The sequence below is a fragment of the Fringilla coelebs genome, assembly GCF_963513975.1.
Source record: "Fringilla coelebs genome assembly, chromosome: 5".
Taxonomy (NCBI): Eukaryota; Metazoa; Chordata; class Aves; order Passeriformes; family Fringillidae; genus Fringilla; species Fringilla coelebs.
Window position 1 is genome coordinate 71,646,659 of NC_140033.1, and position 288,358 is coordinate 71,935,016.

Here is a 288,358-nt window from a genome sequence, read left to right on the forward strand (position 1 = left end):
TCTGAAACAAGGTGTTTGTGTGCACATACATATATAAAAATAAATATATATAAATATATATATATTATATAATTTATCTCTAATATATTCTATATTATATATAGAATATCTTGCAGGAATATCCCTTTCAGATATGTATGTGTATAAATATATCTATTTTTATATAAAAAATAGGTATATGCATATATACATACATACACATATATTTTATATCTAAATATATCTAAATAATATATATTTAGGTATACTATTCATATATATTTATATATAAATACAAATAAATATATACAAATAATCGATATTCATATGTTTGATATATATGTTTGATATATATTTTATATATAAATAAATATGTATATATCATATCATATCATATCATATCATATCATATCATATCATATATTTGTATTATCTATATAATATCTTGCAGGAATATCCCTTTCATATATGTCTGTGTATAAATAAAGATATTTTAATGTAAAAATAGATATATATATGTATATATACATATATAAATATATATATTATATAAATCAATATAAATATTATATATTTAGATATATTATTGATATATATTTATTTATATAAATATATACAAATAATATATATTCATATATGTACATCTACATATATCTATTTTATATATAAATATATCTATTTATACATACATACATATCTGAAAGGGATATTCCTGCAAGATCCTGGTCATGGAAGTAGAACTCAAAAAGCAGCAGCAGCATTGCCAATGCTGCTGTCCTGTTATACAGACTGACCAGGAAGAACATTCAGAGTTACCACGGGAGGTAAAAAACTACATCGCCACCAGCACCAAAAGTAAAGCAAAACAAACCAAAAATCAAACAAAACTAAAAGAATAACAAAACCCCCACGACTCTTGTGCTCTCTAGGGACTTTTTTAAACTCTGGACATTTCTGCAGCCCCTGAAGCTGGTTTTCCCCGTGGCTGTGAGTGTATTTCAGGAAGTTCCCTGGGGCAGAAGGAGCAGCCCTGGTGTGCCAGCAGCCTGCAGCTGTGCCATGCAGAGAGCTGCCCTGGAACAATGGCACGGCCCAGGTACAGCATGACCTGCCCCCTCTGGGTCTCATTAACCTCACCTGAGCAGCTTGTGTTCCCAAAGCTGCTTCTGGAACCATTTAGGCTCACAAAGCCAGGCAGCCTTTCCACCAGCACAGGGGACAAGGCTTTTAAAATCAAAACTCTGGATGAACTCCTTCTTTAAAACCCCCATTTCCAGCTGTAATGGACAAAGCCTTTTAAAAATCAAAACTCTGGATGAACTCCTTCTTTAAAACCCCCATGTCCAGCTGTAATGGGCAAAGCCTTTTAAAAAACAAAACCTCTGGAATTAATTCCTTTTCTAAAACCCCCATTTCCAGCTGTAATGGGGATTTCTGCCCCTTCCTCTTGCTCTGCCCTGTAAGGACCCAGCAAGGATCTGCCCCCCAAGGTCACAGAGCTGGGCAAAAGCCCTGAGCACCTCTCCTGGAAATTCATAGGCAGATATGTGGTGGTTTTGGTTTGCTAGTTTGAGATTTTTTTGGTTAATGTACTAATGAGTGTGCTGGGATTAGTGCTGGCTAATCACTAGTGCACTTATTGGAGTGTGTTTACTTATTTTTTGTTGTGATATAGAATTAGGAGAAAGGTTTAAAACTTTAAAAGGGAATAAAGAAAAATGTATTGACAGTAACTAAAAGAGAGAGTAATAAGAATTAGAATAAAACTTTTAGGATAGTTCTCTTTTTCTTACAATTTTTTCTTTCTTAATGATAATGTAAAGAAAACTTAAAATTTTAGTTAGTTTACTATTTTTGGCATAGTCACACTTCTGGCCTGGAGCTACAGCATGGTCTCTTCTAGAAGGGAAGTCAGGCACTGCAATACCTGAAATTTCCCTCCCAAAGGGATCCCGTGTGTTTTATCCTGTGATTTTACTGCTGTTGTTTAAGAAATGTATGCCCTTGATTGGACAAAGCAGGAGAGGAGCAATTACCAGGTAATTTTCTACATTCTCAGAGAGTCCTAAACAAAGAAAGTTCAAAATCCCAAACATCATAACTGGGAACACTTCATGCCTTGTTAAGAAAGGAAAAGACTAACAACAATTCTGTGTGAAAAAAAAAAAAAGAAAAAAAAAGCAGCAGCCAAGAAGTGGCTGCTGGATATATCCAGTTTTTGTCACATGGCCAGATTTACTCAAACTAAAAAGTGATTTGGCTTCTTTGCATGCCAGGTCCCATCCCAGGTGTTCCCAGGGTGCTCTCCCCACAGCCACAGGCTGAATCAGCTCCTGCCACCATGGTCTGCTGGGATGGGAACAGTCTGCAGGGAAGAGTCAGCTGCTAAACCTCCCCTTGACACAGAAAGGTTACAAAACCTGTAAAACACTGTTCTCCACAGATGAAATGACAGCAAAAGGAAGTGAACTGAAGCTGCCAGTAATACTTACCCCAAATTGTTAATGTTAATTTAAGCTGTTTGTATCACAAACACCAAGCCAGCATCACATCACAATCAGACCCCAACCAAACTACAGTGTAAGGATGCAGCTTTGGTCATCACACCTCCCTTCTGTCCACTAATTAAAATCAGCTTGTCAGGTAGCATAGTTGCCTCCCAAATGAGTCATTTTCTCTCAAGAAGAAAGCCAAACCAACATGATCATAGCTTGGGCAGTATGCATAATCAGAAATATTTATCACGTGCATCAAGGATAGGTTTCAAATTCTTTAAAGTTGGAAGCCGCAGGGAGACAATGAGGTTTATACCAGACACAGGATTTTTTAGGATACAGATAAGACTGTAAAATAATGAGAGACTTGGCAATTAAGTTGCTGATAAAATACAGAGAAAATAGTGAAAACAAACAAAAAAACCACATAGCTTGCTCATGCACAGAGATTTGCATTTTATGAAGCAGTGACATTTTCTAATAGATTTGGTATTTGAAAATGATGGCTCAGCAGCTGGTCATAGTCAAAAAATGCCCAATGGAACATCAAAAATCATTACAAAAGACCTTGGGTACAGAATGCCAAATAAATACATCTCAGAAATTCTAGATAAACCCTTGTGTGCACGGTTTGTGTATCATTGCCTTTAAAACACCTCCCAGTTCATCACATTGCCTGAAAAACTTCAAATGTTTGTTTCTTGGTGTTTGACAGCACCCATGTCCAGGCACCAACACCCAGCCTTCAGCCTGGGAGGCTCAAGGACCAAAATTCAGCTCCTGGGCACTCTTTACTGGGTTGAAACTTCAGAGGCAGAGTGGTTGGTTGTGAAATCCACCTGCTGGGCTCTCAGGCACTCAGAAAATAACCCACCACCCATTTTGATAATGCAATATTGGGCTTTACCAGCTCAGACATTCATCTGCTGGTGCTTTATAAACTTTACACCTCTGTTACTCCTCCTGCCATGACTCCCATTTGTGGCTTGTGCTCCCCACCGTGCTAACACAGGTCTTGGTGCTCAAAACACCACACCAGGACCAGGGCAAACATTCAGGCACAATGAAAGCCCCTCTGTACCCCAAACCTCTGCTCAAATGGGGGTCACAATGGTGTCAGCTTGGGGTCACTCTTGCCATGTCCAGTGTCACCTATTTGAACATCAATAAGGCCACTCATTTTTAAGCCTGTGTTTAAGTGGTTTGCAATGTCCAGTGTCACCCATTTAAGCAATAAACATCAGTAAGGCCACTCATTTTTAGCACATGTTTAAATGGTTTGCTGAAGCAAGGTCAGCATGCTAAAACTTGAAGGAATTCAGTCCAAAGCTTGGCTTTACGTGTGAAGGACTGGCTTTAGAGCAGTTTTTAACCTCCCAACCCAACCAGGATTTCTGAGGATCACCCTGGCACAACCAGCACTCTCTGTTTCCTGGTGTTGCTCTGGACAAGCAATGTTCCCAGCACAGGTTTATGGCCAGGATCTTCCTAAGGAGGCATCCCCCACCCAGCACTGCCTGCCTGGACACATGACCTGGGGATTTTCCACTGCCACCTTCTCAGGTAGGTGAGGCAGAACAATGAAACACAACATTAAAATGCCCACTGAAATGCTAAATTTAAGACTTTCCTGCATAAATGCTAATTTTAAAGCTTGGAAAGGTTCCTATCTGCTTCCTTCCACTTCGACACAGAGGGAGTTATCCGGGTCTGACCCTTGGGCAGTGCTCCATGGCAGTGGCACAGCATTGCCTGCTTAACAAAGCCCTTTTGTTTCTCACAGCTGTGAAATTCTGCTGCTCTGTGGCTTTTCCTGTTTCCCAGGTTACCCTGGCACAGAGCTGGGACTAAATGTGACTAAATGTGCAAAGGGTTTTGAACTCCAGCTTTGGAGGAGTATGACCACAAGGAAGAAGGATGGCTCCCAGTGAGTGCCCCATGCTAGCAAGGACAATGCTCAAAATCAGCTTCAAATGTCCACAAAGCTTCTGGGATATCTGTGTGTTGCTTTGGTTTTTTTAAAGTTTTTTAAAGTTTTTTGATGATTACATTTTTGTAACAAACTTTCTCAAACACTTTATGTAAATAACTTATTGCTTTGCATTTTTTTATGGAGGAAGAGAAATTTGATAAACTGTTGGTTTGTCCAGTGCCATTGGAAAGGTGGCACTGTCACCCTCCAATCCACTGTCACTTTTGGAAATCTATAAATGTTAGAGTCAGAATTAAACTTCCCTCTCTTTTACCTTAAAAAAATCCAGTGTCCACATCTTTGTGTTTCATGTCCTGGAGTGACAATCTGTGCTTGAACAGGGAGCTGAATTCTCTGCTCTGTTTCTGGCTGCATCATGTTTGTATTTCCTCCATTCCCCTTCCTCATGTTCAGCTCCATCACCCAATACAAAGGGAGACAGGGGCTAGGACAGACCTTTTCAAAAGAATCAGCTTCAAGGATCACTTGTATTTGAACAAACTTCAAATTTCTGAGCTGATTTTCTGCTCTGGGGGAGGAAATGGATCTTTTCTCACTGACCCCACAAGGACAGGAAGCAAGTCCAAGCACACACACTTATGATGTCAATAAGAGACCTTAAAGTAATCAGATTATAACTGAACTAATGAACTACTGTGGCAAAATATCCTTCCCACTTCTTGGTGGCTGCAGAAAGTCCCAGATGGTTTAAATGGGACCAGCTCTGTGCCATACAGAATAAATTAGTAGGAAATAAATTAGTAGGACCACCTGTAGGAAATTAGTAGGAAATATTTGCAGGTCTGTGGTAGCTCCACAAACTCCCTCCATGCCTTATGCAGTAGGGAATAATGACCAGGACATAAATAAAATAAAATAAAATAAAATAAAATAAAATAAAATAAAATAAAATAAAATAAAATAAAATAAAATAAAATAATAAAATAAAATAAAATAAAATAAAATAAAATAAAATAAAATAAAATAAAATAAAATAAAATAAAATAAAATAAAATAAAATAAAATAACCAGGACCTGTAATAAAAAGCCTCAAGGAGTTATTGCATGGGCACTGGCAGACAGAGCTAAGGGGGCTCTGCACTTGGGCCAAACATGAGGCAGTGCCAAATTAGATGCTAAACATGGATGCATTAAACCACAGAGACACCTTGTATGACTCATACCAGCAGGCTTTTCTTTAATTTTTATTACCTGAGACGTTTAGGGTTTTATTTCTCCAGATATTTAAGATATCCTAGGGCAGCAGGTAACTGAAGTAATCATTCCTGATGACCTTTCCTTGTCAATAATCAATTCAAATCTTAAAACATCACCATAACACAGCATTTTTTAAAAATGTATTTTTTAAAATTTATTGTTATTACCACAACACCCAGACCATGTCATAAACCAATATATTGACCACCTATGCTATGCAGAATAACAAATAATCCCTGCCTGAAAGGACTAATAATAGCATTTAATAAATGTATGGGGCCCAAAGAAGACACAAATGCTGTCTACAGTCAATGGCACTCTGACAGAAACCCTGGGAGCATTCCTGGATGAAATCTGGCATCCCTTGGAGTCAAATGCAAAATTCTCTCTATTTTCAGTGAAACAGGACAGAACACATATGTTCCTGCTTCAGAGCCCTTTGCTCAGACAACTCAAACCTGGCATTTCACAAGTTTTTTTTTATTTCTAGTCCTTGTTCTTTTGCACCAAACTTATTTTTCCCATGCCTTGTGTTTATAAATGATACTTTTATAATGTAAGTAGGATACAACTATGTGTAATTCTATTCATCTCTGTCCAAGTTCACTATTCATCTCTGTTCCTCACTTAAAGTAAAAAATTTTTCACAAGGATATATCCAATATTTACACTGCAATGGTTTTCCCCCAACATGTCCTTCTGTGAAATGCTATTTCACTGCTTCTTGTCCTTTATCCTGCATTTCTATTGGTTCATTTATTAAGACTGGCTTTTCAGATTTCAGTTTCTTCTTTAAAATGAGGAGAACAAGTGTGCTTGGGATGTAGGACACTCCACGTAACACTGCTGGCAGGCCAAGGTAGAGCCACCTGAAATAAATAATGGGAGTCATTAAATATGTGCATTTGTAAAAAAGGGCAAAAATGTTCAGCAAGCATTGTTTTGTGAAGGTCACACAGCCACTCTAAAGGTTGTGCCCTGATGCTTTTGGGTCTTACAGAAGATGGGAATGTGAGAACAGAGAATATGAGAAGGTAAATTGGCCTTTTACCTCTCCCAGTTTCAGGGAAATGATTTGGCCAGTCAAGTCAGGCACCTGGTACTCCTATGGCTTTATCCACAGGGAAAGAGAGAGTCCTGAAAAGGCTCAGACTACCTGGGTAAAATTTCTAAGTATTCTTCTGAACATCCTTCCAAACCAACCTCAACACAGTATTGCAAGGAATTAGTATGAGGCCACAAGTTCAACCAAATTTTTCTTTAAAAATCGCAGATGGATCCTTGAAGGACTCCAAAAACATCAAGTGCAGTATTCTGGGCCAATTTCCAACTTCAGTAACTGTATCTTCTCCATAAAATTCTTCTTTTTTAAATTCAAGCACTGTTTCAACCATTTCCTGCTCAAAGATATTGCAGTCACCCATTGAACCCTTTCCCCACATAAGCTAACTGCTTTTCAGTGTTTTTATCATAATTCAGAGTTTTCAAAGCTTGTTCTCATGAAAGGTTATTGGGGAATATTCTGGTACCAGAACATTTCTGTTCAAAGGTTTTTTCCAGTGTCTGTGTCAAAGGTTGCACTTTGCAAATAGAGCCAGTGCCAAATAAAATTGTGTCATATCTCTAACCCAGGAGCAGTTTGTCTGCTAGGGAGACAAAGTGCATAAAATTACATCTCTGTGCATCAATAATAGAGCAAGAAGGAGAAATTAAAACAAAAAACATACCTGTATGTGACAATATCATACATCCTACACGCTCCTTCTCCGCCACAAGTCATGGTACCCCACTTCAAGCAAGTGGTGTCTATCAAAGCTCCAAAATAAATGGGAGATGGAATTCCAGCTAAAAAGAACAGGAACAACATTTCTGTGATTTCCTTCTGGTTATCAGATCCACCAGGGAGCCTGAGCTGTTTGTCACCTGCTCCATCTGTCCTGTCCTCTTGCAGCATGAGCCTCAATCTCTATTTATCGTGTGCTATCTCTCCTTCCTACCCTCAGCCAAAGATTTTCTTCCCTGCTGCCTGTTAAACAGCACCACATGCAGCAGCATGGACAGCGTTTCCCAGTCAGAGCTCAAGGTTTTCTCTCATCAGTGAGAGGCAATGCTGCCTTCAATAACCATAAACAATAAGAGTGCAGGAATGCCAAATGGCTTTGCAGTGAGCAGCAGGTGTAGTCCTGTCTCCTGCTGTCTGCAATACACAGTAAATACAGCTCATTTTCTTCTGAGCAGATGTTACAGCGCTGTGGTTTGGATTTCATATCAGAATAATGTTGATAACACACTGATGCTTTAGTGGCTGCTAAGGAGAGCTGACATCAAGGAGATCTCTGTGTCTCATGCTCTGTTTGTGAGGAGCTGCACAGGAAACCAGGGGGAGCATGGCCCAGACTGGCCCAAGGGAAATTCCACATCCTGCAGTGCCATGCTCAGTGCACAGAGTGGAGAGAAGTGCAGGGAGGGACTGACTGCTGCTTGGGGCTGGGATGGGTCTTGGTCAACAGCTCACACACAATTCTATTCTGCATCACTTTTCTTTCTTCTGTTTTATTCCTCTCTCTAGTTTTCCTACTATTATTATAATATTTATTTCATTGCCAAACTATTCTTTACTTAACCTGCATGCTCTATCTTTTTTCCAGCTCTCCTCCCTATTCCATGTGGAAGGAGAATAAGTGGATGCATGGTGCTTAGATCTTGACTGGGGTTAAACCAAGCCTATTACCCAGCATCAGAAAGATGCAAACTGCAAACAGTTCTACTTTGCCATGCTCTGAGAGCTGTAAAAAAAAAAATCCTAAATGTTTCCTGATCAAAGGCACTCCACAGAAGCAATGACTCCTGTGCCATGCCCACAGCCCTGATGGGATCCTTCTCTAGCTCTAGGTCAGCCCTAACTGCTCTTCTGAAGTGTATGAGATATTTCCTTACCAAATACTCTTGAAGCCAGCCCATGGATACCCACTCCAAATGACTTCTCTTCAGGCTTTAGAGACCTGTATGATAATTGCATTGCACACTTATTGGTAGAGGTGACATTAGCAAGAGATGTTTAACCTTTTTTTTTAATTAAGTGCTTCATCACATTAGGCCCAAACCATTCTAATAATGAGCTCATTATGCTCATTAGGTGATGTTTGCTAAAAAGTTCCTTATCTAGGACTGCCAAATCCCCAAAGGAAAAGCTACTGTCAGGGTATGGTACTGAGGCAACACAAAGTGCAGGGTAGTTGTGCCTTAATCAACATCATAAATTATGATTTTATTAAAATGATTGATAAACTCACAGGTGTCACTCAATATCCCAGTGCCCTGACCCAGGGCTCCTGCATTCATTCAGGATAAATCTGAAGCTTTATCTGGAGAAGGTACATCAGATTACAAAGGTGACATGACACACACTGAACCTTAACAGCACAGAAATGACATCAGATTTTTCTGCTCTTCCTCCTTCCATATGCAATCTAAACACCTTTTAATGCCCCAGAGAATTAAAACCTCACAATAAAGAGTCTGGTAGATTTCATAAGACAAGGAAATTTTACTGTACCTTATTAAGACCATGTATCCAGGCATGGCTGCTAAGGAAAAAATGAAGCTGCAGACTAATGTCAGGATTAAAAAATAATGGAGCATCTTGTCACAGCTTTCATGTCCATCACAGTGGCCCAGAGTTGCAGAGATGTTTTGAAATGAAAACCCTGAGGCTGCAACACAGGTGCAGTTTTCAAATACCTATCAAAAGAGTACTTTAATCACACAGATTGTCCAAACTCACACTCTGAGTGGCAAACACACACTGCTGGCACCCATCTCACTGCACTCAAACCTGTCTCAGGAGCAGCACTGCACTGACCCTCCCTCCCAGTCTGCCAGGCACAGGTACAGCCATCCCCTGTCTTTGGGGATAAAAGGTCTGTAATGCCTGGTACCTGTTTAAATCTACAGGGTAAAAGAGATTGTTAAGTCCATGCTGCAGACTTTCATTTTGGCTCAAATGTTCTTGGGCACTCAGGTTTCCAATTGACAGCACCTTCAGAACAATTTCTCACTCTATGTTAAACACTTGAGATTCCTTAGTTCTTGGTAGAGAATAATTCTTCTTCATTCTATTTTTTAATTTAAACTGATTTCCATATGCAGTTGGAAATTTCTGGCGCTACTCAATGAATTTGTTCAAATCTTTTACCTTATATATTCAATGTACATGGATATGTAAGGTATAAGGTAAAAATATAGTAATATATATTAAATGTACATGAATGATGTACATGATTCCCCACCCTATATTGGTATAAATATTTGCCACCTACTATATTTCATAGTTACAATAAAATACATGCTTTACCAAATATATGCATACAATATATGCTTTGCCAAATATATGCATACAATTATGCATGTGCAATTTATATATTTATATACAATAAAATATATGTTTTACCAAATATATGCATATAATATAAAATATACGCAATAAAATATATGCTTTACCAAGCTCCTCCCAGTTCCTCTTGAGGATTTGCACCCAGCAAGACAAGGTGACACATAAGTGATCCCATTGCTCCCACAAACTGGGTCCCATATTTTCAGTGGGCAATCACAATCCATGTTGCAGCCAGCCAGTAGAGTGTTTTCTGCATATGAAACTTGCTCTATTCTGAAACACATTCAGAAGATGAATAAATATTTCAGTAATGAGCTACCCACAGTAACCCTGTGCAACGCTCAATATTCTGTTCTAGCTCAAGTGGTGAATCAGGACCCAATCCTGCATGCTCCTACCCTGAAGCCATGCCTTTCTATCTCTCTGTAGGACACTAAATTGCATTATTTTACGTTAATATTGTAAATTAATATGAATACCCCACAGCTTTTTTCTCTTCTATGGCCTGTACATTCTTGATTGTCCATAAGTGTTGCACCTACACCTCCATGTCCATTTTACAGACACACAGCACAACCTGGCCTTGTGGAAGTGTCCCTGCCCATGACAGGGAGGTTGGAAATAGAGGCTCTTTAAGGTCCCTTCCAACCCAAACCATTCTAAGATTCCCAATGATCAATGGCAGGCTTCAAATCAAGAAACCGCAGATAAAATATCCTCTCATAACTTGATAGTCATCAAATTTGGGTAAACCAGTGTAAGATCAAGAAGGGGATTTGTTCCTCTCTTATTCTGAAATTGCACTCCTGTATGCCTGATTTGACCAACAATTTTTATTTTCACCTGCAGTTACCTGACTTCACTAACTGTATTAGTAAAAGAATTAATACGGACATGCAATTGCATGAGTTTTGACGTGGATATCTTTTTTAATACACTTTTGTTTGAAACGGGGATAACAGACCTAATGCCTAATGCAAGCAAAAACCCTTGAGAATTTAGAACAGGGAACTGCAATGGAGAGCCTGGCTGATTCCTGACAAGAAAAATCATGCTGGTGTCTAAAGACTGAAATCCTCCTGAGTCCCAAAGAACATACCCTTGATAGGAAACTGTCAGACCAGCAACTGGTGAGGTATCACAGACAGTCCAATAGGCAGCAAAGTAGAGAAGGTATTCCAGTAAAGATACCCAAAATGCTATGTTCGCAGCCTGATAGAGATTTATCTTGAATTTCTTCATGAACAAGCCGCCAGAAAAATACCCAACGCATAGAACTGGCAAGTTGTAAACACCTAGTTAAACAAGTGAAACTTCCATGTTAAAATAAAGGAGACCATCAATGCTACTCTACTACAGGGCAGCTAGAGAAGGAGCTACTACAGCTGCTGGGAGGGAAGGCTGTGTTTGGCAAAGACTCAAAGAGTGCCTGGGGCTGAATAATTTAACTGCAATCAGAAATGGGTCCCTGATAATTTCCTTTCACAGCCAAAACCTCTGCCAAAGTCAACAGCAGGTGAGAACTGCTTGGGGAGGGAGCTACAGGGTAGAGTTAAAATTATCAATTGGAAAATGGCAATCTAGAGTTGCACTCTAGGTCAAACTCAAAAACAAAAACAACAACAACAATAAAATAAAAGAGGAAGAAAAAAAAAATGATATGGTTTCAATCCAGCCTCTCCAGCTGACTGAGAAACTCAACAGAAAGATCTGTGCACATCTTAATTAAGATACATCTTAATGCACTCTAAGCATGACAGAAAGGAGGAACAGGCTTTCAGTCTTGAGAGGAGATTACTGAAGGTGCTCCCCGATCATTCTTTGATGAGTGATGCTTAAAAGAAGCAAATTCTGACTGAAAGACACATTGGAAGTGGTTTTACACAAACATCACATGGCTTAGTTTCATATCAACTGAGTTTTCTGAGCCAATTCAAAAGATGGGAATTAGATTAGAAAATGGTGCACAAAAAATTAGATGTTTAGCAGAAAATGCACTGGCATTTAGAAATGCTTTGTAATGTGATATCCCCCACCTGCAGAAGCATTTAGCCTTAGTGTGCAGATGTAAATACACATGAACATATGCATATACGTAAAAATATAGCTAATTTGAATAGAGACATCACTAATTGACAGAAGAGAGCAAAATGCAAACATACCAATCAAAAAGATGGCATCGGATGCAGATTTCCCAAACTGCTGTTCCAGATACTTGGGCATGAAGGATATCATGCCATCAAAGGCACTGAACTGCAGCACAGTTATGCATATAAATAACATATACACAGGGTTGTGAAGCAGAGCCTTGAGGAAGGGGATGAAATCTGCAAGGAAATGATGCCTGGAGTTAGTGTGATGCTTTATGAAAAGAATGTGGCTGTGAGGGAAAAGGGGGAACAGAAATAGTCCTGAGGTGGATCAGGATAAACCTTGTGCTCTGCCAAAGATTCCTTGCTTAGCCCAGGGTCTCTTCTACCCAGAGATACCCTCACACACACACATGCACACCTGTGCAGCTGTTCCTTATTAAAAAATAATAAATCCCAGCAGCAGCAGCATCAACAGCAGTGCCCCACCTTCCCTCCCTTTTCTCTCAGCTCATGCCCCCAGAGCATTCAGCAAGAGCCTTGTCCTGCAGCTGGCATCCAGAGGGGTGCAAAAACAGAGCTGTGACAAGCTGCCCCAGAGCTGAACTCTGGTTTTGGGGTTTGCTGCTGGGGCAGAAGAGGCCTGAAGAGAGCTGTGAGCACAGTGATTCCCACCATCCTCTCAAAATCTGCATCGGCCAGTTTTCACCAAGTAAGCATCTGAGAAACTGATTTACACAGGTCTTTCCTCTGAGTAATGCCCATTAAGGCAGGATTTGAACCATAAAAAAAAGCCCCACAATTCCCCTTTGTCTAATGTTCTCTGTTAATCAATGTGCTGAGCTATTGTCAAGAAACTCTGCAGATAAATTTAAGCATCTACAAAACAATGACTGGGCCTCACTGGAAGTGGGCACCACTGAGGATGGGTGTGTATCTTCCAGAGCTAAGCAAGTACCTAATTAGAAGTAGATCTGTATGCAAATCTTTCAAAAATTAGTCAAATATTAGAAACACTACAAATAAGCTGCATTGTTTACAGATGCAGTGACATTTTTAATCAGAGCTTCTTAAGGAAATTTTATTGTTATTAATTTTATTTTAGGTGATTTTTAACTATAAAAATATCAGGTTTCAACTTGAAATCCCTGGTGATTAAAAAGTAGCCTGAATATGTCCTGGTCAATAGGCTGTGAGTGACTGAACAGGGGTTGGGCCAGGTGATGTCCACAAGTCCCTTGCAACCACAACTATCCTGTGGAATGAAAAGCTTCCACATTCAGGAGATTCAGGGACAGTGAACATTCCCACCAACACAGGCAGGGAATGACCATGAAAACATCAGCTCTGAAGGGACCTGTGAAATTGGAGTTTCCTTGAGTTTCATAAGCTCTTGGAGATCTATTTCACACCCAAGATAGCTCAGCTACCTTAGAAGGCATAAAATCAGCAGGATGGCTTCTGTGGCAGTGTTGGAAACAAAAAGGTTTTATAAAAGGCAAAATAATAAACTCTTTACAGAGAAAAACTGATCTAAGTGCGAGAGGCCCTCCTGCTCCTGGCAAATTGCCTAAGCAAGACTTTTTAGCTCTTATCCAGTTAGCTACCTTTAGGTTTGAAGTGAAGTCTTCTAAGTCCTGTGACATGCCTTTTTTACTTAATTGAGAAACTTCTAGACTGATTTCCTTTTTAAGCAGACAAAAGATAGTTCTGTCACTTTGTGGACAAAGAGCACATTCCTATAACCCTGGGGCACGAAGGAGCCACACCTGAGCTGGGAGAACAGTGTTTTATTCATGGATTCATTGAAGGTTAGGTGTTTATCAAAATGAAGCTGCAATATCAGCCAGGACCTAGGGACTCACTCTGGGTGTGGTGAGCCTGCAGGACCCAGCTGGAAACAGCACAGAGAGGGAGCTGCCACTCGGAATTTACTTGCTGAAAATTTCTGAGGTCCTGTCAGAGGGCCCTGAGCAGGGCAGGGCTCTTCTGCTCTGAAGATCATGGCCTTTGACATGGTTTATTCACTTACATTTCCAGCCAGGAAATGTATTTTCCTTCAAATGAGGAAAAAAATATCCTCCTACAGATACACAGGTTTGAAAGAGCATGGATGTGAAAGGTGCCCGTGGTAACATGGATAAATGGGAATCAAATGCATCTTTGTTCAACAGTTATTAAATGTTTATGAGACACTCGAGCACCTGTCAATTCCCTTTTAGGGCTTTCAGCTGGACTCAAGAAATGCACAAGATTTATCTTGGGTTTCTGCTTTTCTGCACAGTGAATGTGGGGTACAAGCAATCGATATCTGCTCCTCTTCCCCAGATTCCTACCCAGGTTTCAGAGCTTCAGCCCTCTCCTGGCAAGAAAAGGTCTACATGCACCTGAATTGCAGGAGGGGAAAGGAAGTATCCAGACCCCAGATCTATGAAATCAGCTTTCTTCCTCTGCAAGGAGCCATTCTAAATTCCTGCACAAATCCCTTGAACTGCAGAGACATCAAAACAGAGCAGGCACTGCATATCTGGGACCCACCTTTAATTACACAAACACACAGAGTTCACACCTTGGGACTAAAGCTGGAAGGAAATAAAATGCAACCCAACTTGCCTTTAGCAATTTCATACATGGTCTGTTTGGTTCCATTCTTATCATTTTCTTGCAATGGTGTTGCACTTTTTTCACTTGTCTCCTCAGGTTCAGTGGCTTCACCTTCCTTCACCAGGGACTTGGGCAAGAACCAGAATGGAATTGCCACCAGGAGATTGAGCAGGGCACAGATCAAAATGCCCAGCCACCATGCTCCAACCCAGCGGGCATCAGTGGCTGCTATGGTTATCTCATCTGGAATAAAACACAAAACCACACTTACTGAACCCTTCAGAAACATCCTTTGCTGTCATCTTGGGCTTTCCCAGCCATCTCCGACATAAAAGCATTTTAATGATTCTTAAAATGAGGCTCATGAGGGAGAATATTCTCCAGTTTTCTTTTCTAATATTGCTAATTTTCTGGCAAATTTCGGTGGCTTGTATTAAATTAATTCTAGTCCTTTCCTCTGTTAAGCCAGATGACATGATTTTTCATCAAATAATTTACGAGCAGATTGATTTGTGCATATATGAGTTTAATATTATACCCAGATCTTCCACCCTAAAATGAAAACCAATGAACTCAGGTAGGGTTAACTCATATTAGCGAGGAAACATCTTTTAGCTCTGAAAAATACATCAACTACAGACTTAAAAATAAGGTTTTATATGTTCACCCATTACCTGCACCTACTGATCCAATGTCAACAAACAGCTCTGCACAGAATGAAGCCAACAACAAACCAAGGAAGGGGCCAATTACAGTTGCTGTATGCAGACATGCTAGAGTAGGAAAAAGAGAAAACATTCCAGATTAGAACCCAGTCTCAATTATCTTCTTGGAATTGTTACATATGGCTAGGACAGCTCTACTGGAAAAGCATTTGCACCTAAAAATGCCCTCACTCCAACAGGTTTCTCTCTGGTTAAATTACAAGTGCTACAATATTATTATTCTTATAAGGCAATAATTACTGTTTTCTGCCTTCCTTTATTGTGCTGAGGGGCATCACAATAATCCTTTCTTTTGCTTTTGTTTGTGTGTGTGTGTTTGGAGAAGGGGAGTTATCACACAGGGTGAATTTACCCAGGTAAAAAGGTGAATTATCACACAGGGTGGATTTACCCAGGTAGAAAGGTGAATTCTCTGCTTTGGCAAAATCCTCCAAATAAGAAATGCCTAAAGGCATGATGGGAGTTTCACCCATCCCTCGCACGATGTTTCCAACCATCACAAAAATCCACAGCAGGGACCCAGGCTCTTGTTCACATTCTGTGGATGAAACAAAAAGTCAGAATGAATGTTTTAGTCCCAACTATTAATGAAAACCTGGAGACAAAGAATTGACCAATAGCTTAAGCTTTGGTGGATAGGCCTGTCCTAAAAAAAAAATATATATATATATATATATAAATAACAGGTCACAATCCAGTTTTACTTCCTCTCTCCTCTTGAGCTGGGATTTCTTCATCCCATAGTCTGCTTCAGATTGCACTGCTCTCTCCCCCTTTGTCATGCTGAGATTTCTCAGTGCAAATCCATTAACCAAAAAGAACCAGCTTTGTTGGAACCAGCTTTGTTGCCTTTCTGTGTGCCTGACCACAGATGAAACCCAGATCTCCTGTTTTAATGTTAAATTGCTGTCACCAAGCACAGGGGAAGCAATCCACATGCAGATGGGGTCACATTCAGTCCAGTTTTCACTTCACACAGGAAATGGACTCAGATATATGAATATCTGGCTTGTCCATAAACCAGTAAAGAAACAATCATCTTACCCAAGTACATTCCCAGACATGAGGATCTGTGGAATCTATGTGCATATCAATTGGTTGTACATGATTTAGAAGAAAATTATTTAATAAACAATCACCATTATTTAATAAAAAATCACCTTACCCAAGTATATTCATAGGCATGAGGATCTATGTGCATATTGAGTAGATGTACATCATTTAATTGAAAATTATTTAATAAAGAAACAATCACCTTACCCAAGTATATTCATAGGCATGAGGGTTTATGGGATCTATGTGCTTATTGAGTGGATGTACATAACAAACTATTTTCTCTAAAGGGAAGTGAGATCTGTATTTTAGTTCTAGCTCTATTTCTCATTCTTTTATTTCCCACATGGTTCAACAAAAAAACATCCTTATGCCTCTTACCCATTGCTGAAATATGCTTCCCACCTCCTCGTGCTATCATAGAATTTCAGGTTAAAAAGAGGAATATTTGTGAGAACAACCTGGTGTTATACTATCCCAAAGAGGCTGCCAGGGATGGTAATTGAACTGCCTGGATAATGTGAAACTTGCATGAAAGAAATGTTTTAGCTCTGGAGTCACAGACCAAAGAAACACAAAGGCCAGGAAATTTCCTGACCTCTAGTTTCTAGGCCTTCAAAAAGCACTGATCAAAGGCAGAACCCTGAAGTGATTGCTAATAAAAGCAAAAATCCATTTATTTCAACACCATGGACACAGAAAAAAATAACAAACATTAACAGACACAGGAAAAGCCATACCTGCTGATGGTTCCTCTGTAGGCAAAGAGGACAAGTTTTGATTAACAAGGCACAGAGGCATCACTGACACATTTTCCCGTTGTGAGATGCTGCTTTCAATGTGATACCTGTTGGAAACAAAGGCAAGAAAGCACGTACAGGTCAAGAAGGGATTCATGAGAACCATCTCATTTGTCTGTGCTGGAGTCATGGAGAGTGTGCAGACGTAGGAAGAAGGGAATCCACGTCAAAAATTAGCAGAGGGTGCTGCCAAGGCTGCCAGAGCCATCCCACACTGGACACAAGGCTGAAGGATCAAAACCCACCTTGCTGAATAAAGCCTACACAAGCTTACATTACTATTTCTTTCAAGCCAAGCAAAAATCATTTCAAAGGAGCTGAGGGATCATTATGGTCAGTACAAGGTGGTCAGTATTGAATCTGCATTTAGCTATTCTCCTAGTCAGAACAGGTAGACAACATCTCTGCACTGTGGACATAAGAAATTAATTTGGCAGTGAAAATAAGTTGAGAAACATCTATTTCTTATCCTGTGGGAGGTGTCTGTCTCTGAATAAATTCCTAGAAGCGTGGAGAAGACAGAGTCCCAATTTTCACTCTGAATTGTTCAGGTTAAAAAAGATTTAGATAACACTGTCGTTTTGTTGTGCCAGTTTGTGATGATTGATAATACCCAATTTAGATAATTTCATTCTTGCCAACACAGTGCCCAGGGATGATCTCTCATCCAGGTTCCAGACCAAGAGATCTTTAAAAATCCCAATTTCTATTGCCCATCCAAGCAGATAAGAGCCAAAAGTGACAGTATCACAGCTGTTACCTGGGAGAGCCCATGCCAGGGGGAGCAAAAGGATGAAGGCAAAGGCAGTGCCCAGCAGAGGGGTGCCTCTCCTCAGGAGGTGGTGACTGACTTTTGGAGCCCTCTCAGGAGCAAACCCAAAGAATCTGCCATGATCAGACTGAATCCATGCTCTGCAATGTCTCTCCCCACAAGCAGCACCCTCAGGGGAAGGATGGAAGGGTTAATGGACCACAGAAGCTGCTGAGTTAAGCACAACACTCACCTCCCAAACAGAAAATGAGGAAGTGATATCAAAAGGCATCCAAAGGACAGAACTGTGCAGCCCAAAGCAATTATTCTGGGTCTGTGAAGCTTTGCTCCAAAGTAACTCACAAATGCTATCAGCAGCAAGTTACCTGCAAAGAGAACCTGGGTCACCATCTGCCAGCCGGGGCATCCCATAATAGTTACAAACTTGAGCATGTCTTGTGAGCTCAGCTTCTGCTTCTTTTTTTGTCTTTAAAAAGTGTCACTAGACAGGGAGCTGCCTACACGGTGCAGTAATTCCCTGCTAGGGTCTTTTCTTGGAAGAGTTACATCACATGGAGAGAACACGAGAATAAAAGGCAGGATGGAAGAGAGAGCACGGTGAGAGAGATTTCTGAAATCTTTAGAGAGGAGAAATTTCCCACTACTTGGCACAGAGATCAGGCCCAGGGACTGCTGAATAATACAGGAATATTATTAGGAATATTCCCCTAGCATACTTTATTTGGTAATGTGTAGGGAAATACAGAAGTGTATCTCATAGTATTTTTGTACTGAAAATAATAAACACAAGAGGACCATCATACAAAAACAAAAAAAAGGAATAATAATTTAATGTTAATTTTATTAATTGCTTAATAATAAAAACCCCACAGGTTTTTGTACCTAGTACCATTTGAAAACAAAAATGTACTAAAAATCTTCATTTTCCTCTCCTCCACTTTCACTTAGAAGCAGTTGATTTTCTCCATTTATTGCTACGCAGCTAAGAAAAGCATCAAGCTTCATGTTATGAATCAGGCCCTATAAAAATAGCAATTTAATAATTTTACACCTACTAATTTTATGATCTATTTGTCAGAAGAACAAAATCATGTCTCTGAGCGACGAGCGTCATGCTCTGAAAGAAAATAATTCCTTTTTTATGTATCATTTCTAAACAGCCTGTGCTGAATCAGTGGCTTGAATGGCTCTCAGAGATGCACATTTATGTTTATCAGTGGACAGTAAAACTTACTGACAGGCAAGGTAAGGGGCATGACAAATGGAACTGGAAACTTTCTTTGTGAGGGCAGTTGTACAGGTATGGAACCTTAAAATATTATTGAGTTTAGGTAAGGATTCACAGTCCACTCCAACCAAGTTCAATTAAAGGAACTGCAAAATGCTAAATATGACCTTCAAGTCAGACAAAGTTTATATAGTTGGGGGTTTTTTTGTGTATTGAATATTTCTGAAGAAAACACCTCATAAACGAGTTCTATTTGGTTAGTTGCTCTGTCATACCTTATGTTAGTGCAGAAATCAGCAGGACCACTTTTTAAACCTCAGTTTGCCCATTCATGTGGTCCTGTTCATTTCCAAGACATGAAATGGTTACATATCAGCTCAAAAGAATGGCAGAGTTGGCCACTACTGTCACACAGAGTAACTGAGAGCAGGTGAGAGTCACTAAGACATGCTCAGACCACAGGGTACATTTTCAAAGAATCAGAAATATCAAAATGAGATTACCAATTTCAAAGCTTCCATTAATGATGCCCACTAGAGAAGCTGGGATGTTGAATTGTTTCTCTATCTGTGTGTACATGCTGTTCATGTAAGCACCAGACATTGTTTTCCCAAGGAAGGCAAGGGACAGTGCCAGCAGAAATACCTAGGAAGGGAAGAATGCATAAACCATTCAAAATTACATATTTATGAATATCCCTTGGTTATTTCCTCCAGTGAAGGCGTGCTTCCAGTTAAAAAAGGGAGCAGTTCTGTTCCACTGATGTGTGTAAACCACATCATCTATTCCTTTCTAGAGTTATGGCTTTGCCAAACAAACAAACAAACAAAACCCCAAACAATAAACACAAACCAACCAAACAAAAACCATGCAAACAAACAATAAAATCAAATCCAAAACCAAACCAAACAAACAAAAAAAAACAAAAAAAAAAAAACAAAACAAAAAAAAAAACAAAACAAAAAAACAAAACAAAACAAAACAAAAAAAGCCGCAAAAGCAAACTTTGTTCTTCATCTTCTCAAACTGACCAGGTCTGCCTCCAGAAACCCCAGCCAAGGCAGCAGTGCTGCTGCAAGGTTGCCACCTGCAGGACCTTCCCACCCCTGTTCACCCGAATGACAAACTGCCTGCAGAACTGGGATCCTTTCCTTTGGCAGAATTGCTCCACCCAGGATCTGCTCTCCCATCTCAGCAGAGGTCACGAGGCCAGAACAAGTAATTTCAACCCAAAGGAGTAAAAAACATGTCCTTTTAAAAGACAACTAGTAGCAACTGACAGCTAAGAAGTTATAATTAAGGAGTGCAGTAGTATTCAAACCCTTTTAACTTCAGGCTTCTTTATAAACAGCATTTAGGAAATGAAATCAATATTATTTTTAAATACATCTGCTGCAAAAGCTAAAAAGCAAGAGAAGTGCATTTGGGTTTTTAATTACTATTTTTTACAAAGTTATTTTACAAGATTTTCTAGCATTTCTTGACAACTTGAATTACAACTTGAATTTTACTGCCACATCCCAGTCAGTAAAGCTCATTTCACAGCTTTAAGGAAGGGTAAATGTGCTAGGCTGGGGGGATTGCACAAGGTCAGTGGTGGAGCTTCAAAGCAGCAATCAATCAATACCTCCAACATATCCCAACATAGAGTGGAAAGTTCAGGGAGAGCAAAAACCAGCACAGCTGTTTACAAACTTTTGTAAGGCCATGAAGGGTAAAAAAGAACAGCTTATCCGCTCATTTAATCAAGGCTATAACTTCTACCCAAATGCTGTAAATGCAAGTAATTACAGTTGTGTGTTCCCACCAAATGACCAAAATATTGCTGTACCTTCAGCTTGGAAATGCAGCAGAATTTGTCCTCTGCACGTGGCTTCTCAGGCTCCTTCATGTTCCCTTTTTGGATTGAGACTGGTGCCTGTCTCTGAGTCTGTCAGCCATCCCATTACAGTGTTGAAAAAAGATGAGAGAAAAGAACAAAAGTTTTGGTCCCATGTTTGCAAAAAATATGATATTCCTTCTAAGAGATTTGTTATTTTAGCATTTTCCTTCAATAACTGCAGACTGGATTGTAACAAAGCCTACCAGCTGATGGATTTTATTCAAAATGAAAGAACTTGGTTGGAACGGAGACATTAATCTCTCGGCATTAAAATTAGAGGAAAACAAAACAAAACCAAAACCACCAGACCAACTCAAGCTCCAAATGGACACAAAACAGACTCCATTCTCCTTCCCCTCCCAAGACTGTCAAAAACATTCCTCTTTATCCATCTGCCCACTTTTGCTTATCTCCATCTCAGCTGGATGATTAGAGTGTCTCACAATGCTGAGCTGCCTGCTCTCTTAACATTTTCCATACATTCCAAAAGTGTGTTCAAAGAAGGAACAGTATATTCCAGGGACTGGACAGAGTGACCTGTAACAGCCCCAACACATCTGAGGGTTTGGACAATGAATCACAACGTTATTCTATTCATCCTGAGGGCTCCTACAGAGACTCCATTAAATTAAATTATGCAACGCAGTTCCCTGAGGCCTGATGGAGTAAGCTGAAGAAAACCAGGGCAAGGCAGAGCCCTACCTGATAGGCAGGATGGATGGATACAGGTGAATTTCCTCTTTTTTGTCTGGGCTACACTTGCCAAGGGATCCTGCAGCACCTGCTCTGCTCTGTGCTTCCCACCTGATGGGTCCAGGGATGGGGAGAAGCTGGACCAGCCCACCAACAGCACTCAGCTGCCCTTGGAATCCTTCACCTCAGCACCCTCCTGGCCAATCTCTCCAAACATTCATTTCTACAGCAATGTTAATCCTCTCAAATGTGTTTCCTAACTGACTTGATTCCTAGCAAGCCCACAGGCATTAACTCCTTCTGTAGCTGCCCTCTCACTTGCAGTTTTTAAAAGCACAATGCATTATTACAGCATTCCTGGAAATACCTTACAACTAACTGCACATGCTCAGCACTCAGACAATTATCTGGGATAGACACAGATATTTTATTTCTGCTTTGCTCACAGATACTTCTACAGACTGTGTTCAATCACAGGACTAAACTGTGCTACTACAGCTTTTTTTTTTTTTTTCCAGTTTGAAATAAAATTTATCCCAGGGAATTATTTATGCTTTACCTAAATACTGCTTGCAGCCCACCAGCAATACCAAAACATGGCAGCAGTACCTATATCTGTCCTCTCCTAGGAGCTGGCAAAGGGATTCTCACTGTACCAGTTTCACTGTATTTCCCTGCATTTCACCATCACACACATCATCTGGCTAATTGCAGGTATTCCCTCCTGGTGCTACAAGAGACCAGACAGCAAGCTGGTACCTGACTTGGGGAATCAGACACATCACACTGCTCCTCATGCAATTACAGTCAAAACAGCATTGTTTGCCTTTAATTATTCATACCTTCCCTCAGAGCATAAATTATGATCCAGGAAAAAAAGCATTTCAACCCGTTTTTTACTGGGAAAATTATTAAGATTATTAACTGAAAAACAAAACAGACAGAATCATTATTTCCAGCTCTGTTTCTGAAATTGCTTTCCCAGCTTTATAATGTTTTGTGGTCACACTTCATCAAATGTTGCTGATGCCAACACAGACTAACAGCCTGAATTATCAGAAAGACACAGGTGCATAACTCACTCAGCTCAGGGGCACTCACACCCCATTTAAGTCCAGGTTAGAATTTAAATTACCATTTCTGTGCCTGTGAACACACATTTCTTGGTCCCATGAACCAAGTGTGCTCCCACTCCCTGCTCCATCTACCTGCTCTCCATTGTACATTCCTCTTGGGTACCTTGGTTACACCCTTGGGCTCTTCAGGCTCATCTGCAAACCCCTTTAGCTCATTAAGCAGGCCAAAATAGAGCTCTATTAACACACAGTTATATTAAAATGGGTGTGCAAAAGTTTGCCCTGGGGTTCTTACTGACCTACCAGCTGTCATGTGAGCCCCTGAATCCCACTCATAAACCTGCAATGGCCACGGAAATTTCAGGGAACAGGGCAGTAAAATTCCTCCCTCCACTTCTGCACTGAGCTGGTGACATATTTGAGGCAGGCTAAGAATTTGGCAATGTCCCAGGACTGCCTCTCCAGGCATCTCCCCTGAGTAAACCTGCAGGGGCAGCCAGGACAGACAGACGATCAGAAAACACCCACCCTGCACCTGCACAGAGAATTCTCACTGTGGGGCAGCTCAGAGCAGCTGGGGGACAGACAGCACCCAGGGTGACCTGGGCTCAACAAGGCTGGCTTAAACCCAAAGCTGAGCCTTCCAGAGGGGGCCAAAAGAGGCTGGTTTGGTGCAGCTGCCAGCAGCAGGCAGGCAAGCACTGAGACATCACTCTGGACCCACTTGTCCCACACAATCCACCACCTTAAATCACATTTCACTGATGCCTCAGGTTTAGCTTTTATATTTTCCACATTCTGTGCTGCTTTAGTGTGCAGGTCTGAGCTTCACATCAGGGGATGCTGAGCTCTGTGCACAGAGCAGGGAGACAAAACAATTCCTGCTCCAGCTGGGCACCAAGGACAAATGACCCAAATCTCAGCCAGGAGCACAAACCCCGTGGGCTGGAGAGAGAAAAACAAGCAGGGTGGGACTGCAGGGGCTGAAGCTGGGATGGGACAATGAACTGCAAGGTGCAAATGGAGCAGAGCTGATCCCAGGGAGAGACCCCGTGCCCGGCCGGGCATTTTGGGGCCATTTTGGGTCATCTTGGGTGCAGCCCTGGCTGGGCTCTGGTGCTGCCCCAGGTGGGTCCATGCAGGAGATCCTTTGGATAAATCCCTGCTTTATTCTGGAACTCTGCCCAGCCTCTGCTCCAGGGCAGCCTTCTCAAGGCATCATCACTGTAGCTAACTAATAAAAAGGAAAAAAGCACCCAAATATCTGGATTTAGAGTTAATGATGCAACGTTTTGCAAGTTGCCTTGCCTAAGTCCCAAGAGGATTTGCTACTTTCAAAGTAAAATTCATCTTCCATTTAGCTCAGCTTAGTCATACAGATAAACTGCCACATCTTTATTTTGTTTACAGGGTTAAAAAATCACAAAACATAACGATTCAGAAAGCAATTATGGTGGCAGAATTTTTAACTAATTTATTTTTCTGGTGGCAAAAAGCTTTTTGAAATCTTGTTTTACTAGGTACAGTTCAAACTGTTACTCAAATGCAATTACACTAACGTTAGACTGAGACAACGGAAAATATCCTCATGGCAAAACAATGAGGTACTTACAGTTTTGAAAAGGTTTCTGCAAGAAATCACTGATATGGCACACTTGAACTTCGACTTTAAATCTACATTGTTGAAAATTAACCAAGTATGGGGCAACTTGTGTTTTTGCCAAATTGTTTCAGCTGTGCATTTTGGAGTGCTCAGATGTGACAGACACACTGAGCTCTCAGAAGGAAAATTAGGCCCATCTCTTTCTCTTCCCTGCAAAAAAAAAAAAAGGCCAAGGGCTACACCTCTGTCAGATCTCTGAGTGTGAGGTGCTGACACTCCTGTCCACTGAAGACATCCAGAGAGCACCCACAAGCAAGAGAGGAACTTGAGGAGTGCCCCTAAGTGTGCAAATTTCCAGGCTGGGTGGACTTTAGGAAAGGGTGACACGGGGTCAGAAGGGAAGAGGGGAATGAGATTAGCTTACTGATTACTGACATTGCAAACTCTGACCCAGCACAAATAGTTCTGGTTGACACAACAAGAAGAGATCATTTGAATTCAGTTAAGTCCATTAGACATCTCATCTCAGAATCTGTAGATACACCTTCAAGTCCTCAGTGAAAATGCAGAGTACAAACCATTATTGGTCCTAGTCTCAGTGTTGTATGTCATGATGATTTACCTCCCAAAACAGGACAATTCTGCCCTCTGTATATGCAGAAACACAGACAGGCACAACTTCCTGCCCAGTTTGAGCCTGAATTCAGATTTACTCTGACCATCCATTAAGATTTCCTTCCCTTTCACCTCAGTGGAACTCATGCCAGCTGCATGATAAATAAAAATTCAGATCTATCTTCTGTCCTCAACTCTGCCATCCACTCTACTCATCCCTTTCAACTCATGAGTGCCTCAATTTTTTCCCATGTAACACAATAAAAAAAATAAAAGCAATCAAAATAAAACAAAAATAAAAACAATAAACAGACTTTTCTAAAAATCATTCAGACCCATTCCTTGGAGATAATATATTGCATAGGTGCAAAACTTTATTCCTGTCTGATTTCATAGCTGGTTATTTATTTAAACCAGTGATGCTGCCATAAAAATTTCTGTCTTAAGAAAGCAGTTTAGCTCCTTGATTTGCATTTGCATGGATTTGGGGGCTTTGCTTTTCTTTTGGCAAAGCATATTCGTGCCTTCTAGGCCTGCAGCAAAATTTATGAGGACATAAAATTCCTTATTCTTCATAAGATTGCCTGCAAGTCTGGAAGGTATTTTGTTGTACAAACCTCTGGTTTTAAATGTTAGGAAACATAAACGCTTCAATTGTCAAAACAGCTTTTCAGAACGTCGAAAACCTAATTATATCCTTTTGGGCAGTCCTTCCTAGTTGAAGTACAAAGGGATTTGTTGTGTGATCATCAGCTTAGAGGCAGATTGTCTCAGGAACCTGCTCTGACAAAAGCTGCAGGAGCAAACTGCAGGTTGACTGGCATTTCAAAGCCTCAGAGTCTCCCTGGAGCCTTTTCCTCTGGAAAAATGACATTACCTGTGATTCATCCATCCGTGGTTTATGTAACCTGCTAGCATTGCACCTTCACTATCCCTCACTCCAGGAGGATCTGGGGTGGGGCAATGTGCTCTGTGTGCAGAGATGCCTCCAGGATGAGGTTCAGGGTGACACTCCTGACCCTCCTGGGCACTCTGGGCTCAGCTCAGTCCTAAAAGGTGGGAAACATCCAAGGGGAAGATCCGGGATCTTTTGGGAATCAGGCACCTATGAGCTTTTCTACAAGCATCTCATTTTTAAAGCATGGCAAGTTTTCCTAGGATCCCCTGAAATAGATACTCTTGCTCAGAAAGGTGAAAGTTGCATGAAATACACATCCTCTCTCGGCAGGGAAAATTCAAGTGCTGGTTTCAAATAGCAGTGTTGTTTTAAGAGTTTCTGATAAAAAATACCTCACCTCTAAATTCTACAGTTCTTCCAACAGTGGCTTTTTTAACTTCTACAAATTATTATGAGTATGATAAAAGGCAGCAGGATGATCTATGACTTAAAGCAGTGGGCTGCAGGGATCCACAGCACCATGAAGATTATGCCTGCTAATGACAACATCCTAAAAATGGTTTAAGAATGTGTTAACCCCTCATTTACATGAAGCATGAAATGTTCTGTGGATGTGAAATTATACATGGCATTGTCAACATTGCTCATTTTTAAACACAGCATCCTAAGCATGAACACAATTGCAATAAGCATGTGGGGATGTGAGAGCTCTCTAGAATGAAAAGAGCATTTGCAGCCCATGGGAACTCTAACAAAATGAAAGTTAGTTAGTTAAAACTAACCAAAACTAGTTAGAAAAACTCCCAAAAACTTTCACTTTTGTCAGTGAAAACTAAGAAAATCAAGCCTACAGTCACTAGAATCACGGCCCCTAGCCAGAGTGGAAATGTGTAGGAATACTGCAGATCAAGAAAAATAATAATAATAAAAAAGACTACCTATGCAGACAGTTGTTTATATAGCAGAAAATGCTCAGAAATCAAAAGCAGAATTCAAGATAGCCACGCTAAATGTACAGTAGGTATCCAACACCCATGGATTTTAAAGGCACTTCTCCTGAGGTCTGAGCCTCTCTGCTGCTCTGCACAAGGCTCTTCTCTCCATCAAATGCTTTCCTAAGGTGACTTTTCAACTTTTTCCCATTGAAATGTTATCATTCATAGGCACAATGTGTCAATATGAAATTATTTCAAGATGTTAATGACTGAAAGGCTCCAGAGCCTCATTTGCCCCCCTCACAATAATGCCATGTTTTCAGTTTTCCACTGGATGTTTGGCTAATTAACCATTTATTGCAAAAAACCACCACTTTTTGGACTAGCCATGTCACTTGTAGCTCCTAAATTATTTGTGAGAGCTCACATTTAAGTACTGACTTTTTCACACCATGCCTGAATTCTGTTATCAAGGATGAGCTCAGCCAAAGGTGGATTTGCTGCTAAATGGAAGCAAACAGCAATATTTGGTATAAAAGAAATTCCCCAAACAGACCAAAAATCCACTGCATGTTTTCAGATGCATATGCTGAAGTTCTAATGAATTTTTAGGGATTTCTTAGAGTAGAAAGTCAGTTCCAGGTCCCTCTTCATGTTCCTTGTGCTCATCAAAGGCTTTTCTCTTCTCCAAGCAGAAAGAAAAGGCCAGGTCACAGAGATCCAGGCATGCTATAGATCCAGCCCCACTGCACCTCTTCTTGAAGAAGGGCTCTGGTATTTTGCAGCTGGGTGTGCTGGGGTGCCATAAATAAGTTAATTAATGTTTGATGGTATTGGCAACGTAAATTCTCCTACGTCAGCTCACAGACTGCACCTACCCTTGGTGGAAAATTATTATGAACATGACTGATCCTCAGTTCAGCACAAGCCTCCTTTTTAAACAGCAGGGAAAATGCCACTATTAATAGCAGAGCTGTCAAGACAGCATCATCTAAAAGACTCAGAGTGTTTCAAGACAAAGCCAGATTGTCATTCTCTTGCAGCAGTTTGCAGAGGAGAAAAAAAAAATCTGATTTTTAAAAAGTGGGATAGTTTAAAAGAAAACTTAGTTCAAAGTTAGGCACTGCCTCAGGTATGGAGGGCTGGCATGAATCTGTGTGGAATTCTTTTGGAAACCAGCAGTTTCTCTAAGAGGGGACTGATTTCCTTGGCTTTGCATTTCACAGTGATTCACCTGCAGGGGAATAAACCTGGGGAGCACAGAGGGGGGCTCCTGGCCTCACTGCACCTTCTGCAGGTGTCTGTGCTCCTTATCAGAGAGCCTGGGTGGGGAGGAAGGGGTGGAGAGCTCCCACAGTTACCAAACCAGAAGCAGCACTTCCACACATGCCTAATTCCTCTTTTTTCCCCTAAGAGGAGCATTTAGGGAGACTTCATTCTGTCAATCAAAAGCTATGGGGTGGCCTAACTGAGTCCTTCCAGGACCCAAAGGGAACTCACAAGAAAGATGGAGAGAGACTATTGACAAAAGTATGGAATGACAGGACATGGGGGAATGGCTTCACACTGACAGAGAGTGGGTTTGGGTGGGATACTGGGGAGAAATCCCTCCCTGTGAGGGTGTGAGGCACTGGCACAGGCTGCCCAGAGAAGCCATGGATGCTCCATCCCTGGAAGTGTCCAAGGCCAGGGTGGATGGGGCTCTGAGCACCCTGGGATAGTGGAAGATGTTCCTGCCCATGGCAGGGGGGTGGAATTGGATGATTTCTAATGTCTCTTCCAACCCAGGCCATTCTGTGATTCTATAACTCAGTATATTCACCCTGCCCTTCCTTTCAGCAAGGCTTTTTGCTCTGCTCTGAAGAACATGTGAATCCAACAGGTGAGAGAACTCCCTGTGCTATGGCAGAAGCGGCAGGTGCACATTGCAGCAAGATCTTGGAAACCTGAACACCTTTTCCTACACTAATTGCTACAGAAAGTGACTGAGGAGAATTAGCAGAGCAGGCAGCAATGGATGACTTGGTTTACCAGGAAGGAAGAAGAGTATTTCTATTCCATATTCATAATTACCATCAGCACTGGTTAGAGCCCTCAGGAGTGACATTGGTAACCAAAAGGGAGTCCTGCTTCTGCCTTTAACTTCTGGAAACAGGTTGCAGGGGAGACAGGGGAAATGAAAACCCAAAAGTTAAACCTTCTGTTGTATTCAAAGGTAAATTGTTGGATGCAATTAAAACTCTTTAAACTTTAAGAACGGCATAGGAACTGTAACTCCCCAAGCACTGGGCTGTCAGTTCTGCCTTTTCTGACCTAAACATGCAGTTCATCTCCTCTGTCTGAGGGATTCCCAGCCACAGGCACTGATTCAGCACCAGCTGCTGAGCTCATTCTCACAGCAAGCATCAGCCAGAGTCCTCGCAGGCTACGTCATTGCTCTGCCAGTGGCGTCAGCTGAGTAACCAAACACATCACAAAAGTTGCTTTAAAATACTCCTGACTTCCCAAATTACTCCTTTGCATTTGCTCATCCATCCCATGGATGGACACTGTTTATTTCTGAATCATCTTTTTTTCCTCTGGGGGAGAAATGAGTAACTTTCCACCTCTTACCTCTCAGCTGCTTCTTACATATTTCTTCCTCAGGTTTAACATCACTGTTGGGATCAACAGGAAGAGCTCTTTGTATTTTTATCAGCACTGGAATGGCTCACACGCAGCAGGGGTAACAAAGAAAGTTGTGCTAAAAGCATATTTGATAAAACACTATTTGCACAAAGCCCTTACAGACAGCTTGAGGGCTAACAGTACAAAATCACAACTCCACACACACCAGAAAGTGCAAACATTGTGGTATTCAACAGCACAGCACCAAGCAAGAAACACTGGGAAGAGAGCTTTATAGCCAAAATTTTCAGACTTTGCCATCCAAATGTAAAAATTTAGGGGACAATCAAGGTTCCTGTCATTATCACTTGTCTAGAGTGATTTTACACTCCCTCTGATGTTCCACTTAGTTTTTAGTTCACAGAATTCACAGAATGACTAGGTTGGAAAAGACCAACTAGTTACAATAGTGCTGCAATAGTGTCCTGGTAGCCAGGACAATCCTGGATATTTTAGGACATATAATATGACAGCAGAAAACCTGATTTACTCTTCCAATTTCAGATTTGGCCATATTGGGTACTTTGACTTTTTCAGAGGTGCTGGCACTATCAATGAAACCTCCTTTTTATGCTTTACTTTTGGTTTTTTTTTTTTCCCCTTTACTTTTGCAGCTTAATTAAAAAAGATTGAAAGGCTACTAAAATTGCTGTAAGCAATTGCATTAAGCATTGTGCTCAGCTCAGGCAGCAGCTCCAAGCTGTGACACAGGCACAGCTCTGTGTCATTACTGGGAATGTTTGCACTGATGGATGGTAATGCTAATGCTGCTCTGATTGCTGGTTTATTCCAAAAACTGAAATAAGTATTGAAATAGTTGAAATTGAAATTGCAAGTTAATGACTAAACCTTTCCTTTTTGCATTTTGGCACAACAGGCCAGCTAATCCACGAGTTAATCCCACACTTCCAGCTCTTACCATTACTACTCAGAATAGAAGTGATCACAAATTTCTTTCATAAGAACACCTGTTTTTCTTTTTCCTTAGGCTGATACAACACATGTCAGAGAACTCTGTGTTGTCAACATGTTGTCATGCACAGGAATAAAGAGTTTTTTCTAAGAGCAAGGTTAAGGAACTTTGTCAGTGGTAAAAAGAGTTTTCCAACCACTCATTGAATGGCACTGACTATAAAATATTTTGTGCCAGCATCTTGAAATTTGAGTTATGAACTGTTCTGCTGTCAAAGGGATTCCACAATCTAATATTCCATTAGGAAAACACTACTCCTGCTTAAGAGAACTTGCAGCAGGAGCTGCAAAACCTTGCTTTTGTTAACTTTACATGTGACTAATTGCTGGAGAGACTTCTTGCTGAGCCTGCCAAGACGCTGTGCAGCCCAGGAGGCTGGCAGTGCTCCTGGGACATCATGAGCCCACTTTCACCTCCACAATGCCCTCAAGAAGCAGCCTTTCTGTTCTTCTCTCAAAGCATTAGTGGCTCCCCCCCAGTCTACTCTGCAGGACAGCTGCAATTAGAATTTGGGATCAATATTTATTTGAAAATTGGTGTTTCATTTTATTTCTCTCCAGCCATAGCTTGATTCAAGTTTGACACAGAAACCATTCACTTAGATGCCTTAAAACAGAAGAGATTTTGAGTATTGAGTGAAGTCTTTTAAAATCTTTAACACAAACTTTCCTATCCATTGTTTTTCAGGATTTGAAACAACATCTCTCACATGGGCTAAGCATAAAGACCTCTGCTGAGTGTCAGTGACACACAGATCTCTTTCCACCCAGGAAAAAGCACAAAAAGGCATTTTCAAGTTCAACACCCAAGCAGGGAAGATTGGCTGGTGTCAATCCCCAGGCAGAGTAGCTGTATAATTGTTTTTCAGCACAATACAATCTCTGTAAAAGGGGTTTAATCATGCCTTCATTCCAGAGGAGTGAAACTGCCACAGTGAAATTAATACCAGATTGTTATTTCATCACAGTCAAATTCTACAGTGAGTCTTTGGAGAGATAAACTTGTTTCAGATGCTGCACAGAACTTACTGTCTTGGTGAAGAAAAAATACTGCACTTACTTCTCTTACACTGGGACTGTCCATCCAGAGAGGGAATATCAGGAACCTGGTGAAAAGAAGTATATGATCATATAAAAACAGAGAAAAAATATCCAGCAGTGGCACCCTTTAAAAAAAACCAACCACAACACACAAAATTAACCCAAAGCAACATCTACAACAAACAACAAAATATTTTGTCCCTTTCTAGAGCCTCGTTTGCAGACTGCTGTAATCGAGTTGAGAAGTTACTATCCCAGCTAAACATTCCTTCTGTATTCACCTCGAGTGGCCTGAAGCGAGCCAGCCCTGGAACTTGAGCCATTGCAGGGAAAAGCTGCTACTACAGAGCAAACCAACAAAGAAGGGGGTTTCCAGCTCAGGCAGTGCTCCTGGCACTGAAGCACTTCTGAACTCTCAATTTGTGTTCTTAGGGGCAGAAAAGATGCACACGGTAACTTCTTGTCACACAGAACTTTTGCTCAGCTTTTGTGCCAGAACTTTGTCCTTTATAAATAATTAAAGACTGTTTTCCAAAGGCATTGGGGTACCTACCAGAAACTAAGGAGACAGGGGGGGGGGGGAAATTGCTTTGCCTAATTTCCACTGAAATCAGAGGGAAATGGTTCTAATCTGTATCCTTGGAAATCTGCAGTTAGTTAATCCATTGACCCTGGATTTAGTCTGTTAAAAGCTGTACATTTTTCCCTGAACCATACTCAATACATACTAGAGAAATAAATTTCCACAGGTAGTTTTATTCTGACATTTCCTGGCTTTTCAATCCTAGTCTTTGCCTTCTGAAAAGTATTAATTGACTCAATTTTCACTCCTGACAAAGAATCCACCTGTGTTAGTCAAACATGAGCTTTTACATGCGTAGTGACAGAATTTTCATTCACATTTAGACTTGACTGTAAAATGTACACGATTTCTACCATCTTACCCTGAATGAGAACTTCTGCTGTCAATTTAAACAACTTTTTTATTCGCCATACAGCTTTTCTCCCTTCAGACACCTTTTCCTCCTGATCCACATTCTGCAGCAAACCTCCACAATTTTAACTCTCCCATCTTCCCTGAGATATGTTTTCCTGCCTTTCAATTACCAGTGGCCTGGCGTTTCATTTGCTCTGTAACTTTTATTACCTTATTTAGCCCTGGCAAACACCCACAGGGAATATTACCTCAGCAGCTCCTCAGAGCTGTAAAACTGAGGCTCCCTTCCTGATGTGCAGGATGCTGCTGCAGCACCTTCGGCAGGGCGTTCTGCACAGCCCAGGTGAATATTTCCTGATATTTCACTAGTGCAGTCATGACCCACCTGCCTCTGCTCCTCTCTGGGGCCCTTCCTTTCTATAGGCACTGGCACTAGCAACAGTCTCTCTGTGCTGCCTGATGTCAGAGCTGAGAAAGGTGCCAAGGATATATAAGAGCCAGGGAGGAAGAGGGGAAAGGATACTCCAGAGCTAGGTGCAAGCGTGGAATTGTTGCATGCACACTTCTTGCTAACCAAGAGGGCTCGCTGGCTTCTCCAGTTGGATCTGTGGCCACAGAAAGGTAAATAATTTCCCTTTTCTCTTACTTTACCTGCAGTGCAACAGATGTGCTTTAAAAAGCACGATATTATTAATCAAGAGCATTTTTCAGGAAAAGGCTTAGACAATTTTAAAGTAAACTGCACTGGGGACCGGGATTTGAGGCTGGGATGTGTCAGGAAATACAAACCAGAGGTAAGGGATAGGATTGAAACTACTGGGTGGAAAAGGAGCATTTATTCCTGAGAGCTATATTTCTGAAACTGAGTTGTGTCACTAAACTTGAGGGGATCATTTTTCTCACTCCAGCCCGTGAAAAAGGCTAGCTGCTCTTGATTTAGGACAGAATGGGCATCAATAACAGGAGATGCTGAGGAGTATTTGGGTCAGCTTTCAGTTTTGAATCATTGTTCTTTGCAGAAAGTTTGGCAGGAAAGATGTGCAACCTAAAGCTGTCAGTTTTCTTCATTGCACTTTCTGTCACCCTGAGCTGTTTGGAAGCTACACCTATTGAGAGGTGAGTAACAAATAATCGAGTTTATTTCTCTTCACAAAAAAGGGTGTTCACATTATTGCATGAGTTGCTTTTGCTTTCATGTCTCAAATATCATAAAAATAGAGTTATTCAAGCTCACTGTTTTATTGTTGCTCAAAGATTACTGTCTGTGGCTGATGATCTGTCTGATGGTACTTCCAAGAGACAAGGATGGATGGTGCCTGCAATGTCACAGAATACACTCCCAGGACTTAGTGAGGAAATGCCAGAACAACCAGCAGCAAAGACAAAAAGGTATTGATTTTCCCTTGTTTCTCCCAGCCATATCAGATTGAACCATGGAGCAAACTTTGTCCCAGGGATACCCTGCCACTTGAGAGACTTCAGCTTTTTTCCTTTAAAAATTATTATTATTATTATTATTATTATTATTATTATTATTATTATTATTATTATTATTATTATTTCTAACTAAATAGACTTTACTAATACTAAAATACTTCTACGAAATAGAGGTTGCCTGCAAGCATAAAGATCAGCTTTTCTGTAACATAAAGATCAAAGCATTCAAGGTAGAAAGTGAAATCCAGGGACAAAGTCACAAATCATTTAAGCACTTGGCAATTAAAACACTTTCATAAATTACAAAGGCTGAAAATACTGCATTACCCTGAGAAAAAAGGTATATTTTGCAAATGCCTTCCTTTTTAAAAAATTTGTCTGATTTCCAAGCCTGAAGAGGAAAAAAATAAGAAAACATACCCTTCTTAATAATACTACTGCTCTGCTAGAATGGAATGATTTCATAGTATAAATGCTTTCAGTAATTAAGCAATTTTTAAATCAGAATTAAACATTAATGTAATCACAGGAAGAAGGCAAAGAAGAAATTGGTTCTGATAGAATTTCACTTGTCTGAAACACATTTATAAATTCATAAATTCAATTTCAGGCAACTTTTTAACAAATAAAAACCATTTTAAGATTTTTTTTGCAATTTATACCAAAAGATAAACAGCACTGTACTATTCCACTTTTCACAGAATCATCAAGGTGGGAAGAGAGCTTTAAGCTCATCCAGTTTTGTCAGGCTTTTGAGTGAATTTCTTTCAATGCCCATTCTGTTATAGATGAATTCAGTAAATACCTATGTATATATAGTTTCCTGTTCCTCTCTCTTTGAATATATATTTTAAAAATACTATTATATGACAAATTTTATACCATCAAAAGTATTTTTATAACAGAGATGAAGTTCTCACACTTTTATGGCTATCACCTTAAAAATAAATACAAACCCCACAAAATAACTGTAATATTCAAACACAAGGCATCCCCTTGAGGAGTGTGGTGTCCCTTATCTGCTCTCCTGACCCAGAACCACATCTCACGGGGTGAATTGTCTCCTGGCAGCAAATATTCATTTAAAGCTAAAGAGGTGATGGGTTCAGCCAGGCTGGACATGAGGCAGAAACCCAGCAGCTTCCTTTAATTGCTGGAGTTTTCAACTTGATTTTGTAGCTGTAGTAGAAAAGAGAATTGTGCCTCCACAAACAAAGCAGGATCCAGCTGCTGTTCGAACCGTGGATGTTAAAGGCTGGATTAAAACCAGTACAAACACCCATGAAAATCAACAAAGCCCTGTCCAACAATTTTCTTTTAATGCAATTACACACTTAAAATATTAATTGCTTAACTATTGCTGCTTATCTACTAATGAAGAACCAGTATAATACAGACATTCCTTTCACAGCTGCTATTTCTCTGGGATTCTTAGATCAATGCAAATAACTTCAAAAGGTCATATGGCATTTTAGATGATAGATTTAATAACCAGGAAGCAAAGGAACGTATTGGTATTGCTTAGAGTTTGAAACTGGAATATTGTTGCTCTTCACAGTAAATTTGAGCCACAAACTGGTGTCTAATTCATGCCATATCAGCATGAAGAAGCCCAAGAAAATAAGTTATTTCTAGGATAGGCAATCTCAGCAAGCAAGTATTTCTGTCTGAAGGAGCAACACAGCAGTCTAAGGAACAAATTTGAAAACCCAAGTTCTCTCAAGCTAACCATTTTATCACAATTTAAAAAAAAAAACAAAAACCCTCATGCTGCATAAATTTCACATGGAGTTCTGTAAATGGTCGGTTGGTTCAGATCATAAAATGTTACTTTTAGATACGGATTCCTCCTTGGACACTCTTTTTAAAGTATCATTCAGCAAAGGATTCTCTCTCACCACAACAGAACTTCCAAGTTGCTTTTTTGTTCCAAAAAAGATGTGGCAGTTCAGTCAGAGACAGGGCTGGAGACAGAGCTAAAGACCATCCTAAGTGGTACTGCTGCCTGTCACCAGGCTATTTTCTGAAAAATCCCTTTGCCAGGATTTCTCCTCCTGGGAAGCTTCAGCTTCTCCTGTTTTGCTGCTCTGGAATGTGATTTGGGCATTGTTTATCCAGCATGTGAATTGTTTTAATTTAATGACCAATCGTGGTCCAGCCGTGTTGAGGCTCTGAGGAGTCACAGGTTTTTATTATTCATTCTTGTGAAGCCTTCTGATGCATCCTTTCTTTAGTATAGTTTAGTATAGCATTCTTTAATATAATATAATATCATAAAATAATAAATCAGCCTTCTGAGAACTTGGAGTCAGATTCTCATCTCTCACGTCGTCCTGGGGACCCTCACAAACACCACGGCCACCTCCCATGAGATGTGGTGCAGATGGGAGACAGCCTTTGGGTTTAGCCCACCTGGTGTGGACTGGAATATTACCAGTCCCTTCAGAGAGAGCAGGATATGATTCTGTGCAAACACGAGAACTAAATGAGTGTCAGTGATCATCATTGTGTTAGCAATCCTCATGATATCAGCAAGAGCTCGAAATAGATTTAGAAGTTCAGCTGCAAGTTAAACATTTAGTCATTGCTTTCACTTCGTGTCTTACCTATACTATCATTACAGGTTTTCTGGGTGTCATAAGCTGCTGTGCAGGATATCAATAAAAACGACATATGACTGTTCAGGTCTCTGCATCTGAACAACCCCCATCATTAAAACTGATAATAGCACCCAGCACAAGGATTTTTTTTCAGGCACAAAGTAGGTGGTGGGAAGATTCTAATGTTCTGTATTTGTGCACACATTAAAAGAACTCCCACGTTAGCAGAGCTGAAGTGGCTGTGAGAAGCAGCACACTCGATTGTCACATTCAAATCTTCTGAAAAATCCCTTCATCCAGGATTTTCTCCTGGGAAGCTGAAAGCCTCAGAGAAAAAAAAGAAAACAATAATTATCTGATTTGCTTCTCCTGTGTTTTGCTGCTTTAGAATGTGTTTGGAGACTGTTCACCCAACAGGTGGTTGTTTCATTGGTTTCATGTGAATTGTTTTCACTCTTTGGCCAATCAGGGCCAAGCTGTGTCAGGACTCTGGAAGGAGTCACAAGTTTTCATTATTATCTTTTTTGCCTTCTGAAAGTATCCTTTCTCTATTCTTTAGTATACTTTGGTATAGCATTCTTTAATGTAATATAGTATCTTAAAATAATAAATTAGCCTTCTGAGCACGTGGAGTCATGTGGGAATCCATAAAATCAGAGGGTTTAGGGAAAGCTGCAAAAGGCAGGCCTCAGAGACAGCAGAGCTGTGATTGGAGCTCAGCAGTAGCCGTGAGATAGGTAAGCAGGAAAATGATGTAAAATGTAGAAAAGTAAAGACAAATAGAACAATGGGATGTATATTAATGCTTGTCTAGAATAACTCCCTAAGCTACAGAAAAGTACATCTAGGGAGATATTAGGAAGTTTTAAGGTTAATAATGGAGCTGTGTGCATTGTGTTTGAAGACTCACAAGCAGGTATTGTATTGGAAACAATCAGGCATTGTTTAACCAAAGGTACCTGTGCCCATAGTGGTTGGATGGAACCACTGTCAATGTGCTTCTGCTTTGTGTGATTGGTCAAAACACTTATAAAGTGAGTTGTAACATGAAGTTCTTGGTCTGCTGCCTGGGATGTGAGCTGCTGCATCTTCCCATTGCCATAACCATGTAATGAGAGTGATGCTGGAAAATAAAACAGCTCAGGGCACATTCCCAGCAGTCCCATCCCGTTTGTGATTTGTGCACAGCCCCTGGCCAGCAGCAGAGTCAGACCCATCACTCCTCCCTTCACCTGGGGGGCAACACAGATCCAGCACCCCACTGCTCATCCCTTGAGCGTAACCTTGGCTCTCTGTGCCCACCTTGGCAGCCACCAGCTGGAGAAGAGGAAGTGCAACACGGCCACGTGCGTGACGCAGCGCCTGGCCGATTTCCTGGTGCGCTCCAGCGGCAGCGTGGGCGCCCTGTACCCCCCCACCAACGTGGGCTCCAACACCTACGGCAAGAGGGACACGCCAGGGCTGCCGGGCACGCAGCCCCACAGCCACCCACTGCTCTAGGGGCGGCTGGAATAGCCACTCTTGGATGTGTCAGCGACCTCTCGGTGGTTTGTTACTTGTACAGTCCTAGCAGTGCCTTGTTTTCTCTGTGTGTGTGGTTTTTGTTCATCATTCCGCTGTGCAGGTGCCATGACGTGCATAGGCTGCTCCTTCGACTCCACTAGAGCTCCGGAAATCTGCTTGGGAAATCCCTTTGTAAAAATCCACCATGATAATAAATGGAAAAGTAATTGCAATGAGGTTTTTTTAATCATTATTATTATTATTATTAAAAGGATGAAAAAATAAACCACGATGTGTATGTCTTTGTAAAGTTCCTCATTAAAGAATAAATTCTCTTAAACAAGAACAATGTTCTTAATAAAGAACAGCAAGTATCAGAATGCTGGCAAAAGTGATGTCCTAATGAAAGTAAAACAAAGGAATCTTCTGGTTCTGAAACATCCACAGCATCCTGTTTGGTACAGCTGCAGGAACAGCTAGGTGAGGAAAGATGCTGCATTGTGCACCATGATCATGCAATTCTGCAGTTTCCTGACTGCTCTGTGTTCACTGTAACAAACAAGCAAAGAAACTGGTCTTGCAGCACAGAATTCTGTGCCTGCTTTAAGGATTGGCAGTCCTTATGTAAAGATGGTATCAGAAAATCTAAGCATAATGAGTAAAGTGCTGTTAAATATGACTAACATAAAGCTCTGATAACAATCTAGCAGAAACTCCAGTCCCTGGGTATTCCTTTCCTTGAACCAGAGTAACAAAGGGAAGAGAAAAAAAAAAGCAATGAGTAGTTCAAGAACCAAAATGCTTCATAGAAACTCAGTAGTTTTTTCCATACTTACATTGCTACCAAAATCCAGGAAAATATTTCACAGATGGGCAGACCTTAATGAGAATCTGACAGTGTTATTTTCTCCTACCTCAGCCCAGGATCAGTGCAGGCTCAAAAACCTTTAAAGTCCTTTAAAATCCTTTAAAATCCTTTAAATTTTTGAGCAAATTTTCATAGAGGTGACATCCTATATCCCAGAAATGCCTGGCTTGCCCACACTTTCTCATTGTCATCTGAGAAAACGTTATTGTCCAACTATGAAAAACATTCAGCAGAACCTTAGTTCTGGAGAGGCAAACTAAAGTTTAATTTAGTTGGTGCTAATTTTTTTTAATTTTGAAGCGCTGCCTTCCGCTGGTTTGTTTCTGTATACCTCCAAATAGAAACGTTTTTTGCTAAATTTAATGTTAAATGGCATATTCACTTCATTTCTCAAAAACCATACAAGAATGAAAATTACTGCACAGGATTCCTACTGTAAAAGTGTTACTAATTACTCTCTTTATTGAGGGGCTTTCAGATAGCTGGAGTTAGGTGACAGGAATCTCATCTGCATTTGGTATCAACTGTTCAAACTAAAATCAAAGAGAAAAAATTGGCAAAAAAAGCCCACACCACCAACACCTCAGACTCCAAATCACCTTTTACTCTGAGCTAAATTAGTCAATTCATCAGCCAGAGCAGCTTGTGAAACTTCCTGCAGTGAGACTCCCCCAAATTCCCTGGAGAACACAGCTCTGCTCCCCTTCCTCAGACAAGAAGGATCTAGCCATGACAAGCCTGGATACAAGCACAATCCTGAGCAAATGAACCAGGAAAAGAATGGATAGAAAAGGGAAAAAAAATTAATAATTAATTAATAGTAAGCATTTAAGCATTGCTCCATCAGCTCTGCAAACAGCATGACCAGAATTTTCAGAATATTTAAGTAAAAACATAAGTGCCTCTGTGCATTTCTTTTAATCTCAGCATGTATTTCTCAGCTTCTTCAGCAATGTAAATATTGCTTGAGGATCCAGCCTTACATAGCTTGGGTTCTTTTTCAATTCATCTTTCAGAGAACATTCAAGCAAACAAAGAATGCAAAAGAGGAAAATTAAGAATACAGACAATGTGATAAACGTGGCTAAATTCCCTTTAAAAAAAACTAAACTTCTTATTTTTAGTATGTTCTACAAATCTGTGTTTAGAAAAAAACAGAATAAGGACATAATATCGAGTTTCATTAGATGAGAAGGGGAAGAGTAAAATCATCAAACAAGCAAAAGGATTGTTAAAAAAAAAGATTGTAGGAACATGAAGAATGTTTTAAATGGAGTAGTGGGCCCTAGGGTCTAATATTTCTTAGGAACTATGACAGCTTCATAAAAGACAGGATTTATATTTTCTCATGATGAATAGAGTTGAGGAAAGAAATTGATTTCACTCGCAAAAGCTTAGGCTAAAACTAAGAAAGCACACAATATTCATGAAACATAAAATGTATTTTACTGAACAGCAAACTTGGAATTAATTGTTTCAATTTCTATTAACGAAATTGGCTATTTTTCAAATAAATAAGTCTCTTGATGAGAGTTTTAAACACCAGGCTGACAAAGCTTCCATTTACTGGGAAGTTTTAATTTAATGGGATTAGTTATTAGAAAGTCTGGATTTTACTGAAGGGCTTTCACTATTTGAAAGGTAATATAGTGATACCCTGAATAAAATCCTTTTCCTGTGCTGAGTATCTCCAGCAGCTGCCATCCTCAGCCTCCAGATTTCTGCTGGCTTGGAGCCAAGGAGCTCATTTACAAATTCAGTCTGGCAGGTGTGGTGGACTCCTTGTTCCCAGTCACAAGGGGGTTTTTTTACAATTTTTACAGTTTGGCTATTTTGAAACGTTACAATTTTGTAGTCTGAGTTGGTTATCCCCCAGAAGAAGGACAGCTCTGCATTCCTCCTGCAGAGCAAAGAGCAAAAAGCTGGGCTCAGGAATGGCACAACTCCCTGCCCTACACAGAATAAGGGCTGAAGGCACACGAAACTGAACCTCTGTGGGATGTGACAGCTTCTGTCCCAACCATCCTGCTCTGTTTTTCTGCTGCCTCTGTTTTCCCACACTCAGAAAAACATCCCACGCTGAAAACCAGAATATTTTTGTGGACCTGTGTAAGGCTCCAGAGCCAGACTCAAACTCAGAGCTGAAATCCACCTTTTGAACTCAGCTTCAGTTTAGGAACACAAATCTGGATTCTCTAGTTTTCCTGAAAACTTTAGACAAATTGGTTTGCTATGAAAACTATTTATCCTTTATTAGATTCAGTTAAGAATTCTTTCTCTAAAATCTATCTTAAAATCTTAACAAAAAAAAAAAAATCCTAAAATGTTAACAAAAAAGTCTCAAAGTAGGAATCATGCATGCCATGAATGTTAAAAGTCATGTCATCAAGAGCTCACTAAAGAACAAGACAGTGATGATAAAACAATAGTTAAAATTGCTGTTCATTGTGCAAAAAATCGTCTCCTTGAATGCTAAAACATCTGAATAAAAAGAAAAAACTCAAATGCATTTTAATCCTAACAATAGGGCTGACTTGAGTAACAATCATGCCATAAAGTCACTATTTCCTGGAAATGCTTTTAAAAATACAAAATAGGTTTAATTATTCAAATTAAAAATCTTAGATCTGCCCCTCTTTTTTCCTCTCCACCTTAAAAGACTCTTTTTGATCCTGCATTAGAGACAATTAAACTGTTTCTTACAGGCTCTTTTACCCTTACTGAAAATAATTATAGCCTTAATGAAATACCCTTAATGAAAATAATTATAGCACAGGTAACCTGAGATCTGCTGCAGAACAGCTAGGGACATTTATTATTTTGCTTTTCAAAAGGGATTAATATACTGGAATGCCTCAAAATAATTGGAGTTTTAATAAATAAATCATTACCCAAGTGAATTTAAATAGCTGGAATCCATTTGAAATGAAGTTCTCCTCAACAGGATTACAATAGCATCAAACCCAGAGCGTGGTCATTGTTATTTACACTCCCAACAGAGGCAGAACAGGTTTTTTTCAAGCAGAACCAGTCCTTATCCATTGAGCAGCCCCTTTGGAAGGAGCCAAAGTGGGACTTGCTTCCACTGGGGGAATTGTGCTAAAATTTCAGCAGCCTGTGACTGATTGTCAGTGCAGTGCTGAGGAGGGAGCTGAGCTGCTAGCTCTCAGAATATGGGACATTTTAAAATGTCATTCACATTAAATATCATTCTGCTTTGCATGTCAAACTAGCCATATGACAGAGAAAAGGAATTTTTGTAATTTGTCCACTTGTTTGTTGTACAGAAGGGGTCATCAAACTGGAGGAGGGGATAAATAATGTTAAAGTTGCAAGACACAGAAATTCTTTGTCCATGATCAGTAAGCAACTGGCAGAAATTTTCTTATTTCTAAATTTCCTGCTGTGCTATGATACAGGAAGGAGAGAGGAAAAAACCAAGATTGTGGGGCAGAGTATTCTTTGTCTCAGAGAAAATACAAATCTGAAGCAGCCTGAGACAGCAGGAGATGGTCAAGAGGACCTTCAGAGGAAAGATTTTTTTTCCTTTTTTTCCTCTCCCCTTCTTGTTTTGGGAAAGTTTGAAGGGAGGAGAGAATCAGAGAACTAAACATTGCTGTGAAAACAGCAGAGCACAGACAGGAAGAGATAACAGAATGTTTTCCAAACCTGCACACAGAGCCAGCTTCACACAGACCCTCAGTCACAAAAACAGCCTGACCTGGATGTACAGCTCCAGCAACATGCACAAACAACATGGATTCATCTAGTGACCAACAAAAGAGTTTTCCAACACTGAGGTCAAAACCAACATTTTGAAGAACAGGGTGAAGACAATTTTGTTGCTTAAAAAAAAAAAAGTTTTGGCCAAAAGTCACAGAGACTTTCAGGCTTGTATCAGTCTTCAGCCTGAATGAATCTGTGCTCTCCTACAAAAGCATTCTGCCACACGTTCAGGCGGGTGTTTCAGAATTCCTTTGACAAACTGGAGGGCACACATTTCTGGTGTGATTTCTCAGAAAAGCAATAATTATATTGAGATCACTGTCTAGCCACGCAGTACAAATCACAGAATTATGGGCTGTCCTGAGCTGGAAGGGACCCACAAGGATCCCTGAAGGTCTGGACCTGCCCAGGGCAGCTCCAAGAATCCCCCCATGTGCCCCAGAGCATTTTCCAAATGCTTCTTTCTACAAAACCTGGCTAGAACAAAACACTTGTGAACCAGGGAAGAACTTGAGTCACTTTAACACCCCCAAGCAGAGTTATTTCAGCTCCTCTGCACCTCTGATAAAAGCAAAGCTGGCATTTGTGGGAGCTCTGCAGCAGAAGGGCCCTGGCACTCAGACATTTCAGCACACCCTGTGTCCATCTGTGTGCAAACACAGCACAAAACCCTGCAGCTGCAGGCAAACAGGAATTCCCTCTCTGCATTTCATTTGTGGGAAAACACACTCAAGTTCCCAGGTTCTGCTGGGCCTCAGCTGACTAAACCAACTTTTCATTATTTGTAATTGCCCTGCCAGAACTAACATTAAAATTTATTTTTATCTTTTCGACAAATTCTTTTTGTCGAATGTCTCTGCGATGAGTGCCAAAAAAATAAGAATATCAAAGGAGTTTTAAATCAGGACACATGTTATTTCCTGCTTTGGGAGATGGGGAAGAGTGAGAAAAGGGCATAATTTATTAATATTGTGATCACTGCCTTGCAGGTAAAGTAGGAAATAAAAGGAGGATAACATGATGCAGCTCAGGAGGCACCTAATCAGCAGCCTGGAAAATATGCCAGAGATGTAAGTGAAAACAGAGAACAGCCAAGGTGAAGGGATGTCTCTAGGTGGTAGAGCTAACTTCTGCATTTTTGAGAGCAAAATGCATCTCAGGGACTCACCAGGCCAAGGAATAACACTTGGGTCTGACTCTCAGGGCTCAAAAAAGAGCACATGCTTTGGACAGGATTTCTACATAGGAACTAGCTTCATTCTAGAGGTGAAAATCTCATTTACTTCATTTAATCATCACATTGGGCAACAGGTTTGAGTAAAGGCTGCAGGATTTAGCCTACTGCTGCCAAATGTTTACAGACAGAATCAAGGCTGCATGTTTAAAGAAATTGCTTTCTTTACCCTCAATTCAGCATGGCAAGAAAGAGACACAAGTGACATCAGCCAATGGCCATAAATGCCACTGCCTGTATATTACACCATATTTATTTATATACCCTGGAAGGGACTGGAGATTGGGTGGGTGACTAATGCTTGGGGTGCAAATTGCTGAGAGGAGAAAACCGAACATAACTGTGAACTTCCTCCTCATACAAACACATCTGTCACATTCTGACAATATTAGAACTGCAGTTCTAATCAAAGCTGAGCTGAACAACGGTTTTTAACCCAAATATCTGCACCCAATGCATGTTCACTCACCAAGTAAGACTCCTGAGTTTGTTGGGCTGTACTTCCACAGAATTGAAGAACTAGCATAAATCTCTATGGCTTTTCTTGTGTCTTCCATATCCCACAAAAGCTCTTTTTTCCACCCCTCAAAGTTTCCATATCTGATCACTGGAATCAAAATATCCATCAGATGATTGCCACAGACTGTGAACTTGGTATTTTACCTGCTGGGTGCCACCCTGTGCCTCATCATATCTCTCTGAAATACCTGTTTGAAAAATGCCTGGTGTTTCAAACTGATAAAAGATAAGCTGGAGAAAAGACCTAAAGAAATTGTGTATCTGCCCCATTGTTTTCTATGGTGTTTCACTCTCACACCTGTTAAACACTGCTAAATAAACACTGCTAATAAATAATAAATAAACACTCAACTATTTCCCTGTGGCTGTAAGCAGGCAGGAATGAAGACATAAAAGTTACAGTGGTGTTGTGAATATGCTTATAAAGCCATTTTCTTTGGGTAACATGTTTTGCTATCACTACCAGTTTGGATTTTTAGAGTACTGTGGAATTCTTCTCTGCAAAACAGCAACTTTGATAGTGAAATTCACATAACTCTTCAGAGTTTGCAAAGCAAAGCTGAGAACCAAAGTCACACACAGCACACATCAGGCAATGTTTGAAAACAAAAGCAGTCCCAACAAAGCCTGAGTGCCCAACAAAAGATAAAGCAGGATTGTTTTCTCTAAGGATGCATCACTGAATAGCACCCATTAGCACCCTCTGTTTAACCCTTTATTGCATCTGCTTGTGTCACTTATACACTCTTTAAACCTCTGTTGTTCCCCCCTCCACTTTCTTTTATAAGGGGAGAACTTTCACTTATATAAGTATAATGCCTTTACTTTTCAGTGCATCATTTTTGCATTATTATAATGCACTTTTCACTTTTCAATGCTCTTGCTGCAGCCACAGAGCATTCCCATTGCACTTCTCTATGCTGAGCCAAAGATGCAATAAATAGATGTAAGAGAGTTTTCCTGCTGGAATTTTCCCTGCCCTCCTGGCCTGATGGGTTCTTTTTGAGCTCTGAGAACCTTCTCACACCCCAGACAGCCCAGCTACTTGGAATGGCATAAAATTAGTAGGATGGTTTTTGAGGTAGTGCTGGAAACAGAAAAAGATTTAATGAAAGATAAAATAATAAAGTTCTTGTAAGGAAAAACTCTATTTTATGGGCTTTTAAACTACATAACTATACTAGTTATGGGCAAGAGGTTTTTGCTCCTGCTAAAACACACCACAAAATTTTTTTTCTTTTCTCTTTCTAGTGAATTACCTAGGTGGGACTTCTTGGCCTCTAATTGGACAGCCTCAGGTCTGAGGAGAAGTCTAAAAGCTCCTATGAGGTGTTTTTGGACTGAATTTGGAGAGAAACTTTTGGGCTTTTTGCCTTTTTAAGCAGACAAAACTAATTTAGTTACTCTATTAACAGAGAGCACATTCCTTCACTGGCCCTGCAGCCTCTTGCCCCAAACCCTTCTAGAGAGCCATTGTCCTGCTCTGCTGCATCTCAGCACAACCCTGTCACCTGAAATCCATAAATCAGGATAAAACCTGACTAAAAACCAAACCTGGAACAGCATCCTGCAGCTGCTGCTGCCCAGGGAATCCCAGCAAAGAGAGCTGGCCAGACTGGCTGCACACTTGAACACAATTGCACAGCTGGATCCCCACACAAGTGAAACACGACCCAGAGGAGAGGGAGAAGAGCAGTTTTCTAGTGAAGCCCAGAGCAGCACTGATTTCCACAGATGAGGCTCAGCCTGAGCTGCCCAGGGAATGATTGTCCTGGACAGGAACATGAAAAGTCACTTCTGCTGGGAACCCGGTGCCCTCCTCACCTCCCCACTGCCAAACCTGACCCCGTCCCCCCTTCCACCTCCACAGCAGCAGCTCCTCGGTGAAGGCACGGGTCACCCACACTCACCCTCGCTCCAGCTGGCTCTCAACTGGCTGAGGAAGAGCTGCAGCCCCTCACTGCCCCAAGATCCTCCCTCCCTCCACACCCAGGTCCCCTCTCTCCAGCAGAGCAGCTCGGCGCTCCAGCTGCTCATCTCTCTTTCAAAGAAAACTTAGGAATAAAAGCAGCTGGGAGTCAGGAAGACAGCCAAGTTTGTTTGCCCTTGAAAGGAGGTGGTCACACACAGAGAAAGGCAAAATGCACAGAGAGCTCCTGAGGAAATAAATCCACCCCGCTATCTGCTCTGCATCAGCCACAAGCTCTACAAGCTGGGCAGCAAGAGACCATGGGGACAGTCCTGAGACCATGGGGACAGTCCTGAGGTACAGTCCTGAGACCATGGGGACAATCCTGAGGTACATTTCTTTTGTGCTTCCTCAACAGGTGCAAAGGAAGCCCCAGCCTAAGGGCACACACATTGCAGGAGGAGACGCCTCACCCATGGGCCAAGGCTCCTTCTCACTGGGTGTAAAAGTCAAACTGACACAAGTGTAAAAGTCACTTGGTGCCAGAAACCTCCTCAGAATATAATGGCAACTTCTATAAGCAATGGGATCAGCAAAGAAGGCTTCAAATGAGTTTCAGAGGCAGAAGCTGTGACCATACATACGTGTGTACATTTCAGGTGACTCCTGCAAGCCAGCAGAGTGTATTGTCACAGACATGTTTCATGAAAAATCCTTTCCTTAGGATTGTTCCTCCTGAGAGGCTGAGAGGCCTCAGGAAAAAAATGCAAACAATGATTGTCTGCTGCTGTGGGATGCAGCAGGTGGGTCAGGGATTGGTCTCATGTGGTTGTTTCCAATTAATGGCCAATCCCAGTCCAGCTGTCCAGACTGTTTCAGTCAGTCTGAACCTTTGTTATCATTCTTTTCTATTCTTAGCCAGCCTTCTGATGAAATCCTTCCTTCTATTCTTTTAGTATAGTTTTTAATATAATATATATCATAAAATAATAAATCAGCATTCTGAACATAGAGTCAACCTTCTCATCTCTTCCCTCATCCTGGGACCCCTGCAAACACTGTCACAGAGTATTTCTACAGAATGAAACTTTTGGAAAACAGAGAAGACAAGGGCTAAACACTTGGAGGGCAGGAAAAACGTTTTCTCCCTGAGGTCACCCCAGAGTCAGAGAAGCCTGGTACCCAGCACTGTCCCTTGAAAATCTCAGGGGCTGGCAGGCTGCAGGCTGTGAACTGAAAGGCAGGGACACCTCCACGCTGTGAACCCTCTGGCTGAGGGAAAACCTCCAGGGGGAGGACAAGCAGAGAGGGAAGCACACTTTAATTTTCAGCTTGCCTGTGCTTCATCCAGCAGTGCACTGAGATACCCTCCCAAACCTTCCCTTTTTGTGTAGGCAAATTGAATCAAAGTTTCCTTAATTTACTAAGAATCCACTAATAACAGATTTGCTACAGGTTAACAGATGGACTCCCTGAATGAAATACCAGCAATGAGAGCCAACAAAACTGATTTAAAAGGGTCGAGCTGTGCTAAATACAGGGCAAACAATAACTCTGCAGATTTCTGTGTCTGGTGGCTACAGGTTTCAGAGGGGCACAAACCAGCACAATTAGTGGAAAGGCTGAGCTGGGGGAGAGAGGATAGAAATAATCAAAATACTGTCAAAACAAAAATAAAAGGCTCTGTGACTGCAAAAAAAGCTGGGGAAGAGGAAAAAAGGAAAAGAGAAGAAAGAGGGAAGGGAAAAAAAAGGTGGAAGGAAGGAAGAAGGAAGGAGGGACGAAAGAACGGTAATAAGATAGATTATTGATAAGATAAAGATGATAAGATAAAGAAATATGATAAGATAAAGAAAGATGATTGATAAGATAAAGAAAGATAAAAGACAACAGCTACTCAGCCCAGCAAGAATCTCCTGAAGTGCCTTTGAGATCAAAAGGGAGGAAGGGCTGAAGGGTTCTCAACGCTGTGATGTGCAGCATTTCTGGGGGATGTGAAGAGTTAAAATACCTCCTAACATCATTTAGAAGTTCAGAGCTTACATTAGGCATAGGAAAAGAAGGCAAAGAAGAAGAAAAATCACTGGGCAATGAAATGTTAACAGAAGTTATATATAGCTCCTAATAATAAGAAAACAATCTTCAAATGAAAAGTAAGTGAGCTAGAGGAAGGAGAAATTAATATAGGGAGGAAAAAAGAAAAAGGAAAATAAGCTGAAATTGAGAACAGTAATCTAATGCTTCAGCACACGATCTGGAGAACAGAAAGATACCCCAGAGGCTGGTTTTTTTACCCTGAATACCCACAGTAAAGGCAAGAAAAGTTAAACTGGACAAGACATTCAATGGATAAAGAAAGTGCTAATCAGAAAAGTCATGAGCAATTAACTGAGGCAAAAAAAAAAAAAAAAAATCCATTCACACTGAGCTCTGGAAGCAAACAAAAAAGTGGTGCAAATAGCACTCCAGTGGGTTTGGGAACAATTTCTACCATGGCCCAGCATACACATTCCTCAGCCTGTCCTCACAGGAGCAGCATCCATCCCCTGATTCCCTTGGTGCCTCCTCTGGATTGTTCCTGCTTTAGAGGTGCTGCTTCCTCTCTATATCCCCAAAACCATGAAAAATCTGCCTGATGCATCAGCACTCCTGCAGCCCATCACTCTGACAGTCTGCAGCCACTTGCTGCAAATAATAAATAAATAAACTCTTTCCTGCCTGAGATTTGGAGCAGGATTTAGGCACCAAATGGGCTGCAGGACAACAAGAAAATTTTCATCACTGAATTTATAATAATAATAATAATAATAATAATAATAATAATAATAATAATAATAATAATAATAATAATAATAATAAAATTTATTATTTATTATGATGTTTGATCTTCAGTTACCTTTGAGTAACCTTTTTTCACCAGAGATACACCTGGAATTGTAAGCCTCCAATCCATACAGTCAACACTAAGCAATTATTTGGTTCATATTGCTTTGTTAATACTTTTCAAATGTTCACAAATAGTATCAGCATAGTATCATTCACCAGCAGTACTGTCTGGCTATACACCTCATTGCTCTACAATATGCTACATGCTTCTTTTCTAACACAAACTATTTCAGAAATACTTCTGTGAATGTATGCTGTGGTAAATCACATTTCTAAAGTGACCTGTACTTAAACTGTGATGAAACTTTTATAAAATGTGAATACTTCTTCCTCTGAAAAATGTGATTATTAAGCAAGGGCCTTAGGGTGCCCAACAAAGTCAACAAGTGTTTTGCTTTTGCTTTAAGCCACACAATTCTCTTATTATTCTCTGCACTGAAAAGAACACTGTTTGCTGTGTCAACACAGCAAATGTCCAACAGTAAATACTGGGGCATATGAAATAGCATATTTATTTGTCAAAACACTTTTGAGGAGAAAGGCATGTTTGTGGATGTGAAAAGACAAGGGACACTTTCCAGTTTCTCACTGCTTTTTGGTGGTCATTTTAAAGAGTGACACCTAAATGAGGTAAGCACTCTCAGAATCAGGTTGCAAAAGATGTGCTATTTAACACCCTTGTACTTTTTAAAATCATATATTGAAAAGAAAGGAAAATTACAGATCATCTAAAAGCAGAAATCTGTTCCTTGACTGTGTAAGCAAAGGTGGCTTGCAGCCAGAAGAGCTGTGATGCTTACATTCCTGACTCACTCCTTCATTTTGCCACCAGTAAATCCACAGGCATTCTGTGTTTACTGGAGAATATTTTCCAAAAATGATAAAAAACAAATGCAGAAGTTGTCTGTAACTTGAAAGAGGTTTTCTAAATGTGGATTTTTCAAAGTTAATGCCCATATTGTTCATACTTACAATCCCCCAATCCCAGGTCCCAACAAGGTGATTGTTAAGGTCATGCTTTTTCTGTCAAACAAGATTTTGACTTTAAAACAAGATGAACATATTTATAATTTCATGAATTCTGCCCAGAAGATAGGGTCATGCTGACCTTTTCAGAGAAATTATATGTCAAAGGAGAGAGAGATCCTGATGGCATTGTGCTACTAGAAAAAAAATTCATGTTCAAAAACTTCATCAAGTTCAACCTCTGATGCACCAGCAGAGTTAAATGATAGGAAAATGAATCATCAAAAGGGACTGAGGGAAAAAATAGTGCAGAGGAGTTTCTCCCTCTGCAAATGGTAGAGGTGAGAGGAAGAAAAAGAGGAGAGAGAAAGAGGAGAGAGAAAGAGAAGAGATTCAGTCAGAAAGCCAGGCCAGAAGACAAGAAGTGTGCTTTTCTTTATGTGCAGCATTTTGATGGGTAGATTTACACTGGCCACACTTGCTCAGAAAAGGAAAATTTGTTTATTTTGTTGGTTATGGCAAAGCTTTATGATAAATTCATTTAATTTGCAACATTCTTTCTTGCACTTCAATCCTATTTACAGATCAGCCTAAGGAGAACTCATCTTAAAATGCCACACCTCAAAATGTGTTTCCTACAAACATTCTGTAAATTAATTTCCTACAAACACCAGAGAAACATTTGCCATTTTGCTGTACATCAGCCTGGTCAGAGGCTCAGGGCAGGCAATACTCAGCCCTCATTGTGTCACAATTACAGTCCCTGTCCCTCTGCTGCTATTCACATGGGAATTGGTAAGGCACAAGAGCATGTTTGGATTAGATAAAAGGAGGAAATTCTTCCCTGTGAGGGGGTGATGCCCTGGCACAGGCTGCCCACAGAAGCTGTGGCTGCCCCTGGATCCCTGGCAGTGCCCAAGGCCAGGTGGGATGGGGCTCTGAGATGTGGTCTAGCAAAAAGGTGACCCTCACCATGGCAGGGAGTTGGAACAAGATTAACTTTAAGGTCCCTTCTAATCCAAGTTATTTTATCATTCTAAATATTATTATGAAGCTGCTAAATGCAATTTTCCTTCCAGCCTGTCCTTTGCTGTTGGAATTATGATTTTTCAGATATTTGATTTTTATTTTTTTTTAAATAAGAGCCTTAAAATGTTGTGGGGTTTTTGTGTCTGTTTCATTCTGTGTGTGGGAGTACACAATTTTTCTAATGGGATGTCTATGCTAAAGACAAAGAGGCCACAAGTGATTTACAGCCCATCCATGTAAATAAGTCACCAGGTGTTTCCAAAAACTGATAGTTAAATCACTATCTAAGTGATTTAACTATCAGTTATTAGATTTTCTAAGCCCATTGCTCTGACAAGTCATGGTGATGCCTGAATTCACCTCCAGCTGCAAAGCTCTCTTGATCAGTGTTCCTCCAGAACAAACTCTGGGTCTGCATGTGTAAAAAACACCAATAATTATACCTTTTACTCAGGTTTTCTCCACAAGGGATTACATCTGGGGCTATTTTATTCTGCAAGAATGAGATTTGAGTTGCACATGACATTGCAGAAGTCTCACATCCATGATATCTCTCCATTAAGTAGTATTTAATACTGTATTTAAACTGTCATTGCTGTAAGAAATCAAGGTCAGGGGAGAAGGATCAACTTCCAGGTAGGAAGAACAAATAACTGAAGTTTTGGATTTTAAAATTCATTTCTATGTATCTATTTAGCAGAGGAGCAGCATTTTCCCCTTGCCAGCAACCTTTGTTCAGCTTGGTCTGAATTCCACACCAGCCAGTGCTGCTTTTTCAGGTGCAAGCATTGTATTTATCCAGAGACACTTGTTGGCAAACAGAGATGTTTGATGGGAAAACATGCAGAGCCATCAAACCATGCAAAACTTGGGAGCATTCCAGGAAAAGTTTTGTTTTGTGGAGTGCAAGAGGTGACCCCACAAAGGAAAGAATAAATTTGTCAAAAATGAGTTTGTCAAAAGGAAAGAAGAATGTGGCCTACCAAGACCCTGAAAGAAAAGTACAGTCACTGCAGAACATCCTGATCTCTGCAAATAACAGCATTTGCCCTAATTTCATTAGTTAGAGCAACCTGAGATAGGCTTACCACTTCTGTACAGTTAAAATAAAGTCACACAGAAAGATAGAAGATCATCTTGGTTCCATTCCTCACTTAGAATGATCAAGCTCCATTTCCAGAACTACAAATCACAGCCTGACTTTCTGCCATCACTTGCTTACCTGTGAAACATGGAAAGCATTTGGAGATCCTGAGATTAAAGTGGTCTTAGCACACCATAAAAATGAATGACACGGGACAAAAAACCCCCAAAATATAAAAATACAAAAAAAAACCCATTAAAAAAAAACCACAGAAAAATAAATTGTTTAAGCAAATGTGTTTGAAGTAAATCTAGTTTATAGTCACAATGCTACAAAATCCCTTGGTTTAGAATGCAACTTGTTACTTATGGAAAAACTACAGCCAGAGTTTTATAAGTGTCCATAGATAGAATTATCTGTATACATCCCATGGTGTACCACCACAGAGCATGGTGTTCTCTGTTGCAGGAAAAAGCTTTATAAAATAACATTATAAAATAACACCTTTAGAGTTTTAAAACCCTACACAGAAACCATGTACTGAATGGAATTCTCAATGGCAAGGCACCTGTGGCAGAAAAGCAGGAAATAGCCTAATGTATAATAATCACTACAATTGTTCATCATAAGCCCCTGAAGAAATGACAGAAAAATAAATCAGTTCACAGAAGAAGTCTCTGTCTCAGCTCTGATAGTTTTGTTTATCAACAAACAAGTGGAGCTCTGTGACAAGACTACATTAAGGGAACTATCAAGCTAAATGTGCCCAAATGTTATTTGTTTTACCTATCAAAAGTTATTAGTGTCAGAACCACTGCCAACATACAGGCTTGGAAAGAGGCACAAAAGCTGGTTGTTTTAGGCTGTTGTTTTGAAGCACAGTTGAGACTCTGCATGGATAGGAGCTTTTTCTCTTACCCAACACTAACACAGCAAGTCAGGAGACAGCACAAAACCTCAAAAAAGTAAAGGTTAAATCTTTATCTTTACCTTAGATGAAAATCACCCTGGGGAGAATTACATGTTTATAAGTGAAGTTTATAACTAAATAACCAGTGAACATTACACACACACATATATATAATATGTGGGTACCCTGGGCTGCTTGGCCACATCCACACAGGGACATTGCTGGACCCAGCTGGCCAGAAGGGATACCCAAAAATGTTCTTGCAGACACAAGGTGTTTGAAACACCTGCTTTAGAATTATCCACAATATCAACTGACATGCTATTTCTTCCAGAGCTAGATGGTTCAAATCTTGGCCCACAAGCAGAGGAACAAGGGGCATCTCTGACCACATTTAAACTACCAGTTCCCTCCTGCACTGATGGTGTTGAAACTTTGCAGGGAGAGGCAGCAAAACCACTTGAAGGGTGATTCCTACCAACTTTTGGCAGCAGCCCCTGAATCAAAATACACTCAGCATTGCACAGGGATTGATCTCAGCTGGAACCTGTTGCCCAAATCCAGGAGGCAGCCCAGAGGCAATCTTCTACACAATGAGCATGAGCACAGCACCGGGAGATGGATGAGAGGTGCAAAGAACTGGTGATGTACAAAACCCGCAGACAAAACCATTTCTGGCAGGCACTCACAGGCTGGAATTCCCTGGTTGTCCCTCCCTCACCTGGGAGCTCCAATGCTGTCAGCCTGGGAGCCCTGGAAGCTCTGGCTGTCCCTGTCCCTGGTGGGTCTGTGCCCTTCCCTGGAGCTGTAGGAGCCCTGGAAGCTCTGGCTGTCCCTGTCCCTGTCCCTGGTGGGTCTGTCCCCTTCCCTGGCGCCCTGGGAGCCCTGGAAGCTCTGCCTGTGCCTGTCCCTGTCCCTGGTGGGTCTGTGCCCTTCCCTGGAGCTGTGGGCACCCTGGAAGCTCTGGCTGTGCCTGTCCCTGTCCCTGGTGGGTCTGTGCCCTTCCCTGGACTGTGGGAGCCCTGGAAGCTCTGGCTGTGCCTGTCCCTGTCCCTGGTGGGTCTGTGCCCTTCCCTGGAGCTCTGGCTGTTCCTGTGCCTGTCCCTGGTGGGTCTGTGCCCTTCCCTGGAGCTGTGCCTCCTGGTGAGGTTCCCTGGATGCACCTGGCTCACCACATGCAATAGCTGGGGCTGCTGACCATCCCCTTAGTCAGGACCCACAGGAGAGGCACAAACTGCAGGGGGGTCACCCCAACTCCAGGCTTGTTGCCCCACAAGGGCAGCTCTGCTTCCATGGTCCCCTCAAGCAAGACTGCTCTCCTCACATGGTCCTGCTCTGCCAGAAAAGTGTTGCTATCACCTTAGAAAGTCTAGACCCTTTTATTAATAGTTCAGAGGAAGCATTGTTCTGGGAACAGCATCTGTGAGTGGTCAGGACAGCAGGAAATAAGATGAAGTGACGCTGGTGTCACAAGGATGCTAGAGAGGAGGGGAGGGAGGGGAAAACACCCACACAAATATAAAGCTATATGGGGAAAAATAAATGTTCTATCCTGAAAGCTAATCCCTTCCCAAAGCTGAACTACCAGCCAGATGCTGAGGTGGCTCTGTGCTTGACTTAGCTGGAGCCAGGCTTCTCTTCACTGTGCCCATCTCTTCAGGGGCAGTGCAGGTGACAAAAGAAGAGGCTGCCTGCAAAGGGAGCAGTGCCATGACCCCTAATACTGTAAATTTCCCTGGCAGAACTAATCCAGGCAGTTACAATTAATGGGAAGTGACACAACTGTGGTGTCTGAAAATGAGCTAACAGAATAGCAGTGTCACTGTGCTTCCCAGGGCAATGATAAATGATGTCACCTCTGTTTCAGGATGGTCAGGGTGAGAAGCAAGCTTCAACCACACAAATTAGAGAAGGAGAATGAAAAGGTATTACAGCCAAGAATAAAAAAATTGGGTTCCTGTTGTATTGCTTGCATTCTTGCTATGCACCACCTCACTGTGCACACTGAGAATCTCTGTGCTCTTCCCCCTGAGCAAACAGGCCTGCTCCATATCTAAGAACATATCCATTCCAGCTATTATTTTGCTCTCCACATGGCTGACTCACAATGGGTGGGCTACAGAGTGGCTCCAAGGCTCAGGTAATCCTTAAATGTTATTCACAGGATTCCCCATTTCTGAGGAAACTATATTGGCTTCCCTCAGCAGTCAGTTGGTCCAATTATACTTTTCGTGTGTCTTTTATCCTCTTCCTAAATTCTGAGCTTGTTTAGGTATTTGTTTTTGTCCAGCCAATCCAGCTATCCAGACTTCATTTTGAAAAGCTAGCACTAACACAAGCCACACAAAGGGTGTTACATTAATATTTTATTTGGCAAATCCACCAATCCCAGAACAAATCATACTATTCATAAAGTAAAATAGTCTCCATGCAGATTAGCAGTCCCTTCACACTAGGAGGTTAAAAAATGAGTACATTGTCTGCTTCCAAGAAAAAAAGCCCTGCAAAATGGTGTGAGAATTGAAAAATGCAAAATTTGCATTTTTCTCCCAGTCAGCTACTCACATACAGGTGCCTTACAAAAAACAATTAGAAGGCCTTCAGAAGGCATTCTTAGGTGAATACAGGACAATACTGATTTCTCTTATTTTAACAGAAGCACTTTCTGACTGTGAATTAACTAAAGACACCATCAGAATCACAGGTCATCTCAGACACATGAAGTCTCATGAAAAGTGCTCATGAATGAGGTGCTCTTTAGAGGCTCACATCTTTTCTGCTTTCCCCTAACAAAGGCAAGCTTAAAGATTAATGTTCCAGTAAGAGCCAAAGGAAAATAAACTTCTCACAGATCCATGGTAATAATGTTTACTCACACTCACAGAAATGAAAGCAGAACCCAGTCAACATATTTTCACTGGCAAACTCCTGAATGTTTTTGCTAACTGCTGTAGTTTCAACTAACAAAAATATTATGACAGCACAAAACATTAATTTAGCTGGTGTTTAACTAGGCATTATTTTCAAGTCCAATGTGTCAAAATTACAATGCTTGGCACACAAATGTTTCTAGAGGGAAAATCCTAGTAGTAATCATTGCAGAAATAAAGAAAACTTACTAATCTCTGGATATCTTGTTGAAGGATACACCAAAATTAGCTAAACTCTGCTTTTGAATGCTCTGAAATGACAATAGAATGCACAAACATATTGTAAGGGCATTTCCAAGCAGCCTAGTGAACATTTAGGGGTCGGCATTGCAGCTGTCCTGGCTCGGCAGGTTCAGGTGTGTGCTGCACCGTGGGTACAGCCTTGTCCTCTTCATCCTGCACACAGCACTCGGCCTCGGGATGAATTGCAGTTCGAAAATGTAGAAAATGTGGTGAGGAGTTTGTGGTCAGCTCCCACTCAGCACAGGCGATTACACCACCTGCACGGCCTTGCCTTTATCTAACACTGCAGCGAGTTCTCATGAGAACATCTCTTTGTTTGACAGTAGAAATGATGAATAGAAATGTTTTCAGCTAGGAGAACCCTATAAGAGCCCCAAAGACGGCGGCGCCGGGTAACCCTTCCACCGAGCAGAGCAGCCCAGCATGCTGCGCCCCGGCTCGACGGCCCCGGCACCGAGCCCGGCCCGCCCGGCGTTCGCAGCTCCCGCAGAGCCGTAAGATAACCCGTAAGATCCCCCGCACGATTCACCTGCTAGCCCTGCCCATGGGGGTTTGCTCGGCACTGCGGCTCCCGGGGGACACATAGCCCCAGGCATCCCTCCCGGCCCGCTGCAGGCTGGGCTCCCTGGAATCAGCGCTCCGGAGCGGGAAAGGGAAGGATAATCTGGAATCAGCGCTCCGGAGCGGGACAGGGCACAGGGATCCCCGGGAATCAGCGCTCCGGAGCGGGACGGGGCACAGGGATCCCCGGGAATCAGCGCTCCGGAGCGGGACAGGGCACAGGGATCCCCGGGAATCAGCGCTCCGGAGCGGGACAGGGCACGGGGATCCCCGGGAATCAGCGCTCCGGAGCGGGGCAGGGACGGATCCCCTGGAAACAGCGCTCCGGAGCGGGCACCGGGATCCCCGGGAATCAGCGCTACGGAGCCGGGCGTGGCACAGGGATCCCCTTTCAATTGCCGCTTCGAAACGGGACAGGGAGGGATCCCCTGGAAACAGCGCTCCGGAGCAGGATAGGGAGGGATCCCCGGGAAAGAGCGCTCCGGAGCGGGCACGGGGTGGGTTCCCCCTTCAATCGCCGCTCCGGATCGGGCACGGGGAGGGTTCCCCCTTCAATCGCCGCTCCGGAGCGGGACGGGGCCCCGGGCGGGCCGGGGCTTTGGTGCGGGGGCTGTTCCCGGGCTGTCCCCGTGGTTGGGGACAGTGACACTGCAGCCGCGGCTCAGGGCGGGCCGGGCCGAGCGGCGCTGACCCCAACTCGGCCCGGCTTCATGCCGCCGGCCGGGAGCCGCTCCCCGCGGCCGGGAAACCTCCGGGCCCGCGGTGCCCCCTCCGTGGGGCCGCCGGGGGGAGCGGGGCGGGACGCGCACATCGCCCCGGGCCGCTCGCAGAGGCGCTGCCGCGGGGACGGGGGGGATGCGCCGTCGGGAAGGACACGGCGGTCCTTCGGGAAAGGGATGGGGAAAGGGACGGGGAGATGAGGTGGGTTGGGGTGTGGGGAGGTGTCTCTTTAGCCGCCCAGCCTCTCCCGGCTGACCCGCAGTGGGAAGGGGATGAGAGGCTCCTTCCCGGGATGGCCGGTGTGGAATAGCGGCAGCGGGCTGTGCCTCTCCTGCAGCTCATCTCTCGAGGGTGTCCACACCCTGAGGGGTGGAAATACGTGGCTATTGCACCAAGAATGAAGGGATCAATATTAACCTGCGGGGGGGCAGGGGGGAGGGAGCAGAAAAATTGGATTAAGAAGTTTCTCGCAGCTTAAAGGCTGCCCAATTTATTGTGGGTGATGATCACGACTGGTGAGAAATGGTTGATTTAGTGCTTAATAGTATTTAACTAGGCCTAGGGAAAAAAGTCCTTCAGACTGTCAGGAAAAATCAGGAAAATCCACAAACTCCAGAGATTTATGTCCTGCAACTTTATTTGAATAAAGGGAGAGAGGCCACTGGGGCAAGGTTTTGGAGGGCACAGCCTCCTTTAATCCTAAAGTCCCGGCCGCATGTTGCCCTCGTCCTTTCCCCACTGGCTGACATGCAAGGAAGGTACAGCCTACCCAAACCCCCTGCCAAATATCCCTCCTTGAACCTGTAATTTCACCCCTAAGTTCAGAAATTCAGGCTTGTGCACACCCTTACCTGCTTCAGGAGCCAAGCTCCTGGAGCCACAAACCTGCTGCAGTAGAGACATTCAGACCCATTTCAAAGCTGTTAACACCCAAACCTTCCCCTATGGAATTGTTTTTAAGATATTAGCTTTCCTCTCAAGGGCATCACCCATTCAAGCCCAGGTGCTGGCTGTGGGACACATGAGGGTGAAGTGTTAGAAAATCCCAGCTCTACAGAAATGGGGCAACTGAGAGGCATTTGAAAAGATTTTATTCCACTATCAGTCTCGTAGAAGGGTGAGACACAAGAGATGGAAAACTCAACACCCTTCTATCAGAAGCCACCCTATTTCCTGGATACAACATGTTATAAATGTTTTTCAGCCTATTAGCTTTGGCCACACAACACTGCTAATACTTCTAACACCAATCACCAATTATTTTACCCCATGTGGTCTTGCTGCAATGCATCCTTCACAGTTCTAATTCTCCAAAATATCTGGTCTTTTTCATTTTTCATGTCTGTTTTATCAGTGCATATTTTATCATGTGCAATTAACTCCTAATTAATTGTGAGAAACAACACTCACTGTTTAAAATTTGTAGAAGTTTAATAATGGATAAAAAGGACAATATGCAGTGCTGGGGTGCTTGGCAATCTGCCAAAAGCACACTTAACTCACAACACTTTTCAAAATTCCTGTTAATTTACCTGTTCTGGAAATTCTGTTGCTTGGTTTTAATTTTTACTTGTCTGCAGGCCATCCTGTGGATTAAATCAATGTATTTTATTTCTGCTCGAGGTTCCATTCTGTTGTTCTGACAGTTCCTGATAACTGGAGAGTCAGTAGTGAATCTTTGTCTTGTTGTCCTGATTCTTGTCACTGTTATGTCATCATTCAGATAAGATAGTCCACAAATACATTGAATCAACATGGCTATTTCACACCTATTTCACAACTTTGAGTTAGTTACACAAATAAAAGTATTTAACAGTACAGTTTCAAATCTAATATTATGCAAAGGTCTAAGGTATAAAATATTTATCACAGTACTGTTTATAAACTACACATGGCCAGAGCATTGGCCGCAAAAGCTGACAGAAAAAACTGTCAAAAACTGCTTTTTATACTATGCTAAAGCAGTTTAAAGGGGTTACAAATAGTACTATATTAAAATAATTTTGATCAATAACTTTCAAAAACAAATACATAAATATGAAAGCCAATACTTACATTGCCATTTATAACATTAATCCCTTGCAAGGTTCACTATACTATTTATTAGCTGGTTATGGCACACCTAGGAAAAGCACAAAACAAAAATGCAGAGTCAATTAATCCAAACCAAAATAAACTGAAAACTATTTACACAGAGGTAGGGTTTGTGGGGGGTGTGACAAAAGGATAAAGGGGTAAGGATAAAAAGGAGTATGACCTAAAGGTTCAATAGCACTTTACACCATTTAAACTTAACAGCACCTTACACTTAGCAGCTTTTCCCTTAACTTATTACTTAAATGTAACAATTTAGCAAAGGACTCATTTAGGATTTACTATACTACAGAGTCTTGTGTCTGCCTGAAAGATGTCAGGAAGAAGGTTTTGAAAACTCAAATCTTCTCTGATGCGTGATTTAGCACCTCAGGCAAGTTTGGAAACATCTTCATACTGGATATTTTCGACTCTGCGCCCTCTGAAAGGTCCTGAGTCGATGGTTATTGTCACTGAGAACCTCTTCTCATTGATGGACTCCAAAATGCCTTCATTTCCCCTGTACCCACCATTTAATACCAGTACTTTCTTGCCTAGTGCTGGTATTACAGTTTCTAGATGTGTCTGATCGAGCTTCAGTTTGTCCCCAGAGCCAATCACCTTCACAATTGCTGTGTATTTGTCAATCACTTCCTTAACAACTGCCTTCTTCCTGTGGTACTTCCCTGCAAGCTTTTTTGTGACAATTCTTACAATGATGCCAGGCTGTAACCAGTAGTCTTTTCCAGATGCTCTTTTCTTCTCCTCTTCAAGCTCCATGATCTCGTCAAGTGCAGATTTCTTCTTTTTCTTTTTGGGCTGACCAGAGCAATGAGCTGCTCTTCTTTTAACTGCACCCTCCATCTTCAGTGCAAAGACACTTGTTTTAGAAGATGCTGCAACTGAAGTACTCACTCCTCTGTTTAATTTAAATGTAACTTTCTCTTCTTCATTTTCTCTCTTCAATTCAGTATAGACTGGCATTTCCAGTTCTTTCCCCTCCAAACCTCTTCTAACTTGTTGCTCTATTAATTTAGCAGTTTTTTCTTCATCATCAAGGTCCTGTTTCTTCTTCCTCTCTTGTTCCTGCTGCCTGCGAACGGTCTCTGGGTCCCTGTCGATGTACTGGATGTACCAGCCCTTAGGGGTCTCATCAACCCTGCAAAGCCCTTCTCTCCCCAGCCACTTGGTAAAATCAGTCAGGGTCTCCCACCGGGTGGCATTCATGTGGATGTGCTCCCGATGGCTGACGTACTCATTGTACACTACATTATTGTGCACCCTCCTGGTTCCAAACCTCCTCCTGAGCAACTCCAGGAAATCCCTTCGGAACTCCTCAGAGAAGTAATCCACGAATTGCTGAGGGTTCTCAGCGGCCAGCAGCAGCTGCCTCTGGTGGGACTGGGACATGCAGTGGCACCTGAAGCCGTTCTCATCGCGGCACTGCTTCTGGCACATCTGGCAGTACCAGCGCAGCTTCTGCAGCCCCTTGCTCTTGATGCGGTTGGAGATGGCCTTGGGGCTGAGGAAATCCGACTTCCCCATCACACCAGTCCTGTCCTGATCCTGCCCCCTCTGGAAACGGCAGAAATTACTAACTAGTGATTTACTTACAGCCCTATCTCACTTCAGAATATTAAAGTGCCTAAGAATGTTGGAACCACAACTGCAGGAAAAACAAAATCCCTCTGTGCTGGTTTGAAAGCAAACCAGTGGGAGATCCCAAGTCAGAAGTACAATTTAAGAGGAAAATTAAAATAAAATGCAGTAGTACAAAAAGCACTGACAGAGTCAGAATACTACCTGGCACCCTGTGGGTCAGGGTGGTGGCAGGAGTCCCATTCAATGGTGGCTCAGCCCTCCTGCAGTGCCAGCTGGAGTTCTGAGGAAGCAGGGATCCTGTAGAAGGGTGGAGATGTACTCTGGAGGTCCAGTGGTGCTGTAGACGGGCCTGGTCTTCCTCTGGAAATCCAGCAGAGAAGAAAGCTGCTCTTCTTGGCATCCAGTGGAAAAGGCTGCTGTGGTGTTCCACAGCTCAGCTTATATCCAGTTTGGAATGCCTGGCTCCTCCCCCTGGGTGGAGCATCCCACAATGGGATGATGGAATTTTATCAGTCCTGCAGGGACACTCAATGGCCCATTAGCAGAAGATAACCCCCAAGAGGGAGGAGCAGTTATAGAAGAGATAAAGAAAACTGCCCCGCCTGCTTTTAACAGATGGTAACAGCATACATGCTTTTGGTTACATCTTGCATTGCAACCTAAGGCACCCTCCAACAACATTTTTAAAGTTAGAAAGTCAAGACATTATTTTATTAGCTGGCCAGGATGTTGTTCTGGCAGGATGAACCACAGAAAGTATCCACACACATAGCCCAGTTGTGCAGAGAGAATCAATCCATCACACACCGCTTTTACAAGATTTTTCAGATGTTTTATACAGTCAAAAGTCATAGAAATTAATTCAGTCACCATTCCTTGGTCCCAGGTTGCAAAGTTCTTATATTTGGTATCCTATTGGGTCTGGATTTCTTTGCTTTTGATGTTAATTAGATTTTCATTCCTTGATTTTCTTACCAGGCATTTCAGGAGATGTCCACCAACTGTGCCAGAGGCAGAGTCTGTGGTAGATGTTCCTAAATGGCTGCTGATGTTCTGTTGATGGCCTTTATCTCTTTGGGGCTATTCCCAGCCTGTTGATATGCTGAGTTCACCAGGCCTCACATAGATAAAAAGTGCCCTGGAAAGCTTCAGTTCTCTTCCCCAAGGGCAAAGGTGAACAACCAGGTTGAAGTTATATTAAAAAAAAATTAAACTTATATTTTTTCCAGTGAGAGAACCTATCATTGCCTCACCTGGGGTCTTGTTTACAAACTAGGCTAGCCAAACTGGGTTTCTGTTATGGCCAAATTTACCTGAGCAGCTTCAGAGCAGCTGTAGCTGTGACAAGCATTTCTCCCATGCTTACTGCAGCATAGCACACTTACATGCACACAGACATAAAGAGTCTATACAAGGGACCTGTGAAAAATTCCCCTCAAAGGCAGTGAAATACTCACTTCAGATGCCTTTGCATCTTCTCCACAAGCCAAGGGTTGAGCCTTTAGGAGTGGAGGTCTCAGCCAAGGATTCATTGTTGTTCAGGGATTCTCTGAGTGAAGTAAACTTGAGAGTTCACTCGCTGGGAGGCCCCACTCAGAGGGAGGTTGCTGGTCCCAGCCTCTGCAGTCCAGAAGGCTCAAAAGGTCCCATTTTGGACCACTGTTTATAGGTCAACAAGACAGTGGGCATATATGTGTGTATATGTCACAGCTGAGACAGCCACGACACACAGAGTGTCACCATCAGAAGGCTCCAACCCACCCACAGTAACATCATCCCACTTCAGAAGGCTTCAAGCATCTGCCCTTCTTGTTCTTTAGCCCAGCCTTTTATACCCCTCATGTTTGTGCATTGCACCTGTGTGCCCTCTGTTCCCTTCTGTGGCTGGGCACAGCTATATCTTGTACATGTATTTTATTTATGCCTAGATACACTTTATATTTACCTATTTTTTTATAGAATCATAGAATGGTTAGGGTTGGAAGGGACCTTAAAGATTCTCTAGCTCCAGCCCACTGTTGTAGAACTTCTCCTTAAGGTAAGTTACCCTTGTCCTGTCAGTACATGACGTGACAAAAAATCCCTCTCCAGCCTTCCTGCTGGTTCCCTTAACACACTGGAAGGCTGCTGCAAGGTCTCCCCATAGCACCCCCAGCTCTCTCAGCCTTTCTGCAGAGCTGCTGAGTATGGGGTCAGGGCAGCACCTCACCTGACCCACCCCTATTCCAAGCCCTCAAGATGTCTCATAAGAGATCACCTTTCCCAGTCCCTGACACAGGTAACTCCAGTCTGAAATCTCTCTTAATGGCATTGAGTGAAGCTTAGTCTCCCACCAGTTTATTTAGAAACCAGCATATCTTTTGGCACCCAGTGTGGGGCAAGAGAGGGAAGCTGGAATTAGAATTCTTTTTCTAAAGCATTTGTGTATTGGGGTACAGAAAGTCCCTGATCATCATGATGCCTGATGTATTGATGTGGATGTTGTACTTTACCCTGTATCTATTTCCACACTTGCTCATCGTGATGGCCTTTTTAAGGCCACAGAGAGGAATCAAAATTGCTTTGTTAATATGCTATGTTAATTGCATGACAACATCAGAGGCAATGAATTTCATTTGGAATATATATTCAGTCTTTTTGCCTGTGCTACACCAGATCTCATCTCTGCCAGGTCTGGAATGAGCACGCTTCTGTCACAAATTTCTCTCTCTGTGCTTATCTCAGGTTCCCACTGTGGTTCACCTCATGGCAAGTTCTTTCCACTGTGATCTTGACAGTGTTTGGGACAGGCAACGGTGCTCTTTAAGTCCTCACAGACCTCTGGAGGTCCCTTCCAACCTCAGCCATTCTGTGACTTTGGGAATATCCCTTTGGTCAGTTAGTGTCAGCTGTCCTGGATGTGTTTCCTGCCAACCTCTTCCCCATCCCCTGTTCATTCTGGCCTTTGGGGGGAAAATTATTCACATTGAACCTGCTCCCTTTGGCTGGAGCTAAGGCCACCACACTCTCTCTGCTGTGCTTATTTGAGCAGAAGTGACCCCTTGTCCTCCTTCCCTTGTCCCTGCCAATGATGTAAGGTGGGAAAGAATAACCTCTGGGTCCTGGCCACATGGCCATCATGCTACTGCAAAAATTACCCATCCTGGCTGGAAGCAGGGCAGATTGAGTATCTACAGCCTCTCTGGGTAACCTGTTCCAGGGTTTCCCCACCCTCAGTCTAAAAAAATGTCTTCCTTGTATCTAAGCCTGCGTGTACACACCACAGAGGTCCCAACAGGCCTAAGAGAGGTGTCCACAGAAACAGGTAGATATTTAAGGAGACCAAATTCTGAAACATGAGCAATGTCAGGTTGCCATAGCTGACGAGCTCGTAGCCCTCTGGGGCTGGATCCATCCTGAGTCATGGTGGCATGTTGCTGACAATCAGAGCATGGGGCAATGGCATCACTGCTGCAGCAGATGTAAGATGGAATTGATGTTACGACACCAATCAGCTGGCTAGTTTGGATTACTGACACCTTGTTAAACCACTTAAAAAGCTGACCATGCCTATGAGAAAATCACATTTAAAGGCAAACAAAGCCTGGGAAAAACTCTCTTGCTTCTGGCCTTTGAACTGGTAATTGGATGCTAGCCGGGCCAGGCCCCGCTTAGCTGCATGGTCTGCCAGGGCTGGGCCTTGCTCTGCTGCAGCTCTGGCCCAGCCAGGCCCGGCTTAGCTCCATGGTCTGCCAGGGCTGGGCCTTGCTCTGCTGCAGCTCTGGCCCAGCCAGGCCCGGCTTAGCAGCACGGCCTGCCAGGGCTGGGCCTTGCTCTGCTGCAGCTCTGGCCCAGCCAGGCCCGGCTTAGCTGCACGGCCTGCCAGGGTTGGGCCTTGCTGTGCTGCAGCTCTGGCCCAGCCAGGCCCGGCTTAGCTGCACGGCCTGCCAGGGCTGGGCCTTGCTGTGTGCAGCTCTGGCCCAGCCAGGCCTGGCTTAGCTGCACGGCCTGCCAGGGCTGGGCCTTGCTGTGCTGCAGCTCTGGCCCAGCCAGGCCAGGCTTTGCCACTGGGCCAGGCCTTGCTCAACCGCTGTATCCCGAGTACAACTCCTGCCACAAACTGCTGAGTCATCTTGCTGAGGGGCTGTCAAATCCAATTGGCAAACCAAAACCATTAAACCCACTGAATTGTTATAATTTTGAAATTAAGGAGCTTTCAGGCAAAGATATGAGAAAAGGAATAACAGTTCTTTACTGGTGTGTGGATGTATGTAATGACCAAGGAATGGACTCAGACCTGCGGTGATACTGAGATGTTTATTGAGAGAAATGAGACCTTTTCATGCACTTCTTCAAGACACAGTATTTCCTTCTATGGTGCTTAAGGGACCTACCACCCATTGCCACATCAGCAACATGCTCTCTTAATGTCCTTATAAGGGGTGACCACACATTGTTCAGGGGTCTGGGAACTTCCAGCAGGATCCTCCACTGGGGGAGAGGATCCTCCCCATTCATAGTGAGGACCTGGAGAACCTTTCCCAGGAAAGGTTTACGAGTTTACCTCAAAAGGGGGTCCAGCTTTTATAAGACAAAATCAGCAAGTCAAAGTGAGTTGATTACATTTTGAGTACAATCCCCTGGGTCTGATGGCATAATTCCCAACCAGCCAGGGCCAGGGCTTGGCCAAGGCCTAACCCTTGACTGGGAGGCTTTTCTTAAATACCTACAAGCAAACCTTTATTAATATCAGTGAGGAACATAACTTGATGAGAGCTAATCTTCCCCATGAACAGGGGACAGATCAAAACACACATACCTGGTAACAACACACATCTCCTACCCATGAAGGGAGACAGGGATTTAACAGACAGAACCTTAGGAAACAACTTAAAATTACAAGAGAAAGTTTCTACCTACAGACTGAGACTTGGCTGCTGCAGTTAGGGGGTTTTGGTTGGGTTTTTTTTTGTTGTTGTTGTTGGGTTTTTTTTAAGAAAAAAAGTTAAATTTATTATTTTAGTTCCCTTCTGCTTTTTCCTTCATCTGTACTTGTGTTTTTGTCTCCTGTAAGTGTAATCTCTCTCCTTATAACGGCTGTGGCTCCAGTGCCTGTCTCTCTTCTCACTCTCGGTCCTCTCCCTACAGCGTTCTTCATGCTTTTGGTCAGACTCCTTAAATTTTTTGGTTCTCTTGTCATCTTCTTCAGAGTGGTGGTGCTTTTTCTTCTGTTTTTTAGCCAGGTGTGACTGACTTGTGTGAGACTCCTCTATATCCTCATCCAGCACAAGGTCATACTTGGCATCTCGCTTTGGTTTTACTTTTTCTTTCAGAGCAAATTTCGAAGGTTTGTCACATTCCTTCCCATAGTCCTTGAAATCTTCCTTGCTATACCGCCCACCTTTTCCCTTCCATTTAACCTTTGCAACAGACTGGCTAAAATCCACATGTATCCGTCTGTCATCAATCAGCACATTGTCCATTTTGAAGTAGGCTTTCTCACAGTCTTCCTCCTTTTCAAACTCAATGAAAGCATAACAAAGAGATTCACCAGTCTTCCAGTCTCGGATCACTTCACAACTTTTAATGGGACCAAATCGTGAAAATATTATCTCCAGGTCCTCACCTGTGGTCACAGGATTCAGTTTACAAACAAACAGCACATTTTCTGGTGGCTTGATGTCTGCATCTGGTAAGTCTCCCACCATTTCCAGAAGAATAGCATGAGTTTTTGCTTCTTTTTCAGCCTGAATTTCTTCTATTTCATCTGCAGGCCGTCCTTTCATGTCATCAATTTCTTCATCTGCTCCTATTCTGCCACTGTCAAGCTGTTCCTTTCTAGGTTCTGGTGAATGATCAGGAACACACAAGCCAGGTGGATCATCAAAGGGATCATCTAAAATTACTGTATGGTTAATCCTGATGTCCTGATATGGGATAAAATCCTTATCTACAAAGGTTTCATTAATTGTCTTCAATACATCCATGCCTTCTGTCACTTCTCCAAATACTGTATGTACACCATCAAGGTAATCCAGGTTTTCCCCCATGGTAATGAGGAACTGTGATCCATGCTGATCACTGCCATTGTTCACCATTGACACAGTTCCCTTCTTCTTGTGCCTGATTCTGGGCACCTTTTCTGCCTCAAAAAATCTGGCTTGATCACCATACAGTTGACAAAATATGGATTCCCCTCCACGGCCAGTTCCCGTGGGGTCTCCAGTTTGTATAATAAAATCCTGCTGGACATTATAAATAAGACAATAGTTGTAGTACTTGACCTTGCAGAGCTTCAGGAAATTCAGACATGCTTGGGGCCGCTCCTCCGTGTACAGGTCGATGACCAGGTCACCCACTGTGGTCTCCAGCAGCACCGCCATGCTCTCAGGAAGAGATATGAGAACAGGAACAACAGGTCTTTCCTAGGAAAATGAAAATAAAATGCAGCAGTGCAAAAAGCACTGACAGAGTCAGAATACAACCTGACACCCTGTGGGTCAGGGTGGTGGCAGCAGTCCAATTCAATGGGGGCTCAGCCCTCCTGCAGTGCCAGCTGTGGTTCTGTCCTGTAGAAGGGTGGAGTTCACCCTGGAGGTCCAGATGGGCCTGGTCTTCCTCTGGGAATCCAGTGGAAAAGGCTGCTGTGGTGTTCCACAGCTCAGCTTATATCCTGTTTGGAATGCTTGGCTCCTCCCCCTGGGCACAGCATCCCACAATGGGATGATGGAATTTTATCAGTCCTGCAGGGACACTCAATGGCCCATTAGCAGAAGATAATCCCCCAGATAAGGAACACTGCCCCACCTGGTTTTAACAGATGGTAACAGCATACATGCTTTTGGTTACATCTTGCATTGCAACCTAAGAGAAACAATTTTTCAACTAAAAACGGTGCCTGCTCTGACAGCTCCCTTACAGCCAGGCCAGATACCCTTAGGGGGTGGACAACAGAAGAGCAAAAATAAGGGCAAGAGAAGGAAAGGAATGGTGGCTGTGAATCCACGGGACTGCCACAAGTCTTCTGGTCTGCAGACATTTCTGCTCAGCAACCACAGATGACATGTTCCCTGATTCTACAGGGTGCCAGCCCACCTCAGATCTAGCTCCAAGGTTTGCTGGACACAGGGGCTGATGTGACAGTCATCTCCCTCTCTGTGTGGCCTTTGGATCCCACAGGGTTGGCCATCAAAGGGCTGGGGTGTGGCACATACCCTGGTGAGCCAGCAGTCTGTGCTGATCAGCCCTATGTCACTCCAGCTCCAGCCAGTCTTTAGAAGCGGGAATAAGTAACTGATTTTAGGATTAATAGTGTATTTCTTGTAAGAGGGAATCACAAGATCCAGTCTCTCCAACCATTTTAAATCGGCATCTGATTGAGGTTCTGATTGAGAACTAGCAACTGCCACAGGAACCTCTGCAGCTCTGTTTGTTCTCCTTCCTGCAAAGGCCCCCACAGAGGATTACAAACACTGCCTCCTCCTTTAAACAAAAAGGGATGTGGATGTCACAGCCTGGTCAGAGAGAGAGAAAACCAGAAAACCAGAATCAGCCTGAGAGACTTTAGGGAGTAGAAGATAAATGATGATAGCTTATTGTCATAAACAACCTGCAGGTGGTGTTTTCCTACTCTCTGTTTTCTTGTTTTTCTCAAAAACTGTTTAATAGAAAAGTGTCTTATTAATTAGCCAATCAGGTGGAATGTACTGATTAATTGACCAGCCAGGTCTATCTGTGTTGGAACAATGTATGAAAGAGGATCCGAAGTAAAAGACACACCCTTCATGCAAATCAACCCTCTGGTGAGTCTGTGTCATTTCTTACTCAATGACAACAACTTTATACTTTTAACCTGGCACCAAGACTCAAACCCACTTTTGAATATTCACTTATATAACTTCAGACATATATTTAATAGAGGGTAGCAAATTATACCACCACTAGTAATTTTTTTCAGTATCCAATTATACCATTGTTACCAAAAGATTTTTGCTTTTTATAAATTTTTCATATATTCGTATATATTCATATATTCATATATATTTCATTATAAATATTTGTAGCTCTGTAGACTATTACAGTATAGTTATATAGTTTCTTCTGCTAATTCCAGTATTTTGTTAGACAAACACATTCCTGGAATCCTATTCCAATCTTGCTTCTTCACTGAACCAAAGTCATTCCACTTTCCCATTTATTTGGATATAAACAAAGTGCAGCTAGAAGCAAAGGGGAGGCTTCAGAAGGGGGCAAGACCAAGAGGGGGAATTACTTCAGTAATTGTACTTCTAAGTGGGCAGTTATGCTAATTTCTACGCTTACAAATAATATCAGTAAATTCTCAATAATTCTTTTATAGGGGTTTCATAATTCCTGTGCTTACACATCTGATTGGTCAAGGTCCTAACACCACCCAGCTCACTGGCCTCACTGCAGACTTAGCTGTCTGCATTCAGGCTTGAATGAGATTGGTTGGGGTCCCTGTTTGAGTTAAATCCAGCCTATGATTGTCTTACCCAGGGACTCATTTACTTCTACTCTGTAACAGCTAGGCTGGTCGAGTTATGTTATGGCAAATTTATCTGTACAGCCCAGAGGCCAGCTGTGGCTGTGACAGTTCTCCCTTTCTCTGTTTAAAAAGGGCAAAGTGTTCTTTGCCATCCTCTGCAGGGCCCTCTGCAGACAGTGTTACAGTGGGGTCAGTCATTAGAGACATAGAAACAGCACAACTCTCAAAGGTCCTTGTGACAAACAGCCTCAAGTTTATTGTCACAGCTCCTTTTGTACAAGCTGCACATTTCCCTTGCTTACACATGTGATTCCTTGAGGTTTTAGCACTGACCAGCTCTCTGGCTAATGATACATCTGCATCTAGGGCTGAATGACATTGGCTGAGGGTCCCTGTGTAGATTTAAATCCAGCCTATCCTTGTTCACCCAGGGACCTGTTTTCTTCTGGGCTGGTTGGGTTTAGGAGGCAGCTTCAGATCAGCTGCAATGTGACAGACAGGATGACAAACCCAGCATCATGTCACAGATGATAAGCACAGTTCAAATAAGGCTTTCCACCCAACTGGACAAGCCCAGCACGCCTAGGCAGGGATGTCTCCCATGTATCATCTAGGAGCAGTCAAACCACCAGCAATAAAATCTTCCAGGATGGCATGCTGCAGGCTAACTACTAAGAAATTACAAATTAAAACTTAACACTACAAACAAGAAACAATTCAACTTTGAAACTGCCAGAAAAAACAACTAACAGAAGAATCACTTTTTCTCAGTTTGGGTTTATGACCCATATCCTTAAATAGATAAAATCCTTAAGTCCCCCATATCCCAAATATATCTACAAATTACAACTCAACACTACAAATGAGAAACTACTCAACTCAAAACCATCTCAATTAAAAACACACATCCTTCTGCTATTGATGTTTCTCAAATGTTTGAGTTTGGGGTTCAAGTAGGGTGATGGGTAGATTGTCCTGCCATTGTTGACAACATTCTGCATCTGACAAACTGTCAGCATGCTAGCTGCAATGGAAACACATGAAAATACCCCAAGACTTACATGGGGGGTATACACCCACCCCACACTCCATTTTCGGGTTTTTTTCCTCCTACAAAAGCTTTATTCAATTATGTACAGAATGTGTTCTGCTGCTGTGGATCCTCTCCATGGTCTGACTGTCGCTCCTCTTCTTCCTGCCCTCTGTGCTTTTCCAGTTTTGCCGTGAGCTCTCTTGCAGGGTTGAAGACGCCGTTGGTTTGCTTCCCGCAGACGTAGCAGCGCCGGGATCTGCGGTAGCGCTGCAGGGCACAGCTCTCACAGAAGTAGTGCCCGCACCTGGTGACCACGGGGCTCTTGAAGGAACCTCTGCAGATGAAGCATTTGAAGGGCACGTCCTCCTCACCGCTGCTCACCTCGTAGTTCTCGTCGTCGCTGGCGCCGTGGCCGCGCTCACCCAGCTCCCGTTCCAGCTGCCAGCCGTGCTTGTAGTCCGAGCGGTCGTGCAGGAACTTGCAGCTGTCCCCAAAGCCACAGAACCCGGTCTCTTTGTAGTCCTTGCAGATGTCAGGCTGGTAGTCCCAGCGCACCGTGGCCCTCAGGTGCTCTGGAGCACGGATGGGGCCTTTCCTGGCCATTCCTGAGGAGGCATTTCCCATCGATGTGCCCTTGGCCTTCACATACTTCACATAGTTGTTAATGCCACGGTAAATTTTATCGTCTTCCTTTCCTCTCAGCTCCTCTTGGACTTTTTGGCTGCGCTCAAAGATGGCCTGGGCATCCTTGTCCTTCTCCGTGTCCAGTTCATACCCTGCTGTGGCCCCCATGTCCTCTGGGCCAGCAGGTTTTGCCGACCTGGTGGATTTGTAGGTGACCCCGATCTCCTTGGCAGCATCCTCATCCTCGCTGCTGCTCCGTGCATACTCCGGCCTCTGCCTCATGCAGCGCCTGGTCCTCTGGATCATGGGGCTGGGGGTGACCCTGGGCAGCTTCTTCCTCACCACGGTGCTGCCCTCGTCCCCACTGCTGTCCTGCTCACTGCTGGGCCGTCTCCGCCGGCCGCCGCCCGCGGCTCGGACCCGCTTCCTGAACACAAAGCTGCACACACTGCCCTCCTCTGCCATCAGGGGCTGCTGGTCAGAAAATAAATGCAGGAAACACTGCAGAGTCAGAATGGAACCTGACAGCCTGTGGGTCAGGGTGGTGGCACAGTCCCAGTCACTGGGGGCTGCAGCCCTCCTGCAGTGCCAGCTGGGGTTCTGGTGGAGCAGGGATCCTGGAGAAGGGTCTGGTCTTCCTCTGAAGGTCCAGTGGTGCTTGCAGGACTCTTGTCCTCTGGGAGTCCAGTGGAAAAGCTGCCTGTGGTGTTCCACAGCTCAGCTTATATCCAGTTGGGAATGCCTGGCTCCTCCCCCTGGGCGGAGCATCCCACAATGGGATGATGGAATTTTATCAGCCATGCAGGGACACTCAATGGCCCATTAGCAGAAGATAACCCCCCAGAGTTATCTCTTCCAGGACTCTCTTCCCTTATCTCTTCCAGGACTCATCCCTGATAACTCCCCCCAGAGGGAGTTATCAGGGATGAGTCCTGGAAGAGATAAGGAACACTGCCCCACCTGCTTTTAACAGCTTATGAAGATGGTGGTACAATGCATACTTTTGGTTACACCTTACATTGTAACCTGGACACTCAGTATAAATGTCTTCTTTGGTGAGGTTCAGCATTTTTAAACATTAGACAATTTTACAAAACTATTTTTCATACTTGTTGGACTCATAAGCTTGGCTTGAAAATAGGTTTGTGAATTCAACTAAGGCTGCTTTGCCTTTCAGAGCCATACCCTTGCTGGTCCAGGTACCACCAGAACCCAACAAAGCTTAAATATTCCAGACCACCCCCTTTATCCCTTCCACCAACCAGGCTTCAGGGAGATCCCCAGAAACTATACACAGGGAAAAAGGAAAGGTCAGTGGGGAACAACTTTCAGTAAAATTTTCTGGCAACAAACTTATATCAGTCTGCCAAAAGAAACTTATAAGACATCAAAAATGCAGCAGTCACTAATGAAATGAAGATACTTTGTGCCCTAACAATGGTGATCAGCACCATGTAGGCAACAAGCTGGAGTAGCCAGCTATGCTTTTGAGAGCTTTTCTGGAACTACAGTCCAAATATTCCCCAACTACAGCTGCACATTCCTTTCCATTTACAGGTTAAGCTTTTCTAGCTTGATTTCTGCTAAACCAGTGGAGACCCATATTGTCTGGAGTAGGCCACCAATGCATGTTTAAAATGCCAATTCCTCTTACATCCAAATATGAGCAACACTTGCAAAAAACCCATTTATTCCTTAGTTATTCCTTGGTTACATTCAAGTAACTTCATTTTTTGGTACTGTGCTGGTTTGAAAGGAAACCAGTGTCTTGGGTGATTTTATGATCATAATCTATTCCTTTATCATCTGTTTTATGCCCAAAATGGTTGCTGTACCTTTAGGGTGGGTCTGGTGGGGGGTGGGAGGGGGAGCTCATCTTCCTTGGGCTTTTTCAAAGCTTCACTCCCCAGGCATCTGTGGTGCTGTGCAAACTGTGTTCTGTTTTTTCTTTTTGTTTTTGCTTAGCCAGCTTGGTTTCTGTTAGCTCAGGCAAGAAGCCTTTTTCCCTTTCCCTGGCCTTGGAGAGGCTGTGATCACTTGGTAGCTTTTTCCAAAGTGAACTGCAGAGTTTGGTTTTGGTCTGAGATCAAAAAGAATGACCAGTGGAAGAACTGGCCAGAGAAGGCTGCTCCATCCCACCCCTGACCTCAGAACAGCTGAGCCAGCAAGAGAAAGGACCCCAAATCCTCCTGCCTCATCTGCTGTGAAGAGGACACCAACAGCAGGGATTCACCAGGTTCCCATCTGCTTTTGGTCAAGCTTGTTTTTTTGGGTTTTTTTCCTTGAGACAGGAAAAAACCCCTAAACCCCTTTTCCTTCTACATACCCCGCTGCTGTGGTTTTTTTTTTTCTTTCTGTGGAATTTTGGGTGTTTTGTTCCTTTGAGGAGGGTGGAGTGACTGAGGTCTGACAGTTCCATATCTAGTATACATACACCTCTTTTTTCTGTGCCATGTGGGCACTCATTTGTCAATAGAGGGGTTTGAATCCCCCAGGACTAGGGGGAGTGAAGCTGAATTAATGTGCATATTGTAGGTGGTTTGGGCATGGGAAACAGGAATGCCCCAGAAGTAGATGGGGACAGAGGGAACAGACCTACCCCTACTCCAGGAATTAAAGGGACCAGGGACAGAATCCACAGCTGAATGCCTGGGAAGAGAAAAATTGACTTTTTAATGCACACTCTGCCCCACACTTACTACACTTTAATACCAAGTAATACATTTACTTGGTATTAAATGCAAAGCAGGGAAAATTAAGCCAAGAAACTGCAAATGTTGTTGGTGCAACAGGAAAAGTGGAAAATTGAACATTCTTTAACCCCATTAAATTTAGAAAACAGTGGATAATACATTGATTTTTATATATGCCTGAGTGTCTGGTTCCTCTTTTAGGAAGAAACCTGTTAAGTAAATTGGAGGCTCAGATTGTATTTAAAGATGGAAAAATACAATTATTGGTACCTGAGACTAAAGCCATCGAGGGAAGGACTTTTATGTTGCAGGGAACATCACAACCAGACAATTCTGGAGGAACACCCAGAATCAGTAGCAAATGCAGGAACATCCCTGGTTTGAGCCAATGGAACTCCAGGCTATTCCCAACAAGCTCAGCCTGTAAGCATTACCCTAAAAACTGGATCAAGATCAATAAGGCAGAAACTGCATCCTTTGAAATGAGGGAAATCAAGAGACTAATAAAAAATTCCAGGGAAAATCGCTAGTGGTTAAAGTGATAGAGGAAGTATGCCTTCTTTTGCATACCTCTTGATAAGCAAAGTCAGGGCATTTTTGCCTTTGAATGGGAAAATCCCCAGACTGGTCAGAAGACTCAGTTTACCTGGACTGTGTTACTACAAGGATATAAAACAGTTCAACAATTTTTGGGAACCAGCTGGCAAAAGAATTAGAGGTCTGGAAAAAAGAGAACCCAGAAGAGTTGGTCCTGCAGTATGCTGATGGTATCTTACTGGAAACTGAACCTAATGAAACATGTATGGAATTGAGTGTGAGTGCTCTACATTTTCTAGGCCAAGGAGGTTACCAAGTATCTCAGGAAAAAACTTAAATCCTGAGGCAGCAAGTTACCTGCCTAGGATTTGAACCAGCACCAGAACAGTGGAGGTTGGGAATGGAGAGAGAAGAAGCCATCTGCCACGTACTCCAGCCTGTGACTGCCCAAGACTTATCAGCATCCTCAGGTGTGGCTGGATGATGCAGGTTGTGGGTCTCAAATTGCAGACTTTTGGTGTCAAACCATCATATGAGCTTTTAAAGGAGGCCTTGGAAGGACCTTTGATTTGGACTCCTGAGGGTGAACATGCATTCTGTAACCTAAAGCTGGCCCTGATGTCTGCACCTGCCTCAGGACTTCCAGACTTCTCAAAGCCTTTGAACTTTTTGTGCATAACCAACAGCCCCTCGCCCTTGGAGCTCTGGCTCAGAAGGCAGGAGACTCCAAGAGGCCTGTGGGGTACCTTTGGAAACAACTAGAAAAACTCAGCCATGGGAGGCCCTGATGCCTGTTAGCCATAGCTGAGACTATTCTCATCCAAGAGGCCAGGAATTTGGGACAAAAGACAGTAGTGCATGCTTTGAATGATGCACCAGGACAAAAGGGGGGCATTGGCTTTCCCTGAGTCACATGCAAAAGCACCAAACTGTTCTAATGGAGCAAGAGGATGTGGAAATTAAAGTTAGCACAGCAGTAAGCCCAGTCCAATTGCTGGACACCCCAATGCAAGGAGAAGAGCCACTGACCCCCAACTGCTTACAGACAATTGAGGGGGTTTGTGCTGGTTGACCAGACCTACAAGGTGCACCCACTGGAGATCCACAGAATTCTTCACAGACAGAGCTAGCCTTGTGCAAGAAGGTGAAAAGCCAGCTATGCAGAGAATTCATCTCCCAAAGTAATAGAAGCTGCACTGCTGCCCACGGACAGCTCAGCACAAAGGGCAGAACCCACAGCACTACAGAGAGCCTTGGCAGTGACAGCAGGAAAAAGAGCAAACATATGGACCAATTTGAAATATGCTTCTAGCACTGTCCGTGCCCATGGGGGTATATGGAGGGAAAGAGGCCTATTAACAGCACCAGGCTCTCCAATGAAATAAAAACAAGAAATACTGTTGCTCCTTGATGCTTCCCAACTGCCCAAAGTGGCCATGCTACCCTGCAGGACACACCAGTGTGGGGATTCCCAAATTTGTGTGGGAAATAGACTTGCAGGTAAAGCTGCTTGGGAGGTTGCACAACGAGGCATCCTAGCATTAATACCTGAGAAAGCCATTAATACATGCAAAAGCCATTTCACTTCCAGAAGGTAGCCCTGGGTATAGTCAGGCAGATTTAAATTAGCTGCTTACCTAAAAGCCCAGAATAAAGAGGGTGTGTGGCTGGTAACTCCCAATAACCAGGTCACAGTTCCATCACAACTGATGTTACAAATTGTAAAGGACAAACACCACTAAGGAATTGATGCTGTGGTGACCAGTCTGCAGACTCAGATACTGAGTGCTCATATGACAAAAACTGTCAGATCTATTACAGAAAAATGCCCAATATGTCAAAATAACTGTTTGAATTCAAAAGGAACTCCTCCAGGGATCACTAAAAGAGGAAACACTCCAGAGGATTGCTGGCAAATTGATTTTTCTGAGCTACCATACCAACAAGGAGACAGGTATCTCCTAGTGCTGGTAGACAGCTTCTGGCCATGCAATAAAAGTTTCTCCTGCTGCACCAACAATGCCAGGGAAGTCCCCAGGGTGCTCCACAAAGAGGCCATACCCAGGTTTGGAGTGCCTACAGGGATGTCACCTGACAGGAAACCTCATTTGAGATCTGAAATGTTAGTAGGAGTTGGGTATAAACTGAGATTTACACTCTCCATGGAGACTGCAGTCCAGTGGAAGGGTTGAGCACATGAATCAAACCCTAAAAAGACAAATTAGCAAAATATGTCAGGAAACATTCTTGAAATGGCCACAGGTGTTATCACTAGCCTTGTAACAAGTTAGAGTTCAGCCCCAAACTAACCTGAAGGCGAGCCCATATCAGTTGATATCTGGGAGACTGTATTCTGTTGCAACCTTCCCTGGGTCCAAGAAACAGACTGAAAATCAGGAAATGGAACAACAATTAATTTCATTAGGGAAATCCTTGAATGGGCTAAAAAAGTTTATAATTCCCTCAGAACCTCTTGCCCTGGACACCCCAGTTCATTAATTCCAGCCTGGGGACTACATACACATCAAGACCTGGAATTGGAGCCACTTCAGGAGCATGGAAAGGACCTTACCTAGTTCTGTGGACTACAAGAACAGCTGTGAAACTGAAAGGAATTAACTCCTTGGATACACTGCACCTGAATTAAGAGGGCTCCTGACTCAGAGTGGAAAACACCAGGACCCTGCAGCTGAAAACCTTGAAGACATCTGTAAATGAGCAGTGAAATGTTCAATGAAATCTGAAACTAATGGGAATCACATTATCTTTAGGTTGAAGAAATTTGGACATTGACTTTAATGCAGGGGTTTGGTAAAATGTGCTATCTGTCTAGCATTAGAGCCTGCCTCCCTGTGCCCCATTCAGCAGGGGAACACATTCCTTGGGGAATTATCTTTATATATCTGTCAATGGGGATTCAATGTAATAATCTAAGGGGATAGCAAAGGCAAATGTCACCCACTAGCTGGATGAGCAGCAAAGATGCAGGTGACAAAGAGATGGTGTTCTTAAAGATCTGATAGCTTGCAGGAAGATAGACTGTCTTGGTTTGGAAAGACAGGTGCCTGCTAAAGGAGACAGGAGCCTCCCCTGAGATGGAGAATGCAAACCCTCCCCACCCCTCCAAATTGCTGTGAATTTTAAATAAAGGGCTCTCAGGCAAAAAAAAAAAAAGTGAGCAGGAAATAAGTTCTTTAATAGGGAAGGCAAAAATAAAAGAATAAAATAAACAATACAATACACTAGAACAACACTGTCAGAGTCAGAACTCAACCTGACACCCTGTGGGTCAGGGTGTTGGTAGCAGTCCAGTTGGAAAAGGGCTGCAGCCCTCCTGGAGTGTCAGGCGTGGTTCTGTTGGAGCAGGGGGTCTTGTAGAACAGGGGTGTATTCTTCCTCTACAGATCCATGGAAGTAGAAGCAGCTGCTGTTCCTCTGGGGAGTCCAGTGGAGAAGAGCCATGCTGGTGTGTCAGAATCTCCAGGTTATATCTGGGTAGGAATGCTTGGCTCCTCCCTCTGGGTGGAGCATCTCACAATGGGATGTTATAGTTCTTATCAGTCATGTGGTGACATTCAATAGCCCCTTATCAGCAGATGTTCTCTGCTGAGGGACCCTGATTATGATCACCCAGGAAGAGAGATAAGGAGCAGTGCCCATTTGACACCAGACAACTGCCATACAGATGGCAACAGAATACATCTTGCCTTGCAATCTGGAACAGAGACAAAGGGGTAAGGAGTGTCCAACAGGGTCCCCACAGTCTCACCCAACATTTTTTAGAGTTTGCTTTAGCAGCCTCTGGAGGCCAAGCAGCCAGGTTGATAGATTTATGTTAGATTATGAAACATCCCAAAATGTCTCAGACTTGCCAGAGTGTCAAGCTCTCTGAGGCAAGCCTTGCACCTGGACAAAGCCCTTAAAAGGACAATGGGAGAACTTAGGGAGGCAGGATGGTGCCTAGATTGGGGAATCACACCTATGAATCACCCAAGTAAGGGTCAACAGAGGTATGGAGAAAAACAGAACAGTGGAAGTCAGTTCAGCACCACAGGCTGGATAGCCAAATTAGTTCTAACCTTTAGAAACCAACCCTTAAATTGTGTCTAGTCCCTGGAAGTTCCTTCCCCAGGTTACACTGTCTGGGGTACCCCACAGGATATGGGTCCACCCAACCACTGTTTGGCCCCACACCTGACAAGTTACCTTAGCATTATTAACCTTGGGAAAGAAGCCCCATAAGAGCCCAGTATTGGGGTAGGGTAAAACAGGACCCACGAATGGACAGGAGCTTCAGCTTCCACAATGGTTGAATGGGCCCTACTGAGTTTTCCCTTACCAGGAGCCATGGCTCTGAAAAACAGAACTTAGTTTCTTTACTTGCCAAGTTAGATTATCTAACAATCTCAAACTACTGATAGGGGATTTCAAATTATAAATAAGCAAACATTGAAGTGACATTACAAAACAGACTGGTCTTAGATTTATTGCTGGCCAAAGAACAAGGGCTTTGTGGATATTTAAAACTGGATAGAGAATGCTGTTGTGTACACATCCCAAACATAAAAGATCTCCAAAAACAACTTAACAAAATGTGGCAAGATGCTGAAGACAGCAATGCTATCCACAAGGCCTCTGAAAGAATTGGTTCAATAAAATTCTCCAAGGAATAGGGGTTGATTCCTGAGAGGATGGCTGGCTAAAATACTGGAAACCCTTGTAATTCTTGTTGTTATTGTAGCAATTACTGGTCTTGCTATTGATCATGTTTACAAAACAATCAATTGTGGTCTTGCAAGAATGTGTAGGAGTGTAGATAGAAAGTAATTGAAATTTACCAAATCATCTTACAAAAGTAGAGGAGGTTCAAAGGGGGGAGTAGGTGCCTTCAGGCTTCACTCAGTTTCTCCTGGGCCTGTGAACTTTCAGCTGAGAAATAAAGCATGCAGATCTGTTCTGCCAGCAAGGACAGCCGGAAGAGAAGGAGAAGACAGCTGGCTCAGGAATGCAGCAATAGCCAAAACAAGGACTGAGGTTGGGAACTTGGGGAGGTTTTATGGTAATGGCCAAATTGTAACATGCATGTAGCACATCCAAATTGCAATATGCAAGCAACACAGCTGTAAAATCCTGTGTGCACACAAAGTTAGCAGTTATCACCCCTGCAACCTGAATAAATGATGTCTTTCTTAGCTCTAAACTGGTGTTAAGGAGTCTTACTCGACTAGTTTGCAGTGGATCTGGTAACAGTTCAAGCTGAGGTTTCCCTCAGCACAGTCTCAGTTGTCTCTCATTCCATGAAGCCATTTCTTCACAGCACAATGATGCAGAAACAGCTGGAGCTCTCTGAAGCCTCACATCTGGGCAGAGCTGTTAAAGGACAATGGGAGCTCCCAAGGAGGTGCCTGGGTCAGGGGATCACACCTGGGCAGAGCTTTTAAAGGACAATGGGAGCTCTCACGGAGGTGCCTGGATCAGGGGATCACAGCTGCCTCTGAGGAGGGACCTCAAACAAAGCTCTGTGGGCTTTTTTCCTCTCACAGTCCAAGCACCATGCAAGTCTTCTCTTGACTCCTCTGCTCCTGCTGTGTCTCCTGGCACCACACCTTTTCTTGCCTCTCCGGTTTCTGTTGCTGAAATGGCTCCTGAGGTATTAAAAGTCTTTTTTCTCCCAGCCCTGTGACTGAAGAAGTTGAGATTCCTTGGTTCTGCTTTTTAAGGTTGTTTATTTTCTCTTATCTAATACATTCTTTCTCTGACCTGCTGAGATCTGTCCAGCAGGTTGGGTTGTGGCACAGTCCCTGCCCTTGGGGGGGTGTTGGCTTTTTATACTAAAAACTATGTGTACTTTATTTACAATAATTTTCCAATACCTATCACCTATGTTAGACAGTCTGTCTCTACCCTAAACCAATCCAAAAGTGCCACCATCACACAGAAGATGCAGGACAAGAAGAAGGAGAAGAAGGACAGGACACACCCAGATTCCTCCACCTTGCCTCCTGAACCCCCATTCTAAAATCCCAAAATTCTCCTTTTTCACCCCATGACAAAATCACTGTCATTCTATTCAAACCCTTGTGGCTTGTAACTCCTCACACAAAGTTGGTAATTGTTTCCATGGGCTAAAATCAAGGGCACAGGTGTCTGTGACTCTGTCCCAAGGTCTCTGAGCCCCCTGCCAGGGTCTCGAATCATGCAGGGCAGCCAGAGGAATGTCCTGGGCTCTGACATTTGCCCTTTTTTGAAGTCTTGGTAGTTCCTGGCCCCTTGGCTCTGGCAGCTTGCAGCCCAAGCCACCTGCACCAGACTGCCCAGCATCCCCATCCTGGTGGCTGCAGTCACAGCAGGGCTGTGTCCCTGTCCTGGCTCAGGTCACCACCCTCTCACCAGGGAAAGGCTCATTCCAGTGTGGAACTGACAGGGAATTGACACGGGTTTATGCAGAATCGACACGGGTTTATGTGGAATTGACAGGGATTGATATGGAATTGACAGGGATTGATATGGAATTGACAGGGGTTTCTATGGAATTTCTAGGGGTTTCTATGGAATTCGCAGGGGTTTCTATGGAATTAGTAGGGGTTTCTATGGAATTCGCAGGGGTTTCTATGGAATTTGTATGGAATTTGTAGGGGTTTCTATGGAATTCACAGGGATCACCGCTACAGACCGTGCCTGGGCTATTGGGGGGGGGAAACCCGGACTGGATTACCTGGAGTAGGGAATGGGGGGAAACCTGGACTGGATTTAAATGAAACACGGAATGCGGCGAAACCCGGACCGGATTTCACCGGAAGACGGAATGGGGGAAAACCCGGACTGGATAACGGCTCTATCCCGGAATGGGTGCCCCAGGCGGGGTTTGATCCCCCGAACACAGCCGTACACAGAGAGCGCCCATACGGTACAGCAATACCGAACGGGCGGGGAAAGCCGCGTCGGGGCGGCCGCACACGGGCCCGCTCCTGCCGCGGAGCAGAGGAAGTTGTGGCGCTCCTGCGCTCCGTAGGCGCAGCGGGGCCGGGCCGGGCCGGGCGGGGCGATGGCGGGGCCGGGCGGCGCGGCGCGGGGCCGCTTCGCCGTGGTGGGCGGCGGCATCGCGGGGGTCACCTGCGCCGAGAAGGTAACGGCGCCGGGCTCCCCCTCCCTTCCCCCGCTCCCCGCCGGCCGGGAACTGTCCGCAGGGCTGCGGGAAGCTCCCCCAGCCCGGGGAGCCCCGGTGCTGCCGAGCGGCTGGGAGCGCCCCGCTGAGAGCGATCGACCCCGCGGGGCACGGCGGGGACGCAGATCCGCGCTGGAACTGCGCGGACATTCATTCGCACGTGTACCGTAGTTCCGTGCTCTGTCCTACACCTCCCTTATCCCCGTCTCTTAAAAATAATTTTCATCGGTTTTTTTGGTGTCCCTGGAGAAAACACCAGCCAAGCGCAGCCCCAGGGCAGCAGTGCTGTAATTTAAGGATATTTATCTGTGTACGTCTCCAGAGGTTCAGAGTTGATAAGGTTATTTTGAAGCAGTTTATGAAACGCTTCGTAGAGAGTTAGTTATTCATAACTGCAGAGAGCTGGCTGGCTATACCCGGGCCCAGAGCTCAGGGGTTCGGGATCCCTGCAGGAGTTATTCTAAAGGACTGTGCTGCAGCCCAGCTGGAGGCTGCTGTGATGTGCTCCTTTTCATAATACTGCTCCTTTTCATTGCCACTGCTCCTTTTCATTGCCACTGCTCCTTTTCATAGCACTGCTCCTTTTCATAATACTGCTCCTTTTCATTACCACTGCTCCGCTGTTACAGGCTCCATGTTTTAGAGCTGTGTACCTCATCCAGCTCTCTGCCAGCCCAAGCTCTAAAAATAATCTGTTTCTTGGTCTCAAGTTTTTTGATGGTTTTAAAGTAACAGTAACTGGAGGTAGTTGTGTATCTGTAGAATGAAATTACATGGATATTAGTTCGATGAGGAGTATTTTATCTCTCAGAGCTGCAGAGCAGCGTACAGACTGTTTTTGGAGGCATGTGTCCTCTGGTATGTCAGGGTCCCTCTGCTTGGCATCCCTTCCCCCCAACAGCACCACTTGTCTTGGTCTGTCTGTCACCTAGAGCAATGCACGTTTAAAATGGGAGTTCTTCCCTTTGGCCTGGGGCTTTATCAGTCTGGCATTGCTTAATAGCCCCCTGAAGATGATCAGTTCACTAAAAAGGGTATAAAATATCCAGGAGAAATCAGCATTTCCTCTGTGAAAATGAAACCTGTACACAATTAGTCACTGCTGTGCAGTAAAAAAAGTGTATCCACCAACTGGGTGTGTCCAGAAACCCCATGATCACAGTCTGATCCATCAGATGGCCTTTGGAATATTGTGGCAACAGTCCTTTACACTGTGGCTGTAGTTCTTGAAGGTATATTTATGTGTGATTGAAATAAATGTTGTGGCTCCAAATTCTCTTCAGTCCCTATCCTTCTGTTATCCTGAAGTGGTGCTTCTTCAATAAGATTCTACAAAATCAAAGTCATGAATTAAGACATACTGCTTGTCACCAGTAGTTTTATTGTGTTCAAGTCTGATGATGACTCTCATCATGGTTTCTGTTTCTCTACAAGCTGGCTGCAGAATTCCCATCAGAAGACATTCTGTTAGTGACAGCTTCCCCAGTTATAAAAGCTGTAACCAATTTCAAGCAGGTAAGAGAGACTTCATTGTGCTTACAGTAAGACATGTTCAGAGTTTATTTGTGCAAGTAATTGAGAACCCAGTGGTGAAGCTGCTCACGACTTTGAGCTTGTTTTCATATTAGTGTGGTTGCAGAGGTGTTAGACTGACAGGCTATTTTACAATGGTCAGGAATTGTGAATATATTCACACCATTTGGGCAATGGTTAAACCAGGTACTTACAGGACTGAAGTGTGTTCACAGTCACTGCAGCTTTATTTCACTGTTTTATTAGTGAGTGACCTCTCTGAAGCAGTGGCATGGTATCATAGTATTGCTCATGTTAGAATTTGGGGCAGAAACAGCAAAAGAAGGGATAGCCTGCTGGGGAATTGCTTTGAGCTTCCTCTACTCAGCAGCTGCTGGTTCAGTGATATGTTTCCTGCTGGCTGGAAAAAGAAAATCAAATGCATGCATGAATTCAGATTTTTGGCCAGTAGGGCCAATTACAGAATGCTTTCTGAAAGTGCTGAGTGTCCATCAAAGACATCTGCACAGTGCAGAGATGTAAAGTCTGTAATTCACATCAGTGGAAATTTACATAGCTGAAGAATAAGGGAATAGCTAAGGACTATTGGAAGGCAGCAGCGTCTGAGTTTTGGACATGAGCATCTTAATTTCTCTCTGAATTGCAAGCATGGTGTGGCTTCTGGTTCCTAGCTGTGTTCCAAACCCTGAATATTCAATAAAGTAGCAGGTCTGGATGTGTCCATACAGCCACTCTCTTTTGAAAAAAACCACGAAATTGTCATCATCATGTGAATGTTTTTCAAATTCTGGCTTGCCTCTTTGGGGTTTTTGTTTTGTTTGTGTTTGTTTTCTATTTGATGTTGTCCATTTCCCCCAGCTCTCTGAAATATCAGGTAGTGGCTCTGGATGAGTTATTTTATCAGAGTTAGAGAAAAAGCAGGATTTTCACTACATCACATAAATGAAAAAGCAGTGTTAACAACTCTAAAGATAGAATTCTTTATGGAATAAAACATTGTACCAGTTAGAGCAACTACCAGGGTTCTCCATATTTGTGTAATCTGTGTCTTTAGGATTAACATGTAGTACTTTGACTCTTCAACCAGAACAGGCATGAAAAGATTCTGTATGGAAGAAGAAACTTCTAGCAGTTATATGATAACACATTTTCAGACAATGTAGGCTTTATGTTGTCATTTTTTTCTATAAATGAACACAGCACCTTGTGTCAAAACCTTTAGGAGATGGATAAATGATCCATATTTTTAAATACTTCTCTTTCTCCTACAGGTCTCCAAAACACTTGAGGAATTTGATGTTGAAGAGCAACCAAGTTCCCTATTAGAAAAACGATATCCCAACATTAGAGTTATACAGTCTGGAGTGAAACAGTTGAAAAGTGATGAACATGTAAGCCAAGGTTTTCTTTTTTATTTGTTTTTTTCAAATTACATATATAAAAAGTAATTTAAGAAGTAGCTGAATGTTTGGGGTAGGAACATTTTGGTTATTGAATTGATAAGTTACCAAAATTACAAGAAAATATTTCCTAATTCTAATTTCACTTACTGCTTAACACTGTTTTTCTAGTAGAAATATATACAGAGGACAAAATAAATCTTGAAGGACCCAACATTTCCACCTTTCCTTCCGTTTAACAGGAAATATACTGCAACTATGAGCACTAGACAGCATGTACACAGCCTTGTTAGCTCTGTGTCAACATGTTATTTTCACTTCAGCATGTATGAGGAACTCACATTCACATCCCAAACTGGTTTTGCTCATTTTTAAGGTTTGGAGGTGTAATTCCAGGTAGATTCTGCTAACATTCTGAATTCAGTACTTGTCTCACATCATTACTAGGATAGTGTTTTAATATAGGTCTTGGTGGAAACAAATAATTAATCTTTGTGGATTTGGAGGATCTTTTGCCCCAAACCACTTTATGCAGCTTCTAGTTTGTAGAACGAATAATGTCACAAAATGTTAAAATTTAAGGTCTCCTTTCTCAGAATGATGTAGCTTGTTGAGTGCCTCCACTTTTTCTCCAGCAAAGAACAGCTCTGCTGTCTGTGTCCTGTGCCTGCTTAACTCAGAGATACTGCTGCTGAAATGTTTGAATGAGAACCTCAATGGCAAATGTCCAGCAGTGCATAGTTCTGCTCCTGGGGCCCGAGGGACATTTGTCACATAGAAAACACAGAACTCTTTTGGCACAGCCAGTGAGTACAAAGTGCCACCAAGTGGTTGATCTTGCTTCGAGTGCACTGTGTACACCTCCCATTTTATTGGGCACTTATTTGTGGTGAGTGTGATGGCAATAAATGACACACACTGAGGAACAGTACAAAGCCTTGTTCCTTAAGAAGCCCCTTAGAACTTTTCATATCTGCAAATTGCTGTGACAGTGAGGAAAGATGTCCCTTAGATGTCTTCATTTACATGAATTCTCTAAGATGAATTGATTTTTCTTTTCATTGTTAACAGAAAATTTACACTGAAGATGGGAAAGAATACATATATGAAAAGCTTTGCCTGTGTGCAGGAGCCAAACCAAAATTAATTGTTGAAGGGAACCCGTATGTGTTAGGAATCCGGGACACTGACAGTGCACAGGTAAATGTGTTTGGGACTTCCAAATGTGTAATATATTCCTGCATCTGGTGCAAAATACCAGAATTCTTGTGGAGTGAAATGGAGAAACAGAAAATAATGTTTGTTATTATATATTCTTAAATAGGAACATTTTCACTAGCAGAAAAACAGCCTTATAATGCCACTAAACTAATTAGCCACTATATTTGTTGAGTTTATAGGTAGCTCATACACATTATTTCTAACATGATAATATGGAATAAACAATATTTTTTCACCCTCCAGGCAAAATCCAATTGGAAAATATAACGAAATTTCCTTGGGAAGGTGTGTGTGGTACCTGGTACAAAGGGCTGCTTCGTGCAGTGGAAAGCTACTGAAGGAAAGACTTTTTATTCTCTTGCAGTTCTAATGTAGCTTTTCCTCTTTGTACAGAAAAGAGTTAGAAATACTCAAAGATGTAGAAAGGTTTTCACCTGAGAAGTTACTTAATAGACTAAAAATTAAGCTTGGAAGGCAAAGGTGAAGTTTCACTGCTATAGGTCATCAGAATTAGAGGAGCACTGCTGCTCCATAAATGGAACTACCATTCATCAAATGAAGCTGGACCTTGAGGATAAAGAAAGGAGTTACATTTTCAAAGAGTCTGAAATGAAACTGGAATTGTTGTTTGCTACAACAGCTTCTGTTACAGGTCTCAGCCAGATGTGTATTAATAGTCTGAGAAAATCAAGGCTAAGAGCAAGAAAATTCTGAAAAGGATATGGTTGATCAGTGTGAGGGAACATGCTCTAATTGACATTTTTCCTTTCTTAATGCAGGCTTTTCAGAAGAATTTGGCTCAAGCTGAGAGAATAGTGGTGGTAGGAAATGGTGGGATTGCCCTTGAATTAGTGTAAGTGAACAAAAAGTACATAATCAAATAAAATCTTTAACAATGCAATGCTAAATCTAGTGTACATGAGTTTGGGAGAAGGTTGACTTATAAAATTTTATCTCTTAGAGCATTTAGTAGGAAAACTGATTACAGGGTTTTTTTGCAACATAGGGGGTTTTACTGACACATAAAATCAGAAAAGCTCCAGAAGAAGCTTTGACACACAGATATAAGGAATATTCAGTTCATGTTTCACACAGTGCAAGCAAGATCCAAATGCTTGTTTTTAACAGTGGGAATCTGGCAGAAATGCACTTACTTTTCATTATAGGGAGCAGGAAATACTAATTATTAGTATTATAAATTGGATCTGCCCCCTACCCAGTTCAGTCAGGGTTGTGTTGGTGAGAAAGTATGACTTGTCAGCTTGAAGAGATATTTTCTAATGGGTTCCTTATGTAAATATTGAGAAGTGGATTTGATGGGTTGGAAAGTCTTGGATCCTCTGGTTCTGTCTTCTGGAAGGAAACTTGACACACTTCTGCTTGTGTTGCTAACAGATCCTTTTCAGGCCGTCTGTCACTTTATCCCTTGTTTAAACGCCCACAGGTATGAAATTCAAGGCTGTGAAGTAATCTGGGCTATCAAAGACAAAGCCATTGGGAACACTTTCTTTGATGCAGGAGCAGCTGAATTCCTCCTTCCCAAGCTCGCTGCTGGAAGCCAAGAGACTCCCATCGAGTGTAAAAGAACCAAGTACACAGTGGAAGGTATGAGGTACAGCTTCCTGACACTGCAGCAGCAGCATTTCATATTAAAGATAGTCTTAAAATCAGTCAATTTAGCAGCTTGGAATAAGGCTTACTGCTGTCATTAATGACATGTCCTTCAAAAACTGAGAGTAAAAATGCAACATGAAAACCCATCCCACATTTATGTAGACAGAATGTAATACAGCTTCTTGTGAGCTGTAAAAAAGTGCTTACCTTGTGCCAAATTTATATTAATTGCCTATTGAAGAAATTGTTCTATTTTCTGTAATGTTTTGGTGTGAACTCACCATTATATAGGGAGGAGCTGCACATAATGAGATATTGGAGGAGCAGATGAAACCACACAGAACATTATTACAGGTGGAGTAAAAGTCTCAGAAACAGCAGTTAATTAGCACTGCATGAACAAACATCACCCAAACATATGGAGGACCAAAGTCAGAACAAAAACAAGAGCATGGTTGTAGACATCAGGCAGGAAGAATAAGGATATTGCACTAGATGGTATTTTTCTGTTAATTGAGAATCCTTGCTCTGAATTCTGAGGATGAGGAAGGATGCACAATAAATCTGATATACTCCATGTCTTTGCTTCAGGAAGGGAGGAGAAAGGAAGACCTCCAGGAGCATCTGACAAGCTGGGCAGTGCCTTAGGCCCTGACTGGCACGAGGGCTTACACCTTAAAGGGACTAAGGAGGTATGGGCATCACCTTGCTGCCAGATTTATTTGGGTGTTGTGGGCATGAGCACTGGGAACAGCTCCATGTTTGCAATAAAGCAAAAATCCTCACATTTAATTTTTTTTTTTCATTTATGAATTCCTGAGCTGTTAGGTGTTTGCATTTATAAAATGACCTGTCAAGGGTGATCAGTCATAGACCAGCTAAGGATGTTCAGGATATTTAGCAGCTTAATCAGGGGTGGTTTGGCTGTTGAAGGCTGTGGAACTGTATCTGTGTAGTGGACAATAAAAGCCCAAATTCACAAAACAATTTAGAGAAACAGGCAGCTTCCCAGCTTCTGGCTTGAGCTCAGAATATGGTCGAAATGTGCGTTGATGGTAGAGAATGTTTTTTCTTTTGACAGTGTTTAGAACATAAACTTATTATTGTTACCAAAATTTAATTCATGATAGAGAAACAAAAGATTTGCAATCCTGAAAGACAAAAAAAGGAGTTTGCTTTATTCTGTTCTTTATTCTGTTTGAACTCTCTTCCTGTCAGCTTAGGGGAACCTGAATATGTTTTCTGGCATGCCAGAAAAATCTAATTGTTATGAAGATTCAAGGAACATGAGATACCTGCTGAAAAAGCAGGTAAATTGCCATTGGCTATGGTTAGATCTGTGCGAAAAAGAGGAAAGTGTAGTGGGCTGGATGGTGGGGGGTTTTCCACTTATTAATATCAATTTAGGTGAAGAAATCCTTGCTATCATCAATCTTGTGATAGCTGATCATTATAATTCTGTCAATTTTCCTTTAGTTTTCTCATAAAGTACATATTGAAATACTGTGTGAAGTAAAGAAAATACACTTACAGCAAGAATTTATCCAACTGCAGCAGACTTCCTTGACTTTTCCTAAAGGAGAGAAAAATGCAGAAGCAGATGAGGGTGAGTGCCAGTGCTGGTAAGACCTCGAAGATAAATCTGTGCTGGAGCATGTTTGATCTTGTTTGCTGTTTTAAAGCAAATACAGTTTTGAAAAATAAATCTTTTATCTCTATAATTTGAGGTCTAGCAGTTTACAGTAATCAAATTTATGGGCTGCAATTAAATTACAAAATCTTATGGGTCAGACATTTTTTTCCCCAAAGTAAACAAAATCCTGTATGCAGAATATTCCATCATAACACAATCCATTAAATATTTTAATAGTGAAGTTAAAACAGGAGAAAAAAACCCACTAACATTTTGTATTAAAACTGAAGTAAACCTTCCAAGTAGAGGTAAATATCCCTTTTTTAAAAATAAATAATTATGCCTATAATTTCCACCTAATTAAAATGAATATTTACAATACTATTTTAGTAATCAGTTCCTTTCAGCACAAGTCAAATCTGTGCTGTTCTTTTTACTTTTGAGGCACTTCTGTGCAACTGTAAATTTCTACATAAAAGAATATTTGGCAATTGCATACTTGAGAGAACATCCCACAGGACCCAGTATTTACCCCCCTACAAATGAGGGCTTTAATTTAGAAAAATTCTGAAGAAAGGTATTAGTAGGAGTTGGGGCTGAGATCTAAAATAGTTTTTATCTCTAGTTCTGAGTGATGGTAAGAAAAGTTACAGGTAATCTCTGATAATTTTTTCATTTTTAATTTTAACCTTTCTTTACCTATTCAGTTACCTCAAAGATTTTGTGTTTTTTTTTTTTTCTTTCATATCTTAAGACATAATTAATAAATAACTTCTGTTGGTTACATTCTCAGGGCAAAATTTTCTCCTTTTTCAGTGCTGTGGCCTGTGTATGTGGAATTAACTAATGGAAAAATTTATGGATGCAATTTCATTGTCAGTGCAACTGGAGTTGTGCCAAATGTTGAACCATTTCTCGATGGCAATAATGTAAGTATACTGATTTCTTTTGGAGCTTTTCAAGTAAGGTTAAAGAAACCTTTTCAGCTGGTTTATGCTTCTGTTCTGACATGGATTGCTAAAGATTTAAATACTGTGCACCATCTCAAAATACAGCAGGGTATGTTGAAACTGAGATATCCAACATGATACAAGTGTATTTGATTTGTGGTCTTGGTTTCTTATGTTGTTCCTCAGGTGTTTATAAACAGTACATATGCAGTATTAAGCCTAACCAAAGAGAGAAAATAATCTGTGAAATTGGCAAGTGTGGCAAAAATATAGAGTAATTTCCATGTTAGTTCTGTACCATAGTCTTACCTCATTAATCTTGACATTTGCTCCTGGGAAGGAAGCAACTATTTCCAGTACTTTCCATCTGGGACACAGAGCTGTCATGGTGCTCATGTTCATTGAGGGAAGTCAGCACCCAAATGTGAATGGTGATTCCAGAGTTCAGAACTGCCATGTGCATTTCCACACCTCAGGATCATTTTGTTTCTGTGTTCAGTGCCTGCTCAGCAACAACTAAAACATCCCTGGGTTATTAACACAGTTTTCATCACAAATCCAACAAATAAATGATCCCAGACTAAACTAGGACATTGTGGTATTTCAGGTTAAGTGGTGCCATCTGATTAGGAAGTAAAAGGCTGGTTAAAGAAGGAAATGCTGAAAACATAGATCTGGTGTTGAGCCATGAGATATTTCCAGACCTATAGCTTCCTAAGCTATAAGCTTAGATCAGGAATTAAGTTTATGCAATGATATTTTCTTGCCTTGGCAAAAATAGGAAGTGGGTGTCCCTGTAACACACAGTGTGATTGGAATTTGGCAAGCCCTGTGACTTCCCTGCCTAGGTATCAGTAATAGTCCTTTAAAAACCTGTGCTGTGCTCTAGCAACATTAACAGTAATGCCTTGTACCTTCCATGGAGCTCTTGCCCCTCAGCATAGTCTCATGCGAAATAAGAAAGGAACAGCTGATTGTTAAGGGGGAGGGAGTTGGATGCCTCATTCCGTTGCTGATGTGTGAATCCCTTCAGTTTGCTGTGGGTGAGGATGGAGGACTGGAGGTGGACAAGCACATGCACACGTCACTGCCAGATGTGTTTGCAGCTGGAGATATCTGCACAGCAGCGTGGGAGCCCAGCCCTGTGTGGCACCAGGTATGTCCTGGCAGGTGTGACCCACAGGAGTTACACACTTGTGCTCACACCAAGGAGGGAAAGGTTAACAGTGGATTGTCACTGACAGATTTTCTGAAGAACCCTTTCGCTAGGATTTTTCTCCTGAGAAGCCTCAGAGCAGAAATGTAAACAAGAACTCTCTGATGGCTGTGGAATGTGGTCTGCAGATGATTTACCAACAGGTGCATCTTTGGTTGGTCTCATGTAGATTTTTAATTAATGGCCAATGACAGCCAGCTGTGTCAGACTCGCTGAGTCTGTCACAGGATTTTATGATTCATTCCTTTCTAGCTTTCTGATGTCTCCTTTCTTCTATTCTTTACTATAGTTTTAGTATATAATTTTCTTTTAATATAATATATATCATAAAATACTAAATCAGCCTTCTGAAACTTGGAGTCAAGATTCTCTTCTCTTGTCCTGGGGCCCCTCAAACACTACCATATTTGGTGGCCCTGAGTGAGTGACACCTCACAGTGGATAATCCTGGGGGGTTGGTGGCTGAGTTCTGTGGAGGTGGCTGGAAATGAGCTGGCCAGCCCTTCTGAGTATTGACAGCACAAAGTGTGCACTGAGTACTCACTGCAGTGAGTGTGGTCATGGCACAGGGATGGTCTCATGACTTCAATCTGCCCAATTTTCTCTTGCAGATGAGGCTGTGGACCCAAGCTCGGCAGATGGGATGGTATGCAGCAAAGTGCATGGCAGCAGATGCTTTAGGAGAGTCTATTGACATGGATTTCAGCTTTGAACTATTTGCTCACATCACGAAATTTTTCAATTACAAGGTCAGTGCAGTCTGATAGTTGTAAACCACTGAGTAACACATACTGCTTGCTTGTATTCACTTGCTGATGCTGAGCAGATGCTTTAATATTGAGGAAACGGGTTTCTTTATATAGTAATTCTAGCTTAGATTTTCTCAGTTTGTACTAATGTGTATGATATTTCATGGGGAAGATTTTTGAGTCCATTGTGTTTTCAAGCCAGTGATGGGGGGAGGGACCCTAGGGATGAATATTTCCCTGTGTGCCTCACTTTTGAGGCTGAGAACTGTTAGCAGCAGAAATGCTAAAAGCCGCTGCAATGTTCTTATGAGAGCTTTTCCCTTTTTCTCCTGCTAGGTGGTGGTTTTGGGAAAGTACAACGCTCAGGGGCTGGGCTCAGACCATGAGCTGATGCTGAGGTGTACCAAGGGCCACGAGTACATCAAAGTGGTGATGCAGAATGGCCGAATGATGGGAGCTGTGCTCATCGGTGAAACGGACTTGGAAGAAACCTTTGAAAACTTAATTTTAAATCAAATGGATCTGTCAGCCTATGGTGAAGATCTTCTAAATCCAGATATTGACATAGAAGACTATTTTGATTGAACAATACCCCATTCCCATTTGGTATGAAGCTTTGATAGCAAGTCATACATCTAAGGAAACTGTTTGCTCAGGACTGAGGATAAATGCAATCCTCTATTAAGATTTTGGGTTGATCTTACCAAAATACTGAGTGGTTACTGCCACAGGTACCAGCTAATGGTGCAATCTCTGCCGAGCTGGCTCACATGAACAGAGAACAGTTTCAGGGCACAGGGTGCTTAGAGCTCTTGGTACCTGGAATGTAGATTGCAAATACATGGCCTTACTCCATTTTTTTTTCCTTTTTCCTTCCCCCTAAGTTTACTTCTGAAATAAATGTATTTTCTACTCAGTTAAGTACAGAACACAAGCTTTGCACAAAGAAAGCCAGGATGAGATGGCAGTTGAGAGCAGCTTTTTAGCTGCTCGTCCCTTCAGCTCTCCAGGTGTTGGGGTAGAGCTGCACTGCACTGGATAGTGCCAGCCCTGGACAGCAATTGTTCCATCCTGGCTTTTGATTTTCACAGTTGCTGCCTGAGAGTTCCTATTTATTTTGGGTCAAATTTGGAACAGTTTATTGTACTCAATACAAAGCTGGCAGTACACACAGAGACTTGTCCCAGACAAATCACTTAATTGTTTTTTAGGTGAATGACTGTTTTTAATTACATTTTCAATTTTTGGCAAAGGTCTCAGCTAAAGGAGGGGTGGAAGACTATAGGCTTTAGTCACTGTCACAATTTTACCAGAAAAATAAAGATGAGGAACATGTTCTTAATATTAGTTGTATATTTCTTATACATATAAGTGTAAGGAGAAGAACTAAAATGCAACCACACAGAACCTGCATTTATTAATGAAACTGAACATGCCTTTCTGATCTTTGGCTGCTAAGATGTTAAAAGTAAGAAAACAAAACTGAATCTAGCAGTCAGCATATGTGCCTGAGAATGCCTGGAGGCAGCAGTAGCTGTTGAGTGTTTGCTAGGCTGGCAGGTTGTCTTGTTTGTAAACTTAAATTGAGGTACTTCTGCCAAGCACAGAAGTCATAAATTTCTATTTGAATAACACCCTAGAGAAGTCCAATTTTAAGAGCAACAGACATATTTAAAAGGAATAAATACACATAATATTTCACTCATCAATACATACAGTATTTCACTCCAACATGCCACAGTGGGTGTAGGGACACATGTCCCTACTCAGAACTGCAGAGATGGCAGTGCCCACATGGGCTGGAACAACCAGCCCTGGCACAGCAGCAGCTCTGAGCCAGCCAGGGCTGCAGAGGAAGGATGCTGGAGTGTCCCAGTCTCCAGCTGTCTGATGTCACTCCCTGGGGCTGGTGACAGCAGCTGCCCTGGGGAGGCAGTGCCCTGGCTGCACTGGTGAAGAGGACAGTCACCTGCACAGCAGGGAGAAGGAACAGGAGGTGACAGGGTCTTCATGCTGAGCTAAGGACCACCAAGTCCTGTGCTGCAAAGGAGAGAAATCTCAAGAGGACTCTCAGGGGAGACTCCCACAGGAAGGAAGTCTGGAAACCTCTTCACCTCTGGCAGTCCTTTCCAGACTGCATGAACCTGCCACAGTGTCCACACTTCCAAGAGAGGTAAAAAGGCAACATGGTCATTATAGAGGTTTTGTAATCATTGCTGTATCCTAAGATACGCACCAATTATTTTGATATGAAACACTTTTTCCTCTTCTACTTGCCTTCTGGATTTGACAGTTTTTAAAGATATTTGTTCCCTGTTCAGTGTTTATTAAATAAAAATAAAAATGCCATTACTAAAGCACAAACTGAACTTACACACTGCATTGTCCATGGAGCAGCAACCATGATTAGATCCTAAATGTAGTCTGTGACACTCAGTCAATAACTACCGGTTGGTCATTTGCACCTGCCTCAAGCTTAGGCTTCTTTGCTTTTAAGTTAGGGCCACAGCTGGCTCGTTTATGTTCCTGTGATTTCTTCACCCCTGAATCTTGGACAGTCTTTGATCCAGCCTGGGTGTTTTCTCTGCTTCCTTTTGAATGTGAAGATTGAGATGGTTTGACCTATAAGATTTAAGGAGAGTTCAATTAAAATTCTAACGTTGTTTTCCTTTTTTTTTTTCCTGTTTCCCGACACAAGAGAGAAGTTATTTATGAGGTTGACTGCATTATTACGGAACATGTTTTGAGCAGATACCAAATGATTAAATTAAGCTCTAATAGAGAAGATACCTATATGGCATCAGAACAAATGTAATGGCAAATCAGAACAGATGTAAATACCTTGGAAACACTTTTGCTGTTTGTTATCCCCTCTATGGTGATGATGTGTCCCTCGTTTTTCAGCAGCCGGGCTTTGGGTCCCACCTTCAGGTAGGATATTGTGGCAAAGGCTGTGAAGCTGAAATCCTCCCTGCACAAATGAAATCACTGTTACAGGGGAAGGTTGGAGATGGAGGCCAGAATATGCAGGGGGAAAAAAATCAGAATCATTAGAAAAGGCCTCCAAGATGATCCAGTCCAACCATCAACCCAGCACTGTCACCAACCCATGGCCTCAGGTACCACACCTGCATGTTGTGTGAACAGTCTACCACTGCCCTGGGCAGCCTGCCTCCATCTCAACAACATTTTCCATAAGGACAGAAACACATTAACCCTTCTGATGGATGATGCAGAGAGCAGCTTCATTCTGCTTTAGTCAAGCAGACAGTCAGGTGACTTAGAGCTACTCTGATCAACACAACAATTCAGTTTGTGGACCTTTACACACACAAATCTCTTGAAAACAGATGGAGGAAAATTAGGGAGAAAAGATGTAATAAGTCATCTGCTCACCCTCTTAATAATATTTAAAAAGCTGTACGGAGAGATGCAAAGAAAAATTAAGTCAAAATAAAGGGATTAGATATTTGTAGGTATTCTTGATCTTAAAAATTATATGAGAAGACAAAACACACAGCACATGGACAGCTTACAGAGGCAGCACTCTTAGTTCCACTATGCTTTCTAAAAATTTCTGAGTACCACTTTCCACATTAGCCAGTCCTTCCTGACCTAGACATCGTGTGGGCAACCCCATGTGCTTTCCTTATCCATGGCATGTGAATGAGATCTGTATGAACTGTAGACTTCTCCAAAATGAATCCTGCTGCAGATTTAAACATTCTACTTGAATACAGAAGACCCCAGCTTTTTAAAGTTGCACAAGATACAGCATTTCAACTGTTCCTCCAATTTTTGAAATGGAAATATAGCAATATTTGAAGGGTTTTTAAGAACACATTAAATGCATCTGAAATTAAAACAAGACTACAGAATGTATCCATTAATGTTATACAGAAGTAACAAGAGAGGAAAGAAAAATGACTACTAAATGTTAAAAAACCAAAACAAAGAAAACAAAATAGTTATCTTACATACTTCAGATACTGCTGCAGCAGTAAATGGGCAATAATTCTCTCCAGCTCCTCTCGAGGGTGCTTGGGTGGAGTAACTTCAGAGACCCTGAATTTGGAGACACCTTTCCCAGACCAGGCATCAATTAATTTCAGAGGGGTGAGTTTCTCACTCATGCTGTCAGCTTGCTCAAGGATCTTTATTAGATCCCTGCAGTATCCTGTTATATCCATCTTCTCACATGCTGCACGTAAAAGTGAAGGAACATTTAAATAGAAAGCTCTTTGTAGTTATATGTAGCTATAAATACGTATCTTTGTGCTTTACAATAGCAGAGCTTTTTTTATTTTGCTTTTAAACTAACTTGGCAACAGTAGGCCACCAAAAACTGATATTCATAACAAAATCTGCACCTTGAAAACAGTCAGTAATACAAGCACAGGTCACAACATTTGTTCTGAGTTTTTCTAAACCAAGTATTTATTTCAATCAACTGTTCCCATGTCCCCTGTCCTTTACCTACCATTCTCTCTACAGCAGTTATCACACATTCTGTTGCAGTTTGCAGAATCCCACACTTCATCAAAGTGGTGGGCTATGAGCACCCGGCGACACCTGAGGAGCAGAGAGCAGAGAGGGGCTATGGATCCCAGGTGGGTGGGTAACACCTGCCTTATGCAGCATGAAAATGGCAAGAAAGGTCCTAGGGACAGCTCAGACCTCAGAACAAGCACAAAGAATTAGCAGAGGAAACAAATACAGCAACACCAGTATTCCCTATCAGCTATCCCAATACTGGTGTAGGAACAGTTTGGTTGAAGCACAAGAGTGTAATCTGTAATTTTGAGAGAATGAAAAATGGTAAGAATATGAACTCATGGTTACACTGAGGCCACAAAGGCTTTACTGGATTGTACCAGTTTGTTCACAGATACACATTTTCCATGAAGTAGTCCAAATATCACAGTGAAGCAGGTGAAGCAGCAAACACACCTGGATTCCTATGTGGCTATGAAATACTGTAGCTCAGAGTCAAAACCACACAACTCCAGTATTTCCTCTGACTGGGATCTGAAATCCAAACAGTGTTTGTTGACAGATACTTTACCTCAACACAACCACTTTCAGAATTGTATCCTGAAGCTAGCAAGCTTGCTCCTGTTTTTGTGGGTGGTTTTGTTTGGTGATGGGTTCATTTTGCTTTTGTTTCAGGTTGTCTTGTTTTATTTCCAAATGCCCCCTAAAAATTCCCCCAAAATTAGCCCATTTAAAAACTAAGCAATCAAGCCACCACAGTAACTTACTTGTTCATATTTTGGCAGTAAGATACCATATCATACAGCTTCTCTTGGCCAACATTTTCCATCACCACCATTGAGCTGATTCTGAATATATCTCCAAACCCATAATACAAAATGCAGTCAGCTTTTTGGTCATCTCTACCTGCAATGCATTAAAATGAACAGATAATTACAATCTCAACCAACTGCCCCTTGAGTTCCTTGACAAGCTCTTCTGAACATAGACTCAAATCTGTCTTTAAAAAAGTAATGAGATGAACAAGATCAAAAAAACCCAAAACACTGCAAAACGTTTTGGGGGGTGGAGTTTGGCCATAAGAGGTATTTAATGCTGCTAAACATTAATCAATCCCTAAAATTCCCTGCTCCAGACTCCCCATCCCACTTGTATTTCTGAAATTCATACAGTGATTAAACATCATCTAAAGGCAAACTGAGCAAAGCCACACATTCCAGGTGCTATACAAAATAAAAAAATTAAAATTGTATATCAAATCTGTATCATGTTATTCTGGTAAGCCACAGATTTGATAGAAAATCAAGTATTTAAAAAAATGCTGAGTGGAGGTCTAGATACCCAGTTGTTCTTTCTTACACTGCAGTAGAGGCCTGGTCATGAATGCAGTTTATATTTAAAGCCTCTTGACAGAGGCAGTTTCATTACACCCTTTGAAAAGTGTCTCAAAGGCAAGAGACTTTGCACAACTGCCTGGCAAACTGAAGGACACTTTTACTGGTGTAATGGATGTAAATGGCAACTTTGCAAAAGCCACTTCCTGCAATACCTGCACGTCCACTCTCTTGGTAGTAGTTTTCCATGGACTTGCTCATGGAGTGATGAATTACAAACCTCACATCAGGCTTATCAATTCCCATGCCAAAAGCAACAGTTGCCACTACAACCTGTGAAACAGATGAAGGACTCATCAAGATACCAAACCACAATTTGTTTAAATAAGACATTAAGTCCATGTGAAGTGTTTACTTAACCTGGATTTGATTTGTTGCCCATCCTTTATGAACTTTGGTTTTATATTTAGCATCCATATTTGCGTGGTAAGTCCCTGCCTTGATTCCCAGTTTCTGCAAACTCACAGTAACTTGCTCAGAGTCCTTCTGAGAAAAGCAGTAAACAATTCCTGCACAAAAGTGAAAGAGGCCTCATTGTAATGCCTTCAAAAGGCCAAACAATCCCCAATAGTTAAAAACAATTGTGAAAGTTTTATTAGCTTATTAAATAAATAATTAAAAAGCATTATACAGTGTTTGTGCCTATTTAGTCCATAGTATTGGTATTGTTGAAGGAAAATTCAGTAATCAGGTTGGACCTGAAGGCCAAAGAGGAAATCCAGGTGCCAATCCATAGAACCATGGAAGCATTCTGTTAATGTTCAAGGAGGACAATGCTTATTAAAGCTTTTTAAAGGGGTGCTATGCCTTATGACATCTATGGCATCTCACCTGAGGTTTCAGTTAAATCTGCCTTTTGTCATTAGTCAGGCTGGGCTAAGCCAGGGATTACACACAAAGCCATGTGATTTTGGATCATCTTAGCACAGTTTGTGCTCAGGGAGCTGCTCCTCACAGCCACAGAGCTCCAAGCAGAGACAGGGACAGACTGCTGCTCCAGAGCCTGGGTTCTGCTGCCTTGGCAAGATGTCCCTCCTCTTTATTTCCGCTACAGAATTTATTGATTACTCAAGTCCAACTTCTACAGTTCTGTTTTTATCTGCAATTCACCCCATACCACCCATTCTGGGCACTGAGTAACAGATGACTCTTCTGATCAAATATGAAAAATCATGTTAAAGATAACAAGTATCCTGACACATGGATTGTAAACAATGGGTGATTTGAGAACAGAGATCATCTTTTCTGAGCCTTGCTCTTACAATCTTAAACCTTGCTATTATTACCCATGTAAACATTGCTCTATAGACATCAACATTCCAGTTCAATATTTCAGAAGATACAAGTAAAGACATTTAAACACTAATGAATGAAGAGAGAAATTATTCAAGGTATGGATCTTACTAAATTTCATTCATTCTAATGCTGGATGTTCAATGTATGGTGAAGGCAGAATTTCTCTACATGCTCCAAGATCCTTTGAAAACATCCCAACATCCTTGCAGTAAAGAAGGCTATGGAAGATAACGTGTCTTTTGTGACACTTTTTACCTGACAGTCCTTTGTATCTTCCATTAATGGTCTTAACTATGTCCTCAATGAAATCTTCATTATTTGAAGGCTTATGCCGAACCTCAAAAATATATTAAGCACATGTCAGAGTTCAAGTGGGCAAACAGTCTGCCCAACATCCTTATTTTACTTTTCCCAGGATAATAAACACAACTATTCCACCATTTAAAAAGAAATACTATATTTTTTTATGAACAGTCAGATTACAACTCAAAAGTCCATTGAAAAATAAACCCCAAAATAAAAAGCTGTAAGCTTTCCCCACCAAGAACAATAAATAAAACTGTGGCCAAAGTGAAAATACAGCACAACAGAATAATTCACAACCTTTCTGCCGTCATAAGACATTTTCCAACAGTTTGAAGCTGTCTGAGCCTGCTGCCTGCCCCTCTCCCTGCAGGAGACAGCACAACAGCACAAACCAGGTAACCAGACCTACCTCATAGTAAAGGTTGGGCCTATTGAAGGAAGCAGTGAAGGTAATGCACTTCTGAACATGCAAAATGTTCTGAGCATCCTTTAAAACATGATTGGTAGCTGTTGCTGTCAATCCAATCAAGGGAGTATTGGGAAACTGTCTTTTCAGGATACCAAGAGACTTGTAATCTAAGCAACAAAAGAAAAAGGGTAAAGAAAAAGATTTCTCATACCACAAATGGAAACTTTAAAAAGGCATTAATGTAGATAGTATTTAATGGGGTAATACTGCAATAAATGTTATTACTCCTAATCTACTACAGAACTATTTATATATCCAAAGGAAGTAACAAGCAGGTTGCACTTAGCAAGAGAGATGTCTTCTAATTGAGTTTTAAAGACTCAATCACAGAAACATTTGGGTTGGAAGATACCTTAAAGACCATCTTGTTCCAACCGCCTGCCTTGAGCAGGGACACCTTCCACTATCCCAGGTTGCTCAGAGCCCCATCCAACCTGTCCTTGAACACTTCCAGGGGTGAGGCATCCATAACTTCTCTGGGCAGCCTGTGCCAGTGCCTCACCACCCTCACAGTTCTTCCTAATACCCAGCCTGAGCCGACCCTCAGTTTGAAGCCATTCCCCCTTGGCCTGTCACTCCAAGCTCTTGTAAAAAGCCCCTCCCCAGTTTCCTTTTAGGCTCCCTCCAGGCACTGAAAGGCTGCAAGTATCAGCCACAATTCAGAAGGCAAAACCACATGGAAATAGAAATTCTTCAGAGTTAGAAAAATATGTGTGGCATTGTATTAACTAACTTCAGGTTATTTTGAAGGTCTGTTTTTACAAACAGCTTTTGAGTAAACAGAGCTTTTCTAATAAACAAGCAATGTGGAATTTGGATCCATAGACCAGAGTGTAATAATAAAAATTTTTAAAGGCTCAGTACTGACAATCCCCTGCTGCCTTTGAACAGAAGTGCAGCCAGGGGTACACATCCAAATTCCACACTGCCTGTTGAACCAGCCTGGCTCTTGACTCAGGCACCACTTCTTAGCAAAACTGCTAAGAGTGACTTTACAGTTAATATTGCTTCAAATCAGGTTTTCTGACAAAAAAACAGCAACCAACAATATTCTACAATCTCCAAGACAGGAAAAAGTGTGCTTCAGTCTTTCTTTCCCTGTAAGCAAAGGGCATTTGTTTCCATTTGCTTTAGAGATTATTAAAATATATCTCATGAATTTACAAAGTGCTCTACCTTTTTCATCAGAAGTGCCAGGGAGTGGTGTACAGAATGACACTTTCATATAGCAGATTAAAGGTAACTATTATTCATACTAAAGATGCCAAACGAAAGCTTTGATTTTATAAAGCTCCAATTAAAATAAGCAGAATAAGTAATTTTTCAGAATATTGACAACAAAATCTACGTTGAAATCATCATTTGCATGACCTTAGCTCCTGGATGATTTGTGAATTGAAGTCCTTGAGCTAACACAGGTACATGTCACACATTAAGAATTCACTGCACGCAGGAAGGAAGCAGCTAGCCTTATTTCAGGCCCAACTCATGGCTGACAGACTGACTGCTGCCTGAGCAGCCCTGCCAGGGGATTTCTGAGGAGCATACCAGGCCTGAAGTCGTGGCCCCACTGACTGCAGCAGTGCACCTCATCCACAGCGATGCGAGCCAGGCACCCAGCCTGGTAAGCCTTCTCCAGCTTGGACATGAACATTTTGCTCTTTGCAATCTTCTCTGGGGTCACATAAATGAGCTTCAGCTGGGAATTCCTCTTCAGCATTTCCGTGTGGACCCACTTCACGTGTTCCTGTTCAAAAAATGAGACAGCAGGGAGTAACAAACTGGGACAACACACTGAAGTGCTTAGTGCTAAGGCTCTTAAGAGGTGATTAGCAATTCATAAGGTGTAATTAACAGAGACTGATAAAGTGTTCCACAGTATTGACCACTATAAGCCTTTGTAGAAGATCACTGTATATAAAATGGTAATTTTAATACTTAGAAAATCTGTGCTGGAACTTTGAAGAGGCAAAGTGTTGAATATGTGTCTTTGCTCCATCGTGTGGTATCAATATTTCCCCAATAAACTGTGATGTACCAAACATCCCTGTGATACTACAAGTGCAAAATAATTCTTTGCACATGACAGTGGTTTTTATTACTGAGTTTTCAGAGCTCTCTGCATCAAAGCAGGCTTCAAGTTTGGCACATTGCATCAAAGCAGTGACTTATCAAATCCAGTGTCATGCGCAAGTTAATGATCACAGCCTCCTGCTAGTCAGGAAATTAACTGTAAAAAAGCAACTGTCTAGTATGAGACTGGGAAATGAGTTGCTTCTTGGCCTCGGCATCAAATAGCTCACCACCCTATAGAAAGAAATAAATAATTGTATGTAAAAGCCTGCACTGCTCAACATGGTAAAGGAAGACAAAAATCACCTACTCCAAGTCTAGAAACTGAGTAAAAATCTACAACACACATCAGCCAAAGGCACTTCACACCCTCTAAACAGCCCCAAGAAATCTATTTATTCCATAGAAGGTGTAGGTTCCCATATGTTATTGTCACTAAAACATGAACACAAGATACTTAACCACCTTTCCCACATCACAGCACCTTCCTGGCCAGGTACTGTTGCTAGAACAGCATTAGCTGATCAATCTGTCTCATCCATTCAATATTCACAAATAACTACACAGAGGGAGACACAAGCACATTCACCACAAAACATAAGAACTTAAACACACCTTGCTGCTTGAGGCATTTAATAAAGCTGCAGAGATACCAAGCTGCTCCAACACCATGAGCTGATCTTCCATGAGAGATATCAAAGGACATATCACCAGTGTGAAACCTGTAACAATCAATCATTGTGCAGTTCAGATGTCACAAATATCTCCTCTAATTCTTTATACTGATGCATCAGCCCTGCTCTGAATAAACTGCCGAAGGTAAGCTCAAGCTTCATACACAGCAGGAGATTCCCCTACTAGAGAGCTGACAAGTGAGTGCCAGATCACACAGGGATAATTCTTATCAAATGACCCCCTCTTAGGGTCTGGACCACAAACACAACTGAGTTCCAACAGATAGAGTATGAAAATACACAAAACAAAACAAGCTGGATATCTGTGCCATGAGGTGCTGATTTGCCACAGAACTAAGCAGTGACAGGGAGTGGTAAATTTGGCCTTTGTAAATAAGTCAACTTCCAAAGCAATTGGAGGAGTTATTAAAAATAAACTAACCAAACAAAACCAAATCAACCAAACAAAACCCACACCAAATAATGTTAATTCTCCAAATAAACTATGAAAGGGAGAAAATAAATCTAGTTCTTCATATTATGTTCTATATATTATTTATATAACTATGTCTGGTTATTTATATTAGTTTTTTCCCTTACATACCATCAGAACAGACAGCTGGTAGCTGGTAACAAAGGCTCTTCCCACCACCTGTGGGCATGACAAGAAATATATCCTTCCCTGCCATTGCAGCATTTACTGTTTCAAGTTGCAGTGATCTAAACTTCTGGAGTTTAAATTTGCTCTGCAGTGCAGTTTTTATCTTCTCATACCATGGAAAATCTGTTAAGGGAAAAAGCCAACTCAACAAACATATTTCATAAGCAAATTAAAATATAAGAAGGAGGGGTAATTTACATATTGAATAACTGAATCCAGCAGTGACACAATTTTAGATCTGGGAAAGTTTAAGGATTCAGAATGGCACAGAAAAAGCTCCACACAAGCTGAGTCTGGATACACCATATTCTAGGGTGGACCTTTGAAAACTCAAATTGTAAACACTGTTCACCTCCAGGCCAAAGCTCTCATTGCACATGGATGTGAACTAATGTGGAAAACTGAAAACACATGAACTTCAGAGTACTAATGAGCATGTTAACTTATTAGTCCAAAATAACTGGAAATTAGAATTCCACCCTGAAAATAAATAAAACCAGACACTGAGCCCTCCAGTAGTTACTCAAATGCTTCCCTATACAAATGAAGCAATTACAAATAGCATTAAGAAGGAGGGATACAATTTTTCCATTGAGTCCATCAATAATAAGCACTTATTAAAAAAATAAAGAGGGGAAAAAGTTGTTTAATCTTCCCCAAAATCACCACCCCAACATGCTTATAATAGGTTTTTCTTTTCTTCAATAAAGACTGCATTTTTAAAAGATGCAATGCTGTAAAAACTTAAATTAGGCATCCTGATGCATCTTTTTGTTATTATTAAAATTAAAATGCAGAAAAACTGTGGGAGCTCCAGGTTACACCATATGCAATGCACAAGAATTAATTTTGGGACTTGAGGTGACATTGCAGAGAAATTTACAAAGCACAGTTAAAATCCAAGGCTGAAACCTTGGAAAAGCTGAAACCAAGAATTCTCTGAATCTAAGAAAAGCCTCCCACTGGCCTCCATGAGCTTTAAACTGGGAACAAACTTAGCTGCTGCTCTTGTTTAATACACACACAGCACCTGATTGCAAAGACATTAATTTTCAAAGCACAGGAGGTGAGAATTAGGCATGGAACTACACAAACCAAATTATTTGTTCAATAGCATAATTTGCAATGATAAAGTATCAGTATTCTTACATATGCATAATACTCCTCAAATACAGATAAATATGGATTCAACTACAACATTAATTTAATTTTTTAAAAAGCAAAAAAAACTTATATATACAATAGATATAGACATTTATAAATTGAAAATTAAATTAAAAAGGAGAGAAAAAAAATAAAATATCTGAGTCAATTTTGGCAAGGCATAACATGGCCAAGAAGCAACAACCATTCAGGACTTCAGTTAATTTCTAACTTGAAGCACAGCCGCCCTCCCACCATCACGAGGCACTTGCCACTTGCACTAATTCTACAGTAATAATGTATTCTAGGTTATTTTTGGCAGTCAGCATCTATCCAGTCTGCATTAATTTGGTAAGACAGTGAGGCTACACAACCCATCACAAACACTACCAATGTCCTAGCCACTCAAGCAAGAGGAAACACAAAAACCAACTCTAAGTGCAAATTTATAATTATCAAATCCTAAGAAATTCCAAAGCAATTTGTTTTACAACACAAACAAGGAGAAGTATTGCAATATAAACATTAAGTATACAAGTATTGCAATAAAAATTTACTCTGGGATTCTAAGAACAAAACAGATCAAATTATGACTTGGCAACAAGCAAAGAATTAAAGCAGTTCTAACAGGCCATTCTGACAGAACAGATAATTCTGCCCAGAACAACTCAAGATTAGTGCTTAGGAATGTCCAGTGACACAAGTACAAACATTACCCCATTACCCTGGCACGTCAGCCAGCTGACTAAAATGAAATAGGGCAATATCATTATGCAAACAAAACTCTGTGTAAGTGCATTTCCCCCTACTGGATTAGTTCACCTTTCTGTTAAAATATTAGACTCTGACTCTGCAAACCTTTCTTGTTCCATTCCTCAGCTGAGGTTTCAGTGTCTTTACTTCCACCTGCCTCCAAGTCTCCTGAAGACTGTTTTATCAGATTCTTCACTCTCATCTTCTTTTGAAGGAGTTCCTGCTGCTTATCCACAAGCTCCTGTATCTGCATCTCCACTGCTTGCAGCTCATTCTCAATGGACACCAGCACCTCCTCTAGCACTGCAGGGAGAAGCAAGAAGGCACAATAGAGACCACAGCCATGTGCTGATGTCAGTTTTCATTGTGTTAATTGTACTCAAGTTGTTAAGAAAGCATTTATTTACATGTGAGAAGCAACATTAACCCCAGCAAGTTAAACTCCTCTGGAGTTAAAAACAGGACCATTAGCAACAAGCTGTGTTTCATGCACCAAGATCTCCCTCCTCCACAGAACAAGAGGATGTGCTGAACAGGGTTTGGATGTAGAGGGAAAATGCTTTTTCCATCCTCCACAGGTGAAAGAAGTGAAGCAAATGCTCCTCAAAAGCTTGGGTTACACAAGTGACTCTTTGGCAGGAATTGCCTCTTTCCATCCCAATATGCATGTGTGTGAATTGCAGATTGTGCTCTAGAATCCAGTCCCTGGGGTCTAAAAGAATAATTAACACATACACCTGCATGCCAAGCATGTACTCCAGAGCCAGGTCACAAAAGCATCAGAAGGAATTCCTCTCCCACACCCAGAAAACCCAAGAGATTTTGGCCCATCTAGAGCAGATATGGTAATATGGTTATGGAAACAAAAATGTGTGATATGGAAAAAATATCTTCATTTCAAATAGCACCAAATGGTGACAAGTATCTTCCTAAATGCCCACTGCTACTCAGCAGAAAAGTTCAGAATATCTTAAAATTTGAAGCACATTTTAAAAATATTGAAAACCAAGTAATTTCCTTGACAAACTTGAAATTCATCATACAATACGGTTGGAAGGGAACTTGAGGCTCATCTCATTCCAACTCCCCTGCCACTGGAGCAGGTTGCTCAGAGCCCCATCCAACCATGCCTTGAACAATTCCAGGGATGGGACATTTTGGTTTAGTTTTACCTAAGAAATAAAAAGTTTTTACCTAAAAAAAAAAAAATATGCAGTAAAAGAATTTTTTTCTTCAAATCTTAAGTATAATAGCACAGATCCCACAAACTCCTTTATGCATACATTAAATTAATGTAAATAACATCAGGTGATTGTGTCTTGTTAGCTAGGAGACAGCAAAATAAACATATGGATTATAAATAATGGATTACCTGCAACAGCTGTCATCTTTGGAGATTAAATAATGTTATCTTTAGGAGATCTTATTTAACCAAGCAACTGTCACTAAAAAGAAAATGAAACAAATACATTTTAAAATATATTTTATAAGTAAAGCTTCTCAACTTAGAACAAATTTTCTGCAGGAGATTCTTCATTACCAGAGCTGTTAATGTAACAGTTTAAGTCCTGATTAATTTAATTTGCTCACATAAAGAAGCCCTACTAGTTGACAACTGCTTTTTCTCTTCTGCAAAATGGATAAACACAAACTCACAGCCAAGTCCCAAGGCCACAGCTCACCAGGCTTCTAAATGAATCCAAATGAATTTTAACCAAGTCATACATTTCCTGCAACAGGAGTGCTCTAAGGTACACCAGTCACTCCCCAAGTGCCCACTGCCATTTTTGATCAAAGCTTATTTTACAGAAAAGTCTGGACAAATGATATTGTGCCCCTTGGAAAGGCAGCCAACATAACACCTAGAGGATCTGTTAGGAGGAAGTGAAAACATGGCTTGGTTTAGAGAAGGGGATCAATTTTGAATAATCACCAGTGAAATGAACATAGAATTGTATTCACTGGCTCATTTTTTGAACAACAGTCTTTGTCATATTGTACCTTAACAATACCAAACTCAAGAAATTTATGTTTTCTGTTATTGCATGCTGAACTATTTATTACATGGATGGAAGCAAAGTCCAATAGAAGGTGAAAGGGAATAAATTCAGCATTACAATAAATACTGGGGGGAAAAATTCCTCACTTCCAGCTGATTCCACCACAACAAGGATCTTTCCTGCTCCTATAAATGGAGAAGGAAATACATATTAAAAGTGATGTGTGAATAAAACACTTCCTCATTACCCAGGGCCACTCTTAATCACCTCCAGGGGCGGCGACTCCACCACCTCCCTGGGCAACCTACTCCAGTGTGGGACTATTCACACGCGTACAGTGTGAACAGTGCACAAACACACACAGGAGCACGCACAGTGCGATATTCCCAGCATTCCTCACCCACACGCCAGCCGCGGGCACGGCGCTTGCCGGCCCTGAAGGCCCTGCTCGGTAGGGCTGCGGGACGGGGCAGGACAGCCGGACGGACGGACGGGCAGCAGGGAAGGCCCCGCTCGGCGGGTGCAGGATGGAGCGGGATGGACGGATGGAGGAAGGGAGCGAGGCCGCCAGGGCGAGCAGGAGCAGCGCCTCGCTGCCGTGTCCTCCCGTGCGGCGGGCCCAGCCGTGGCTCGGGCCGACAGCTCCCACAAGGGCTAGTGCCGACCGCGCCCCCGCATCCTTTATCTTTTATCCCTTATCATCGTTGATCCCTTATCGCTAATCCCTCACCCTCACGGCTCCCACCTGCGCCGCGCGCGCCGGCCCCGCCCCTTCCGCCACCCGCCCTCAGCCAATGGCGCGCGGGCCCCGGCGCGAGCGCCGCCCCTCCGCCAATCGGCGCAGGCCGCGGGCCGTGGGCGGGGCGGCGCGCCCGCGCGGCCGTACAAGGCGGCTGCTGATTGGCGGCCGGTGCGGCCAATGGGCGGGCGGCTCTCATGCGGCGGGGTGCGTGTTTCCGGAAGACGTGGCCGCCGCCGCCGGTGCCGCTCCCGCCCGTCCCGCCGCCGGTGCCCGTCCCGCCGCCACCATGATCTCCCTGTCCGACACGCAGAGTAAGCGCTGCCGCCGCTCCCGCCGGGGAAGCGCTGAGGGGCCGCTCGCTGCGGGGCCGGGGGCGTCGGGGGCCAGGGGGTCGCGGGGCGGCCGGGCTCGCCGGGCCCGCAGCCTTTGTCCGCGGCGGGGCCTCCCGGCAGCGGCCGGGCAGGGTCCGGCCGGGCCGCTGGACACCGGCGAGAGCGGGCAGGGGCGGGGGAGCTCTCCCGGCCGCATCCCCGCAGTGGAAGGCGCGGCAGCGGCCTGGTAGCGGCGGCTGGCGGGAGCACGGGAGGGAAGGGGAGGGAGAGCGGCAGGGCAGCGCTCGGCGGGACCCTCGGCTTGGGAGAGCTCTGCCACCACGGCCGGCCTTTGTCCGGAGCTGCGAGTGCTCTGTGTGCCGTGCTGCGGTGTGGAGGGCTTGGAAGGGACCCTAAAGATCGTCTCGGCTATGGCAGGGACACCTTGCACTGCCCCGGGCTGCTCAGGGCCCGTCCAGCCTGGCCTGGAGCGCTCCCAGGGATCCAGGGGCAGCCACAGCTGCTCTGGGCACCCTGTTCCAGTGCCTGGATAGCTTTAAAGGAGAAAATTTATTCCTGCTACCTCGCCTGGGTTTGTTAGGTTTGTTGGGGTTTGTAGCCATGGCACTTTGGCTGAGGAGTGCGAGTGAATGAATGAAAGCTGAACGATAAACAAAGTAACACCCAGCTCCACTCCTCCCTTGTGCCTCCCTCTGGACGTCAGTGGTCTGGAACCACTTAATTATCTAAGCAGTAAATATCTTTGCTGTGCTGCTCTTGCTGGTACCACACCAAACATCTGCAGGTGAGGCTGAGGGGGCTTCATGGTGAGGCTGAGACATTGAAATGGAAAAAAGCAAAAATACTTGTATGTGGCCATAGTTTTTTTTCTACCAAAGTGCTTGGAAATAGACATCAAAGAAATGAAAGAAGTTGTAAAGTGTGTCCTTAGCTAGGAGGCGTCCTGGGTGCTCTGGAGTGTGGCTGGCAGCTCAGCAGCCATCCTGCCCTCTGCTCGTCCCCCAGCCAGGGCACACCTGGGGGCTCTGTGCAGCCCTGGGCTCCCAGTGCAGGGACAGGGAGCTGCTGGAGAGGGCCACGGGAATGCTGGGGGCTCTGGAGCATCACTAAGGAGAAAGCACTGCGAGCTGGGCCTGTTTGTTCCAGAGAAGACTGAGTGAGGATCCCATCAATGCATTTAAATATCTTAGGGGGGTGCCAAGAGGAGGTGCCAGACTTGTCAGGGGTGCCCAGTGACAGAACAAGGAGCCATGGCTAGAAGTGAGGCACAAGGAGTTCAGCCCTGGCCATGCAGTGAGGCACAAGGAGTTCAGCCCTGGCCATGCAGTGGGACACAAGGAGTTCAGCCCTGGCCATGCAGTGGGGCACAGGGAGTTGTTCAGCCCTGGCCATGCAGTGAGGCACAGGGAGTTCAGCAGTGGCCATGCAGTGAGGCACAGGGAGTTCAGCCTGGCCATGCAGTGAGGCACAGGGAGTTCAGCCATGGCCAGAAGTGAAGCACAGGGAGTTCAGCCATGGCCAGAAGTGAAGCACAGGGAGTTCAGCCCTGGCCATGCAGTGGGGCACAAGGAGTTCAGCCCTGGCCATGCAGTGGGGCACAAGGAGTTCAGCCCTGGCCATGCAGTGGGGCACAGGGAGTTCAGCCCTGGCCATGCAGTGAGGCACAAGGAGTTCAGCCCTGGCCATGCAGTGAGGCACAGGGAGTTCAGCCCTGGCCATGCAGTGAGGCACAAGGAGTTGTTCAGCCCTGGCCATGCAGTGAGGCACAGGGAGTTCAGCCATGGCCATGCAGTGAGGCACAGGGAGTTCAGCCATGGCCATGCAGCAAAGCACAGGGAGTTCAGCCATGGCCATGCAGTGAGGCACAGGGAGTTCAGCCATGGCCATGCAGCAAAGCACAGGGAGTTCAGCCATGGCCATGCAGTGAGGCACAGGGAGTTCAGCCCTGGCCATGCAGTGAGGCACAAGGAGTTCAGCCCTGGCCATGCAGTGAGGCACAGGGAGTTCAGCCCTGGCCGTGCAGTGAGGCACAGGGAGTTCAGCCCTGGCCATGCAGTGAGGCACAGGGAGTTCAGCAGTGGCCATGCAGTGAGGCACAAGGAGTTCAGCCCTGGCCGTGCAGTGAGGCACAGGGAGTTCAGCCCTGGCCATGAAGGGAAGCACAAGGAGTTCAATCTCAATGGGAGGCATCACTTCCTTACGCTGAGGGTGGCAGAGCCCTGGAACAGCTGCCCAGGGAGGGGCTGGAGTCTCCGTCTCTGCAGCCCTCCCAGACCCACCTGGACACATTCCTTTGTCACCTGTTGCAGGTGACCCTGCCTTGGCAGAGGGGTTGGACTGGGTGATCTGCAGAGGATCCTTCCAGCCCTAACCATTGTGATTCCCTGATAACAGCCTAAGCTGCAGGGTAAAGGACAATGACAGGCCCTTGATTTAAATGACCATCTCATGGATGGTGCATTTCTGGTATGATTGCCACAGAAGGAAATGAGTCTGCCTGATAAGCACCACAGCATCAGTTGTGAAGGAGGGTGTGAAAAATCTAGAAAAAAGAAGTTAAAATAACTTTGATAGCAGGATACTGGAAATTGAAGTATTGGAGAGCCAGTTAAAGCCAAGGATGAAGACAGGCAGCAGAGTTTAGCAGCATTCAGGGTCCATGATTTCTTGAGATACTCAAATATTGCGCTGTTACTGAGATGTGTACCAACCCTTGGGCTTAGCTTTTAGGTTTGTGATTGATTAAACCCTTGTGGGCTTTTCTTTTCCCCTTCACTTCCAGTCTGGAGTATTAATTGGGCAAAAAGATAAAAATCTCTTCAGAGGGAGACTCACTGTTTTTATTTTGCTTGGTTCCTCATGTGGGACCTTCAGCTATTTCCAGTGCTAAGTCTGTTGGTTTTAACTGTCAGAGACAGGAGTACTAAATAAAACAATCTGACATTTAGTGGTTTTAAGGATGGGTTTTCTTCTGAAATTCAGAAGATGGTTCATCAGTTATTTTAAAATTCACTGCTGTCTGGAAAAATACAGAGTTAGCCATAGAGTCACTGGTGGAATAGTGTGATAAATACCTGGAGAGAGACACTGCTGATGTTTGGAAAGTTAATTCTGCATCTGTAGTCTAGACCATAATTTTAAGTGGTGCATTGAATGGTGTTATAAACCACTAGTAATTTCAAAAGAATTCACTTAGCTTTTCCCAAATTAAATTTTCAATATTAAAAAATAATGCTAGCAAAATAAGAGTTATGCATTGAATATAAGCTGTATTAGTTTTTGTCTTCTAAAAGCCTATAGCACACAATTCTATTTTATTTTTCACTATATTATGCTCTATAAAAGACTTGGGATGTGCATTGTCTGCCCTAATCTTTCACAAGCAATGTATCTTAATTTTGAATCTTAAAATCTACTAAGCTGTTTTGACACAGTGCTGCAGTAGTCTTGTAGAGCTTATGGAATTTCTGGAGAAACACTGATGAAGATTTGCTCCCTTGTCTCAGGAAATCATAATAATCCAGAATAAATACAACCTGGCTAGTGCATGTTTCTGCATTTCTAGGCATTGATATGTTTGATTTGACTAACGTGGGAAAGCTCTTCTGGCACAGGAGAAAACATTTTAAAATAGTTTGCTCCCTCTATAAATATTCATCATTTGTTGTTGAAAGGATTTTCTACAAAATGCCAGCACTTTTTCTTTTCCTTCCTCTGAGAAGTGTAGTTAAATATATTTACAAATTCTGATCCAAATCAAGGCAGTAACTGAGATATCAGCACTGGAGGATAATAGTCCTGGACCATTCATCTTCTTCCAGCAGTTATTTTGGGATAATGAGAAAAATGTTCCTTTCTCTTTTTCCCTTTTCCCTCCACTAACCAGGGAACATGGGTGACTTGTGCAGTGAATCAGAGCCCATTGTGATTACAAACCGGTTTGGGGTGGTTACAGAGGTGTCAGAGGGGATTGCAGCAGCTGCTGGGAGGTGGCTCTGCCTCCTCCCCACATCCATACCTTGAGCTGTGCCTGGGGAGGAGCAAATACTCACTTCCAGGGCTGCTTATTTATCTTCCTGGCAGCTGGTAATTCCTCTGGAGCCCTGCCTCCAAGTGTTTTCCTTCCAGAATGCAGATTGTTTCTGCTCTTCTGAAGTAAAGAGTACTGGAGAAAAGGGCACTTGCAATTGTTACATTGCCTTCAGTCAGCAGATCCATTGAAAATACAATTTGCAATTCTGTTTTTCATTGTAAACAAGTTGGGAGAGTGCCTGTAGTAAATTGATTGGATTGAGTTACTTAGTGCTCTTAATTGTGGGGTGTTAAAATGCCCACAGTGAAAGTTTAAAGTGACAGGCTATCCCATGGAACTACAGCTCTAACAGCATGTGCTCTGCAGCCTTGCTGAAAGGCAATCCCTCTGAGAAGGCTGGGGAGTGGAATGTTGCTGCAACAAATCTCTGAGCTGTGTTGAAATTTATTTCCAATAACTACTTGGAAGTCCTGAAACAGGCATAATTATGCTCCTTTACTCCCAAGCTCATCAAGCAACAGAAAAGGACCAACTGCATCCACAAGGTGCAATTAAAATCCACGGAGGCAGGTCTGGCCAACAGCAGCAGTGAGGGCTGTGACTGTGGATTTTGTGGCTTTTTGTTTGTTTCAGGACAGGCTATGCAAAAGTACTTGGAACTTCAAAATACACATACATGCAGGCATAGTATTCGGGTGGGTTCTGCTAAGCTGTTTTTGTTTTGCAATTTACAAACCTGTAGATTTCTCTGTCTGGTCACAGTGAAGATAACAACAAATGCATGTGTTTGCAGCCCTGTTGCTGCTGCTCCTGGTTTTTCTCTCCCATTCAGTCTGTGTGAGAGTCAAAGGAAGGCTTTAGAGATTTAAAATAAAAAGCAGGATGTATTTCTAATAGCAGTCTTCAAGATACTTTAGAGGCTATTGTCAAATCATCATTTTAATCCTAACATGACATTTCTAGCCCTGTTTCTCATACAAACCTTCCATCCTACTCTTGGCTTCCCAGTTTCTTTCTTGAGCATCCTTTGCAGAACTCAAAGTTTATAGAACAGTTTAGACTGGAAAAAAAACCTTTAAGAGCTTCGAGTCCAGCTGTTATCCCAGCATGGGCCAGTCCAAAATATAAGCAAATATATTAAGTACAAAAGGAATTTTTAAAAAATCTGCAAATTAAGATCACAAAATGAAAAAAATTCATAAAATGAAACTGCTATACAACACAGTCTAGAGATGCTGTATTTATGTGTAATGTAGATCTACCATTTAATTAATAAAAATTAAATATGAAGCATGAAAATTATAATTGAACATTAATCCCTCAGTATTTAGTATCTGCCAGTTGTCTGAAGACCCAGGCTAGTGTTTGATAGCTGTCAGCACATGTGTAACTTGGAAAAATCTTGCAGGATTCATTCATCCAAGTTGTGTTCCACCTGGAAACTGCTGTGCAAGTCATGGGAGATGGAACGTGAAGTCTCGGGAGGATGGAGAGGACCAGGTTACATTACACTACTATGGGAAAGATAATGGGATAAGATCTGCAGATCCCAGAGTATTCTGAATGAAAAGAGAAGGATCACAAGGATCCACTCAATGATCCACAAGGATCACTGAGCCCAACCCTTCAGTGAACGACCCATCCAGGAATCAAACCCACTGCCCTGGAGTTATTTGTACCATGTTCTGACCAACTGATCTAATCTGGAAAACAAAGTTTCATTATCTCTTTACAAACAATCCTTTTCTTCATACTAGCAATTCATCAAAAGGGATGTATGTCTTTGCCTATGCGTATATGTATATATGGTTGCATTCAATTTCAGTGTCTTTCAGTTCCAAACATGGACTTGGTTGATAAACAGCTTCCAAAGATCTGTCTGTTGAAGTATTTGGGTTCTACAAGATTTATAATATTTGTACACTCAAGGAATTTTCTAAATTTATAAATGTCTGTGCATTGGATGTTCTAATTTTTCCCCGATTTTTATCCATGACTTTTTCTTGGTACCATGTTTTGTTACATGCTTGAATTTGTTTCTTTTTCAGAGATTGGAATGGGACTAACAGGCTTTGGAGTGTTTTTCCTCTTCTTTGGAATGATACTCTTCTTTGACAAAGCTCTTTTGGCTATTGGAAATGTAAGTGACTTTTCTGCAGTGCTTAGAATCAAGTATGTGATCTATTAAAGATAAACTCAAAATAGAACAGCATGTTATCAGTTTGAAGCTGCATGACAGAGATTACTGTGGTGATCTGGTATAAAGGAGGAGTTGTGCTCAGTGATAGGAGTGAATCATTTTTCCTGCCTGAGGTTAGAACAGCTCACACTGATGTGAATATCACCGTGGGTCAGGCCTGTGGGATGTTGGTAGACAAGAAGCAGCTTGTTCCGCAGTTGTGCTGCTGCAAATGTGATTTTTTGTGGTCCTCTGAGATCACTGTCAATTTAAGTATCTATTTGGATAAGAATCTTTAAGTACATGCTAGCAAGTGTATTTTTGCAGTGCTGTAGGAGGAAAGAAATAAATATGAATTGCTGACACTTCTGGCTTTAGAAGAGCCAGACCTCTTTCATAAAAGAGAGATTCAGTATCTGCAGCTTTTACCAAATCCAAGCTGTCACTCAGAGCAGCACAGAAAATAAATCCTAGTTCTGGTACAGGAAATTTCCAATCCAAATATCAAATGACAGGGTGTTTTCTGCATGTGCTAGTCTCTGTGCCTCTGCTGTTCTCAGCTGTGCCAGCCAGCCAAAGCACAGCCTGGCTGGGAGGGGTTCAGCCCCTCTTTTGCTGATGCCTGAAAGTCTGCAGCCAAACTGAGATTCCTTGAAGGGAAATATAAAATTGTGTATCTGAATTTGGGTGCATTAGTTGAAGCATTGTTATGAGGCATCAGATCAAGTGTGCAGTGGGAGAGTGAAAAATGAAATAATGCTTATTTTTTCTTTTGCTAATGTAAGGTGGAAACACGAGATCCTGTTTAGGGAAAATGAAAACGTAGGTAGGAAGAGACAATGACAGGCTATGTGGTAACCAAAGATAATGCAAGAAAAGGTCCTGTATCCTTGCAGAGAATTGGTTTTATTTTTAAAAAAGGTACAAAAGTTACATCAGAAAGGGCAGGAGGTTCTAAGAAAGTGATTTATTAAATACCATCCAAAACTTAAAGATTGAGTAAAACAATCTTGATTGAGAAGATTGTTTTATTCAATCTTGAATAAAACCTGAGATACTATTGCTTTCTGAGCAAAAATGTTGCTGAAATAATTCCAAGTCCTGTAGCTGCAGGACACCAGAAACAGTTGTAACTACTTGGGAGTGGTGTGATAGTGTTCAGTCTATACTGCAACAAATAAATAAACAATAAAAGGCTCTGCACAGTAAAAAACAACTGTTCACCTTTTCCTTCTCTGGCTTTGCACTGTGAGTAGACCAGCAGAAGCTGTTGAAGATGTCAGTGGCACAGAGCTGAGGTGCTGTTATGTGTGGTGTTAGTTTTTAGGAACCTTTGCTGTCAGTAGGACTGAGCTTCAGCACCACCTGTGGTAAAAATGTGACAGGGCAGATACAACTGTTGTCAGCAGATCTTTGGGGTGTGTTTGACAGAGATCACAAAAGACAGACCCTTTATTTTCAAGCAGCTGAGAGCTACAAGTGCTTTAAGATGGACCTTACAAAAGAAAATGAGTAGTAAATTCATTCTCACCAACTGTGTCATGGGTATTAAGAGAAGCTGTGCAAGAAAAGCAGTGTAATTAAAAAAAAAATATATATATATATGTGTGTGTGTGTTTACATCCTGTACTTGGGGACATAATTAGTTGTTTTCTTTCTTTGGTTTGTTTTTGTCTTTTCTAGGTTTTATTTGTGGCAGGCCTGTCTTTTGTTATTGGTTTAGAAAGAACATTCAGATTCTTCTTTCAAAAACACAAAATGAAAGCAACGGGCTTCTTCCTGGGTGGTGTGCTCATAGTTCTCATTGGTTGGCCTTTAATAGGAATGATCCTGGAAATTTATGGGTTCTTCCTATTGTTCAGGTAAGTCTTGTTTGAAAATCACTTTGTGTTTATTTATCTAGGAATAAATGTATCATGCAGTGTTTGTGTTAGAGTTGACAAAGCAGCATCCTTTAAATGTTCCTTTTGGAGAGATTTTAGATGAAATTGTTTTTTTACAAGTTGGTAAGTATTTTTCCAAGACTCCAATCTGCTAATGTTGGTGAGGCTTTTACCAAAGTGACTTTGATAATGCTGATGTCTAACCAGAGAATTGTAAAGCTTCAAAATGTGTGGGAGCCCAAATTGTTAGCAATATGTAGTTTAAATATCTCCTCATAGAAAAGGGATACTTGGTCCTTTTTTCAGTAGGGAGTTCGTTCTTTTCTTTAACAAATGGGGCAAAATATTTAGTTACAACCATCCTAGGTGTGTAACCTTACCATTTCATCACTCTGGCAGCCCAGGGAAAAGCTGTTTTCTGTCATGTTTCATTACAATTGTGCCTTAAAGTCAGAACTGCTTGTTTGGGTTAGCAGTATCTTGACTGAGTTAAGGAAAAATGGAAATTCTATTTTTTTTAACAGCAATCTTGAAACATGTTATAACTTTCACAATGTGTCATTTAAGTTCTTAATAAATGCAACTGTAATAGTGAAAGAATTTGACTTGTTACAACCTGCATAGATATCTGTATTTTTATCTTTATTTCCATGGTTGAAGTTCTATGCTTCCCTACAGAACAAAACCAAAAATATGCAAAAAGGTAGAAAGGGAGGCTTCTGGTTGTTCTTGGACCTCTGTCCAGATGCAGATTGTTTCAGTAATGGTTATTGATCAAGTTTCAGACCCTGAAGTGTTCTGTGAATGGCTGAATAACTCTTCCTGTTAATCAAAGTGAAACCATTGTTCTTATGGTTCTTTTTGTACTCAATAAAATTGTATGTTAATCTGGTATTTAGTTCAGATAAAATGTTTATTTTAAAATTATATCTGAACTTGGCTCTTCCTGGAGACAGTGAAATTCCAGAAAATTAATTTAGTGGGGTTAATGCATTTCTTATTGTTCTGCTCTGTGTTACTCTGAATTCTGTCACTGTGAGTGCTGTGATAATCTCAGTATTTCACTGAATACACTGTCACTTCTTGCATGTACTGTGTGGTTTAATCAGCCAGTACAAAGCAAGTAGAATGTGTTTCCACCAGAACAGCCTCCTTTTAAAAGATCCCAAAAGAGTTAGAAGTTAGTCTGTCTAGGCAGGTATGGTTATGGATTATCTAGTGGTGCTTGCAAGGTAAAACAATGTTGAGAGGTTTATAAAAGATCAATAGGACTGTCTCTTAGCCTGAAGGGAATCAACAAGGGATGGATAATTCCAGCTATGAATGTTTAGCTGATGTGTTTAAATTTAAAGCATCTGGAGAGCAGTGGTTTGGACTGAATGATCTTAAATGTCTTTTCCAACCTTGATGATTCCATGATTCTGTGACCATCTTTTCCAGAGCTCATTAGTTGATAGAATCTAAATCCCTTGCTACCAGGCTGACTAATGATTACTTCAAGCAAAGTCTTTTGTTTTGCTTCAGTCTTGTTCAGTTCAACCATCCTCCTCTTGTCAGCAACTTGCTCCCTTCGGAAGAAGTTACAAATGAAGTCTTTCCTTAAGCATCATTTTTTACTGCTCCTCAAGAGCCTGCTGCTTGGTTGCATAGCAGAAAACTGCCCTGCTATTATGGGACAGCTGTTGTCATCTAAGGTGCTTTTGGAGCCTTGTTCAGATGACAGCTTTGCAGAGTTAGGGCTGACAATATCATCCCTGCTGCACTGACTGTTCCTTATTCTTGGACTCAGCAGTTGTTTTAATCTGTTACAAGTGGTTTATGTGCCCTGCCTCACAATTCACAGGGGTGCTGAAATGATCTGGTCTTAAAAAAAAACAAAAACCAAACTCAACCCCCCCTTATTGATGTGGATTTAATCCAGAAAATAGTTCTTAGCAGGGTGGTGAAGAGGATGATGACTTGTGAGATTTCACAGTTTCACTGTGGCTGAGGCCTCTTTGCACATTAATCCTTATTCCATGCAGGGAATACTCAACACAAGATTGCTGGGAATGCCAGCAGCTGCCTGCAGACAGCTGAGATACTGCCACAGAAAATTTGGTTTTCTGCTGCAGAGGTTAGGTGGAGGGTGCAGGGGCTGCACCATAGCATCTGTGCCTGGCAGCATCCCCAGGGCCACCATTCAAACCACTGACTTCAGCTGGGGAAATAAATGAATGCACAACTCTGTATGCTTCATTTTCTTTAGTTAATGTAAAGAGTATCATACATGGTTTTAATTACTCAGAACTAACTTCACTTGTTTCTACATTGGGTCTTCAGTGTATTTTCTGTAATATAAAAAGAGGAATTATATTAAAATATGTATGCTAATTTTGAGAAATCCATTTTGCTGACTAAATTAGGTATTCTCGCTTGAGTTATTTTTTGATGAGTTGACTGAGAGTTGCCAGCTATGAAGAAAACTAAATTCATGTAAAAATACACCATTTCTTTCCTGGTTTTCTCTTTACTCTGATGAAAGTGTATTGATATATTTGGCAAACAAGTGTGCTGCTAACAAGTTGCAAGGTTTTGTGTAATCTTGGTTAAAAAATTAAATTTTTTTTTTCATGTTACAGCAATATGAGAAAAGCTTAATTACAAAAACTAATACAATCTTCTGATGTTTTACCTAAAGGGGATTCTTTCCTGTGGTGGTTGGCTTTATTAGAAGAGTTCCAGTTCTTGGATCTCTCTTGAATTTACCTGGTATAAGCTCGGTAAGTTTGGTACTTCATGCAACAACTGCAGCATGTTCTGGTTTTCATTCCACTGATACAGCACCCGTAGAAATGCATCAAAAATAAAGCAAATAGAACTTGGGAGCAATGACTTCAAATGCATTCCTGCACAGTTCTTGCACCATGCACATCCCACTCATTCCCAGGGAGACACTCCTAGGGGGAAAAGGAACGAAAGGAGGCGTTGGCAGGAGCTGCCCCTGCTCGTGGGCAGTGCAGTGGAAAGGGCCCAGCATTGTGAGGGAATGCTGGGGTTCTTCTGCTTCACTCTTGGCCCTGGCTGACCACACAGGTGACTCCTGCCACTGCCCTGGGCCTCTCCTCCTGTTGTACAACGAGGAGGGCACCGTTCTTGGTGCAGTATTTGGGTGAACTGTGGAAAAGTGGCCTCTAAAAGCAAATGTTATGTTGCAGCTTGTATGGTGAACCCAGAAACTCTCAGCATGCATAGTCATTCATCAGATATATTTATTGAGGTCCACTGCACCAGGCTACATCTTTTTATTACTAAGATTTGTGTTTTTTTCAAATGGAGTTTTCCATTTTTTTAACCAAATGGCCGGGGATTTGAAGACAATTAACAGAAAGATGCCTACACACCCTAATCTAAGGTGTTTCAGTCAACTACTTTTACTGTGCTAATTCATTTATGTATTTTAACACAAGCATTTGTAATACCAGTTTTGAAAGCAACAGTTTTTATAACTACTACTGAAAATTAATAGTGGGAATAACTTAGACGCATACAGGCTGTTTTTTAAAAATGAGTGTTCCAGTTCATCTGTTCCAGTCTCACAGTTAGGCCAAGTTGTGGCTCATAATTCATGATCAATTGAATATTTCATCTGTCAATTGATCTTAATCATATTTAATTTGATCATAATGGGGTTAAATCTTGTTTTTAAAAGATAATTGTTAATGTTTTATTCAAAGCCTACGTAGGCTCAGAAGAGAATCCACAGTAATGGTCAGTTGAAATATCTTCCTTGGTCTACTAATGCATGTGTGGCTGAGACTGTATTGTTTTGTTTTAACCATTAAGCTGGCAGTGTTATCTGCATTCTTCTATTTCCTTTCTCATTCTGTTGCATCTTCATGCTGCACTGTTAATGTCTATATTAGAAAAACATGTTATGCAGAAACACAATTGCAATTGTAAGAATTTTGGTTTTCACAAACCTAAACCATGAGAGCTCAGTGAGTACTACTTGACTCTCATCTCCAGTCACATACTAACTGTGCAAGTAGCAAGCACTATTTGAGAGCAGCTTCACTCTACATAAATGTCATCAGTTTGTCTAAAACCTTTTTGTCTCCTTTTCCACAGCTTGTAGATAAAGTTGGAGAAAGCAACAACATGGTATAATGACGAGAGGGTGGAAGACTGATCTAAACTTTTACTGTATTATTTATAAAATCCCTTTGAAGAATACTCAGCACAAAGATTAAGTTGTGTACAAAGGAAAAAGCTTGTTACATTCTTTACATAACAGTTTAATTTAAAATGTATAGTCAACAATATACATTAGAAAAGAAGCTCAGCAAGTAAGCTTCTAGGAAAGTAACTCCAGAGTTCGGGAAGTAAACTGAAGAGGGGAAAGTCATGGAATAACCCCTGTTACAACTGTTCAAGACTATTTCTGTTGGTTTTGGAAAACATGCTAGAGGCAATGCACCCTTGTGGAATTAACGGTGCCTGTTCTTTACCTCCTTGTTTTGAAGGTGCAGTAGAGCAAACAGGCCTACATTTTTAAGGGTGACCCAAACTTACCCAACCCTCTGCTTGCTATCCTCAGAGTGCAAAAAATCAAACAGGAAACTTCTTGTGTAACGAGAGATGCATCTTTGCATGAAGGTTAAGATGACTATTCATCTAGAAGTGTATTATGACAATTAAAAGGAAACCCTACACAGTTCTGTTGTAAACATTTTTGTAAATATGTGGCTGAAATACAGTATTGTTATCTTAATGTTTCAAAGCCAAATGTTAGTTGATTGTATTTGCCTTCCGTTTCGGAATATGCAAAAGGTCAATCTTTAGTAACTTTGGTCTTAAATGTTGGTTCTGAACATGCAGAGCTCAGTGGGGAACTCTGGAAGCTGACTTGCAGGCCTTCCAGGCTGTTCTCCTTGAGCCATGTTCCATGTGCATCCTGATGAGAATGTAGCCCCTTGTCACTAACGTGAAAACTCTGTGAAATACACTTAGTTCACAAAAAACTGCATTAGGCTGAGGTGCTGATGTGAACCCTGTGACATGTAACTTACCAGAATTTGGAGCTTTGTTTTTAACCAGTTTGAAACTAAGCTTTCTTTGTTTACTCTGGAACTACGAATTGACTTTTATTTTTTACGGTAATAAAATGGAAACTGAAAGCTCTGTGTACGTGAGTCTCTGGGGAGAAAACTGCTGAGTGACTGGGGCTGACTACAGATCAAGTGCCAATCTCCAGGTGTTTGTAAGGTGTTACTGGCTTAGCTGGTTATCTTCAGACAGCTCCTGGTTACAGCAGCAGCTTTGTTGTTACTGAGGATTCTTGGCTGGAATAAATGTGCCCTCCTAATGCACGGGTCCCATTTCTGCTCCTGTTGGGATGTTAAACCTTGTGCACTTGCAATAGTCTCAGTTACAGCGTCCTCACCTAACAATCCTTGTTCAGTGCATTGTGTTTGTGCAGGCAGGGGGGTTCTGTTCTGTTTCATTTACTTTTCCCTTTCATGTAATCCTGAAACAATTACCCAGTAGTATTAAAGGGAGCTATGTAGCCTAAAGGTCTAATGACTGGGGGTGGTTTTTTTGGTTTTGGTTTTTTTTTTTTTTTCCTATTATGCAGTTAAAATTGGACTTTTCTAATGTAAGTTTTAACTTTAAAAAATCCTCGTATACCAACCCTTTTGAAAGTTGCTCTGAAATTTATTTGTATAAAACAAGGGTTTTTTTCATTGCAACTGTATAAATAGCCACAATCTACTACTATCAATATTTCATTTGCTTCCTTCTAAAACAGGCACAAAATGATCCAGAAAAAAAACCCAAACCTGTTATTTTGCAATTAATATCATCTGAAAAATCAGTGGGTTTATTTTATAAATGGCTATATTTGCTTGATGGCATGTGCATTACAGTTTAGAGACAGGAGTAAATACAATTGTTGGCTCTACCTCAAGAGATAAAGCATTTTAGATAACCCACTCTTAACTGCTCCTCTAGCTCTGTGGTGTGTTACAATGACTAGAGAATAACTCTCCAGCAGCTTAGCCATCTCCTGTTTGCTGTGGTAGGGCACTAGGCTGTGCTGTGGGAACCAAGTGCTGTCTAAAGCAGACAGTGCTCACCTTAGGAATCAGCTACCTGAAGGTTTTTGTGCTTCTGTCTTGAAAAATAATGTGATGGACAAGCTGGATTGCACCACAGGGCTGTGGATCTCTGGCTGCAGCAACTTGCTTGGTAAGCTGAAGTACCTTCATCAACAAGAAATGATGATGATGGCATCTTTTGGAGGTGGTTCATGTGTGGTTGTGGATGATCTTTTGCCTCTCTGAGAAGCTGGGCTGTGGGCAGGTCATCTCATTTATATTTAATTCACTGTTTTAAATCAAAAGTCAGTTTTTTGTCACGTGAACTGTTGTGGAAAGCATTTGAGGGAAGAGAATTGTGTGTTGAATTTAGCATAGTCTATCCCTCAAGGTATCGTTGTTTTTGGGACGGTTTTGCCAAGATAAATGTGGGTGGCAGCAAAGGTCAAAACAACTTAGCCTTAAAGTGTTTCTGTCCTTGTAAAAATATCTCTAACAGAAACATGCTTGGAATGTTTCCCCTTTTAAATGTAATTTATAATTGCTGCTTTAAAACTTATAAGGATGGATCTTATTCTGAGCAAATGAATACTGTAAATATCCTTGTCATACCTTGAATAAATGGGAACCTTTTTCTATAATGTCTCTGTGTCTTGGTGTGCACATTTTAAGAAAGTCTGTTGACAAGTTTTCCTTTCCAGAGGGTCAGGAGTACAGGCTGTTACTGCCTGGCTGTCTTACACTGTTGTGACTTTTACAGTAAATAAGGGCTCGGATTAATCTTAAAAGGTTTCCTCTCTTTTTTACAACAAACCTTTTACATAAGCATCCCCCTAATTTTTTATGTTCCAGTTTTAGACACAGCACAACAAAATACAAAATTTCAGTTACATGGGAAACTACCTGCTTTTTTTTCTGAGGTAATAACTGTGAAACTTCAGGAGAAAAAGAGCATGTGTCCAGATCCTGGAGCAGGTTTTTAGTCTAGCTCAAGGATATGACCATGAGTTCTGTGTATCCTAGAAAGTGGCCTGATAAGCAGGTTTACCATTCTGTGGTGCTCTGCAAGCTTGGGGCTCATTGTTGAGGATTTTCACAGGAGTGCAGCAAAGCAAAGCTTTTAACTGGTTGCTGAGGTGTTGTGTTGGTGCTGTGCACCAGTTAGTACCATAAAAACTTAATTTGACCAAAGTTGCTTGTGTAGAAAGACCTGGCAGTTCCTAATTTGAAATTAAAAAACACCCACAGCAATGTCTGGTTACATCTATTAAACTAGGAGAGGTATAATTTTAATCTGAATGTAGCTCCTGGCCAGTTACTTTCAGTGACTAGTTGCCATTCATTAACCAGAAATACTCCGGTTTTGTTACTGCTCACAACGTGGCACCATACACAGTTTAGAGACTGTCAAAAGCAGTGCAAAGAAAGGAATCTTGTCCCTGTGGCAGATGTCAAAATGAAGGTTTTATGGGATTACTTTGAATTGTTTAAAGCTTTCAAGGCACAGACTCAACTACTTGCTGCCTTTCTGGATGACTGATAATCAGTCAGGCTGGAGAGTGGAGTCCATATCCCTAAAGCAAACGTCTGTGTCCCAGCTGGCTCTTCAGATGTCACTGCTAGCCCTTGGACTCCCATCCCTGCTCCTCTGGCTGCCACACCTCTGGCTGTTGTACCCTTCAGACTGCCAGTGCCAGCTGTGACATCACTGGCATGTCATTGCCACACTGATTTACCAGCAGAACTTGGCCCTTGTGGCCCATTTGTTCTAAGTTCTGCCCCTCTAGTATTGATCTTGGCACATTAAAGCATCTCTTGAAGAGCTGGATCTCATGCTCAGCCCAACAAAGAAATTCTACAGCTGCTGTAATCCCTCACCAAGCCTAATTCACCACAATTATATGCTAAAGCATCCTCCACAAACAGAACAATTTACAGAAAAATTACATGGTTACTGTGGGGTAATTTGTTGTGGAATTCATTATCCCAGGCTAAGTATTATGACTGATAACCTGGGATATGGAGCAATATCTATTTATAGGAATGCATTTATGTGTTGGTTACCAGTAATTAAGAGTAGTTTAATTAACAGTTCACCTGCTGGGGTGGCACATGCCAGAAATGTGCTTGCCAAAAAGCATCTGTGCCGCTGCATGCTTTCTAGCAGACACCATTTCCCACTGAGTACTGCTTCTCCAGGGAATGTGGTGGATCTCCTTTGGAAATATATAAGTTTGGGGTATCCTATAGCTCACATAAGCTCAGATTCATAGCTGAGCACCACAGACCATGCTGGTCCTGCAGTCAGGGTCCTGTGGCCAGCAGAAGGAATGAGGAATGTGGGAGTCCCAGCTGCTGGGGTCCCAGCTGTGGGATTCTCTGGGGCTGCACTGAAGGCACCTGAGACAGCAGTTCATGTTCACACTCAGGTGTTTATTATTTCTTATCAGTGAAACAGTCTCACTGCTGGGAGTTTGGCAGCTTTTCATGAGAAGGCACAGAATGGCCAACAAGCTCTTGGTACAAGGGCTTTTAAGACCAAACTATCCAATTGAGAACTGACACCTGGATTATTTTCCCTTTTAACCCAATAACTGATCCCACAGAGCTGCAATGGGGACTTTTCTGCCCAATTACAAAATGCCACCCAAACCCATGGAGAAGAAGGAAGAAGCAGCCCAGGATGACACCCTGTGCCCTCCACCCTGCTGCCATCCACAGCACACTAAAAACCCCAAACCCTCAATTTCTCACCCAGTGACACACCCACACTGCTCTCTATAATCTATTGCACACTTTTGTGGGTTCCAGTCTGTCCAGGAAACTTTCTCCATGGGTGAGGGTGAAAGTCAGTGCTGCCCTGGGGGTCAGGGTACCCCAGAGCAGACAGAGAAATATTCCCAGTGCCCTGGGTTTGCACACAGGAAGAAGTAAAATTCCTGGGGTCAGGGGTGGCAGGAGGGGGGTCACCGGCTCCTTGGGACACCAGTGTGGAGCCCATGTCCCTGCAAAACCAGGAGGGCAGGTGGGGCTGTCTCCTGCTCAAGCACAAACACACCTTTCATTGTCTACTCTTCAGTCAGCCCCAGCTAACATGGGGCATGGCAGCATGCTAACAGCTCCGAGTCCCGTTCCTGGTGAGTGAGACCTGGAAAACAACTTGAAATTTCCTGCCTGTTTTTTTTGTGCACTTCTTTCTGAAGCATTTTTAGGCTCAGTTTAATTTAGACTGGGGAACCACAAGTGTAGCATTAGAGCACAAAGAGGACATTGAGCTTTTTATAGAGTGCTGTCAGAGTCAAAAGGCTGAGCTGCAGGGATACAGCATGGGTAAATGAAGGTGGTGTAGAAGGTAATCTCATCCCCCAATGAGTTGCAGCTGGGCCAATTACTAAAGATTAGAAGCAGGCCTGCTCTTAACAGGCCACACCTGTAGCCAATAAGAGCAGGTGGTATAAAAGACTGGGGAAAGAGGAGTCAGGTGATGCTGCAAGGACCAGGAGGTGCACAGAGGGGCTGCTGGTGAGACACATCGAGGAGGTAAGAAGCTCTGGGGATACAGAATTCTTGCACTATAATGATGTTAGAACTCATGCTATCTAAGACAACACTGAGCAGCTTTTCTCTGCCCCTCTCTGGGCTGGCAGGGTTTGAAGCAGCCAGGCTGTCCTTGGGAAGTTGGGAAAGTAGCATTTCCACCTGGGCACAGCCCTGCTGCCTCACTGCCCCCTTTTCTCCAGGCACTCCTAAGCTATTCCAGTAGCATCAGAGAAATCAAGATTTTACATTGATTCCTACAATTTAATTCGACTACTTGGAAATACAAAGCTGTTTTGGACCCAAATGTTTTACACCACCTAACCCACGCACACCCATTAGGTCAGTCTTTAAATGCTGATTTTCTTTTTATAATGAAACCAAGCAGTTCTGCATTGAATCTTCCAGATGCTCCAGCTGAGTGGCTTTTACCATCCCGTGTCAAACTCTGTGATCCACAGAAGGGTGACAGAGCTGGGGAAGGGTCTGGAGCACAATTGCTGTGAGGAGCAGCTGAGGGATGTGGGGATGTTAAGCCTGGAGAGAAGGAGGCTTGGGGGAGACCTTATCACTCTCTACAACAGAAAGGTGTAGCAGGACCAGGGGGTCAGGCTCTGCTCCCAGGCAACCAGCAACAGGACAAGAGGAGATGGCAGAGCAGGGTTAGGTTCAACATTAGGCAGGATTTCTCCACAGCAAGACTGGAATGGGCTACCAAGGAAGGTGGTGGAGGCACCATCCCTGGAGCTATTTAAAACAAGCGTGGATGTGGCACTCAGGGACATGGCTTAGTGGTGGGCTTGGAAGTGCTGGGTAATGGTTGGATTCAATGATCTTAAAGGTCTTTTCCTACCTAAAAAGTTCTGTCATTCTGTGAACCTGAGCGAAGATTTATCCTCCACTTGCTTCTTCCCCCCTCAACTGCACAAAACACTGAGTGTTTCCCCACTCTCACTTTCCCACCAGTTTTTAAGGAGGGCTGAGTGGGGGACAAAGAAGCAACTTTAGGAGCAACACTGGATGGGAAAATTGAGCCAGCAAGGACTCGACTCCTGGTGGTCCCTTTAAAAGGGGAGCACCAGCCCTTTAAAGGGGCTGGCAGCCCTGAGGAGGTGCAACCGCCCAGAACCTTCTGGAAGGGCCCCGGAGGAGGCAGACGTGAGGTGAGTGGCTGGGAAGCAAAAACCTGGAAGAAATGTTAGAAACAAACTCTGTTCTTGGTTAATTCCCAGAGCCCGATGTTTTTCTTGCCTCTCCGGGCACAAATAAGTGACAGATTCACAAATGCTTGTTTAGGTGAAATGCTGCTTTGGGAGGGTCTGAACCGGGGTGGGGAGAAGATGTGTTTGCTTGGTTCCAGTTACTTTCATGCAGGCAGACCTTTCCCTTTCAGTCTTTAAAAGGGAAATGAGGGTGTTGATTTTGGTGAGAGGTCAGGATTGAGCCTTTAGCACCGGGGTCATGTCACTGGGCTGGGTTAGGTCCTGCTGTCCACCCTGTGCCTCCTCCAGGCCGGCTCTGGAGCACCTTTAAAGGCCCTTTAAAAGCCTTTCGAAGGCTGTGCTGTGATGGAGATGTCTCTTGAAAGGAGCCTGTCCCATTCTGTAGGGTGGGGCTGGCGGCCCTGAGGGGGTGCAGCCGCCCAGAACCTTCTGGAAGGGCCCCGGAGCAGGCAGAGAGGTGAGGTGAGTGGCTGGAAGAAATGCTAGAAACAAACCCTGTTCTTGGTTAATTCCCGGAGCCCGATGTTTTTCTTGCCTCTCCGGGCAGAAATAAGTGACACATTCACAAAGTGCTTGTTTAGGAGAAACGCGTGAAATGCTGTTTTGAGAGAGTCCCAAGGAAACGGGGGGAGATGGGTTCGTTTGGTTCCAGTTACTTTCATGCATGCAGACCTTTCCCTTTCAGCCCTTTTCCCAGCATTTCCCCGCGGGTCAGATGCTGTGTGGCCGCTTTCCCTTTCATCTCCTGGTTTGGGATGTTTCTTTCTGCGAGGTTAATTGTGCAGCCCGGCTCTTTGTGCTAAAGCTTTCCGCCCTTCAGCATCCCCGGCAAACCCTTCCCACCTCCTCCCGGCCTTTTTATCTGGGATTTTACACGCAGATTCTGCTAATGGGTTTTACAGCAGAGCCCGCACACAGCGGGGCTGGCACGGCCGGGGAGGTGGGAAATAGAGAGAAGTGAGGAAAGGAGCGCCGGGCAAAGGTGCTGCCGCAAAAAGATCCTGCCGCTCTGAAAAGCGCATCCCCGCTGTGAAAAATGCGTGTTTTATGGTTGGCTTTTCGCGAATATTAAAGCGAATCTTATATGTGTTGTATTAGAAAGTTATGCTGTATTAGTTTTCTTAAGTAGTGCGTTAAATATAGTTTTAGGTTATAACAAAATGTTAACATAGCAACTATGCTATGTAGGATACTTTCTTAAAAAAGAAAGGACTCGCAGCAATATAGCAGCGACAGGACACCCAAATCTTTCAGAGAAAGAGAATTTATTGCTCCATTATCAGGAGAAACGAACTTCTTCCTGCCTCGCTCACTCCTGAAGAAGCCGTCAGGATTCAGAGGAGGAAGCTGACACTGCCCAGCCAGAATCCTGTGTGTGAATGGAATTGATGCATCATGTTTGAGGTGTATGAATGTGCAACAGGCTGTTGCTTTTAAGGGTTAATCCTCTGCTAACGTGGGTCCTTTTTCAGGCTTATTTTGCCCAGAAAAGGTACCTGGCCATCTGTAACTCTTTGTTTCTGTTGTCTCATATCGTCCTACTCCAAATTGTCCAAATTATTATTGCTCTAATTATATTGCTATATAACTGTTTTATTAGTAGTAAACTTTTAAAATTTTATAAACAAGTGATTGGCTTTTTTCACACCTGAGACCCTGCATCCCACTCCAGCTCTTCCACAAGGAGCCAGACCGTGCTGCTTGCATCTTTCTGTTTCTGCAAACCATCCTCCCTCCTCCTTTTCCAAAGGAAAAGTGTGCAAACCCAGGGCATTGGGAATATTTCCCTGTCTGCTCTGGGGTGCCCTGACCCCCAGGGCAGCACTGACTCTGACCCTCATCCATGGAGAAAGTTTCCCAGACTTCAAGACAGACTGGAACCCACAGAAGTGTGCAATAGATTGTAGAGAGCAGTGTGGGTGTGTCACTGGGTGAGAAATTGAGGTTTGGGGTTTTTAGTGTGCTGTGGATGGCAGCAGGATGGAGGGCACAGGGTGTCATCCTGGGTTTGTTCTTCATGCTGCTTCTTCCTCCTTCCTCATGGGTTTGGGTGGCATTTTGTAATTGGGCAGAAAAGTCCCCACTGCAGCTCTGTGGGATCAGTTATTGAGTTAAAAGGGAAAATAATCCAGGTGTCAGTTCTTAATGGGATAGTTTGGTCTTAAAAGACATTGGAACAAGAGATTGTTGGCCATTTTGTGCTTTACTAATGAAAAGCTGCCAAACTCACAGCACTGAGACTTTTTACTGATAAGAAATAATAAACACCTGATTGTTTATTTAAACATGAACTACCTTCTCAAGCTCCTTCAGTCCAGATCCAGAGAAACTGACAGAAGAGCAGTAATTGCAACTGTCAGCTTCTCCTGTCATTGCTGTAGTCCTGAATGACCAGTCTCTAAAGGACCTGACCAGTCTTTAAAGGACATCCCCTTCCCCAAAATCAAAACAATTTAAAAAAATCATCCCACCCTAACATTTTGTACGTACCTGAACACACATATGTGTATTATTACATGATAATTCATGTATACATATAATAATTGCATTGTAATTTCTCTGTTAGGAGATTTCTAGAGCACCAACCTGATCCTTAACCAAAGGTTTCTTTCCCTTACATTAAAAGCTTTCCACAACTATGTTTCCACATCTGTAAGGTAACTATATGGAAATCTTGTACTCCAATTGCCTTCCTAATCATTCTTAAGAGTTTTAGCTTTGTGGCTGAAATCAGTCCCAGGTTTTACCAGGAGAATATTTTAGATGAAAGCTGATGTTTCTTTATGTATTTGTGCCAATGTGCTTACAGGCAATCATAGAGACTATGCAAGATTGAGTTTTAGTAAAAAAGCTAATGTAGAAGTAAAGTATTTCACAAAGATTGAAACATAGCATTCTGGTATTTCTGGAAGAGATAGGTATTTTTTTTTAATAAGCTTTGGAACACATTTCAAAAGGGCTTATATTACAAAGAGCTTTGAAAGTTTTAAAGGATCAGGATCAAACTGAAGCACAGCCTTTATCTAAATGATACCATTTGATTGAATCTAATTTGGTTTCTCCACATTTTTCTATGGGAAGTTTTTTTGCCATTTCAGAAGACAAAAGAAGACCACAGAATCCTAGCTTTCTCTTCCATTGAAAACCAGGTTTCTCCCCACCTTCTCCCTATCCTCTTCAGAGGATACCACCAGGGTTGTAGAGGGAACTTTGCAGTGTATCAAGAAGGGTTTTTTGTGCTCTTTATTCTTCCAGAATTCTACATCTACAAGCTTCCTCTTTCAACACTTCCCATTTGGCTTTATATCATATTGCCTTTTCATTTCCACAACAGAAGTTCCTTATATTTCAGTGGTTTAAAGGTGAATTCTTTCAGTCTGGTTTGGAAAATGTGTGTGACTCAGATTCTTCCCCTCGTGGATTTCCACAGCTTGTGGAAACACTTTGGACCTGGAGCATATAAATTACCTTATTCTCTTATATGTGTGAAAAATTTACTCATGAAAACTTCTAAAGTTTAACAGTGCTGTCAAGCGTTCACAGAGTTCTTGGTGTTAATGGAAAAACTAGTGTTGAAATGAATAATGTTTTATCAAAATTAAATACTCAGAGTGTAGAAAATGCAATTTCTTACTGATGGAGCAACACAACTGAGTGAATCACCAGAGGTCAAGATCTAATGTCCTTTGCCTTGTTACATAAAGGACTGTAACTAGACTGAGGTCATGCAGGCTATCCCTGCAAAAATACATCTCCTTGGCCGGTTTACCAATGGCAGCTTCAGGTTTGGGGATGTTGCAGCAAGATGCAGCTTTTCAAGTAAGTTCTGCAGCTTCTCTGAGTTTTGGTCTTCTTTTCCTGACTTTTACTTGCAAGCTCAGGGCCAGCTTGGCCCTGAATAAAAGCAAAAGATGACTTTTTAAAAAATTTTTAACATATCCTAGATATGCAATAAGTGGTAGTTTTGCTTTTCATGAATGCTCTGTAGTTCAGATATTTCTTCCTTCCCATTTCCTTCTCCTGTGTCTTAGTTTTGCCCAGGCCATGGATTCTGCTCTGTACCTCAGTAGTTGGCAGCAGTTGAAGGATAATTAGAAATGCATCTCTGTGGTGAGCATGTAGCAGAGGACTTTGGTAAAAGGCTGATTGTTCAGACTGGTAAACTGAGCTCTGGAAACAGTCAAATTGCACTCAAACAGCTTTTTTAATTGTTGCTGTTGTTGCTGGGTCTTTTTTTTTTTGTTTGTTTTTGGTGGTTTTTTATGTTTTGTTTTTTGCCTTTTTTTTTTTTTTGTTTGGAGAGGGATTCAGGCTACTGAAGTGAGAAAATGCATGACCTGTAACAAGAGATGCACAAAGATATATGGATAAATATGCCATTGAGAGGCAGACTCAGCATGACTTTTCTGAAAGGAAATCCTGACCTATCTATAAACTCCTCCAAAGGAAGGAAAGGTCCAAGGGCTGTAATCCAATTGGATTTCCAAAGCATTCGACAAAGTGCCTTAGCAAAGGCTCATAGAAAAGAAAGGTGCTTTTATGGTTGCTCTCTTTAATTGGGTAAGAGATAAGAAACAGAAGAGAGGCTGTAATTGAGAGAAGGGGAAATTGAGGCAAACAGAGAAAAGACAAAGTTTGCTGATGAGATTTAAAGCCTTCAGGGAAAGGGTGTTAAAATAAATCAGCCAAACCAGGGCTATCTGCAGCAGGACCTTATGAAACTGAATATACAGTTGTAAAAATAACATATAATAATGTCTCTGAGTATGAAGTTATGCACATAACAAAAAATAAAAGCTAAATTTATATGAATGGATGGGTTATGAATGAAGTGTTGCCTTTCAGCAGAGAAACCTTAGAATTAAATAGTTCTGAAATAGATTGGTTCACTTTAGTGCTCGTGTCCAAACAAGGAACAGCACTATAATGAAAAAAAGAGGGGAAAAAAAGGCAAATTAAAATTAAATATGATCTGCTTTTTGAGAGTGTTGTGTGGCTCATGTCCCCATCCTAAATCAAGGATGAACAAGTAAACATTATAGTAAACAAAAAAGATTAGAACTCCTCAGCTGGAGAAAGGAGATGGCTGACAGAGGATTTGACAATAGCCTGTAAAATCACAAAATACATGCAGGGGGTAAAGTGCTCTTCATTTGTGTTTGTAGTCTCTCAGAATCAGAAAAGTGGAGAATGATGTGAAGTTTTCAAGTGGCAAATCCAAAATAAAGCAAAATTATGAGGTTTCCCACAGAGCAGAGCTAAACTGTGGAACTGATGAGCATGAGATCTGAAAGATATCAAATTTTATGTAGGTTCAGGGAACAAATTAATAGAACAAAAAGCCATGAGGAGCTGTTAAGCGTAGAGAATTCATCTTTCAGGAAGTTGATGTGGCACAAATCCTTTGAGGATGAGTGTGTAGTAGAGTATGTGAAGCAAAGTGCTTCTTTGTGCTTCTCTTCTTGAAACTGCATTATTACAGTGCCAGGATGTTGAATTAAATGGCCTGGCCCAGCCTGGCTGTTCTGTGTGTGGCTGTAACCCGAAGATAACTCCTTGGGAATGGATTGAATTGCTCTCATCAGCCCTGGGTAGCACTGTCCTCATGATGAGTTGAACCTATCTAAAGCTGCTTTGCTGCTTTTTCTGCTTCCTGGTTTTTGCTCCATCTTTCTCCTCTCCTAAATAGCTGCTGAAATATCACTGTCCATGTGAACTTGTGTTTTGGGTAGTGCTGCTCACCTGTGTTCTTTTGGAATCCAAAATGCTTGTAAATCCACTAAACAGCTCTTTTTTACCTGGCTGAAGAGCAGCAGGAGCAAAAGTCTGCTTGTGTAACCAATCTCTGGCACTGTACAACAGAGAATAATTCATGTACATCGTGCAAAGCAGAACCTGGCACTTCTGACAGTCACACTGAGATGAAACAGCTTCCTACAACAACTCTGAAGGAGATCAGAAGGGGAAAACCTTTACAAAAACATTAGTAAAGGAGGAAAAGACTTAAATATAAAGTCAGTTATGATGAAAGTAAGCACTTTGTGAACATTACAGCAGCATTTTCTCTGAAATATTGTGTGTTTTTTTTTTCTATTTTTTGTATTAGTTTCACAGGAACGGGTGGAAGTGACACAGTGGACAGGCTGCTGTATTTGTCTTCAGGTGCTGGCCAGCTGCCTGCCAGGGACCAGGACTCCGAGGTGCCTCAGAGCTCTGCAGGTACATCCCAGACCTCCAGCATGGCCCGGGGCACGGGGGGGGGGCAGGGAAACACCTCTGGCAGCCCCAGTAATCCCAGCTACAGTGGATGCTGTGCCCCTGTGCTGGGTGGGCAGGGGGAAACACCTCTGGCAGCCCCAGTAATCCCAGGTACAGTGGGTGCTGTGCCCCTGTGCTGGGTGAAACACACCTGTCAACCCCATTAACTCCAGGTACAGTGGGTGCTGTGCCCCTGCGCTGGGTGGCAGTGCTGGGGCGCTCAGCACCAGCCGTGCCCGGAGCCGTGGCGAGGGGCAGCAGCCCAGATCCACTGATGGGAGGGATGATGACTGCCAGGTGTTGGTGTGTCAGCCGAGCCGGACACAGCGAGACAGAGGAAATGACTCAGAGCACCATGAGTGGGTTAGTGCGGGCAGAGGAGAACATGTATCGGTGTGAACTACACCACGAGCCCTGAAGGTCTCCGTCGCGCACCATGCGGGGCCATTTTAGGGCGGGGGTGCCCCGGCTGCAGCGGGGGTTCGGCCGGGCGGGGCTCGGTGTGCCGCCGGGGGCCGGGATGGGTGCCGGGGGGCTCGGTGTGCCGCCGAGGGGCGGGGTGGGGGCCGGGGGGGCTCGGTGTGCCGCCGGGGGCCGGGATGGGTGCCGGGGGGCTCGGTGTGCCGCCGGGGGCCGGGATGGGGGCCGGGGGGCTCGGTGTGCCGCCGAGGGGCGGGGTGGGGGCCGGGGGGCTCGGTGTGCCGCCGAGGGGCGGGGTGGCTGCCGGGGGGCTCGGTGTGCCGCCGAGGGGCGGGGTGGCTGCCGGGGGGCTCGGTGTGCCGCCGAGAGGCGGGGTGGGGGCCGGGGGGCTCGGTGTGCCGCCGAGAGGCGGGGTGGGGGCCGGGGGGCTCGGTGTGCCGCCGAGGGGCGGGGTGGCTGCCGGGGAGCGGCGGGGCGGGGCGGCCCCGGCTGCTCGCCGAGCTCCCCGAGCGCCCGCCGAGCGCGCCGCCCTCCGCCGCTGATGCAATCTGAGCCCAGCGGCAGCCCCGAGCAGCGGCCCCGGCACCGGCAGCATCGGCGGCGGCAGCAGCCGCAGCGATCCGAGCAGCAGCCCCCGCCGGCCCCGGTCCCGCTCAGCACCGCTCTGTCCGCCCCCGGGGCTCGGCGGCCCCGCTCCATCCCGGCCGGAGCCCGGCAGGACCATCTGCCCCTCCTGCCAGCATGAGCAAGGTAAGCGGGGCGCGTTTGCTGCCCGCATCGTCCGTCCGTCCTTCCGGCCGTGCCGAGCGGCACGGGGGCTGCTCCTCGGCGGATCGCCGGTTTGGGTTGGCAGATTTTAGCGCCCCGGTTTGTTTGTGCTGTGCGAAGGGGATTTCTGTCCCTGGCGGATTTGCTGTTTGAGATTCAGAGGCAGATTGTGTGTGGTTTTACCTCTTTCATTGCAGACAGCACGTGTGGAAAAGAAATAATGAGGGAGGATGGGGAAAGGAAGGTGTATCGTTTCCTTTGGGGTGGATTTCATGTTTATGGGACTCTCAGTGACTAAAGAAAACCCAAACAAAACTGACAAAAAAGCAACAAACCAAAAGTCTTCAAAGGTTATGGCATCGGGGCAGACACCAAGCCTTTTTTTTTTTTTTTTTTTTGCCTGTGAGTTCGTTAAAGCTCTTATGTCTGCCCTTGTACTAAAATAGACTATGGGTAAAATCCGGTAAGATGTGCTGAGACGTTCTGAGTAATTTCAGAAAAACTTTGACTCATGGAAGGGGAGTTTTCGGTAGCAAACACTAACGTGGCAGATGAGCATCTGTGGGCACTGTCCTTCTATAAATGTCATGTTTATGTTCCTCAGCTTAGTGACCTGATCTGGGGATTAAAGCCAAGTGTTCCCGGTCAAGGCAAAGGGCACGGAGTTAGCACGGGTGCTTTTCAGCTGGACCAAGGGAGCATCCCAGCCACGTTCCACCCTGTGCAGCAGCTGCAGTAATGCTCGGCTCTGAGGCTGGGCTGGCTGGGAGCTGCACAGCTGCGGTCTGTGCCAGAGCTGACAGCTGAGGAAACCGCGGCTGTGGTGTTTGCTTTCCTTAGTCACGTTAGCAGATGGGGTATAGGCACAGCAGGTGACTGGTAGGTGTCTCCCCAGCTCCTCTGTGCTGCTGGTGGCGAGTGTTCCTCACATCCATCGGCGCTGCAGTTGCTACTCCTGGTGGCAGGGCTGGCATGGAGGAGCCTTGGGATGCTCTCCCAGCCCTGTTTGCCCTCCCTGCAGCTGGAGAGGGGCAGACCAGCCATGGCAGGAAACTGGTCTGAAAATACTTAGGGAAAATACCCAGGAGCTCCCCTAGCCCCAGTGCTCAGAGACAGAATGGAGCATCTCAAGGAAGAGGCAGACTCGTGGTTTATATCACTTCTGATGTACCTGTTTGGAGGGAAGAGGGCAGGGCTCTGCTTTCCAGTGTCAGAATTTGAAATTGTGATACTGTGAAATATATAAAGGTAGAATATTTAATATATAAATATTCTACCTTTATGTATTTATAATATCTAGCATCTGCCAGGAATGCTCTGGCCTTACATAAAAAATGATTAACAGGGAAACCATGGACCTATCAACCTGTCTGCTCAAAGCAGCACTGACCTCTCATTGGGTTCTTCTCACCTGCACAAGCCCGACCTTCATTTTTTTTTGTATTTTTCTTGTCTTTGCTGTAGCAGTAGCCACAGCAGTAAAAGGATGCTCTTGCCACTTGGAAGTGATGTAGCCTTGGGCAAGTCAGGGCTGTCTGAGCCCTTTACCCTTTCCTTGCCTCATCTGTTCAGACTGTCAGCTCTCCAGGGTTCTGGCTGTCACTGTGTGTTTGTAGAGCATTTATCAAAGGAACAGAAAATTACAATTTGATTATCACCATACTTACACAAAACCTGATACATTAATAAATGACCCAATCAACAGCTTTATTCCACCTCCTTGTCCCTTCATCTCTCCCTTCTCTCCTGTGTTTAGTCACAGCCCTCCATTTTTCCTTAAATTATTTCCAGCTCAACCACAACCCTCCCTTTCTGTCCTGTTTAAAGTGATGTATAAGAAATGAGTTACGCCTCCAGTCTCTGCAGTGCCTGCCTTGTCCACCTCATGCACTGATTGTTACTGACAGGCCCAGCACTTGTGTGTGATCCAGTGGATATGCTGCTTTTTCCCCGTGGAAATTGAGCATTGGAATATGCTACAAAGCCATAGGTAAAGGGGAAGATTGCAAAGTCATGAGGTAGCTTTAACACAACTGATATCTTGTTAAAATAGTCCACAGGCTGTATCCTTTGTTTAATTAGATAGATGATAATTCAGGTGGATTTCATTAGTCATTAATTTATCCCTGGGAGGATAATGTTAGGGAGGTAAATCAATAAATTGTGTAAACACTCAGGTGCTCTGCATTTATTCAGGCATTTTAAAACAAATTAGGAGACATGGTAAAGAATTGGAGCAGACATTTTCATTGCTTCCCTGTGGTATGCTATTTTCTTAAATGAATAATCCCAGCTGAATGTATAATGCTGAAAATTACCAGTGGCTTTGAGGACAGGACCTTCAGTGTCAGAATGGAGCCAAGCTGTAAATTCTCTCTGTAAAATTTGCACAATCAGCCTTGTTAGGCCAGAGATGTGGGGACTGGCACGTTCACATCCCCACAGTGACACATCATGTTCTTGCTGCTGCTGGGGAAGCTCGTCTCAGAGAGGCAGCTCTGGGAGCTCCAGGCGCTCAGCGCTGATTGTGGCTTTTGATAATCAATTGTGGCTGCCCACATGCAACCATGGAGCCCAAACTTCATCTTAAAAGCCTGGCTTTAGGTCGTAGTTGAGCAGAAATCCAAGTGTGACCCTAATTTGTTATGTTTGTAGTCACTTCTGTGTTTGCACCTTGATGCCTCCCAGTCTAACACAGGGTGAAGTCAAATGGGTGGCCCCATTTGCCTTGGAAACAGCCTCATTATTTTATGGCTTTATACATTAAAGGTCCAGGTAAAATTACATTATAAAACAGAGCACCTGTTGCAGAAGGGCAATTTAGGAAGTGTTACCATATGCTGTTGCAGAGGAAAATCCAGTGTTGCACTTCTGGAAAGCACCCTTTGGTCTGGACATCAGAGGACCCAAAACTTAACATGAGAATAGTTGGAACTATCTTTAAAAGTCATCAGTAAGTGTTATCCATCTGGGGCTTTTTGTGCATCTTGGCCCATAGTTTATTACTAGTTTTGCAGACTAATGTCATAATACCATTCCAACAGAGTTGCTCATTTACTTCTTCCCTTGATGTCTGCAGTGTGTTTTGGGTTTTATTTTAGAATATACCTGAAGCATTAATCAAGGGCAGTATATAACTTCTCAGCTGGTACCCAGCTACTGCTAATTCAGTGTGACTGTTAGAGCATATCACACACCATATTGATAAAAACATTTCTAGTAAGCACAGAAAAGTGTTTTTCCTGGTATGCAAACAGGGTTTAATCCCACAAGCTTCTGATTGGAATAATTTCCAGTAGGATTCAGAGACATCATGTCCACTTGTTTAATTTCATTTAGACTGCTGTGTTAAGAGTCATCACCTCTGTAATGAATGTTAGAATTTGCATTACTCTTACTAAGAATGGAGGTTTTTAAACCTTTAGCACTCAGAGTTGGAAAGAACAGAGTGTGTTCAGTCTGGAGAAGTCTCCGGGGTGCTGTAGCAGCAGCCTTCCACAATCTAGAGGAAGATGATGGAGATGGGGCCAGGCTCAGCAGGGCTGTATGGCAGGAGGACAAGAGATGATGGCATTTACTGAAACAGAAAAAGTTCACATGGGGTATAAGGAAAACAGAGCCTCCACAAGCACAGCTGGGAAGTGGGTTACCAAGAGATGCTGTGCAGTTTCCATCCTTGGGAGTTCTCAAGACCCAGCTGGATCAAGCTTAAGAACCTGGTCTGAGCTCAAAGCCTATCCCTGAGGTTGCACTAACAACATCCTGGGGTTCCTTCCAGCCTGGATTTTCCTGTGGTCCGAAGAAAAAGCTTAAAAACTAAATTTTTTAAAATACGGTCTTAGTTTTTTGACACACCCAGTGGTGTGAACCAGCACATATTTGTCCAGAGCCCTGCATGTTTGGCTTTTAACAGCACAGAGGAGTCTGTGTAAAGGTGGTGTTGCAAGGCACCACTGTAGGCAGATTGCTTTGCAGAAGGTATATTCTTAATGTGTCAGTAGAGTAGTAGTATTTATTTTGAGGAAATCCATGTGCTTAACAGAAGAGTTTAAGCTGGGAAACCATAAAGCACTGACTAAAAGGAGGTATTTTTGATTTTCAGGTATGTGAACTTGAAATTGCTACATCTGAAATGCAGTCTATAAGGTTACCACATGAAATTGCATATTCTACTCTTATAAAATGATACAATTGCTTAATTAATTAAAAATTATAGGTAGTCCACCTAAAATCAGTGGTTACAATAGTTTCTTTTGATGTAGAGTTTTTCAATCTCCATTAAAATAAAGGAAATTCTTAATCAAACAAGTATGGAAAAGAAACTTCAAGTGTTAGCATTTACTGTGAGGTTACTGTCAACATAGCTGCCAGGTCAGTTGCTATGTAAATTTCTTACCAGATGCTCGATACAGGTTTTACTTCCCTGATTTTAAAGTTTGAAGAAACTGGTAGAGAGGCTAAGTTTTTAATTCTGTATGAAGAAAAGTTTAGGTATTTTTTTAATAAGCTCCATAGTTTGTTTGTTATAAACTGTCTTTATAAATTTATAGTTCAGAGTACCATAATTATTTTTTGAGAACAGAACATGAAGGTTTATTATTGAATTATCAACATCACAGCCCTGAATTCTGCCGTGTGGCAATGCTTGCTTAAAATTTGACAAATCCCTTCCTAATTGCTAGAAAGTATTGCCTGAAATATAGAGGGTAAAAGCTAGAAAAAATGAATAAGCATGAAGAAATAATCTTAGCACAGTGTGTTACTACATGTAGTGGCTACTCAGGCACAGTTTTGCCACAGCTGCGTGTGTACGTGCATGCAGAAAACCCCCAGAATTCTGTTCACATGGGTTTGAGGCATTTATCCATCATGAGTATGTCATCTGTGATTTTAATATTATCCTTTATCTTTCAGCAGTTTTTCAGAGACAATTTTTGGCATTTACACTTTGATTCTCTTCTTGACACCTGAAGATAGAAGTTCAGTAACAGCATTCCTTTCTGATTGTTCTCTAAGCTGAAAATTGGCATTTACAATTGTTTTCATTTGCATTTTCTATTAAGGGGCTGTGCTGTAGCCAGTGATGTTTTCATCATGTTAATTTGGCAGAATATTTACTAAAGCATACATATAAAATGAATGTTCTGTCCTACCATTTCCAGGTGAGCTGGATTTCAGCAGTGAACAAATCAGATGCAATTCTGAGCTTTTAAGGGGCTCAAGACTAGCTTCATACATTCTGAAATGTGAAAAACATTGATGTTCACGTGCACTGAAGCCTCCCAGACCCTTTGCTCACGTTATAAGTGAGTCATTTGTCAGTTTAGGTTTGTGGAGCTGAGCAGGGCTGTTTGATCATTGATACAGGTATTGCATTGTAGGAGGACAAGGCTGCAGTACTTGTCATAGGCTAGTCTATTATCTTCATTTCCATTTCTTACCATTTCAAAGCTGTCATTTTTCTAATAGAGGCTGCATCACTCCCGATTTATGTTGTTGCAGCTTTAAACATGCTGGGATTTGGGCAAAGGTCCTCTCTGCATTTTGTGTGCTTCATGTCTGCTTAATGCTGTCACCTCTACAAATACCTCATCTGGGACCGCCCTTTTCTTCCAAGGCCGCTTTTCATGTGCTGAGTGATATTTTGCTCTCAAATTCCCTGGGCAGCCTCCAGTTTGCTCTGGGCACTGTCAACAAATGATAGGGGATTTCAGATGAAGGACTTGCTCACGTTGTTTAGAAAGGACACACAGGATAAGGTTAATACAGCTCCAGAATTTTGGGGCCTTACAATCCATTATTTTTTCTGGTCATAGAGTTGTTACATAGCTGAATATATATGAAGTAGGTGGGGTAGCTGATTCTGTCACCAGTTTGGAATATTTTACCTCTTTTAGCAGATGATATGAAGAGAAGCAGCTGCTTCTGGGTGTTATCTTGTTGTTGTACCACATTGAAGAGAGCAATGTGTGACACTGCAATGATGCTGTAGTTGTACCCAGCTTTTCCTGGCTTGTTAGTAAGCTTCCATGGGCTTATTTACACTTGCTTGGTGTGGTGGGTAATGCTTTTTACCTTCTGTGACAGCCTCTGCAACTCAAAGAGTGTAAAGCAGTTAAGTTCCTAGAATCTTCTGAGCTGAAGGTCTGTCATGGAAATGTGCTCCCTCTCTGCTGTTATTGGAACAAGAACATTATTGTAGATGCTGTCCTCAAACAGATCCCCAGGATTTTCCCTTTGGCTTAGCCCTGTTCCAGTGCCCTTTACATCAAGAGGAAAGCTTCAGTTTCCTTTCTGCTTTGTTGAACTGTGTCCACTTGAAAGAGATCAGGGCAGTGTTTGAGCACACAGCAAAACACACATCACAGGGGTTTAAGGCAGGCTTTGGAGAGGTGTCTCATTGCTTCAAACCAATCATGGCAGGCTTAAACCCCACTGGAGCTGCTGTGAGCAGGTGTTGTGCAGCCACTACCTGTGTGCTGTTAGGTAAGAAGCTTGAGAGGGTTACAGCTGTGAGCAGTGAACAGCCCATCGTAAATCAGTTGTTTGCACCTGTTCTTCCTTGAGAAGAACTGTGGTGGATTTGATCTTGTATTTTCTGGGACCCCTGGACAAAGGAAGGAATGATAAATCTGACTCCCTGTGCTCAGAAGGCTAATTTATTATTTTATGATATTATGTTATATTAAAGAATGCTATACTGAACTATACTAAAGAATACGGCAAGGATACAGACAGAAGGCTAAAAATATAATAATGAAAACTCCTGACTCTTTCCAGAGCCCTGACACAGCCTGGCTGTGATTGGCCATTAAGTTAAAACAATTCACATGAAACCAATGAAACAATCACCTGTTGGATAAACGATCTCCAAAAACATCCCAAAGCAGCAAAAGACAGGAGAAGCAAATCAGATGATTGTTTTCTTTTTTCTCTGAGGGTTCTCATCTTCCCAGGAGCAAAATCCTGGGCAAAGAGATTTTCCCAGAAAATATGACAGTGACAGATTTGATGTTTTAGTTCCTTGGGAGCTGTGCAGACCCTGTGTGGCACCCCAGTGGGTTCCCTGAAGCAGCTGCTGAGCAGGATGAAGTGTGTCAGTGGGACAATATGTGCCTCAGTTTCCTGTTTGTAGGAGAGATAGGAGAGATAGATATTTCTTGCCTTCTCTCACCTGGCTGTTGGGACTGCAGAGCCAGGCTTACAGTGAGATGTGTTCTTTAAAGCTTATAAATAATGAAGGTCTTCATTCTTTATCCAGAACAAGCAGTTCCAGCCCACCATCAGAATCCAGGAGAACGCAGTATTTGCAGTATTTCTGGAAAGAAATTTTTGCAATATTTCTCACTGTCCTCCTGGTATAACAGTGCAGTTAAAAATGCACCCTGCTTAATTTTACTATAAATTCTTAAAATGCTGATTTAGTACCTGGCTTTTGGAATACATGAGGAAGGGAAAATGTTAGAGAAAACATAATGAGCACCAGCTTGTGGTAAAGAGCAAAGCCCTGCTACTTTGTTAGGGGAAAGCATGCAATAGCATTTATGGCCTTGTTGGCAGTTTGATGCAGAAGATCTCATATCAAAGAATTGGGCCTAAATACAAGAAAACTGTGGTGTCTTTCAGAATTTAATTTATTTTGTTTGAGCAATCACTGTATCATACAGCCATGAGACACTGTCTAGTTAGAAAACAGGCAGGTGAATTTTTAGGTCAGCTGGTTGCTTTAACAAGTTTTCCTTCATGCTATTCTGGCAAACAATGCATTTGTTAAAAACTTGATTTCTCCCAAAATTGCTCTGGACTGGGGCAATCACCTGATTAACGAGATACAGGATAACTTTAATGCATCTCTTAACAGGAATCACTGCAAGCCCTGAAATTGGAGTCAGGGTCCTGCTGCAGCATGGTCCAGGCAGAGCCCACACCTGGGTGTGCACAGTTCTGCATGCAAGCGGGGAGAGAGGGGCTTTGCTCAGACACTGGAGAGGAACAGCAGAGAAACAGAAACATCTCTATAGGAGCAGTGGGGCAGAGTGTCCCTGCAGGTTTGAGCTGCAGCATCATCCAGGCTGAGCCCACACCTGGGTGTGCAGGGTTGTGCCTGCAAGCAGGGAGAGAGGGGCTTTGCTCAGACACTGGAGAGGAACAGCAGAGAAGCCTCTTTCCAGGAGCACTCTGAGCAGAGGAGCAGAGTGTCCCTGCAGCTCTGAGCCCATTCAGATCCCCAGGTGAGATAGCTGCTGCCATGCCTTATCAGCTTCATCTGTGGGACACTGCAGGGACGCAGCAGCCTCTTGGGAAGCAGGGACAGGGAACAGCAGCCAGCACACTGCACGGAGTCATGCTCCTGGTGCTTTTCAGCAGTGCATTTGATGATGGGTTGTGATTAAATGGGCCATGCAGAGTCACCAGGGCTAGATGTGGTGCCAGCCCTGTGCACACCAGCAGCCACACGTGTGCATTGCATTGAGCCAGCTGTGTCAGTCACAGTTCTGTCATCTCTAGTGGCACTTACACAGCACTTATGGTGGAAAAAGTAACTCTTCCTTCCTCCAAAAGCTCTTCTGTTCTTTTCCTCCACAGAGCCTTTGTTTTCAGTGTGCCATTCATCTTTCCTCAGTGTCTTATGTAAACCTTTATTCCAGTGCAGAATGGGCTTAAATGGGACACGGTCTGAGCGCTCTGAGAATAGCTCCACATGACCCCTGACACAGGCCAGTGATTCAGGGCTGGCCTCGTGCTCCTCCTGCTGCTGCTGCGCTTATGGGGGAGCCTGCACACAGGGCTGTGTCCTTAAAAACTGGTTTTTGTCTGCTAGCTTTTTTCTTTGGCCATGTCAGTTCTCATTTTGGCATCCATCACTGTCTCTGCTGTTTGGTTGGGTTTTTTTTCCCCCCCAAGGAGTTTTTAGTGATTTATTTGCAAACTGCAGAAGCTTTGGTCTCCCTCACTAAATTGTTTGCTTCCAGTTCTAAGCCCTCACTAACTCATCAGACGATGATTTGATTTGTTTCTGCTCTCTATGCCTTCGTGTTATTTATATTTTCATTTGGTAATTGCATAAAGCCAATTGCCTTGGTCATCAGCTGCAGAATCTGTGTGTAGTTTCCACTATCAGGCAATTTCACGAATAAATTGCAAGCTACGTTTTATGCATCTTTAAATCAGATCTGTCATTTATCTGTACAGCTGTCCCAGAATAAAAAATATAGTCAGTGTAACTGAATCTTTGGGGAAAATAAACAAATTAGTTTTTATTGTGCTTAGGCTCATCTTTTCTGGTATAACAGTGCAGTTAAAAATGCATCCTGCTTAATTTTACTATAAATTCTTAAAATGCTGATTTAGTGCCCGGCTTTTGGAATACATGAGGAGAGGGAAATGTCTCAAAAAGGGAAATATTAGAGAATGTTAGCTGTGAGCACAAGCTTGTGGTAAAGAGCAAAGCCCTGCTGCAGTGTTAGGGGAAAGCATGCAATAGCATTTATGGCCTTTCTTGTTGGCAGTTTGATGCAGAAGATCTCATATCAAAGAACTGGCCCTAAATGCATTAAAACTTGGTGTCTTTCAGAATTTATTTTGTTTGAGCAATCACTGTATCATACAGCCGTGAGACACTGTCTAGTTAGAAAACCAGCAGGTGAATTTTTAGGTCAACCAGATCCAGTTGGTTGCTTTAACATGTTTTCCTTCATGCCATTCTAGCAAACAATGCATTTGTTAAAACCCTAATTAATGCTAGACGGGCCAAACAAACCAACAAAAGGGTCACTTAGAGCACTGCTCACAGGAGTTAGAGATGGAAGGGCTCCATTAGGTCATCTGCCTCTTCCCCTCATTGTACCAGGCTGTTTTCCCAAATCAGAAGGGCAGTAAACTGTGAAGACAGAGGAAATGGCGCTGGGGATTGACCGAGCAGCAGAAGGGTCATAGGGAGGGAGGCAAACACTCAAGATCAGTGTGAGCAGTGCCTTCAGAAATCAAGGCTAAAGCACACAGCTCCTGGAGTCATTGGTGGGGAGGGTTTCTTTAGAGTGCTTGCCTCTTTCTGCTAAGAAAATAGGAAGGGGAATTGTCTGGATGTGCAAAGTGAGTATTGAATAAAGGAGCAGCGCACAAAGGTTACAGCTGCTTTATGTCCTGTGCTGGATGGGACTGCTGGGAGCCTCTCAGGGGTTTTCAGCTGGGAGAGATCACACTTCACACTCCGTGGTGTATGACTGTAATTGACAGCTCAAGTTGTAAATTTTTCTGAAATATGTGACAAAATAAATTCAGTCTGAAACTGAATAGATCCCTGGTCAGGTTCTCCTTAGGGTTAGTTTCAACAAATAAGTTTTCTGATTCTGCTGGTCTCTTTGTTCCTTTAGAGTTCTTGATAATTAAAGTTCTTGTCGAGCCCCTGTTCTTTTTGGAATTCAGGAGTAGATCTCCTTCAGCTTGCCTAGCCTTGCTGTCATTCAAGTGAACTGAGACAAGCTTTCTTCTGCATCAGTTCAGGCATTACTGAACTTACTCAAATACTAATTTGAGCCCTGAGTCAAAAAATTGACATTAGTTCTAGAAGAGGTTTTTCACCAGAGTGCTGCTTGTAGTGGCTTTACTTTGCAAACACAGTTCTGCATTTATTTGTTCTTGTGGAACCAAGTTTGTCTGCTTTTACAGATGTGATTCAGCTATAAATGTTAGTAAACATGAGTCTTGGGTGGATTAGCTGAATATTTCTGCTTCTTGATGGCCTCTGTTCTAAGGCTTTTCTAACCAGCAAGTTGTGCTCATATAATCTGAATTGTCCTTTATTTAAGCATAATAAAAACAGTGATGCTTGTTTTAAGAGGAATATATTTCAGTTTTAGTCAAACCAATTAAACTGGTTTAAATTAAAGCCAGTGAACTGCTCGAGTCAGGGATAAGTGCCTGCACAGTTTTTCAGACTAATTTAATTACAATCTATTTCAATTCAACCTTATTTTATGCAATGCAGCTTTCTTGGACATAAAACCTCCTGTATTTTCTGTGCCCCAATGCCCTCACTGTGAGGCAAAATGATTATTAAATAGTGTGGAAGCCCTATTTTTCTGCTACACTAGTTGCCTTGTGTTTTTCTTTGTTGTGTGCTGTCATTGCACAGCCTGTGTTTAACTAACATTAGTGCCAGCCCAAGGTTGGACAGGCAGCTCCAGTGAGGTGATAATGCCAGGCTGAGAAGGCATCAGGGAGGAGCTGTGTAAGGAGGAACAGTCTGGAAAATGTTGGAAGTGCAGAAATCAGCACTGTAAATTGTGTAAGTGGCCCTGCCCAACACATGCACTTGATGCCATTTGCAGGGTGGCACACACATGTGTTGTGTATGTTTATGTTCCCATGCCTGCAGCATAGAGACAGGATTAAAGTGCTTTTATGGCTCTTGGCTTCCATCAATGAGCTTCTTAAACTATGGGAATCTTTCACAAGATTTAATAAATAAATTTTAAAAATAAATATAAAATAAATAAATAATAACTAAATAAATAAAATAATAAAATTTCTAGTTGATACTAAAATAATATGATATCACTTAACATTTATTAATATGATATCACAAAATTAGCAAATTTTCTCTGTGTGGGGTTTTCCGTTTTGATTTTGGTTTTCTTGTTTTTCTCTTTCTTTTGTTTGGTTTTTTGTTTGTTTTTTTTTTTGTTGTTGTTGTTGTTAAGCTGTGAACATTATTAGTGGTTTTTTTTTTTTCTGCAAATTCATCTTTTGTGTGACGTGGCTGCCAATTTGGATGAATGTTTCCTCAGGACAGGTAAAAGCTGTTTTGAAGTCATGGCAGTGTTCTTGCCTGGTTGTAGCAATACAGAATATCTGCATTTGTACACACTGGATTGTGTTTTACCTTGGAGCAGGAGGGCAGCTCTGGTTTGTGTGGCTGTGAGTGACAGGGTACCTGTCACCACACACCTTGTTTGGCTTCCCTGTGCCAGAGTGTGAGTCCTGGATTGGATTTATTGATCTGCTGAATTCCTGTAGTCTGGCAAGGGCTCGAATTTCATTATCCTTCCAGTGCAAATTAGAGCATGAAGTGTTTCTTAGACACTTAGTAGCCCGAAGCAGGCATGGGGAAAGAGCACTAAGATAGTGTTTTAGCTTGGAGAAATGTCTCAGAAAGGGCTTTCTTCCTTGAAAATTGTCTTTCACATAACTTCTGATTAGAGGAAATTTCTGATCCATCTTTTTTGGGGCCTGATGGCTGCTGCAGGATAAGATGTTGTTTATAGCAGGAGGTGGGTTTGCTTTGATAGGAGGAACTCTGTGCAGTCACTGCCATGTCTCTGTGGTTTATTTAGTTTTCTTTAGGTTCTTGACTTCCATGAGTAGCCAGTGCACTGTCTGCAGTTCTTTCCTGGGCATGAAATCAGGTTTCCAGGTGTTCTGTCTCTGATAGTACTCAGCAGGGCACTGGTGCTGCTTATCAAAATCTCCCTCAGAGCAGAGACACTGGAGCTGTCTGGGGGCGTTTCACACGGGTGACTGTGAAACCAAAACAGATGAATAAGGATTTTGTGAGGCTGCAGAACTTGGGTTGTTTTGAAAAGCATCCAGTATGATTTCCTAGCTGAAAGCATGAGCTCTGTAGACAGCATTTTCAATTTGTTTCCTTACTCTTGCCTTCTGCTAGGGAAAGTTTTCTGTTCCCTGGTGGTCAGGAGAGTTCTCTAATAACAGGGAAAATTAAGTGAGCATGGAACTGAATAAAGAACTAGCTTTGTTTGAGAAAGAGTGACAAAGTACATGGCATATAGAAGTAACTGGAAAATTTGTTGGAGAACTGGTGACTTTTTAAAAAAATAAATGATGTCGTACACTATGGATTAAAGAAATGCAGTTTGCAGGTGAAGTCCACAGCTTCTGGTACTCCTCAGTTCCTGTTTTATAACTGAAGGTGAGCCAGGGAGATGGAGTAGCTAAACCCCAAGCACAGCAGTTTGACAAAGGAATTGCAGTTCATGGAACACAGTCCCAAACCAGAACAAAGATGCTGATGCTGAGTGTGCCCCCAAAAGCCGCCAAGTGTGAAGGTGTCACTGTCATATTTTCTGGAAAAATCCCTTTGCCAGGATTTCTTCTCCTGGGAAGGAGAGCATGGGCTGCAGCACCATGCTGCCAGGAGCTGTAGATGTCAGTGTCTAAGGCAGCCTGACGACCAGGTGCAGGAGCTGGATGTCAGGTTTGGGACAGGTCTAGCAGAGGGGCAGGTGACAACTGCTAAGCCCAAGATTTGCCAGAAGGGCCAGGAAGTGTTCCATACACAGATACCCCCTGAGGCTTTACCTGTGCCTTGTGGAAGAGTTGGGTTGGAGCCAAGTGCTGATGTGAGGAGCAGTTATCCAGCTGAGTGCATTGGGATTGCTCTGTCAGTGCTAAAGGATTTGTAATGGTCATTAGAGCATTGGGATCTTCAGTAAAAGTAATAACAGAATTTCTGCTCAGCAGGTCTTTGTTTCAGTAGTTTCACAGTGATAAAATGACATACAAACCCCATTTTTTAGCCAAGTTTAATCTACTGTAAGATTTTACACCTCGTTCTCATACAGACTTTACAGTAATGTTAAAATCAATGTGTGTTTTCAGTATTTTCAAAGGAAAACTTTGAAATGTTCTTCTATTTCCTATTTAGAAAAAGTGTTTACATACACCACAGAGAATACACTGATATCTCTACAGCACTACATAGGAAATAATGTCATGCTTGTGTAATTGTGCAGCTACTTGAGATACTCTTGAGTGAATTTTGAGAAGTAGTTCACCCAGTGGCTCAAGTGTATCTGTAGGATAACATCAGTATTTTAATGGGGGCAGGTTTAAATCTACCATGCTATTAAACAGAAAGGGCACATTTATGTTTGGCGTATCTCCCTTGGCAACATTGGCACTAAACCAGGGAGCAATTTTCCATATTGCACTTAGCAACATGTTTCAGATTTGTAGGCCATGGAATCATTAAAATATGACTCTGTTAATTAGAAAGTAATTGTGGTATTTCTTTTTAGTGCTGAGGGATTAACTCAGTTTAATCTCAGTGTGGTTAACAAAGGCAGTTAGCTACTTGCTTTAAATATGAGTTAAATCTGTAAAAATTAATAATGACTTCCTGGAGAGCCCTAGGAGGGGCTGGCCCCATGGCATGTGCCCAAAAATTGGGCTGATGACTTCCCTGAGTTCAGTGGTAATCTAGAACTGAAGAGCAGCGTGATGGAGCCCCCAGGGGCTGTTCCTGTAGGTGGTCTGCACTTCAAATTCACATCCAAGCTTGGTATCTTTAAAAGAGATCATGAAAGAGAATATTAAGCTGTATCCAGCTCCAGCCCTCTGTGCTGATGCCAGCTCTTGCTTTAGGGCAGCTCCATGAAGCAGCAACAGGAAGAAACTGAAGCATAGTGGTTGAGTACTTGTCAGTATTTGCTGTCACCAGTAATTATTATTAGCAAATCCAACCTGGTATGCTGGATGTTAGACAAAAGCCAGCAGTGGAGCTGGAGCTCTCTGAGATATTTTTCTTCAGAGCTGGGGTGATGGCATGAGGATATTTTTCTTCCAGAGCTGGCAATTCCCATCCTGTTAGCTGGGAACCAGCATACATCCTAATTCATTGCAGGGAAGAGAAAAATCAGCTGCCTCCATTCATCTGTGGAATGCTTCATTGCTGTCAGCTGATGGTGTCATGAAGGTTTTCTAGGATTTTACCTGTGGGTTTGGAAGTGTTTGAAAAATTACAGGTAAAGCAAGGAGATGTTATTATACAGTGTCCTTGGCTTTGGGTGACACTTTAGTCCTGCTTGTGTCTGCCACTCTGCCAGTCTTGTCCTTCTGGAGTAGAAAACCCTCAGCTTTAGGGCAAATGAAGCATATTTTTAATGAAGGCTAAAGCATTCTGGGATATTGTAAAGAGATTTATGATCTCTCTTGGCATGTTCTCTTTTAGTGCCTGTAGCCACTATTGCCTGCCTTGCTGGAGAGAGTTACAAAGAAGAGGAACAGAAGGGTTAAAGCTGAGAGGAGGCAGCAGGAGGGATGTGGGGGGCTCCCTGGGGGGAAGGGGAGAGGAAGTGAGATCTGCTGTGGCTGGGAGTTTGCCTTTTATTTTTTGCTGGTAGCAAGGCTGTGATCTGTGGAAGGTCCACTGAAAATACAGCTTTTTTTCTTTTTTTTTTTTTTTTGTATGTTTACTATATTCCCAAGATCTGTAAAAAGGGAAAAGACTCCTGTTACTTGCCTTCTCTGTAAGCCTGTGATCCATGTGGTGCCAGCCCTGGCCCCACATTTTGGTGGCTGCTGTGTCCTTGGCACTGCCATCCACCTGCACCAGCCCTCCTGGGGGTGAGAACTGCTCCCTGTGAGGAGCTGGGGTCTCACAGGCTGACCACCAAAGGTTTTCTGTGCTTCTTTCCATCAGGGGATTGTACCTTTGATCTGGGGCTTTCCCATCTGGCTGAGAGACAGCCACCAAGTCCTCTCCATCCTTCCAGCTGTGCTCCTAAAGCCATCATCCCAGCCATCCTCTTTCATGGCCCATCACCCCAAGCTCTTGCTCCTGGTCCTTCTTCCCCCTCCTAAGCCTCTGCACCCACTTCACCTTTTCAGCTCCCTCTTGAAGGCTGCTGGGAAAGAAGGAACCCTGATGTGGCTGTCTGTCTCCTTTGGGCAGGGAAGGCACCAGGGGTACTGCAGGAGGGTCCACAGAGATGCTAAGGTGATGCTGTGGGAACTGGGAATTATTTTTAGGTAGATGGCTTCCCACTGTGTGTTATCCCTCTGTTGTTGAACAGAAGGATGCCTGGAACTAACACTCCTTTTTTTTATTTTTGTCTTTTTTCCCTTCCCAGTTCTTTTGCAGAAGCCTAAAGTTCCACAGTATAGATAATGCACAATAATCTCATTATTTATTCATATAGGTGAATAATTCCTCATTACTCTCTTTGGCTAATGAAGGATTCAACTAAACCAGTTCTTTCTTTTTTTCTTCCATTCTGCCTACTCAGCCTTCTCTTAAAAAAGGCAAAAGCAAACCTGTTAGGTAGATACTTCAGTAGAGAAACTTGAGTAAAAAAACAGTTTATTTATTCAGCTCTGAATGAAAAACTTGTGATGTTGTCCATAACCTACAGAGTGCTAATCTAATCTAGCATGTTATGTGTATATATATCTCTTACCTCTATGAAGCCCTGAAATGCAGCTGCACAAAATAAAGGAACTGAAGTAAAACTGAGAGCCCAGAAGATGGAAAGTTGTGCTAAGAACTCACCACAAAGTTCTTGCTAATAGATTTACTGAGGCAAAGGCTGCTGATTGAATGCAGTCTGTCCCTGAAATGAATGAGCTGAATGTGCATCACCTTTCCTGCCCTGTGCAATGGATTTGATTTGCTCTGGTTTGTTTTTCCTAGGGCGGAGGACTCTCTGGAGAAACAGGAAAGCAAATGGCTGCATCTTTCAAGGTATGTGTCCATGGCCTTCAGAAAAAGGGGTTTTTCCATTGGGTCCCAAAGCTGCAGAGCTGAGGACCACAGAAGGGCTCCAAAGCTCTGCAGCTTGGGAACATTATCAGCACTCCACAACAAACAGGGCTGGGACAGGCAGGAATGCTGAGCAGCTGCCAGGAGCTGACATGAAATTGCATCCCTCTCTTTTTATTTTAATCTTATGCCTAGAAATGAGCTCAGTTAAGATCCCATTCTCTGCCTGCTTCCTGAATGCAGTGCTAGTAACTCAGAGCTCATTTGAAAGCTGGATGGGTACAGATGTCAGCTTCCAGTTTTCTGTTGGAAGTGCAGAGCCTGTCAGCATGTGCTCCTTTGAGTTCTGCATCTGTCTAATTTCCTTTTTCCTGCCTTTTCTATGTCCTTTGCCTTTATTCTTTATGTCACACATCTGTAATTCTTTTTCTCTCTTGTTCCCTGATTTACAGTCTTTAAAAAAGCCTTATCTATATTTTACAGAAATATGAAAGTAGTAGTCAGAAAAACTCATGTTTTTTCAGCAGTTCCGTTCCTGTTATTTCTGACTATTGTCAGCAGTGCATGAGATGAAATTATGATGTGCTTTGTAAGTGTTGTGTTCTTCCTGACTTTTTTGGGCAGTGCCACAGCTGTGCAGTCCTCTGAACTATGCTTAAGTAATTATTTCCCCTTCAGTTGTCAGACTTTAAAGAGATATGAAAAATTAATGCAGTAATAAATATTGATAATATTTATATTAACAAATAGACATATATAATACAATATCTCTATCTTAAAATATCTATATTATATGTATATATAATATCTTTGATAAGGTTTATTCTGATGTCGGTCTCATTGAAAACAGCAAGGAGTTCTTGAGTCCATGAGTGCAGAATTTCACTGTGTAGGGACGTGCCATTTAATTTCTACTTCCTCATTCTCAGCCCTTCCCAGTTCTTCTCTTCCTCATTTCTTCATGTTGTGTGTCTCTGGCAATTCTGCCCAAGGAGGAAAATTCAGGATGACTTTTCAGCCAGAAGGTTTGATTTGAAAAATGCTGACAAAACCAGGCATGCAGCCAGTTTTGAAACCACAAGAAATCACAAGTCTGGAGTGCAGGGGTTGTTTTGTGGATTCACCTTCAATAAACAGATCTCAGTAGATTCATTCAGCAGAGTGTGCTGGGCTATTTGCAAACAAGAATTGCTGTACAAGAGGAGACCCTTGAGTAACCAAACTGACCCAAACTTTCGCTCGTTGAGGCAGTGGGAGGAAGGACAGCAAACTCTTGTGTTTGGCTCACAGGTGAACTTGGCATAAACTAAACCAGGCTTAAGGCAGATTTAATTATACCAGCAGTCAAGCAGGTGCCTTACCAAAGCTCCAAATAGCAAGTTGCACAGAGCTGGATTTAGTCCAGGTTCCTTTGCACTGATAGAATGGCAAATCGTTGTAGTGGGGAGGCTGGGTGAGGGGAAAACCACATTAACAGGTGGGACAGATGGTCAGAAAGGGAATAATGCTAGGAGAAAGCAGCTGGCTCAGGCTGAAGTCTAATTTGTGAGACTTCATTCCTGCCTTATGGTGGGCTGAGACTTTCTAGAAATCTAGAGATTTCTAGAAAATACTCTACTGTGGGAAGAGTAGAGTGAGAATATAGGTCCTGGCTGTAGTGTCATGCATTATAATTATTTTTCAGCCTCCTTAAGTTTACAGTAAAATTAAGAAGGAAAAACTTCATAAATGAAGACAAAACCAGCAACAGAAAATTAAAATAAAATAGCCTGGATTCATTCTAGGGAGCTTCTTGAACATTTTTGTGGAAGACAGTTATGGGCTTGCAATTTCAGAAACTATAGCTAATAATATTTCAAAGGAATCAAGCTGACCCATGGGGCTGACTGTGCTGAGCAAAGCTGCAATTTTGTGCCAGTGACCTAAGCAATCCAAGATTGTGGGAGTGCAGAGCACAGGGTATGGTTTTGGTTAAAGCTTACATAAAACATATTGTTTACAGCTTTTGAATGCCAGATCAGCCCTCTGAAGACATTTCTGTTTGGAATGCAGAGCTGAGCTTTTTAGGTGGAGTGAGCTGCTTTGAGTTTTGCTGCCTGGCTCTGAAAGGTGGAGTCAGAAAGTCCCTGTATGCTGGGGGGAAGGCATGAATGTTACCACAGTTTCTGGCAGGCAGTGAGCCCCTCTAACTGCTGCCTGTTCTCTGTTCTGGTGCTTCTTTAAAAGCAGCAGGTCAGAATGGGCATTTCCTCCATCCTGACTGCCACTGAGCTGCCTTAATTTGCCTCAGTTCTGCAGTTAAAAGTCTCATCCTGGCAGGTCTGTGTTTACATTTAATGTATGGCATTTAGAGTTGCCTTCTGAGCAGTGATCGTGGAACAGCTAGGGAACATTGAAGGAAACAGTGATTATGCTGCAGTTTCCTGGATTGTAGAAAGTGCCAGATCTCCAGGATTTATCTACCAATGTGACTGAAATCTTCTTCCTTCCCTCAACCGTTGTATGCACTTATAAATATATTATAGAAATAATTATTTAAATTATTTTGTTTATTTAAATGGCAGAAGGTGATTTGTCACCACACCTAAGTTGTAGCTTTTGTCTCTAGCCAGCCCTGGATCTCTGTGAGGGGGATATTACACCACTAATGGAGATTACAGTCATCCTTTGTGCCATTGAGTGTTTGTTTGGGAAGCTGGATCAAAAACTGCACATATCTGGTATTGTTCTTACACTTGCATCCAGTAATACCACAGAACAGCACACAGTTATGTCTAAGGCACTTAATTTTTATGGCTCAAAATCTGGTGGTTCCTTTAATGCATTCATTGTGCTCATTGTGCTGTCACAAGGCAGGATGAATGTTGTTAGGAGAATGTAGCAGTCTGTTTCCATATGTAACTCTGATTTGCTTTATTTAATGTGTGAATTCTGACTTGGAATTCCTTGCACTTGATGTTAAGAAACTAAAGGCGTCTGTGATGCCTTTTATTTCTCACATATCCCAGAAGAGGATTTAATGTAGCCTTTTGTCTCGGAATTTGTCTTTGTTTTCCCTTTGAGATTGATACATGGAGCACTTCAAAAAGGTATTACCTACTCCTGTAATGTTTCCCTGAGTTTCAGTGATCTGAAGCCTTGGAAAAATTGGCATTGTAATGGTGCAAAGTTCAGTTCTTTTGTTGAACTTTTTAGCAGCCTATTTAGTGTGCCAAGGTGGTGCAGACTTTCTAGGGAATTTCTGGGGAATACTGGCTGGTTTGCCACTGAAGCAGAATGGAGTAGCTGTAGCCTACAAGTGGCCCTGGACTGAGTTGCTCATGTCAGGGCTTGTGGTGGCAGAAGGAGCAATGTTTAACTCTTTAACTCCTGTGCTCGTGCTGTATTGGTGCTATTTTCACCCGGTGTCTGGAGGAATGATGAGGAGGACTCCATCTTATCAGAAGGCTAATTGATTACTTTATTATACTGTATTATTCTCTACTATATTACATTACACCTAAACTGAATCTGCCAAGTGCTCCACTGCACTCATCTTGTGACTGTCCCAACAGTCCTGACACACTCACCTGGATTCAGTTGGTCAGGGAATCAAAACACTCACACAGACTCAAGTTACCAGTTCCCTTCAGGTAAACAGCCTTCCACAGTGCATTCCCCTTGTGAACAGCACAGGCGCAGCACATGAGATAAGAATTGTTTTTCCTTTCTCTGAGGTTCAGGGAATGTGAATCCCAGAATATCCTTGGGAAGTTGTGCCTTGCTTTTGTCTGTGTAGAGAAATGTGACAGCAGTGCCACTCTGAACATCTGTGAGTGCTCCCACAGTTTTCTGCCAGGCTCTGAGCCAGTGGGATGTGAGCCCTGGCAGCTGCATGGGCAGGGCTGTGCTGCAGCTGCTGACCCCTCTGGGCATCTTGGGCTTGCTAGGCCGAGTGCAGTGCTGCTGATACACCAGCATGGCTTCCAGCCCAGGCTGCTCACCTCCAGCCAGCTGAGGTGCTGCATATACTGAATTTTCTATAGGGGGATGTATGGCCTGTTTGTTTCTTGCATTGCTGTAACATTTTTAAGCTGTGAATTAGGTGATGCTGTGCTAATTATTGTACAAATCTGAATATAAAGATGATTTCCACTCTGCATATATAACCCCCCCAAAAATTCTCTGACAATTTTTCTGCAGCTGCAGTGCAGAAGTGTATTTTAAAGCTGCAGTGTGTTGTACATGAGAAGAAACTGAAATTCTTTTTCCAGTGCAGGTTCAAATTTCCATTTGTGGCTCAAATTGAGAGACTGCCAGTGAAAGCTTTACATTACTGTGAGCCATAATCATTTTTATACTAAGTGACCCTGTGATTTGTGGTAAATACAGTGGGATATAGGATTCCTTACTCTGGGAATTGGGAGAGAGAACAATCCATTTTGAGAAAATAGATGGTTTCAAGGTTTAATTTAGGAAACTATATTGTATGTGAAAAGTTTGCTGGCAGTGATAAACAACAAACAGTTCTCTGATCCTGTTTTTTTTTAATGAAAGGTGTTCTTGTTTCCCATCAAATGCAAAGATCAAAGTATGTAAAATACTGTATAGTCTAATTTTTGAAATATCATCCTAAAGTCTAAACTAATTGACTTTCACATTAGCACATGAGTGTGACAGGGTTAAAGTTCCACTTCTGGAAGAGTTTAGGAAGTACTGAGCAGTTTTCCTTTATTTTCATTTCATAGGGGCAGTGGGTAAAGTTACTGACATGCTCAGAGCATATGGATCAGGGGAATGCTCAAGGATTTTTGGAATGAGGAAAACACACAGTCAGAGTTGCCATAGTACCTACAAGGCTAATAAATACAAAGCAATTTATGTGATTTATGTGTTTTAAAATATATATTATTTCCTCCCCAGCTTGTCCTCAATTTGTCATTTTCTACTGGCATCAGTAAATGATTTACCTGCCAAAGCACAAGTGCACTCAGTGAGGCTTTTTGTCATATTGCAGCTGTTGATTCTTCAGGGGTTTGGGTACTAGGTGGGTATATTAGAAATGCATTGCCATTTTAAATTCTATATTGGACTTCATCTTAAATTTTGCTTGATGAGCTAGAGCATTTCCTTTAAATTAAATTGTAGGGGGAAAGAGTTGTTATAGAAATTTAATGACATCTTGATGCTGTGATGAGCAGCAGCTCCCCAGAATGTTTGTGTAGAAAATCTGCTGTTATATAAACTGGCTTGAAGCAGTAAAAGAGAAACATCCCAGTGGATGTGTGTGTGTAACAGGACACAGTAAGGATATCCAAATGCTTTGGAGGTGGGGCTCTCATCAGCTCTGGAGAGGCCCTCTGTGCCTTTGAGTGCAGAGCTGGGCTGATCTAGAGAATTGCTGTTCTCCTGTGTCTGATCCTCTTCAGCTAAAGCCCCTCAGTCACCATTTGGTAGCTCACCTCTGTGGAGGTGCAGAGCTGTAGCCACTGTTAGATCAGGGATGCCAAGCTGGAGGCCAGCTCTGTTACTGTCATAACAATATTGAGCTTCTGTGGGCTGGGCACTGCCTTAGAAAGGGTTGTTTTGATTTTGTTTTGATTTCAGCTGAATCTGTTTGCTTTGTTATTGTCAGTGGTAACAAAACTCTGGGTTTTTATGTTGTGCTGAATTTAGAAAGATTGGTGAGTAATGATACTGTTAAATCACTGTGCTTTCAGATCACCTGGTTATGTATAGGCTGCAGAAGTATTTCAGGTGATTTACAATCAAATCTCATTCCCTCATCTTTACCTGCCAATAGGAAGACTTCATCCAGTTCCAGGATAAAGAGTGCTGAGTGGTTTCTGTGACATTCTGCATCCACTTGGGCATGAGTATTACTATTTATAGGTGCACCAGACTGACACATATCTGCTGCTCTCATTCCAGTTATTAGGAAAGAATTTGGGATCCCTGGCAGCTCCTTTCAGTTTCAGCTCGGTGGCAGGTGATTCTGTGTTTCTCTACAAGTGGGTAATGTTCTTCAAACAGGCTTTTAGCAAATAGATTTTCTAAGCTGTAAGAGAGGAACTGATTGTCCCGTTATCTGGAGCTGAAGGATTTGCAAATAAAGCTAATTGTCTTCGGCAAGTAACAGGAGCTTTTAGCCAAGATAAAAGGAAACTGCTAAAAAACCAGCCAGGGGCAGTTTGGCTGAGTTGATTTATAGCACAAGAAAGTGATGCTTTATCACAGTTTTCACTAGGAGCTTTAGAGGTGTCTGTAAAAGCACAGAAATTGTACTGGAATTTTGGAGATTGCATTCACCTTGTATCATTTTCTGGATTTGTTTTTCCCAAGGTAAAGAGTTGGTTTTAAAATGCAAGGCTTAGCCTCAGTCAGTGATCAAAGTAAACTTATAAACTGACTCCAGAACTGAAAAAATCCACGGTGTCCATACCTATTTCCAGATTTCTTAAGTTTTAATGTCGTTGTGATGTCATGTCCCCAGTTTTTGATAGTAAATGTTTTCTTTGCTGAACACACTTGAATAGAAGCTGCAATTTAGGAAAAGAATTAAGTTGGATTCTTTTTTTTCCATAGGAAAATCTTCCTGCTTGCTTTTGAAAGGATATCGTAACTTTGCATGAATTAACAGCTGGGAGAGTTGGAAGAGGTTTTTGTTAATCCTGTATTTAGTCCCTGTTTTTATGAAAGAACTGCGTGGAATGAAATGGCAAACTGTGGCATTTGCACTGGCAGATCAGACACTGAATTTCATGGCAATATTTAAGTTTACCCTCTGTCTGCCAGTGTGAAAGGGAGATGGAATCTGAGCAAGAGTCAGGTGTGGTTAACTAAATGTTTGAAATGGTTCCCATAACCTCTGGACAATATGGAGACTGTACCACGAAAGCATTTTATATTTCCAAAAGGTTTTGAATGCCTGCATTCCATGAATCCACTTCCCTGCATGTCTGCAAGCCTATTAAAATCAGGGTAAGAAGATTTAATTGCAACTGCTCAGGACTTGGACATACAAGATTATGATTCTATTCTTGGCTGTTCCACACAACATGTTTGTGACTGGCCAGGCTACTTAGGCAAAGTACTTCCAACTTGTTTGTCTGAAATTTAGGTTTGCAGTTCATTCCTTCCTTCAGCATGGCTACTTCTTTCAGAGAAGGTTAGATGCAAAAAAATCTCATTTTTTGTTCCAGTTGCATCATGTGAAATACAAATGATATTTCCTAAACCAGGAGACAGTAGTGTCTTGAATCTTTGTGCAAAGATGCGTTATTGGTGAAATGTCAGAGACCTCTCTATTCCAGTCTTGAGTCACAGGCCAGTGTGAGCCCTCAGCTTGTGTTAGACTCAAACCTTCTCCCAGGCAAAGTCTTTCTAAAAATGGAGCACTGTGTTTATGCTGCTCTGCAGAAATGCAGCGGTTGTGAGGCAAGGAGCAGCACAGATCAGCAATTGCATTCACCAAGCTGTCAGATCTTTGAGAGAAGCAGTTGGTGTTAATGCTGAACCACATGAATTAGGTAACTAGCTATGTCTGCCATTAGTGAAGAAGGGTCCTTGTTCAGTTTTTTCTGTTTTTTTGTGTTTTAATGTTTGCTTACAAACACAGGATTTTCTGCTGTTATGGAATTGCAGTCTGTGTTTCCCTAAATGGAATTGCTTCTTTCTAACCTGAATTCCAGGTGTGTCTGCGCTGCAGACTGAAGTGCAGTTGCATGGCCAAAGAGGGTTTTTAGAGCTGACTTGCCCAAAGGTAACAGAGAGCTCACAGCAGTGTGTTCCTCTCCCCACTGTGTTTTCACACCAGTGCTGTGACTGCTTTAAGCCCCTTCACACTCCCTGCTCACCCCACTCAGTTGATTGGAGTGGCTGTTACCAAACAAGAAATTCATGACACCAAAATACAGCCAGCAGGTCTGGTTTTATTCCAGTGTTTAATAGACTCATCAATGTCTTTGTGGTCTGAATTGCATAGAGAGAACCATATTTGAAATGTTTTAGAGATTTTTTTGATAGGAGAGATATGAACTTGACTGCTTTTTGTAGATCTGAAAATACAAATAGCTGGAGTAGAGGAGGTAGACCCTGCTAAAATAGATTTGTTTCTTAAGATTACTTTAATATCAGGTGGAAGGTTTCCTTAGGATCTCTAGGAATCCCCTGCCAGCATCTTTCTTAACCTTAAAAATACATCTTTTGAAATATGCTAGTGGAGAGCAAACTGATGAGTAATGGAGGAAAAAAGCCCCAAACCTAGCCATTATAAATCCATTTAATTTTCCTGAAGCAGAAGAAAGGGATGAGGCTGTAAAGATTCAAGTAGTTTTTCCTGTCTTACAATCCAGATTCCTACAAAGCTGGAAGAAAGGGTCTTGATTAACTTAAACGGTCTCTGGATCAAGTCAGTGGGAAGTTATGCAGGCAGCATTTCAACAACAGGGAAAACCCTAAAATTTAGCTAGTGCCATTGAAATGATTATATGTTTTTAGGGCAAAAGAAATTTCTTTTATGCTTTCTCTATCATCTAGCCTGACTGTAGCTTTCCAACATCTTCATTTCCCTTCTGTTGTGTTTTGAGGGCTTTAGAATACATTTTCAGCTCTGCTGCTGCCCTGGGTGCCCTTCACATTCCTTTAGGCAAGAAGTTTATGTCAATCCCAACCACTTCTCTGTTTTCTTGTCAGAACAGGTTTCCTTCCCTACCTACTGCTGCAGATCAAACATTCCTGCAGCAGAGCTGGAGCCTCTGTCAGACCAGGGGAATGGTTAAAGGAGCCAGCAGTGGGTTATGCTGCCCTCCTTTTCTTGCAGAGTGTAGCAGAATTTCATTCTTTGGTGAGACAAATATCTGAGAAGTGTCAGTTGTGGATAGTTTGGGGGAGATGGCTTGCAGAGGATGGACTGGACATAGTCCTTCCAGCCACGTTTCCTGCTGTTTCCATGACTGTCTCACAGCTGATTCAGAGCCTTGACTCTGTTTTGCTTTGTCATTTGTTCTGTGGTTTATTACCCAATGTGCAGCCAACCTGATGCAATGATTCCAGCACTCAGTCCAATTACATGTGCTAACATATCTCAGATGAAGTTTCAAGGAAGCTTTATGTTGAAAGATTTTTATTATTTTTGATATTTACCCTGGGATTGCAGAAGACTGGGTTTTGTTTTGGATTTTTTTTTCCTTTGGTGATAGTAGTAGTAAAAATAGGGCTTTTTTTCCTCCTCAGATCTTATTATAATATCTTGGCACACTTTCCATTCTCAAGCCTCAGGCTCTGTTGTAAATTTAAAATAGTATTGATGGTAAAGGGATTATAGGATAGTTTACATAAATGTTACTTTATTCATTCTCTCCAACTCTCCTCAGCTGTGCTTTGTTACCTTTCCCCATCACAGTAATTCCTTGTGCTTTTTGTAATGTCTCCTTCTCAGGATTTGTTCCACTGCTGTTCTCAAGTGCAAGGGCAGAACAAGTTAGTTGATTTTGCCTGTGCTTCTGTGTTTGTTGTTGCATGAGAAGGCCCTGATCTTTCCTAGGATATGCTTAAAAATTCAACATAAGATAAAAAATTATTGCAGTTGCTTGTGATCTTGAATTAATCACGTAGAGTGGGGGTCAGGGAGGTTACTTACTTCATCAGAGGAGATTGCAGTCAGTCTCACTTGGGTGCATGTTAATGTTTTGAGGATCTCTGCTGAAACTTGCTGCTGGTTTTAGGTGACCTGTGAGTTATTTTACAGCTGGGGCTGCCAGGTCTGTTTTTTACTCAGTTAAGTGATAGAAATGCCTGGCCTAGCGCAGTGCTTAGAAAAGTTTGGGTGTGTCAAATGAGTTAGACCTGTTACAGTTTATAGTCTGGGATTTTCAGTGCAGTGTGAATAACTGCAGCCAAGGATCATTTGGGAAGGCATTGACAAAACTTGCTGAAAAGTGTAGGACAGAATATGCCCTTGCCACCTGCACCTACCTGAGATGGCTGTCTATGGTAAGAGAGGTAGGAATGCAACAAGGAGTGGCAGCTCTGGCTGGGGGCTGCTGTCAGCTCCAAATCCACTTAAAGCCCTTGCACAGGTGGGGTGGAACAAGCCTTGAAGTGACAGCTCAGCCAGGCACCAGGATGTGGTGTCACAGCCATGATTAAAACTGACGTGGACCAGCACATCACCTTTAATTGGCCCAGCTCATAATTGAGAAGATCTGTTTTGATCAAATGGTGAATTTTAGTTTCAATAGGTCACAATATGTCTTTGCTTGGGCTGGGTAAAGCTTTGCCCTGGAAGAAGCTGCACTGGAATGAACAGGCACTTTTCAGCTGAGGGGGCTCTCAGAAGGTGTCTCTCAGGGCCAGCAGCCCTCTCTAGGTTTAGTGTTGCCATATAAGCCCTGAAAATCAGCAGCATGCAGCTGTTTCCCTTCCACTCCCTTGTGCCTGCCATAGGCTGGGCAACCTGAGATTTCCCAGTCTGTACCTGAGTGTCCTGGGCTGGGATGTTGAAGGGACAACATCCCTTTGTCCCTTTCTGCTGTGACATGGAGATTTTGCAGGCTTGGGACTGTGTGATTTTACTTTAGAAAACAGGTGTTAAATAGCTGCACTCAGACCATATGCCACATCCACTTCTTTTTAATCTCCCTTATCCTTTTTGTTCAGCATTTGCCAGTTTTCTTTCCAGGTTAATGGTTTTATTGGGCAACAGCATCAGGAGGTGCTTGAGAGCATGTTGGATAAACAAAGCAAACACAACACAAGCCCAGCTGAGAATTCCCCTTTGTGTTGGCAGCACAAACAGTGGAGATCTGGATGGGTGCTCATGCCAATCCCTAATGCATCCTTAACATGCTGCTTTTAGGGCTTGGGGAATGTTGGCAAAGGAAGAGAGGGAATTGCTGTTTGTAAAGGTCACAGGTGATGGCAGGGTAGCGCTGTCATCATCTTTTACAGAGTGATATTAACAAAATAGGCATTGATTCTCCATCAGACCCTGGCATGTGTCACCTGGCCTTGCTCTGCTCCTCTTGTGTGTGTGGTTCTGAGTGTTTGATTTCCCTCCTGGTGCTGCTTGAACAAAGGGTTTGTGAGCCAGGTGAGGTGTTGTGTAGGGTGTCCTACTTCTCAGGGACCCAGAAGAGGCTGAGCTAATACTTCATGCACACCACACTGTGGGAGAGAGTACTCCAAGGATCCTCCAAAACCTCCTCCCAATGTGTTCTCCTCCTGGAAAAAGAATACCAAATGCATTGCAGCACTTGATGCTGTCTTGACATAAAAGCATTTAGATTCTGAAAGATTTGGGTGCTGTTGCTCACTGTTAATTTGCACTGCTTGGTAAAAAAAAAAAAAAAAAAGAGAAAAAGACATAATGGGTAAAGGAATAGTCCTAAGAAAGAATATTAAGAAAGTAATGGCCAAAAAAGTGGATCTCCAGAGAGCTTAACAGGATTATAAGAATGAGCAAATTGCCTTTTTGCCTGTTGAATGATTGTTGCCCTGCTGGTCAGTGCAGTTCAGCCTGTCTCTAAGGTCTCAGGCAGGCTGTTCTGCTGTTGTTTGAAGGAATTGTTACGGGTCAGGTGCTGTACCTGGCTCTGTTGACTCAGGCGTTGGCACAGTGTCTCAAGGAAAGCTGGTTTGCCCAAATTCTGAGGGAGGTGAGAAAGAGCAAATGGAATCCTGGTCAGATTGTACAGTCCCAGGAAGCTCTGTGGTCTGGGAACTGTCTGCTCCTTTTCTGGAGAAGAGTCAGAGTTCCTGCCTCTCTGGGCTTTCTGCCTTCAAGGGACTCAAAGTGAAATGCAGCGGTTGTGTTTCTTCACTTGCTCAGCTTGCTGCTCCCTCTGCACTGCTTGTGGATTTATGAGAAGAGCCAGGTTAAAATCCTTTCCCATCCTTAGAGAAAAACTATTGTTAAGGCCAGCAAATTGAACAAACTGTTTTGAAGTGATGCCTTTGAAGTAGTTGTGCTACCACCACTGAGGAGGCAGCAAAAAGAGTCATGAAAGCAGAAATCAGCACACTGATGGGAATTCTAGGGAAAGAGGCTTCAAATGATAGCTGTGGTCCCCAGGCCAGTGTATTGTACCATAATTACCCTAATGAAAGTGACCCCAGGAGTGCAGGGAAAGCAGCTGATACCATGGGAAGAGGGAGTTCTCTGTGCTTCTTTGCAGAGATAAAGCCAGAGATACAGCTGTGTTCTACACACTCACTGAAGCCCCACTGACATCCCTGCTCCCCTGTAATTGTTTCCTTGAGCTGAGTCCTGCACTGTGGATAATTGCAAACATTCCTCTGTGGTTTTTATTCTGACCCACCTCCTCTGGGATACCTTTTTTCCCTAAAGCCTGATAAGAGTGCTGAGAGGTTGCCAGGTGAAATTAGTTTCAGGACATCATTAGGTGGTGCTTCTCCCGTTGGAGCATTCACCGTCAGAAGAATAAAGGGAAGAGTTGAGAAGAGTAATTGTTGTTTCATCAAATTATGTATTAATTCAACCAAACTAATGCACTGTAATATCTAGACAAGCCTTATAATTGGACTTAGTTGAAACAAGCTTTTAGCTATTCATGTGCTCCTGCTCTAAGTTAATTTCACATCTAAGCCATTAAGCAAAAAAAACCCAACAAAACCTGAACGAAAACAACTAATCAATAAGAAACAGGTCTTTGTTCTTTAAAGACATCTTGAAAATTAGGTTATTTACAGAGATGGGGGTACTCTTCTTCAAAAGCTTGGGGCTGATTTTGTCTCTTTTTCAAAATGCATGCAGGGGGTGAGAAGTCCAAGGCCCTGAGATCTCTTGCAGAAGCACCTTTTTAGATCAAATAATAACTTTGCAAATCACTTGATCAGTATTCTGGACTGTTCCAGTCTGTTCCATATGCACCCAACACAGAGGAGCAGGATTTCACCTGGGGGTCTGCAGTAAGGGACAGTGCTTTCTGAGTTACCTTAGGAAGGAAAATGGAGCTTTGAATCTGGTTCTTTGAACTCTCCCTGGCCCCTGAGCAGCAGTTTAAATGCCCAGGAGGAAGCGCAGGAAGAGAAAAAGAGGGTGACTCAAGGCTCTGCCTGCTTTGCAGCCCTCTCTGGTTGTTCAGCCCTACCTGTGAATAAAAGGGGAGTGACATGCCAGAGATGTGCGTTCCTAATTTCCCTGCTGTTCCTCAGGATGATTCACACCACAGGAGCTATCATAGAGAAAATTAACTGTGTCCCAGCCCAGGCACATGTCTGCAGCTAGTCATGGCTTATCAGGGAGTCTCTGCAGTCCCTGGTGCAGGGAAGCATTTAGCCTCCTTGCTAATGGGATCTTTCCAGGGCCATAAGTGTTTGAAGGAGCAAGTTATTGTGGCATAAGTGACTTGCTGACTGCTGGCTCTGAGCTCTCACATTGGTTTTATGTATTAAAGGAAAATCAGTGTGACATCTACCTAGTTGTGATGGTGATTAATTTCTGATGATCAGCTTATGTTCTGAGGTACAGCAATTGTGTGTTTCTGGAGCTTGTACAGGGGCGTTAACCTAAGTGTCCAAGAGATTTCATGTGCTCATTTTCTGTACCTTGTACTGCTTCCTTAACTAAAGTCTTAAACAGAATTTCAAAATATGCCTCTTCTTGTATAACAGCACTGTGAATGTGTTTGTGTGCACTTCATGAATATTTTGTCAGCTACTTAGAGGTTAGCTGCCTTTAACCATCATGTCATTAAATATCCCTACAGAGAAGATACTAAGGCTTGTCCTTGTTCACTGATGCAGAATAATTTCAAATCAGTCTGACTTCATTATTTTGATGCCCTTCATTTTTGTCTCTGTGTTCCTTCAGGCTTCCGACTTGATTATCACCCCAGCTACGACGTTCAAGGAGAAGCCAGACCCCAAGGGTCTGGTGTTTGGAACTGTGTTCACTGACAATATGCTGACAATTGAATGGTCCTCGGCTTCAGGATGGGAGAAACCCTGTATTAGGCCTCTGGAGAACCTCTCAATACATCCAGCAGCCTCAGCCCTGCATTATGCTGTAGAAGTGAGTAGTACACTGATTTGGAAACCAAATGTTTTCTATTTTATGAGCTCTGGAAACCACAGCTTTGTAATACAAGGAGTATTACTGCCCTAAGTTCATTAGTATTGAGTTACATCTTGTGCTGTTAACTGGTGTTCTTCCAGAGTAATTGCAGTATTTACAGCAGGGTTATGTGTAACACAGAAGCAGCTGTGCCTGGGGATGCCAGCACACTTAAAGTCCTAGCCTAGGGAAGGTGAGCTCTTTCTTGAGAGGTGATAAATTTATTTGAAAAACCATTCTTGTTCACTGACAGTGGGTTGGTCCAGTTACTGTCTCTGATGTGTGTCAGACCATGAGCTTCTCAGAGTAGCTTTAATCTGGGGGTGCAGCTGGTTTAAAGTCTGAGCTTGGATTGCAGGACAGGCTAGGCAGGTGCTTGTTTGAAACTCTGAACCAGTCCCTGGAGCTCAGAGCTGGAGCTGATGCACTCAGCATATACCAGTGTGTTTGAGGAGAACAGGCAGCAGGGAACTTAGGGAAGTGGGATGTTAGGTTGGAAACCAGCGTGGTTAAAGTTTCTGTGCTTGGCTGACTGCTGCCCACAGCTGCCCACGGTGCCTGCAGAGCAGCTTGGGCTGTGCTCACACCTATGGGAGCCCCAGCAGGGCACAGAACCTGAAATGGAAGCCCACTTCTCCCGCTGCTGGGTAGGTGGGAGTGTCTCCACTGCAGTCTGTGGAGTTGCTTGTGTTGCTTTCATTATTATTTTTCCTTTTTTCCTTTTTAATTTTTTTTTTTTTATATTTTAACTACTGGTACAAAGGAAGCTTTCCCTGCTTGTTTTCCCTGAGCTCCTGCCTTCATAATTTTTATTTTGACTGATTTTTTTCCTCATCTAGTCACCAAGCCTCCAGAGGTCCTGTGTAAATTACAGCAGGTCCCTGGGACTGAGGCTGCAGCTCTTGATCTGCCCAGGAAGTCAGAAACCACGCTGGAGTCCCAAATCTCTATTTCACTCTTAGTAGCACATTGCTTTAATGCTTGGCCTCTGGCCTGGTCTGAAATCATTGCTAATATGAATATGCTCTTATTTTTTTTCCCATTTTTTTTTATTCTTTTACCCTTATTGCATCACGTTTCCTCTAGCCAAGAGGACAGACAGAGGAGAATCTGGTGTCATTGCTGTGGCTCAATGAATACACAGTGGGTATAATGAAAGTGATGAGTTTGGCATTCCCCCCCCTTTCTCCTTGCCCTTCATGATGCAGTGTGCTAATCTGGATCTGCTGAACTCCAGATCCAGCTCCTGTGATGTACAGATGTCAGATAATGCTGTTCTCACCCCACTGTAGCAACCAACCATCCAGCAACCACAGCAGTTGCTTTCATTAAAGCTGAACATTTCTGGAACACATCTCTGTCTCCCTTTTTTAATGAGTGAGAGGTTTTACTGAGCTCTGGAAGATGAAAAGTATTTCTTTTTGGAGAAAAAGATTTAACATCTTGAGAAGGCTTTGTGTTTCAGTAATGATGTGATTCTTACTTCTGTCAAACCATTGATCAACTCTTAGTAGTGACATCCCTCCCTTTTCCCTCTCATTAAAAGTTCTGTGAATGTGTTTGGGAGAAGGGTGGGGGGGAAAAAATGTGTTCTGGGATAAGAAAGTAACATTCCAACCATGTGCTATCAGTTAGTGACTGGCCCAGTAAAAATCATATCAAAATATCAGCTAGATGACCAGCTATGCTATCTTTAATAAAAGACTTTTTTTGTGGCTACCATGTCTACCCTAAGAACAACAACTTATTCAAAATTGTGCCAAGCTTTTAATAAGGTTGGCATTGCTACAGGACTAAGACAGGTTTTGAAGGCAAAAAGTTCTGGGTTCTAATTCTGGTTCTGCTACATAATTGGCACACAGCCTGAGAAAAATTTCTGGATTCTGCAACCCAGTTACAACCCAATTAAAATTTGTCATGTGGAAGGACCTAGCTCTGCCATGGAACTGCACACAAGTTTTCCAGAGGTTGCATTTCACTGATCCTTATGGAAAAAGACAGAATTTGATAACAGTGAAACCTGAAATATTCTGTTAAAATAACTTGGGCACAAATACAGGATTATTTTTTCCAAATAAAAAAGCTGGATATCTAGACTTCCAACCACATGGGATGCAGTTCCAGCCACTTTCTGTGGAACAGTCAGAGGAGGAGAAGCCTGAGGAGACTGACAGCAGTGATGTAGTTAAATTCATAGAACTTGCACTGAAATTTAATGAACAAAGAAATGCTTTGAAAGATAAAATTCTAAGAATTTTACCTGTTGTCTGTAAGCATAAGTGAGCCTTTAATGCTTAATCTAAATGAGAGTTGTGTATACATATATATTAACATGAGCTTATATAATACATGTGTTTTCTCTCTATATATAACCAGAAATGACCAGTCTGTAACTGAAAATAACTGGATATTTGGTGGGTGTGTTTTTTGATGTGGTTAGGAGATGCTGGGAGGGCAGTGATAGGATAAGGGTTTCTGATTGTCAACACCAGTTGTCTGGATCCTGCAGTTTGATGGGATAGCTATGTTCAAATTTCCTGTAAGGTATATAGAGAAAATATTTCCATGTGTTTTATCTTTAGAGTAAGGCTGCATCTCTCATGCAGGCTAAATCCCCTTCCAGAGCATAGGGGCATAAGGGGGAAATAAGTGACCAGCTCCTGCTACAGCTAGAGCAAGAACTTTACAAGAATTCTCTCAATTACCTTATTCTATACTTCCTAACAAAGATGTGTTTTGGCCAGAGCTCTAAAAATAATTAAGATATATATATAAAATAAAATTCTACAGATCCCTTATGTAAGTGAAAATGCTGCTTTGACTCAGGTGTTAGGGAATGTGAGGGAATTGTTAAGTCAAACACATGCTACAAATTTTAATTGCTGTAACCAAATTATGAAAAAAAAAAAAATGAGGTTATACTGAGGAATTCTGAAGCTGATATTTCAAAGATACTCTGCTCTATGCCTATAGTGCAGATAAGTCTGTCTCACTGGAGTGTATTGCCAGAACTCACTAGTTAGCGTTTTTGTGTTTGAGTGCTGTGAGCAGGAGGGTGAAGCTTTTCTTTCCTCATTGGCATGGATGCTCGGGGTGAGCTCTCTGAGTCACTGTGTGGTTTCTCCCCTCCCTGGCTCGTAGCTGTTCGAAGGGATGAAGGCGTACCGAGGAGTGGATGGCAAAATCCGCCTGTTCCGGCCCGCCCTCAACATGGACAGGATGGCGCGGTCAGCGCTGAGGACAACCCTGCCGGTGGGTACCCAGGGCAGCTCCTGCTCCTTCAGACTGCCTCCTGGAGCAGAGCAGGTTTGCACTGTCAGAGTGCTCATCTCTACAGCTTTTCAGTAGGAACGTTAGCAAACACACTTAAGTCTCTGGTAGCGCAGTAAAACTTTGTTAACAGATCTTGCTTGTTGAAGGAAACCCTTTAAGCGCTTATTTTAAAATCAGAACAGTGAGGGTTTTGCTTTCATTGTTGCCCCCCTGCTGCCTCAGAGTGTTTCTGAGGGATTGTTGAATTTGCAGGGTGCCCCATGGCAGGGAGGAATGATGAATCTGACTCCATGTGCTCAGAAGGCTGATTTATTGTTTTATGATACTATGTTATATTAAAGAATGCTATACTGAACTATACTAATGAATACAGGAAGGATACTTAGAGAAGGCTCAAAAGATAATAATGAAAACTTGTTGCTCTTTCTAGAGCCTTGACACAGCTGGCTGTGATTGGTCATTAAGTTAAAAATTCACATGAAACCCATCAAACAACCACCTGTTGGATAAACAATCTCCAACCACATTCCAAAGCACCAAAAGACAGGAGAAGCAAATGAGATAATTATTGTTTTCATTTTTCTCTGAGGGTTTTCAGCTTCCCAGGAGCAAAATCCTGGACTGAGGGATTTTTCCAAAAAATATGACAGTGACAAGGGATGGATGGTGTTCTGCAGGTATTTGCAGGTGTTTGCTCTGGTGCTGATGTTCTCCCTTTTCTTCTCTGCACTTCAGTTAAGCTGTTCAGCTTCTTGAGTGCCTTTGGTTTTCGTCATGCCTGTAACTTAACACTGCTTTTAGCAATTGTACCTTGGCCAGTGAACTTCCTCCCAGCCTTGTTAGCTTAATTGCAGTAAGAACTTGGGAACTTTGGGAGACTTGCTGGCTCCTTGGAGCTTAAACCAGAGCACTCTCCTGTAGAAGAGGTGGTGCTGTATGCCCAGCTGAGTTGGCTGCACAGGGAGTTCTCCACATGCTTTGGAGGCAAGAAGGGTCAGTGGTTCCTTTTCACCATCTCAGGAGGATGCTGTGGAGCAGAGGAGGTCACTTGGGATACTGCACAAAAAGGCACAGTAGCTAAAAGCATGGGATATTCAATTCTGAAAGGAATGACCCCAAGGAAGATGTGAACCTTTGCAGCGTGTCAGTGTTGCATATCCTGAGGAGGTGTTCCCTGGAGCACGTGGATCTCTGAGGATCATGAAGTGTTCCAGCTTTATTTCTCCATTTGCTTTTTCCCTTTCTGTTCCTTGCCAGACTTTTGACCAGAAGGAGCTGTTGGAGTGCATCCGGAAGCTTGTGGAGCTGGAGAAGGAGTGGGTGCCCCACTCAACCGATGCCAGCCTCTACATCCGTCCTACCCTCATTGGAACTGAGGTGTGCAATCCTGATTTTTGTTCACAGTCCTCCATCCATACAGGGAAAAATACTCAGCAGTCAGTAGGTAACAGGATGAAGTTTGGGGGCAGATTGATTTTGTGGTTTTACTTGGGAGTCCCCAGCAGGAATTTAAGGTTGACCACAGTGCCACTCAGTGGGCACACTGGCTCAGAGCACGGAACATAAACGGAGTTTCCTCCCACTACTCACTGTGGGAATGGAGCAGTGCTTGTTAATTGGGGTTGGGCTGAAAGGATAGTTGTACCCGACATGGTAATATTAAATCCTAATAATTCAGAGAGAACATGATGGATCACAACTTGCTGTGTACGTTTTGTAATTTCAAGTCATTTCTGAACAGAGAAGTTTTGGGAAGATTTTACCCTGTAAATGAAGATGTCTCAGAAGAGACACTTTGAACAGAGCTAAGGACTAGTTGCTCTGTCAATTATTCTTGAAACTGACCTTCTGAGGGGCTCCTCAGCACATAGGTATTAACGTGTCCTCTCTGAGTTTCATGTGTGAGTCAGTTCTGTAGTGTTGATAAAAGGAATTAGAAACAGAGTTTATTTTATTAAATCCTTCAGGGCTCTCTTTTTTCAGCAGTAGCAAGACAGAAATGTACAATGGCAGAGCATAGGACAAGGAAGCTAAAGAGTGTAGGTTCCTAACTAGGTAAACTAAACTCCTGCAGTGTCCCTGTCTGTGAGTGGTTACCATACGTGAGCATTTTACATTTCACATCAGTTCTAAGACTGCATTAATTTAATGCTTTAAACTAGTTGCAGATTTTCAGATTAAAGAATCTCCTCTCAGTGACTATAAGGTACTGATATTAAAATTGGGGTGTTTACCCCTGACTTGGTTTGTGGCCATTCTTTTGCTCTGAGCTTTGTTTCAGGATTGCCAACCTTTGTGGCCTTTCCACTGTCACGTGTTGTTTCCAGGTTGCATGTCCTGCTAGGTTTTTATGAATGAATAGAAACCCAGGCAGCATTATCCTTTGAATCACATCAGCAAAAATCCTGTTAGAAGTCTTTCTGAAACAGCAGGGCAGACAGAAATCAAAGGAACCCTTTCAGCACTTGGAGAACTTTGGCCAGCACCAGACTCCTTACCTGCACCTTCAAGTATTGATGGTGCTGACTTGGAGTGTGAGAAGCCATCTCTCAGAGAGGAGGGGCAGGAAAATCTCTGATATTGTTGGGTTATTTCCTGTGCTCTTGTGTGAGCTTTTCTTAGCAAGCAAATAATTTTAGCTGTCACACAGGCATTCAGAGAGCCAGCACTCAGCTCTAGCAATGCCAGCTGGCTCTGGACAGCTAATGCAGCTGACAGTGGTTTCTCCACTGCTGTTACTGCTGTTCTTGCCATTCCTTCCCCCAGAAGGCTTTGTGGGCTTCTGGTATGATTAATTCATATTATTATATTAATATATTGTATTATAATATGTTGTATTGTATTATAGTCATATAATTGTATAGCACTTTGTTAAGCTAATCTTTGAATTCTCAAAAACTTGAAACTATTTGAGAGTGCTAGAATAACACATTGATAAATGGAATGGCTGGAAGTGAATGGTGACAGTATATAAAATTAGGGTTGCTGTGTTGCTTGGATGGGGAGGAAAGTTATAAAAATATTTTTTATTCATTGCAGCACTTTGCACTGTCCTGGTAAAAGCCCTCTCATGCTGCAGTTCCACTGAAAGCAGTTTCAAAAGCTGATGGTACAGCCCCTGATGTTTGAAGGACACCAGTAACTTTGGATTTGTTTGCATTCTTTATTTTCAGCCTTCCCTTGGAGTGAAGAAGCCCACTAAAGCCCTGCTGTATGTCATTCTGAGCCCTGTGGGCCCTTACTTTGCAAGTGGAAGCTTTAATCCAGTATCCTTGTGGGCAGATCCAAAATACGTGAGGGCGTGGAAAGGGGGAACAGGAGACTGCAAAGTGGGAGGGTAAGAAAACATCATCTTGCCTTTTCTGCACAGCTCCCAAAGCAGATTTGGTTTTTAGTGAAGTGTCTAATCCAGCAGAAACACAGACATTAAATGCAGTAGTTAAATAAACAACATACTACAATGAAGAGTTCAAAATTTTACTTAGCTAATATTTTTTTGCAACTCCCTTGCGTATTTTTGTTTGAATATTACAGCCAGTTGATTTTTTGCAGCATCTCAAGCTGAGGAAGTGCACCTGGAAGGTGTCCATGTAATGCTTTGGCTCTTGCCCTTGTAGCAGATAACCCTGGAGTTACACTTTGTGCTGCATCAGCAGTGCAGCAGCCTGCTCTGGCTGCTCACCTCCTTCCTTGGATTGTCCTCACCAGGAGTTTCTTTGCTAGGCAGGAGTCAGTAGCTGTCAAGTGCTGCTCAGCTGAGCTGGTAAAAATAATCAGAGGGCAGGAAAATAACTTTCCTTCATTCAAGCTGCTGTTCTGAACCTTTGCTATTTTATTTTTTAAGAGATTTTTTTAAAATGAGATTTTGTTCTTGAGGTTTTAAATGAGGTTTTGTTTGAGTGAAAATATCCCAGGGACAAGCAGTGACTGCTGCAGGGCACTTGCTCATGAGGTAGATGTGCCCAAAATCTTGTTTAAACTGAGAACATGCCCAACCAGGTACTCATCACTCTTTGGTTTTGTTTTGTTTTTTTTTTTTCCCTGGAGGAATTACGGTTCTGCTATTTATGCCCAGCAAGAAGCCCTGGAGTTTGGCTGCCAGCAGGTTTTGTGGCTCTATGGAGAAGATCACCAAATAACTGAAGTTGGAACAATGAATCTGTTTCTCTACTGGATAAATGAAAATGGAGGTATGGTATAGGAGAGCAGATGAATGGGACTGTAATGCACAAAATGACTGTTAGAATGCAGATCACAATCTTTTTAATGAAGATGGTTTAACTTAGAGGAAATGTCTATTCTGAAAGTGACTGGGTGCCTGTTGGCTGTGAGAGAGGAGAGCCTGGAGCAGCTGTGAGTGCTGATAACAGACAGGACTGCTGGGCTGCTCCCCATGCTCAGAAGGGCAGAGTTCAGCCCTGCACAAGGTCACACATCAGCTTGGGTGCCAGCAGGATGTTTGGGCTCCAGGAGCTGCTGTTTCAGAAGCAGTGCAGATGTGCTAAAAGGCAGCTTAGGGCTGTGCAACTCTTCAGGCTCTGTAGCTTTGAGTGTGAGTGGCTCCCATCATCTCTTGCTGGCCAGTCATGTGTTCCTGAACCATATCCAAAAGTATTGCAGCATCCCATCCATGTTTTCCTTGAGGAATTTGGCGTTCTGTCCAGTGGTGGCAGCGAGAGAAACACATCAGTGAGTGTCAAGTATCATTAATGCTCAAAAGATGGTTCCCAGATGTATCATCATTCTTTAAGCTATTTTTATCTCTTTTTGCCCACAGTCATCTCTGAGCAAGATACATGCTGATTAAACTATTAAAACTAACTATTAAAACCAGCCAACTATATGGGCATCTCAGAACCACCAGTTGGGTGTGCAGGTATTCAGTGCTTGTGATAGCTGCACCTGATAACTGGTTTGGAAGACTACAGGCAAGGGAATAAAAGACTTTTCTTCCCTTTTTTTTCCCCAAGAAGAAAGAAGACTTTCTTTTTGAATAAAAGTCATTTTCTTCTCTCCAAGGAAACGAGGTGTTAGTGAATTTTGCATGGCAGCAGATGCAGGGGTCAGACAGATTTCATTGTAGTGCCATGGGTACCTTGGAGAACTGTCAGCTTTCTGCAGAAAACAGACAGCACTTTGGGGGATAGCAGTGTGCCTTGGATAGTGCAGTGTGGTTGGGACCCAGCTGCCTGACTCCTGTCGCTCTAGGACACAAAATAAAACAACATGCATGCTGAACTGCCAAGGTAAAAAGAAGGGAAGTTTATTTTCTGACTCGAGCATTTATAGACTTTGAAAAGTGCCACCTCTCCAATGACACTGGACAAACCAACAGCCCTTCAAAGTTCTCCTCCTCCATAAAGGAATGTAAAAACAATAATTATTTACATGAGAAGTGCTTGAGAAACTTCATTACAAGAATGTAAACATCAGAAGGTTTAGAAGAACAAGGCAGCAGACTCCCCTCTCCAGTTCTATTGCTTGTTCTTCTGCAAAATCTTTACCACATTTGTAAGAAGAGGGATCCCAGTCCCTCGGTGCTGAATGAGTCTGTGAAGCTTTATGAATGAAGTGATGAATATTAGACATTTTCTTCTTGTTGCAGCAGCAGTTGATTTGTCAGTGTAGATAGATGGCCAAATTTATGCCTTGTGGAACTTAGCTGGAAAAACATGAAAATAGATTTTGGCTTGTCTGCCCAGGGAAGGACGCTGAAGCAGGGCCATAATTAGAATTCAATGTTCTCATTGTACTTGAGGCAGGAATATGCTGGAATTGTGCAGCTGCAGCCCCGTGCTGCTCCAAAGAGCTGCCAATCACTGTGCTGCCAGTGCTCAATGCTGCTATTGTGAGGTGGCTGCAGCGAACAACTTGTAATTGCTGCCACCCAAGGGGGCTGGCTGCTGGCAGACCTGTCCTTTCACAGGACATGGGCATTGTCCTCATGGAGCGCTGTGCTGGCTCCCAGGGTGCTGAGTCTCTCTTCCTTGGTGGGATCTTTGGCTGGGAATCACCCAGTGCCATCACACACCTGCCTGTGGCTCGGCATGGCGGTTTGGGACTGCTTGTCACTGTGTTCTGTCACTTCACAAAGGACACTCACTCAGGCTGTGCTTTTTGGTTTGGTTATGCAAATGCTGCAGCTGAGAAGGAGCAAAGAAAGTGAGGCAGAAACTGCAGATCATCATCAAAAGGAAATGCCCATCTTTGTGTGCTCTCAGGTGCTGCTGGGAGCTGAGCTGCTCTCCTTGGTTTATAAGCAGAGGCTTATCCCAGTAAAGCCTGGCCTAGAGGACAGCCCAGTGGGAGTAGGCTTTCCTGCCACCTGTGTGCCTAAAGGTGACATCTTGTCCTGCATGGCAGGAGGAGCCTGAAATAATACTTTGTTTTTAACATAAAGGAGGGAGTAGGGGAAAAAACTGCTCAGTTTTTGGTAAAACAGCATGACTTGCTCCATACTGCTCTTGTATTCCTACTGCTGCTCTGAGGCTTAAAATATGGTCAAAACTGGATCCCTGCTATTGCATAAATACCTTACCCATCAAATCCTATCTATAGTTCCTGTTCACTAAGTGAAAAATTTAGTCGCCCTACAGTCCCTTCCACATGCCTCTTCAGAGCATGCAACTATCCCAGGAAGCTCTTGACATTGGAACTCACTTCCTCTCACAGTGTCTGTTCTTCTGCCTTGAGTATAGGCTTGGCTTTAAAAAAGCCTTAAAAAACCTTAAAATTTAAACATATGTCCAACCTGAAGATTGCTAGCTATGAAATCTGTGTGCAGTTTTGAAAAATTCTGTGCCTTCAAAATGATTTGCACACATTTGGGCTCTGCTTCTGTCTTCAATGTTAAGGCACTGTGACTAGTATTTGGGCATTATTTAATTATTTGTGTGCTGCAATTGAAATGGTGATTAATGGTCCCCACTTCAAAATTTCATAAATTAAAAAATAAATCTGTTGAAAGAGTCTCTGGAACAATCAGGTAAAATTTAAGGCAAGTTTGCTAAGTATTCTGTAGTTGGAACATTAGTTGTGCCACAGAAGTGTCTAGTACAATTACAGTGCTAACAAAATCAGGATTGCAGCTTCTGTTCTAGTGGAGAGCCCCAGAAACAGAGTTTGGGGGAGAGCAGCAAATGCACGAGGTGGCAGACAGAGGATGAAAAAGTAATTGAGGAAAGCAAATTAACAGATGCAAAGGCATGAGGGAAGAGCTGAAGAAAAGCCTGAGGGAAGTAAGGACAGAGACCCAGGACAAGCTGGTAGAAGAAATTAGGTGTTAATGTCAGTGAAAATGGGGTTTTCTGGGTTCTCCTGGATCCTGAAGCTCACTTGGAATGTATCACTTGGGTAAAGTGTATATTTGGGTGAATTTCTCAGCATTGTTGCAGCATGGCTAGTCCTGAGGGCATCCCAGGAGTGCAAACTCACCTGCTCTGTGTTCATAGGCAAAGCTGCAGTTGGGTAAGATGGAAGAGCTCGTTCTAAAAACCCCTTTAGACTCTGATGGAATTCTGCTGTTAGAGCAGGCCTGCAGCAGGTGTAACAGGGCACTGGGCAGGCAGTACTGCTAGCAGAACAATGACAGGAGGCAGCTGAAGAGAAACCCTGACATTGCCCCTCAGATGCTTCCCTCCTGCTTTTTGCAGCAATGCATCTCAAGCCCATCAAAATAACTCAGAAGGCAAGTGGAGTGTGTGAGCTCACAGTCTGTTTTTTGGGAGATGGACACACTGGTGTCATGTGGAGCCTGCTTTGGCATCAGTTCCCAGGGAGGATGAGCTTTGGCATGCCTTGTTGGATGGTGCTAGCATTCCTGCAGGATCCCAGGGGAGCAGATGTTCCCTGGCTGGCCCCAGGCTGGGAGGCATCATGTGCGCACTCACAAAATTCTACAGAGCAGCCTGTTGGGAACATTTTGAGACTTTCATGTCCTGTCTGCTCAGTGCTGTTTGGCAGCTGGGTTGGCCTGGCACCTTTTCAAGCTAGCTCAAATCAATTAATATATGTTATTGAGCTTAAACAGGTCCTGAGCAAGATCTGTGGCAACATCACCAGACAGAGAAGTGTAATCACAATCTTTGGTGTCAAAGTCTGCAGGATCTGAAGTTTTCTGTTAAAGAAAGGAGTGTATCTGATTGTGACTGGGTCACAAATGCAGAATTTCAGGTTTGCAGTGTTTAGAATCAGGTGACCCCTGCGGCTCATGGGAAGTTTTAAAGTGTTGTCCTTGTGGTAGTTATGCCAGAATGAGGAGCAGACACGCATCACAAAGAGCAGTGATGCCAGACAGACTCCAAAAAGGAAATGCTGTTATTCCTGACTGTATGAGGAAGAAGAGAGGGCTGATGGAATTAGAAGTCTGGGATAGGCTGGGGAGTGGCACTATGGGCTAGTGAAACCAGAGCAGAGCATACAGCCTGCTCTAGGGCAGCACTTCTGTGCATTTTGGCATGCAGGTTACACCCATTACTGATGTGTGCATACATCCTCATCAAAGGAACTTGGATGCACTGGTAGGGGAGTCCAAATGGAGAAATCCAGGGGTGGCTGCTTTAGAAAGTTACACAGTTATATGTACAATGCACTGAGGAAGAAAACCATCTGCAAGGCATTGGGCATGTATATATTAATGTATTAAATGTTTCTTCCCTGCCCAAAAGGTGAGGAAGAAACATATTTAATACATTAATATCTAAAGGTTATAATAAAGGGTGACTATAAAAGATTCCAAACACTCAACAGCAACTTCCTTGACCTGAGTAACTGTTTGTGTTCTTGGAGAACTGAGGAATGTTGCATCTTACAGGGTAGGGATTGTTTTTGTTGCCACAGAATCATGGAATATCCTGAGTTGTAAGGGACCCACATGTTTGTTAAAATATCAGTAAACTTTTGTTTGTTTCTTTCATTGTTTTTCAACCAATGCTTTTTTGTTTGGCAGAAAATGAGCTGGCAACGCCGCCCTTAGATGGCATCATCCTTCCAGGAGTGACAAGGCAGAGCATTTTGGATCTGGCACGCAGCTGGGTGAGTGCTTTGGCAGCAATGGTTTCAATTGTCAGCTTATAACTTCAGCAGAAGTCAACATTTCTGGTGCTCAGTATCCCAGAGTTCAGCTGATTTGGTTAAATCATACAATCACACAGTATCATACAAATCATACAGTCTGGCTTCCTAGAATCATACTTGGATTGGAGGAGACCTTAAAGATCATTTCATTCCAGTCCTTGCCATGGGCAGGGACACCTTGCACTGTCCCAGGCTGCTCAGAGCCCATCCAGCCTGGCATTGGAAAGGACTTGAAAGGCCATCTATTCCAGCCTCCCTGCAGGGAGCAGGGGCATCTCCCACTGGATCAGATGGCTCAGAGCTGTGTCCAGCCTGTCAGAAACCCTGCTTTCAAGGGTGTCATCCCCTGATGTCCCCTCTTCCCTTCAGCCTGTCAGCTCTACCACACAGCTTGGTACTGCTGACAAAACTGGCTGAGCATGCACTCAGTCCCTTTAACCTAAGGGAGCTCTGAGTGTGCTCATTCAGGGATTCTCAGGAGCATCACCAGAGTACCCACACCTGTCACACAGAACAATACCAAGCTTGTTAAAGCAGCTCCATGCAGTATTTAGCCTGAAAATTCTCATTAAATCCCCTGCTACCAGCACTTAGAGCAAGGAAACAAAGAATTACTGTGCATGACCATAGCTGTACTTCAGTCATCAGCTCATTATTTCTGCATTAATTCTCGTGCCTCCAGCATTGTTTCTGCTAACAAGCATGCAGCCTGCCCAGCCACAGTCTTGCATCATCTCTCTGGTTCCTGTTCCTGTTCTGTAGTGCAGCAATCCAAGAGCTTATTGGGACACTTGGGACTAGATCATGTCTTGAAATGCAGCAAACTCTGCCTTGCTGTGTTCAAAGGCTTTATTGCAGCCTGGGTGAGGATGCTGCACAGCCAGAGGCTCATCAAGCCCAGGATCCTGTCTCCTGGATTTGGCTGGGATCCTGCTCAGAGTGAGATAACAGGAATACCGTGTACATGAAATAAAAATTGCAAAGTCTGACATTTATTATTTTTTCTTGAAACACATCCCTTCAGTTGATTCCTGTGCTTTCTTCAACTCTTGTAGAAGGTAAAACACTCCCAGAATTAAGACTGCAGTGCAAACAGCTTTACTCATACCTGTAGTACAGTTATTTTTTGTATGTGACAGCTGTATGCAGGCTGCAGTGGAATGTTTCACTAGGGATTAAAAAATACATCACACAGATTGGGCTGGCAGGTGAAACTAATCAACAGAATGTATCTTGCTTAGGAACTGTCTGAGAGTGGGATGCACATTGATACCATTGAGTAATTTTTGGACAAATTCATGCTAGAGACCATGAGTAGAGAGATCCAGTGTCCCATAACAATTCTTCTTTGTTATTCCCTAATGTGATACTGATACTGCACCAAACCAGAGGGAAGTGCCCCTTAATCATCAGCATTGCACCTGGCAAGCCACTGGCATCTTTGGAGGGCATTCTTTAGATGAAAATCTATCTTGTGTGACACTGGCATGTTTGAAATCATCACAAGATCATAGTCAAAACTTGACTTAATGTCACTAGGCTAAAAGTCCTATCGGAAATGTTTCAGTGTAGAAAACAAAAGCAGGAATGGGTTTTTTAAAAAATTTTTTACAATTTTCATGGTTGCTGCTTCTTGTGCAGGGAGAATTCAAAGTGTCTGAGCGATACATCACCATGAGTGACCTGACAGCTGCCTTGGAAAAGAACAGAGTGAAGGAGATGTTTGGTGCTGGAACAGCTTGCATTGTGTGTCCTGTCTCTGAAATTTTATATCAGGGCAAGGTAAGGAAATGTCTTTTTTTTTTTTTTTTTTTACACCTTTCCTTCTTTCTCCTGAATTTTATCACCGTTAATTGCAGCTGAAAGCCAAAGCCAAGGGAGATAGAAAAGGTGCGCTGCCTGGAAGGGTGAACTGTGTCAGTGTGTTGTTCCCCAAGTGAGTTACTGGTTGTCAGAAGGGAACTTTTGTCATCTGAGATTTTTCCTAATAGCTGAAAATATAAAATCTCAAGTTTTGGGAAGGTCAAAGAAAACACCAGTTCCCAGCCTGTTTGCAGATGTAGAAAAATACATTCTTCTGCATATCTTTTACTCAGTATTTTTTTTGCTAAGGTACCTGGGAAGGGCAAGGAGAGAAAAGACTTTTACAGGGAACCAAATTTCTGAGCCACTGCTGTCCTTCCTGCTCAAGTTCCTCTCTTGTTCACCCTCCTTGCAGGGCTCCCAGCTCTGGTGGAAGAGCTGTTTCAAGGCAGTGCCCAGCTGCCTTCACCTACAGTTCACCATCTGGGGGATTTCTCCTGCACAGGTGGAATTCCCCAGGCATGCAGACTGTGAAGCTGATTTGGTGCTGTTTAGTCAGCACAAAGTTAGTTCAGAGGGCTGGGGCCAGTGCAGCTGCATAAAGGGTTATGCTTTGTCCACTAAACATGATGAGTACAGTAAATGTCTGTTAGGTGATACTTCCTGAATGAATACAATAGAATAAATGAATTTATATTAGCTGATGCTAAGATAATATGAGACATGGAAGTGCTGAGTGAGAAGTACTGTAAATATAAGTGTTGTAAGTCTGCACAATATACCTTGAAATGAAATACTGTATATTATGTTGCCTCTATTGCCTGCACAATATTCCCTCCATTTTGGACAGATCTCGTGGAAGACTTAGATTAGCTTTTCTTAAACAGGAGCATAACAGTTTAACTTTTCACTGGCTTAGCAACACCCTCCTGTTCTAAAAAAACAACCAAAAACCCAATAAAAAACCCAAAACCAACCACCCTTTCCTACTCCTCCTAAGGAGGGCTAGCCAGCATGATAAATATTTCTTAAAACTTCTGGCAACCATAAGATATTCATATATATGCAAAGCTATTATTACATGTTATTCTCTTTCTCTCCCCTTCTCCCTGTCCTTTATTCCATGCCAGCGCTTGCACATCCCAACCATGGACAATGGGCCTGAGGTAACAACCCGTTTCCTGAATAAGCTCACTGATATCCAGGTAAGGTGTTTTCTCTTCTATGACCAGGTAAAGTAACAAAAGGTCAACGTTTGAAGGGAATGGAAAATAATATTTTTGGTAGTGCTGCTATAGATGGCACCATATAATAATGTAGACCCTTTGTCTAGTGTGATTATTCTGCCAATTTTTTTTCCTGGAGAAAGTATGGTAGAGATGAAGTATAGTATAATTCTTCCCTACTCAGCTTGGAAGCTGGGTAAGAGTTGATAGATCTTACTGTTATCAGTGAAATCTAATCCTGTTGTTAGAGGTTGCTTTTTCAGGGAAAAATACAGGATTATGAAGCATCTTAACCACAATCACAAAAGAGTACAGGTTAATCAGTGAGGCAGTTAAACACTCACTGGGCACAGCCAGCTGATCACCATTTCCATTTATCTTTCCAATCACACACTTCTCATTCTTAAAGCACTTCCCTCCTCTGTCATGTGCTAAATATCAAAGTCTGTTTGGAATCTGCTTTATCTCCATGTCTGGGCATTTCAGGAACCATTTCAGGTGAAGTCAGTGAGCAGCAGGTGATGGCCCTTTTTATTAAAGCTGGATTTTTTTCCCTTATTTAGTGTAGTTTATGATGGGAGGGATTTGGGGCTGGAGAAGAGCTCAGCAACTTACAGAGCCCCTTTATTTAAGATCTGATAGCAATTGCTTGGCAGTATTGCCAGGATTTCTTCAAATTGACTCTGATGGTTTCCATTCTACATTTTTGGCTCCAAGTGTTCTTAGATTTGCCACTAAAATGTTTATGTTCCTGCCAGTGGTCTGTGTCTTTCTCCCTTGAGACAGTGAGCAGTGTAAGTGTATCCAGCCTTTTCCCTGAGGGTCCTTCCATGCCCTCCCTGATCACAGAGGGTCAGAATGGGTCAGGCTGGAAGGGCCCACCAGGGTCATCCCAGAGCACATGGCCCAGGATTGTGTCCAGACAGTTTTGGAATATCCCCAGTGAGGGGGACTCCACACTCTCTCTGGACAATCTGTCCAGTGCTCGGTCCCTGCACAACAAACAAGTTCTTCCTCATGTTCAGGTGGAACTTCTGGGCATCAGTTCCTGCCCCTTGCCTCATCACCCTGGTGTTCCACCACCAGCCAGGCCTCAGGAGGAGGCTGAAGAAGTGTGGATTGTTACTAAACATTATCTTTCTGGGACCTTTTCACTTTACTTGCCTGTTGATGTGGACCTTTTCACCTTTCAGCTGTGCACCCAGTCTGTGTTCATCAGTTACGTACCAGGGGTAAATTTGTTCCTCCTGGAAAATGCTGGACTGTTATGTGTATGCTTAATTCTGGGTTCTCTTCCTTCTTTAAAAAAAGGACAGGAGAGTTAGAAGACATAATCATTGAAAACCATTTTTAAATCATTGATTTTAAAGAGATTGGTGGTTGCTTTCCCATTAAGAGTCAATCAGTGGTTGCTGGTTGTGTTTCTGCACCTTTCTATCTGGAGACATGGGCTCATATCCAGAGAACAATGCTGTGACACAAAAAATAGACTATATAATAATCTGAAAATGTCAGAGGAGAATCTTTGGTCAAGTTCTTCTATATTCTCTACCAGGAGAAAAAAACTCCAGATCTCTTTGCATTATCACTGGATAATTGTTGTATCATTTGGACAATCTGAGGCTATAATTCTGAATAATCTTCCAGTTTTGAAGCATAAAGTGCAGTAGAAAAAGCAGTCAAACACAACTTTGGTCTCTGTGCTGCTCTGCTGCCTGAACTGGAGCGCTGTATCCATTTCAGGTTGAGCCATGGCAATTTATAAAAAAGTAGAAATTCTCAGCACCACCATGTCCTGCATTGAACCTGTGACCAAAGGTGCTCCATATCCACTGTTGTTAGACCAGTTCCCATGTGTAGAGTGCAGGCTGCTTTTTTTATTTCCATATTCTCTTCATTGCTGTGTCTCCAAGCCTGGTTTCATGCAGCTCTCATGCAAGTCTGCCCTGTTCATTGGGATGTCTGTAGATGGGAGCAGCTGCTCAGTGGAACCGGAGCTGGAGTGACAAATTAGAACCTCATGGGCAGAACTGATTCAATTTCTCATGCCAGTTGAGAGGGACAGTGGTGGCACTGCAATGAACATCTTATTTCCTGTCACTGAATGGATTTTATGATTTCTAAAGGCTGATAAAGACTTCAAATTAAAGAACATACATGATATAAATTAATGGTGTGCTTATGAATGAATTAGTAACAGCACACTCTTCCGTAGCTGCTTGGGTTAAAAGACTTAGGGATGAGGTTTTTTCTCTGGGAATACACTCACTGAAATACCACTCATGTTTCTGTGGGTTCACATCCATGCTTTGAGAATAAACAAAGTTTGCTGTGCACTTTAAGACATGGATTAAGCTGCAACTTGGAAGGGATGGATAGAAAATAAGATGTATTACTTAGGCTACCTGTTATTAAATACATTTAAACACTGCAGGCAGAACAGCAGAGAAGAGACATTTAATCAAAGCCCCTTTCTTTCTCTGGACAGTGAAAAACAACCAGGAAAGGACCATGTATGTGTTAATTTTTACAAAGAATGACCTGGAGGTGATGGGCAGTGGAAGAAGGATCAGGTTGACTAGCCTGAGACCACAAAGCCCTTGACAGAATTAAAAATGGAAGCTAAATCTGCTTTTATTTGCAGAAAGAAATGATCTTCATTGTGGTATTGCAGCTTCATTCCCCCTTTAATTCTGGGAGCAGGTGCAAACTCTATCAAATGGCAGCTCAGACTGGTCCCTGCCACAATTTCTGTATTGGAGCATTGGATGATACTGCTGCCTGAAGATAACAAAATTTACAAATAACTGCAGCTGCAGAACAGGAGCAGCAGAATTAATAATGAAAAAAAGAAGTAGATGTGATAATTGTGAAGGGCAGTCAGAGCCTTGCCTGCTGGAGTAAGGAATAAAACATGAACCCACTGAACACCATTCCTTTGTGCATCCAAAAATGTGTTTCTTCTGGCTCATCCTGATTTGGACCTGTTGTCTTTTCCCTGCTTTAGTGGCCTGTTATCACTTTTCCTGCTAATGCAGAACCTGCATTGGAGGAACTTCCTTTTTTCCACTCTGGAGAAATTAAGTGGTCTTTTTAGGCTACATAAAGCCTCTAATATCACTTTTCATTTCTTGGTTGAAGGTGTTTTTAAGCTCCCTGAATATAACACTCTAAGGGAAGGGACTCCCATCTGCTGCTGTCTCTCCACCCCTGAATTATTTACCTGCTTGAGCCCTGTGTGTGTTTTGGGGTCTCTCTGGAGCATTGTTTACAGGCCTTCTGACAGAGCTTTAGAACATGGAACCAGTCTAGCTATCAGAAGTGCTGCCTTGGGGCTGAATGCTCCCCTGGAAGTGGGTATGGCTGCATGCCATAGGTTGCCTTCATTTCTGCCTGGTGATCCCATTTGTTTGTGTACAGAAAGACAACTTGTTTTATTTTGGATTACAGTTCTCCCTAATTGTACTCTGTGGTATTTGTGGTGGGTTTATTTCACATTCAATCAGGATGCTGTAATAAAAAGCCACCTTGACAATAAAAAGAAATAAAATGAAATGTGTTTGTTTATTGGAGCTTGAGCAGGGGCATACTTATGAGTGAATTAGTGAGCAGGCCTCAGGGAGTAACTGCATTAAACTGATGGAAGTGAAGCAGGACTGTTCTGTGTCATCTGTAATGAGTATCAGCTCTGCTCCTTCCTAAACCAGCTATTGTAATATGGGTAAACCAAGCTGTCTTTAGTCTGTGCCCAAATCAAAGTCAAGTAAAGGCATAAAAAATAATGTAAACTACTATCAGAGCAGTGAAAACGAACATTTCTAAGGATAGACCTAAGAAGTTGTCATAAACATACACTGACTCTTTTAACTTTTTTTCTTAAACTTCATTTTTTGCTTTGTTTCAGTATGGAAGAGAAGACAGTGACTGGGCAATGGTGGTGCCATGAAGGTGGCAGAGTTCAGAGCCTCCAGACAGACCTGACATCTGAACAGTGAAAATTCTGTAGCTGCCAGTGTGTAGCATAGTCCCAGTATCAATTTGCTCCCCAGGATGATTGTTTCCACAATCTGGCAAACGTGAACACAATCGTTTTGATTTCTACTGTAATCCTCTTGGTAGAAGCCTGTCTTCTTGGTAGAGGTGCTAAATGTTAGCAATAGAACTTTCCCAATGGTTTTCTTAGTGCCTCCTTATATACAGTCTGGAAACTTGTAAAATGCTCTTCAACTGCTCTTCAGTTTGGTTTGTTTACTGCCTCCACCAACAGAGGATGTTGCCTGTTTGCTGCCCACAGGGTTCTGTTGACATTATTCTGCCTTTTGCTCTGGATTTGGGAACCAAATTTAGCCATACACTCTGTCCTTTCATACCCTGCTTGTATGGGAGATTCCTGAGTTTGCATAGCCTGATAGGTGCCCTCCTACTCTGCCCCCAGAATTCTCTGAGTCAGTCCAGCCTGCAGGATGGTCCCTGTTGGCCTCTTGCCCTTCCCTCTGTGGGGATTTGCAGTGCCTGCTTGGGCAGTGCATCCTCCTAGACATGATTGAAAAGGCTGTGTCAGGCTTTTAAAAATGAGATGAAAGTTCCCCTTTGGCCTAGCAGAGCTGGGCTCTGCAGACACAGTGTTGCCTTCCAGGTGAGTGTCCAGAAAAATGAGATGAGACAACTTTGGCTGTGAAAATGGAGCCATTCTTCACAGCAGCCTTTGGATTGAGGAGTTTCTTCCATCATCCACTCACATAATTTAGATCAGAAAAATGTTTTCCTTGTCCCTTTCACATAGTTGCTCTATCCAGCCTCCATGGACACAGGTACTGTAGAAGGGCCTTCCTGTTAAGGAGCAAGCAGTGCTGTCTGCAGAACATGTCTGGAAGGAAAGAGGCTTCATTCAAACCCTGATTTCATTCTGGTTAAGCAGGTAATTCCTAGAATGCTGCTTTCTCACATGCAGCCTTCATTCTTTGGAAGCAATACAGAGCATGTAGCCCACAGTTGGGGAAGTAACTTCTGCAAATGTTCACCAGCGACCATCCTGTAATATTTATTAGCTCTCTCCTTCTGCACACAGCTTTGTTGAACAGCTTTAAGATACCTCTTGCCAAAAAGGATAACCATATTCTGTATCAATGTTCCAAAGTGCTACTTCAGTATAAAACTGGTGGAACTTTATTGACACTTTATTGGAGTCCTGTAAGAAGTAGAAGTGAAACATTTCTTGTTCTAGTGTGCAGCAGAGATGCACCAGTATTAAGGGAAACATTTAGCACTTTAATTTTTTTAAGACCAACAGTATCTCTCCCATGCTTAATAAGTCTTTTGTAGTTACTGGCTTTTGTTGATGTAGTTTAAAAAGGCAAAATATAATTTCTAGTGGACCATCCATGCCTTATGCAGCTTTTAAAGAGCAGCCTTATGGCTTCCTGTTCATTTTTGGTCACCTTTTGAAGACCCCTCCTTAGCCATCACTTCGTTCTGCTCCCTCACATGATTTTTCCTGCCTTTGGCTGCAGTCCAATCTGCTCTTTAAATGAAGAACAGTTGAAGGTTCTCTCTGACAATGTAACTATTGTTAAAAATTGATGGATAATTTTTTCTTTAGTCTACAACTGCAAGCACAAAATGTTGTTTCACTCACAGTAGCTGTAGTGTTGTGACATTTGAATTTGTATCCTGTGCTGGTCTTTGTTCAGTACCTTACTATGTGTTAGGAGCTGCTGGTAGTCTTTCCTTTTACCTAATTAGTAGTCTTTCCTTTTATTGAATTAGAGGCTGGAAGTATAAACATGGGGAATATGTCAAGGTACAACATGGGGTAGAGAGTTTTATCCAACGAGACCAGTATTGAAACTAAAGAGTGCCTTTAACCAGAGCGTGGAGTGGAGCTCTCTGAAGATTATGTAATGAGCTGCCATTTGTGGCTTACTGGTACTGAAAATTTTATTCTTTCCCTTAAGTTCATCTTTCATTTAGCAGCAAATGGAAAAGTGAAAATATCTAAGTTCAGATGCATGGCAAAATGGTTGTGCAATACCTGAACATCTCAGCTTTGATAGAGTTGATAAATAATACCATATATCAAAAATCCCCATGAAGGCCTCAGTATACCAGCAGCAATCTATTCACTAGGCAGAATGAATAAGGACCAGTTAGAAAATTACTGACATGTAAACCTGAAAGTTGTTAAATTGTTAAATTGGTTAAGTTGTTAAATTGGTTGCAAGTCATTTAACATGAACCAGCTGGTTTCATTTGTTGTGTTTTGCACTGTTTCCTGCACTGACCAGACAGACACCTCTGTTTTTTCTGCTAATGGAGACTCAAAATGAGGAGATTTGATAGTGGAATGACCCAGAGAAATGAGTGGTCTTTTCTCCCAGGGAAGAATGAAAACGTGGAGTGTGTGTATGCTAATTGTTGTATTTAACATCTTGGTTAATTGCCTTGCTCTGTCTGTGTCAACTCAAGGCTGTGCTTGTTTCCAAGTGGAATCCAGGGGAATAGGTTTGAGATTTTAAACTTTGAAACCTAAAGAAGAGAGCTGACAGTTTACCAGTATAGTGCAGGAAATTCTTCTGATGTTGCATGCTGTCCTACTCTGAATTCTGGCAGTGCATTTTATCCCGTTAACCCAAGGAAAGAAATAACATGTGTAAATAACAATCAGTATTTGGTATTGCATTCTCCTTGTTTTCACTTGTAAAATTTAGGAGGGAGCTGTGGTATTCCCTGAGCTGGTAACAGATTGTAAAAGAACATCTGCACATCTTTTCTCCATGTGCCCTATTTGTTTAATTGCAACAGATTTACATAGAAAGAGTATGGTACATCATAACTAGGCAATTATCCATTCTTCATCACTTAGCTATGGCTCTGGTAATTGATCATTTAAGACATAAGATAGTCTAACATTAGGAAAATTTGAAACTGTTCAAAAAAGATCAACAAATTAATATTGTTGTGTGATAGCTGCATAATTTGCTGCAATTATTTAATGTTTAATTGGGTTGATCAAATCAGATTCAGCCTTTCACATGCTTATGTTTTACAAACACTGGTACTTTAAAATGATAATAGTGAAATCTAATTTTCATATGTTCTTTCTTCTCTGCATTCTTTTGATTATTATTTTCAGTATTGAGCATGTCTTTAATTTTCAGTTTGGTTAGCATGATTCATGACTAGGAAAAAAGTCCTTCAAATAACAGAATTTTCATGAAACTGGCATTTCATCCAAGCTGTTCTGGTGCCAAGAATTATGGCTTCAGCAACTGGCATTACTTAACCAGATTGTTAACTGCAGTGAGGGCAAATTCATTGAGAATTGGCAGGGACAGAGCCAGGTGAGGATGCTGATAAAGGTTCCTGGGGTAGATAATCTGTTCAGTCCAGAGCAGGGCAAAGCAAACAAGATTTTCTGGGGTGTAGAAGGGAAGACTGATAGGACACATGCAAGGTAGTGAGATCTCTCTGCCCAGCCATTGTGTACACCTGTTCAACTGTCTCAAGCCAAAATCAGTTACCAGCCACTCCTCCTCTTGGTACATAACCTCTTGTTTGGGTTTGCCTAATTCAACATAGAGATATCATAGATCTTTCCTGTGTGCTTCTTTTTATTATTTATCCTCAGGCATGAAGAATGGTAATTTGGAAAAATGTTATACTTGAAAGTCATTTGGAGTGCAAGTTATTTGAAATGTCTGTCTTCCAAGAGGTAGACAGAAAAACAGCTGGGACTGATCTCAGAGCTGCTTCATTAGAGGAGGAACCCTCTTGAATTCAATGGCCTCTCCAAAACAATCTCATAATCCCAGCAGCTTCCTGAGTGTGAGCTGTCAGTGCCTTGCTCTGGATGGAGCACAGAGATGTGCAGAGCTGGTGGCACAGCCTGGCACACTGGTACACTGCCTTTCTCTGCATGGCATCCACCCTGCTGAAGGTAAATTTCAGTGTTCTGGTGGCAGGCTGGTGTGCTGAGAGGTGGAAATGATGGCTGAGCATGCCCTGAGACAGTTGTTACCCTGGTCCTTGCTGTCTTTCTTTCCCTTCCACACAGACTTGCACCTGTTTTTGGGACTGTTTCAGCAAACTTGCATTCATCTTGCTTTTGGCAGTAGTGACAGTTAAAAAAAGGCAGTTTTTTCATATTCCAGGTGTTGAGGGATCAGAATTGTGCTTCACCACTGGGACATGTAATCCCTGAACAGGCTGCCTCTGACTTTGTGACCCTGGACAAGTTACCTAAACTCTTTCTGACTGCAGAGTAGCAGTACTAACTCTATTCCAGACTTTTGGCATTCCATATCAAATTAAGCTTTCCAGAAAAAGCTTTTTAAGCAACAAGAAATAAACTCCAGTATTTCAAGGATTACATTAGAATAGACTAACTTGGTCATGCAAGGAAAAATGTTTAAATGAGAAATACATTCAAGGTTTGCTGCATAAACCCATAAATGTGTAACAAATGTAGTTCAGAATATAAAAATCAGCGTACAGAATGATCTTGATAACAGAACCTCATCTCAGACTGGGCTATGTTATTGGAATAGTGATGCTTGAAGGAATTATGACACCTCTCTACAAATGTGAAGTCATGAGCATGGGAGTGTTCTTAGAGGTGCACTTGGACATGTAGCACTGGGACAGACCTCTCTATCCATCTTGACCAAAAAATTGCTGAACTGCGATGCTTACCAGTTTGGAAATGTGACAGACTTGTGTTTTACTGTTTTTGTCTCTAACCTCCAGATTTAGAAAAATAATTCATAGGTCCTAAATCACTTAAGCTCAAAAACTTCTTAACAAGTTATTTGTATTTTTAGCCATAAGAGCAGAAGAGAATACTGGCATTGTATTGGTGAAAAATATTGTTGTAGCAGTCCTCCTGGCCATGCCTTGCTGTGAGATGATTCTTATTAGTAGGAATTCCAGAATATTTTCTCTGACTGTGCAAAATCTGAGTGCCATCAATAGTAAATATATATAGGCAAATATATCCCCAGCTCCATAAACAAAACAAACTTGGCCATCACCTTGAGCTAGAACAGTCAGGCACGTTGGGACTTAGCAGATGAGGAGCAAAACTAAATTACAACAGTAAATGGATTTGAAATAAGATCAGTCACTAGATTTGGAATTAAGTTTTGGAATTAGTAGCTCAGATACTAACAGAAGTCTCATTAATTGTACTAGTAAGGCTAACCCAGATATACTAAAACACTATTTTGGGCACACCCAAATATACTAAAAGAATAATGGTAATTATATTCACCAGTAGTACCAGTATGGTTCTCTTTGAACATGAATTTATACTCTTTGCTTATTTTAAAATTTAATTTATCATATCTGATTTTTACCACCATCCTGCATTTTTATGCCATGCTTTAAAAAAAAAAAAAAGTCTCTTAAATTTCCTGTCATGAGAAGATCTTAAGGAAGATTTAAGACCTCGATTTAAAATTTTAAAGCCTTTAAAATACCTGCTGGGTTAAGTTAAGGTAGAAACTGGGAAGACAGCTTTGTGCAAGCCTTTGACTAGTGTTCCAAATGGTTTACCAGCACTGGCCATTTTTGGTTTTTACCAAAGAGGTATGCAGGGAATAGTTGATAAAATAAGTCTATTGCTTGTTTCCTAAGAGTTGGGGAAGTTTCTAAGAGCTGGTTCTCTTAACACTAACTCTGTGTAGTTCCTGGTTCTGTCAGGCTTAGAGCAGTCATTTCAGGGGGAGGTAGAGGAGCTCAGGAGCTTTTCTCAGGCAGTACTGTCTTGCAGAAACAGATTTTCTGTCCTTCTACCATCAAAGTGATCGAGGTATGAACATGGAATCTTTTAAACTTTGCACCTTTTTATAAAAATTTTCATTTTAGAGTTCTGATGCAGTGTTGCTGAACTGTTGTCTTTACACTATCACATTGCAGTAGCTTATAGGAAGAAAGCAAACATTCTTATTCTTTCTGTAATCACCTTCTTTCTGTATGCCAAACCCCCTGGTCACTGTGATTTGGTCACCACTAGAATTGTGATCATTTTGGGTGAAATAACTGCACCCTGCTTGTGCTAAACTGAATGCTGAGTGCTGGCAGCAGGGCCAGAGCAGTGAGTGGGAAATCTGCTGTGTCAGGAAGAGGCATGGCAGGAGCAAGAGGGGAAAATGAAAATACCCCTCAGGCCAGTGAGGCAGGAGGGCAGCAGCACATCATATCCACTCTTGCTCAGTCCACTGAGGGACCAGCACAGGTCTGGCAGGATCAGAGACCGAAGTTGGGATTTAAGTTGGTTTTAATGCTCTTCACCTGCTCAAACACCTCCATCTGTGCCTGCATTTTCAGCTTGGGCCCCTGGATCTTCCTGAAAGCTGCAGCACTTTTGTGTCTTGTAAACAGTGGGGTATTTGGTCAAACAGCTGATGCTCCATTCCATCTAACAGGTCACTGCTGGATTCCCTTCCCATCATTTGTGTTTAGCCCAGTGACAAACACATCACTGACACTATTTCCTAGTCCAGAATGTTCGCAAAGGGCGGATCTGTTCCCTTTGTCTCCCGGGGAGGTGGCTTGGACTCACCTTGGCCTCTGGGTGACAAAATGCAGAAGGTTCTTTGCCATAATGGAGACAGGTTGCAGTTTCATCTGGAGCTGTTTCCAGACAGTTTCTGTTGGAAAGCCACAAGTCCCAATCTACTTAACCCTTGAGGCATTTAGAAGGGTGCAGTAGTGGTCACTGAAATTGTAGTGGGAAATGAGCAGCTTAGGGAGGGAGAAGTAAACACCTCTGAAGGATCTCTGTTTTCTCAAATGCTGAAAGTGAACTGGGTATTTTGCAGGAATCTGAGGCATATAAAAGCAGCAAAGGACAGATGTGTGAAAAAGTACTGGATAAACTAAAGGAAACTCTACCTCATTCTTCTCTAAAGGTTTTTAGAAGCACAACTAAGAGCTCCTAATGGCATTGTTATGTAGTGACCATCTGGCATGAAAGAAGCACTATATTTGTGTGTCTGTACATCCTGTAAGAACTGTATTTTGCTGGCAGTAGAAACAGTCTATACAATTTGCAGTTTTCCTTCATCAAATCTGTATTCAAATGTTCTGTATTCAAATTCAACGTTTCTTTCTCCAATAAAGGAATTTAATTGGCACCTGTTTGTGGCACGTTATGAAATCATGGGTGTTGAGTACAGTAACTAAGTGTAATTATCCCAGAGATGGGAGCTGCTAGGAAAGAAATTCTTGAAGGCTGGATTAAAAGAAAAAAAAAAAAATGTGGATGAAGTGTGGCATGTAAGAAGAGCAAAGCAAGGCTGAAGTGGCAGACATGCACCTACCCTGCCAAGCCTGGAGGCTGAGCCAGTTCTCTCACTTACAGTAAAATGCTGGACAAATTAAGCAGCCAAAGTGCCTACCTGCTAACCATGGAGTCATGAAGGAGTTTTTAATATGCCAGGACTGTGGAGCAGTGATTGAATACAGCTCCCATTCTCAGGGTTTGGGGGTGATGAAGTCAAGGGAGAGAATGCCAGAAAACAGCTTTCTACTTGGAGCACTTACTTCACAGGGCATTTTTGAACAGTCATTACTCCCAAATATTTTAACCAGTGGGAAGCCTTTTGAAGATGGAAAGTACTGAAAGTGAGTGTCATTAAAATCTTGACATTTGCCATGTGTGGTGGCTATATTTACAAAAAAACTTCATGTATTCCCCCTTTTCAGGGAAGGGAATACTGTGATTAAAGGTAGTACTGATCCATGCTGTGGTAAATGACGCTTCAGGGAACTTTTTCCACCTGGATTGATTCTCAGTGACTGCAGAGAAAGCTGGCATGGACACAGGACACTTTAAAGAAGCTGTAGATAGGTAAGTACTGAGAGTTATTAATTACTGCTAGGAGAATGAACCTGACATGTCAGAATCTGACTTTTTTTCCTGTGTCTTGGCCTCTTCCCCTTTGATCCTAAGGGAACCTTTCTTAACTGTAACTCCAGCTCGAGCTCCAGCTTTCCACCTATTCCAAGCAGTGATAAGTTGACTGATCATACAAGGTGCTGAGTGGGCTTCAGGGACCTTTTTAAAAACACTTTTTGTTTTTCTCCCATTTGAAACCTCTCAGTAGCTGGCAGTAGCTCTGTCCAGTAAAGCACTTGCAGTATCACCAGCAGCACTGGGTTGTTGGGGCTGGAGAGGGAGAGCACCAATTCTCTGGGCTTTGATCCAGGATACAAACTCTTGTAAAGTTGATGTGACCAGAAAAACCAAACCCACAGTTCTAATTAAAATAATACAGTGAGAGGGCAAAATAGAAAGCAAATAACCTGCACAGTGTTCATAGAAAGAGGCCATGAGAAAAAAAAAATGGGGATTCCAATATAAGCAGTCAGAATTAGAAATGTCCATTTTAAGAGCATATCAACAAAAGTGTTGAAGCTTTTCTTCTCCCTTTAATTTTGCTCAGTGTTTTGCTATTGTGGCATCACAGTGGTGATTTTTAACAGCTGCTGATGAATTACCCCCTTGGCCAAGAAGAGCAGGATTTTCTGTAGTAGTGCCTTTGTTGTTCTGGATGCTTCTCCAATGACTTGTAAAAGGAGACACAGGAATGTGGAAGGTGTTCCCCCTGCTCTCTCTCCCAAGGGAATGGTTTTTAATGCCCAGTAAGAGAATGTTTGTCGTGCTTCACCTGCAGGTAATACTATATTGCATCTGTACAAATTAGGGGTTTTTAATTCTGAGCTTTCAAGGAAACTGTTCTTCTGAAATGATTTCAGAATAACCTCTATTTATTAACACTTCTTATTTTGCACATGACAGCATTCTTTTAGAAGATTCAACTGGTTTATTCAAGCTCTTAGTGGTATTTAGACAATTATCCTTTACTTTGATGCTGGTCTAAGTTAACCCCTTTTTTTTAGAAAGATGTAAAGAAAAGTCATGCACAAAGAAAGGATCCTGACCAAACAGAGTATTTGTGAGCTAAATAATTACCTAACCCTAAAGGAGAAAAACACAACAAAATATTTCACAGGCTGTAAAGTGCACTCACACTTAAAATTTCGATACTACCTAAGTAATGTAATATTTTAAGTTGTCTGAGTTAACTTGGCTGTGTAAGACACATTTGGATATTCACAGCCTAGAGGACACAGCCTTTCAAAGCCAAAGCTGATTAAATGCTGATTTGCTGTGTGGGATCTGTGAAGTGGCACTGTGAGAGTGCCCAGAACAGAGCAGCCATCCTCAGAACACAGCCAGTATTCATTCAGGGAGCTCCAGGGTCTGCCCACAGGCAGATGTAGGCAAAGCCCTGGTCTGGCTGTGCAGCTGAAGCTGTGGCAGGGTCTGGGTTGTGTGCTCTGCAGGGTTGGTGTGTGTGAGGGAGTTGATTTTATATCTGCCCTTTATAGATGTGCAAATTAAATACCTGCTGGGAGGCTGCCCCTGCCAGAAACACCATCCCCTGAAAAACAGCCAGGCCAGCTCTGACCCTCATTGTGACAGGGCTGGAGTTCATCCACTGTGCCACACCAGTCTTGGGGGGGTCCCAGCTGTGGGATTCTCTGGGGCTGGACTGAAGGCACCTGAGACAGCAGTTCATGCTCACACTCAGGTGTTTATTATTTCTTATCAGTGAAACAGTCTCACTGCTGGGAGTTCAGCAGCTTTTCATGAGAAGGCACAGAATGGCCAACAAGCTCTTGGTACAAGGGCTTTTAAACTATCCAATTAAGAGCTGACACCTGGATTATTTTCCCTTTTAACCCAATAACTGATCCCACAGAGCTGCAATGGGGACTTTTCTGCCCAATTACAAAATGCCACCCAAACCCAGGAAGAAGGAGGAAGAAGAAGCATGAAGAACAAACCCAGGATGACACCCTGTGCCCTCCATCCTGCTGCCATCCACAGCACACTAAAAACCCCAAACCCTCAATTTCTCACCCAGTGACACACCCACACTGCTCTCTATAATCCATTGCACACTTCTGTGGGTTCCAGTCTGTCTTGAAGTCTGGGAAACTTTCTCCATGGATGAGGGTCAGAGTCAGTGCTGCCCTGGGGGTCAGGGCACCCCAGAGCAGACAGAGAAATATTCCTGTGCCCTGGGTTTGCACACAGCCTTAAACCAGGCTGGGGCTAGGTGCCCTTCAGTGACACACACAGCTCATCACCCAGCAGAGCCTGAACTGGGGCTGGATCAGGAGCTCACTCAGGTGATTCCTGTGCTCTGAGGGCGGTGAAGGGAACAGCTCCACTCCTTCCCTGCTGTCCCTCTTGTGGCACTGCTGGCACTGTACCAGCTGCAGGGTGCCCACAGCCCTGCTTGGCCACAGGAAGGAAAAACCAGATGCCCAGGTGCCAAGCACAGGAGGAGCAGGGCTGCTCTCCTCCCCTCAGCAGCATTTGTCTGAAGGATCTGAAATCAGCCCCTATGGCACATCAGGATTTATATCCCAGCTGCCAGACACTTTTATTATGGCTCTTAAACTTTAATGCACCAGACCTTGCTTAAGTCATTGCTGAATTCTGGGTTAATTATTTTTTTTTAACCTTCCTTTAGCTCATACAAACCTTGTGAGTGAAGTCTGTAATATTTGCTTTACTTCCAAGTCCCAGGTTGGATAAGAAAGGACCTTTTGAAGATTCTGTGTCATGAGGCCATGTCTGAAAACTGACTAGAGCAGACAGTGAAAAATATGCCCATCTATTTAGGAAATCTTAGGGCTTTAAAATTTGAAGAAAAATGTCACAGATCAGTCTGCTGTCCTGGGATTTCTTTCCTCTAGGGATGGGGTTGTGACCATCCTATTGTTCTGGATCCTCCCAGATCTGGATCCTCCTAAGAATCACATTGCTTTTAAATGCTTGAAAACTTCATCCCATCCCCACCCTCCCCTGCAGAATCTATCCTTGTATCATACAAGGAACAGAAAATCTGGGAAGTTTGTCAGGTGTTCATATTTCTGTCTTAAAAGTGCCCTCCCACAAATACCAGCCTGTAAGCACAACCCAGCACAGACACCCTTTGCTACTCCCTCCTTTTGTGCAGGTAGAATATTTTTATGGCTATGAGGAAAAAAAACCAGTGGAGTCTGATCTAAATTCAAGCTTAGAAATCCTCTCTAATCCCTTTTCCATGGAGGGGAAGGAGTGGGTCAGTCCCTCAGCAGTGGGGGCAGATCCCACCTGTGCTCAGTTTGTTGTAATCAGAATTTTGCTTTGTTGACTTTGCTGTCAGGTGGCAGCAATCACCGCACAGGTCCCTTTGCAAAGTCATTTTTTGGCTGGTGGAGCTGTGGGAGAGGTGTTTGGAGGGCCTCCCTGTCCTGCTGAGAGAAATGACATTTCCCTGGGCTCTCTTTGGTGTCTCCATCATCCATTGGTGTCTCTGTCCTGGCTGGGAGGTGCTGGTGGCTGCTCTCAGGTGAGTCTCTAATGCAAATCTGAGTCTCTAATCCAAATATCAGTCACCAATCCAAACCTGAGCCACGAATCCAAATCCCTTCAGGTTTCTCAAGGGCTTCTCAGACCGCTGAGTTTGTGGGCTCTGTGTGTGCTGAGGTGGGAAGCAAAGAGAGCTGGTGGTGTGTGTGTTTTCCTCAGGACCAAAGAAACTCAGTTTTGGGGATGTGGGCTTTGCTTGCATTGCACACTGGAAGAATTCTGTCTGGTCTCATCACAGTGCTGAAATAAGGCTTCTTTTTGAAGTTGAAGACAGTATTACCTAACTTGGCTGCCTGTATTTTTGATGTCATGGAAGGAATCCAGGGAGACCCCAAATGCTGCATTTTTCCCTTGTGCAGTCTGACTTCCTAAAGAGGCAAAGCACAATTTATATTTTTATTTTGTGACTTCAGGGGATCCAGATTGCAATCTGCCAGCCTGGGCAGAGGCTCATTTAACAATATGTGCATGAAAGCCTTGTAACTGAGGCTGGTATTGTGCACATGGGCCATCAGCAGTCAGCACAGTTTGGGGTCAGATGGCTGCCTGCTTTGGAGAGGTAAATGCTGCTGAGTTCCTACCTTGCAATTTCTTACATCTCCTAGGGTGAATCTTAGAGCTTGATGGCTCCTCTTTGGCTCTCAGGGTCCCTTGGGACATTCCCTTCTGCTGGTATATGTGAGTCCTTATTCCACATTTCCTTCACATTTCAACAGCAACAAGACATCAACATCTGTGTTATTTACCCAGTTTTGCATATGTGTAATATTGACAAGCTTTTTAGTACTAAGATAACACAACCCAGGGGTTAAGAGAGGTGTCAATAAGGGAAAATTTCAGCCTGAAAAAAGGGAAAATTCCCCCAATTTTACAGGATAAGATCATATTAAAACTCCAACCTTATTTTCTGAACACATGCATGTCCCTGCCAAGCCTCACAGCCTCTTTATGGCAACTTTTTCCTGGAAAGAGAAAGTGGCATGAACAAGGCTTTATTATCTGTTACTGCAATTTAAGCAGCATGAAGGAGAGCCAATGTTTGACTCAATGAAACTCTCATCAAATTGGATTTGAAGTTCAGGGCAAAATTAATCTGCTGTAGAGTTGTTTAACCTGGTTTTTTCTCTGAGAAAACAGATATCATCAGGAAAAATAATTTTGTGTTTGTGTAGAGCTGCTAGCCAGAAAGTGTTACGGTTTTCATTTTAAAAAATAAAAGTAATTTTTTTTTCAGGGAAAAAATAAGATTATGACCCCCAGATAATCAGTAATCAACCAAGAATATTGTAACAGTTACTACTTCATTCAGCCATCAGATGATAAGTTTGAGATCTTTCATGGGAAAACTGAACATCAAACTGCAATTACAGTAAATTGCAAAAACCAGGATGGCTGGTAATGATTTACTTTCAAAAGACACTGCTTCTCTTGGTGAGCACAATACACACTTCTCTGCAGCCCATAATATGAGTTTATCAGAGAAGTGATTTTCTTTAGGGAAAAGTGACAAGTAGTCAGGAAAGGAAGGGGAGATCAGCAGTTGTCCCTGCTCAGGCCCTTTCTGTGCCTTGGAGCAGGACAGGTGACCTGGGTGGGTTCCAGCTGTGGGTTTCTCTGGGGCTGGACTGAAGGCACCTGAGACAGCAGTTCATGCTCACACTCAGGTGTTTATTATTTCTTATCAGTGAAACAGTCTCACTGCTGGGAGTTCAGCAGCTTTTCATTAGAAGGCACAGAATGGCCAACAAGCTCTTGGTACAAGGGCTTTTAAACTATCCAATTAAGAACTGACACCTGGATTATTTTCCTTTTTAACCCAATAAGTGATCCCACAGAGCTGCAATGGGGACTTTTCTGCCCACTCACAAAATGCCACCCAAACCCATGGAGAAGGAGGAAGAAGCAGCCCAGGATGACACCCTGTGCCCTCCATCCTGCTGCCATCCACAGCACACTAAAAACCCCAAACCCTCAATTTCTCACCCAGTGACACACCCACACTGCTCTCTATAATCCATTGCACACTTCTGTGGGTTCCAGTCTGTTTTGAAGTCTGGGAAACTTTCTCCATGGATGAGGGTCAGAGTCAGTGCTGCCCTGGGGGTCAGGGCACCCCAGAGCAGACACAGAAATATTCCCAGAGCCCTGGGTTTGCACAGGGACCCTCCTAGCTGCTGTTTCTAGCTGTAAATGGGGGTAACAGGTCCCAGGAGACAGAGGTGGATGCATGGCAGGGTGGGTGATCCATGAGCAGTGGAGGACTGATGGACCTGAGTTCAGATTCCACCGTGGCTGCCTTCTCCACATTCATTTGTAATAGCAGGCTTATTCTTTCAATTAAACCCTGTGATCACATCTCTGCCAAGTTCAGTGTTGCCTCCAGTTCCAGTAAAACTTCACAAGCTGGAGCACTGCCTACAGCTGACAGTGACATTTAAATGCGAGAAAAATCAAGCTCATGCATGGCCAAACCTTCTAGAATTCCAGGCCTTGTCAGCCTGCAGTATGGATTCTGGTTTAAACAAATAAACACCCAGCTCGTTTTCACCTAACCTTAGGAGAGTTTGCATTGCCTAAATGTTCTGCTCCTAGCCCCAGGTGACACCTTCTGGGATTCTGAGTCTTCAGAAGCAAATGAATGATACCAGCAGCAGGTATCTGGGCACAGAGCTATGTCTTTTTGCAGAAGAATGTCCATTTTAATCCCATCTCCTTTGTGCCTGGGGACCAAACACAGCTTGAACCTCAGGGGAGGAAGGCAAGCTGCAAGGAGGGCTTTGGAGTCTACTCCAGAAATTCAGGTTTCTGTGCATGCCTAGTGGCCATAATTTTTGCTTGTGCACTTTTCCTAATTGCTGACCAGCTGGTTTGCAAATACAACGGTCTTTTATGTCCCTAAGCAGCATAAAAGAATCCACACAGGTGAGACTTGAAGCATTTACTGTGTTCAGCTGTGTGATCTTGGGCCAAGCCCACACAACGAGGAAGCCCTGCAGCCCTCTGTGGAAAAAACCCTTTAGTTATTGCTTCAGAGAGAAGGGATGGGATGGGCTGAGCTGCAGTTCAGTGACCCACCCAAAACCTTCCAGCTCCAGAGCTGCCTGGCTGCACGTGCAGCTGTAACTGCAGGAGCCCTTTGGTGCCTGCCACTGCCACATTTTCTGAAAAATCCTCTTTGCCAGGATTTCTTCTCCTGGGAAGCTGAGAAGCCTCAGAGAAGCATGAAAACAATAATTATCTGATTGCTTCTGCTGGGTTTGCTGCTTTGCAATGTGGTCTGGAGGATGTTTACCAACTGGTCATGGTTTGATTGGTTTCATGTGAATTCTTTTTACCTAATGACCAACCATGTCCAGCTGTGTCAGACTCTGAGGAGTCAGTCATGAGTTTTTCATTATCATTTTTGTTAAGCCTTTTGCAAGGATCCTTTCTGTATTCTTTAGTTTTAGTGTAGCATTCTTTAATATAATATAATGTAAGAAAATAATAAATCAGCCTTCTAAGAACATGGAGTCAGATTCATCAATTCTTCCTTCATCCTGGGGACCTCAAAAATACCACAGGTGCCTGAGTGTAGTGGTGAAGAACTGGGAATTGTGGCTCTTGGCTGGCTGTGCTCAAGGAGGTTATTCCACAGCTGCCTTCTTGCTCCTTTATGTGCCACCACACATGTCCAGATAATTAACCTCTGGGTGTACAAGATGTGGGGAAGTGGCTGAGACACACACAGTTGTGGTATTTTCGGGGTCCCCAGGATGAAGGAGGAATTGAGAATCTGACTCCATGTTCTTAGAAGGCTAATTTATTATTTTATGTACTTATATTAAAGAATACTATACTAAACTATTCTAAGGAATAGAGAAAGGATACAGACAGAAGGCTTAACAAGATACTAATTAAAAAATCGTGACTCTCCTCAGAGTCCTGACACAGCCTGATTGTGATTGGTCATTAAGTTAAAACAATTCACCTGAAACCAATCAAACAACCACCTGTTAGTAAACAATCTCCAAACCACATTCCAAAGCAGCAAACACAGGAGAAGCAAATGAGATAATATTGTTTTCCTTTCTCTCTGAGGCTTCCCAGCTTCCCAAGAGAAGAAATCCTGGTGAAGGGATTTTTCAGAAAACGTGACAGTGACACAGAGTGAGACCCGTGCTTGGCCTCTTCTTTCCTGCTCACCAGTGAACTGTTTTTGTTGCTTAAACACACGATGTAATGCTGGTTTGAAAGAAAAAGGGGGGAAAAAAGGATCAAAAAGGTTCTTCTGTGACCTCCACTGCAGAAGTAAGAGCTGGCATCTGCCCTGGAGCCACGGCAGTCAGTGTCTATTACATCCATGTCTGTATCTTGCTCCTGCTCTTGCTTTTCCAGATTAATGCGATTTTCAAACGCCTGAGCTGCAGGAGCATTTGTTCCCTGGTAAAACACTGAACTCCCAACTTTTCTTCCTTCAGCTTGCACCTAAAACCTGCCTTGTCTCCAGCAATCATGTTGTGACCCCTCTGATCTCCACAGGCAGGATGACTCTAGGTTCTTTATCACAATTCTAGCTCTCTAAGCAAATTATTCCTTTAACTTGAGATGCCTGCTTGGCTCCTCTACCTGAAGAAAGACATCCATGGAGGGCTGTGCTCAGTTCTCCCTCCCCCTGGAAATTGTAGAAGAAAGAATGAAAGGAGTTGTTTTCCATGCACAAAAGAAAAACAGAATAACCTTGCGCATTTTAAGTTCACAACACGACAGCCACAAAGAGAACAGCAAAGCCTCTGTGAGGATTTTGAGACCTGCTGTACACAATCAGCCTCCAGCCCTGCTGAACAACCCAGGAGTGACACTTTGCCAGCGCTCAGGGCCGTTCCATCAGTGCTGCAGATCTGCCCGTGGAGCTGCATTTGGTGTTTGTGCAGTAAAGCCATACCTGGCCCAGCCCCATGCAGGAAAAGCTGTACAAGGAAATGCACTTTTTTGGCTTTTATTTTTCTTTTTTTTTTCCTTTGCAAGAACAACGGAGTCATTTGGGGCTCTGGCTGGCACAGCTTTGCTGGGGAAATCACAATTCACCATGCTCCTCGCTGGCATGGCTGTTAGCAGAAGTTTGGAACAGAGTCCCAGTCTCACAGGGCTCTCCCAGCTCAGGAAGAACAGATTGCCTTTAAACTCACTGATCCCAGGCGACTCAGGCCTTTGGTGCTTTCCTGACAGCCCTGGGAGCCTGTGTGAGCTACAGCAGGCTTTGCAGAGCTGTTCTAATGTACTGTGGTTTGTTTCAAACCAGAATATCCTTCCTTCATCCCCTCTTGGAGCAGGCTGCAGCACCTCTCCAGAAGGTAATTTGTAACCATTTTTATTTTAACCCATAACCACTTATTTATCTGATACCAGAAGCTTGCTATAGGTTGGGAAATTGGATCTTGTTCTGGTTACCTTCCAGGCTTTAAATGTGGTGTAGGAAAAAAAAATAGGTCAACCCTCCAAACAAAAAAAAAATTCTCCTTCCCCTGCCATCCAGCACCCTGTCCTCTTAGAAAAAAGAAAAAAAAAAAGGCAAAACCAAATACAGAGAACAGAGGTTGTGTATTTCAACATGAAACCTTCTATATTAGTCCTGCCAAGAAACACAACAGTATTAATTAATTTTGTACTTATTTAAAAGCTTTAGTACTGTGTTCCTTCCAAACCAAACAAAAACTGATATAAAATTGCTCTTATACCAAAATAATGTACAAAGGGGAGCATTTGGGACGGTCCACCTAAGAGTGGAGCACAACCACCATCATCTTAATCCCCAGAGTGCTGCCTTGTAAATTTATTTTCTTACACCGCATTCTCTGTTTTTTTCATCACTACTCCCCAGATTGTTACCGGCAGCGCTCAGAGTCACAACAAAGTAATTTTAAATTCTTTGCTGGTTGGATTGCAGCCAAGCCCAGCCTTCCTGATGGTCTGTTCAGTGATGTTTTCCTGCTGGGAGGATGCCCTTGGCAGACACGGGGTGAGGCTGCTGCTCCTGAGCGCTCTGTGCTCGTCTGCCAGGAGGAGGAGGGTTGGCCAAGCACCTTTGTGAGGCTGAGTGTGGGTCAGTGTGCGGTGTGCTGAGCACATCCCTCCCCTCCAGTGGCTCCTCATCCCACTGGGGGTCCTGCCTGAGGACCACCACTCTTTCCTTGGCCGCTGAGACAAACCAGACTGGGTCAGATTTTCCCCTGCACATCCTCCAGTGAAGCTGCTTTGGTGTTTGTACAGATGTGAATGTTCACACCTGCCTTGTCCAGCTGTGGATGGGTGGGCTCACACCCCCCCTGCTCCTGGCACTGCTGACAGCACCATCTGATTGCTGCCCCTGCTGCAGGGCGCTGGCAGCAGGGAAGGAGCTGGGCATGGAGCAGAGGCAAAGCTCCTGGAAAGGCTCAGCCTCAGGCAAATGTGAACCAGGCCATGTTCTCCTAACACATTTCAGGGGATAAAAGTGGTCTCCTGCCTTCTAAGCAGCAGTGAATCGTTATCTGGGCTACAGGATGTAAAGCTGAGGGAATCCCAGAGGCTCAAGGAGAACACACCTGAATTGGAATGATTTATTTATTTATTTATTTTTATTTCTTGTTCCCCTTTCTGTAATTTATGAGGAAAACCAGTTTTATTCATTTACAAAAAGCAAGGAGTCATTACCTGACTTATTATGTGCTGATTTTATGGTTTAAGTTGCCTTTTGAATCAGTAATAAAGCCTAACCCAAAATCATAAGCTAGGTCTTAGAATCCTCCATAACAACCTTGAAAATCCTAAGGATATTTTGCAAAATGAACCAAACATCTCTCTTCATTGGCTTCTCTGTTTTTAAACTGACAAATATTTTGCCTTTCATCTCCATCATATGTGCTAAAAAATGATGTTTAAAAATCATTTATTCCTTTCTAAGGCATGTAGAGCTTTAGAAAATAATGTGCCAGGTATTATGGAGCTTGCAACAAACACAACTGTTTGCACTGTGTCAGGGATATTTTTTCCCTAAGAGTTTGAAGCTGCCCAAACTTTATGGCTGCAGACACTTTGAAGTGGTGTTGCTCATCTTTTTTGTCATCTTTACCCTCTCCTTTTCTCAGGAATTTTTGCAGGCAGATCTGTTGGAAACATCACAGAGTTAGCCAACAGGCTCCTGGTCCTTGCAGCTTGTGCACAGCAGCACTTTGCTTTAGTGTTTTCAGATCCCCACCCATCAGTTCTCCTGACTTTGTCCTCACCACAAACCTTTGCATTTTTGTGCAAAAGATTGCAATAGCTGCCTACAGTGAGAAGCAGAAATTAAACAGCATCACCCTCAGTGCTAGCAATTAAGCATCCCTTCAGGGATATTCAAAAGGTGTGTGTGGGGCTCAGAAAAGATACAGCTTTTGCTTCTGTCGTGGAAATCTACCCAGCCTAGGCTCTTGATAACATTTCCAGAGTTTTTGTCCTGTTGGGGATGGTCTGTAAATGATTTTATATCGTGCAGGGAAGTTCCAAGACCTTTGACAGGACAATGACCTTCTGCTCCACATTGGTGCCTTGTTACAAAGCAAATCCTCCTCCCAGCAGTGGCAGTGCTGCCCACGGCTCTGTTCTCAGCTTTTTGGAGCGCTCCTGGGCGGGAAGGAGCCGAGGAAAATGGAACTAGCTTCCTTGGGGGAAGGTGTTTTCCTTGGGGACTGCTCCCTTCTCCCACATCCGTTGCTCTCAGTTGCAAAGGGGGTACAGCCAGTGTTGGGACTGCAAACCACTGTGCAGAGAGCAGCCTGTGTCAGATATAACTCCAGAGAGAGATTCGTGCCATCACATTTCTGGGTGAAATTAATTGCATAATTACACAAATATTACGGGAAAGCTGGTTCTCACAATATTTCCAGGTTGGAAAAAATTAGCTAGGGACACCTCCTGAACGTATGGATGTGTTTTCTGGAAAACAGCAAGGCCTTAAGCATCAGTTGGAAGTGGAATTGTTCCTGGATGCTGCTGCTCGTTGTTGGTTTGTCACAAACCTCTCTTGTCCTGGTGATACCTCAGGTTTCAGCTTATATCTTATTCTTTTTTTCTTTTTTCTGGTTCTGTGCTGCTTCAGTGTGTGGGTCTGGGTTTCATATCAGGGGATGGTGGCCTCTCTGCACAGAGCAGGGAGACAAAACAATTCCTGCTCCAGCTGGGCACCAAGGACAAATGACCCAATATTACAGGAAAGCTGGTTCTGACAATATTTCCAGGTTGAAAAAAAATTAGCTAAGGACACCTCCTGAACGTATGGATGTATTTTCTGGAAAACAGCAAGGCTTTAAGCATCGATTGGAAGTGGAATTGTTCCTGGATGCGGCTGCTGGATGGCAGGGCTCCCTTTGGAGCAGCGCTGCTGCCGCGTCCCCTCCAGAGCCGCCTTTCCTTGATCAGCCAGCAATAGATGGCGCTCAGTTTCCACCTGTCCCACCACGGCAGGCAGAAAATGTATTTGAAGTAATTAGGGCTGCTAAGAGATAACACTTAAAAGGGTTACTGCTGAAGTTGATGAAAGTGTGTGGGCATGGAGAGGCAGGAGCGCCAAGATGCTTCACCAGCTGGAGAAGTCTTAGGTGAGATAGTCTGGCTGCCAGAACAGGCTGCCAAGATAGTCAGAGGGAAGGAGCCAGGAACTGGAGAAGGATTTGCAAATTCTTGAGAACAGCTCTGCGATCCCCGAGCTGGCTGGGTCAGGTAATGCCTGTCATTATCAGCGATTGAGGATCCCAGGCCAGACACGTTAAAATTCCGCTCGGGATTCTCAGGCTGGCTCTTGGTTTGTCACAAACTCCTCTTGTCCTGGTGATACCTCGGGGTTTAGCTTTTTTTCTTTTTTTTTTCTTTTTTTTTTCTTTTTTTTTTTTTTTTTTTCTTCTGATTCTGTGCTGCTTTAGTGTGTGGGTCTGGGATGCTGAGCTCTCTGCACAGAGCAGGGAGACAAAACAATTCCTTCTCTAGCTGGGCACCAAGGACAAATGAGCCAAATGTCAGGCTCAGGAGCATAAAGAATGTGGACAGTCAGGACAGGACTTCATGGGCTGGGGCTGTAACTGGACAATTAGCTCCAATATGCAAATGGAGCAGAACTTATAAAAATGTGAGATCTCGTGGCCAAGCCCTCCTTTGCTTCCATCCTGGAGCCAGCTGTGGCTCTGGTACCGCCAGGGTGTGGCCTTTGAAGGCTCTTCAATAAATATCCTTTTTTATTCCCCCTAACTCTGTCTAGCCTCTGTTCCAGCTGTTTAAGGCACCTCTGGGATTAACCCCTTCCCCAGCTTGGGGGATGTGCTGGGGCTGTGCCAGCTGGGCGAGGCTGGGCTGGCAGAGCCAGAGAGAAGGCTTTGTGACAAAAGGGTTTTGTCACTTAGAGCAGCTTTGTGACAGTCCTGCTGGCCATCACCCCCTGGCTCAGGGCATTTACAGGTGTGGCAAGCAGGAGGGGCAGGGAAGAGGCTTCCCCAGAGAATTTTGAGCTCCTTTTTGGTGGCTCATTTTTGGAGCACCTTCACAGAGTAGGGCTCAGAGCCTGCGGTTTTCCTTGCGCCGTCTTTCCCTTTTGTGGCACAGCTCAGCAGCCCCAGGGTGATGGGTACAGGTGAGGAAAGGGAGAGGAGCAGCTTATTGCAATAGCAGATCGCTCTGGTGCAGGCTGTGGAAATGATATTCATGAGAGGAGAGGCTGTCCTGCTGGGAGGCAGAGCACAGCTGGTGCCATATGGCCTTCCCTCTGCTGCTCTGATAGCAATTCTCACCTGGCCACTCTGAGCAGCTGCCTGCAGCCCCTCACGGGCTCCTGGCTGCTCTGCCCTCGTGCAGGATCATGCCCCACATCCCTGGGCCTTAGCACAGCTGCTTAGCAAGGTGTGGAGTGTGTTTGCCACGGTTAGCTGGGGGTGTACCCCGTGCTGTGGGTACCACCAGCCCTCAAAGGCTTTGCAAAAATCAGATATACCATGAACACCTCTGACAAACCAGTTTTCTTAAACAGTTTCCCTCCCCTGACACACCTAAACATACCTTGCAGGGCTCTTTTTTTTTTTTATCATGATGGAAAAATCTGTTTCTGCATTTCCCAGAAGGTTTCTCCTCAGAGCTGTTTTGCATAATGGAGCGAGCTAAGTCAGAGTGGTTTGTGGATGATGGCTGCACCGTGCATGCTTTGCAGTACACTGGCTTCCTTATTAGGTGGAAAAGGAATTGCCCAAAAACCGAAATCCTGACCAAGGGTGGGAATGAGGCATGTGAGATACAGAAACTCGGTTTCAAAGCAAGGAACACAGCAAATTTTGCTCAGACTCACCACTTGAAAATTAAAAGAAAAATGGAAATCTTGTGTTAACTTTGAAAAATCAGCAAAACTTGTCAGATCTGACCCTGGGTTGTCCATCAGAAAGAACCAGACTGTGCCTTGCCTTGTCTGAGGAAAGGCATCCAGGTTTGTGAGGCTCCTCTGGACTCAGTCCTGCACCTTCCAAGCCACCTGAACATTGCAGCAGTTGATAATCCTTCTTCTGAATAAAGCTCAGTGTTCTGGAATCACACCCTTCACTAGTTTGGTACCATTAAAGCAAATTTTGCGCTTGAAATATTGTCAAAGTTTAAACGTGGAAGCTCTTTTGTCCCTCTCCTTACCTCCTGCCCTTTGACAGTGCCTTCCAAGGAATCCAGTTCTCCCTCCCTGTTCCTCTAGCAGAACTCATCTTTACAGCAGTGGTGTGAAAATGATTGCTCCTCTGTTCAAAGATCTAATTAGAGCTGCTATGGTTATTATTATTACTGCTGTTACTACTGCTGCTGCTGCTCTAATGGTATCTCTCTGCAGTACTTTGCAAAAGAAAATATTGCCATAGATTGGAGTTGAAGGCAGTTAAAGGAGTCCTCCTGCCAGCCACCCTCTGTTTCCTACTTGTGCTTGCAAAGCTGTCTTCTAGCAACACTCTGAAAAGGCTGCCTGTCTTTTTTGGCAAAAACTGAAGATCCCCAATGCCAGAGGCAGCTAAAGGCTCTGCAGGGGCAGAGTTTTGTTTATAGGGACCCCAGGAAGGCTGTGGTGCTTATCTAAGGTAAGATGTTAAATGTAGGCCACTGCACATCATTTGCAGGTTTGGGAGCTCTGCTGCAGGGTTTGGGGATGCTCCTCGTGCTGCTCCGAGGGGAGAGGAGGTGGCTGCTGCTTTTTCTGCTCTTTCACATCACCAGACAAAAGGTGGACAGAGCAGAGACTCAGACCCATAAATCTGGTGCAATTAAAACGCTGAATATTAATTGTTAAAAGTAGCCTGAACGAAAAGGCTCTGAAAGAGATATTAAAACAACAAAAGCAACACGGAGTTTTCAATTACTGCTAAATGAAGCAATAAATGCACATACAGCCAGTGAAGTGTTTTAATTATTATTCTGAGCTTCTGCCTCAGCAATGTACACTGGTGTGTGAGTGCAACAAGCTGCAAGGATTCTCCAGTGCCTCCCTTCTTCCAGAAGGTGTTGCTATTCTACAGCTCAGCTGCAGACCCACAGGGCCCTGCAGACAGCACCGTGGAATAAAATGTGGTGAGGCTGGATAAAAAATGTAAACCATACTGAGTATATAGAATTCAGTCACAAGGATTTCTATTATGCAGGGAAAAGAGAGCCTTTAGTGTAGTGTGTGTCCACAGTATAAATAGTTCAGCAAAATGTAAACACCAAATATTTCCACCAGAGTTCTTTGCAACCTCACATACAGTAGCTCTACTTTTCTTTTTCATTAAGGACTTCTTTTAATAAAGGGGCTTTTGTGGACTGAATTGGGAAAAATAGCAGCCACCTGTAACTTTTTTTAAACCTAACAGTACATACAGTACATCTATCAAAAGCAGAGGAATTTGAAACCTGCAGACTTTTAAAAGAAGCAAGTTCCACACATGATATAAAACAAATGCCATGTGTGCACCAAGCCAAGCAAATTAACAAAAGGGCAGGGGCACTTCCAATATTGCTTAAATAACTGAGGCTTAATAATGGGGTCTTTTCACACAAGCTCAGAAAGGCTAAAATGTGTTTAAGAGGAAAAACATGCATTTTTATTGTATTGTGCGGCAAGAAACCTGATTTTTTAATTTATTATTGTTATTTTTTAAAGCTATTAGCCTAAGCCCATGGGGTTCTGGGGGGCACCCTGGTGTAGAGCTGGTCTCTGTGGCTGAAGGGGAGAGCTTGGTTTTCCTGGAGCACTGTGAGTTGCTGGTCTGTCAGCAGTTACTCCAGGCACCCCAGAAGATGACTGAGTGCTGCTTTGTTTGCTATCAGCACCCAGGGAGAAGCCAAGTGTACGTGGGTGCAGAGAGTGATGCAGTGAGAGCCTGGCTGGTGGGGAAGCAGAGCCTGTTCTGTTACTGTGAGAGCCAGGCTGGTGTCTTTGGATGCTCAGCAGTTCTGTGTCAAGCTGTGAAACATTCCCAAAGGCAGCACCTTTGGGTCGGGGCGAGCGTGTGCAGCTAAGTTATTCTTCAGAGTTAGCAAGTCCTTGTTTTTCACAGCCCCAGATAACTCAGGGAGGCCTTGGCACGACCTCTCAGCTCCAGCTCCTGGTGGCTGGTGCTCCTGGTGGTGCTGCACAGAGATCTGGAGTCACTGGGTTCCCTTGCAAAGGAAAAAGAGTGTTTGTAGCATGATCTTGCTAATGCTTCTCAGCTCGGTGGAGAGCAGCAAACAGGACAAAAAGATACCCAAAAATGGCTGAGACAGGAAATTTAAAACTGGGTGCTGGTTGATAGAAACAGTTCTTTGTGTGGAGCTGTTGGGCCCCTTCTCCACTGGCTTGGAATAAGCAACACAACGTGTCACATTTTGCTTTTCCTGTTGTCCTCCGTTTAAATTCTCCATTTCCTGTGGCCACATCAACATTCAAAGGTCTTGTGCATAAAATCTTTGTGATCCTTCCAGGTGCAAAACAAAGGATCTCTACCAGAGATGATCTTCTCTCCCACAATACAGAGCTCTGTGTGAACACAGCATGCAAAAACCCTCTTGACTCCAGCCCCGTGTGATTTTCTCTCCAGCCAGAGATGAAATGCTGGGCAGGGCTGTGCCAGGGCTGTGCTTGCCAGGTATCTGCAGCTGCTGGTGCCTTGCTCTGTGTCTCAGGTGTTCCTGGGGCTTCTGCACCAACTGCTCAAATGCAACTGGCATTCAAGAATTCCAGAAATGCTCCAGAAACCCTCCAGGTGGCATTTTGCCAAAGGCAGGGGCCAAAGGTGTGATGAGAGCCACCTGCAGCCAGCAGAGGCTGTCACATCAGGGTAACCTTGGGCCAGCAGCTGGGCTCTGCTGTGGTCCCTTTGTGACAACTGAGGCTTCCCCTGCAGTCAAAACTGCTTTGCAATGCTTCACAAATGACTGCAAGATTTTTGTTCCCTTTGGAAAACGCAGAGATATGTCAGGGAAACTGAGAGGACCAAGAATCACAGAGTCATACCAAGGATGGGAATAGAAATCAGTTCCCAGTTCCCCTTTTTCCAGCCATGGGGTTCTGCTCTAATTTATTCTCAGTGATCTCCTATTGTCTTGCCATGAAATCAGAGCTTCATGGGACAGAGGACATCACTTTTCTTTTTGCCTGTTAGGTTTCACTAATTGCTCTCTGTAGGGGCAGAGTGAGTGCCCTGAGCATTACTGTGGGGTTGGACTTGCAGCTGTCTGTCTGTCTGTCTGTGTGATTTCAGTGGGCTCCCATCAGAGCCTGAACCTCAATTCAGCTGTTCAGGTGCACAACCAGGTCCCCACAGTGAGGGATGCAGGGATGCTGAGGGTGATGCTGCTGCAATTCCTCAGTGTTGCTGCTCTTTTGGGAAAGGTGTGCCTCCCTGTACAGGCCACTGTGGCCTTTCCAGCCCCCCTGAAGTGCAGCTGTTACGGCTGCTCCCTGCTATCCTACCAGACTTCTCTTTATTCAGTATTTTTGGTGTTCAGATTGCATGGTGATGTATCTGACACATATCTGGCAATCTAATTAATTTAGTGCACTGTTTGTGTTTGCTCATCAGCCAGGGTAGCTAAGCTGGTGGCTCTGCAGCTGGATGGAATTTGGTTGTTTTCTCCACACGTAGTTATTTTTATTTTTTATCACTTTTTAAAACAAACAAAATTTGGTTTTAACTGAGAAATAAGTGTCTCTTTGCCTCTCACTGCATTCTTCAATAAAAGAAAGGAAAAAGAGGAAATCCAACAGCTAAAAAAATTGCTTTAAATTGAAGACTCTTTAAAGAGCTGAACAGCTATTTGGAAAATGCTCTGATTTTTAAAGGAAAAAAAAGTTGTTTTTTTTTTTTAATAAAAAAAGAAGATGAAACATTGCAACCAGCTTTGCTCCACTGCTGCCTGCACTGGTGCTGCTTTCCCTGACCTGGCTCCACATCTCCTGCCTGCCTGGAGGGGCAAGGGGCAGCTCAAACTGGCACTTTGTGACAGCCACTTCCAAAACCAGAATTTCCAAGCCCAGTTCTGGGCAGCTGGGTCACTGGATCAGTCAATGATGGGCCCTCTTGACCAGCAGGAATGGAGCAATCCCTGATCTCCAGTTTGACCAGCACAGGGCACTGCTGTCTGTCTGTCTGTCTGTCTGCCTGCTGAGGAAGTTTGTCATGCCAGCAGCTGTAGGAGCCAAAGGAAAACAATTGCATCAGGCAGGGATTTATGTTTCTGTCTGCTGTGCAAGGAAGGGCAGGCCATGCAGGTTTTTGGTTCATATGGAGATGCAAAATTTGATTTTTGATTTTTCTGGAGGTGCAAAATGCTGAGCATATACTGCCTGGTATGGGTGGCAGAAGGTGGATGGGGAGAATAATATTGTTCTTTATCTAGAACTTCACAGATTTAAAAAACTGCTGCACATTCTTTCACTTCTAGCTTTGCTCTGTAATGCCATCAGTAATAGATAAACATCTTGGAACTTACTCTCCTTGTCCCACCCACTAGGTTTATTGTGTTTTATGGTTGTCACAGGCATTTGTTTTGACCAGCCACTGATCTTGAGCTAATATGTCCCAAACCTGGATCCTTCACCCAGTCAGGGCCCTGGTAGAGTGTGGATAGCAATAGTCCAAGTGACCTCATGCAATTTCCATAAGACAAAACTTTGCTTAATCCAGTCAGGAAAAAACCCACAAAAAAATAAACTCCATAGAAATAATCAGAAATTATTTTAGAAGAAGAAAAATACACCAATACCTGTGTCCTATCACCTAGTGAACATTATTCTAGTGCAGCTCTCTAGTCTTCCCATTTAAATATGCAAAAAGATTGATCTTTTTTACCACTGAAGATAAGCATAGGTTATTCAGTGTCCCTAAGGTCCTCCCATGGGTCCTCTGCAGCAAGTAGCACTGAAAAATCTGAAAAAAAAGAAAAATTTTATAAAAATATCTAGATTAAGGAAAGTGGGAAATTTGGATGCACAGGATAAAGAGCTCGAACCAGGAAACAGCAAAGGAGGTTGGGAGTATCAGTTGTACAGTCTTAATTTATTCCAAGAGATAAATAACTGGGGCTTTTATAATTGCTCACTCACTCCTAACAAAAATAACTCTTGTGCAGCAGCCTGCTGGATTTGTAAAAATGGTTTGTTTAATTTACAAAGCATTTGTGAAGCATATGATCACTGTGGAATTGTGATGCTTGCAAACACCACCTGTTGAGGAAAGTAAGTGCTAATATTTCCTAATTTCACGGGGAGAATGAGGAGATTAGTCCCAGACTGGATTGTGAAAACTCAGCATTTCTGCTTCCTGTGCCATTTCTGCAGGCATGAGCCCATGGGATGGAGCTGTCCTTCCCAGCTCAGGAAATGCAGGGTGCAAAAGGCTCCCAGAGAAGTCCCTGATGGCAGCTCAGTGCAGATGCTGTAGGCAGTAAGGAATTGCACATCCAGTATCTGCCATATTTTAATGTGCTCATTTATAGCAGTCCAATCTCATACATTCATGTAATTTTTCAACACACCATGTTAACTATTTTTGGTTTCTTAATTCACCAGAAAAATGTGGGATCTTGACAGCCCAGGTACCTGACAACCCAAGAACTCTTTCTCCTTGTTCTTTTGTTTTTGGTTTTTTTCCCTCTCAGGTAGTATATCAAAGCTTACTAAATTGTTGAAAACTGTTTTGCAACTCAAGAAGTCAGTTAATTGAATTATGCAGCCAAGGGTCTTCTTCTTCCCTCCCTTGCATCTTAGTTAGCAGCTGTAGTGGTTTTGGTTTGTTAATTAGAGATTTTACTAATTTTGAGATTTCACTTATTTTGAGATTTCTTGGTTAATGTGTTAAAGAGCGTGGTGGGTTTGGTGCTGGTTAATCACCAGTGTGTTCACTTCTTGTTGTGAGATAGGATTAGGAGAAAGGTAAAGTAGGTTTCAAACCGTAAAAGGGTGTAAAGAAAATTTTATTAACGGTAACTAAAAGGAAAAAAGTGGTAGGAATGAAAACGAACCCTTCAGAACACTTTTTCTCACCCTGTAACCTTTTCTTTCCCACTGATAATGTAAATTTATAATTTTACAACTGCTGTGAGTACGTGAACAGCTCTGATCCTGTAATATTTAGATGCTTACTTTGTTCTAAGGGATTGTTCGGTGTGCAATGTGATGAAAAATCTGATTTCTTGTCTTCTCTGAGCTAGGATAGGGGCTGGATGGTGCTCCCTGCCCTGGTCATCATTCAGTGTCTAATTTAGAGTGACCACTTCAGCTGAGTACATTTTAATCAAAGCTGGCATGACAATAACTATCTGTTAAGCTAGATGTCCATGATTTTTTTAAAAGGGTTAATGTTGGAACAAACATTATCCCATATTGGTTCTGTAATTAATATATGCATATGTTGGCTCCAAAGATCCCTAATTGCATCTGCTTGGGGGATGCTGTTAAAGAGAAGAGAAGAGAATTCTGTGCAGTTGCTGCAAGGGCAGTAGAGGAGTTTAATCTGAAATATAGGCAAAGTTCAGAACAGTAGATTTGGACCTCCCTTTATCTTTGAGTTCTCTTCCACAGAAATCACTGCAAGTGTGCATTGTCCTACATGTTCTGTTTAAAAAATGAGAGATATTTCTATTTTGGATGTAGCTTTTCTACTCTGGGCTGCCTCTTCTCATTTAACTCAATGACAGAAGTCCCCTAGATTTTAGTGGCTTGGTCTCAAGACCCAAGTAATGGACACTGCTCCTGCTGAAAATGGCTTTCATGATGTAATTCCTGCCACCCAAAGACTCCTGAAGCACCCCAGACTACATGAGCCAAGTTCAGCACCACGAGGTTTTGGTTTCTCTGGGGCTGGACTGAAGGCACCTGAGACAGCAGTTCATGCTCACACTCAGGTGTTTGTTATTTCTTATCAGTCAAACAGTCTCACTGCTGTGAGTTTGGCAGCTTTTCATTAGAAGGCACAGAATGGCCAACAAGCTCTTGGTACAAGGGCTTTTAAGACTAAACTATCCAGTTAAGAACTGACACCTGGATTATTTTCCCTTTTAACCCAATAACTGATCCCACAGAGCTGCAATGGGGACTTTTCTGCCCAATTACAAAATGCCACCCAAACCCAGGAAGAAGAAGGAAGAAGCAGCATGAAGAACAAACCCAGGATGACACCCTGTGCCCTCCATCCTGCTGCCATCCACAGCACACTAAAAACCCCAAACCCTCAATTTCTCACCCAGTGACACACCCACACTGCTCTCTATAATCTATTGCACACTTCTGTGGGTTCCAGTCTGTCTTGAAGTCTGGGAAACTTTCTCCATGGATGAGGGTCAGAGTCAGTGCTGCCCTGGGGGTCAGGGCACCCCAGAGCAGACAGGGAAATATTCCCAGAGTCCTGGGTTTGCACAATGAGGAATTTTTAGGACCAAACATACAACTTTGCCCAAAAAAAGACGTGTGGGTGTGTCAGCAAAAGCCTCCCCCAGCAGATTTTAGTGGGTGGGATGTGTGGATGCCCGTTGTGTTGGTGGGATGTCAGAGGAGCACAAGGAGCACGTGGCACAGGGATTGAAGGGCAGGATTCCCTGGAGCTCCCGGCCCCAGCCTGCCAGAGGCTGGTGGCAGACTGCAGGAAAAGAGCAGTGGTGAGCTGGGTTAGACACACGAGACAAAATGGCTACAGCCTGCCAATGACTTAAAGAGTCTTTTTAAAATTATCCCTGGATGGATGCTGCCTGGAGTTGTGGGCAGCATCTGAGGGGATGCTTCCCGTCTGCGCGCTGGCACTCGTGAAAACAGCAAGAGTTAAAAATTAACAGGCTGAGGACAAGTCAAAATACACTCCCTGTCTGTAAATCAAAAAGTACTGCTTCAAGCTCAGCCAAATCTGGCTGCTCCCTTATCCCCCACAAGCACCACCATAATTACAGCAGCTGATTTTCCTCACACCCACCTCGGAGATTTCTGGGGGTTTTGGCCAGGTTTGCATCCCCATATGATTCAGCCTACTTTTACTTATGTTTAGCTCATTGTGTAATAAGTGAAACTTACATAAGCTGGGGACTGTGGCTCCAGCTCCATAAACCTTGATCAAAAATAGGAGTTTGGAAGCAGAATAACAACTCGTGTCATTTTTTCCTTCAGCGCCGATACAGAATCCACCGTCCTTGGGCTCGGCGCTCAGCTCTTTCAAAAAGCTGGGCAGAATCATTAATTCCTGCTCCACTAAGCTAATTTACACCTTGCTCAAGGCCTGGTTCTCATCAATAAGTGTCCCAGTGTTGAGATCTCAACAGTAACGAGTCAAAAAGAACAGGGGTGGAATTCTGACACCTTAAATTCACGGGGAATTTTCTCATTACCACCAGATAAACCCTCACCTTAGCCCAGAACAACCAGCTATTCAAAGCAAAAGACAGACCCTGCTGTGTATCTCTGCTCCTGTCCTGAAACTGTTCCCACCAGAACAGCCAGCAGTTCCTGCTCCAGCTCATTTTATCTGGAAAAGGTAAATAGCAACGGCCAGCTCCTCACAAGAAGAGGTCTGAGCTCCTTGCTGAACTGATACCAACTGCAATCACTGAGCTGCACATGCATGGAACATTTCCACAGCCATCATGAGAATTGCTGAGCTTCACCAGCACCTTACAGCCAAGGATGTGTTTCCTTTAAGGAAATATAATATATACTCCAAAATACAGAGTAAGAAAGCTGATGAGGAAGTCAGTGCTACCTACAGGATTCCTGCTGGCCTGAATGGTGTTTTCTAAGGATTAAAATAATTCCACTGGTATATTTTGGGGTGACATTGCTTCTAAAATGATATAGATACATACTTTCAGTAGTTGGGCGAGTGTGTGATGGCTGTTAGGTTGATGTAGACCCAACAACTATTGCTGAAGGCAATAGTTATTGCAAGGTGATGCTGCACTGGAGGCTCTGCTCTTGTATTTTAAACCATGTGAGTTCTTGTAAACTCAGGGGTTTTACTTTATGAAAAGAAATGGATAAAAGCATGGCTAGTGATGAAGGAGTTAAAAAGTACAGTCCCAAAAGGGCTGAGCTACAACCCAGGCAGTTTCTGTATTTAAGGATTTATTTTTTCAGTGTCTCTGTGCCTTCGAGTTTTTGTTGTTTATTTTGAGGGATTTTTTTTTGCTTTTGCTGTTACAATTTAATCTTCTCCATAATGGGACAAACACAAAGCCTTGGTTGGAAATCTCCCCCTAGCCTGTTGCAATATTTATAAAGCTGTGCTTTTTAAACATGCTGAGAGATGGGCTTAGTAAAACAAAAGGCATTATAATTTATTGTTCCAAGATTATTGATTCAATAAATTAACAATAATTTCCGTGGAGGGTAGGAGCCCTGGCACTATAAAAATTTATTTATCTGCACTTTAACTAGCATTGATTAGAGTATTCAAATTGTCCCAGTGCTATATAATTGCTCTTTATAGGTGGAATGTCCTCTGCTGTGCAGGAGACAGTAAAATAAACATTCAGCCAGAAGTGACAATGGCTCTTTTAAAAGCCAGGTTCTTTTTTTCTTTTTTCTTCCTTTCTTTTTTTTTTTTTTTTTTTGTAAGAGCACAGAAGGAGTTTGTGTCATGTTTTACAAACACAGCCAGCTTTGGCCAAGCTACGTTGCAACATTGCAAGGACAGACGAGCAAAGATTGCTAAAGGTTGCTATTGTTCTGGGAGGCACAAGGCATAACCACAGCGTTTCTGTCTTTACATTGGGCTGTACCCACATGGAGAAGCCTTTTTCTGCTGCTGCTGCTGCTCTGAAGAGCCATTCTGAGGTGCACTGAAGTGCCAGGTGGAATTTTTTGTTGCACATGTTTTTCCCTCTCTCCCCTTTGTCTCTAAAGTGCCCCCTGAACCTGTTCAAGGTAACTCTGAAGCTATTGTGGACATGTTAATAACTCAATCCATCAAGCCACACTTCCTGATTCCCATTCACCAGGCAGGCTCGCTCAGAAAGGAACATTTTGCCACCGTGGAGAACAATGGCTGGTTGAGTTCACAAGCAATTGTGTTTTTCTTATGTAAAAGACTTAAGACAGTTACATTTTTCAGACATGGAGCTCTGACAGGTCTATCTTCTGATACTTATGATAACCCTGCTTTTATTTTACAGCTCTGTTGATGGAAAAGATTAACAGCACTTTTTTCCTCTTTTGGCTTTAATAAAACATCCAACTGCTAGAAATGTCACTTAGAACCACGAGCTTGCAATAATGAAAACAAATTATGCATCTTAGTAACCCAAGGTGGATGATTAATGCGGGCTTTAAATGATTGTTTGTGTTAAATTGTTTCTCCAAACGCAATTCAGGAATTTGAAGTTGTCAGATTAACTGCTGTATTTACTGGTCTGTTTGATTAGGTGAGCATAGTTTTATATTCCCTCTTGGAGACCTAAATAGCAACCATTTCCTACCAAAACAGCACACCAAACAAAGGCCCCATTCACAGGGCTCTTCAGAGTGGGCAATGCTCTGTAGCCCTTTGTATCCTGGAACAACATGGTTACTGAAGTGCCTCTAAAAGGTGCAACAGATTTTAAAAAGAAAATAAGAATGGCCATTACAATAATAATAATAATAGTTGGAATATTATGGTTTTTTTCTGGAAGTAAATATATTCCATCATCGATTAATGGATTAATTTCATTAATGAGCTTAAAGACATCTCTCAGGGTCCTTTATGATTAATACTGTAAAATTGGGTTTAATGAATGCTTCTAAAAGCATGGCTGATATTCATTTGAAACTGTAATCCCCACTGCCAGAGTTTGTCCACTCTGGAGGCTTTTCATGAACATCCATGGAGCTGAATTTTAATAAGTATCCATAGGAAATGGATTCTAGGCTTGGACATTCCAATTTTTAACCAAAGTGAATTTCAATTTGTTCTTCTTTGGGACTTTTCCACCAGAGACTCGTTCATCAGAGACAATCAGGGACAGCAGTAATGTCACGTGTGTCCCTTCTCTTTTTACATTTAACAAGTGCACAATAAGAACAGCTTGAACTTTGATCATCACAGTTCAAACATCAAAACAAATGAAGTGTTTGCAGTAGATTTTGATTAAAATTGCATAGTGTCTTTCCATGTCCAGATTAGATACTAGGAATTTTTCTCCTAGTTTGATGACAAGTGGTTTATGCACCTTTCAAGAGCAGCTGGCTACCAGTGGAAAAACACTGAGGAATAATAAATATTATTAATAACTTCTTGGTATTTCTGGGCAAAGCCAACCTGATTGCCACATCATTCCTGAGAAGGGAGGGAAATCAGGAGCCACAACATCCTTCACCTTCTGTTGATGCAATTTCTTTTATTCCTTTTGTTTGAGACATGGTAGGGTCCCAGGTATCTGACCCACTGCAGGGTCTTTGCTCACATTCCTTTGGGATTTTCCTTTCTAGACAAATGGGGTCCCTTCCTCTTTCCTGTGGGCACAGATAGAGCAATGCAACAAGATGTCCCCACTGGAGCACAGACCCACCTGCAGCCCAGGGATGTCCCCACTGGAGCACAGACCCACCTGCAGCCCAGGGATGTCCCCACTGGAGCACAGACCCACCTGCAGCCCAGGGATGTCCCCACTGGAGCACAGACCCACCTGCAGCCCAGGGATGTCCCCACTGCAGCACAGACCCACCTGCAGCCCAGGGATGTCCCCACTGGAGCACAGACCCACCTGCAGCCCAGGGATGTCCTGGGGGAGCACAGACCCACCTGCAGCCCAGGGATGTCCCCACTGCAGCACAGACCCACCTGCAGCCCAGGGATGTCCCCACTGGAGCACAGACCCACCTGCAGCCCAGGGATGTCCCACACTGCAGCACAGACCCACCTGCAGCCCAGGGATGTCCCCACTGGAGCAGGGGATGCCCAAAGGAGTCTGTGACCCCGTGGGAAGTCAGCAGTGGAGCAGCTCCTGGCAGGACCTGTGGAGAGAGGAGCCCCCCGTGCTGGAGCAGATTTGGTGGTGGGTTTGTGACCCTGTGGGGTCCCTGCTGGAGCAGCCCATTCCTGAAGGAATCCTCACCGTGGAAAGGTTCTGGAGAACTGCAGCTGTGGGAGGAACTGGGACTGGACCTGTTCATGGAGGACTGCATCCTGTGGGAGGGACCCCGTGCTGGAGCAGGGGAAGGGGTGAGGAATCCCCCCTGGGGAAGGAGGAGCAGCAGAGAGAATGTGCAATAAACTGCTGCTGCCATTCCCAGAATCCTGCACCACTGTCAGGAGACAGAGGAGTGGGGAGTGGAGAAAGGGGCAGGTGGAGAGAAAGTGTCTATAAAATTTGGTTTATTTCCCATTACCCTGCTCTGGTGTGACTGGCAATAGATTAAGCTGATTTCCTTAAGTCAACCCTGTTTTTGCAGTGACAGTAATTGGTGAGTGATCTTGCCCTGTCTTTATCTTGAGCCATGAACCTTTTGTTGCATTTTTTCTCCCTTGTCCTGCTGAGTGGTGGCTTTGGTGGACACCTGGATGCAGCCAGGGTCAGCTCATCGTATCTATCAAAGCATCCAAGCTGACACAAGGACTGAGGATTTAAACCCCAAAGACATCTGGTCTGTACTGCAGGTTTTCAGTTCATTTCTTTCTCTCTATCAGGGATCTCTGGCAGGACTAAGTGCCACAAGAGGTGTCAGTCTCTGGGTCACAGGTGAAACAAATCTTCAGTGTCAGAGCTGGAGCCTGTGCTCAGTGAGGCCCACTGAAGTTCAGTGCTCAGCTTTGCTGAGTGCCATCCCATCCTGGGAGCTGATTGCCTTTGAAAATCCCAGCACGAAGGAACATCAAAGAGCAATGACTGAGCATCATATTATTGTGAAATGAAAGAAGTAGGGAATGTACAGTGAAGGTTTTTTTCCTTTTTTTTTCCTGCAAGGCTCCATTAGCAGCAGAAAACATAGGCAAAAGTGGAGTCTGTCTAGTATAGGTAACCTCAAAATATTTGTGGCTAAAAAACTCAAAGCTTTTTTGTTTTAACAAAGTTCAGACTCTTTTTAAGGAATAAAATGATAATAAATGGAATAAATACTAATAAAATAAGGAATAAATAATAATAAAATAAGGAATAAATAATGATAAAAATGTTGGCTAACAAAAAATCAGTCTTCTGACACAGAAGTAACAAAGGGTTTTTGGTGAGCTAAAGAAGTACAATTGCACACGAGGCAGGGCAGGGGACTGAGCTGTTCCCAGCACTGAAATGGAAGGGATGGCACCTTCCTCTGGAGGTGTGGGTTGCACTGGCAGCTGCAGGAGAAGATCCTGTGGCTGGATTTTGTGCCCCTTGCAGAAGGTCATAAGGCAATTTGTGTTGGTGGCAGGGCTGAGGCTCCCTGCCCAGAGCTCTTTGCCCATGGTGCCACAGCAGGTTTCTCTCCAGCTCCACAGCCCTGCCCTGCTCTGGTTGTGGGTCCATCCCACGCTGGAAATGCTGTCTGTGGTAGCCACGCACAGAAATAACTCAGCTACCTCTCTACAGGCTACTTTTGCCTGCGCTTAGATTTTTCAAAAAAATCTATTATTGAGAATTTTTTATTAAAACAAATATTTCCGTTGTTTTCAGTCTGCTTCCACTGCCTGAAGTGACTTTTTTTCTTTTTCCCCTTCAGTTTTCATGGGATCAAAGGCAGGTCAGGATGGAGCATTTTGAGCTCTTGTCCAGTATTGGTGTAAGTTGAAAGCACTTGATCCAGAAATCACTGAGGTCTGTTTCCACTGAAGCAGGAACAAGTGCATTGCCCCAGTATCAATCCTGCTGACACAAAAAGCTCCTTCACTATTAGCATGAGTTGTCTGGCTTGTTGTGGAAAGGAGGGGGAATTTGCTGTGGTTCACACAGCTCAGCTGTTGCTAACCCTGCAGCAACTCAAGCACTATTTTTCAGCATGGCTTTTCTCACTTAAGCCTCCCTAGCTGCAGAAGTGGGTAGGCAAATGGAGCTAATTCTGTAGCAAATGTATAGCAAGAGATGGTTAATTTTACTGAATTATTTTACACCACAGCGTGCTGAATTATAGCTCATGTGGCATGAGACCAGGTTTATACATTTTTTTCCTTAAAAATTTTAGAGTAAAAAACCCCAGCCCTTGGTGCAGAGCTATATTAGAGTTTGCAAAGAGAATTACCCTGAGGAAAGAAGTGATGTCTGTAACTGGTGACCTTATGCTAAAAGGAGCAGGCTTTGCATGGCTACTGGAATTTTTGTAGGCAACTTTAAGCAATGACTGGATCAACATCCTGCCTTGCCTTTTGCTGATCTGTTGCTGATGACCAAAAATGGTTTGCAGTTGTGGAGTGCTTGCACCGAGCCCAGTCCTGGAGCCTGGGAGCTGTGGGTTCACTGGTGGCCACTCACTGGTACCTTGGGTTCACTGGTAGCCACTGAACCAGTGAAATAATTTCATTTAGTTAATGAGGCTGGCAGATCTGGCATTGGCATCCCTGAGCTCACAGCAGACAGGAATATGCAGACTCTGTGTGTATACATGCTGAAGCTCAATTTGCAATCCTATTTAGAGTGGAAAAAAATGCCACACTTTAAAAAAAAAAAGGAAAAAAAAAAAAAGAAGTGCAAACAGAGTTCTTTTCACAGTGGGCAGAGAATACTGTTAAACAGAGGAAGCACAATATCCCTTTTCATAGCAAGAGATCAAATGTCTGCAGAAGAGTTTAATTTATACTTCTTCATGTGCCAGAGCTGTGTCTGAGACATTGCAGCGTTTCAGTTCTTTCAATCAGGTCATAGTTTCCAGCACAGATGACTTCATCCCTTTTAAAATAGAACAAATAGCATAAATGGAATTCCACATAATCATGGTAGGACCTGGGATTATAGGAAATTAAACCACATATTTAAAAGCAGAGGTCTGTGAGGTAAATAACCACGGGAAGGCAGAGCTGGGTCCCTTCTCAGCAGTTAGTGGGTGACAAAGGTGCTTGGCTCTGCAGCTCTCTTTGGCCTGAGGCTGTGGGTGTGTGCTGGAGGAGGATGAGGAGGGTGATGGTGGATAATGCCCAGGGTCACAGGCAGTGGAGCTGCTGCCTTCCCAGCAGAACGATTCAAGTCACACCACCTTCTTGGGTCTTGTCTTGCTGAAATGGCTCCTGAGGTATTGAAAGGTCTTTTTCCCAGACCCACGCTCGAAGAACAAGTCAGGATTCTTCAGTTCTGGTTTTCAAAGTTGTTTATTTTCTCTTATCTATTCCACTCTTTCTCTGACCTGCTGAGATCTGTCCTGCAGGTCGGGTTGTGGCACACTGACACCCTCAGGGTGGGGTTGGCTTTTTATACTGAGAACTACCTGTACTTTATTTACAATAATTTTCCAATACCTGTCACCTATGTTAGACAGTCTGTCTCTGCTCTAAACCAATCCAGCAGTGCCACCATCACAGCAGAAGATGGAGGAGAAGGAGAAGAAAAAGAAGAAGAAGGAGAACAAGAAGAAGAAGGAGAAGGAGAAGAAGAAGAAGGAGAAGAAGGAGAAGGACAGGACACACCCAGATTCCTCCATTTTGCTTCTTGAGCCCCCATTCTAAATCCCCAAATTCTCCTTTTTCACCCTGTGACAAATTCACTGTCATTCTACTCAAACCCTTGTGGCTTGTAACTCCTCACACAAAGCTGGTAATTGTTTCCATGGGTTAAAATCCAAGGCACAGGTGTCTGTGACTCCATGCCAAGGTCCCTGACCTCTCTGCCAGGGTCTGGAATCACCCAGGGCAGCCAGAGGGATGTCCTGGGGTCCGACACCCCCTGACTCCAGGTGGCCCTGCCCTGGCTTTGGAGCAGCTCCCACTGCCTTCCCCACTCAGGTCCTCTGTTCCCTCACTCTCACAGAACATTTCACATCTCCCAGCCACAGCTCTGCGTTGGCAGTCAGGGAAAAGGTGTTGATGAATTCTGTCTCAAATTTCTGCGTGTCTGAAGAAAACCCTTACAAAATAGCAGCATGGATTATATTGATATCCCCCAAACAGGCAAGTAGCTCACTGCAACCTGGAATGCTTTGAGCTAGTGCTGTGAGACAAGTGTTTGCAATATTTATTACAACAGAAGAAAATGAAACCAGAAACATGTTGTTCCTTAATTATAGAATTTGCTCAACACTGCCCTCATTGTGATCCATTTTTGGCATTAAAAAAAAAAAAGAATTATCAATAAGTTACTTGTGACATGACCAAATTCTAACTCATGTCAGAGGCTGTTTCATTAGGCAAGAGACAATCATGCAGTGAAGGACAGCCTTTGCCCCCAAAGGACTGTCTTGTGGCCATAAATGCATGGAGACTAAGATGCTACATGAATGACACCTCCAAGACATGGAAGAATTCAGGGGCAAGGCTGGGAGCTGAATTCTGCTGGAGCCCCAATCCTTTGTCATTAAGGATAAGCTCCCTCAGGCTGGGTGTGTTTTATGTTTGTATGTGTGTGCACGAGTTCAGTCACACCAGGCTGGATTGTGGGTCTGTAACTTGCATATTTTGGATCCTTTTTTTATACATCATGTCTAACTATGGTCAAGATTGCCCTGACAGACTCATTCCATTTGCAGAGGTTTCTGTTTAAAAGCAAGTGAAACTCTGGAAGAGAAGGCAAATTCATCACTGGTGAGTTGGCTGAAGCCAGTCACATGCTGTATAATACAACTTATCCTCAGGAATTCATGCCTCCACCAGGTCTGCCTACCAGATAAGCCTCACTGAGATGAAAGTGAGCTGCATCAGATTCTGGTGCCCAGAGCACAGAGTTCAGGCTCTGCTCCTCCTTTGTTCAGCTGGATGCTGTGTAACAAACAGCATTCCCTCTCTCAGAAAAAGAAGTTAATCAAGGGGGAGGAGATCTGCAGGTAAAAGTTTTATGCATGGCACTCTAAATAATATCTCTGAAGGTTTCAAAGTGTATGTGAGTTACTTGTGTTGACTCGGCTTCTTTAAAAGATTAACCTGGATTGTTTTAGTTGCAATAAACAGAATTCTCCTGCTTGATTCTGGTACATGCAGTCTCCTAGTGACATCAAAGATTATAGCAACTGCAAGGCACTAGTTTGCCTTTGTAGTTCCAAGTTGCTCAAAAAACTTTTAATATATTCTTGTAGGTGTAACCATGTGTCATAAATACACCCGCCAACAAGAGATAAACCCCAACTTGAAAACAACTGTTAATCGATTACTGCAGAAAAACTGACAAACTCCAAGTGAATAATGCTAAAAGGTGTTAATTTGTGGATTTCTGTGGGCTTTGAAAAGCAAAATTAAGTCCCTATGGGATTTTGGATGTGTGACACAAACTGTGGGCCATGTGCCTGTTTTGCATAAATCAGCATCAATGCAGGGCGAGCCGGGAGAGCTCTGCTGTGCTGGGCTGAGAGAGTGGCCCTGACTCTGAGCAGCCCCACTTTGGTTCAGTTCCATTTATCTGGGGAGGAGGAAAAAGGATCATGCTCAGTTCTGTAATCATTTTTCCCTTTTTCTGCAGTCAGTGCTCCAGCCTGGTGCTCCCTGAGTGTGAGCAATGTTTTATGCTGGACTGAGCTCTGGACCCCAAGCCCTGGGGATCCTGGCAGTGGTGCTGGGGGACGATTTGATCCACAGCAAAATGATTGCAGGCAGGCAGCAGACAGCAGCCAACACTGGCAGGCAAGAGGGGCAGTGCTGGCAGCTCTGTCACTGTCCCAGCCTGCTGAACAGCTCCTCTCTTTTCATGCAAAAATGCAGGCACACACAAAACCACTCATCTTCAGAGCTAGGCAGAATTTTTTGCAGTGAAACTTCTTACCAGCTCTGCATATTTAGCTCCAGAAGAAACGAATTCACAAATCTGTCAAAAAAAAATTGAAATTTTTAATTTCAGAAAGAAATGTTTTGACTTCTTTTATTTGAAGTGCTTTGCTTTGTTATCTGAAATTTCATTTACAATTATAATTTAAAAAATAATTATGTCAACAAAATGAAGGGCGCATTCAGGTAGAATGGGATTTGAGGGAAAAAGGAATATAAAATTAGGAGAAAAAACTGAGTTGTGTTGTTTAGCAAAGTGAAGAATCACCTTAGTCATGAATGTCACAGCTTGTTTTCCTTTGCTACATCCTTTTCTGCATGATTTTGCAGCGTGTAGAGGAACATTAAATGAGGAACAAGCTCACGTGGAGGATCATTGAAATATTTGTTGAGGTGGACACCAGGTGACAGCTACTCCAGTGTCCTAGAAAGCCAGGTGAACTGCACCTTGCCTTCCTGGGAGCATTGATGTGAGGAAAGGCAGAGGAGAGAGCAAACAAGAATGAAGCTTTGTGTGTGTACACATGTATTTTTTTTATTACTTCAAGCTAGAATTGGAAAATCTCCTTCAGCCTGTTTTTGGTTTGCACTTCCAATACCAACCTTGCTGCTTTAGCCTGCTCAGGTTGGGCACAGCCTGCAGCAGCACAAAACACCTCCAGAAAGCACTTGTGCCCTCTGTATGGGTTTTGGTCACCTCTGGACTGGGAGACAACTGCTCATTTTGCAGCTGAAATTCCTCCCCAGTGGGGAGTCATTTCAAATTACAAATCCCAGCAAGCAGGCAATGCCTGGCCATTCCTCATCAGCTGCCTTCCCAAAACAACACCAGAGCAGCTCAGCCCCACCCATCCTGCCCTGCTCATTTTAATATTACCTGCCTGGTCTACAACCCTGATGGTTCTGGGGATTTTTCTTTCCAGTGTGGAAAAGGTCTCATGCTGTAACTGTTAGCTGATCTAACACTCCAAATGCACACTGAAAACCAAACCTTCCTACCCAGGGCTCAGTTTGCACCCCTTGTACTGCACCTCTCATTGTCCTGCCGTCAGTGAGGGTTGTTTTTTTCACCATCCTGCATGACTGGGGCTCAGCAAACAGCAAATTTACTTTTCACAAACTGATGCAGAAGGTGAGGTCTGTGTGTGAAGTAAGTCCATCTAACTCCCTTGGAATGTTGTCTGAAATCTTTTGGAATGTGGATGACATAGTTCTTGGTGATTGGTGTCTGTAAATGTGGTCCTTCAGAAACCCCTTGGCCAATTTGCCTCAGACTTTGTTTACTCAAAAGGGGCTAAAAAACTGAAGGAAAATGCAATTAAGTGTCTAACTTTGGCCATTTTTCAAAGGCGTTTGAAACTTGCAGCAAAAGTTGTTTCCATCCTACTCCCACAGCATAAAACGTCTAAGCAGACTCTTTCTCAGACTTTCTATTCTACCTACCATTGAGACCACACATGGAAAATTTCAGGGCAGAATTTATTTCCTAGAACACACAATAACAATAACAAGAGATTAGAGTGGAATTCCAGGGTATCTAACTAAAGCTTCTGCTCTTCTGCAAAGTTTTATGTCCCTCTGACACATATGTGTGCACACATACATACAGAACTACTATAAAAATGTAAAAATCACCATCTGCCAGCAGACATGGCAGGTAATTGCATTTATTTCCTGCTCAAAGCAATTGAGAAGAGCCAGTGGTCTGTCAGGCTCTGGTGTGTGGTAAATAATGAACAGCTATCAGTTTCATAAAATGCTAAACTGTTATCAGTTTTATAAAATGATGAGTGTGTGTGCACATACTCCCAGAGGTGGTGGGCAGCTGCATCTGCTGTGGGATTTTGGAAGCTGTAGGTGTGCACAGAGACAGCCAGGAAGGAAGGTCATTCCCAGAGTGTGTGCTGGGGGAAAGGCTTCCAGAGAGCCACTGTGACAGCCACTGGGGGCTTCAGTGCTTGGTGGCCACCAAGAGTGGGAGTGTGGTGAGGACAGAGAATCCCCAGATTTCTCTTTAGAAACTCCTGATCACCACACAGTAAAAGGGCTGCCTTAGCATGAGTTCCTCCTCTGTAAAATGGTTGGTTTTCTTCCCTACCTAGAGATTCTAGGTCTGAACTGATGCCTGTAAAACATTGCATGCTGGGATGGGATGTGCTGCAGAAATGCAAAAATTTAATTAACACTGCTGTCCAGTGGTAGAGCCTGATCCAAAGCCCACTGACTCTCCTCAATACTGGCTCAGGTGAAATGATTTGTAAGTGTAGTCCCAGAGTCAGTGGTGATTGGGGTGGGCTGTGCCCAATCCATCCCCCCGAATTGGCTCCAGCTGTGCAGGACAGGTGAGCAGCATTGAAGGGAACGAGCCCTGGAGTGCCCAGGGGCACTGACCAACCCCAGAGGGCACAGAGGGCACACAGGTGCACTGCATCAGCACCAGGGCACAAAAGGCTGGGCTGGGGGACAAGGAGGGCAGATGCTGCAGCCTGCTGGAGTGGAATGGAGTTACTGTGTGTGGGCAGGAGCCTGAAGCCTTCTGGAGAGGTTTGGTGTCACTGGGTTTGGGGTGGAGGTTTCTGGAGAGGTTTGGGGTGGAGGTTTCTGGAGAGGTTTGGGGTGGAGGTTTCTGGAGAGGTTTGGTGTTACTGTGCTTGGGGTGGAGGTTTCTGGAGAGGTTTGCTGTTGCTGTGTTAGGGGTGAAGCCCTGTGGTATTGTGTGGTGACACTCTGTGTATTGTGGCCATCTCAGCTGTGACATGTTAGTCCTACAATTGCACTGTAATGCTGCCCTGACTCTCTGATGGTTTGAGCCTCAGTTAGGCAGAGGGGAGAAGAAATGCTTCAGGCTCACTGTTGAGCATCTCATGGGAAAAATTATCTGTGTGAGGCTGCTCCTGCCCTGCCCCATCAAACCTGAGCAAGCCCTGCTCGGTGGAGCAGGGCCCCTGGGATTCCTTTTAGTGTTTCCCATCGTGTTCTCTGCCTAGCCCAGGCCCTGGTGCTCTGTGGCAGCCCCTGGGAGCAGGCACCAGCCATCCTCTGAGCTGCTCCTGGCAGCCCTGGCTCTTGCCAAGCCCAGGCAGCTGTGGCTGCAGCCAGGGGCACCCTCTTTGAAGTGTGGCCACCCTCCCCAGCCCTGCTCCCTCCCCTCTGCTAGGTGTTAACACAAACATCACCCTGGCCAAAAGACTCCCATTATTTATCGGGGTTTCTTTGCTGCCAGCTGCGTCCCAGACTGGAGGAGCTTTGAAGGAGCCAAACAACTGGGTGTATGTCTGTCTCCAAAGATATCATTAAAACCTGTGGAGTGGCCACTGGAGGGGCACACAGGGCACCTTGTGAAAGCTGTCCCCTGTGTCAGAGTGCCAAGAGAAACAGAGGGTGAGCCCTCTGCAGAGAGGCGCTGGTGGGGACAGCCATTAATGCTCACATTACAATGGAAACGCTTGTCTATGAACTGCAAACCACTCAGACTCGCTCTCCTCCCTGGTTTGCCTTTGTAAAAAAAATTTTTTAGAGGGGAGAAAAGGTGGAGGAGGGAGGTTTCCATTACTGCTGATCAGGGAGTATTGCTCGCCTCTCTCCCATGGCATATGTTCGAACGCCTGTGGGCTCGGAGCTCTCCTTTCAAAGCTGAACAGCTCCCTCAGCTCTTTTCCTCTTCCCTTCTTTGGGACTTCAAGGAGTGAGTAGGATGTAATCTCAGAGTGAGGAGGCTTGGTTCTGTGCCAGGCACCACTGGCTTGCCACGCTGTCCCTGAGTAAGTCAGCTCACCTCTCTTCTCCTTCATCCTGCCACCTGTAAAAAGGAGTGTGATATTCTCCTTCCTTTGTGTAATTAACTGGCAGTGCTTTAAAAATTCATAGACTGAAAGCCTTCACATCAGTGTTTTTTTTTTTCTTTTTAATTAAAACCTAATTCACTTCAGGGCATTGTAGAAACCTCCAGAAACGTGTGATTTGAGTCGTATCTTACATGATTACTGTAACCTCTCTGCTTTAAATAACTTCCATCACTGAGTGCCAGGCTGCCTGTTGCAGCTGTAATAAGGCAGTCCTGACCCAGCAGGGCTCACAGCACTTAATGAACCTTTGCTGAGCCCTTCTGGGAGAGTCCAGCCCCACTGAGGGCTGTGAGAGGGACATTGAGGAGATTTCACCTTGGGTCACAAGAAATGGACACCTTCCCAAAGCAGGGATGGAATTTGTACCGTGTTGTGAAAGAATCCAAGTCATGGGGGACAGGTGAGGAGCAAACCACGCTGCTGCCTTCTGGCTGCTACCTGTCTCATGCTTTAATTTGTCTGGATTTATATCATGGAAACTCAAAAACTAGAGATGGTGAAGGACACCTGGGTCTTTCAGCTTGCCTTTTTTGCTGCAAGATTGCCTCCTACATCATACCTCCTGTTTTATGTGTTGGCACGAAGGAGCAGAGAGGTGACCAAAATAAAGGCATTTGCCCACCCCAGAGATCCCCATTCACACTTTTTTCTGCAAGCCCTTCCTTCAGGTAGCAGCTGGGATCTGATTCTGTGATTCCTGCTAATTTGAATATAAGCCATTTTTGTATGCAAAGGATTGCTGACACCAGCAAGTTTCACTGTAATGATTACTATGGAAACGTTTATCTATAAATATAAAATTCTTTAAAGCTTAGCCTTTTATCTTTATAGAAAAAGGCCTGTTTATGTCACTTCTAAGCCCCCAGCTTTAATGTAGACATGAGCTGTTCTCATGCCAAACAAGATAACCTCAGTGTTAGAGCTGTGTGAGCTTTGAAACATGGGAATTTGAGCTAAAACTATTATTTTTTTAATACAATATTAATAGCTGAATGGAAAAATATTTTAAAATGCCTTTCTAAGCCCCAAAGCTCTAGTTCACTTGCAGTCTTCTTTTCTATGTTTTGTAATGTTTCCTGTGTGGAGAGGCTGCTTTCAAGTGCCAGTCAGTCCTTAAACTCTGCGTGAGTGTGCACATAGCCATGAGTGTGAGACATGGTGAGGATGGAGGGAGAAGAGGAAGAGTGGAGAAGCTCCTTACTCATGAGCCTTTTCCCTTTGTGTTCATAGATTTTGGTCTTCAGAGCTTTCAAATATGGATTATAAGTTTACGTCCCCAAATTATGTTTTGGGTTCTTTTGCTAAATGGCACTAAGGAAAAAAAAAAGAGAGACATGATTTAATAAGATTTTAATAAGATTAAGGGGTTTGTTATTCAAAACCTAGAGTGACAAGGGTGTATTAGAAAGATGAAGACTAGTATTTTTCTTTGTATTTCTATATAAGAATTTTTTAAAACTATTTTTCCTTGACTGTGACAATTATGCTTGGGAATATCTATATTAACATAGGGGTTTTTTCAAACATACACACTAATACCACAAACACATTTGCTGATACTCTAAAGCTATTCCATTAAAAGTATTCTCAAATAAGATGGAATCATGGGTTAAGTCATACAGATTTAGGGTCAAAACTTAAATTGTCCAAAATGTTTGCAGAATCGGGTCCCCACAGACTTTGGGAACAGAACTGATGACATCCACAGAGTGAAATCATATGATGATCAGAAGTTTAATTTGTTACTCTTTGCCAAGAAGTAATTGACAGCAGCAACCTTGTCTACAAGGGCACAATTCATATATATGTATTAACATTTCTCTTTGTGTGAGTTTTGATTATTAATACTGATGGGGTTTTTTTTTTGGGTGGAATGAGAAAATGGACAGTTAAATATTTCCTTTAAAATTCAGCACTAGCCTGATGAGCTAGAACCGAGGAGTCAAGTTCAAGGATGGAGGGGGCTTTAAGCTACCTTTTGTTCTTCCAGTTTTATGGGAGAATGAGGGAGATCCTTGGCACAGTTTTGACACTGAGTAATCTTTTACATTAAAATGTCTTTCCTGGGTTGTCCTGGGGACCACAGTCCCATCCACAGCTCCTCCTGTGCAGGAATTTGTGAGGGCATTCTGTGCTACAGGGCTGAAGAGGCTTCTGGCAGTGAGACGTGGTCTGATCCTCCTCCTTGAGCCTCCCTTTGTTCATTCCCTCTCCTTGCTTTTCCTCCCCAGTTAATGAAGCCCTCTGGAATTTTAGCTGGAAGTGCAGCCCAGCCATCCCCGAGCTCTGCCTGCCCTCCCTGTGCTCTTCCAAGTGCACTGCCAGTGCCCTGCTCTGAGGAGTCACTTGGACACTGGCAGGAACTGCACAGATTGCAGGAAATAAAAGATCTGAGAGCCAGCATTAAACTCTCAAACAGGGCACGCAGTAAAGGCACAACAATACACCCTTGCTCCCACAGGGCTGAGGAAAAATCAAATGGTAAATATCTCATATTGGATTCAGAGAAAGAGTCCCCAAATTTAGAAGCTCATTTGAAGCCTATCCCAATAATTCAAACTTGTTGGATTTGTAAAATTAGCCTGTAAATCTCACAGGAAAGGCTGTGGGGTATTTCAGCACTTTCATTTGTGCTCCTGGCAGGAGCATGAGTATTAGTATAAAAATATAAAAATGACCATGAAAGTAACTTTTAAAGCAGTACCAGCTTTTTATTCTCTTTCAAATCCTACAGAAAGGATTAGAGTTGTGGGAAAAGATTTAGCTTGCTTTCTATTCAGCCCTAATTGGCTTGCCCAGCCTTGCTATATTAAACCATCCATTGTCAATGCCTTTATCACGTCTTTATTTCTGCTTCAAGGTTCAGACCACGGTCATCAATCCTCACCAGGAGAGAGTCTCCTTTCCTAGAGGGTTGCCTTGTAAAGGCAGCAGTGGTTTGAACTGGGAGGACTGAGGGGAGGGCCTCACCATGGTCACTGGAGAGGTCTGGGTGGAGTTCCCTGAGTCAGGACAGCAATTTCTCTATTCTGTTTCTCACCAGCTCCACTCACTGTGCTGCTCCAGCAGCACCATCAGCAGGGCAATGTGCTGGGATCTCTGGGATGTTCCCTGCTGGAAACCTCTGCAGCCTCTCAGAGCCCAGCAGGCTGTGGGGAAATCAAAAATCATTGCTTGGAAGGGACTTTGCAGATCATGTAGTTCCAGCTTCCCTGCCTGAGGGCTGGCTGGCATTTGTGGGGGACAAGTGACAGTAACCCTGCCACCACCAGATACACTGGTACCACTGGGATGCCTTGTCCTGCCTTTAGGAGATGAAGACTGTGTGACAGTAAAGAAAAATCCAACAAATGTTGCCTTTTCTGACAGAAACATGTAGTTCTGCCAGGAAGGGGTAAGAATGCAAGGCAGGTCTGCCCTGGTCACACTGTGTATTCTGGAATATTCTGAGAAGGTTCATGTGCCTTTGGGCATCCTGGAGCTGTTCACACCGTTGTCCTGGCACAGCTGTCGTGCAGAAGCAGGTGTGCATCGAGCACAGGTGTATCTGCACTGCCAGGAAGGTTTGGCCTGAGGCTTAGGGGGACAGACAGGTCCCAGCTCAGCCATTCCCTGCTGTGTTTGCAGGGTGCCCCGTGGCAGGGAGGAGTGATGGCTCTGATTCTGTGTGCTCAGAAGGCTGATTTATTATTTTATGATACTATATTATATTAAAGAATGCTGTACTGAACTATACTAAAGAATACAGAAAGGATACAGACAGAAGGCTCAAAAGATAATAATGAAAACTCTTTCCAGAGCCTTGACACAGCTTGGCTCCAATTGGCCAGTGAGTCAAAACAACTCACATGAAACCAATGGAACAATCACCTGTGGGTGAACAATCTCCTAACACATTCCACATGAGCAAAACACAGGAGAAGCAAATGAGATAAGAATTTTCCTTTTTCTCTGAGGGTTCTCAGCTTCCCAGGAGAAAAATTCTGGATGAAGGTATTTTTTTTCAGAGAGTGTGAATGCCACAATTCCCCTCTTTGCTGCCACGGGGTAACAAACACCAACCTCTCTGATGTGCATGGAGCTGAGATTTTACCCTTCTTCATCAAAGTTGAAGTGATGAATTATCTGAGGAACTAACCCACAAGGCTGGACAGTTTTACAAGCCAGGAGCTAAAGGTGCTCTTTCTAAATTAAACACACTGTTGTGTTTCTTTGGACTCTGTTTCCATGCAGTTTGTGATGGAAGAACCTGTTTCCATTGCAAATGGACAGACACAAGAACACATTTGCTCTTCCAGCTCTCTGCAGAAATGCTGGCCAGCATGGTTGGCTGACAAGGAGGGGGCCCAGTGTACCTGGAATAATATGAAACACCTTTGTGTGTGTATTAGCTTACATACTGTGTTCAGGAAACAGGGCACAGAAACTTCCTTAAGCCTCCAGGAACAATAGCTATTGTTGATTGTTGGTGTGGCATGAGCTCATATCCAGGATACAGTGAGAAAGGAACTCCTGACTGCAGTGAATAATACACTTCTTAACTCCCAGTGTGAAAGAATGTCTTTATTGTTTTTCCAATGAGAGATGGAGAAACAGTGCTTTAAAGAGAGGGCTTTGCTTGGCAGGACAAAAATCTGTTTTGTTTTTTTTTTTTTCTCTTAAAAACTCACTTAAGCAATTTCTTATGGAAGAAAAAAAAATTTATAGTCAGGTTCCCAACAGTCTGTGTTGAAATCTATTTTGAATTTGCCTGTATAATATGAAAATGATAAGATTAGTGGGACAGGTCTATAAAGCTCTTCTTTCAAACTGTTCTTTTTTTTTTTTTTTCTTGCCTTCATCTGCAGTGGGGGTGGAAAACTCTACACCACCCAGAGCTCAAAGCTCTTGGCCAAAGTTACTCAGGAATACATTTCCCTGGATTTTTACAAAGTTGATTAGGGTGAAGGAGCTTCTTTAATGCTCCACTCTGTCACTCCTTTAGGAGCACAGCCCTAGCTGTTTGAAAAAGAAATCTGCAGAACCCTGGCTGTTCTATCTCAAACTGACACTTACACCAGATTTCGAGGATACTCATGGCTAAATTGTGCACTACAAAAGGAAAGGCCTTGAAGGGAGTCTAATCTTTAAATGGAATGTGCCAGTTAAAACACAGCAGTGGGAGTTGGGGGGCTCTGCAGCTTTTCTGATACCGTGGCACCACTCATGTCCCTGTGCAGAGGGAAAAGGCTCCCGTGGATCCTCCACCCCCAAGGAGCATTCCCTCCTTTCATCCCTTTAATGCCTCCCCAGAGAGCCATCTGGAGCACTCTGGGCAAGGAAAGCTTTGTCACATCCATCACTTTATTGCAGTGCTATCCTCTGCAAAGCTGTGTGCCCTGGGTGTGGGGTCACAGGAGGGCTGGGCTGTCTGTGCTGCAGGGCTGCTCTGTGTAACCCTGGGGCCAAATCCCCTCTCCCTGCTTGGCCCCTTGGGTGGGCACTCACCCCTCTGCTCTCCCAGCCCTGCCAAAAGCACCCAGCCAATGCTCTGATCCCCTGGAAAACTGAGCTACCTCTCCTTCTTCCCAAGATAAAAGGAAATGGACATTCACAATTATTAGTGCTTTTTAAAAACACCTCCTGCCCTGAAGTCTGATTTTTAGCTACCCAAATGGCTATTTCAGGTGTTTTGTGCATGAATGTTGCTGTACAGGTGTCTCGTAAGGGCAGCTATTAAGCCTTGCAGTGACACTCCTTAAATGAAATAGTAAATTTAAAGCTAAGCTCCAGTGTCTAGGAAAAAGTTTTTTTTAAAAATAGTGACATATATGGTCTGAGGCAGCAGATTCCTGTAGAATTATGCATTATTGGCTACTGCACTCTTTAGGTGTCCCAGAAATAAAAATGCAGTTTCCCATGCTCCAATACAGAGTTGAAAAATGGAGAATGACCTTTGAGGTTTTTATTTTTCTAAATTTCTCTTAGTCATTTGTCCTTACTAAACTGAACCACTCTTGGAATATCAAAGTCTTTTGCTAACTTTTTTCATAAATAACTCTTGGTTAGAGACAGCTCAGATTTCTCTTTTTAAATACATGCACTTTGCATGTGCTTTGAGGAGAACATGGCATTCTTTTGGTCCTTGGTTGCAGGGCTTTAAAAATAAACCCAGTGCAATGTTGCAAAGGAGATAAGATACATACTTTGACATTCTTCTTTTTTTTTTTTTTTCCCTCCAAATTTTAATGAGAAATTTAAGTAAATTACTACCAAACATGGCTAGGAAGTTTGTGCAGCAGGTGGCCTCAAGGGAAAAGGGGTTTATTGCATTTGGTTTACCCCCAGATGGAGGGAGAAAAGATGGATCTGACTCCATGTTCTTAGAAGGCTAATTTATTTTATGATACTATATTATATTAAAGAATACTTTACTAAACTATTCTAAAGAATACAGAAAGGATACTTACAGAAGGCTCAAAAGATAATAATGAAAACTCCTGACTCTTTCCAGAGCCCAAACACAACTTGGCACTGATTGGCCAATATTCACATGAAACCAATTAAACAATCTCCAGCCACATTCCACATGAGCAAACCAGAGGAGAAGCAAATCAGATAATTACTGGTTTACTTTTTCTCTGAGGCTTCTCAGCTGTCCAGGAGAAAAATCCTGGCCAAAGGGAATTTTCAGAGAATGTGAATGCCACAGGGCTCCAATTCAAGCTGGTCTCTCCAAAGCAGTCAGAATTAGCTCTGGAGCTGCTGGCACACTTAGGCTTAGCCCTTTGACAGGTGAAAAGCAAGAAAATTTGGATGATACTTTTGTTCTGGTGGTCTTTTTGGTCTGGTGGACTTTCTCATTTTAAGGGCGCATAGGAGGAGGCTGAGAACCAAACCTGAATCCCTGCAGGGGAGGTTGTGGAGCTGCTCCACAGCTCAGGGTGCCAAGGCTGTGACCTTGCAGGGGTACCTGGGCAGGTGCTGTGCCCTGGTTCAGAGCCCCCAGCACACACAGAACTGCCCTCCAGCCCGCCAGCAGCGAGGGAAAATCCCCCTTACAAACCACACTCAGACTTGGAATGAGCCCAAGGCAACTGAGCCAGGGCTCTCCCAGGAAAAATGGGCCCACAAAGGGTTAACAGCACTTGCCAAATGGACAGTGCCCCTTGCCAAAGCTCCCACAGCAGATGTGTCAAAGCCATCCATCAGAAATGGGGCTGCATTCTGCTGTCTGGAGACAGGCACTTTTAAAATTAGCTTGGGTTGAAGGGAATGATGGAACAAGAATCATCTTCTTCTATTGGTCCACCAACAGCCAATTCCTGTGGGGTTTTCTTGTTGAAAATTGGGATCAGTTTGTCTATTGGTGGTTAAAAATCACACCACTTGGTGCTGAAATAATGAATGCTTTCCAGTCTTATAGAATTTCAACACTATTGCTTGTAATACAATGTTTGTAATTCATGTGTGATGGTGAGAAAAATTGTCTCGTTGAGAAAAGAGAGCCCATCACACTTGACAGACAGAATTAAATGAAATAATCTTCAAGAATGCAGAAACTTTGCTTGTTTCAGAGCCCTTCTTTGAGTGTTCATATTCCATGACAGCCAGTTCACCTAGCATGAATCTGAGCAGGGAGAGGAGCAGGTTTAGAACAAATTTTGCAGGATTATTTTTTGTTTCCTTGGGAAACCACAGAGATGTTGGTTTAGCAAGTTGCAGGAAGGTTATATATTCTGCACTTCCCTCTGCATAATCCAGCAACAAAAGCTGCTGCAAAGGCAGCCTCTCAGATGTCCAAGGGCAACCTTGCCAAATTAGAATGACAAAACATTCCTTCCTCATGGGATAAACCTCGCTCTCAAACCTTCTGATGTGCTTGTATCTCTGATTATTTTACAACAAAAAATAGGAGTTGCTGCACCAAAAGTACTGGAAATACTTAATCCTCCTGTGCCAGGTTTTTCCTGCTGGTCCTGCTGCCGGGTCTCTACCAGTGTTTGTAGACATTCTTCTTCTCCCTCTCTCCTGCTTAGATTCTCATGAAAGAAACAGAGTGCAGGGCTGCAAGTACCCAAACCTGGCTGCTGTGGGATGGCACTGAGGCAAATAAATCGTTTGCAGAACCCATTTTTAATTTTAGTAAATAGATGGAGCACTTTATTAGTACAAATAGCATCAGTATCTGGGGCTGAAGGAGAAGGACTCCAGTCAGTATGATTCTCTGCAGGGCACACATTGGGCTGTGACTCTGTCTTTTCAGGATCAGGTGCATCATGAGAAGCTCTTTCTTTTCCTGCTGTACCACACAGGAACTTTTGTTACAAGCACAAGGCTGTGACAAGTGGCACTTACCCACTATGTATTTGCAAACCTTCAAATAATTGTTGTCCTCAAGATCCAGCAACTAGCACATCAGAAAGGAAAAGCATTTTCCTTACCTTCACACTCACCCTTTATTTATTTTTGCAAGTTTCAGCGAGGAGGTTGAAAGTGATTTGGTGCTGCAGTCTAGACTGTGGTTGGGGAAAAAGCAAGATGGGAAGGAAATATGTAAAAAGCGAAGTGACATTTCATCATCTGGGTTCTGGTGCAAAGACACAGTTTAAGGAACTCTACCACAAGAAGTTAAAGCAGTGTTGATGGCTGCTGGGATATTAAAAAGATCCTTGTGCAGGTTGTCCAGAGCTCCCAGTCCCCTTCACCATGCCATCCACAGCAGTCCCTACCTGCAGAAAAATGGCCCCATTTGTCCTACCCTGTCCTGTGTGATTAGAGGCCATACAGCACAGCTGCCATGGGAGGAGGCACAATGAGTGCCTCAGTTTTGTTACAAGAGCTGCCTTTTTAGGCATGTTTTTAGATGAGTGTTAGATAAACGTATTTGGGGTTTATGAGAAGCATCCTAAGTGTACCAGAGTAGTTGAAACATCCCTCTCTATGCACAGACATAGGGAACAGACTTTTAAACTTTCTACCTTGTTGGCTTCATTCTTGTGACTATCAAAATTCTTTTAATAGAGCCTGGATCTCTACTTGGAAAATAATTTTTTTTTAAAATGTGAGAATAATTCAGGTTTCCAGACTACCTGAAGGCACACTTATCTGTGGTATATCGCACAATTCAGGGCGGACGTTGTTTTGCCTTTCTTTACTTTTTAAAAAACCCCAATAGTTCCTCTCCTAAAGAATCCCTTTGGTCAGCCTGGGGTACTCCAGGATGATCCAGCTGCTGTAGTTATGAGCCTCAGCCTGGGTTAAAATAGAGGTGTAGTGAGATAAGCATCAACATGAGCTGTTTGTAGTTTGCAGGAGCATTGCCAGGACATGGCACAAGCAGGAGGGAATTGCAGGGCAGTGCAGGAGCATTTGGGTAGCAGATAATAGGACAACACAACCCAAAACTTCTCTGCCACAGCCCATGGAGGTGAGTGAATGGAAGGCTGATGATAGAGAGGAGGCCTCTTGCAGCTTGCTCTGCTGCTTTTAAAGAAGTGTCAGCCAGCCAGAGTCCTCACCACCAGTGGTTTGGTGGCTTCACTTTCATCCAAGCATGGCAATTCCTCTGCAGAGCTGATGCAGACAATTCAGCAAGGGGAGATGGATCCACAGAGCTCCTGAGAGGGCGCTGAAACCAGGCCTGTTTGTGGCAGCTGCCCTTCCCAAAGCATCCCACAAAACAAGGATGATTTTGCTAGCACTGACCCATCCCCTATCCACTTTCCTCTAGTACTTTTAGCTTTCAGCTTTAGTGTTACAAGCAACTTGGAAAAAAATTGTGTTTGTGACATATCTTTATACTGCTATGCCATGTGTTTTTGGTTTGGTTTTTTTTTTTTTTTTGTAAATGCCAAGCATTTGGAAGCTCTCCAGCATTTGCACTCTTTGCATGCATCTCTATTGCTGCTATTTGGAGCTGTTGCACTTCAATCCATTAAATTATAACCCCTTTTTTCAGAGAGCAACTGACTCCATTTCAGCAATCAGGTGCCCTTCAGACATGTGAGACTGAGTCTCTAGTGCTATAAATGATTTTATAATTATGGGGGGAGATGGAAGAATTTCAAAAGGAAAAGCAAATATCCCTTTCCTCAGGTTTTCCTCCCCTTTAGTTCTGCACCTATACCTTTAGTTCTGTATCCATGCACCACCACAGACAAGATCACACCTATTAGGAGGGAGCTTTTTTAAATTGCCCCTCTAGAATGGGAGCAATCCATATTAGAATTCCAGAATTTAACCATACAGAGGAAGAGTAAGAATCCAGAACACCTCAAATCCCAGCTGACCACTCCAAGCCAGAAGATACTGGCTGTTTTGTACAGCCAAGATTATTTCTAGTGTTGAGAAGGAAATTGAGATTTGGAATTAGCTGAAAGCTTTCCAGTTTGGGTTGATGAAGAGGAGGATCCTGCACTCCTTGTGACTCTCCTGTGAGGTTTGGTCAAGAACCTGCTCCAGGCTGCTTTGTGAGCTGGTAATGCCCAGCATCAATTTCCATATTACACAGTAGACATCCCTTACAGACAAGAGATGGACAAGAACAGGATGGGTGAGAAATCAGTGAGTGGAGGGGGGGCTCCCTAATTCCTGGAGGTAGTTTCTGGCATGCCCAGATGGAGGAGGGCAGCTGCTCTGCATAACTGTGCTGATGGCTTAGCTTTATTTTTGGGTGCTCAGCAGGAAGCTGGGACCAGGGCTTTTTTTTCATTGGTGTTTCTCAAGGCCCTCCTTTTCCCAAATGGAAGCAAAGGAGTTCAGCAAAGATATAAAGCTATGAAACGAATCCAAAACCTTTCCTTTGCAGTGCTTTGCACTAGCAGTGTGTCAGAGCACTGGTTTCAAGCTGGGTGAACACTCCCATCCTTGTCAGTGGCTGTGTGTGAGGAAAAGCCAGATGTTCAGAGACAGAAAAGAGTTTAAAGAGAATGTACAATAAGGACCTAACTGGAAATAATTTGGTTTTTTTTTATTTTTGCATTTATCTGGTCATTTTAACCTGGCTCAGGTGGGGCTGCTCCTTTTGAGGTGAGCAGCTGAGTGTGGGAGAGCAGTTTTGGTCAGGTGGAAGTAAGGCGAGTGTGAGGAGCAGGAATGTGGGACTGATGCTCAAAAGGCAGAGAGCAGTGAGTGTGTGAGCCCCACAGCCAGCTCTCTAGAAATGGGAATGAGTGGCTCCTAAGCACCAGAGAGGACTTTTTAACTGTGCAGTTTGCTGCAAAGCAGAGCCATTAATTTCTTGGAATCATGCTTGGAAGCAATGACCTACTTGCAGGAATGTAGCTAACAGGGGAAGACTTGGGTAGAAACCTTTTTTATTTCTGTTCTGCTTTGCCTACCCTCTTTTGAGTTTTTCCCACTTGGAGCCAGCTAATTAGTTTATAATCTAATTAAATTTGGCTTTTTCTTTCAGTTTGGTCATCTTTAGGGAGCTGGCTCTGAGGAGGGGCTCTGGGAAGATGGAGTTCAAAGCCAGAACTGAGGAGGAATCCCAGTGGATTCTGTCCCCTGCCTCGTGCAGGGACACCCAGCCTGCAGAGCTGGATGCCTCTGAATTTGGGCAGGGCTAGAGCCCCATCCCACCCCAAATCTGGCAGGGCAGAGGGAGGAGCTGTGCAGGCCAGCAGCCCCAAGGCAGCTGAGCCAGGATGTGCTCCTGTTTTTATTCACAGTATGAACAACAGCCCTTGGATTAAGGTCTGCAACTCGCTCTGGTAGTTCTGGGTGGGACATTTTTGTTACAAAATCTGTGACTCCCAGACCTGCTGGTTCTGGTGTTGCTGCTGTTGCCATTATGGAGCTGCCGTCAGACAGTTTGGTACCTATGGAAAAATAACCAATACAGCTGGGCATAGGAATGCCTGGCTGACATCTCAGAAAATGAAAAGGGGGTTTTGGAGAAACTCTTCCTATTAATTCATGCTGCCAGTTGGTCCTAGAACTCCTGTGGATATTACTGGGAGTCAGTCATCTAATTGTGAAGGGCCTTCAGTGATCCATTGGATTCTCTTAGACAATAACACATAGAATTACAAGTTTCAGGAGCTTTATTTGTCAGTTCTGCCTCCCTATAAATTTACTGCTGTCCATCCACCTCCTTAGAAGAGAATATTGGATATTAAAGACATTCATGCAGATTTTATTGTTGGGCTTGCTGTTAGTTATTTATTTCTAAAGTAAACTCAAGGTTAGAACTGACTGCAGGCACTAGAGTGGTGATTTCTTACCATAAGTAGTATCCAAGCAAAAATCTCATTTTCGTCTGGTTTTGAAAAATCTTGGCCTTCAGATTTTATTGTAAAGTCCTTAGTAGGTCACCCAATTAATAGATTGACCTGTATTTATTTCATTTCTCTTGCTACAGGTTAATTTTGACCTCTGGAACTCAGAGAAATAAAGCACAAAATAATGTGTCAGATAAAAGAAACTAGTGCCACGTAGGCTGAGAAGCCAAAGCTGCTCAGGGCAGAGGTGGCAGGGAAGAAGGCACAGTACATAATTTCTGCTGCTGATATTCATGGCTTCTCACAGCAAGTGCATTCAAATACATTTCTAGCGACTCACAGTTGCTTCTTATGGATGAGGGGGATTAGCAGTAACAGGAGGTAGGACTTCAAAGTGAAAATGTATTAAAATAGCCTGCTCACAAAGGAGCATGGCTCCTGCCATCTTTCCAGGGCTTGCATCTTCACTGCTCTGCACTGTGTTTGCATCAATACAGAAATTTGTATTTGCAGCCTGGAGGAGTTTCACTTAGCACCTGCTGCCACCTTATTTAGAGGACTGTGTGTTTTGTCACTGTTTTATTATTATTTTTTTTTTAAACAAACTAGGTGCTGTTCTTCAGCATATTTCCTATGTCCAGAAAGAAATAAATATATTATAGGCTAATTCCATGCTGGAGGAATCACCTGCCTTTGCTCAGTCCAGGGGCAGGGCTATGAGGATGGGCTGGCCCTGGTTTGGGCACCACAGGATTTAGAGCTGCAGCCATTCAGGGGCCATTAGCATTTTGAAAGGTTTAACCAACAAAAGCACACCGGTGGCTGGGGGAATAGAGATGCTGAGAAAATGTTTAAATTCATGTAATGATTTGGATCTTCAGGACTGCTTGATTCACCCTTGCAACCTTGTCTGCAGACAGTGCCACAGGCTTAACTCACCTGCCAGGAAGTGTGAAATGCATCTGTGTGCAGCTCTGATAGCTTTTACAAGGCAGAAAATTACTGTTCAGAGCAACTCCCTTCAGCTACTCTCAAGTCAAGTGAAGTAAAGAGTAAATATTTCTCAGCAGGTCGGAATTCCAAGTGCCACTTCTCTTTCTGTCTTTGGAGTCTCTTTCTATTTTTGTATGCATATATTTCGTGCAGGTTCAAGCTGAGACGTTTAGGGGTCGAGGGAAAAGGAGTCTAGAAAAATCACAAAACATTCTTGATAAATATTCACCAATATGGTAAATTCCACGAAAGTATGGGGTTTTTAAAAAGAAATATGTATACATGGAGTGCTAAATCCACACGGAGAACTTTTTGTGTGATGATAAAATAAGAAAAAATTACTTTTACCTTGAGATTTTGTTGGTACTTCTTGTATGTGAAATTTCAATTAAATATAGAAAAGTAGTAGTGGACATGTTGATGAATGTTTTTTCTGAGAAGGAAATTCAATGCTGATGAGATGGGCATTGCACTGTGGTGGAACAAGGCTAGCAGGGAGTTGTGTGTGTGGAGCAGAGCTCCTGGAGCAAGGTTTGGCTCTGGAGGTGAGCCTGGGCTGGGAGAGGGACCCCCAAAGGGACCCCAAAGGGTTCTGTGAGAGCCAGTTCTTGCCCTGAGCAGGAGCAGATGCAGCCCTGGTCCAAGTGGGGCACAGGTCTGGCCCCAGGAGGGTGGGACTGTGCTGGAGCATCAGCACCTCGGTGGTTCTGACTTTTCCAGTCCTAATCCCCTTTCCAGGTGAGACCTTCTGCCCCAGCTCTTTTAGTCAGACCACGAAAGTGGGGCTCTGTTTTGCCATTTTCAGGCTGAGAACTGAATCCTTCTCCCAAGGGGCAGGGTCAGAGTGAGCACAGTGCAGGTGAGAGAAGTGCCAGGTGACTGCAGCTGCATTAGGATTTCTGCTTGTCCTCAGCAAACTCCTTCTCCTTTGGAGTCATCATCATGAAGGTCATGAGAGATGAATTTGTTGCTCCTTGTTCAGAAGGCGTGCTGGCTTTGCCTCTTCTGCCTTAAAAAGAACCTTCATTATCTCATTATCCGTGCTCCATTCTTGTTCATGTTTCAGATAATGCTTACCTTCTTACAGATCTTTGGGGTTTGTTCTCATTTTTTCTGAAGTCATGTTATCACCTTGCGTTAACTGATTAACACAGAAAAGGGCTGGATGAATAATTCATGGTGTATGATTAAATCAAAGAATTTACGTTTCCTTTTGTTTCATAAAATGTCTGCAAATATATCAAAGCTTTCTTTCAGCTATTTGTTTTTCAAAGTTATTTTGCCAAATAATTGCAATAAATATTCCTTTGTGCTGCAAGTGAAGCATTATTTGAGAATTTGACGTGGGTGTCTAATACCTTTACAATGCTGGTAGAAACACAGGGGAAGGTTATTTTGGGTTGGATTGTTGGGGTGTTTCGAGCTCCACCCCAGTAATTTTTGGGCACAGCTGGCTTGAAGAACCAGTGGAGGACACGACTGCTCTCAAAGTAGGAAGGGAACCAGAGTTAGGCAGACCATCATGCACTACTTGCACTTCAATTTCTATTTTGGAGCTAAAAGGACTAGAAATCAGATGTTGTACACTTTTCTTCAATAGTTGCCCTCCTAAATCCAGCTGTTTATCTGAGAGTTGTGCCGTTAGGCATGCACCTTGTGATGTGTATGGAGCTGCACAGGCTGGCTTCTCCCCAAGAATATCATCCTCCTGTCTGTCCTGTCATGCATCTCCTGCATTCTGTCTAACAAAGCTGGAAAGGGAAATGGCATTTGTTATTTGCAGTGTTTCAATCACTCTCTGAAATCCACAGACAAGTACTTCAGCTGGTAGAAGTAGATTGAAAATGGCAGCAGCTTATTTGGTGGAGGAAAGCTTTGCTAGCTGTACAGAAAAGGCCTGGAATCTGGGGGCAGTGGGTGGGCTCTGAGCACTTCTTTCTCTGTAAATGGCTAAACTGGTAAAGAAATATTGGAATTTGGTGGTTTCTGTCAGTTGGAGACCAAAGCATCCTTGCTGAGAATTTTCCACTACAGGTTTCAGGTCTTACAGGCACTTTAAAATAAATAAATAAGTATCTGTACAACTATTAATGTTGCACACAATGCGTGTCTGCGTGTGTGTTTTATTTTCATAGCCATTCCTAAGGAGACAGAGGGAAGATTTGCCCTCTTAAAATAATGGCAAAAATAGCAAATCAGATGGTAGTGGGGGGGAGGAACAGCCTTGAGGAGACTGTTTATGAAGGCTTTCATTCCATCATGTACCTTGGACATAGCTCAAGTGAGGCAGAATCTGCTATGCCAAATCTAAACTTGGCCCTGGAAGAGGCAGATAAGGACCTGTGCCTAGTGCAAGCCATGGGAAGGATCATCCTTGGAGACAGGCACAGCTGATGGAATCAAAGACAGTGATAACCTGTGGATCAGACTCTGCATCTTTTTGACAAGCATCAGCTGTTCCTTCCCAGCCTCTGGGTGACTCCTTCATACCAGATGCAGTATTTCAAAAAAACAATTGCTAGTGATGTGGATTAGGAGGGGGAAAAAATGTGAGTTGGAAGCGGCCCAAGTTCCGACCGAGCATGGGTGTCCCCTGGGTCAGATGAGAGAGGCTGTTTCCCAGGAATCACAGGCCAGATGACATTTGCAGAAAATGTGGAGGGAAAAGCTATTAGAAATGGGATTGTCTGAATGGGAGGAGGCCACATAAAGAAGAATTAAAATTTGCTAATGCAGCAGGGTCACCATTAGCATCCCCAGCGTGGGCAGCTATCCCTGAAGTGGTGCTGGTTTGTTTCTGGAGACGTCAGGAGATAACAGATCACAGTGGACAGAGCATCCAAGTTTGGTGATCCCTGGAAAATGACCAACCTAGAGGACAAGCACACTTCTTACCACAGGAGTTGAGTAGTGCTCCCATGCAGCAGGAGCAGTCCAGCTGTTTATCTGATCAAGGCTGCTGCACAGCTACACACTGTGTAAAGCTGGAGCAAAAAGCAAACAGGATTACTGTGCAGTCAGGGGGAAAATAGGGTGTCTAAAGTCATTCAAAGTCATTCACAAGGGAAAGAAGACATCCACAGCTCTGGGCAGGACTTGCCAGAAGCTTCTGCTGATGACAGCTGACAGCTATACACAAGCAGTTGCTTTTACAATTTTTTTCCAGGAACAAGGTCTTTGTAAGATCGTGCTGAAACGAGGGACTGCTCAGGCAGACAGATTTCATGTCTTGTTTTTCAGGAACAGGTACCTGATGTGTACCAGGTGCCTACCCTGATTGTCAGGTGAGTGTACAGCCACACATGTGCTCTGTGCTGCTGCATCCGTTCTGCTGGCAACAGCTGGTCAGTCAGTTCAGGGAAAGCCTGGGTACATTCCTGTGCTTCACAAAAAGAATTTACCAAAGCCCACAAAGAACAAATCTTTCTCTCACTCTTTTGCTCCTGCTCAAATTCATCTACCTGTGGCTTTCCCTCCAAGGTGAGTACTGAGAGTGTAAAATCCGTGCAGGGGCAGTGGCAAGGGGCTTCTGCAGTCAGCAAAAGAGCTTTGGCAGAGCTGGGCAGGGCAGAGGGCAGTAATCCCAGTGAGTCCATTACAGGCCACCCAACCAGGATGGAGAGGCAGAGGAAGGATTTTGTAAGGGCCTGGCTGCTGTTTCAGGATTGCCAGCCCTTGTTCTTGTGCGAGGCTTGACCTTGGTGGCTGTCTGCTGGAAACCCAGTACAGCAGGGAGGAAGCAGCCTGGGAAGCTCCTGGAATGTGTGGGAGAGAATTCCCAACACCAGCAGTCAGTGAGCCCTCCAGGGCTGGTGGGAGCTCTGGTGGTTCTATAAATACATCAACAAAAGGAGGGCCAAGGGAAAAATCCACCCCTTATGGAGACCTTGATGTGAATCAAGCCCAGCCTGCAGTGACAGCCAAGCACAACTCCTACAGGAATGGCAGAGGGACGAGGCAGTGGGGCTGCCAGACCACTCAGAAGTCACACAACCCTCCCCTCTGTGCTTGCTCTGGAAGGACAATAAGCAAGTTTCAAGATGACAAAGATTCAAAGTGATATGGGAAGATGAACAGATGACTCTGCTCTGCAGCATTCTCAGCAAATCTACTACAACTTTTAAAGTATGCTAAAAAGGAAAGGCTGGTTTTAACATAATCCAGTCAACTGATGGCACTCATTGCTGTGGAATAACTATGAGCCCTGAATTTTAATGGATTTAAAAAAGAGAAGTGGGCATTTTAAAGGGATGGGAAGATTAAAAGATTTAAAACAGAAGCGCAGAGAGGAGCACTCGGCATCGTGAAGATGAAATCTAAGCACAAATTGACAGGAACTGGCAGATGTTTCTTTTTTGGGTGAATCTTTCTCTAGTTGTCCACAAGGGTTTCTTTGCCCTTTCCTCTGAAGCTTTAAGGCACGATTCCTGTCAAAGACAGCAGAAGCAGCATCGCTGTAGAAAAGGGTTTAATGCTTGAAAATAACACTTTGCAGGGAGTGTTGGAAAACAGAGGTTCCCTGTAGCCCCACATTTCTCTTCATAGAGAAAAGCAAGGCCCAATTCTTCCCAAGAATATTTCTGGGTTTCACATTCTCTGAACCTCAGAGAAAGAAAACACAATTCTTATCATTTGCTGTGCCTGTGCTGGTGGCACAGCAGAATCAATGTGGAGATGGTTTCCCCACAGTGATGCTGTTCTGTTCCCTGCCCTGTCAGGGCCAGGTGTGTGTGTGTGAGTGTGTCAGGACTGTCACAAGATTCTGTGCAGTGTGAGCAGAGGTGTGCAGGGTTCAGTGCTTGGAAAATTCAGTTTTAGATGTATAGAATTATATAGTATAATAAAGTAATTAATTAGCCTTCTGATATCCATGGAGTCAGATGCATCATATGCATCATTCTCTCTCCCTGACCAATGTTGGAGTTACTGTTGATTTGCAATAGTTCCCAGCCACAGTGGGTAACTGGTGGTAGATGTTTAAAGCACAACTTTTACCCTTTATCCAAAAGATCTGCTTGAGCTTTCCATCCAGAAGGGTTGGGCCTTTTCTTCTCCATCAGTGTTTGCTGTCCAGCAGGAGCACACAGGAGCAGAGCTGTCCATTTGAGTCTGGGCTGGTGGTGTGGAGCAGGAGATTTCACACTCCAGCACTGACCCAGAATGTTTCAGGATGATAAGAGCACTCTTCTGTAAGAGGAGGGATCAGGGAGAACCAGGTAAAGACCCTTCCCAGAGTGTCAGTTTATGTCAGAATTATGGCAAGGCAAGTGAATGGTTATAACTTTCCTCGTGTGAGGTTAAGTGTGTGTATCTGTACATTTATATGTATATACACACATAAATACACTTGTGACCTGAGCTGTAGCTCTGAAGAGGCCAGGCCAAATAGCTTCATGAATTGTCAGGTGCAAAGCCAAATAACACAGATCCTTTCCTCTCATTTGGTTTTAGCATGGGAATGGGAATAGCTGGTTTGAAACCCACAAGCAGTTTTATGTCCAGTAAGTGAGAAGTTCTGATATGAAATCATTATCTTCCCTCTTCTAAATCCAAATACTAATTGCAACCTTGCTGTGAGCCTACAATATTAAGGCTATCATAGCCATGGCAACAGAAAGCCACATTAAATGGAATACATGCCCACTGCACAAGATGGGTTTTTTGTTTTGGTTTTTTTCTCTGTTTGGGCAGTAGGCACACATTTCAGCAGCCATGATGTACAAATCAAAAGAGCTTCCAGTTCTTCAAACTGCTGAGTTATTTTGCCACATACACTCTCCTATCAGTTAATATTTTGTGTATCTGTATAATTAATTTCACTGCAGGATGGTTTGTTAATCCACAGACACAAATGAAAACACAAATGAACATTTCAGGATGGATTTTACAATGGCCCATTTACATTTCAGGATTAAACTCATAATAAAAACTTTTGTGTAGTTATAATTGAGCTGCTTTTTCTTAAAATGAGGAGATAAACATCTATGTAAATAGCCTCAAAAAGATATTGTCTTGAGGAAAAGAGCACTTCAAATGAGCTGCTTAAAGTCACCTTCTATGCTTTGCATGATAATTGTAATGCAAAATAATAAACAGCACAGGGCACCAAGCACAGCACTTCAAGGATGGAGGATGATATTGTGCGATTTATATCAAGATAATTAGGCATTTAAAAGCAGCCAATATCACTTTAAAACCTCCCAATTAAAATAAATAAATTAAAAAAGAGAGTGAAGGGTGCGTGCAAGGTAAGATGATTGGAATAAGTTTCCATTTGCTTTGTTTTCCTGAGGGGATGTGTCCTTAATGATCTGCCTGACACCAAAGCATCTGAGTACACTGAAATTAATTGCTGGGGCCACGGCAGTGCACCACGGTTCTACAGGCCACGGGTGATGTTTCAGGCCTGCATGTACTTTACCTTTTTTTTTTTTTTTTGTATGTGTAAGATTAGTTTTAACTGGAAAACATGCTGCTGTGCCCAGACTGCCATGTGGCATTGAGGAAAACTTATCTTAGCTCAAGACCCTATTGCTTAAATTGCTTATTCTTGTTTCCATGTGAGGGAAAACTGCACCAAAACAAGTGTCTTTATGCAGGTGTAATTGTATCCCTCCTAACGAGACCTCTCTACCAGAAAAAGCTCTAAAACATTGCCCCTTAATTCCATGCTACCCTGTCAGCAAAAATTTGTATTCTGCAATGTAATATTTATGTGTGTTTATAAATGGTTAAGAAAGGGCTAACGTAGTCAGGCATCATTAGCATGGGCAGAAACTACTGGGAGGTGTTAGAGATTGGCTCCTTATGCCTGTGATTTACAGCAATTGTCCTGCTGGAACCAGTAATTATCCAGCAATTGATTATTAAAACACCCTTTAGCGAATTATTTATGAGGATGCTTTTCATGTAAATTGCACCAGAAGTTGTTCGGAGGAGAGTTTCACATTGATAAATAAATATTTCACTGCAGACAGTTGAGAAAGAGTTTTCAGCAGGTGAAAGTGCTGCTTTCAATGGTAGGGATGTGTGTGGGTGGGTTTGTGTGTGACCAGAAAAAAACCAGTGTTTATCTGGAGGAATGAGCCTCTCCTGTGCCAGGGCTGTAGCTGCAGAGGGCAGCAGTGGAGGTGAGAACATCCCAACCAGGGATGCTGCAGTGTGTCCTAAGCTGAGATGGAATTGGGAATGTGTCTCTGAGCTTTGCAGGGCTCTTCATTCTGTGTGAGGAGGGAATATCCACCTTTCCAGCTCTGCCTGGCCACGTCCTGGTGCAAAAATGTGAGAAAAAAAGGACCTTGTGATGAGTCCCAGCGGAACAAAAGGCGTGATAGGGGCACAGGTTGTTTCTCACCCTGCAGGCTGTATGTCCATGGGTGCTTTTGGGCTCCCAGGGCTCCATCAGTTAACACTGTGTAACTGACTCTGCAGGGGCAGGTGGAGTGTCCAGCTAAGTCACTGCAGGGATTGGGTTTGCCCTGGGCAGGCTCAAAACCTCCATGAGAGTTTTCTGTACCCATCCCTTGCTATTCTGATGCTGGCTCAGTCATTTTTTCCTGTGCTAACAAAGTGACCCCTGACTTTGTGACAGTTGTAGGAGGAAGAGTAAAGGTAACCCCCATAAATTCAAATATATTAAACTGTTTTGACACAACTTGTAAAAATTAAAAATTAAAAGCTGATTGCACTTTTAATAGCAACCTTGTCAGTAGTATTCAAAGCAGCAAGTCTCTCATATTCTAAAAGCACAGATTACCTGAAGTGACTGAAAGAGGCTTCAAAGAATCTATAATTAAAATCAGTAATATGTAGCGTAGGTTTTAAAATCCTGAACTCCATTTGAGAGATTATTTTCTTTGTCTGGCACTTAGGAGCACGTTCAGATATCCTGATAGCACAATTGTCTTATTTAATGGCCATTGCTGCTGCAGCCAGCCCCTGCTTGGCTGGTCCTGCCTGTGGGACTGCAGGGCATTGTGCTGTCCCAGCTGACAAAGAAACCTGTCCTGGACACAATGCTGTCCCATTCTGCAGGGAAAAAAACACAAAAAAGGTGCAGCTTACTTCCCCCTGCCTGCCTGTGGCTCCCCTGGCAAGCAGGGCCAGAGCACATTCCTCTCAGCCCCCATTCATGTGCAAAGGCACAAAAGGAGAGAACAATATCTGCATTTTCCACTGCGAGCCCGTACAATATCTGGGTAGGCAGTGTGGCTAGACAGGGATTTGGGGAATTGTTCCAGGGCTGGGCTCTGAATGACAAACTGTTCTTGCAGGAGCAGATTCTGCTGGTGCTGCTGCACTCACCTGGAGGGCTCTGTGGGTGAAAGGCACAAAAATACCCATTTATGCCCCAAATCCGTGCCCTTCAGAAGGATTTATGAGCCATTGGCACAGCAGTGTAAATCCAAGTGCTGATAATGAGCTTTTGGTGGCTTCAGTGGCAGTTCTGTGTGCCAAAGAACCGAGGATTTAGCTCTCCTTAAAGGTTTTGAGGTTTAGCAAATGGGAAGAGGGAAGGGCTGGCCTTTATCAATCACCTGGGATCCTCTGCTTCCTTCCCATCCTGCACACTCTCTCCAAGGCAGAAACTGCCACAGTAGGATCTTTAGGGGCACCCCAACAAACTTCACTGCCTTAAATACCTTTAATTCACTTATTCTTAAATACCTTTCATTCACTTATTCTTTTAACTCTGTCTAGTCTGACATTTACCCTTATTATTAATGTTAATTTTTGTGGCCATGTCTTGTCATGACTAAAGTTCTGTGTGAAGATGACAGCAAGAAAAGGCATTGGGCTGTGTGTTCCTCCTGTCACCCACTTTTTATTGTTAAATAAACAATATTCTATTGTTTATTTATTAAGTAATGGAATTAGAATATTCTTTGCCCTTCCCCTTCTGTTGTTGCAAGTAGTAGCAGTAATGAGAAAGATCTGGCTTCTTTCTTGGCAGGCTGCCTTATTAAAAGTTGAATGATACTTTTCATGGTGGAGACAGGTCTTTGATTTTGATTTAATTTTTTTAAACAAATTATTTGAATAAAGCTAATATTCAGGCCTCCTCATCATCTGTTCTCAGCAAGCTTTTAGAAGTCCCCCCTTTGACTTTGAATGTGAAAGGTCTGAAAGCAAAATGGATTCTCTCTGAAACTGTTATCACTGTGTTGTTTGAAATACAGTTTAGACCAGAGAAAAAGTAGTTTTGTTGGCCTGATGGAGAATTAATTCTCCTTTCTCCTTAGTATTAAAGTCCAGAGCTAGAACCAGCAGGTCTGTTAGAAATAAGCAGTAAAGGTGAATTCTCTCCTTTTTTTTCTCCTTTCATTGTGAGCAATGGGGAGATAATTCCTTATTGCTAGATTTGCTAGCTGGAGGTAGAAGGGAAGGCTGTGTAAAGAGAGTGGTGAGAAAGAAGATTTAGATTTAAATATTCATGTTTTGGGGGCTATTCAGTGATATTAGGAATAAATTACCAGCTAAGGACACACTTGATTGATTCTGTCTGAATTTGTTTTATAATAATTTCACATAATTTCATTTATTCTTTCCTTTAACATCTATTAGAGGAAAAAAAAGAAAAAAATAGACAGCGTATGAAAAGAACACAGGGAAGTTTTTAATATAATATTAATAATAGTTGATATTTAATTGAGATCGTATCTTTAATCTTTTCTTCTTTTCCCCTGCCAGTGTTTCATCTCTATACTTATTATCTTGTTTTCAGTACAGAATTATCACCCACTGGTTTTCAATTACAGTGATGCCCATATTGATTCTCCCCTTGATTTTAACTCCAAGCTGAAAAATTACTCACTTAAGCCAATAAAAGTAGATGATGTGCTTAGTTTTGGGTTCCTTTTTTAAAATAATAAACGAATAAAAAAGAAGAATGAGAAGCTCATAATGATTCTGAGTTACAGCAAATTCGTATGGAAATGCATTTAAAATCATTAAACTCGGAACAGTGTCACAAATTTATATTTATCTCTTCACATTGAAGTGGTCCCTAAGGACATAAAAGCTCTGTCTGCAGCTCCAAGTTGCATTTGTCTGTTAGTTCTCGGGCACTGAGACCCCCTGGCAGGTGATGGATCCTGTCTGCACTTCTCCTGGCTCCCAGAAATGGGGTTTGTGTTTGCAAAATGCCCTCTGGGGATGGTCCATGCCTGGCCAGGAGCTGGCTGGGGCAGTGCCAGCTGGCATGGCCCAGGCCACCCCTCTGTGCCTTAGCAGGGAGATGGATGATCACCTTCCCAGGCCTGGGGGGCTCCAGGCACTGCTGGACCTGCTGACAGAGATGCAGACAGGTGTGACCCTGACCACAGGGGTCCCAGGATGAGGGAGGAGATGAGAATCTTGACTCCGTGTTCAGAAGGCTTGGTTTATTATTTTATGATATATATATTATTAAAAACTATACTAAAAGAGTAGAAGGAAGGATTTCATCAGGAGACTGGCTAAGAATAGAAAAGCAATGAATCACAAAGGTTTGTGTCTGAGACAGTCTGCACAGCTGGACTGGGATTGGCCATTAATTAGAAACAACCACATGAGACCAATCCCAGCCCCACCTGTTGCATCCCACAGCAGCAGACAATCATTGTTTGCATTTTGTTCCTCAGGCCTCTCAGCTTCTCAGGAGGAAAAATCCTAAGGAAAGGATTTTTCAGAAAATATCATAGCTACAGCCAGGGAGCATTGTCCCATCAAGAAGGAGATACATCCAAACTCTTGTGCACACACCTGTGTGCTCAGCACAGAGTCCCACTGGGGTGGTGTCTGAGGGGAGAGATGAGAGTCTTGACTCCATGGTTCAGAAGGCTGATTTATTATTTTATGACATGATATTAAAAGAAAATGATAGACCAAAGCTATACTAAAGGAAGAGAAAGGAGACATCAGAAGGCTAGACAAGAATGATAATAAATCTGTGACAGACTCAGAGAGCCTGACACAGCTGGCTGTGATTGGCCATTAATTAAAGAGAATTCACATGCTGGGTAAACAGTTCTCCAAATCCCATTCCAAAGTAGCAAAACATGGAGAAGCTGAAGCTCCCCAGCTTCCCAGGAGAAGGGATTTTTGATAAAACATCACAGTGACATCCCAGGGTGCAATGATAAACAGTTTCAAGTTCAAACAGTGCAGGGTTTGACTTTCCAGAGAGGCACAGCCACGGCAGGGTGGTGGTGGCCATGTGCAGCTGTGAATCAGCCCAGCCTGATGCTGAGAAAGTGTGAGCTCAGCTGAGCATCACCTTTCCTGCATGCTGCACTGAAGGATTTGGTTCTGCATCAATTGCTGTCAAGGGAAAACTCTTCTACTTTCTGCTGGAGCAGACTGACAGCTGGCTATATCCTAAATATCACAAGGAAATTTTCTCAAATACTTCTGACAGAAGGAGTGATTTGTGAGGGGATCCACGCAGGAGCACAGGTTAAAGCATTGGCAGGTATCTATGTAGGTGAGCTTTCTCCAGAGGAGGAGGAAGGAAGATGCTGAGTATCTATAGAAGAGAACTGCTGTAACTAACATTAACCCCATTGATCTGGGCTGATGCTCCCAGCTGCATTCAGCTACCTGCATGCACATAGTATGAAACCAGCTCTTTCCAGTCTGTCTGAAACACTGAGAAGATAAAACACCCAGGCCAATATGCTGTTGCTTAGTCTGCCACAAGAAATCTCTCTTTTTCTTTGACTGTGTTCAATATTCTTGGATGTGTTTTATTGCAGCTCTAACTTTTACATTTAGGACTGCTAATATGTAATGATACTTAGAAATATTCGAGTCAAGATTTTCAGGCATCTTCTTGTAGCCCTGAAAACTCCCTCACCCAAAAGGCCTATTTTGAAGATAACTTTGATAATTTTGAAGAGCAGAGCCACCATTAAACTTTTGGTTCCATCCAGGTCCAGACCTCTGTCCGGCCTTAATCTCTGTTGTCCCCTCCTGGCTCCAGACAGACAGACAGACAGTCCTGCTTTCTCAGGGACCACATTTCAACACCCATCTCTCCTGCTTAGAGTCACACCTTTACTTTAACAAAGTTTTCCCTGTGCTTGTCACTGCACAGACTTCTTTTCCCATGCCTGATTTGCCCACTTCTGCATTGCAGCAGCGTTGCCCCTCTTTGGGAATTTCCCAGGAAGAACCTCTGTTACTCATTTGTAAAATGCCAGGATGGTAGGCTGTAATTTGCCAGTCCATTTCTTCCCCAAGGGTAAATTAATTGAGTTGATAGTAGCAGAATTTATGGTTTTATACAGGCTGTATTTACATGCTAGGGAAATATTTTAGCATTAGGATGGGGTAAATGAGTCATGACTGATTACAGAGGAATTCCTGTCTCGGCAGCAATAAGAAGCCAAGGCTTCTCTTTCCTTTCTTTCTGCTTAAGCAGTAGCCTCTTCTACCTTCTTTATTTATGCACTTGGTATCACACAGGGCTGAGACCTCAGAAGGATTTGAGAAACTGCAGAAGACAAAAAAATGTCTGCAGTGGCTCCTCATCACTGATGATATTGTTTTACTGTCTTTTCTGTATTTCTAATTTATGTGGTTTTTGTACTTCTAATTTTTATTTCTCATCTGCCAATTATCTCCATGGGGTTTTTGTTTTTTTGTGGCTTTTTTTTTAATTTTACATTGAACTAGCAAGTCTGTGGCTCTTTCCATATAGAGGCTCTACTACCACACGCCCTCCCCTCTACCCCAACAATGCTAAACCATTTCTTCAGACTGCAGTACCCTCTATACCATCAAAACGTTGTTGTTGTTTCCTGTGAAATAGCTCAGGTGCCAAACACAACCTGAGTGCAGCCTGTGGAAATGGGCTCTCCCAGAGGGGATGCTGACTGTGCATAAAAGTGGGCTCTGTTTTCCAGGGCACCTGCCAGAACCTTGCTGACATTTTCAGCATAGGAAAATATTTGGCACTGGACAGCTGTCCAGAAACTTTCACCCTTGTAGGTAAAAAAATGTTCCCCTTTTAAAAACATATTTGTATAATTTTTGGGCCTATGCACATGTGAAAGGCTTCATTTTTCCCCCCACTAGGAACTTCAGGGAATTTACCTCCTTGGTTCTTCCCATTTCCTCTATCATTCCACACTGTGAACACATCCAGCTCTTCTTTTTGGTCTCAGTCTTTCCCAGCAGCCTGAGTTGCAGGATGGTTCACTGCTTTTACTCTTCCTTCCAGGAATTAGAAGTCGGACTCCAGCATCTATTTATTATTTTTAGGTTCCTCTAAGAAGTGCACCTTGTTGAATGCTTAATATGTTTGGATTTCACACCTCCTCCCTCAGGAGCATTGCAAGTTATTCCTCTTCCACCTCCCTCTCCCATAAAAATGAGGAGGACAGGATTGCACCTGCAAGCTGAGGTGTGCCACTTTTTACCCTTCTCAGCTGCCTTCTCCATCTCCTGATGTGCACTTGGCTCATGCTTCACTGGGAAATTACTGAGCAGCCCCTTTGTTGTAAGCTGAAATTCTAGCAAAGAGGAGGTTGGTGTTTAACTGCTTGCAAGGGTGACTGGCCCTGTGTGTCACCTTTGTGTCCTGCACAGGGTGCTGGCTTTGGCAGAGGGGCATCATTCATTCATTCAGGACAGCCAACAACAATCCCTTGCAGTTGTGAATGCCAGGCAGGGCCTGAACTTGTGGCAGCAGCTCTGCAGTGTTCAGCTGCATGGGGCTTTGTCCTTCCCCAGGACAAATTTTTAAATTTTAAGCCTTCAGTTTCAGCTTTCCTATTTTCCAGACTCTGTTCTGCATTAGTACATAACTCTGAACTTTATATATGTGTTAGCAGCTCTCCTCACAGCTCAGTCACACAGAACAATCCTTTCCCTCTCCTCAGTCACACAGAACAATCCTTTCCCTCTCCTCAGTCACACAGGACAATCCTTTCCCTCTCCTCAGTCCCACAGAACAATCCTTTTCCAGCCCCAGGACCAAGGACACCACTGCAGCCTCAGCCCAAAAGTGCAAACAGGGGATGGAGGAGAGCAGCCTGGGAGGGAGGGACTGCATCACCTGGAATTGGACAATGAACCCAACATGGAAATGGACCAAAGCTCATAAAAGTGTGCAAACTGGTGACTAGCCATCCACCTTGGGTGTGCTCTCAGCCAGGCTCCTGTGCTGCCCAAGGTGTTGTGCCCTTTAGGGCCTTTGGATGAATCCCTACTTTATTCTTTAGCTGTGCCCAGCCTCTGTGCCAGGTTACCTCTTTAGGCATCAGCAGGGAAAGAGCTCTGTAATGTCTGTCTGTCCAGGTCTCTTCCTTCAGCACTTTGGATTTTCCAGAAAGAATGCTGGATAGATCATGTGGCTGTTGCCTGGAATATGTTGGTGGTGGGCAGGTCTTCTATAAACCCTGGGTTATTTACAGACTCAGCTGTTGTGTACCTTGTTCAAATACACAGAATCACAGCAAGGGTTGGGTTGGAAGGGGCCTTGAAGAGCAGCTTGCTCCAGCCCCCTGCCATGGGCAGGGACACCTTCCACCAGACCAAAGCCCCATCCAGCCTGCCCTTGGACACTTCCAGAATGGGCCATCACAGCTTCTCTGGGCAACCCTTGCCAGGGCTCACCACCCTCACACCAAGGAATTTTTTCCTGTTATCTAAACTAAACCTTGTCCTGTGGCTACATTTGTAAGTAGAAGTAAAATGCATTATTCAAATTTCCCCAATGCACTGTTTCTCACAAGTAGAAGTTATCAGATAGATTTAAAGTGATCTTGGAAGGGTTAGTGTCTTTTGGTTTTTTTGTTTGTTTGGGTTCTTAGTATTTTTGTTTGTTTGTTTGTTTTTTAATGTATTTTCTTGGTGATTGCAATAGATATTGTACAGGAACGAAAGACCTTATTTGTCCTTTGTTTTCTTGGACAGTTTCAACAAAAGAGAGTTTTTCAGCTTGTCATTTAGCAGTTGCTCAGAGCCCTTGGCTGATGAATCCCCACTGCCTATCATTATGGGACCTGGGATTTCACCCAGCACAAAATGCAGCCTACTTCAACAAATTCATTGAGTTACAAATGGGAAGGAGGTACTAGCAAAGTCTTGAACTGTGCAGGCAGGACATGCTCCTTCACTTTATTTTATTAAAAAAAGAAAAAACACAGATAGGATTTAACAAGCTGTTTCTGAGGGAAAATATAGGCTGTGCTCCAGAGAGAAATAAATGTGGAGTCTTGGACCATGAGTAAGCTAATATGCAATTACTTCAGTGCATCATGATTGGAGACCAAAGTCAGCCACCTTGAGAACATCTTTGGGTATTTCCCAAAATACCTCTCCAAAATAATTTAGGATGCTGTGCTCTTGAATATGTGTGTGGAAACAGTGTTGGAAAAATATAAATAGAAGAACCATACTCTCCCAAAACTCTAAAGATTTTGTTGTCCATTCTCAAACTCTATGGACTGAAAGAACAGCAAAGCAGCAAGATCCAGTTATAATATGAAATTGAGCAGCACCATTTCCTTAATATTCATCAAAATATGACTCAAAATGTTTGCAGGTGGTGAGCAGTGTAAGCCACACCACCAGCACCAGCCTCAACCTGCCACCCCTAGGAAGGAACAAACCCTGAGGTAATGATGGTTATTTTCTGCAGGGTTTGGGCATTTGTCTCGAACTCACAGATTGGAAGCCAAATCTGAAGTGAAACCAATGCAGTCATCAGATTAAATGAAATTTTCTTTCAAAGAGGGAGCTGGAAAATGGATGTGCAAAGGGGCTATTTATAGAAGAAATCCCACTCCTCAGACTTGATTAGAGATGGGCTGTGGTTTAAATAAGTGAGGTGAACCAGCTTTAAATATCAATTTTTAAATTCTTAGTAAGCTGCTTCACAAATTGGCCTTTTCTCTTTTTTTGTCGAAAAAAAAATCAGTTCCTTCAAAATGGTGCAGGGAAAAGTGTGTGGGAGCAAGATTTACAGAATAAAGGTTTCCTTTAATTTATTCACTAAAGATTCCTGGCAGGTAAAACTCATTTAAAGGAAACACTTTTTTTTTCCCCCCCCAATGATCATCTAAATTCCCATCTGCACTCAGACATTTCTATTTACACAGTTACATTCTTCAGGAGCAAAACTTCTCCAGTGCAAAATGCTGAAGGAGTTGTGCATGGACATTGCTGAAAAATGTCTCAGTGCAGAAAGTTTCCTGGAAATGGCAGTGGTGCTCACCACAGCATCCTGGTGTGATCAGACTCCCATGGTACCACCTGTGCTGAGCAAGGAGGCTGCAGCAGCCCTGGCTTAGTGAGGTATTTTCTGGCAGGAAGGAATGAATCTGACTCCATGTTCTTAGAAGGCTAAGTTATTATTTTATTATATGATATATTATGTATTATATATATTCTAAATTATAGATTATATATCATATAATATCATATATTATATTACATTAATTATTATATTGTCATAATTATATTATGCTATATAAAACTACATTAAAGAATAGAGAAGGGATGCAGACAGAAGGCTACAAAGAATGATAATGAAAACTTGGGACCCTCTCTTCAGAGTCCAACACAGCCTGACTGTGATTGGTCATTGAGTCAAAACAATTCACATGAAACCAATGAAACAATCACCTGTTGGATAAACAATGCCCAACCACATTCCAAAGCAGCAAAAGACAGGAAAAGCAAATGAGAGAATATTGTTTTCCTTTTTCTCTGAGGCTTCTCAGCTTCCCAGGAGAAGAATCCTGGGCAAGGAGATTTTTCAGAAAATGTAATGGTGACAGCTAAGGACTCAGGGCTCTTTTCATGAGGGTGTAACAGGTCTAACAGGTCTTGGTTTTAATGCAGGAGGTCCTCAGCTTGTTCCCTGATCTGCCAAGCTCATGGTAGCTAACACACTTGGGCTAAAGATATTTCATTTCTGGGATAAATACACCACAGATGAAGCAAGCAAGGAGGAGAGCTCATGGCAAGAGACATGCCCAGGAAGTGCAGTCAATAGAGGTTATTTGAAGTTGCTTAAGTGGCTTTAAAATAATCCCTACACCAAACCCAAGCCCTACCTTGTACCTTTCTATTTGCTGGTGTTTTTAATACTTTAAAAGCCTCACAGATGTCTTGTCCAGTTCTTGAGAGTGTTCAAACAATTCTGGATTTGCCAGGTTTAAACCTGTATTTACTCTTCATTCGTCTTGGACCTAACAAACTTGTTCAGTCCATGATCTCTGCCATGACCTGAATTTGCAGAGTTTTTATGTGATCACTTCAGTGCTGCAGTAGAGTTTCTTGTTTCCAGGTCTCTAATTGCCTTCACAGCCCAGCAAATCTAAGGGGTGGTTGGTATCCAAAGTCCACAGGATGGAACTGTTTTCCAGTATCCATAAAAGAGTGGCAAATTTTTGTCACAATGCTAACAGCAGAAGAATTACACCAGGGCAATACATTTACAGCAGTTATTTTTTGTGATATTTTCTGCAAGACACTAAAATTGTTCTGGAATGGCAAACCTATGTAACTTCCAGGCATTGATTTTCACTGCTTGGATGGTAGCAAATGCAGGTTGTCAAGATTTCAGACTCTGTGTATTGTCAGTGTTCTTCTGCTGCAATTTCTGACATCCCCAAAGGTAACAAGCTGCCATTGGATTTAGGACCTGCAGAGTGAATTTGCAGTGAATTTGCCAGCCCTTGTTGGGAATTGTCAGTAGATGCTGAGATGTGTTCTTCCAGGATCCTTAATAGATTAGCAAATCATTAAACAAATTTTTTTAATGGAAGATTTCTACCACTGTGGGGAATCCCTGGGTCCAAACACATCCAATAGGGTGTCTGTGAATGAACAAAGGGCTGGAATAGGTGCATGAAAATCTGGCAGTGAACAGTGGACAGCACAGTGGTGCTTTGTAGGGAGCACCAAAGCACTTGAAGACATTAATCCTGATGTATTCCAAGGCAAATGCAGAAATCACACTGCTGATGGTGTTTGTGCAAAACTCTCTGTGCAGACACACAGAGGAATGGAGCATTAGGGCTCACAGCCACAAGCCTAGGGAATTCCTGCAATGAATTCCAAGCCAGACAACAAAGAGGAGTCACGATGCATTGGCTGCCTTGCTGTCCTTGAGTCCAGCTGGGCATCTGCTTCTTTACAAGCCCTGAGGAAAGCTCGTGGTGTCTGACTCCTGCTTGGGGCCTGGGAAGCAGATCCCACACATGCTAAAGCAGCAGGTCTTCCTTGAGAGATCCCTTTTTGCCTGGCATGGAATTCCAGAGAGGACAATTCCAGATAAGGTAACTCAGTTTTCCTGTCAGGGATCTGCAATTTGTGGCACCAGCAGAACAAGAGTGTGTCACATCCCTGCCACGCTCCAGCCAAAGCAGGAGCAGCTGCCAGGGCTGCCAGGCATCCTGGGGTAAAAGGGGTACAGGGAAGGTATTTTTGTACATACTTGGGGATCATTCTGTGTCACACCATGCTCGGACACCCGGGTGCACAAATGCTGCAGCTCAGTCGAGGTTGGAAAGCACTCCATCTGCTGTGGCCTGATTTGTGGCAGAGAGCTGTAAAACCCAAAGCAGATCTCCCTCCTCCAGTGAAAAGCTCTGCTGGGCTCAATATGGTGTGTCCAAGCCAGCAGCAGAGAACTTATTTGAATGAGAGTGGACATAATTTAGAGTCAGGCTCTCAGAATTAAAACTACACAAACTCAAACCCAAGGCTGTTTGTTACATTTAAGGATGTTGTATTTGTTCTAATTTGGGCATTTAGGAAATTAGGCCTTTGGCTTTTTCCCTCCACTTGCAGTAAAATATTGCCTTCTTGTGATGAGGGCCCAGGAGAAAAGGCAAAGTGTGAAATTCTGGGGAGGTACTGAACCTCCAGTGCCCAGGACTAAGTAAAACATCATCAGTAAAGTAAGCAGAAATGGCAGTAAGATTTCTGTTTTAAAAGCCAGCATCAAGCCACCTGCTGTTACTGAATAACATGTATCAAAGATTTTTTGACCAAATAAAGGTCATCCTTTCTCTTCAATTGACTCTTTGTATTTGCAAAAGCAAAATTGGCTTGCTCAATCAAGGCTGGCTGTTCTCCCCTCTGTGCATTAAGGAATTTAACATATCTGCGGAGGTGAATGACATTTACTCAATTTCCAGAAATCCAATGGCCATTTGTGACCCCCTTTTAGCCTGGTTCAGGTTAGAGTGATCAGTTGTTGAATCTATCTTTGAGTACCCCTGGTGCTTATCCATCACAGAGTTATTTAAGGCAGAGACATCTTCACCTGCAGCCACCTGCAAAGAGAATCTCCAGTTTCTATCCCTGTTTTCCATCATACCCAGCAATTTTATTCTGAATGAAGATTAAAATCAACTTAGAGGAACCTGGGAATTACGTTTCAATGCGTGCAGGTGCAATGGCTCTGAAATAGAACTAATAATGCTGTGACAAGTGCCTTGTAATTTCTGGAGATGTCACAGTTCATTTGATATCATTCATGTGCCATGAAACACAGACAGAAGCAGTGCCCAGGATGTGGAAGTTGTTACAGGCTGAGGGGAGAAAATTGGAACAGATTAATCAGAGAATCTGGACAATTCAGGTCCCAAAGACTTGTAAAGGTTGTTTAATCTGACCTCCTGCTCAATGCAAGGCCATCTTGATCAGTATTTCAGGGCTGTATTTAAGAAAATCTCCTGCAGCTCCTCTGCACCAGCCTCAGAAGGAGATTATTCTTTTTCTCATTTGGTCCAGTTGGAATTTCCTTGCAAGCAATTTGTTTTTCATTGCTTCTTGGTCTTTTTCTGTGCACTTCTGGGAGGAGTGTGGCTCCCTTTTCTTTCCCTGCAGGACCCCAAAGCCATCTCTTCTGGGGCAGAACCTCAGAGTTTCCTCACAAGGAGCTGCAGCAGCCCCAGGGGCTCTCTGCTGGTACCTCTCCTGCTTGTTGGTGTCCAGAAGTGCTCTCACAAGCACCCAGCAGGGGAATGACCCCCTCCTCTGAGCTGCTGTCTGCAGCCCTGCTGCCCTGCCCAGCTGATCCATTCCTGCTGGGCTGTGAAGCCTGGGAGGGCAATATGGGTAAATGCCAGCTTTATGGGGGCAAGCAGGTGAAAAGAATTGTTCTGGTGGGAAATTAGGAGCAGCACATCTCATCCAGGAAATTGAACATTGGGCAAGACTTGGAGGATGAAAATGGAAGTGGCTTACACAGAAAGGAAGGGGTGAGGACCACCAAGAGCTCTTAGGGCTTAGAGAATTTTTTTATTCCCCAAATATCTCCAGACAGGGATCTATATGCTTCTGGACATGTTTAAGAGCTGTGAACATTGTGTTTGCAAGAATACCTGTGGATTCTGCTTGGATTTGGTTTGGGCTTTTAAAAATTTATTTTATTATTTCCTGCCTCACACCCACATGTGACTTGTCCATAATGAGGGGTTTATATTCCTGATCAATGAGTACAAACATGTCATTTCCACTAAACATGCATCAAGTGTACAGCAGGTCAGTCAGGTTTTGACCACTGCCCATGCACTCTGATTTTCTGGGGTAGCTATTGCCCAGCAGCTCAGAGCCTGGAAAACTGGTACACCTCTGCCCAAAGCTGCAGTATCCTCCTGAAATCAGTAGAAAAGGGATGGCAGCTTTTACTAGCAAGATAAATTAAAGTTAATCCTTGAGCTAAGAGAAAACTCCTATGTGTGTGTGTGTGTGTGTGTGTGTATATAAAATGAGTATATATTTTTATATATAGATTTTTACGCATATATATAAATATAAATGTGTTTCTAGATGATGGTGTTTGCCTCCTTCAAAAAGCTTTATGTTCTCCAAGAAGATCCCATAAGTAGGGATATATAGAAAGGTTGTACAAAAAGGCAAGCTTATTCACAGTGACATCATACTATAAAATTGAGTATCACTGTATTATTTTTGTTTTTCCTCTTTAGAAAGATCTGTCTCTGTTTTGCAGTATTTATGCTGTGGGATTAATGACATAAGTAAAAGAATCGAGGAAGGGATTACTAGACATACTTCGTGCTTCAGTTTGTGAATATAGAAACCAGGAGTTAAGAACATGTTCATATTTTTAGGTTTGTGTCCCTTGGAAGAAAGCAAAGAAAGCACTGGGAATATATAGCAGCGTTGAGTCAAATGTGAGGACTTCTTAATGGAACAAAGTAGGAAACATTTTGCAATCCTCAGTCCCACCTGTTAACGCTGAGGAATCAGAAGTGCACGTGCATTGCATGACAGTGTACTTCTTTTTGAGGACAGCCTTCCTGCAGCAGCTTACTCAGCAGTGTGCTGTCACTGGGACCCTTTGCCAGAGACAGATAGTTACTCCTCCAGATTTGTGCACAATTGGAAGGTGGCACTTTGCTCAGCACGCCAGCTCTGAGTTCATGGGCAGGGATGCACCTGCACGACCCAACAGGCTCTGGAGAACAGAGAGGGAGGGATCCTGCCTTTGAGACTGGGTGTATGAAACAAGAAAATTCATCCTCTCACACAGAACGAGGCTGTTGTAAACCATGGTGGTATGCAACAGAGCCAGGGCTCCCCACACCCCATGGGGAGGGGGTTCTGCCCCTCTGCCCCGCTCTGCTGAGACCCCCCTGCAGAGCTGGCCCAGCAGAGGAGGAGCTGGAGCCAGTCCAGAGAGGAGCACAGAGGGATGGAGCAGCTCTGCTGGGAGAATTGGGACTGTTCTGCCTGGAGAAGAAAAGCTTTGGGGTGACCTCCTTGTGGAGTCTATGAGAAAGATGGAGAGAGACCCTTTACAGGGGTCTGGAGTGACTTCAGACTTAGAGTGCGTTTAAATGAGATACTAGGGAGAAATGCTTTGCTGTGAGGGTGGTGATGCCCTGGCAGCTGTGGCTGCCCCTGGATCCCTGGCAGTGCCAAGGCCAGGCTGGATGGGGCTCTGAGCACTCTGGAGCAATGGAAGGTGTCTCTGCCCATGGCAGGGGGGTGGAAGGAGATGGTTTTTAAGGTCTCTCTGAAGCCAGGCCATTGTGTGACACATGGGAGGGGAGGGTGGTGCCACAGCAGCCTCCACCCTGCTCTGTGTGTCCTGGGAACATGTGTGCCATGGTCACTGGGCTGCTGTTGGTGTGCCCAGCATGTTTCCAAAGACAGCTGCACAACTTCTGAAAGCAGGGCTATCATTGCAGGGAAAGACACTGTTTGCATCTAAGATTGCAGCCTGAATGAGTGAGGGAAGAGATGAAAAGTGGTTTTTCACAACCTCTATTCACCTGAAGAAAAAGCTCACCTTATTCATGTCCTCAGGCACCTGCCACTGCCCCAGTTCCAGGTTTGCTGTCTCTCTCCCCAGGGCACCCTTGAGGCCATGTGGTTCCCCTGCTGTTCCTACATTTCTGTGTGCTAAGGAGTTGGTAGTAGTCGTGGTCCTACTCGTTCTGCTGCTTCTCTCCATGTCTCATTTGCTTTTTATGCCTTTCCCAAATGAAAAGTGACTGTTGCACTGTCCAGCTTCCCTCTTGCTCAACATTAGCAGCAGATAAATGTGCTTTTACCTGCTCCTTTTCCCATACCACAGCAACCAAACAGGTACAACTTGGCTTTGTAGTGACAGTATTGAAAAAATCCAGCTTCCTAATCTTTCTGTATTGATCTTCTCTTGAGCAAGTTGATGGACTGGATTTTGATTCCATTATATCCCTACATATCTCTGCAGACCTTTTTATCTGGGACTCTAACCCCGTGCAGAGAGAAATCTGTTCCCAAAATCAAAGGGGCTGGTTGCTTTAGGAGTGTGCATGTGTGTGTTCAGTGTGACAGAGCTGGCAAATAATTTCTGAAGAGACTATTGCAGGAAAAGCCTTTTGATGGTGTATAGTACAAGGATCCATAGCATTTTATCTATCATAGTATTTGATATATTTTATACATCATAGTATTTGATATATTTTATCTATCATAGTATTTGATATATTTTATACATCACAGTATTTTATATACTTTATCTATCATAGTATTTTATGTATTTTATAGATGTAATATGTTTTGAATAAGTGAAAGAGAGTACACTATGAAATATGAAAATCCCATGTGAGTGTGTTTCCCAGGGAGGGATCCCCACGGGGTTTGCAGGGATGTGTTAGCCTCAGGTAAAGATTTCAAGGGTGAATAACAGCCAGCTGAATTTTAGCCTGCTGTCCAGGGGTGCTGGGGCTCCTGTTCAGACACAATGGATGAAGGAATTCCCCTTGCATGTCTGTGGACTGCTGGCATGCTTATATTGTAGCAGATGAGATTTGGTACAAAGGTTGCATGGCATTTACACTCCCCAGGCATGGTGAGTGGCAAAATAATATGGAATACAAGATCAGCAACAACTTCCCACAGCTCCATGCTAAAGAATTGCATAGAAATGCCACAGCAGTCAGTGCTGCCTGCTGGAGCTGTGGCTCTTTTCAGGATGTCCTTCAGGATGCTGTGGTTCTTTTCAGAGCACACCATGTTCAGCAGAACAGGAATTCATGGGGTGATTGCAGGACGGAATTCTGTCCAAAGTGTTTGTCAATAGCTCTTGAGAAAAGGAGCTGCCAGAGGATTCCTGAGAGTCTCCTTCAGCCTGAACCAGTGAACCAGTTCATGCTCCTTCCAGACAATTTGGGCCATGACAAGAGCTTCAAAGCTCTGTGTGAACACTGACAATGACCTGAGCCTGCAGAATTCAGTGCTTAGAGACATTACAAAGATTAAACTGATGTGTGTATCCAGAGGTTTGGCTGGGTAGCTCTCCAGGGGAAGGTATTGGTCACAGTGCAGCGTCTTTGCTGCCAAGAACAGAATAATAATTCAAACTGTAAAAGAAAAAAAAAAGGAAGAGTTACATTTGTCTTCAATAATGCATTGTTTTGGACATTTAAACCTGAAATCTGATTTTCTATGAACTTATTTTTCTCCAAGTTCAGACTAATAGTTTAAAATTTTACTGTTCATTAACATTTTTTTTCAATTTAATTTTACAGAAGTTTTTTGGGGAAATAGCTGCAGAGGTAAACAGAGATTCTGCAGACCCAAAGTTGTGCATCTGCTCTTGAATCCCTTGCCTGGGAGGTGTAATGGATACTAAGGCACCATATCCAGTATTTTAAGGAGCTGGTCACATTATACAGCACATCTGAAAAATGACTGTGTCATTATTTACATTGCACAGAACAAAGGAGTATTCAGAAAATGTCATGGATGATTAAAGCAGGAAAGAATGAAATCCATTCCCCATCCTGACACTTATTTTCCTGGTGTCCTCACACAAGTTCCATCTTGCAGGCTGTTGGAGCACATGTTTTCTGGGTGACTCACCTCAGCCCAGTGAGGCTCCAGGACATACCAGGAGCACACATCCAGTGCACACAAGAGCTTCCAGAAACAAAGGCTCTCCATTCTGCTGCCTCATTTCCCACACCCTCAGCATCAGGAGGACACTGGTGTTAATTCTGACAGGACATGTGATTGTTTGAGATATCTCAGACAGCAAAATGCCAGTACACAAGGTACAAGTGCAGCTGAAATGAAAATCTGAATTTTCAGCTCTGAAACAAAAAGGCACTTTGGCTTTTCATAAGCAAATAAATAAGGCTGTCTGCTAGAAAAAAAAGAACATCAGAAGAAAAAATCTTTCTACAAGAGGCTTTTAAGGTATTTAGATCAGCATTTACCTAAAATGTAGCCCATCCCTCATCACAGCTATGGGTGAAATGAATTATTTAGTGTGACACTTCATTGTGTGTCCCAAAGAATTCTTGGTTGATTTGATTCTCAAGTTGATTTGTTTGTTAGGTGTAGGACAGCTGCACTGGTCTTACTTGATTTATTGGTTAGGTGGACACCCAGGTGTGATGCTTGTAGCTAACTCTGACAGAAATGTTCTTTGTCACATAGGTGCAAGCTGAATGAAGCTAAAACAGGCTCACTCCACTTTTTTTGGAAAAAAAATCACTTTATTTATGATTGATTGTTCTTTGCCTTACCAACCCCAAATGGGTACCTCATCCATGCTTGCAGCTCCTAGGCATGCATAAAATCCACCAGAACAAATGGCAAAATGCAGAGTCCCTCCCATTTTGATGTATTCTGGCTTGGGGTCTGGCAGCTGCTCGTTTGCAGAGTTACCTGTGTGAGGCCAGGCAGGTTTTGGGGGAGATAAAATGAACAGTTGTACTCCTGTGGCACACAGCAGCTCCAAATTCTGCTGGCTGCACCTCCTTTTGAACAGGCTGATCCTGACAGGATTAAAAAGGGTGAGGGGGTCAGACTTTGGGGAAAAAGAAGGAGAATTAGTCAGGGATGCCTCTTCTTCACCACACAGCTCACAGAGATTAAATGCTCTGTGTTATGGGGGGGATTTGAGGCATGGCACAGCACAGAGCCAGGAGCAGCTGCTGTCATTTTTAGTGGCAATTCCAGAGCAAACTAAATTAATAACCTGTAATGGTAAGGGCTTTGTTATGACATTCATCCTTTTGAAATGATGGGCTGCATAGGTAAGGCAGTGGGTGAGATGAATGTAGCATAACATAGATATGAAATACATGATAATGTATTTATCCATGTATAACACATGGATAAAGCACATCTTAGAGATGCAACATAGGTAAATAATTTAATATTGATGATATAATTATATATATATAAGGGAACATAGGAACAAAAATTACACTTGGCTTAAAGCTCGTGGGAAATTGGTGGTAGAGCTGGAAATTGGTGGTAGAGCTGGAAATTGGTGGTAGAGCTGGTGTTAGTCAGAAGATCATTCAGCAAAACCTGAAGGAAGGTTTATTTCTGTATTAGCTCTCATTTTTTTCAGGCAGCATTGCCCTTCTAAAGATATCCCTTCAAAAGATGGACCTTTTAAGAATGTCTGCAGATCTGGGCTGCCTCAGATTAACGCAGGGCACACATTTCAAAGGGAAGTGGTGTTCATGGGAATTCTCTGCCAGCCACCCAGATCCTAGCTGCAGAAGTAGAGGATAAGTAGTAAAGGAGTTTAAATTTCCTCGAGCTGCCTTCTGTTGTGCTTCAGCTTTGATCTGCCAGGATTACCTTGAGAGGTGAGAAAAGTAGTTAATTTTCCACTTTCACTCGACACTTCCCCTTGCTCCGGGGGCTGTGGAGTTCAGTGCCCACTGCCTGCCCAGGTGAGCTGGGTGCAGCAGCAGAAGTGGCACATCTGGGTGCTGCCTGCCTTCCCAGACTGCCAGAGGAGGGATCCAAGGGTTTTCCTTGGCTGCAGGGCAGCTGCCATACAGCTACAGCCAGAGAGGGGGACTTTTACTCTGCTCAGCCCACAGTGCCACCAGCTTTACTCTGCCTTTTCTCTGTGGCCCCACAGGAACCCTCCTAAGCTCCCAGGGAACATTCTTTACATAGTTTTACAAGTTATCTTTCCCCAGTTCTAGATTAAAACCATTCTTGGTGGTGATGGCTGCAAAAAGATTTAACTCAGCTTAGGTGACTTCTGCTTTGTTTATAAAGCTAAATATGTTGCCTCCTTGTGTTCTTCTACTCCTTCATCTTTTGTCTTTGGAGTTATATTTAGGCTTTTGTTTTATTATTAATTAGATGCCGTCCTTTTGTTCTGCTCTTATCACACCTCAAACAATAGATTCTCAGCCATAGCCAAGGCTTCTGCCTTCTTCAGTGACACAAATATTTGGCAGCAGAGCACAATGTGTGTTTGTTTTTAAACAGCCATCACATGGACGCTCTCATGTCCTTGCTCTGCTGTCAGCTGTTGCAAAGGACAGAGCAGCAGATGGCAAAACGGGCTGGGAAAAATGGCTAAGCATGACTTGGGCTGCACTGGGAGGAAGAGGGATCAGGAGTAATGATGCCCTCCACTCCACATCCAGCTTTTTGCAGCCTTTTGGCGCTGTTCTTCTGGTTGTGCCTTGGCACTGGGTGAGGCTGTGGCTCTCCTGGCAGGAGGGAGGCAGTGCCAGGGCAGGATGGCCAGGGTGCACGGGCACCTCGCTCTCAGAGCTGCCCTGCTCTGCTCCAGCCCTCAGCTGCAGTGTGCTGGGACAGGGACATGTGCCAGCCCTGTGCACCTCTTATCTGCAGCTCCCCAAACAGCTCAGAGGTGCCCTGCAGACCCACGTGGGGAAAACAATAAAACCTGAGCTGCAGGGTTTGCTTCCCCTGTGGCAGGAAGCAGAAACCTCAGTGACCAGAAGGAGAAACTCTGCTCTGAACTGTTCATGCGGTCACAGCTCTCCTTGGGCTGATCAAACACCGCTGGTGACCCCCAGGACTCACAGCAGGCTTTCTCTCATGGCAATCTGAGTTCAGGGCAGGGGTTTTGTACATCAGGCATGCAAACAGCCGAGGGCAGCTCCTTCCCTGGGCCCAGCCAGAGCTGGCACCATGGTCTGTGCACGGGCAGGCTGCTGCTGTCCACTGCTCCCACCACACCAAGGGCAGACACAACAGCATCAGGCAATTTCTAGGAAATGCAATGAGTCAGTTCCTGCTCATGATGAGACCCCTGTGAGTCAGATCATTAGCTCTGATTTCCATTTCCATTGCTCTTGCTGGTGTTGGTTTTTGTTGGTTTATTTTTTTAAGAAAGGGGATGTTTTCATTTTACAACAGTTTTTTCTCTGCAACCACTTTCATAAGGAAAGAGGTCTCACCTGGTAATTGATCTCTGCCCATCCTTCCCCAGAAACCCTTGTGCTCACCATCAAGAAAGGCAGTGTTTTCAAAGTTGCTAAGTCCCTGCAATGTTCATGAAAACTGCTGGCTGGGGAGAAGAAAAAGCCCCTGTTAGTGCTGTGGTGAGAGACGTGCCACAAAGGCAACTCACTCAGTGAGTCACCAGAGAATCCACACCTCTAGATGGCAGGAAAAGCTTCAGAGTTTGCATGTTATATTAGACCTCAAACAGAGACACATCTATTGGAAACTAAAAATAATCCTCGCCGCCTCTCCCAAGAAAACGGATTTTTAATTGTACAAAATCCACCCTGTAAAAGAAGCATTTGTATCTGGCTCTGTAGATTCATGTGCTCCCCTCTCTTCACAGGCATTAAGATTTAAGGTACTCATCAGTGGGAAATAGGGATAGCCTCCCACAGGACTGCAGCCTCTCCTTCAGTACCAACATATTAAAACTAGACTTCTTAAGCATTCATATTAATTAGTCTGTAAGGAACCATTATCAAAATATGGTGTGAATACATAATTATGAGGGTGTGTTGTCTGGCAGGAAAATGAGAGTCTGATCCTGCCTCCTCCCAGGGAAATGGCAGCTTCACCACTTGTTTTTGTAGAAGCAGTAGCGAGCCCTGAGGCAGCAGAAACAGGAGACAATTTTCCCCTTCCTGCCTCCCTGGAAGCACTGTCTCACCCTTGCTGAGAAAGCACTTCACCCCTCCTGGGAGGGGAGATGGAAGGCACAGCAGCTATTATCAATATTCATGCCCAGCTGCAATTCCCAGGCCTCCCTCCCTCCCTGCTGCAATGTGCCATCAGCTGCAGCAGGGCTCAGCCGAGTGGGACAGACCCCTGGCAGTGCCAGCAGGCATTCCTGGCATCCTCTGGGGACATCCACTGTCCTGCCACAGCAGAGGACAGCCTGCTCCTCCTTCTGTCAGGGCTGTTTGTCTCCTGGGTGTGGTGCTGGGACAAGGGCCAGCAACCTGCCCTGCGTGTGATAACTCTTCAGGCAATTGCAGAAGTTCAGATTCTGCCATTTCACTGGGTTTGTAGGCAAAGCCTGTGTTTGCCCCCAATAAATGCAGTAATAAATACCTGCAATCTATGTGGTAATAGTAAAATACCAGTCCCACACCTCATCCCTGATGAGGATCTCATTTGTTTGAGGTTTTTTGTTTGGTCTGCTTTGTCCTAAGCAGAAAATGGTATGGTCTAGAAAATGCAGAATGGGACTAGAAAACTGGAAAGAAATCTCAGATCTTGTTTTTCTGCCATAGATTTGTTTGGCAGCCCTGGGAGAATATGAGGATATTTTTCCCCCATCCCCAGTTGATGTCTTTTTTGTAATCTGGTGGAAGTGCTTTCCCTGCTGCTCCCCATCCCAAAGCTTCCCTTCTTAGCTTAGCCACATGCAAAGGCAGTGGTTTATTTGCTAGCACTAGAACACATCCCCTCCTGATCTGGGATTTCTTTCTCTCCTGAAGTTCCCATCTCTCCCATTGGCTGCAGCAAAGTTGTGCTGGGTTGGGAATGATGCCTCAGGTTTAGCTTTTATATTTTCACATTCTGTGCTGCTTTAGTGTGTGGGTCTGGGCTCACATCAGGGCATGGTGAGCTCTGTGCACAGAGCAGGGAGACAAAACAATTCCTGCTCCAGCTGGGCACCAAGGACAAATGACCCAAATCTCAGCCAGGAGCACAAACCCCGTGGGCTGCAGAGAGAAAAACAAGCAGGGTGGGACTGCAGGGGCTGAAGCTGGGATGGGACAATGAACTGCAAGGTGCAAATGGAGCAGAGCTGATCCCAGGGAGAGACCCCGTGCCCGGCCGGGCATTTTGGGGCCATTTTGGGTCATCTTGGGTGCAGCCCTGGCTGGGCTCTGGTGCTGCCCCAGGTGGGTCCATGCAGGAGATCCTTTGGATAAATCCCTGCTTTGTTCTGGGACTCTGCCCAGCCCCTGCTCCAGGGCAGCCTCTCAAGGCATCAGCAAGACATCCACAAAGGATTTCCATTTCCCACCGATATAACTGGTCAGGTGTGCTAAAACACCACCAGGAGGTTTTTCAGTCATGAGGTTTAGTGACTCTCATTGAAGACAGGCAGGCCCAGAGGTGGAAATCTCCCAGTGATGCACATAACCTGGACAGTGGCAGCAGGGACCTCCCCTGGGTGCCTTGCTGTAACAGGTTCCTACCCCAAACATCAACAGCCTGGTGCTGGTGGGACACTAAAGGCTGGACTGAAATTCCTACTTTATTTTTACCAAACAGCTGTTGCATATCAGTAAGGGTGAAGGTCAGTTATTGTTTAGAGAAAGCTGGGTCTATGACAGGGTAGGCATTCAATGAGAATTTCTCCATATGGACAATAGGAAATTTCTGTTTCAGAAATTCCTTCTAGGTGCATTGTTATTCTCTTTTTTCCATCTAATTACCTCTAAAAATCTGGCCTTCAGTCACTGACCACTTGAACTGAATTATTGCTTGTGAGCAAGTGGAGAGGAAGGGAGAACCTTATCAAGTTAGCAGCCTTTTAACACTCAAACATCACCCTTTTTTATTAGAGTTTCCCCCCTTAAATGTTCTGTTGGCTTTTAGGAGAATAAGAAGTTGAATTACATCAGGAGCAGAGGGAAGAGGTTATTCTCACCTCCTGTAAATATTGTATATCCTTGGGATTTCAGAAGTGTCCTGAGACAAACAGTGCCAAAAGCTTTAGTTTGGTTGAGATCTACTTGGCCAGAAACAAATTGGATATTTTCACCAGCTTCTGCCTCTTTGTAAGCAATATTCTTTCTGTGAAAGTAACCAGCTAACAATCCCTGCAAAATGAACATTTTCTAATTGGATTAATGAAGTCAGGAGTGTGTATTGGTGATGTGCTCAATAACCTGCTTTAACCTGGGACCTTTAGCACAGGACTGGATTATGGCAGTGATTGTTTAAGTAGAAATGCCATCCAAAATGCAACTAGAGCATGTGGCTATAGTGACTGTACCTAGCCACTAGAGAGAGACATTATCCCATGCAGTAAAGTGAAATGTTTCACTTGCTGTCGTGGTTTAACCCCAGATGACAACTAAGTTCTACACAGCCCCTCACTCCCTGTCCTCTGAGGGGTGAGGAGGAAAATGGGAAGGCTCAAAGTGAGAAAACTCCCAAGTTTGGATAGAAACAGTTGAACAGGTAAAGCAAAAGCTGTGCACACAAGCAAAGCAAGAGAAGGAATGAGTTCCCTGCTTTCCATGGACAGGCAGGTGTTCACCCTCTCCAGGACAGCAGGGCTCCATCACACGTGGCAGTGCGTTGGGAAGACAAACACCACCACTGCAAACATCCCCTCTTCTTCTTCCCCAGCTCTGTGTGCTGAGCATGATCCACATGGTCTGGGACAATTGGCAAATTGGGGTCAGCTGCCCTGGCTGTGCCCCCTCCCAACCCCCTGTGACCCCCAGCCCCCACTGGTGGGTGAGGGGCAGGAAAGGCCTTGGGTTTGTGTGAGTGAGAGCTGAAACATCCCTGTGCTACAGCACTGCTCCCTGCACAATTCCAAACCTCCTTGGCTCTGTGAGTGAGAGCTGAAACATCCCTGTGCTACAGCACTGCTCCCTGCACAATTCCAAACCACCTTGGCTCTGTGAACAGGAGCTGAAACATCCCTGTGCTACCAGCACTGCTCCCTGCACAATTCCAAACCACCTTGGCTCTGTGAGTGAGAGCTGAAACATCCCTGTGCTACCAGCACTGCTCCCTGCACAATTCCAAACCACCTTGGCTCTCAGTGAGAGCTGAAACATCCCTGTGCTACAGCACTGCTCCCTGCACAATTCCAAACCACCTTGGCTCTGTGAACAGGAGCTGAAACATCCCTGTGCTACCAGCACTGCTCCCTGCACAATTCCAAACCACCTTGGCTCTCAGTGAGAGCTGAAACATCCCTGTGCTACAGCATTGCTCCCTGCACAATTCCAAACCACCTTGGTGTGTGTGAGTGAGAGCTGAAACATCCCTGTGCTACAGCACTGCTCCCTGCACAATTCCAAACCACCTTGGCTCTCTGTGAGCAAGAGCTGAAACATCCCTGTGCTACCAGCACTGCTCCCTGCACAATTCCAAACCACCTTGGCTCTGTGTGAGCAAGAGCTGAAACATCCCTGTGCTACCAGCACTGCTCCTGCACAATTCCAAACCACCTTGGTGTGTGTGAGTGAGAGCTGAAACATCCCTGTGCTACCAGCACTGCTCCCTGCACAATTCCAAACCACCTTGCCTCTGTGAGAGAGAGAGCTGAAACATCCCTGTGCTACAGCACTGCTCCCTGCACAATTCCAAACCACCCTGGCTCTGTGAACAGGAGCTGAAACATCCCTGTGCTACAGCACTGCTCCCTGCACAATTCCAAACCACCTTGGCTCTGTGTGAGCAGAGCTGAAACATCCCTGTGCTACAGCACTGCTCCCTGCACAATTCCAAACCACCTTGGCTCTGTGCTACCAGCACTGCTCCCTGCACAATTCCAAACCACCTTGGCTCTGTGAACAGGAGCTGAAACATCCCTGTGCTACAGCACTGCTCCCTGCACAATTCCAAACCACAGTCCCACACCAGCCACTACAAAGGAAATGAACACCACTACAGAGTTAAGTTTCCAGTTAAACTCAGCAAACTTCCAGATGTCTGGGGACCTCAGCTCAGAGCAGAGTGTGCTGTCCCTCTGGAGCAGTGACAGAATGGGCTCCCTGATCAAACCCATGACAGCATCACATGCTGCACGTCCAACACACTGCAGCAATGGTGTGGGAAGGTGTTACCTTTACATTTCTGTATTTTCAATCAAATCAGTGCATGTGCACCTGGGGAAGTGGTGGGTTAGCTGTTCTGGGATGGAGCAGGGCAATGCTAAAGGTCCCAGGTTAAAGCAGTTTATTGAGCACATCATCAATATGCAGTCCTGACTTCGCTAAATCCAATTAGAAAATGTTCATTTTGCAGGGGTTGTTAGCTGGTTACTTTCACTGAAATAATACTGCTTACAAAGAGGCAGAAGCTGGTGAAAGTATCCAAGGCCTGGGAATTTGTTTCTGGCTAAGTAGATTTCAACCAAACTAAAGCTTTTGGCACTGTTTTCTCAGGACACTACTGATCAAGTCCATGCAATAACTTCTTGCAGCGTGACACTTGGGCAGGCAAACAGAATTTTGGGGCTTTACAGAAAGATGGAGAGGCAGTTTGTACAGAATTCCTGCAAACCCTCCGGCTCCGGGAGCCTCGTTGAGCCCAGGGGTGTTTTGGGGGCAGACACGGAGCGCCGTGTGCCCGCAGCCAGCCCGGAGGCTGCTCCAGCACCGCAATGGTTAACCCGGGCTGCTCAGCCCCGAGATTTCCAGGTGCTCGAGTGCTCGGAAAGGAGAACCGGGCGGGCTGGAAACTGCGGTGAGTTACCCGCGGAAAGGTCCCTAAAGCAGCGCTAGAGCCGGGCTGGTCAATGATACACTGGGGTAATGCCCGGCGGGCAGAGCTGCGCTTCTGGCCGTGAAACCTGCCCAGATCGAGCTCAAAACAGCGCTGGGAAACGTGGGAAACCTGCTGGTGCTAGACGCGCATCTGGGTGCAAAAGTGTAATAATATCTAATAATGATTTCACTTGTGCCGTGAGGAAGCGGGACGGTGCCGGGCGTTTAACGCCGGGGATTTCGCGCAGGCAGGTGCCAGCCCTGAGCCCCGAGGAATTCCCTGAGAGGCGCTGAGCACCGCCCCGCTGTTCGGATCCTCCGGAGAGCACCGAGCAGGGCTGTGCTGTGCGATCAAGCGGTCATTTCCTACGGGATCAGCTCTCTTTCCATGCGGGCGAGGAGCAGCGCTGTCCCCTTGCCCGCTCCGGGAGTCCTGCAGCTCTCCTTTCTGCTAACACGAAAACGCCAGACACCACGTACTTGATTTATGGCTTCTAATTATTTTATATCGGCTCTTAAACTTGGAGTTAGAGCTTGCATTAGTATCTTTGTTTGCACCTGCACTCGCTCTCGATTTCTCAAAATAGAGTAGAGGTTCGCTTGTGAAAATCCCGTTAAATTTCACAGGCTGATTTGAAAATCTCGGTAGTAGCGCTTTAAAATCCTCTGAAGGTGCGGGTTTCAGCTGTATGCAAACATGCAAGGAGAAGTCTGGGTCTGGGTTTCCACTAGGACTTAACTAGGAGCACGTTGAAAGTGAGCATTCAGTTTTTGTCTTGCAAATTAGCCGGCACTCAGCTGAGGGGAGTCCTCAATCATTATGCAAATAATAAACGGGTAAAATCCCCTTTTCTTTTTTTATAGCAGCACACCCTTTAGCGCATCCTCGGAATTAATCACTTTTAAGGATTGATTACTGTAAGGCGCCACAATCTGCTGGCATTAAAATATTAAAATGAAACCCCTTAAAAGCCCCTTTTTAAAAAGCTAACCAAGCTTGCATTGCAGGCAGGGGTATTTCCTGACCAGCTGTGTCGGTTCCGAGAAGCTTTTCTAGAATCTGGCATGACACTTTCTAGCATCTGACGAGTGCTCAACACTTATGCTTTTACCACATTTTCTGCATATTGGAAAATTACCTGTACACATTAACATTTAAATGAAAAAAAAAAAGTATGTGATTAATAATCCTGTATCACAGAATGGTGATACATGTGCAAACAGCACTTGAAAAGTCTGTAAATCACTAGAGAGTTTTGAGTATCTGCTGAATGAAAAAATATATAATTATATACATTCAGCTACCACCTTAATGGTTGGTATTAATCCTCTAAATTGAGAAAAAGCCATCCTCGGTTTTCATGGGAGGAAAGGGGGCAAAAAAGGGTCCAAGACATTCACAGAAATAATTGTTTTCTGCTTCTCCTCAATTTTGCAAAAGTGGACAAGGAGAGGCGTCCCTGCTGCTCCTGTCAGCGCTGTCCCGCTCCAGGGCAGCACAGCAAATTGCAATTTGCACGTGCCATGGGGATCCCTCATCCCTCTCTCAAATCCAGCAAGTCCAGACTGCTGTGCAAAGGGAGTAGGAAGAGCTTAAAAGAACTGCATGGAGACTTGAGCTTGGCTGTGAGGGGGCTTCAGGTTTGCCCTGAAGGACAGTTGTTTAAGAAGGAAAGTTATCGTCCTGTGGTGACAAATTTGTGGCATTGCCTGTCCACCACCTAATTCTAACTTTATTTGAGCTGGGCACAGGCACAACATGTTTAACCTTTCTTAACAGAGAAGACTTTATTTAAGCTTTTCTTTCACAGTCATCACTCTGCTTAACAAACAAAATGTGTTTTCTGCTCCCACCCCAACACAGACGACCTCAGGTCAGTGACCTTTTGGTAGCATGTCTAAAGAGTTATTGACTCTTTTCATTTTGATATGGAGATGATGTAGTGATGAAAGAGTGGCTGTCTTTGCAATGCAAGAATTCCTGATGAGGACAGGGAGCACGCTGATGTGCTTGGTGTGTCTAGGGTGGTTTTTTCTGTGTGTGAGGATGGGGATTTTGGGAAGCCAGGTGCTGTGTGCTTACACACTCGTGCTGTGTATATAGACTTAATAACTTGCCTTTGCTGCTGAGTGTACATTTCAGCTTTGAGGAGCTCAGGGTTAGGTATTTTCACTAGTTTGAAAGTGGGGAAGCTGAGATGGGAGGAAGCCAATGTCTGGAATGAGGCCAGAGGTCCTGGCTAGCTCAGGACTGTGGGGCTCAGAGCTCTGTGCTCAGACCGTGCAACCACAGCCCTGTGCAGCAGTAACAAGCTTCACACCATTCCCATTTGTGGAGGAAAATGAGACCATTCAATAACTCAACAGTCCCTTTCTCTGCAGTGGGAATGCATCCCACCCAAAGGTGTGTCAGGAGAAATGAGGGCACCCTAAGTCTCTACCCTAAGTTACACATCCTTTTTTCTCTGCTGATTGCACTGTTCCAGCACCCATATTCCAAAGGACTTTCAAACTGACGGGGCTGTTTATCGAAAGGAAACTTCTCAGGGTGGCTCAGCTTAATTGTGTTCTCCTTGGAGTGAAACAGGATGCTTGGCCCAAAACTTACTTCCTTCATTTCACCCCATTCCATTGCCAGCGCTTTTCCTGCATCCTGCAGTGATGCTGCACTTTTCTGAGCCCAGGGCACCTGAAGGGATGCAGGAGCGAGGGAATTTTCATTTATTGATCTTGGAGGAGCTGGGGATGCCCGTGGCTTCCCGTGGGCAGTGCTTTGGAGCCACTTTTCCCGGTTTCCACTAGAGGGGTTACACGTTCCAGTTCAGAGTGCTGCAGCAGCCCGGGATAAGATGGAGCTGCTTCTCGTCCACCTATATTTTTAACTGCTACAGCTAATTCACAAATACAATAATGAGCTGACAGTACTAGGGCTGGAGGCCTTAATAATCATTACAAAAATCATTAATTACCAGGAAATTAGAGAGGTGTCTGTTAAGTGGTTAAATTTGCAACCTTCTGTCCACAAACAAGAAATCCAAACGCTTGCCTGAATCATAGCTAACTTCCCACACATTGCTTATAAGCTATATCTTGTTTATTTCTGCATATATTACTCTCAGTAAATGATTAGATTTGTCACCCATGACCCTGTATGCTGTTTGCAATTATTTCTTTTATTAAATTAATCACCACGTATTTACTTTGAGAAATTATGTATGATATCCATCGACGCATGCATGTGGAGGAGAGTATGTGAGCACATGAACTTCCCTGATTGCCTTTCCTCTTGTGCAGCAAATTAAAAATAACAGGCATTAAAGCTGGCAGAGTTACACTGACAGGGAAACCAGCTCAGAGGGAGGGGGGAAATTGCTATATAAAGTTTTTTTTTTTCTTTTGTATTTTAAGTGTTTCTACTTATGTATTGAATTTTAATGATCTGGACAGTCTAATCTCCACTAGCAGATGTATAAACACTTGTGGCTCTGAGATTTAAGGGTGCTGGTGTGGACTGCACTCAGCTTTGCTTTTTCCACCTCCCACGTCTCGTGGATGTGCCTGTGCTGGGGGGATCTGCAGACATATGGGCCCTCACCATATCCCTGGCACTTTGAGCAGCACCAATGCTGCCCAATAACTGCTTTGCAGAATTTTTCTGCCTTTGTGAATTACTTGCTGGGAGAAAGGAATTCACGTGGCTTGCAGGGGAATAGAAAGGCTCTCCTTTCTACAATGGCAATTGAAGTAGCTCGTTTTCTAGGAAAGCTAAACTTTATGGTAGGGATAGAAATAGGGCTTCAATCAGGTTGGGCTGCTGGAAAGTTGGGGTTTTCTTTTTTTTGTTTGTTTTTGTTGTTGTTCATTCGCTTTTCTTTTAATAAAAGCATTTCTGTTTCTCTTTAAAATCTTTCAGATATTTCATCCTATCAGATTTCTGTTCTGTCTTGTGCTTTATTTTTCATTGTAATGCTTTCTCTGAACATAATTTCTTCTGAGCAGAGTTCAGCCCCAACAGCTTCTGAGCTGAATTTACAGATCCATTGTATTTGAGCGGGTTCAAAATGAGACAGAAATAGTCACTTTTAATCTGTTATATTTCTGAGGTGCTAATTAGTTTGCCACCTCTTGTTTGCCACCCAGTTCAAACTGGCAACCCGAATGCTATGAGAAATTCTTTTAATGATCTTCTAAGAAAATGATATGAAGTAATTTACTTCTGCAACAAGTAACTTGCTTTGGGAAGGGGATCTCTGAGACCACGACAGCTGTGATAATGTGGATTTCAAACCACAAACACTTCAGCTCCTAAAGAAACCAGAATGAAAAGGCAGAGTTTAAACACCCTTGCGGATTTCATCACTTTTGTGGGTAAATACGCGGTGTTCTTTATGCACACACAAAGGGTGGGTTGGAGCCTCTGCTAGGTACACACACAAATTCCTTCCCTGACTTTCCCACTCCGCTCCTTTCTTAGCTAACAAAGAGCTCAGGGCCGCTGGGTTTCCATCAGCTCAGCAGAGGATCTGCTCCATTCCACCTTGCTGCAAAGCCACAAGGCAGAGCTGGGAGGGAAGGGGTGTCTGGGAGGAGGAGAACGTGCTGAGCCTGCCTGACACCCCAGTGACCCTGGGTCTGACACCCCAGTGACCCTGGGTCTGACACCCCAGTGACCCTGGCACCCAAACCTGGGTCTGACACCCCAGTGACCCTGGGTCTGACACCCCAGTGACCCTGACACCCAAACCTGGGTCTGACACCCCAGTGAACCTGGGCTTGATCACCTCAGTGAACCTGACACCCCAAACCTGGGTGACCCTGGGTCTGACACCCCAGTGACCATGGGTCTGACAGCCCAGTGACCCTGACACCCAAACCTGAGTCTGACACCCCAGTGACCCTGGGTCTGACAGCTAAGTGAACCTGACACCCCAGTGACCCTGGGTCTGACACCCCAAACCTGGGTCTGACACCCCAGTGAACCTGACACCCAAACCTGGGTCTGACACCCCAGTGACCCTGGGTATGACACTCCAAACCTGGATCTGACACCCCAAACTTGGGTCTGACACTCCAAACCTGGATCTGACACCCCAGACTTGGGTCTGACACCCCAGTGAACCTGGGTCCGACACCCTAAACCTGGGTCTGACACCCCAGTGACCCTGACACCCCAAACCTGGGCCTGACACCCCAAACCCGGGTCTGAGTGACCCTGGGTCTGACAGCCCAGTGACCCTGGGCTTGACCTTGTGCTTTGTTCTGTCTCCTGGGCTGCCTGGACTGCTTCCAAGCCCAGCTCACAAAGGCTTGAAGAAAGGACTCCAAACACCACGAGGGAGGGAAATATCTTTGCTAAAGGCTCAAATGGGTTTTTGGTGCCTTGCCAGGTGTGCAGGGGAGGCTGCCCAGGGCTGGGGCAGCTGCAGGGAGCCCTGGGCAGGTACCCAGCTGTCCCCACAGATACCACCAGCCTGAGGAGGGCATTGGCAGGGCAACAGGTCTGGGGAGAGCACAGGGGACATCCCACCTGGAAAACCCTCCTGTGGGCACAACCTGAGGCTTTCTCAAGCTTTTTCTTGGTTGCCTCCCTCCCCTCTGCTCCCTACCAAAAATAGGGTTCAGCACAAATGAAAGGACTGCTGGTGCAAACCCTGTGGGTTACAGACAGACAGAGAGATGATCTGAAGAGAGATTATTTTCTCTCTCTATACAAGCAAAAGAACCTCTGGGGGTGAACTGTCTTGTCTTTAGAAATAAAATCAGCAGGAGATCTCTGCAACCCATAGAGCTGTATTCAGGTTTGATATTCAGTTCATATATTCACCTGAAATTCGGTAAGATGTTTCTTCCTCTTTTGGATTTGGTGGAGGCTGCTATGACAGTTTTGGTAACAGGTTTCCTCGTAAAATCCCAAACCAAAAAACTTCATTTTGGCCCCAAGTCTGCAATGCAAGGATTTGGCACATGGATTCAGTTTATAGTTGGCACAATTTATCCATGCTCTCTGTCAGTGCAGACACTGTCCATCCTGTCTGGGAGCCTCCCAGTTGCACAGAGGCTCTGGGGTGAGTTCTTAGACAGAAGCACATGGGCACTGCAGCTGTCACCCTGCCAGGCAGTGCTAGCACCAGCTGTGGAGCTGCATTAAAACACCCATGGCACCTTCCAGCAGAGGGATGGCTGGGAAACACCTCCCCTTTCAGCATCAAACGTGCCAGCAGCCAGGGGCACACCTGAGCAGGGCCAGTTAGCACCTCCCAGGTGTGTGTTTGTGCAGTGCCACATCCCCCCAGGCACAGCTGCCAAGATGATGATCACTTCCAGCCAGTGACATTTCCCATGAATGTCACACTTGGAGCAGGGTGTGTTTTATGATCCGCTGACCTTCCCTCTTCTGTCTGTCAGAAGTTGGTTATCATCAATTGGCTCTGGCACCACTCATCTCCCAAACAGCCAAGGATCTTTCAAAGAGCTCCACCTACTTCAGTTCTTGTGTTTAAGAGAAGGGATTTTAAGGCCAGAGGAGCTGTGATGCCTCACTGCAGTTCACCCAGGCATGGCAGAGATGCAGCAGGAACTGAGCAGGAGCCCTGCTGCTTCATTTCTTAGGCTGGGTTTTCCTCTGCATTTACCTTAAGCATTTTTCCTCCTCCCTTTTCTGTCTGACATCCTTTACTAGAACTTTGCTAATCTCAGGATTATGCAAGGGAGCATATTTTCAGTCACAGGGTGCTCACATGCTGCATGGAGCAGGGTGCACACTTGCTGCCTCACACACACAGAGGCACACACAAGCACTGATCATCAGGGAATTGATTACACCAAGAGGGCTGGAGATCAGCTTGTGAATCACAGCAACAAGCAAGATCGCATTTACCACCTCTGTGGAATAAATGTATTTAAAAAAAAAAATTCAAAAAATTCAAAAAATGACAAATTAAAAAAAAAATTCCTTCAAAAATGAGATTCATCTCTGTGCACTGCTCTCTGATGGGCGGTGGCACCACGGAAATGGGAATCCTGCCACTTGGCAGCAAGCTGCTTTTTAGGAAAGCAGTGGGTGAGGAGGGTAAACAGCTGGTAGGGGAAGGTAACATGAGAGTAGGAGGGTGATTAGATATCAATGCCATCCCAGCTGAATAGGATCTACTAAATAGATTGTAACTGTGAACAAAGAGAGCTGAAATAGGTAAACATAGCTTCTCCAGCTCTGGAGTGCTTCAGGAGATGCTAGATGTTCCTGAGTAAAAACATCCTTCCCTGCTACAAAACAAACACTAGTATTTCATTATTCTGAAAGCCTTGAAAAGTCCCAAAAGTCTGGGAGCAGCCTATACACTGTAAGCAGTGTTAAAACTCACTACTTGATGAGTGGTGCTCTTCAGGACTCCTTTGTGTCCTCCTTGGTGCCTCTTCCTCCTGCCCCATGGCTGATGCTGACCCCTCTCCCTCCTTCCCTGTGGATATCAGTTATCTCACAGTCACTCCTCTTTTTGAAAACCTCCTTCCTCAAAAAGGAAATTTATTAATCAGCTGCATCAAGGCCTTCACTGTGAAAGTATCAGTTTGAAGCTATGAAAGAGAAGAGGTAATTCCAGATATAAACAGCTGGAGTCTGGGTGAGAAGGACTTCAAGAATATTATAGCTGGAGAGTCCTTGCTGTGAACTCCTGGATTTGCTCTTTGTCTGCAAGCCTGGCTTCTAATCCCTGCCCTGGATTTACAAATACCAGCCCTGCTCCTGCCTTGGAGGATGAATACAATAGGGTTTTAGTGCAGATTTCTTTCTGAACAAAAGCCCATACTAGGGACCTTTGTTTTCTTCCAAACTTTTTGGTTTGTTTTGAAGTCAGTTGAAAGACAAAAATGCAAACACCCCTCACCACACACACACACTAATTCAGAGACTTCTTATTGGTCTGACAGGTTCTCAGTGAGGTTTTTTTCCTATTATTTGTCTAATAGACAATTTTCTGCAGGTCCCAGAGTGCCACTTGACTTCTTGTTTCTGTTTTGATTTCCTCCTCGTGGCCTGCCATGTTCTCTCCTGGCCTTCTTTCCTGCTCTGACTCCTTGCACAGGGCCCTGCACCTGGTGCCAGCAGCAGGCTGAACCCCAGGGGTCCCTGCCAGGAGCTGTCCCTGCATTCCAGCCCATCCTGGGGCTGCCTGGTGCTCAGCCATAGCTCATGGATCCTCACCTGCAGCACAACAGGTGCTGCAGTTACCTGGCCAGAGAGGAAAATCACCCCCCTCAAACCAATCCCACTGAAAAGCTCTTTTTTACAAGAGAAACTTTATCAATAACAGCTCTTCACACAAACATTTGCAGAAAGAGATCATTGGTTTACTCATCTCTTACTTTATTTTGTCTGAAGAGAGGCAGTTCTATCAAAATAGAAAAAAGAAAAAAGAAGGATTAAAAAATATTTTCCTGAATGACCTTAATTTTTTGGCAAAAGACTTGCAGCCAAGTCTTATGTTTCAGAATGACTAAGAGTGAATGGCTGGTGGGACACCTGTTCCTGAAAGCTTTCATGTTTGCTGTGTGAACTGGGGAAGCTGGATCACCAGTCACATGGCATATGTTTAAAAATATTATTGAAACGAAACTCTTTTAAAAAATAGCATGTAAGCCTGCAGCATAAGTGTTTGGGTTTTGGCTGGGTGGCTTGTTTGGTTTTGGGTTGTTTTTAATTTGGGTTTTTTTGTGAGTGTAGGCACATGCGTTTTCTTTGTGGGTTTTGTTGGGGTTTTTTGGTGGCTGAAACTGAGCTCCAGAGAAGCAATTTAGGGGCACCTCTGAGTGCTATTGGCTTTCAGTCAGATAGCAGGTATGGAATTGCCTTTTGAATAGTTCTGAATATGTGACAACTAGGATCAATGCAGCCAGCACGTGTGCTAAGTTCTGCTCATCTGCTTTGGGTTTTTTGGATGCTGAAATCAGCGTGTTGAAGTGGTGTAGGAATATTTGTGCTGAGATTTGATTCTCACTGGGTTCAGCATATGAAACCTCTGAAAGCTTTGCACAGCTCTGTGTGTTGATGTATTTGTGCTACTTCGTGTTGCTGATATCTGGAAATTCCTAATCCTGCATATGATCATTGTTCATGTAATATTAACTCACATTTCTGATTGAAATCAACCAATTACAGGGAGCTGCAAAGTCCCACAAATTAGCTCTGCAGTGGAAATCATGGAATACTGATTTTGTGTTTCTTGCAGACTATTTTCTTACACCAGATAAGCACATGGAAACAGTGAGAAAGCAATGTTTGTTGTGTTGTTTTCTCTCATGCTATTAGCTGTAATTTCTAATGCCCTGTCTTACATCCTGTTTCACAACCAGAGTCAGATACTCTTGTTTAACTGCTGAGGAAGTCTGGACAGTTTGATCCCAAATAAGGGCAGCTCTGACTAGATGCAGTGAGAAAATCAAAGGCAGAGCCCACTCTCCTCTCCTGGCTGCAGCCTGAGTGCCAGAGCAGCTCCCACAGCACTACCCAGACAGCCAGGTTCATTTTGGAGCATCCAGCTGTGAGGTGACACACTTAATGCACCAGTGATCTGATCCAGCACAGAAAATCTTCGGGGCCTGATTCTCCCTGCTCTCACCTGGTGCAGTCATTTGTAGTGAGCAGCCTGGATGCCCACACACTGAAAAAGCAGAATAGAGAATATTCTGCACTGCTTATCCTTCACTGCAGACCTGCAGCCACGTGAGCAGGTGCGTGAGCTAAAACAGGCTTTGAGTTCTTATGAACATTTTATTTATGTGCCATTGGTTTTTGGTCTTGTTTTTTTTTTTTTTTCCTTTAAAAGTAAAATTTAAAGCTATTTGAGCCTTCTAGACAGTGATCTTATGAGCATTCCTCTAGCATACATCCAGAGCAACAGGATGTGCACACACAGAAATATGTGCAGGTCTACAAGTGCTAAACCAGAGTCCTTCCTCAGAAATTCACATGTTGCCAGTTTGAAGGGCTGTTTTCCTAACCCAGCAATCATTTCACAAAAGGAGCTCCAATGCCAATTTTAAATCAATGATTGCCCTGTTACGAACACGTTACATCTCATTGCAGTGCAACCTCCTCTCCTTTTTGTTTTTATGATAGTAATTTAAGGATATTGGGAGCTGTGTTACTCCACAAAAGATGGTAGTGCAAGAAAACGGCTTTGCATGAGAAATGCTGTAGCAAAAATTGTATTTGCTCTCTGATTTTTCAAACAATGATCACAAATTCAGAGAATCAACTTTGTACTAAGAAAGAATATTTTTTGGTTGGAAATTTGGCCATTTTTTACTTAATTCTGTTTGGTTTGTTATGTTTGTTTGCTTTTTTTGAGGGTACTATTTATTGCATACATGCTGGAGAATAATCCTAAAGCAATGTGCTAAATTTTAAACAAGGTCACACCATTTTTTTCCACACTTATTTTAATAATAATTACTGCACTTAAATATCTATTAAAAAAAAAAGCTCTATCTTGTGGCACAAAGCTTGATTATATTGAAAATTAGAGGCTTTTGGCAGTGACGGGAAAGTGAGTCATTTTTTCTGTCCTTTTACGGCAATTTTTTTTTTCTTTTGTTTTCATTTAAGGAGCACTGCAGAGATAATGATCTTACTAAAACAGTATATACAAATCCCTGTTCCTGTGCTACTGATAAGACACTAACCGTGCAGCCCTGCTAAAACTTACCCACAGGAACTGGCCTCTATTTTCAGAAGTCTCAGATTATTTTGATTGCCTCCCTTTTTCAGTCAATCACCAGTTTTGGAAAACGTGGCGAGATGTAAAAACTGAAAGACACTTTTCCTTTTGGAAAGGTCTATGCCACAATTTTTTGTCACCTTGTAGAGTGCCCAAAACTCTTGGAAATCACTCTGAAAACTTTGTTGTAGTCTTGGTTTGAGTTTGCAGTACTTGATGGTCAGAAGTTCCACATCTGCACTGCCCCTGATGCCTTGTGAAGGCTGAGCTGGAGCAGAGGCTGGGCAGAGTCCCAGAATAAAGCAGGGATTTATCCAAAGGATCTCCTCCATGGACCCACCCTGGGCAGCACCAGAGCCCAGCCAGGGCTGCACCCAAGATGACCCAAAATGGCCCCAAAATGCCCGGCCGGGCACGGGGTCTCTCCCTGGGATCAGCTCTGCTCCATTTGCACCTTGCAGTTCATTGTCCCATCCCAGCTTCAGCCCCTGCAGTCCCACCCTGCTTGTTTTTCTCTCTGCAGCCCACGGGGTTTGTGCTCCTGGGCTGAGATTTGGCTCATTTGTCCTTGGTGCCCAGCTGGAGCAGGAATTGTTTTGTCTCCCTGCTCTGTGCACAGAGCTCAGCAGCACTGAATGTGAAGCTCAGACCTGCACACTAAAGCAGCACAGAATGTGAAAATATAAAAGCTAAACCTGAGGCATCATCCTAATGGTCTGCCCTCATTAATTAGTCCTGAGTGACCCTCACTGAGCCATGCAAGACACATTCCTGCTGGTGCCACACCTCGGGCACCACACGGCTCCTCATCCTGCAAGGGCTTCCCCAGTGGAGGCTCCATGGAAAACACCATTAATTAACCCAGTGCTGGGGTAAACAGCCAAGGAGGAAAGGGGACAGCCAGACTGTATGCATGAGACCTCCAGCTGTCATCCTGGGCAGGCACAAAAGTGAAATTAAGGTTTGGGACTCGGTCCTCTCCCGCATCGCAAAGGATAATCTGGGATTTTGGGATGCTGCCTCTTGGTGGGGAATTCTGGTGTCAATTCTGGTATCATGTTCTTCTATTAGGGCAGACTTGGAGAGGCTTAAATGTTTTATTGGCCTTTGTAGCACCACAGGGTCAGGGGCAGGCTATGAAGATGGATTTGGAAATGGAATATATGAGAATATACATATTTATTCATCTGTTGGAATGGGGGAAAGCTTTTGATCGTGTTCAGTGTGGACTAAGGCTGAAATTAAAAAATAAATCAGGAACTTTGCCACTGGATTTGTGCCTAGGAAAGAAGCAAACCTAAAGGAAGTGTTGTGGGGTTTAGGTCCTCCTCCTTTTTCCTGGGGAAGGGTTGAGGGGTGGGCTTCAGATGTGAGCTCATTGTAAAAGAGAGATTAGGGAAGATCTGCCCTAAATTGTAGCTTTGTAATCCCTGAGCTGGGCCCACTTAACTGTTTGACATGTGAAAATATTGTATTAATGAAGTTCCAGCCTGCTTCTTAAATCCATCCTTGTGACTGTCTTTATTCATCTGCACGTCCTGATAGATTATGATTATTTTTATATATATGAGTAATCTCATTGAAATCTATGGGTTACCACTGGCAGCATGATAGATGATTGTGGCTCACGCTTTTAATCCATTATTGAAGCTGAAAGCTGTTTACAGATTCTTGTAATACTTAATTTTTGCTCAGCATGGACGACTCAAATCAAGTACCTTAACTTTTTCAGCTGGCTTCCTTTTCTCTTTATCATTCCATGTGCCTGCAGTAGTTTAAATTATAGAGCGCCACACTGACATTTAATTTAATCAACATTTCCTGTTTCTTTTAGATTTTGTATGCACCTTCTACTAAAAATAAATATATTCCTTATTTAGTTAATAGGACCTAAATGTGGGACCCAAACTGCCAGTTGCACCGCTGAAACATGATTCTGTCATTTAATTTCAGGAATCAGCTAACGAGAAACTGGAGAGTGCCCTACTCAGGGACACAACAGCAGCATGTTTCATGTTCCCTAGAAGTTATTTTAATGTCTTTTTGAAATATTATAGATGGGATTCTCTAGTGCCTCTGGGAGAACAGAGACAAGAGCTGCATAGAACCACATTGCTGTAATTTAAGCAACAGAGGCTTTTCCTACTGGCAGAAATCAGTGCAAGCATCACCCTGATTTTATTACTGAGGAGCAGATAAGGCATGCTGAATGTAGAAGATGAGAGTGCTGCTTGGGCTGATTGGGACCACGTAAGGGTGTTCTTGTGCTGATGCTCTCTGATAGGAAAACAGATGTTTGTAAGTTCCTAAGGGGTTTCTTCATTTTGATATGGCTTTAAGGTTATCTCAGTACCTCAATAATTGGATTACTCTGGCACAAAGATAATGTTGTTTTATAGGACTCGGGCTTTGCAGTTCAATGCTGTCATTTATACCTCTGAGAGGTAGCAACAAAGCATTTCCATGTGAGAAAGGTGGCATTTTACTGCAGCTCTTGTGAAAATGAGTGTGCCAAGACTCAATGGAGTAGAAAACTGGAGCTATGAATTTTCTAGGAGGATGAGGCAAGAAACAGCTTGTGAATAGTGGCAGTGAAGGGAAAAAGCCAGGGAAAACTAAAGACAGATTAGCTCTGTGTGAGCAGAGAGATTTTTTTATCCTTAGAATCATACATAAAACTTTAACTTGCAGGTGCAGGGGTGGGTGGGGGGAACCAGCGTAGAGCTGTGCATAAAACACCTTCACAAACTGATTTTTAGGTGCACACTGCTCTCTGTAAAGATG

At 43.3% G+C, this 288,358-nt stretch overlaps 9 protein-coding genes across 9 annotated transcripts; 4 read left to right on the forward strand and 5 right to left on the reverse strand.

Moving 5' to 3' along the window:
• Window positions 1-6,373: 6,373 nt before the first annotated feature.
• LOC311153936 (solute carrier organic anion transporter family member 1A2-like) lies at window positions 6,374-21,925 on the reverse strand (the record flags this gene model as incomplete). Its single annotated transcript, XM_084206061.1, has 15 exons — window positions 21,914-21,925; window positions 21,161-21,259; window positions 19,833-19,974; window positions 18,334-18,466; window positions 17,270-17,376; window positions 15,868-16,014; window positions 15,426-15,524; window positions 14,761-14,994; window positions 12,220-12,384; window positions 11,157-11,352; window positions 10,165-10,330; window positions 9,221-9,405; window positions 8,602-8,666; window positions 7,392-7,509; window positions 6,374-6,533 (listed from the first exon to the last, which is right to left on the reverse strand). Exons 2-15 carry the CDS (start codon window positions 21,218-21,220, stop codon window positions 6,374-6,376), a joined length of 1,977 nt encoding a protein of 658 aa, XP_084062187.1. The 5' UTR covers window positions 21,221-21,259; window positions 21,914-21,925.
• An 11,759-nt stretch (window positions 21,926-33,684) lies between these two features.
• IAPP (islet amyloid polypeptide) lies at window positions 33,685-38,185 on the forward strand (the record flags this gene model as incomplete). Its single annotated transcript, XM_084205478.1, has 3 exons — window positions 33,685-33,764; window positions 33,903-34,037; window positions 37,996-38,185. 3 exons carry the CDS (start codon window positions 33,685-33,687, stop codon window positions 38,183-38,185), a joined length of 405 nt encoding a protein of 134 aa, XP_084061604.1.
• Window positions 38,186-60,236: 22,051 nt separating this feature from the next.
• Window positions 60,237-61,391, reverse strand: LOC311154077 (DNA/RNA-binding protein KIN17-like; the record flags this gene model as incomplete). Its single annotated transcript, XM_084206262.1, has 1 exon — window positions 60,237-61,391. The coding sequence occupies one exon, from the start codon at window positions 61,389-61,391 to the stop codon at window positions 60,237-60,239; it is 1,155 nt and encodes a 384-aa protein (XP_084062388.1).
• A 5,078-nt stretch (window positions 61,392-66,469) lies between these two features.
• LOC311153679 (peptidyl-prolyl cis-trans isomerase-like 4) lies at window positions 66,470-67,810 on the reverse strand (the record flags this gene model as incomplete). Its single annotated transcript, XM_084205664.1, has 1 exon — window positions 66,470-67,810. One exon carries the CDS (start codon window positions 67,808-67,810, stop codon window positions 66,470-66,472), a length of 1,341 nt encoding a protein of 446 aa, XP_084061790.1.
• Window positions 67,811-71,065: 3,255 nt separating this feature from the next.
• Window positions 71,066-72,058, reverse strand: LOC311153549 (E3 ubiquitin-protein ligase RNF113A-like; the record flags this gene model as incomplete). The annotated part of the gene is made up of 1 exon (XM_084205479.1): window positions 71,066-72,058. The coding sequence occupies one exon, from the start codon at window positions 72,056-72,058 to the stop codon at window positions 71,066-71,068; it is 993 nt and encodes a 330-aa protein (XP_084061605.1).
• Window positions 72,059-81,865: 9,807 nt separating this feature from the next.
• On the forward strand, window positions 81,866-93,598 carry PYROXD1 (pyridine nucleotide-disulphide oxidoreductase domain 1). Its single transcript, XM_084205778.1, has 12 exons — window positions 81,866-81,949; window positions 83,423-83,503; window positions 84,793-84,912; window positions 85,993-86,121; window positions 86,922-86,995; window positions 87,587-87,747; window positions 88,348-88,448; window positions 89,233-89,362; window positions 90,206-90,318; window positions 91,373-91,495; window positions 92,167-92,304; window positions 92,641-93,598. Exons 1-12 carry the CDS (start codon window positions 81,869-81,871, stop codon window positions 92,887-92,889), a joined length of 1,500 nt encoding a protein of 499 aa, XP_084061904.1. The 5' UTR covers window positions 81,866-81,868; the 3' UTR covers window positions 92,890-93,598.
• A 73-nt stretch (window positions 93,599-93,671) lies between these two features.
• RECQL (RecQ like helicase) lies at window positions 93,672-108,338 on the reverse strand. Its single transcript, XM_084205777.1, has 15 exons — window positions 108,313-108,338; window positions 106,940-107,012; window positions 105,673-105,870; window positions 103,615-103,794; window positions 102,952-103,058; window positions 101,812-102,010; window positions 100,204-100,370; window positions 99,744-99,825; window positions 98,553-98,701; window positions 98,348-98,465; window positions 97,566-97,704; window positions 96,785-96,876; window positions 96,286-96,505; window positions 95,146-95,275; window positions 93,672-94,926 (listed from the first exon to the last, which is right to left on the reverse strand). Exons 2-15 carry the CDS (start codon window positions 106,953-106,955, stop codon window positions 94,738-94,740), a joined length of 1,986 nt encoding a protein of 661 aa, XP_084061903.1. The 5' UTR covers window positions 106,956-107,012; window positions 108,313-108,338; the 3' UTR covers window positions 93,672-94,737.
• Window positions 108,339-108,521: 183 nt separating this feature from the next.
• Window positions 108,522-123,141, forward strand: GOLT1B (golgi transport 1B). Its single transcript, XM_084205655.1, has 5 exons — window positions 108,522-108,620; window positions 114,723-114,814; window positions 116,537-116,715; window positions 119,417-119,498; window positions 120,847-123,141. Exons 1-5 carry the CDS (start codon window positions 108,596-108,598, stop codon window positions 120,883-120,885), a joined length of 417 nt encoding a protein of 138 aa, XP_084061781.1. The 5' UTR covers window positions 108,522-108,595; the 3' UTR covers window positions 120,886-123,141.
• Window positions 123,142-134,807: 11,666 nt separating this feature from the next.
• BCAT1 (branched chain amino acid transaminase 1) lies at window positions 134,808-192,085 on the forward strand. Its single transcript, XM_084206664.1, has 11 exons — window positions 134,808-135,004; window positions 151,455-151,505; window positions 165,337-165,537; window positions 168,721-168,831; window positions 170,110-170,229; window positions 172,026-172,189; window positions 172,900-173,042; window positions 177,800-177,885; window positions 179,569-179,709; window positions 180,861-180,935; window positions 184,861-192,085. The coding sequence occupies exons 1-11, from the start codon at window positions 134,996-134,998 to the stop codon at window positions 184,900-184,902; spliced, it is 1,143 nt and encodes a 380-aa protein (XP_084062790.1). The 5' UTR covers window positions 134,808-134,995; the 3' UTR covers window positions 184,903-192,085.
• Window positions 192,086-288,358: the final 96,273 nt, after the last annotated feature.

Bases quoted from the DNA above. Each gene is read 5' to 3' on its own strand.
- PYROXD1 (XM_084205778.1), top strand. From the start codon at position 81,869: ATGGCGGGGCCGGGCGGCGCGGCGCGGGGCCGCTTCGCCGTGGTGGGC. The intron at 87,748-88,347 runs GTATGAGGTACA...TCTTTGCTTCAG, and splicing joins AACCAAGTACACAGTGGAAG to GAAGGGAGGAGAAAGGAAGA. The intron at 90,319-91,372 runs GTAAGTATACTG...GAATCCCTTCAG, and splicing joins CATTTCTCGATGGCAATAAT to TTTGCTGTGGGTGAGGATGG.
- RECQL (XM_084205777.1), bottom strand. The intron at 102,011-102,951 runs GTGTGTTTAAGT...TTTTTTGAACAG, and splicing joins TAAATGCCTCAAGCAGCAAG to GAACACGTGAAGTGGGTCCA. The intron at 99,826-100,203 runs GTAGGTCTGGTT...TATATTTTTGAG, and splicing joins GGCCCAACCTTTACTATGAG to GTTCGGCATAAGCCTTCAAA.
- GOLT1B (XM_084205655.1), top strand. From the start codon at position 108,596: ATGATCTCCCTGTCCGACACGCAGA. The intron at 116,716-119,416 runs GTAAGTCTTGTT...TTTTACCTAAAG, and splicing joins GGGTTCTTCCTATTGTTCAG to GGGATTCTTTCCTGTGGTGG. The intron at 119,499-120,846 runs GTAAGTTTGGTA...CCTTTTCCACAG, and splicing joins ATTTACCTGGTATAAGCTCG to CTTGTAGATAAAGTTGGAGA.
- BCAT1 (XM_084206664.1), top strand. The intron at 168,832-170,109 runs GTGGGTACCCAG...GTTCCTTGCCAG, and splicing joins CGCTGAGGACAACCCTGCCG to ACTTTTGACCAGAAGGAGCT. The intron at 170,230-172,025 runs GTGTGCAATCCT...CTTTATTTTCAG, and splicing joins CTACCCTCATTGGAACTGAG to CCTTCCCTTGGAGTGAAGAA.